The following is a 288,358-nucleotide window of genomic DNA, read 5'->3' on the forward strand; positions in this document are numbered from 1 at the left end:
CTTGATTTTATTGTTCCTCCTGCAGATATAAGGTGCTACAAATACACTAAATGGAGGAAACATATTTGAAATTCTATCATGTGCCACCAATTGTATTTACGCGCTAAGATGGAAGAAAAGTAGTTCCCATGTTCCATTATTCACATTATCGAGAGTGTAGCTGTAGATTATCTTCAGAGTATTTCCTCTCGTGTCATAGTGTGATTGAATGAATAGAGACCAAACCTAACTTAAGTTATATTCTGATAGCTATTTTAGTGGTGAATCATTTCATTATATATGTATTACTCCGCCGCACATGTGGTAGTCCTACCGGTGTGTCTGTCGGAGGTGCTGTGGAGCCTTATTTATCTGGATTCTTTTATCTAACGGCGAGGGTAAATAATGGAACAGGTTATACAGATCCTCGAGAAGACTACATCACCCGGTAAGTGTACATACATCTTGGTTCTGCGCCTCCTGTAAAGAAAAGATAAGCAAAAAACTTTGGGTCTTCCCGCCACGACTCCCTCCTTAGACATGCATTTAAACGATTAACTGTATTTTTCTGCATTGGGAGCCATCTGTATTAAACATATTTACTCCATCTTTTACTTCATTACTGATTTATGTTATGCTTGCATCTAAACCAGTTTTTAAGGGGTTACATATGGAATTGTGGAATACAGATAAATGAACGAAAAAGGGCTTCAAGAGGCGGCCATATTTTCCCTGGAATTGACAACAAACGAATGTTGTGGCAGCCAGGCTGGCTTTATTCTAGGAAGTTCTTGAGGGTCTTTTCGAGAGTCCTGGTGGGAAGGTTTCCTCAAAGATGGAGACTTAAGATGCTATTAGAAGGAGCAGCTTTAGTAAGGGATGGAGGATACTTTATTAGGACTTTCACTCAATACGTCTCTACTCCTTCAATCACTGTCCTCGTGCCCTTCGTCTCTGTTTATCGTTGTTCAGTATATGATTAGTATGGTGGCGTCTTATGGCTTGGAAACTGCTGGTTTCGTGGCTAGTCATCCTTAAAGATATGTAATTGATTTATTCAAGATAGGCTAGCTTAATTTTAGCAAGATATTTTGCTTTATATACCCGTAAAGTAGGGTATAAGTCAAGAGAAGAGCTAGTAAAACGTACTAATCAGTTTTGTAGCACACACTTTTATAGAATGATGGGTTTGGTTAGGGTTTGTATTGATTGTCGGTGTGACTGAGCAACACCCTATAGGAGGAGGGTTGGATAAAAGGCCAGTTATGCTCTGCATCAGTTGGCTGTAGATATTGATGGATTTTTTATTCAGTGTTACTACATCGGGAATAGAATGATGAAGCAGTAGCATGATTTGGAGCTATATGTTTTATATTATTAGTAATGGTGATAGTGGTGGGATGTATGAAAATATGGGAAAATTTGAGGTTATCAGGTAATTTATGAGAAAGGAGCTGCTTTTGGTGTAGATAATAGGTATTAATGAAGGTGGTATTAATGAAATCCTTACACTTGATAAAATTCATATTGGTGGGATTTTTACCTGTATTGCCACCTGTTCTCACAATGTGAAGTTCCTACAAAGTGGATAGGGATTTGAATTAGGGGAAATTGTTTAGGTAAAACCACTTTATTAAGTGTTCATTGTGTAAGGAACAGATGGATACATTTATATTAAAGTCTTGCAACTATAACTGAAGGTATGCCTGTGGTTTCCTCAAGCAACTTGCAGTATGTGTAAGGACATTTGACATTTCTGACAGCTGCAAGAAAACATCCATCTGTTAGGCATTATTCAAACTGATTAAAACTGTGGAGACTTCCTTCAGTCGATGGCATCATGCAATGTAATGCTTGAAAGGTAAACATGTAAATATGTTGGATGAATTCAGATGTCCTTAAAGGGAATCAATTACAGGATGAAATTTACTATAGCTCAGCATTGAAACTAGCTTTGGAAAATAGTTACATATGTTTAAGGCACTTTTAAAGTTAGTTACCATTTCATAAATACTTTTAGATCATTATTAGGAACATTAAAAGATATTGTGCCATATGAAATAAGGTGATGTGGGGGGGGGGGAATTGTGAGGTTAAGTAAAAGCAAGTAATGCTTGTTAAAGTATCATCAGAACACAGAAAATCCGAAGTGGTTGAAATTTTATAAATATACCAGCAATTTATTCATCACATGAGGATTGTGCTCGTCTGTTCATTGACTTGTGCCATATTGGTGATGTGTTTTTGCGAGCATGACAACAAGGTTATTGAAAATTAAGGTGTCTTGACTGCTAGGGAAGTTAGATGGAGTTTTCTTAGTGTATTTATGTATAGTTGTATTAGCTACTTTTTTATTGATTGCATAATTTTCTGGCTATTGTACTGTTGCATCATTTAATATTCAGTTAAATATATATCCAGTCATTCTCTGCATGTATTTTTGTATCCTTAACAAGCTATATAAGCATATGAATCATAAATAGCCAATTCCCAAAGCTGGTTTTGATGTTGAGCTAAAGAAGACTTTCCCAGTTATTGAGTAAGGGGATCTGTCCCACACAGGGTCAGATTCTAATGTTTATAGATATTTGAACTCGCTGTTTATTTATCAAACCTAATGATGTATGATGCCATCCAGTGCAGTGTGTGTCTTCAATAATGAAATTGTTCCCTACCAGTCTCCATATGTTACTCGTAACTTTCACATGCACGCAAGTTATGTTTTGGTTTTAATATTTATGTATTGTTCTACTTAAACCCTGCATTTTCTCAGTCCTTCATAACCTTATTAGCTGTTATTTATTTCTGAAAGTTTTTTTTAGATAGTGATATACTAAAAACCACCCTCACAGTTCTTAGTTATACACTGGACAGTGATTCCAGAAAAGTAGGACCGAGATTCGTAACCTTGGACAAGTTTGTTCTTTTTCTCTGATGAATTACCTTTACTTTAATTTTAGGTGAAACACTTGTATGAAGTCAACAACCTATGAAAATCTGACTTCCCAAGCAGCTGAGGTTTATAGTAGAAATATTCTATTGTTAATGTGGCCATCTGCTGAGGAATGGAAGGAAGTGATGCTTGTGGGGAGATGGATGATATTGTAAATAGGTGCTTAGTGTGTTGTTTGCTTGTTAACATTTGTCACAGTTGGTGCTCAGTAGTGGGTGTTGTTGGGATGCTTTAATGTGAATATTGAAAATTCAAATAATCTCAACCACTAAGGGGCTAGGTTAGGGTTCTGTAGTTTTTCCCCGCAACCCCATGTTTTCCATGATCATAATCCTAATCGTAACTGCTATATTTGCTATGATACACTAATGTATTACACACACATTGTATTTCAAAAGAGCAGGAGTCAGACTTTACACTTTTTTTTTTTATCCCAGCATTAGTGTTAGGTATAATACTCTGATATAGAATATACTTGTAGAAGAGAAAAAATCAAATAGGTAAGAAATTTAGAATAAATTTATCTTAAGATTATGCAGCCTCTCTCTCTCTCCACCACACTCTTTATTACCACACACTTCTCTTACCCTTTCATTACTTAATCAAACCACCTCACCACATATTGTCCTCAAACATCTCATTTCCAACACATTCACCCTCCTCCGCACAACCCTATTTATAGCCCATGTCTCACAACCATATAACATTGTTGGAACCACTATTCCTTCAAACATACCCATTTTTGCTCTGAGATAACATTCTTCAATGCTTCCAGAACCTTCGCCCCCTCCCCCACTCTGTGACTTACTTCTGCTTCTATGGTTTCATCCACTGCTAAGATCACTCCCAGATATCTAAAACACTTCACTTCCAGTTTTTCTCCATTTAAGCTTATCTCCACCCAATTGAATTGTCTCCCAACCCTTCTGAACCTAATTACCTTGCTCTTATTCACATTTACTCTCATCTTTCCTCGTTCACACACTTTACCAAACTCAGTCACCAACTTCTGCAGTTTCTCACCCGAATCAGCCACCTGTGCTGTATCTTCAGCAAACAACAACTGACTCACTTCCCAAGGCCTCTCCTCTACTACAGACTGCATACTTGCCCCTCTCTCCAAAACTTGCATTCACCTCCCATACCACCCCATCCATAAACAAATTAAACAACCATGGAGACCACGCATCCTTGCCGCAAACCGACATTCACTACTCGTACACGTGCCTTACATCCTTGATAAAAACTTTTCACTGCTTCTAGCGACTTGCCTCCAACACCATATATTCATGATACCTTCCACAAAGAATCTCCATCATCTCTATCATATGCCTTCTCCAGATCCATAAATGCTACATACAAATCCATATGTTTTTCTAAGTATTTCTCACATACATTCTTCGAAGCAAACAGCTGATCCACACATCCTCTACCACTTCTGAAACCACACTGCTCTTCCCCAATCTCCATATATATTATTATTTTTTTATATTATACTTAACTGGCGTCTCTCATCTTAGTGAGGTAGCACAAGGAAACAGACGAGGAATGGCCCAACCCATCCACATACACATGTATATACATACAGCGCCCACACACACATGTATACATACGTTACATTTAAATGTATACATACATATACATGCACAGACATTTTTTTTTTTTTTTGCTTTGTCGCTGTCTCCCGCGTTTGCGAGGTAGCGCAAGGAAACAGACGAAAGAAATGGCCCAACCCACCCCCATACACAATGTATATACACACACGTCCACACACGCAAATATACATACCTACACAGCTTTCCATGGTTCACCTCAGACGCTTCACATGCCCTGGTTCAATCCACTGACAGCACGTCAACCCCGGTATACCACATCGATCCAATTCACTCTATTCCTTGCCCTCCTTTCACCCTCCTGCATGTTCAGGCCCCGATCACACAAAATCTTTTGCACTCCATCTTTCCACCTCCAATTTGGTCTCCCACTTCTCCTCGTTCCCTCCACCTCCGACACATATATCCTCTTGGTCAATCTTTCCTCACTCATTCTCTCCATGTGCCCAAACCATTTCAAAACACCCTCTTCTGCTCTCTCAACCACGCTCTTTTTATTTCTACACATCTCTCTTAGCCTTACGTTACTTACTCGATCAAACCACCTCACACCACACATTGTCCTCAAACATCTCATTTCCAGCACATCCATCCTCCTGCGCACAACTCTATCCCTAGCCCACGCCTCGCAACCATACAACATTGTTGGAACCACTATTCCTTCAAACATACTCATTTTTGCTTTCTGAGATAATGTTCTCGACTTCCACACATTCTTCAAGGCTCCCAGGATTTTCGCCCCCTCCCCCACCCTATGATCTACTTCTGCTTCCATGGTTCCATCCGCTGCCAGATCCACTCCCAGATATCTAAAACACTTTACTTCCTCCAGTTTTTCTTCATTCAAACTTACCTCCCAATTGACTTGACCCTCAACCCTACTGTACCTAATTACCTTGCTCTTATTCACATTTACTCTTAACTTTCTTCTTTCACACACTTTACCAAACTCAGTCACCAGCTTCTGCAGTTTCTCACATGAATCAGCCACCAGCGCTGTATCATCAGCGAACAACTGACTCACTTCCCAAGCTCTCTCATCCCCAACAGACTTCATACTTGCCCCTCTTTCCAAAACTCTTGCAATTACCTCCCTAACAACCCCATCCATAAACAAATTAAACAACCATGGAGACATCACACACCCCTGCCGCAAACCTACATTCACTGAGAACCAATCACTTTCCTCTCTTCCTACACGTACACATGCCTTACATCCTCGATAAAAACTTTTCACTGCTTCTAACAACTTGCCTCCCACACCATATATTCTTAATACCTTCCACAGAGCATCTCTATCAACTCTATCATATGCCTTCTCCAGATCCATAAATGCTACATACAAATCCATTTGCTTTTCTAAGTATTTCTCACGTACATTCTTCAAAGCAAACACCTGATCCACACATCCTCTACCACTTCTGAAACCACACTGCTCTTCCCCAATCTGATGCTCTGTACATGCCTTCACCCTCTCAATCAATATCCTCCCATATAATTTACCAGGAATACTCAACAAACTTATACCTCTGTAATTTGAGCACTCACTCTTATCCCCTTTGCCTTTGTACAATGGCACTATGCACGCATTCCGCCAATCCTCAGGCACCTCACCATGAGTCATACATACATTAAAATAACCTTACCAACCAGTCAATAATACAGTCACCCCCTTTTTTTTTAATAAATTCCACTGCAATACCATCCAAACCTGCTGCCTTGCCGGCTTTCATCTTCCGCAAAGCTTTTACTACCTCTTCTCTGTTTACCAAATCATTTTCCCTTACCCTCTCACTTTGCACACCACCTCGACCAAAACACCCTATATCTGCCACTCTATCATCAAACACATTCAACAAACCTTCAAAATACTCACTCCATCTCCTTCTCACATCACCACTACTTGTTATCACCTCCCCATTTGCGCCCTTCACTGAAGTCCCCATTTGCTCCCTTGTCTTACGCACTTTACCTCCTTCCAGAACATCTTTTTATTCTCCCTAAAATTTAATGATACTCTCTCACCCCAACTCTCATTTGCCCTCTTTTCCACCTCTTGCACCTTTCTCTTGACCTCCTGTCTCTTTCTTTTATACATCTCCCACTCAATTGCATTTTTTCCCTGCAAAAATCATCCAAATGCCTCTCTCTCTTCTCTTTCACTAATAATCTTACTTCTTCATCCCACCACTCACTACCCTTTCTAATCAACCCACCTCCCACTCTTCTCATGCCACAAGCATCTTTTGCGCAATCCATCACTGATTCCCAAAATACATCCCATTCCTCCCCCACTCCCCTTACTTCCATTGTTCTCACCTTTTTCCATTCTGTACTCAGTCTCTCCTGGTACTTCCTCACACAAGTCTCCTTCCCAGGCTCACTTACTCTCACCACCCTCTTCACCCCAACATTCACTCTTCTTTTCTGAAAACCCATACAAATCTTCACCTTAGCCTCCACAAGATAATGATCAGACATCCCTCCAGTTGCACCTCTCAGCACATTAACATCCAAAAGTCTCTCTTTCGCGCGCCTGTCAATTAACATGTAATCCAATAACGCTCTCTGGCCATCTCTCCTACTTACATACGTATACTTATGTATATCTCGCTTTTTAAACCAGGTATTCCCAATCACCAGTCCTTTTTCAGCACATAAATCTACAAGCTCTTCACCATTTCCATTCACAACACTGAACACTCCATGTATACCAATTATTCCCTCAACTGCCACATTACTCACCTTTGCATTCCACATTGGTGGAAAGGATCACAATTTTGCGCGTGATGAAGATATTCTTGAGTCCACCGGGAAAATGAAACACGATAAGTTCCCAAGTGCACTTTCGTGTAATGATCACATCATCAGGGGAGACACAAGAGAGAAATGTAAGTCAGTTGATATACATCGAAGAGACGAAGCTAGGACGCTATTTGGTAAACATGCGATTGTCCAAGACATACACGAAAGTGCACTTGAGAACTTATCGTGTTTCATATTCCTGTGGACTCGTAGCAATATATACACATGTACTTATCCATTCTTGCCGCCTTCATCCATTCTCCCTGCCACCCCGCCACACACAAAATAGCATCCCCCCCCCTTTTTTTTTCCCTGCGAGGCAGCACCAGGAACAGACAAAAGAGGCCACATCTGTTCACAGTCATTCCTTAGCTGTCATGTGTAATGTACTGAAAGCACAGCTCCCTTTCCACATCCAGACCTCACAGACCTGTCCATGGTTTACCCCAAATGCTTCACAGGACTTGGTTCAGTCCATTGACAGCATGTCGACCCCGGTATACCACATCATTCCATTTCACTCTATTTCTTGCACACCTTTCACACTCGTGTATGTTCAGGCCCCGACTGCTCTACATCTTTTTCACTCCATCCTTCCAACTCCAATTTGGTCTCCCGCTTCTCTTCCTTCCCTCCACCTCTGACACACATCCTTTCTGTCAATCTTTCCTCACTCATTCTCTCCATGTCGACTGTCCAAACCATTTCAACCCACCCTCTTCTGCTCTCTCTCAACCACACACTTTTTATTTCCACACATCTCTCTTACCCTTTTATTACTTACTTGCTCAAGCCACCTCAAACATCTCATTTCCAACACATCCACCCTCCTCCGCACAACCTTATCTGTAGCTTATGCCTCACAACCATATAACATTGTTGGAACCACTATTCCTTCAAACATTCCAATTGCTCTCCGAGATAAAGTTCTTGCCTCCCACTCATTCTCAATGCTCCCAGAACCTTTGCCCCCTCCCCCACTTTGTGGTTTACTTCCGCTTCCATGTTTCCATCTTCTGCCAAGTCCACTCCCACTTTTCCATTTTGTGGATGGGCCCCTTGCTATTGCTTTGTTATTAATGTAGACTTCATACTTGCTGAACCTTTCACTGCTTCACATATTTTTCTTCTTTGTCCTTTGAAATTGTGGAGACTGACGAATGGGAGAACTGTAGATATTGTGCAGTCATATTAACTTTTTTTTTTTTTTTGGTGATTACCTTCATTTTCAATTCCATATCGAGTGTCTTCCTCAGCTTCTTGCCAGATCTATCCATGTGTGATGAGTTTTTCCTCTTGCTTGTCATCATCTTTGGGGTACGATACAAAATTGGTTTAATGCAGCACGAAAATTTGTTAGTTTCACTTGAATCGCACGTGGTTACAGAATGGCAACTGAGAGAGATGTGTGATGTTCATAATGCCAGGGATATCATCTGAGTCAATATAGTACACAACACATCTGTTAGCACTGGTGGACGTACGACAGTTTATTTATTATATTTAAGTAAATATTTGTGGATGGTTTGGGCCATTCTTTTGTCTGTTTCCTTGCACTACCTCACTAACGCGGGAGACAGCGACAAAGCAAAATAAATAAATAAATAAATAGATATATTTATATTTTTTCAGTTCATATGTATGGATGGTGGTTGTAAGTCATATACATACACGTACGCTGACAGAATCATATATGCACATGTACCTGTTCATACTTGCTTGCCTTCATCTTTGTGTAACCCATGATCTTTCGAAAGGATATGCTAATTCCAGTTGGATGGAAATGTCTTTAGAGTGAGAATTTCTTTGATGAGAATGTACTCCCAGTGATACAGCTTCACTAAAGGTAACTGTAAGGGTTAAATACAGAATCCCTTGTGAAAGACATTCTCAACTGATGAAGTAAAAGAAATTTTTTAGGAATAATATATCATCAAAGAAACAAGTGATATAGACCTCATCTTACCAAAGGAGAAATGAACTTGTCTTAGGAGCATCTTGTTAAGATAGTGGTAAGCAATATATAGCCTGGCGTTGATTTGTGTCTCGGTGCAGTGTTTTTATCTTTATAAAAATGTTTCATGCAAATGCTGCTTTTTAAGTAATCGTAGTCTCTATCCTGTTCCCGTCTTCATTGATTTGGAAGATGTTTATGTAGTATGTTTATATAGTTTCATTGTGACAGTTGTTGTGTAAACTAGCAAGTCTGGGCCGAAGAGCCCTTATTTGCTTGTTCATACAGTGGCCTATCACACCATTCCTTTACCACCATGCCCTCCCACCCCAGCCACCACACCCTTACTTGAATTACAATGACGAGTTCAATAAATGATCCGGAACACTTGTGCTTGTGTTTTAGTGATGTTAGAGTATGACCAGAAATAGTATGTATTTGATATCATTAGTGTTTATAAAATGCAAATGCTCTGCGAACATATACATATGAAATGAATGAACAGCCAAAAAGTCACAAATAAGAATTGCATATAGTTACCGGCTAGTCACCACCACTTGCCATACCCCAGGTTTACCTTGGGTGTCACAGCTGGGCATCAACCAGGGAGCCCCGAAGTATTTATGTAGATGTTGATATGCTGTTTGGTAATCCTGTAGTTAATATCCTAGTTCTTAATTTAGCATAGTTAGAAATATCAATACCAAATTTGATGTGCCATATTGTTCATATGCTTTATTTTTTCCCACTCCACAGATAAAAATGAGCTGGAAACAGCTCTCAAATATTTAGAACAGGCTGCACAGTCCAATTTGGTGAGTATGACCACTTGTTATTGAACAGTTATATAGTTATTTCAAAAAAATTGATTAGGCAAGTGACTTCAGAAATGCTAAGATTGGTTATGATAATTTCACTTTGAGAATGTGCCCATTGGTGCTGATTAAGTTACATACCCAAAGTCCTTAGCCTTGGTTTATAAATGATAAAGAAGAATCTGATTAAGTTACTGAATAAAACATTGCCTCATATTTTTCTTATTAGATGCAATTTTGAAAGTAACGAACATATAACAAGCAAGAAGCTTGACGACAGGCAATTTTCTTGGAAATTGGTTTTGTTTAATTCCTAGTTTGAAAAACCTGTAATTGACTAGTATAAACTTCATGGTATAGGGTTTCGCCTGGCTATGAATATTCACATCAGACTATATTTCCCGTTATTGCATTATTTGCAGTTACGGAAACTATGTTGTACAGTATTTAATCTTGCATGCTAGTTGTTGGAGGTTGAGTTGATTATTACATCATCAACCTAATTTGATTTCAAAATTGCTCTTACAGTAGATTTTGAGTTGGATTTGATAGTTATTAGAATAAACATTTGATTAATAACATGCATTTATTTGGGTGCAAGGCAATAGAGTTGTAACACTATTTAATCAATGTGATGAAAATAATATCTGTGTTTTTTCAAGTTAATTGGAAAAACTAAGTTAGTACTTGTTTGGATTGGTGGAAGGGTATTGCAACAAGGGGTTTGGATTGGCGGAAGAGTATTGCTTACAAGGGGTGCCAAAGTACTGTGTATATGCTGTGGATTCATATTGCTGGTTGAATGTTTAAATCATGAGAATAGTTGTGGTTGGTGCAAATGCTTGTTTAGGGTGTAATCATGGAAATAGTCATTGTTGGCTGTGTGTTTTTACTTGGTTGTGGTATCATGTTTTCCGAACTAGCCAACGCTGCAACTTGGAAGCTGTCATTTTCTGGAAGTAATAGGTATATATATTATGTAGTAATACATTTTAAACCTAGCCAACACTTCAACTTAGGAAGCTTTCACTTCCTGGAAGTAATAGGTACATTACTTCAGAAAAGAAGAGTGAATGTTGGGGTGAAGAGAGTGGTGAGAGTAAGTGAGCTTGGGGAGGAGACTTGTGTGAGGAAGTACCAGGAGAGACCGAGTACAGAATGGAAAAAGGTGAGAACAAAGGATGTAAGGGGAGTGGGAGAGGAATGGGATGTATTTAGGGAAGCAGTGATGGCTTGCGCAAAAGATGCTTGTGGCATGAGAATTGTGGGAGGTGGGCAGATTAGAAAGGGTAGTGAGTGGTGGGATGAAGAAGTAAGATTAGTGAAAGAGAAGAGAGAGGCATTTGGATGATTTTTTCCGGCAACTAGTGCAAATGAGTGGGAGATGTATAAAAGAAAGAGGCAGGAGGTCAAGAGGAAGGTGCAAGAGGTGAAAAAGAGGGCAAATGAGAGTTGGGGTGAGAGAGTATCATTAAATTTTAGGGAGAATAAAAAGATGTTTTGGAAGGAGGAAAATGAAATGTGTAAGAAAAGGGAACAAATGGGAACTTCAGTGAAGGGGGAGGTGATAACAAGTAGTGGTGATGTAAGAAGGAGATGGAGTGAGTATTTTGAAGGTTTGTTGAATGTGTTTGATGATAGAGTGGCAGATATAGGGTGTTTTGGTCGAGATGGTGTGCAAAGTGAGAGGGTCAGGGAGAATGATTTGGTAAACAGAGAAGAGGTAGTAAAAGCTTTGTGGAAGATGAAAGCTGGCAAGGCAGCAGGTTTGGATGGTATTGCAGTGGAGTTTATTAAAAAAGGGGTTGACTGGTTGGTAAGGTTATTTAATGTATGTATGACTCATGGTGAGGCACCTGAGGATTGGAGGAATGCTTGCATAGTGCCATTGTACAAAGGCAAAGGGGATAAAAGTGAGTGCTCAAATTACAAAGGTATAAGTTTGTTGAGTATTCCTGGTAAATTATATGGGAGTGTATTGGTTGAGAGGGTGAAGGCATGTACAGAGCATCATATTGGGGAAGAGCAGTGTGGTTTCAGAAGTGGTAAAGGATGTGTGGATCAGGTGTTTGCTTTGAAAATGTATGTGAGAAATACTTAGAAAAGCAAATGGATTTGTATGTATTTATGGATCTGGAGAAGGCATATGATAAAGAGTTGATAGAGATGCTCTGTGGAAGGTATTAAGAATATATGGTGTTGGAGGCAGGTTGTTAGAAGCAGTGAAAAAGTTTTTATCGAGGATGTAAGGCATGTGTACATGTAGGAAGAGAGGAAAATGATTGGTTCTCAGTGAATGTATGTTTGCGGCAGGGGTGTGTGATGTCTCTGTGGTTGTTTTATTTGTTTATGGATGGGGTTTTTAGGGAGGTGAATGCAAGAGTTTTGGAAAGAGGGGCAAGTAAGCATTCTGTTGTGGATGAGAGAGCTTGAGAAGTGAGTCAGTTGTTGTTCGCTGATGATACAGCGCTGGTGGCTGATTCGTGTGAGAAACTGCAGAAGCTGGTGACTGAGTTTGATAAAGTGTATGAAAGAAGAAAGCTGAGAGTAAATGTGAATAAGAGCAAGGCTATTAGGTACATTAGGGTTGAGGGACAGGTCAATTGGGAGGTAAGTTTGAATGGAGAAAAACTGGAGGAAGTGAAGTGTTTTAGATATCTGGGAGTGGATATGGCAGCGGATGGATCTGTGGAAGCGGAAGTGAATCATAGGGTGGGGGAGGGGGCGAAAGTTCTGGGAGCGTTGAAGAATGTGTGGAAGTCAAGAACATTATCTCGGAAAGCAAAAATGGGTATGTTTGAAGGAATAGTGGTTTCAACAATGTTATATGGTTGTGAGGCGTGGGCTATAGATAGAGTTGTGCACAGGAGAGTGGATGTGCTGGAAATGAGATGTTTGAGGACAATATGAGGTGTGAGGTGGTTTGATCGAGTAAGGAATAATAGGGTAAGAGAGATGTGTGGTAATAAAAAGAGTGTGGTTGAGAGAGCAGAAAGAGTGTGGTTGAGAGAGCAGAAGAGGTTGTTTTGAAATGGTTTGGTCACATGGAGAGAATGAGTGAGGAAAGATGACCAGGAGGATATATGTGTCAGAGGTGGAGGGAACGAGAAGTGGGAGACCAAATTGGAGGTGGAAAGATGGAGTGAAAAAGATTTTGAGCGATCGGGGCCTGAACATGCAGGAGGGTGAAAGGCTTGCAAGGACTAGAGTGAATTGGAACGATGTGGTCTACCGGGGTCGACATGCTGTCAGTGGATTGAACCAGGGCATGTGAAGCGTCTGGGGTAAACCATGGAAAGTTGTGTGGGGTCTGGATGTGGAAAGGGAGCTGTGGTTTCGGTGCATTATTACATGACAGCTAGAGATTAAATGTGAACGAAAGTGGCCTTTGTTGTCTTTTCCTAGCGCAAATTCGTGCACATGCAGGGGGAGGGGGTTGTTATTTCATGTGTGGCGGGGTGTCAATGGGAATGAATAAAGGCAGACAGTATGAATTATGTACATGTGTATATATGTATATGTCCGTGTGTGTATATATATGTATATGTTGAGATGTATAGGTATGTATATTTGCATGTGTGGACATGTATGTATATACATGTGAATGTGGGTGGGTTGGGCCATTCTTTTGTCTGTTTCCTTGCACTACCTCGCTAACGCGGGAGGCAGCGACAAAGTAAAATAAATAAATGAATAGATAAATAAATATTATGTAGTAATTTATTTTAAACTGCCTTCTAAAATTTAGAATAGATTTCAAGCACTATAGTGATCACTTTTTGGTAGATTTGTATATTGTGCTGTAGGTAGCCTTCTGGTACTTTTCTTCATTTTTGTACTTGTTTTATTACCCCTCTCTAATATGAATATTTACTTTACAGCCAGAATACGTGAAAGTACTCAGTGATGTGCTGCACCATGGCGCCAACTCCACAGTGGCTCGTATGGCTGCTGGTATCCAGTTAAAGAACACATTAGCCTCCAATGATGCCAAAGTTAAAGTACAATACCAGCAGCGCTGGCTGGCCTTCCCTACAGATGTTAGGGACTATGTTAAAGCTAATGTAAGATTGTATTTATTTATTTTTTGAAATTCATTGTAGAGTGGTTATCTGAAATATTCATTGTGTCAAATGGTGTGAAGTTAATAGACATGGTAAAGTGCTAAATTTTACCTGCAGAAAATCTTTAGACCCTTGTCTAAGTCTCATGACATAATGCTTCTTTTTTTGATACTGTACCTAATTGCTTCTGCTTTTGGAGATTTAGTGAATGATTTATTCGTAGACATGGTAGATTATTAGATTATTTAAACAATCCATTTGAATTGCAATATATTTTTGGAAGAAACATATAGTACAGTGCTTGAGCATTCATATGGAGTGATCCATGCTTAATGAAGCCGAATCTACACCTAAATGGGAGGGTACCCCCTAGCAAATTAATTGGTTACCCCCCTCTGCAGCCTCCAGCTTCCATCCATTTCAGTGTACTTTACAATCTGATGGAATTATATTTATTATCTCGGTAAACCTCCTTTCTTATGAACTTCATTGTATTAGAATTTGGCCTCTAACTGACATTTCTTTTACTCTGTTACATAAGTTTAGTATGGTAAGTTGAGGATCCATTGCAGAGTATAGGATATAACAGAATAGTCTGTCAGTTACTTGGGAAGTTGGTTAGCATACCCCCCCATCCCCATCCATCCACCCACTACTTTATAACTCTATAAAAAGGAACTAATTGTATATTCGCAAAAGAAGAATTCTTACATGCAAATACATGCACATATGTTGCATATTGTATCTCCTTTATAGGTCCTTGGGGCACTTGGTACAGAGCAGAATCGTCCTAGTTCTGCTGCTCAGTGTGTGGCGTACATAGCACTCACAGAAATTCCAGTGGGGCAATGGCCAGACCTTATTGATAGACTTGTGGCAAATGTGACAGCCCCTGGGGCAACAGATATGACCAAAGAGGCCACGCTAGAAGCTATTGGATATATATGTCAGGTAAGTTATAACTAGGTTGCTCTGATTTTCTTAACATTGTAAGGTACTTTTACTGAACAATACATATATGTATTTTGGTCAAAGTAGACCTTTAGTATTTTGTTTAATGTATTATGAAAGAGAAGTGATAGCAGTTAAGTTGCATTTCTGTAATAGTGTACAAGCTAAAGATGAAATATTTTTTTCAGGATATTGAGCCAGAAGCTATAGCAGGTCAAAGTAACAACATACTAACAGCCATTGTTCATGGAATGAAGCGAGATGAACCAAACGATCACGTTAGACTAGCAGCTACGACAGCTCTTCTCAACTCCCTGGAGTTCACTAGACAAAATTTTGAGAGAGATGCTGAAAGGCACTTCATAATGCAGGTACCTGTTTATTTTTGTAAGATAGATTGTGTTTCAAATTTCAGTCTTATCAGCATTGATGTCACTTTTTTCATAATTTGTTTGCCAAAATACATTATGCAATAAGATGAATGGTGTGAATTTCTTTACATCACCAGGTGGTATGTGAAGCAACGCAGTCAACGAATACTCAGATTAAGGTGGCGGCACTGCAGTGTTTGGTGAAAATAATGTCTCTCTACTATCAGTATATGGAGCACTACATGGGACCAGCTCTTTTTGCGGTAAGTATGATTAGTTAATGTGTGCTTAATACAGTGGTTAGTATCACTGACCTTGACTTATTTACATGTTACCCAGGAATTGAACACATTTGAATCTTAGTTGGTATTAGGTCCATAGTCAACCCAGGTATTCATCTTCCCCTAGGGTTTGATCAATGTTAGCAAGATACATCTAGATGAAGAAAGGCTGCATCTGCTCACATCCATTCTCTATCTGTCATGTATACTGCACTTAGACCACAGCTTCCTATCCACAACAAAGCCCCATAGACCTTTCCATTGTTTACCCCAGATGCTTCACAAGCCCTGGTTAAGTCCATTCATAGCACATAAACCTCAGTATACCACATTCTTCCAATTTACGCTATACCTCGCACACCTTTCACCCTCCTGCATTTTCAGACACCGATTGCTGAAACTCATTTTTCACTTCATCTTTCCATCTCCAGTCTGGTTTCCCTGTTCTTGTTCCCTCCATTTCTGATACGTATATTGTGTTTGTCAACATTTCCTCATTCTTTCTCTCCAAAAAAGGGGGCGTGGCTCTCAGCCAAACCCCCCTTTTTTCCTTTTTTTTTCCACACCTTGAATGTACCTTTTCATTACTTACTCAATAATACATATATATTATTTTCATTGTTTTATTATACCCAATCGCCCTTTCCCACATCAGCAAGGTACTGCCAGGAAACAGATGAAGAATGGCCCATCCACTCATATACACATATTTATTTATTTTATTTTGCTTTGTCGCTGTCTCCCGCATTAGTGAGGTAGCGCAAGGAAACAGACGAAAGAATGGCCCAACCCGCCCACATACACATGTATATAGATACACTTCCACACGTAAATATACATACCTATACATCTCAATGTACACATATATGTACATACAGAGACATATACATATATACACATGTACATAATAAAGGGTACATGTACATAATAAAGGGTAAAGGGGAAGAGTGGTTTGGGAATGTCTTGGTAGTAAAGTCAGGGGTTAGTGAGAGGACAAGAGCAAGGGAAGGAGTAGCAGTACTCCTGAAACAGGAGTTGTGGGAATATGTGATAGAATGTAAAAAAGTAAATTTTCGATTAATATGGGTAAAACTGAAAGTTGATGGAGAGAGATGGGTGATTATTGGTGCATATGCACCTGGGCTTGAGAAGAAAGATCATGAGAGGCAAGTGTTTTGGGAGCAGCTGAATGAGTGTGTTAGTGGTTTTGATGCACGAGACCGGGTTATAGTGATGGGTGATTTGAATGCAAAGGTGAGTAATGTGGCAGTTGAGGGAATAATTGGTATACATGGGGTGTTCAGTGTTGTAAATGGAAATGGTGAAGAGCTTGTAGATTTATGTGCTGAAAAAGGACTGGTGATTGGGAATACCTGGTTTAAAAAGTGAGATATACATCAGTATACGTATGTAAGTAGGAGAGATGGCCAGAGAGCGTTATTGGATTATGTGTTAATTGACAGGCGCGCGAAAGAGAGACTTTTGGATGTTAATGTGCTGAGAGGTGCAACTGGAGGGATGCCTGATCATTATCTTGTGGAGGCTAAGGTGAAGATTTGTATGGGTTTTCAGAAAAGAAGAGTGAATGTTGGGGTGAAGAGGGTGGTGAGAGTAAGTGAGCTTGGGAAGGAGACTTGTGTGAGGAAGTACCAGGAGAGACTGAGTACAGAATGGAAAAAGGTGAGAACAATGGAAGTAAGGGGAGTGGGGGAGGAATGGGATGTATTTTGGGAATCAGTGATGGATTGCGCAAAAGATGCTTGTGGCATGAGAAGAGTGGGAGGTGGGTTGATTAGAAAGGGTAGTGAGTGGTGGGATGAAGAAGTAAGATTATTAGTGAAAGAGAAGAGAGAGGCATTTGGACGATTTTTGCAGGGAAAAAATGCAATTGAGTGGGAGATGTATAAAAGAAAGAGACAGGAGGTCAAGAGAAAGGTGCAAGAGGTGAAAAAGAGGGCAAATGAGAGTTGGGGTGAGAGAGTATCATTAAATTTTAGGGAGAATAAAAAGATGTTCTGGAAGGAGGTAAATAAAGTGCGTAAGACAAGGGAACAAATGGGAACTTCAGTGAAGGGCGCAAATGGGGAGGTGATAACAAGTAGTGGTGATGTGAGAAGGAGATGGAGTGAGTATTTTGAAGGTTTGTTGAATGTGTTTGATGATAGAGTGGCAGATATAGGGTGTTTTGGTCGAGGTGGTGTGCAAAGTGAGAGGGTTAGGGAAAATGATTTGGTAAACAGAGAAGAGGTAGTAAAAGCTTTGCGGAAGATGAAAGCCGGCAAGGCAGCAGGTTTGGATGGTATTGCAGTGGAATTTATTAAAAAAGGGGGTGACTGTATTGTTGACTGGTTGGTAAGGTTATTTAATGTATGTATGACTCATGGTGAGGTGCCTGAGGATTGGCGGAATGCGTGCATAGTGCCATTGTACAAAGGCAAAGGGGATAAGAGTGAGTGCTCAAATTACAGAGGTGTAAGTTTGTTGAGTATTCCTGGATAATATATGGGAGGGTATTGATTGAGAGGGTGAAGGCATGTACAGAGCATCAGATTGGGGAAGAGCAGTGTGGTTTAAGAAGTGGTAGAGGATGTGTGGATCAGGTGTTTGCTTTGAAGAATGTATGTGAGATATACTTAGAAGAGCAAATGGATTTGTATGTAGCATTTATGGATCTGGAGAAGGCATATGATAGAGTTGATAGAGATGCTCTGTGGAAGGTATTAAGAATATATGGTGTTGGAGGCAAGTTGTTAGAAGCAGTGAAAAGTTTTTATCAAGGATGTAAGGCATGTGTATGTGTAGGAAGAGAGGAAAGTGATTGGTTCTCAGTGAATGTAGGTTTGTGGCAGGGGTGTGTGATGTCTCCATGGTTGTTTAATTTGTTTATGGATGGGGTTGTTAGGGAGGTGAATGCAAGAGTTTTGGAAAGAGGGGCAAGTATGAAGTCTGTTGTGGATGAGAGAGCTTGGGAAGTGAGTCAGTTGTTGTTCGCTGATGATACAGCGCTGGTGGCTGATTCATGTGAGAAACTGCAGAAGCTGGTGACTGAGTTTGGTAAAGTGTGTGAAAGAAGAAAGTTAAGAGTAAACGTGAATAAGAGCAAGGTTATTAGGTACAGTAGGGTTGAGGGTCAAGTCAATTGGGAGGTAAGTTTGAATGGAGAAAAACTGGAGGAAAGTAAAGTGTTTTAGATATCTGGGAGTGGATCTGGCAGCGGATGGAACCATGGAAGCGGAAGTGAATCATAGGGTGGGGGAGGGGGCGAAAATCCTGGGAGCATTGAGAATGTTTGAAGTCGAGAACATTATCTCGGAAAGCAAAAATGGGTATGTTTGAAGGAATAGTGGTTCCAACAATGTTGTATGGTTGCGAGGCGTGGGCTATGGATAGAGTTGTGCGCAGGAGGGTGGATGTGCTGGAAATGAGATGTTTGAGGACAATATGTGGTGTGAGGTGGTTTGATCGAGTAAGTAATGTAAGGGTTAGAGAGATGTGTGGAAATAAAAAAGAGTGTGGTTGAGAGATCAGAAGAGGGTGTTTTGAAATGGTTTGGTCACATGGAGAGAATGAGTGGGGAAAGATTGACCAAGAGGATATATGTGTCAGAGGGGGAGGGAACGAGGAGAAGTGGGAGACCAAATTGGAGGTGGAAAGATAGAGTGAAAAAGATTTTGTGATCGGGGCCTGAACATGCAGGAGGGTGAAAGGAGGGCAAGGAATAGAGTGAATTGGTTCGATGTGGTATACCGGGGTTGACGTGCTGTCAGTGGATTGAATCAGGGCATGTGAAGCGTCTGGGGTAAACCATGGAAAGTTGTGTGGGGCCTGGATGTGGAAAGGGAGCTGTGGTTTCTGGTATTATTGCATGACAGCTAGAGACTGAGTGTGAACGAATGGGGCCTTTGTTGTCTTTTCCTAGTGCTACCTCGCACACATGAGGGGGGAGGGGGATGGTATTCCATGTGTGGCGAGGTGGTGATGGGAATGAATAAAGGCAGACAGTGTGAATTGTGTGCATGGGTATATATGTATGTGTCTGTGTGTGTATATATATGTGTACATTGAGATGTATAGGTATGTATATTTGCATGTGTGGACGTGTATGTATATACATTGTGTATGGGGGTTGGTTGGGCCATTTCTTTTGTCTGTTTCCTTGCACTACCTCGCAAATGCGGGAGACAGCGACAAAGCAAAAAAAAAAAAGAAAATTCATACTGTCTGCCTTTATTTGTTCCCATCGCCACCTCGCCACATGGAATAACAACCCCCTCCCCCCTCATGTGTGCGAGGTAGTGCTAGGAAAGACACCAAAGGCCCCATTCGTTCACACTCAGTCTCTAGCTGTCATGTAATAATGCACCGAAACCACAGCTCCCTTTCCACATCCAGGCCCCACACACTTTCCATGGTTTACCCCAGACGCTTCACATGCCCTGGTTCAATCCATTGACTGCACGTCGACCCCAGTACACCACATCGTTGCAACTCACTCTATTCCTTGCATGCCTTTCACCCTCCTGCATGTTCAGGCCCTGATCACCCAAAATCTTTTTCACTCTATCTTTCCACCTCCAATTTGGTCTCCCACTTCTCCTCGTTCTCTCCCCCTCTGACATATATCCTCTTGGTCAATCTTTCCCCACTCATTCTCTCCATGTGACCAAACCATTTCAAAACACCCTCTTCTGATCTCTCAACCACACTCTTTTTTATTTCCACACTTCTCTCTAACCCTTACATTACTTACTCGATCAAACCACCTCACACCACATATTGTCCTCAAACATCTCATTTCCAGCACATCCACCCTCCTGCGCACAGCTCTATTCATAGCCCACGCCTCGCAACCATACAACATTGTTGGAACCACTATTCCTTCAAACATACCCATTTTTGCTTTCCGAGATAATGTTTTTGACTTCTAAACATTCTTCAATGCTCCCAGGATTTTCGCCCCCTCCCCCACCCTATGATTCACTTCCGCTTCCATGGTTCCATCCACTGCCAGATCCACTCCCAGATATCTAAAACACTTTACTTCCTCCAGTTTTTCTCCATTCAAACTTACCTCCCAATTGACTTGACCCTCAACCCTACTGTACCTAATAACCTTGCTCTTATTCACATTTACTCTTAACTTTCTTCTTTCACACACTTTACCAAACTCAGTCACCAGCTTCTGCAGCTTCTTACACGAATCAGCCACCAGCGCTGTATCATCAGCGAACAACAACTGACTCACTTCCCAAGCTCTCTCATCCACAACAGACTGCATACTTGCCCCTCTTTCCAAAACCCTTGCATTCACCTCCCTAACAACCCCATCCATAAACAAATTAAACAACCATGGAGACATCACACACCCCTGCCGCAAACCTACATTTACTGAGAACCAATCACTTTCCTCTCTTCCTACTCATACACATGCCTTACATCCTCGATAAAAACTTTTCACTGCTTCTAACAACTTGCCTCCCACACCATATATTCTTAAAACCTTCCACAGAGCATCTCTATCAACTCTATCATATGCCTTCTCCAGATCCATAAATGCTACATACAAATCCATTTGTATTTCTAATACACATATTTATTATACTTTGTCGCTGTCTCCCGCGTTAGCGAGGTAGCACAAGGAAACATGAAAGAATGACCCAACCCACACACATGTATATACGTAAACGCCCACACATGCACATATACATACCTATACATTCCAACATATACATACACAGATATATACATACATACATATACATATTCATACTTGCTACCTTCATCCATCCCCTTCGCCACATGAAATGGCACCCCCCCCTGCCCTCGTGCGAGGGAGCGTTATGAAAAGACATCAAAGGCCACATACGTTCATGCTCAGTCACTAACTGTCACATGTAATGCACCAAAACCACAGCTCCCTTTCCACATCCAGGTCCCACAAAACTCTCCATGGTTTACCCCTGACGCTTCACACACCCTGGTTCAATCCATTGACAAGCACATCGACCCCGTTATACTACATCATTCCAATTCACTCTATTCTTTGCATGCCTTTCTTTCCTCTGTATGTTCAGGCCCCAATCGCTCAAAATCTTTTTCACTCCATCCTTCTACCTGCAATTTGGTCTCCCACTTCTCGTTCCCTCCACCTCTGACACATATATCCTCTTTGACAATCTTTCCTCTCTTATTCTCTCCCTGACCAAACCATTTCAATGTACCCTCTTCTGCTCTCTCAACCACTTTTTATTACCTCACATCTCTCATACCCTTTCGTTACTTACTCGTTCAAACCACCTCATACTACATATTGTCCTCAAACATCTCATTTCCATCACATCCACCCTCCTCTGCACAACCCTATCTATAACCCAGGCATCGCAGCCATATAACATTGTTGGAACCACTATTCTTTAAAACATACCCATTTTTGCTCCGAGATAATGTTCTCGCCTTCCACACAGTCTTCAACACTCCCACAACCTTTGCCCCCTCCCCCACCCTGTGACTCGCTTCCACTTCCATGGTTCTATCCGCTACTAAATCTACTCTCAGATATCTAAAACACTACACTTCCTCTAGTTTTTTTCATTTCAAACTCGCCTCCCTATTGACTTGTCCCTCAACCCTACTGAATCTAATGACCTTGCTCTTATTCACGTTTACTCTCAGCTTTCTTCTTTCACACACTTTACCAAACCCAGTCTCCAGCTTCTGCAGTTTCTCACCTGAATCAGCCACCACCCCTGACGCAAGCTAACATTCACTGGGAACCAATCACTTTCCTCTCTTCCTACTGGTACACATGCCTTACATTCTCAATAAAAACATTTCACTGCTTCTTGCAACTTACCTCCCACACCATATACTCTTAATACCTTCCACAGAGTATCTCTATCAATTATTATCATATTCCTTCTTTAGATACATAAATGCTACATACAAATCCATTTGTTTTTCTAAGTATTTCTCACATACATTCTTCAAAGCAAACATCTGTTCCGCATATCCTCTACCACTTCAGAAACCACACACTGCTCCTCCCCAATCTGATGCTCTGTACATGCCTTGACCCTCTCATTAAAACCCTCCCATATTATTTCCCAGGAATACTCAACAAACTTATACCTCTGTGATTTGAACACTCGCCTTTATCCACTTTGCCTATGTACAACGGCACCATGCATGCACTCCGCCAATCCTCAGAATGTTGAATATCCTCACCAACCAGTCAACAACACAGTCACCCCCATTTTTAAATGAATTCCACTGCAATACCATCCAAACCTGCCGCCTTGCCGGCTTTCATCTTTCTCAAAGCTTTCACTACCTTTTCTCTGTTCACCTGTTCCCTGCCCCTCTCACTTCGCACTCCCCCTCAACCAAAGCACCCTATATCTGCCACTCTATCATCAAACACATTCATCAAACCTTCAAAATACTCCCATCTCTTTCTCACTTTACCACTACTTGTTATTACCTCCCCATTAGCCCCCTTCACTGATGTCCCCATTTGTTCTCGTCTTAGGCACTTTATTTACCTCCTTCCAAACATCTTTTTATTCTCCCTAAAATGTACTGATACTCTCACCCCTACTCTCATTTGCCCTCCTTTTCACCTCTTCCACCTTTCCCTTGACCTCCTGCCTGTTTCTTTTATACATCTCACAGTCATTTGCACTATTTCCATGGAGAAATCATCCAAATGCCTTTCACTTCTCCTTCACTTACAGTCTTGCTTCTTCATCCCACTGCTCACTACCCTTTCTGATCTGCCCACCTCCCACCTTTCTCATGCCAGAGGCATCTTTTGCGCAAGCCATCACTGCTTTCCTAAGTACATCCCATTCCTCCCCCCATTCCCCTTACGTCATTTACCCTTGTCTTTTTCCATTCTGCACTCAATCTCTCCTGGTACTTCCTCACACAAGCCTCCTTCCCAAGCTCACTTACTCTCACCACTCTCTTTACCCCAAGAGAGTGTTGAGAGTAAGTGAGCTTGCCCTGTGCCATCGAATATACCCATCTTTGCTCTCATCTCGCTCACCATCCTTAAGGCTTTCTTCAGGTCCCATGGTTCCATTTGCTGCCATGTCCACTCATAGTTGTCAAAAACATGACACATCCACTAGGTTCTCTCCATTCAAGCTAACACTCTAGCTAACCTTGCTCTACTGCTAAACATAATAACCTTGCTTTTATTTGCATTTACTCTCTCCTTTTACACACATCAATTTTAGAAACCTGCTTCTGCAGTTTTTCCTGAATCTGCCATCAGTGCCACATGAGCAGCAAACAGTAACTGACTCACCTTCCAAACAGACTTCAGATCTGCTCCTCTTTGCAGTACCATCACATTCACCTCCCTCACTTTCTCTTCCATGAACAGATTAAATGCCCATGGTGACACTGCCCACCTATGCTGCAGACACATCTTTGCATGGAAGCACTCGCCCTCCTCTTTTCCTACTTGTTCTACTCGCATGATAGAAATTTGCTTCTAGTAGCTTTTTTCTCCTAATATTACATCTCAGTCATCCCAGTCATATGCTATTTCCAGGTTTATAAGTGCCACACAGATCCTTTTTGCTTCTCTATAAGAATTTCTCACACATATTCTTCTAGCAAACTTCAGATCCACACATCCTCTATCATTCTTGAAACTACATTGTTCCTTCCTTATATAATGCTTTGAATGGCAAAACCCTCTTAATTACAACTTGCCCCTACAACTAACTAGTTACATTTAGACTTGTACCTTTCCATGTTCAGATATTTTCCCCAAGGCCATAAATGTTGCATTCAAATCTCTTATTTCAACTATTTCTCTTTCTCTCTCTCTCACACACACACACACACACACACACACACACACACACACACACACACACACACACTTCATAGCAAACAGTTGACTCACACATCCTGTACCACTTCTGGAACCATATAGTTCCTCCATGTCTGGTGCTCTGTGCATTCCACTTTTCACTCAGTTACCACTTTTTCTTTTCAGACCATAATAATCCCTTTTTCTTTTCAGACCACAATAACCACTTTTTCTTTTCATATCACAATATATATCCTTATATCAGAGGTGGAGGGATTGAGAAGTGGGAGACCAAATTGAAGGTGGAAGGATAGAGTGAAAAAGATTTTGAGCGATCAGGGCCTGAACTTGCAGGAGGGTGAAAGGTCTGCAAGGAATAGAGTGAATTGGAATGATGTGGTATACTGGGATCGACGTGCTGTCAGTGGATTGAACCAGTGCATGTGAAGCGTGTGGGGTAAACCATGGAAAGTTTTGTGGGGCCTGGATGTGGAAAGGGAGCTGTGGTTTTGGTGCATTATATATGACAGCTTGAGACTGAGTGTGAACGAATGTGGCCTTTGTTGTCTTTTTCCCGTCGCCACCCTGCTACACATGAAATGACAACCCCCTCCCCCTGCACGCGTGCGAGGTAGCAGCTATGAAAAGATAACAAAGGCCACATTCGTTCACACTTGGTCTCTAGCTGTCATGTGTAATGCACCGAAGCCACAGCTTCCTTTCCTTATCCAAGTCCCACAAAAATTTCCATGGTTTACCCCAGACGCTTCACATGCCATGGTTCAATCCATTGACAGCACATTGACCCCGGTATACTCACTCTGTTCCTCGCACGCCTTTCACCTCACCCTCCTTCATGTTCCAGTCCCAATCGCTCAAACTTTTTCACTCCATCCTTCTTCCTCCAATTTGGTCTCCCACTGTTCGTTCCCTCTACCTCTGACACATATATCCTCTTTGTCAATCTTTTCTCACTTATTCTCTCCATGTGATCTAACCATTTCAATACACCCTCTTCTGCTCTCTGAACCACACACTTTTTATTACCACACATCTCTCTTACCCTTTCATTACTCAATCAAACCACCTCACACCATCCACATATTGTACTCAAACATCTCATTTCCAACATTTTTCAATGCTCTCAGAACTTCGTCCCCTCCCCCACCCTGTGACTCACTTCTGCTTCTATGGTTCCATCTGTTGCCAAATCCACTCCCAGATATCTAAAACACTTCACTTCCTCCAGTTTTTCTCCATTCAAACTTAACCTGGGGATAGGGGAGAAAGAATACTTCCCACGCATTCCTCACAGTTCGTAGAAGGCAACTGAAGGGGATGGGGAGTGGGGCTAGAAACCCTCCCCACCTTGTATTTTAACTTTCTAAAAGTGGAAACAGTGTATATATGTGTACGTTGAAATTTATAGGTATGTATATGTGCGTGTGTGGACGTGTATTTATATACATGTCGCTAACACGGGAGACAGCAACAAAGTACCTTTTATTCGTGGTTTTTATTCATGGTTACTGTTCCCTGCCTTAGCAAGGGAGAGCCAGAAACAGATGCCTGAAATCTGCAAAAATCAAAAAACTCCAGATAGCTTAGTTTTGACATGTTGCTTTTTTTTTTTTTTTTTTTTTTTTTTTATATATATATATATACTTTGTCGCTGTCTCCCGCGTTTGCAAGGTAGCGCAAGGAAACAGACGAAAGAAATGGCCCCCCCCCCCATACGCATGTACATACACACGTCCACACACGCAATTATACATACCTACACAGCTTTCCATGGTTTACCCCAGACGCTTCACATGCCCCAACTCAATCCACTGACAGCACGTCAACCCCTGTATACCACATCGCTCCAATTCACTCTATTCCTTGCCCTCCTTTCACCCTCCTGCATGTTCAGGCCCCGATCACACAAAATCTTTTTCACTCCATCTTTCCACCTCCAATTTGGTCTCCCTCTTCTCCTCGTTCCCTCCACCTCCGACACATATATCCTCTTGGTCAATCTTTCCTCACTCATTCTCTCCATGTGCCCAAACCATTTCAAAACACCCTCTTCTGCTCTCTCAACCACGCTCTTTTTATTTCCACACATCTCTCTTACCCTTACGTTACTTACTCGATCAAACCACCTCACACCACACATTTTCCTCAAACATCTCATTTCCAGCACGTCCATCCTCCTGCGCACAACTCTATCCATAGCCCACGCCTCGCAACCATACAACATTGTTGGAACCACTATTCCTTCAAACATACCCATTTTTGCTTTCCGAGATAATGTTCTCGACTTCCACACATTTTTCAAGGCTCCCAAAATTTTCGCCCCCTCCCCCACCCTATGATCCACTTCCGCTTCCATGGTTCCATCCGCTGACAGATCCACTCCCAGATATCTAAAACACTTCACTTCCTCCAGTTTTTCTCCATTCAAACTCACCTCCCAATTGACTTGACCCTCAACCCTACTGTACCTAATAACCTTGCTCTTATTCACATTTACTCTTAACTTTCTTCTTCCACACACTTTACCAAACTCAGTCACCAGCTTCTGCAGTTTCTCACATGAATCAGCCACCAGCGCTGTATCATCAGCGAACAACAACTGACTCACTTCCCAAGCTCTCTCATCCCCAACAGACTTCATACTTGCCCCTCTTTCCAGGACTCTTGCATTTACCTCCCTAACAACCCCATCCATAAACAAATTAAACAACCATGGAGACATCACACACCCCTGCCGCAAACCTACATTCACTGAGAACCAATCACTTTCCTCTCTTCCTACACGTACACATGCCTTACATCCTCGATAAAAACTTTTCACTGCTTCTAACAACTTGCCTCCCACACCATATATTCTTAATACCTTCCACAGAGCATCTCTATCAACTCTATCATATGCCTTCTCCAGATCCATAAATGCTACATACAAATCCATTTGCTTTTCTAAGTATTTCTCACATACATTCTTCAAAGCAAACACCTGATCCACACATCCTCTACCACTTCTGAAACCGCACTGCTCTTCCCCAATCTGATGCTCTGTACATGCCTTCACCCTCTCAATCAATACCCTCCCATATAATTTACCAGGAATACTCAACAAACTTATACCTCTGTAATTTGAGCACTCACTCTTATCCCCTTTGCCTTTGTACAATGTTGCTTGTATCTAGCATTTACACCTCAAAGATAATTAGGAAGGTTTTATTTTACTCATTTGTTACAATTAATTTGTTTCTTTTACAACAGATTACACTGGAAGCAATGAAGAGTGATATTGATGAGGTAGCACTGCAGGGTATTGAGTTTTGGTCTAATGTATGTGATGAGGAGGTAGATCTTGCTATCGAAGCATCCGAAGCAGCGGAAGCGGGTCGACCACCAGAGAGGACATCCAGATTTTATGCCAAAGGAGCTTTACAGGTAAAGAAAAAATATATATGTAAATATATTGAGACTTTTTTTTTTACTAGGTGATGTGACTCTCTTCAGATTTGTTTGAAAAGCTTATAAATATGTATTTCAAAATACAGTGCCCTGTTGAAAGAAATTCTTTGTATAAGATATTTGATTAATGTATGGTGTGTAATTACATGATAATGTCTGATGAGTAAAATCTTTCATTGCCAGTATTTAGTACCTGTGTTGATGATGACATTAAGCAAGCAAGAGGAAGCAGATGATGATGATGAATGGAACCCATGTAAAGCAGCTGGAGTGTGTGTGATGCTTTTGGCAACATGCACAGAAGATGACATTGTTCCACATGTACTACCCTTTGTTAAGGAAAATATTAAGCATAGTAATTGGAGACTTCGTGATGCTGCTATCATGGCATTTGGTTAGTGTGGATCCACTGTAGTTTTTCTTGGCTTTTTGTCATTATGTTTGATATTTTTAACTTCACTCCCAACTTTCAAGGGTAGATCATATGCATACAGCTAATCACTTTTCTCATTCAACATCAGCTAGTATTTAGTTTGCTGAAGTAGTCTTTCTTACTTCATGCATTTATAGTACCATTGTATAAAGGCCAGGGGGGGATAAAGTTGTGCTTAGATTGGAGAGGTATAAGTTCAATGTGTATACCTGGTATGTTGTATGGGAGGATAGTGATTGAGAGGGTGAAGGCATTTACAGAGCATCAAATTAAGAAGTTTGGTTTCAGAAGTGATTGAAGATACGTGCATCAGATGCTTCCTTTAAAGAATGAGAAATATTAAGAGAACAGGATAGATTTGTGTGTGATGGGTTTGGATCTGGAGAAGGCATATGACATGGTTTGTGGAAGGTCTTAAGAATATATGGTATGGGTGGTAAGCTGCTAGAAGCAGTGAGAAGTTTTTATCTAGAGTGTAAGGCTTGTGTACGAGTAGGAAAATTAGGTCCTAAGTGGAGGTAGGTCTGTGGTAGGGGGTGATTGTCTCCATGGTTATTTAATTTGTTTATGGATGGGGGTAAGGGAGGTACATGTGAGAGTCGTGGAAAGAGGGGCAAGTATGCTGTCTTTTGGGAATGATAAGTCCAGGGAAGTGTCAGTTGTTATTTGCTGATGATACAACACTGGTGGCAGATTTGGGTGAGAAACTGCAGAAGTTGGTGACTTGAGTTTCAAAAAGTCTGTGAAATGAGAAAGTTGAGATTGAACATGAATTATTATATTATTATTATTATACTTTGTCACTGTCTCCCTCGTTAGTGAGGTAGCACAAGGAAACGGACGAAAGAATGGCCCAACCCACCCACATACACATGTACATACATACACGTCCACACACAGCACTTATACATACCTATATATCTCAACGTATACATTGGGGAAGAGCAGTGTGGTTTCAGAAGTGGTAGAGGATGTGTGGATCAGGTGTTTGCTTTGACGAATGTATGTGAGAAATACTTAGAAAAGCAAATGGATTTGTATGTAGCATTTATGGATCTGGAGAATGCATATGATAGAGTTGATAGAGATGCTCTGTGGAAGGTATTAAGAATATATGGTGTGGGAGGCAACTTGTTAGAAGCAGTGAAAAGTTTTTATGGAGGATGTAAGGCATGTGTACGTGTAGGAAGAGAGGAAAGTGATTGGTTCTCAGTGAATGTAGGTTTGCGGCAGGGGTGTGTGATGTCTCCATGGTTGTTTAATTTGTTTATGGATGGGGTTGTTAGGGAGGTGAATGCAAGAGTTTTGGAAAGAGGGGCAAGTATGAAGTCTGTTGGGGATGAGAGAGCTTGGGAAGTGAGTCAGTTGTTGTTTGCTGATGATACAGCGCTGGTGGCTGATTCATGTGAGAAACTGCAGAAGCTGGTGACTGAGTTTGGTAAAGTGTGTGAAAGAAGAAAGTTAAGAGTAAATGTGAATAAGAGCAAGGTTATTAGGTAGAGTAGGGTTGAGGGTCAAGTCAATTGGGCGGCGAGTTTGAATGGAGAAAAACTGGAGGAAGTGAAGTGTTTTAGATATCTGGGAGTGGATCTGGCAGTGGATGGAACCATGGAAGCGGAAGTGGATCATAGGGTGGGGGAGGGGGCGAAAATTCTGGGAGCGTTGAAGAATGTGTGGAAGTCGAGAACATTATCTCGGAAAGCAAAAATGGGTATGTTTGAAGGAATAGTAGTTCCAACAATGTTGTATGGTTGCGAGGCGTGGGCTATGGATAGAGTTGTGCGCAGGAGGATGGATGTGCTGGAAATGAGATGTTTGAGGACAATGTGTGGTGTGAGGTGGTTTGATCGAGTAAGTAACGTAAGGGTAAGAGAGATGTGTGGAAATAAAAAGAGCGTGGTTGAGAGAGCAGAAGAGGGTGTTTTGAAATGGTTTGGTCACATGGAGAGAATGAGTGAGGAAAGATTGACCAAGAGGATATATGTGTCGGAGGTGGAGGGAACGAGGAGAAGAGGGAGACCAAATTGGAGGTGGAAAGATGGAGTGAAAAAGATTTTGAGTGATCGGGGCCTGAACATGCAGGAGGGTGAAAGGAGGGCAAGGAATAGAGTGAATTGGAGCGATGTGGTATACCGGGGTTGACGTGCTGTCAGTGGATTGAATCAAGGCATGTGAAGCGTCTGGGGTAAACCATGGAAAGCTGTGTAGGTATGTATATTTGCGTGTGTGGACTTATGTATATACTTGTGTATGGGGGTGGGTTGGGCCATTTCTTTTGTCTGTTTCCTTGCGCTACCTCGCAAACGCGGGAGACAGCGACAAGGCAAAAGAAAAAAAAGAAGATACATTACATATATACACATGTACATAATTCATGCTGTCTGCCCTTATTCATTCCCATCGCCACCCCTCCACACATGAAATGGCAACCCTCGCACCTGCGCGAGGTAGTGCTAGGAAAAGACAACAAAGGCCACATTCATTCACACTCAGTCTCTAGCTGTCATGTATAATGCACCGAAACCACAGCTCCATTTCCATATCCAGGCCCCACAAAACTTTCCATGGTTTATAAACCCCCAGACGTTTCACATGCCCTGGTTCAATCCATGAATGAGAGCAAAATTATTAGGTATAGCAGTGTCAAGAGACAAGTTAGTTGGGATGTAAGTTTAAATGGAGAAAAATTGGAGGGAGTGAAGTGTTTTAGATATCTGCGAGTGTACATGGCAGCAAACAGAACAGTGTAAGCAGGAAAGAGAGAACGTTATCTGGGAGGGCAAGAATGTATATGTATGAAGGTTTAGTTGTCCCAACGATATTATGTGGGTGCAAGGCATGGGCTATAGGTAAGGTTTTGCAGTGGAGGGTGGATTTATTGAAAACGAAATGTATGAGGACAATGTGTGTTGTGAGGTGTTTTGATCAAGTAAGTAATGAAAAGGTAAGAGAGAGGTGATAAAAAAAGAGTGGTTGAGAGAGCAAAAGAGGGTGTGCTGAAATGGTTTGGCCATGTGGAGAGGATGAATGTGGAAAGGTTGAGAAAAAGAATTTATGTTTCAGAAATGGAGGGAACAAGGAGAACGGGAGACCACTTTGGAGATGGAAGGGTGGAGCGAAAAAGATTTTGACCAATGAAGGCCTGAATACCCAGGAGGGTGAAAGGCCTGTACAGGATAGTGAATTAGAGCATTGTGGTATACTGGGATTGATGTGATGTCAGTGGACTGAACCAGGGCATGTGAAATGTCCTGGATAACCGTGGAAAGTTCTGTGGGGCCTGGATGTGGTTAGGGAGCTATGTTTTCAGTGTATTACACATGACTGCTCAAGAATGAATGTGAGTGAATGTGGCCTTTCTTCATCTGTTACTAGAGCAACCTTGCCAATGCTAGAAGCTGTTTGCTGTTTCCTGTGTTAGTGAGGTAGCCAGGAACACGATGAAGAAAGGCTTGGCCACCTCACATACCCTGGTTCAGGCCATTGGCAGCACATATCCCCCTGTATGCCATATTGTTCCAATTTAAACTATCCAGTGAACGTCTTTCACCCTCCAGCATGCACCTCGTCACTCAAAATCTTTAACATTCCATCTTGCTATCTCCAATTTGGTCACTCCCTTCTTGTCCCCTTCAGTTTTGACACATATATTCAATGTCAGAAACCTTTATATCACTTTCATTTCAGCTGTACTAGAAGATACATTTTGGGGAATGTCTGTTTTTGTGCCGATATACATTATCATGTGTAACACTATGCCTGTCAGAGTCTTACAGAGTCGACAGTTATATTTTGTTACTGTGGTGTATTGACAGAATGTTGCTTGAACACATCTTAATCTTTGAACAGCACAAGACTTATGAATGATTGCAAGAGAAGTGCTTTCAGAGTTGTGAGCACTTGCTAGTTTAGAAGTGTGATGAATGTTCCCTGTTTTGGTTATAGATGTTATCATAAATTGACTGGTATTTAGATAGTTTGGAAAAGTAGTTGTATGATATTAGCCTCCATTTTATCAGTAAACATCATTATGTTAGCTGACATTTAAGTGTTCAAAGGCTGTTATGATTTAAAGACTTCATACATTGTCACAAGCATTCTTTAAAGTACATTCATTCCACAAAAACTTTTATTGCTTTTTTACCTCCTTTGATAATACTGTACCCTATTGTTGTCATTTAAATGTTCATGACTCTACAAAACTTTTATTTTAGTCATATGCTCATTCTGTAACATTCTTTGCCTTTCATTCTGTACTATTTTCTGGAAGATTGAGCTTCAGATTTTGTACATACAGTCAACATTCTCCCATAGTGTAGGACTGCACACCCCAGTGGAAGACTTGTTAACACCAATCCTAACCAGGCTGGAAAAAATTGTCATCCCATTTCTGATGAATATTAGTAAGATATAGATAAGGAAAATAAACCAAACAACCTTAACCATTTTCCTGTGCTTTGCATTGAGGTTGACTTTTCTTTATTATTGTATTGAGAATCACCACATTGTCTCCTGATATGTCCAGATGTGAAGATGGTTGGCTGTTATCATCAACAGAACTCACAGAAATTGTGCAGGGCATTTAGAGATTGGTTGACAACCTTCTAGCATGGTTTTACGTGGGTAATTGAGCCATATATATATTTCTTTGGGTTGGATACAGTTGTAAATGACGTTGCATCTGTACATACATACCGTACGTGGATGATTTTGATAGTACCAATAGGAAAAATCAAAACGTGGTTAAGTGTCATTTGTAAACTGAACGTGTAGGATTAGCTAATGGGTTAACTGCTGCTACACCCTTTCAGCTTATCCCTGCTTCCTTTTAATAATCTCTTAGCTTCTTAGTTAACTACTTAAAGAGGTTAAGTAATTGTTTAATTTGTCTGCTTTTGTATTGATCTTTTTTTATTCCTTAACCATCAACAGTTACTGTAATGTAACAGCCTCCCACCCATCCCTCTCATAAACTGCAAGTCATATTTTACTAGACATAAGTGATGAGTCATGTTATGTCATGTCATGTTTGTGATCAGCAATATGATGAATTCCTGTGATCATGCTGGCTAGGATTGTTTAACATTTATTAATTTTTACGAAGTTGATTTGCTTTTTATATTTTTTATCATAGGAGAATTAAGAGTCCATCCATTTTCTTGCTATGATAGATTTTTGATAATACAATTTATTTTTATTTTTCAACAGGTTCTATTCTTGAGGGCCCTGATCCAACCAATCTGAAGCCAATGGTTGAGCAAGCAATGCCAACTTTGATAGAGGCCCTCAGTGACTCCTCAGTGGTGGTGCGGGACACTGCAGCATGGACCCTTGGTCGTGTCTGTGAGCTGATCCCTGATGCTGCTTGTAACGATACTTACCTGAAGTTGCTGTTGGAAGCATTGGTTCATAGCTTGAAGGGAGAGCCTCGAGTAGCATCCAATGTTTGTTGGGCTCTCAGTTCCCTAGCAGAGGCTGCATATGAGCAGGCTGACACTGGTGAAGTTGATGGTGAACCCCCCACTTACTGTTTGTCTGCATTCTTTGATCCTTTGGTTGATGTGCTTCTTGAAACAACTGACCGAGTAGATGGCAACCAGTGCAACCTTCGCAATGCAGCTTATGAAGCTCTGATGGAACTAATGAAGAACTCTCCACACGACTGCTATCCTACTGTCCAGAAAACTACCATGATAATTTTAGAAAGGCTTCAACAGGTCCTACATATGGAGTCTCAGGTTCAGTCCCATAGTGATCGTGTCCAGGTAAATGACATCCAGTCCTTGTTGTGTGCTACGCTACAATCTGTGCTTCGTAAAGTGACCCCTGAAGATGCTCCCAAGATTAGTGATCCTATTATGGCTGCCTTGCTACAAATGTTCCAAACTTCTCAGGGCAAGTCTGGGGGTGTCCAGGAGGATGCACTTCTAGCAGTTTCTACACTTGTTGAAGTACTTGGACAGAATTTCCTAAAGTATATGGAAGCTTTTAAACCTTTCTTAGCACTAGGTTTACAGAATGTGGAAGAGCACCCTGTATGCTCAGCTGCTGTGGGCGTTACAGGAGATATATGCCGTGCTTTAGGGGACAAAGTTGAGCCATTTTGTGATGAGTTAATGTCTATGCTGGTGGAGAATCTTGGCAACAATAATGTTCACCGAAATGTTAAGCCATCAATCCTCTCAGTATTTGGAGATATGGCTTTAGCTCTTGGGCCTAAGTTTACAAAGTATTTAGATGTGGTTCTGCAAATGCTCCATCAAGCATCTCAGGCTCAAGTTGACCGCTCTGACTTCGATATGTTGGACTACCTGAATGAACTACGTGAAACTTGCCTGGAGGCTTACACTGGAATTGTTCAGGGCTTGAAGGGTGATGGCCCAGCTCCTAAGCAGGAGGTGCAGTTGCTGCGAAGCCATGTACCACATATGATAACTTTCATTACATCAGTTGCAGCAGATGAGGAGAAGTCTGACCCTGTTGTTGCAAGCTCAGCTGGATTGATAGGGTAAGAAACGTTTAGATCAGTGTAACCATAATATGTTTACACTTACCAAAGCTTAACTGTGTTACTGTATGTAGTCAGACTTGTGTTTTAGTTTTCTTCACTGAAGGGCCTTTGGGTATTGAGATGTGGTTGTACAACTGTCCTTGCTCTCCTTGTTTATGGCTAATCATCAGCTTTTGGCAGATTATTTTCAAATTCTACTTTATGTTTAATCTGACAAATTATATGTTTTATAAATTAGTCTTAGAATTGGCAGAGTATGGTGATTTTTTATGTTAATTTGCTTTGCAACTCTCTGCTGTTGTCAGTACTTTTTTTTTTTCCGCTGTCTCCCGCGTTTGCGAGGTAGCGCAAGGAAACAGACGAAAGAAATGGCCCACCATACACATGTATATACATACGTCCACACACGCAAATATACATACCTACACAGCTTTCCATGGTTTACCCCAGACGCTTCACATGCCCTGATTCAATCCACTGACAGCACGTCAACCCTGGTATACCACATCGATCCAATTCACTCTATTCCTTGCCCTCCTTTCACCCTCCTGCATGTTCAGGCCCCGATCACACAAAATCTTTTTCACTCCATCTTTCCTCCTCCAATTTGGTCTCCCACTTCTCCTCGTTCCCTCCACCTCCGACACATATATCCTCTTGGTCAATCTTTCCTCACTCATTCTCTCCATGTGCCCAAACCATTTCAAAACACCCTCTTCTGCTCTCTCAACCACGCTCTTTTTATTTCCACGCATCTCTCTTACCCTTACGTTACTTACTCGATCAAACCACCTCACACCACACATTGTCCTCAAACATCTCATTTCCAGCACATCCATCCTCCTCCACACAACTCTATCCATAGCCCACAGCCTCGCAACCATACAACATTGTTGGAACCACTATTCCTTCAAACATACCCATTTTTGCTCTCTGAGATAATGTTCTCGACTTCCACACATTCTTCAAGGCTCCCAGAATTTTCGCCCCCTCCCCCACCCTATGATCCACTTCCGCTTCCATGGTTCCATCCGCTACCAGATCCACTCCCAGATATCTAAAACACTTTACTTCCTCCAGTTTTTCTCCATTCAAACTTACCTCCCAATTGACTTGACCCTCAACCCTACTGTACCTAATAACCTTGCTCTTATTCACATTTACTCTTAACTTTCTTCTTTCACACACTTTACCAAACTCAGTCACCAGCTCCTGCAGTTTCTCACATGAATCAGCCACCAGCGCTGTATCATCAGCGAACAACAACTGACTCACTTCCCAAGCTCTCTCATCCCCAACAGACCTCATACTTGCCCCTCTTTCCAAAACTCTTGCATTCACCTCCCTAACAACCCCATCCATAAACAAATTAAACAACCATGGAGACATCACACACCCCTGCTGCAAACCTACATTCACTGAGAACCAATCACTTTCCTCTCTTCCTACACGTACACATGCCTTACATCCTCGATAAAAACTTTTCACTGCTTCTAACAACTTGCCTCCCTCACCATATATTCTTAATACCTTCCACAGAGCATCTCTATCAACTCTATCATATGCCTTCTCCAGATCCATAAATGCTACATACAAATCCATTTGCTTTTCTAAGTATTTCTCACATACATTCTTTAATTTGTTTATGGATGAGGTTGTTAGGGAGGTGAATGCAAGAGTTTTGGAAAGAGGGGCAAGTATGAAGTCTGTTGGGGATGAGAGAGCTTGGGAAGTGAGTCAGTTGTTGTTCGCTGATGATACAGCGCTGGTGGCTGATTCATGCGAGAAACTGCAGAGGCTGGTGACTGAGTTTGGTAAAGTGTGTGAAAGAAGAAAGTTAAGAGTAAATGTGAATAAGAGCAAGGTTATTAGGTACAGTAGGGTTGAGGGTCAAGTCAATTGGGAGGTGAGTTTGAATGGAGAAAAACTGGAGGAAGTGAAGTGTTTTAGATATCTGGGAGTGGATCTGGCAGCGGATGGAACCATGGAAGCGGAAGTGGATCAGAGGGTGGGGGAGGGGGCGAAAATTCTGGGAGCCTTGAAGAATGTGTGGAAGTCGAGAACATTATCTCGGAAAGCAAAAATGGGTATGTTTGAAGGAATAGTGGTTCCAACAATGTTGTATGGTTGCGAGGCGTGGGCTATGGATAGAGTTGTGCGCAGGAGGATGGATGTGCTGGAAATGAGATGTTTGAGGACAATGTGTGGTGTGAGGTGGTTTGATCGAGTAAGTAACGTAAGGGTAAGAGAGATGTGTGGAAATAAAAAGAGCGTGGTTGAGAGAGCAGAAGAGGGTGTTTTGAAATAGTTTGGGCACATGGAGAGAATGAGTGAGGAAAGATTGACCAAGAGGATATATGTGTCAGGGGTGGAGGGAACGAGGAGAAGAGGGAGACCAAATTGGAGGTGGAAAGATGGAGTGAAGAAGATTTTGTGTGATCGGGGCCTGAACATGCAGGAGGGTGAAAGGAGGGCAAGGAATAGAGTGAATTGGAGCGATGTGGTATACCGGGGTTGACGTGCTGTCAGTGGATTGAATCAGGGCATGTGAAGCGTCTGGGGTAAACCATGGAAAGCTGTGTAGGTATGTATATTTGCGTGTGTATGGGGGTGGGTTGGGCCATTTCTTTCGTCTGTTTCCTTGCGCTACCTCGCAAACGCGGGAGACAGTGACAAAGCAAAAAAAAAAAAAAAAAAAAAAAAAAAATCTTCAAAGCAAACACCTGTTCCACACATCCTCTACCACTTCTGAAACCACACTGCTCTTCCCCAATCTGATGCTCTGTACATGCCTTCACCCTCTCAATCAATACCCTCCCATATGATTTACCAGGAATACTCAACAAACTTGTACCTCTGTAATTTGAGCACTCACTCTTATCCCATTTGCCTTTGTACAGTGGCACTATGCACGCATTCCGCCAATCCTCAGGCACCTCACCATGAGTCATACATGCATTAAATAACCTTACCAACCAGTCAATAATACAGTCACCCCCTTTTTTGATACATTCCACGGCAATACCATCCAAACCTGCTGCCTTTTTTTTTTTAAGGTGAGGAATAAGAATGGTTAAGAAAGGGAAGAGGGTGTGTCAACCAAATTTTTCACATTGGAGGTATTGGATATTAGTTATAAAAGGAAGCACACATTTTTAAGGGGTTAACCCATAAACTTCATAGGGGATCACAAGGGAGCTGTCCTGTGCACAGAAAATATGGAGAATATGAACATCATTATTTAGATAAGAACCTTAGTAATACAGTATGCTTTTCTTTAAATTGGTGTTGGTGCAGTTTTTAACTCTATACAGACTTTTCATTCTTGTAGCTGAGCCTGGTAACACACTTTTTTCATACTTGATCACTGTTTTCTGTGTTTACATGAGTTTGCATGAGAAAGACAGACAACATTATTGATTGGCCCACAACAGGGTTTTCAGAAAAAAAGAAAAATGGAGTTTAACCTTTGAAAAAAAGATGAGTAACGTAAGAAAATGTAATTATGCTCGGCAGTTTTTAAGCTGTCACCAACTCCCCGCTGCTGCACATTAGCCTTTTAGTGTCCCTGTTACCACTGTTGCTTGTTTATTCAGATTATATCTGGCACTTTTTTCAGAGTATACCTGAATTTATAAGATATATGTCTAAATGATTTTTGAAGGTATTTATAGACTTAGCATTCACTGTGATAGGAACTTATTCCAGTGCTCAGCACACGTGAAGGAAAATTTTTTTTCCCATATCTGTACTACATCTTTTCGCTTTGAGTTTTATTCCATTTGTCCTGGTAACCATATTTTCTTGGTTGCCATGAATTGTACATCTTTTAAGGGAAAAGAAGATCTTTGTATGCCAGATTTGTAAGGGATGGAGCCAATTTTGTCGCGTGTTTTTGTACTTGCTCTAATTTTTCCTCATCAATTTTTTAGTTTGGGGACCAGAACTGGACTGCATGCATATTCAAGGTGTGGTCTTACTAGAGAATCATAAAGTGTGAGAATTGGTTCTGGTGTCTTGTAATCTATGTTCCTGGCTATGAAACCTAACATTCAGTTGCCTTTTTTACGTGCTGCTTAATACTGTTTGGTGGTTAATGACGACAACAAGGTCCTTTTCTTCAATTACTTGAGAATTTCTGACTAGTTTGTAATCGTAACATATATTCTTGTCTCCAAGGTGCATAACTTTACCCGTGTTTGGTTTAAACTTCATTTGCTATATGTCTGACCACCTTGCTTGTAAGTTAAGATCTCTGAATCATTTTGCAGTCCTTCCTGTTTACAGCTTTACCTCTCAGTTTAGTATCGTCAGCAGATTTAGAGATCTTTGTTCCTGGTAAATTATATTGGGGGGTATTGATTGAGAGGGTGAAGGCATTTACAGAGCATCAGACTGGGGAAGAGCAGTGTGGTTTCAGAAGTGGTAGAGGATGTGTGGATCAGGTGTTTGCTTTGAAAAATGTATGTGAGAAATACTTAGACAAACAAATGGATTTGTATGTAGCTTTATGGATCTGGAGAAGACATGATAAGAGTTGATAGAGATGGTTTGTGGAAGGTATTAAGAGTATGTGGTGTGGGAGGCAAGTTGCTAGAAGCAGTGAAAAGTTTTTATCGAGGATGTAAGGCATGTGTACAAGTAGTAAGAGAAGAAAGTGACTGGTTTTCAGTGAATGTTGGTTTGTGGCAAGGGTGTGTGAAGTCTCCATGGTTGTTTCATTTGATTATGGATGGGCTGTTAGAGAGGTGAATACAAGAGTTTTTGAGAGTGGCAAGTATGCAGTCTGTTGTGGATGAGAGAGCTTGGGAAGTGAGTCAGGTGTTGTTCACTGATGATACAGCCCCGGTGGCTGATTCGGGTGAGAAACTACAGAAGCTGGCGACTAAGTTTGGTAAAGTGTGTGAAAGAAGAAAGCTGAGAGTAAATGTGAATAAGAGCAAGGTTATTAGGTACAGTAGGGTTGAGGGACAAGTCATTTGGGAGGTAAGTTTGAAAGGAGAAATACTGGAGGAAGTGGTGTTTTAGATATATGGGAGTGGATTAGGCAGCGTATGGAACCATGGAAGCGGAAGTGAGTCACAGGGTGGGGAGGGGGCGAAAGTTCTGGGAGTGTTGAAAAATGTGTGGAAGGCAAGAACATTATCTCGGAAAGCAAAAATGGGTATGTTTGAAGGAATAGTGGTTCCAGCAATGTTATATGGTTGCGAGGCATGGGCTATAGATAGGCTTATGCGGAGGAGGGTGAATGTGTTATAAATAAGATGTTTGAGGACAATATGTGATGTGAGGTAGTTTGATTAAGTAAGTAATGAGAGAGTAAGAGAGATGTGTGGTACTAAAAAGAGTGTGGTTGAGAGAGCAGAATTGGGTGTATTGAAATGGTTTGGTCACATGGAGAGAATGAGTGAGGAAAGATTGACAAAGAGGATATATGTGTCAGGTGGAGGGAACAAGGAGAAGTGGGAGAGTAAATTGTAGGTGGAAAGATGGAGTGAAAAAGATTTTGAGTGATCGGGGCCTGAACATGCAGGAGGGTGAAAGGTGTGCAAGGAATAGAGTGAATTGGAACAATGTGGTATACCAGGGTCGATGTGCTGTCAGTGGATTGAACTAGGGCATGTGAAGCATCTGGGGTAAACCATGGAAAGTTTTGAGGGGCCTGGATGTAGAAAGGGCGGTGTGGTTTTGGTGCATTATTCTTGACAGTTAGAGATTGATTGTGAACGAATGTGGCCTTTGTTGTCTCTTACTAGCGCTACCTTGCGTGCATGCGGGGGAGGGGGTTCAGCCATTCTTTCGTCTGTTTCCTTGTGCTACCTTGCTAACACAGGAGACAGCCACAAAGTGTAGTAATTGAAATAGATAAATAGTTCTAAGTCATTGATATTATGAAAAGATTGGGTTCTAGGACCAACCCTTGTGGCACACCACTCATTACATTTAGCCAATCTGAGGCTTCACCGTTTGATACTATACGCTGCCTTCTTCCAATAAGTCAGTCTCTGATCCATCTACAGAGTTTTTCACTGATACCATGTGCTTAGAGTGTATGTAGAAGTCTCTTGTTAGGTACTTTAATGAAAGCTTTTTGGAGATCTAAATATACTACATCAGAAGGTAATTTTTCATCCCAATTTTGATAGAATAACATTAAAAAATTCGTGTAGATTTGTCAGGCAAGATCTTCGACTGTGGGAACTGTTGGTTGTCGGATATGATTTTGAGGTCTAATTTTGTGGTTAATTTCTGGCAATTTTCATCAGCTTCCATTGATTTGAATTTCTTATATGATTTCTTCTTTTGGCAAATTAGTCCTATTTTCTTATTCGTCCATGATAGTTTCAAAATTTGGCAAGTTTTCATAATTCTTGGAATGTTTATTTTCAATCTCAAGTTGTGTGTTTTAAGAATTGCTCCACATTTCTTCAACTTTGTGAACATCAGGAAGTTTTGTCCATTGATACTGTGAATTTTGTGTCTAAATGTTTTCAAAAATTTGCTCATGTGCAACTCGGGATCAGGAGTTCATTTTCATATATTTCAAAATCTGAATTCATGTCTAATCTAATCAAACTGTGAACGCAGTTTGACAACCCCTCACTTACTTTGTACGAGTTGATAAGTTTGTGTCACTGATGAGGACAAGATCAAGAATGTTTTTACAGCAAGTTGTTTTTTAATTAACTTATAGAAAAGCGTGTTCAGTCAGTTCCATGAGTCTCATTTCCTCTTGGTCACCTGTTAATGTGTTCCAGTTTATGTTTGGACTTGAAAATTGCTACTATTATAACCCCTTTAATATTTGCTATTATTTTGATTTCTTTGTATAGCCTTGTATCATCTTTTTGCTCAGGAGGTCTGTAGATAACACTGAGACTTAGTTTATGTCAATATAGTCGTAAGTGTATGTCTGCTTTGCCTATCTTGATAGCACTTGGATTGTCATCAACATAGATCAGAACTCCACCACCTACCCTGTAAATCGTTTGTATTTGGGATTTTGTATCTGGGTATTGCTGATTTGACAATTAAGTGTTTATTTTCAGTTTACCCATGTTTCTGTGATTGCTATAATTTTTTGGTTTCTCAGTAACTGCATAGGATATGAGTTCGTGTTTCGTAATTATGTCCCCGGGCATTTGTATATATTAAACTTGTTTTCCTTGGAGTTGATTTCTGGATTGACTTTGCTTTTCTTTTATGTTGGTATGCATGTTTGTATCACCACTGTTAATATCTGAGTATGCAGCAGCGGTAGAGAGATGGTTATCCATCTGTTTTGGGTTTGTTGTTGCCTTACACTGACCCTCCCCTCACTGGTTCTTACCAGCCTTGGTCTTAAAAGTGAACCGAGAGTTGACATGTAACTGTGCCTAGAAACAAAGAACAACACATAAACATATATTTCTAATTCATACTTGCTTGCCTTCTTCCATTCCCAGTGCCACCCTTCCCCACAGGAAACAGCATCACCACCCCATGTCAGTAAGGTAGTGCAAGGAAAACACACACACAAAAGGCCATATTAGTCAACACTCATTCTCAATCTGTCGTGTATTGCACCAAAACCACAGTTACCTATCCACATCTAGGCCCCATAGACCTTTCCATGGTTTACCCTAGACATTTCACATGCCCTGGTTCAGTCCATTGATGGCATGTCAACCCCGGTATACCACCTGGTTCCAATTCACTCTATTCATTGCATGCCTTTCCCCCTCCTGTATGTTTAGGCCCCGATTGGTCAAAAAAAATTTTTCACTCCATCCTTCTACCTCCAACTTGGTGTCCCACTTCTCCTTGTTCCCTCCACCTCACATTTATATCCTTTTTGTCAACCTTTCCTCACTCATTTTCTCCATGTGTCCAAACCATTTCAACATACCCTATTCTGCTCCCTCGACCACACACACACTTTTTTTTCCCTCGCATCTCTCTTACTCTTTCATTACATATTTGATCAAACTATGTCCTCAAACATTTCACTTCCAACACATATATACATCAATACATACATACTGGATTGCCATTTCCCATGTTAGCAAGGTAGTGCCAAGAACAGATGAAGAAAGGAAACAGAAAACTTCAAGTGTCAGGTGCTTTTGCTTATTATATTTTCAAGACTAAGTACAGATGATGAGAAACTGAGGAGGATAGGCATATAGATGAAATGAAAGGTAAAGGGATTAAGGCATAGGTTACACTCAATGACTCGCCTCTCTCAAGTTACTAAATTGGGTTAACATATGTTCTGAGATACGTATAAAAGAAATTTTCACAAAGTTAGTTATGTAGACCAACCACCTGGCATTCACTCCACAAACACACAGTCTCTCCATGTCACATGACATTGGACAACACTTAAGTCACATGGCTCAATCTTCATAACTATATATCTATGTGGTGAGCTTAGTGCTATCCCTGCTTTTTGGAAAAATGGTAGGAGCAATATACAGACGTAGTAGGTAGGATAATATTTCCTGTGTGGCCAGATGGCAACGGGAATGGATGAAGGCAGCAAGTATGAATATATACATGTGTATGTCTGTGTATGTATATGTTGAAATACTTCCCATGCATTCCTCATGTGTCGTAGAAGGCAACTAAAGGGGACGGGAGCGGGGTGCTAGAAACCCTCCCATCCTCGTATTTAACTTTCTAAACGGGGAAACAGGAGGAGTCACGCAGAGAGTGCTCATCCTCCTCGAAGGCTCAGGTTGGGGTGTCTAAATGTGTGTGGATGTAACCAAGATGAGAAAAAAGTAGAGATAGGTAGTATGTTTGAGGAAAGGAACCTGGATGCTTTGGCTCTGAGTGAAACGAAGCTCAAGGGTAAAGGGGAAGAGTGGTTTGGGAATGTCTTGAGAGTAAAGTCAGGTGTTAGTGAGAGGACAAGAGCAAGGGAAGGAGTAGCACTACTCCTGAAACAGGAGTGATGGGTGTATGTGATACATTGTAAGAAAGTAAACTCTAGATTGATATGGGTAAAACTGAAAGTGGATGGAGAGAGATGGGTGATTATTGGTGCATATGCACCTGGGCATGAGAAGAAAGATCATGAGAGGCAAGTGTTTTGGGAGCAGCTGAGTGAGTGTGTTAGTAGTTTTGATGCACAAGACCGGGTTATAGTGATGGGTGATTTGAATGCAAAGGTGAGTAATGTGGCAGTTGAGGAATGATTGGGGTACATGGAGTGTTCAGTGTTGTAAATGGAAATGGTGAAGAGCTTGTAGATTTATGTGCTGAAAAAGGACTGATGATTGGGAATACCTGGTTTAAAAAGAGTTATACATAAGTACACGTATGTAAGTAGGAGAGATGGCCAGAGAGCATTATTGGATTACGTAATAATTGATAGGCGCATGAAAGAGAGACTTTTAGTTGTTAATGTGCTGAGAGGTGCAACTGGAGGGATGTCTGATCATTATCTTGTGGAGGCAAAAGTGAAGATTTGTAGAGGTTTTCAGAAAAGAAGAGTGAATGTTGGGGTGAAGAGAGTGGTGAGGGTAAGTTAGCTTGGGAAGGAGACTTGTGTGAGGAAGTACCAGGAGAGACTGAGTACAGAATGGAAAAAGGTGAGAACAAAGGAGGTAAGGGGAGTGGGGGAGGAATGGGATGTATTTAGGGAATCAGTGATGGCTTGTGCAAAAGATGCTTGTGTCATGAGAAACATGGGAGGTGGGTTGATTAGAATGGGTAGTGAGTGGTGGGATGAAGAAGTAAAATTATTAGCGAAAGAGGAGAGAGAGGCATTTGGAAAATTTTTGCAGGGAAATAATGCAAATGAGTGGGAGATGCATAAAAGAAAAAGGCAGGAGGTCAAAGAGAAAGGTGCACGAGACAAAAAAGAGGGCAAATGAGAGATGAGGTGAGAGAGAATCATTAAATTTTAGGGAGAATAAAAAGATGTGTGTGGCGAGGTAGCGATGGGAATGAATAAAGGCAGACAGTGTGAATTGTGTGCATGGGTTTATATGTATGTGTCTGTGTGTGTATATATATGTGTGCACTGAGATGTATAGGTATGTATATTTGTGTGTGTGGACGTGTATGAATATACATTGTGTATTGGGGGTGGGTTGGGCCATTTCTTTCGTCTGTTTCCTTGCACTACCTCGCAAACGCGGGAGACCGAAAAAAAAAAAAAGAAAAAAAAGAGAAAAAAAAAAAAAGATGTTTTGGAAGAAGGTAAATAAAGTGCATAAGACAAGGGAACAAATGGGAACTCCAGTGAAGGGTGCTAATGGGGAGGTGATAACAAGTAGTGGTGATGTGAGAAGGAGATGGAGTGAGTATTTTGAAGGTTTGTTGAATGTGTTTGATGATAGAGTGGCAGATATAGGGTGTTTTGGTCAAGGTGGTGTGCAAAGAGAGAGGGTCAGGGAGAATGATTTGGTAAACAGAGAAGAGGTAGTAAAAGCTTTGTGGAAGATGAAAGCCGGCAAGGCAGCGGGTATGGATGGTATTGCAGTGGAATTTATTAAAAAAGGGGTTGACTATTGTTGACTGGTTGGTAAGGTTATTTAATGTATGTATGACTCATGGTGAGGTGCCTGAGGACTTGCGGAATGCTTGCATAGTGCCATTGTACAAAGGCAAAGGAGATAAGAGTGAGTGCTCAAATTACTGAGGTATAAGTTTGTTGATTATTCCTGGTAAATTATATGGGAGGGTATTGATTGAGAGGGTGAAGGCATGTATAGAGCATCATATTGGGGAAGAGCAGTGTGGTTTCAGAAATGGTAGAGGATGTGTGGATCAGGTGTTTGCTTTGAAGAATGTATGTGAGAAATACTTGGAAAAGCAATTATGGATCTGGAGAAGGCATATGATAGAGTTGATAGAGATGCTCTGTGGAAGGTATTAAGAATATATGGTGTGGGAGATAAGTTGTTAGAAGCAGTGAAAAGTTTTTATTGAGGATGTAAGGCTTGTGTACATGTAGGAAGAGGAAAGTGATTGGTTCTCAGTGAGTTTGTTTGCGGCAGGGGTGTGTGATGTCTCCATGGTTGTTTAATTTGTTTATGGATGGGGTTGTTAGGGAGGTGAATGCAAGAGTTTTGGAAAGAGGGGTAAGTATGCAGTCTGTTGTGGATGAGAGAGCTTGGGAAGTGAGTCAGTTGTTGTTCGCTGATGATACAGCGCTGGTGGCTGATTCGGGTGAGATACTGCGGAAGCTGGTGACTGAGTTTGGTAAAGTGTGTGAAAGAAGAAAGCTGAGAGTAAATGTGAATAAGAGCAAGGTTATTAGGTACAGTAGGGTTGAGGGACAAGTCAGTTGGGAGGTAAGTTTGAATGGAGAAAAACTGGAGGAAGTGAAATGTTTTAGATATCTGGGAGTGGATTTGGCAGTGGATGGAACCAAGGAAGTGGAAGTGAATCATAGGGTGGGTGAGGGTGCGAAAGTTCTGGGAGCGTTGAAAAATGTGTGGAAGTCGAGCATGTTTTCTTGGAAAGCAAAAATTGGTGTTTGAAGGAATAGTGGTTCCAACAATGTTATATGGTTGCGAGGCGTAGGCTATGGATAGAGTTGTGTGGAGGATGGTGGATGTGCTGGAAATGAGATGTTTGAGGACAATATGTGGGTGGTGAGGTGGTTTGATCGAGTAAGTAATCAAAGGGTGAGAGAGATGTGTGGTAATATAACAAGGGTGGTTGAGGGAGCAGAAGAGGGTGTTTTGAAATGGTTTGGTCACATGGAGAGAATGAGTGAGGAAAGATGACCAAAAGGATACATGTGTCAGAGGTGGAGGGAACGAGGAAAAGTGGGAGACCAAATTGGAGGCGGAAAGATGGAGTGAAAAAGATTTTGAGCGATTATGGCCTGAACATGCAGGAGGGTGAAAGGCTTGCAAGGAATAGAATGAATTGGAACGATGTTGTATACCGTGGTTGACGTGCTGTCAGTGGATTGAACCAGGGCATGTGAAGCGTCTGGGGTAAACCATGGAAAGTTGTGTGGGGCCTGGATGTGGAAAGGGAGCTGTGGTTTCGGTGCGTTATACATGACAGCTAGAGAGTGAGTGTGAACGAATGTGGCTTTTGTTGTCTTTTCCTAGCGCTACCTCGCTCATATGCGGGAGGAAGGGGTTTTCATTTCATGTGTGGCAGGGTGGCGATGTGAATGAATAAGGGCAGACAGTATGAATTATGTACATGTGTATATATGTCCGTGTGTGTATATATGTATAGGTTGAGATGTATAGGCATGTATATGTGCTGTGTGTGGACGTGTATGTATATACATGTGTATGTGGGTGGATTGGGCCATTCTTTCATCTGTCTCCTTGTGCTACCTTGCTAACGCAGGAGACAGCGACAAAGTATGATAAAAAAAAAAAAAGAATAATATGTTTGTGTACGGGCTTTTTTTTTTTTTTTTTTTTTTTTTTTTTTTTTTTTTTTTTTTTTTGCTGTCTCCTGCGTTTACGAGGTAGAGCAAGGAAACAGACGAAAGAAATGGCCCAACCCACCCCCATATACATGTATATACATACACGGCAGTAGTGTTTCCATAACTCGTGAAGTCTCGTGCCACTTCTTAGCCTTTTGTGCCTCATCCTTTAACAGGCCACTGGCAGAGGAGAAGTCTAACACAGTTTTTGCAGAGGCTCCTACCTAAAGCTCTCACTGATTACTTCTACCTAATACTTGTGCCTGTTCCTACATACTGTTACTACTACTACATAATACTCCTACCTACTACTTCTATCTATTACTTCCACTGTGTTGCCAAAAGGTCACTGGCTGCCTACCAACTACTACCTGCAAAGACATTTGACTTCAACTGTTCTGATTTATTCAGCATCTGTAGTGTGCAGGTATTCCAGCAACATTCATATTGATTCCATTGAGCCAATTTTGTAATATACATGATAAGTCAAGTGTATTACAAAGAAATTTGTTGGCTTTACGACGTGTGATATGTAACCTTAGCAAAACTTTTATCTTTAAGTTAATACCCACAATTTTTTTGCTGTGAAAAACAAAAACTACTATACCATCAAGCATACCCATCAAAGCCACACATTATGCCAACTCACCCACACAATGGGTCATTTCAGCTTCCATGGTTCTATTCACTACCTTGTCCACTTCCTCTGAAGTTCTCTCCATTCATACTCGTATATATCTCTGATGCCTGTTCCCTTCAGGAATTCCCATTAAGGGAGTGGCCACAGCAGAAATAGTTTTCACTTATCCTTTTCCTTGCATACATCATTCCAAGCATTCTTCCACAATTTTTCTCCTTTCAGTACTCTTCCACTCTCTTTCCCCATGTTAGAGATGGTCTTCCTCTCACCCTAACCCCTTTAATTGTACTATGATACACTCTCCCTTTAAATTCCCTTTCTTCCATTCATCATTGTTATAATTTTGAATTTGTAAGTCTGCAATGGTAGTACTGTATTTTATGTTAATTTTGGTGTGTCTCTCCCAGGGATCTTTGCTCTGTTTTTGGGGCTGACATGTTGCAGTTGGTTGAGACAGATCCCATCACCAGCCTTCTTTCCCAAGGCCGCCGTTCCAAAACTTCAAAGACAAAGACCTTGGCAATTTGGGCAACTAAAGAGATCCGTCGCCTTAAAAACAACAGTAGTTGGTAAGTACTTAGTTTCAGGTAAAGTATTACTTAAAAGCAGATGATCTTTTGGGTCTGTGATATATATTTACATTTTTGGAAATATTTAATGATAATTTTTCACTCCCTGTTAAACATTTATCCTTGCTTTATTTTGTTTTTAATAATTTTGAGTATGCATAATCCATTTTAAATCGTTCATCTCTACTTATCTTCTGTTTTATAAAAAGGCAGTCCTTTTCTTTACTCACAATGAAGAAGTTGACAATACACAGTTGACCCCCATACACAGTTCCCAGTAATTCACCCATTTCCTTAGCAAGTTAGAAATGCTGGCTGTTGGGGTGATGTTATTTTCAGGGAAGTGTTTTACAACGTTGTCTTATGAAAAAAGGTGGTCCTGTTTGTAGACATACTGGGGAAGTTGCAAGACATATGTGACTAAACCCCAAACACAGTTGCCAGTAATTCATCGAATCACTTGGCAGGATGGAAATAACTGGCTATTGTGATGTATTTTCAGGAAAAATATGTTACTGTTGAGTCGTAAGGCTCTGTCAGTAATGTGGAAGATATGAAGAAAAATGGCAGCATGAGTGGTTATTCCATTGAACAGTGCCATTCCTCAGTGCAAGAGCACTGTAGGGTATCAGTCAATGCTTTATTGAATATCATGAAATGAAAAACAGAAAATGTAGCCTGCATAGATTTATTTGATCTACCTAACATTGTATTACTAAGAGTCCCACATAGGGAGAACATTATGGAGGTGGACTCTGCTTTCTAATGTGAGAATAGCTTTCAAGTGGAAATATTTAGCAAGTTTTTCATGCCCTACATAAGGCCAAAGCTAGAATGTACTTAAAGGTTTGGTCACTACACCTTAAGAAGCACTAAGAGCTAATAGAAGTGGGCAACAAAGTTGGTGCCAGAATTAAGAATGACTTGATCACAGCCTTGAAAGATTTTAAAACAATGATGACATAGAGAATAGTTCTCTAAGAGTTGTAGGGAATGAACAACCAGAGGATAAAGCATGAATTTAAGCAAAAAGCTTTTGAAAGAAATATATAGAAATACTATAAGACTGTTGAATGAATGGATTCAGATGAATGAAAACATGAAACATGTTAATGCTGACAGTATGCGTGAATTTGAGAAGTTATATGTTTGTAGAGAATGTTCAAGTGATTGGGTCCAACAAAGATAAAACTCCCTCCCCTTTCGGTACAAATAGTTTATTACATATATTACATAGGGTGCCACTTTATGGGTTTTTGCCAGGACACAATTTTCTTGGACATGAATTTCATATTGTGATCCACAGAACTGCTAGTTGTTTTTAAAACAACAGCAACACCTGAAACAATTTGCAAGGCATTTCATAAGTTTTTATGTCATTGCCCAGTATTCATAGAGCATTAAGCCTCTATATTTGTCCAAACATGGGCATAGATTGAAAATTCTTTTTATTAGCTTTACAAAATAGTGCTGAATATTAGCTAGGCCTGGTGAGGAAACATTGATCCTTCAGTGTGGTTAGAAGGAATCAAATTGTTTACCCTTGTATATGCTCATATGTTTTGCAAAATTGGCTCATATTAGCATTGCTAATTAATTTTGGGTTTTGATATGATTTGGTGAAATAGCATTAATCTTCCATTGATTCCCAGTTCCTTTTCAAGGTCCAGGTCACTTGCTCATTTCATTGATCCTCTGCTCATGTTTTGAGAGGACCTGACTTTTGCATTTGCTTGTTTTGTTATGCTTTTGACCTGAAATTTAGATCATTTATTTTGACGTATGTTATTTTTCAGACTTTGATAATTATTTTCTTGTTTTGTTATGCTTTTGACCTGAAATTTAGATTATTTATTTTGACAGTTATTTTTCAGACTTTGATAATTATTTTCTTTGACCTTCTGGTTCCTTCTAAAAAGTGGAGCAGAAAAGTGTTTGTAAATACCAACAGATACATGTTTATTTTGCACTAATTTTCTCAATTACTGGCTTTTACAGAGTCAAGTTATAATGAGAGTTTACGAGATACTCTTTACGTTCATCCGTATTTAAGGTTAGAAGATATTGCCGAGTCTTTCCTCATCATGTTGAATTCATTAGTTTCTTTGATAGTAACTATTTTTTACAAGATTTTGTCACATGTATATGTATAGCAACTGGTGTAAATTCTTATCTTTGGCTGTTTAAAGTGATAGTTTGGTTGTTATTTGTTAGGTTACTGATGTTTATCTTGGTGGAGCTGAATAGTGCATCCTTATTATGTTCTTACTTGTCAAGAATCTGGTTAATTCTTTTAACAAGCTTCAAAAATTTGTGATAATGGAGGAGTCACTCCTGTTCAACAAATTGTCTAGGTGAGAAGTGAAAAATTAGTTACTTACATTCATCTGGAAGAGTAGTAGGCAACAGGTCTTCCCAGGGAATTTGGCATGCTTTATTATTCTTATCATTGTGTTCTTTAGATGAATTGTTTGACTGAACATCACATGGTTACTTTTTATGTAGGTTCTGCACATATCTTTTACAATAGATAACATAAGCTCTAAACTGTCATACATATATGTAAGGTAAGTTAAGATGTTTAGTAATGGCTTTAGTGGTTGGTATTTTTTCAAATGGTGCTAAACCTCATTTATGTGCCCTTTTACTTCGCTTTGTTGAGTTGTTAAGTATATTGGATGTATGGTACCTGAGGTTTGTTGTATTTTACTTTTGGATGTAGTTTGGTTGAAGATTAAGAGATTCAAGGCCTAAAACATTTGATATGAATGGAGATGTACATGCAGTTTTTTTTTTTTTTTTTTTTTACATTGTTGGATTCATCTATGAGTTAGCAAGGTTAGTTGTATATGAACTGATTTTTAGTTATTTATTGCATGTACCTAAAGTTGTGCTTCTTGTGAATTAGACTGAAATCATGTGCTCAGAGCATTATTAACTGGGTTTACATGACTAAAATCAGCTTGAGATGTTGATATAAAGTATTCAGGTTATATATACATTTGAATATATGATCATGTTTGATATTCTAAAGAAAAAAAAAAGATATCAAGTATATGAAAATAATTGTTGGGCCTCCATATACTCATTTTAGCAGGCTTTAGAAAAAGTGATGTACTTTGCACCAGAATATTTCTTCAGTGGATGCTGAAATGTAATTTACTGTGGTATTTGAGGTGCTAGATACTGTCAGATTAAGCTAATCCCTTCTATGCCGTGGCACCTCTTCAAATTAGGAGTTGATATATCAAAACAAAACATTAAAGGTAAGATAAGAAGTTAGATTAAAAGTTTAACTGATGGAAAGTCCAAAATGGGAGTAAAGGGAACCACTTCTAGGGGGATATTCAATCGGGTACCACAGAGAGTGGTGTTAGCCTCAGCACATTTTATAGTAATGATGTCAGACATCAAGTGTGAAGTAAAATTGAGCATGATAAGGAGTGTTGCTGGTGACACCAGAGTAAGCAGAATGATTGGATAAGACGCTTTCCCCCCAAAACTCAAAAAGATGTTAACACTGTGAACGTGACAGAGTTTAAAGAAGAAAAAGTTAGGAGACCAGGAAGAATATATTAATGATACCATCTAAAGGTCTAACAAATGTAAAAGCTTTGGGTGTCATCATAAATGAACTATTTTAGAAAGCATATTGAGAAGATCATGCTATTAAGTGATGAGTGTTATGATTCTGAGAACTTCATCAACAAGTGATGGAAACCTCTTGATGAGAATGTTTGATGTACTGTATATTTAAAAAGCAAAATTAATGTTTCTATGGTCACATGCTATACAAATACAGTGTTTATAAACAGAGTTCAGAAGCACTTCACAAGCAATTTGAGAGATGGAATGTATGGTCTACTGTGAAAAGATGAAAAAACTGCAACTATATTGCCCAGAAAGAATAAGAAAGAGACATGATAATCCTGACTTGGAAATAAATTGAAATTATAAAGGATGTGTGTAAAACCTGAAAGCCTGTCAGCAGTGAAGCTCTTGAGTTATTAAGTCTTCAAGAATACCATCAAATAAACAGAAAAAAATTGGACAAAAAAATATATGACTGCAACAAGGATTATTCATTATCTTGCCAGGCAAAATATCAAACATGCCTGGGACAGATAGAGAAACATTTAAAAGAACACTTGGCATTTGATAGAAATCAGCCCTAGTTGAACCAAAAATAGATCATTATGTAATGATGGTGGAATCCAAATAGATTATTATGTGATGAAGGTTTGGAAACACAAGAAGAGTAGTCATATTCGTCGAGCAAGACGTGCAGTGAGTGCTTCATGCTAGTTCTGCCATTACTGCTAGATCTCGTCGTAGACACTCATAGGTAGGTGCTCTCTCTAGTTGCTTTTATTTTATGTTTCATGTAACCTTTAGTAATTACTGACATTGGTGCTTGTTTCAGGGATTGTATAATTTACTGTATGAGTAGACACATCATATATCACAGACCCAAAGTTCACCACAGTATTGATATATTATGCTTTTTCAAAAGACTAAATGTAGGGAAAAAGAAATATGATTAATAATTAGCTTTAAATTTTCACTGAAACTACACAAGTATGTGCTAAATTAATGAATGAGCTGTTTGATTGGATGGTAATTTCTGGTGATACGAGAGCCTTCTTTACTCTTAACTGTGTGTGAGAAATGCATATTTCTTACTTCAGTGTGTCAACGTGTGCCTTTGGCAGTCAGGAATCTCGTGTTGCTTTGTGTACCTGATCAAGCAGTTACGACGACTTAGTGAAGATGAAGGAAGTAGTGTAATGTGTGGCTGGAATACGTCCACAAGTGTCATCTAACTGGTAGTAGCCCCTAACTTGGCTTTTCAGATGAGTGGCGAGTTTAGTCTGTGGTGAATCGATGCGGTGAGTCAGATGCGGTATGTCTGCATGGAGTGAGGGAAGAACGTTGCCCGGCTGTGGTGAGTGGTGACCGTTCAGCGCATGGGTTGTGTGGTGAGTGGACAGACAAACGTGGACGATCGCAGGTGCGGCAGTTATGGCCGAATGTGCGATGACACCCGGATGGCCTCGGAAGAATGTGAAAATACTTGAAAAATGTTTTTAAAATGACGGGAATATCTTTTCTAGGTGACTTTTAAAAGAAAATTAGTTCCAGTGAATCATTCCAGCTCCCAGGAAAAGATCTGCCTCACTTGATCTTTAAAGACCTTAAGCTTTTCCAAAGTAAGTCTTGTTTCTTAACTGTGGTTTTAGAAAGCCAGTCCTTTCAAGTGCCTTTTTGTGGGAATGAATGGTGCTGTAGCCCTGAATCCTGTACCCTGCTGGTAACAATCCATCTTCTATTCAGTAAAGACGGAGGTATAAGGTGTTCTGTGGTTTCTAGTCAAGGGTACAAAGGATTATTAAACTACTACCCCTTCCATTCTGTCAGTCAAATCAATCTTTTATAGACTAGGCAGCTCTACTGCATTCCAATGCAGATGTTTACAAGTACCCCAAAATTGTGTTCATGTGATAAGTATTTTATACCTGTGAAAACACGTGAAGGAACCTGGTAAGTTCCTGAAAAAAAATGTCAAAAGAAATTGATGTTTCAGTCTGCTTTGGCACTTGTAAATATTAGTTTAGGAATTGCAGTGTATCTTTTCCTGTTAATGTACTTCTTCATTTAGTCTCTTTAATTCTTTGGTGACAGCACTTGTGTGTTTAGGGCACTAGAATGGGATACGGCTATAGTAGTTATGTTAATGGCATTTTGAGGCAATTTGCATCAAATCTTAAAAACTGCATTAGGCCATTATTGTGTCTCTGGGTCTCTCGAAGATTTGATAGTAACCCAGAATAGCTCTAAAAGTTGGCAATAAAAAGTTCACTGGGTTACTGTTAACTTCAAGTGATGCTTAGATTTCAAAATGAAAAGGTAAATTCCCCGTTAGCTTCTCTTGAATGGTGTATAAAACTGTATGCTGCTGTGCCTGACCATAGTGATTTGAACTGCAATGTTTGTAACAATATCAGCTATGTTTGGATTAAGGTAGTTATCTGATGAGGCTGGTATACTCAAATGTCAGAAAGAATTGAAAAGCTTAGATAGCCTTGTCAGTCTGCTAAAATCTCAAATTGCTGATTATGTTACATTTTGTATGTCGAAGAGCCCTAAATGTGCAGTGTGACAACGAGGCAAGAAGTCTGCAAGTTTTTGGAAGAGGAATACTGTAACCCTTGATCAGCTGTGTATTGATTACAGAAAACTGTGTGAATGAATTCTGTTGTATATGGGTTAAGGTTTTCTTCCATTAACTTACAGGGGTTTTAGGTTTAGTGCCAAATTCCCCCACTACATGGCTAAAGTGGTACAATGGTTAAAGGCATTATGCAGCCATCATTGGCTGTTACATTAATTGTAGCTCCCTCTTGAACACAGTGTTAGGCAGCATAACATTTTTTGTTCAGCATATTGTTGATTGATTATTACATATTTGCTCTGGATTAAGTGAATATAAAGATTTGAATGGAATGTTGCAATTTTAACACTGTTCAAGAAGGAACTGATCTTAAAAAAAAATGCCATACTTACTGACCACGGAAGGATAAGTTTACTGCAGTCCTGTGACTGGTGAATGCTTGACTGTGATAAGAGGCCCTGTGTGATATGGCGCTGTATAAGCATGTGGTGTAAGCTGATGCACTGTCCAATATAATTAATGATGTGTGGTATGAGTATATTTTTAATTCCCACAAGATACAACTACAGGAAAAAGTGAAGTTCTTGATTCGGCATATTTGGAATGTTTATGGAGCATATATAGTAGGGTTCCCAGAGTATGATTCATTGTATTTGGAAAATATGTGGAGCATACATGTTGGAGTACCCTGAGTGTGATTCAGCATACATGGATGATACAAGGAGCATACTTGGGTTCCTTGAGTGTGAATAAGCATATTTGGACTACATATGGTGCAGAAGGCGTGCATCCAGTGCTTTCTTCCTTGCCATGTTAGCACATTTCCCGCATGTCAGAAACCAGGGAAGTTAGTATGGTGAAGCCCTATGATTTTCTCCTTGGTCTGTCATGCCGACCCCCCAGTAACGTGACTCAGGTGACTGAGGGTGTGAGTGCAAATTTGTCGTTCTTGAAGGACGTGTGACTGTGATATTGTTCCTTTAGTGCAAATGGTACTGTGCGAGTGTGTACATTCCACCAAATGGTGTAGTATTAGTGTACAGAAAACAAACAACACAAGCTTTACAAGTGAACCTGCTACAGAAGTTCACGGTTTAGCTGAAGTAGTAATGTAAATTGTTATTGCCTCAAATTAGAATGAGTTTTGTGTCTGAATCTTATTCACTAAAGTTATTCATGACATCCGTGATCTACTTTAGTAAGTGTGGACAAACCTAGTGTATATTTTTTCACAATCCCTGTTGATATATGTTCATTTATAATTTGATTACTTCTTTTTGGTACTGTAAGGCTAATAATTTTCCTTTGACAAACCCTGTACCATATTTAAGAATACAGACATTTGAATAAATAAGTTTGTGAAAATCGTGTTTCATTTTTCCATTGATGATTTTATTTCATTGTGAGAAAGATCACATGAGATTCTCTTAACATTACTGATATTCTTGAAAAAGACTTTTGCATGTATCATGACATACAGATCCTCCCTTCTTCGGCACAGCTGATGTTAACGAACAGTGGAGTCATTATCATCTGGAGTCTATGATTTCATGCATACTGTATAAAAATCAGAGCCCACTAGTAGTACAGGCAAGTAAAGATTCCTAGAACTGGCTGTAAGTAGGAGTAAAAGTTTCTAAGAACTGTCTATAATAAGCAGGAGTAAAAGATTCCAAGAACTAGCTATAAGCAGATGGAAGTAGATTTTCCTGTTGTGAATGACAGCAAGATCAATTTAAGTCGATAAATTTTGATGTGCTTTAGGTAACTCATTGATTGCTAATATCTTGTGTGTGGGACAGTCAGCCCCAGGGCATTGACTTTGAATATCCCAATTGTATGATCTTATTTTTAAAAAGTTCATGCATGGTTCTAGGAGGGTCATTCATTCAGAATTCACTAGCTGGCATGTCAGGGTATTTCAGTGCATTAAGTCATTTTTCTGCCATGGCCATTTACCAATACAGTGCTGAAGCCACCTAGTATAAGAACTTTGCTATGTGTGAGCCTTACAAGAATCCACAATTTATTACATGGACTTGTTAGATGTGATTGTCTCGGACATTTTAGAAGAGAGCAGTCGTGAGTTAAGTGGATGTAATTTTCAAGATATGGAAGAACGAAAGCAGGAGGAAGAATATGATGTCGCCAGCAGTGAGGATAAAAATGATTCCAGCCGCAATGTGTGGAGGGAAGGTGTCTTGCCATGCCAGCCATTTGCCAACTACACTCCAGTGCTATTTGTTTTTGGTTTAGAGAATTCTGGTGTTACAGGTGCTTGTCTTGTGCTGGTGAATTCTGAGGAGCTGGACTCTTTCTTATGATATTTGATAGTTAATTGATGGACATTTTAATGACTGACACAAATTGATAGTATGGTTTTTTTTTAATGGAAACATAGCCAGTATCTCCAAGCAGCCCCAGCAAAGGTCTGAGAAGAGTGCAGAAAACATACTACAAGGTGTGCTTGCCCTCATGTTTTGAGGTGTACCATAGGTAATACAATTACTGAAGATAGATAAGAATGTTGTTTCATGTGTGGCTGGGTGGCAACGGTAATGGATGAAGGCATCTAGTATGAATATGTACATATGTATATATGTTCCTATGAGTCCACTGGGAAAATGAAACACGATAAGTTCCCAAGTGCACTTTCGTGTTATAATCACATTATCATGGGAGACCTTTCTTTCTTTCATACTATTCACCATTTCCCGTGTTAGCGAGGTAGAGTTAAGAACAGAGGACTGGCCCTTTGAAGGAATATCCTCACCTGGCCCCCTTCTCTGTTCCTTCTTTTGGAAAATTAGAAAAATAAAAAAACGAGAGGGGGAGGATTTCCAGCCCCCTGCTCCCTCCCCTTTTAGTCGCCATCTACGACACGCAGGGAATACGTGGGAAGTATTCTTTCTCTTCTATCCCCAGGGATATCACAGGAGACATAAGAGAGAAATAGAAGTTGATATACATTGAAGCTAGGACGCCATTTGGTAAACGTGTTTGTTCACAACATACAACGAGCGTTCATAAACTTACCATTTTACAAATTTTATCAGTAGAGTTAACTAATTTGTATAGACGGTCACTAATATTAAGATTATAATTATTGTGTATTTAATAATAGAAGATTTAATGATATTTCTCTTGGTAATAGAGTTAAGAGTTAATAAATGAGATGGCATTACTCCAGTCTCTACAGTGATCTTAGTTTTTAACATGATTAAACAAGGCATTTGATTCTTGTCCCGTTCTTATACAATATTTATGTTGCTTAAGTCTAACAGAAAGATCCTTACCAGCCTGACCAACATAAAATTTATCACAATTTTCACATGGCACTTTATAGATGCATCCAAGAGAATTTTCTGGTGAATTCCTGATCAAGATATTCTTTATTATTGTTGCAGCATTTACATTAAAGGATTTAAGCAACATGGGAAGTAAAGTGAAATTATTATTAAAAGGGAGAACTAAAAGATTCTTGGTGTCAATGGGAGGTTTGGGCTCAACTCAACATGATAGTTAGATTATCATCATTTCAATCTATGTTCCTTAGGGCATTATGTATATGCAGCCCAGAGTTTATTGAATAAGAGTTTGAGAAGATATATTCTATTGGACCTAAGTTAAAAAGAAATTTTATAGAGTTGAGCCCAAACCTCCCATTGACACCAAGAATCTTTTAGTTCTTCCTTTTGATAATACTTTCACTTTATTTCCCATGTTGCCAAAATCCTTTAATGTAAATGTTGCAACAATAATACTATAAAGAATATCTTAATCAGGAATTCACCAGAAAATTCTCCTGGATGCATCTATAAAGTGTCATGTGGAAATTGTGATAAATTCTATGTTGGTCAGACTGGTAAGTGGTAAGGATCTTTCTTTTAGACTTAAGCAATGTAAGTATAGTATAAGAATGGGACAAGAATCAAATGCCTTGTTTAATCACGTTAAAAACTATGATCATTGTATTGACTGGAGTAATGCCATCTCAGTTATTAACTCTTATTACCAAGAGAAATATCGTTGAATTTTCTATTATTAAATACACAAAGAATTATAATCTTAATATTAGTGATGGTCTGTACAAATTAGATAACTTTATTGTTGATAGAATTTGTAAGATAAGTTTATGAATGCTCATTGTACGTTTTGGACAATCACATGTTTACCAAATAGCGCCCTAGCTTTGATGTATATGAACTGACTTATATTCCTCTCGTGTCTTCCCTGATGATGTGATTATTACACGAGTGCACTTGGGAACTTATCGTGTTTCATTTTCCCAGTGGACTCATAGTGATATCTTGATCATGTGCAAAATTGTGATCTTTTCCAACATGTATATATGTATATGTCCATGTGTAAGCATTTATGTACATACATGTGGATAGGTTGGGCCATATTTTGTCCGTTTCCTTGTACTACCTCACTAATGCAGGAGACAGCAACTAAGTATAATAAGATATAAAATCAATAAGAGTATAGTATGTAGATATATAATTTTTTCATTCGCGCTTCGAGTTTTTCCACGTTACTGAGGTAGTGCTAAGAACAGACGAAAAAGCCTTATTCGCTCACATCTATTTTCTAGCGGTCATGTGCCATGAACAGAAACCACAGCTCCATATTCAAAACCAGGCCCCACAGACCTTTCTTTGGTTTCCCTCAGCTGCTTCATGTTCCTTGGTTCTGTTGGTTAACATCGCTCAAATTCATTCCATTCCATGCATGCCTTTCACCCTCCTGCATGTGTAGGCCCTTAGCATTCAACATCTGTTACACTCCAGCCTTCTGTCTTCATTTTGTTGTTTCCCTTCGTCACGTGGAACCAGTCACCCTCCTCTCTAGCTTCTGTTCTTTGGCATGGTTTTGTAAGTGCCACATGACACCAAATATGATTTGATAGAAGAGTATGGTTGAGAGAGCTGTAAAAGGTGCTTTGAAAGGGCTTGAATATAGAAAGAGAATGCTTGAGGAGAGGTTGGCAAAGGATACTTTTTTCAAGTGGAGGGGAACCTTAGCATAAATGATAGAGTGGATTGAAAAAAAAAAAAAAAAGTGCTCAGGGCCTGCACTTGCAGGAAGGAGAAAGGCATTCAGAGGTTGAAGTGAATTGGAGCGATGTGATATACAGGGGTTGATGTGCTGTCGCCGGACTGAAATAGGACAAAGAAGCAGCTGGGTGAACCATGTAAAGGTCTATGGGACATTTGTGAATAGAGAGCTATGTTTCAAAGTGCAGTACACATGACAGAGTATGAATGTGAGCAAATGAGGTATTTTCTTCGTCTTCCTGGCGTTAGTTTCCTCGCTAAATGTGGGAAACGATGAACAAGTATAAAAGGAAATAAAGGAATTTGTAAATTTTACCTTACACTACTCTGCAACTTATGAGAAACGACTGGGCTAGAAAGTTATATATCGCTGGACTCTGCTCTTTACTCTTACTCATGTGATGGTAGCATATGTGGATTTAGGGAAATTTTTTTTGGGGGGAGGGAGATTTTTTCTTTCCCAGTCACAAACAATAATCTACATCATGGCTGGGCCTTACCTGAAATATAAAGAGGATAAGGAATGGAAAAGTATTTACGAACTTTGGAGGAAATGGAAACATGTCTCTTCAAAAGTATCATGTCATAGTTACTGGAAAAGACATAAGGTTGAGTTACCAAGCTTTGAGGTATAGGGATAGAAGCTTATCAAACGTCTCTGTTTTAAGTTAGTCACCTTGGGAGAAAGTAGCTACTAAGTGATAACCCGTGGAAAACAGATTATGTTAAATATATGTGAGTTTGTTGCATGAAATTACAGGCGGAGTTGGGGTAAGTATTGGTGAGGACACCACAGTATCGTTCCTAAAGTAAATTTTCATGTACAAAAACATGGGGCAGTGAAGAATATCGTCAAAAGGAAGTTATGGGCTATTAGGAAGAGAAGTGATCAAATTTAGAAAGAAGGCAGTGGATTCCATAAATTTGGCAAGAATATCCATAAGGATAATACTGAGATCACATGCACATTCACCATGCATATGGTCTGTTAGCTCTCCTGTCTCGCGTCAGATTTGGCGTCATTATCATAAAACCACGGCAGTACAGGATCTCCATTTATATGTTTTCATATTGGTCAAGTCCTACCGAAGCATTGTAACTCGAATTCTGTTGTATGCCGATTTTTGCAGTTGTATTGCGAGAATGAGTTTAACTTTTCCACTCGACGCTTGACACTTGCCGTGCCTACGAGATGGAGGTAGTATACCCCACACAAGACACTGTTACGTGGATCATTTTACATTAACCATTTGCCTGAATTACGGCTGCAGGCGGTGGTGTATCGTTGTGAGGGTGGGACAGGATCTTGAACCTAACATCCTAGGGGAGCTGAAAAGTGAGAAAACATGAGTCAGTCTCTCTCTCTCTCTCTCTCTCTCTCTCTCCCCGGTTTCTCTGAATTATCCTAGGGCCCAGTACTTCTGGGCCTCCGCAAGTGCCCCCCAACCAATAGAAAAGTTAAAAGAGTAGTTTAGTTGCAGGACCCTAAAGTCGTGATACAAGCTACGCTGTCTGTCTGCTTCACATATTACCGATGTCGCAAGTCCTTTCAGCGATTTGAGCCTGTAATCTTATGGCCGTTCCAAGTAAGTAATAGTGAGTGAGGAATTTCAAAATCTTTGTTAACAGTTTCACAACCCTTGGTGACATATGACGCCTTGCTAATCATCCGAAAATAAACTTTACCATGCGAATATAATATATATATATATATATATATATATATATATATATATATATATATATATATATTATCCCTGGGGATAGGGGAGAAAGAATACTTCCCCCCGTATTCCCTGCGTGTCGTAGAAAGCGACTAAAAGGGAAGGGAGCGGGGGGCTGGAAATCCTCCCCCCCCCCCCTTTTTTTTTTTTTTTCCAAAGCAAGGAACAGAGAAGGGGGCTGGATGAGGATGTTTCCTCAGAGGCCCAGTCCTCTGTTCTTAACGCTACCTCGCTGACGCGGGAAATGGCGAATAGTATGAAAAATATATATATGTATATATGATAAAAAAAGATTTGTTGGTGATCTTTCTTAATTGCTAATACGATCAACAATGGAGTAAAATTTTGCTTCATGTTTTAAAGTTTTTCAAGAGCTTCCAAAGTTAGCTGCTCCAGGCACCAATCCTTTGTGGAAGGATTGATTACCTGTACTTCATATCTGCCTCGTATTGCCTTTCCCTATTCAGTGTCAACGAAGTCTGTCACTGCAGAACCTCTTGTACAGGACAAAAAGTAACTTTGTTCCACGTTTCTTGACACTTCTTGCGTATCCGGATAATCTTTTCACTTTAGCTAAAGTCAGAGAACTAATTGTGAACAATTTGAACTACACGTACTGCACCCTCCCGGTTCTCGGTCAATACAACAATCACAGTTATCATTCTCCCTTTCCAATATCTGGGCCAGGACTGAGGGATCAATACTTGGGTCAAGACTAAAGGATCAGTACCTGGGCCTGGAGGATTAATACCTGGGTTAGGACAGGGATCAAAACCTGGGCCAGGACTGAAGGATCAATACCTAGGCCAGGACTGAGCGGTCAGTACCTGAACCATGACTGAAGAATCAATATTTGGACTGGAACTTAAGGGTCAATATTTGGTTCAGGACTGAGGGATCAAAACCTAGGCCAGGTCTGAAGGATCAATACCTGAGCCAGGACTGAAGGATTAGTACCTGGGCCAGGACTCGAGGATCAATACCTGGGTCATTACTGAAAGATCAGTGCTTGGGTCACCTACTGGGCCAGGACTGAAGGATCAGTACGTGGGCCAGGACTCTAAGGATCAATACCCGAGTCATTACTGAAAGAGTGCCTAGGCCAGGACTGAAGGATCAATACTTGAGCTAGGACTGAAGGACCAATACCTACGTCAGAACTAAAGGATCATTACAAGGACCAGGATTGAAGGATCAATACCCAGGCCAAGACTGAAAATCGACATTTCCTGGGACAGGACTGAAGGATCAATACTAGGGTTAGGACTGAAGGATCAGTACTAGGGTTAGGACTGAAGGATCAGTACTAGGACAAGGAACAAAATATCAGTACCAGGCCAGGACTGAAGGATCAATACTGGGACAAGGAACTAAATATCAGAACCAAGCCAGGACTTAAAAATCATTACATGATCGATAACGATTACCCATTTTCAGACTCGCTGATTATGATTATACACAACAAATTACCCCTGTGTTCAGCAGCAATGCCGTCATCTCGACTCGTGCGCATTTTATTAAGAATTCGGTAAGAAAAGACAGTGATATGGACGAATACGTTGTATCTTAAGAGAACCCATCGCTTTTTTTGTTATTTGGGTGTTAAATTCAATTACTTGAAATAATCTTATTTCCCAGAGCTAGATACATGTGTTGTACATATGATATTGACATGTCATACCTGATAACAAAAATCAAGGAAGTTTAGTGCAATGAAACAAACTGATATGCTTTTGTGAGAAGAGAAAATTTCACCATTATGATCATACGTTATATCGGTGTTTTGGGAAGGATTTGAAACTGATAAAGCTGTTTTATGGCACTAGAAATGGCTGAAACGGTTTGATACAGATAGATATGTATTTATTTCCGAGGGATTTAAAGGGTTAGAATAATTCTAGGTTTGTTAATCATTATTATCAAGTTCACTTCATAATTTCTTCAGCTCAGTGGGAGATAGGCCCATACCTTCCCTCACGAATCCCCCTTTCTCTTGCTTTCTTAGCATTATATCTTTATATAAGAATATTTACGAGACATGTTGAAATATCTGTAGTAGTATGAGAGACAAGTAACTGTTGAGTTTGTGCCGATAACTATTTCCTTGAGGTTAGATGTGACAAGTCGAGGCCAGTATGGTGAAAAGCGAACACTTATAAGGGCAATGGATGGCATACCTAATAGTTCAATGGGCGAATTCACATTCTAGATTGGAAAAAGTTTATTCATGAGGAAAAAGGGAATCCGACCACAATATGGGGAGAGAAATCCATCCAAAATGTAGCGAGGAAATTGATTCAGTGTCTGTTTCCGTACAATGTAACGTTTCATTACCAAGTCGTGGTTATCTATCATATGTTGTTAACTAAATTCAATGATTTACTTGATATTGAAAATTTTAAAGTCATTTAAATTGTTGAAATTTGTATATTTTCTCCAGTTATTTAAACACATACTTCTCTCTTCACTTTGTTTAGCTTTTTCCCCAGATTATTTCCTCTAAAAATATTTCTTTCGCTCTCTTCATTTGACTTTGTTTTCTTTATTGTTTGAGCAGAATCTTTACCCACAAATGTATCATGGAGATAACAGCCAAATCTTCCAAAAACACTGCCGATACAAAATCATGTTATAATGAGGGTAAAACAAATGAATAAGGCACAACATGAATGATTGAGTGTCCCCAAAAATTCAAAAGAAAACCTTCTTTGATAAGAGCTTTCAATGATCTGTCATATATATATATATATATATATATATATATATATATATATATATATATATATATATATATATATATATATATATATGATGATGAATTGCTAGAACACTTAAGGAAGCTGCAGAGAAACATTTAAAAAGTATGTAATTTGAAGTAGAGCTTGCACCGCTACGGTTAGGACCGAAAATACTTATGTACTCGCTCATGCCATCAGTTTTACATCAGTACTGGTATCAAGAAATGATAAATACTTTATAAACTATTTAAATAGACATAGAAATCGTATTTCTTTGTGGATGTGCCAATCTATATCATAATATTAATCTCATCGGAAAATTTTGCGCTAGCATTAGAGACGCTCGATGCGCTAGCATAGCGGTTAACGGTACAACGGCGGCAGCTGGCTGTTGGAGCCCCAGGAGCAGCAGTGTAAGGTGTGAGGTTGGACGGTAAAGAAGTCTCGTCTCAAAATGTCTCACGGTAACGAACAGATCTTTAACCCCGCCGAAAGGGTGGCCAAGATATCACACTGTTCGTCCATGGAACAGTATAAGCAAATGTATGATAAGTCTCTCAAAGATCCAGAGGCATTCTGGGGAGATATAGCAAAAAATTTCCACTTTGAACAGAATGTGACAGGCAAATTTATGGACTACAATTTCGACATATCCAAGGGTAAAATATTTATCCGATGGATGGAAGGCGCTAAAACAAACATCTGCTACAACTGTTTGGATCGCCACGTCCTGGCTGGCAAAGGAGACCAGGTGGCATTCTACTGGTGAGTGACAGAAATCAATGTTAACATTGGCGCTTCTCTCCCCTGTATTGTTGGATCACCCTGCTAAACCCCTTAGTTGTACAGCCCAGGATGCTTCCTCCCTATTTTCTATATTCCCCTAATTTGAATATATACCCGAGTGAATGCTGTATGACTTATGATTGCCACCCCAATCTTTTAAAAGACTAGGAACCAACGTTTGATATGCTTACTGTGAAGACTGAGGTTTGGGCTTGTAACATTAGTTCACTGTCCCAGCAGCAGCAGGCCATAACTGGTCTGTGTAGAATCCCTTGTAGTAACTACAGGATGCAGGCTAACATTATGCATTAGAGAACAAGACAAGGGATACAGTTATGGTGATGGGAATCCGGTATTGTAACAATTAAACAGGCTGTGTAATGGTGAGTGTGTTGGAGTACGTACATGCGCCCATAAACTCCCGGGTTGGAGAGTTGCCACTTACCCAGACTGCAGTTGCCACTGGCCAATATAGTATTTTGTTCGTTGAAAGGAGGTCCAGTAGATGGATCCGTATGGTTAGGTTAGGTTAGGTTAGTCTTGATTGGTCTGACATCAGTATGCGTGAAGTCTGGAGGGAGACATCTTGATTTAACGTTTTGAGGTGGTTTGCAAATTCGTTATCTGTGTCTGCCCCGATGTCTTTTCTTTTTTTTTTGAACCATCTCAAAGTTCTTAGATTCAACATTTATAATACAAAAATTCTTATGATATGATTATGTTAATCTACTGGAGGGGCTCTCATTCCTCCAGAGTTCAGTTTTCAAAGAAACATAATGATAACTAACAATGAAGATCAGGTAACTGGCAACTCTCGTCGGGAAAATATTGTAGAATGTTTCCCAGCTAAGGATGTAGGCTTGATTTTATAGGTAACGGTGACCTTTCGTGATTCAAATGATTCTGACATTCAAGGAGCCAACCTACTCTACGTTATGTCTATTTCCACTAAAACGAAGGGGGGCTAATTATATGGTGTTTACTGTCTCGGGAACGTTGTGCTGTACGGTACTTTCCTTAATCCTTGCCCTAGATCCCGAATCAGGTAGTGAATAGGAATCCAGTTATGGAAATAAGTTAGACATGTTAAAAAAGGCAGTTGCGGTTGCAGGTATGGGAGATTGTGGGGTTCGATTTATATTATTATAGGAGTTAAGAGCGAGAACATGTGTAAGGAAATGCAACTGTAAAATAGTTGTGGCATTGGGGGGTTATCAGTTAGTTTAAACCCCGGATTATAACGAGGCACCTTTGAATAACAAAATTTATTCCAGCACCTTATCAGTGACAGTTACACAATAGCATCTTCATTAACAACACCTTATACTGTGCGTATCACTTAATTGCACCCGAGAATCAGTTGGAGTCAAACAGCAGTGGAGGGTGATTATTGGTACCTATGCACCTGGGCATGAGAAGAAAGATCATGAGAGACAAGTGTTTTAGGAGCAGCTGAGTGAGTGTGTTAGTAGTACTGATGCACGAGATCGGGTTATAGTGATGGGTGATTTGAATGCAAAGGTGAGTAATGTGGCAGTTGAGGGAGTAATTGGTGTACATGGGGTGTTCAGTGTTGTAAATGGAAATGGTGAAGAGATTGTAGATTTGTGTGCTTAAAAAGGACTGGTGATTGGGAATACCTGGTTTAAAAAGAGAGATATACACAAGTATACTTATGTAAGTAGGAGAGATGGCCAGAGAGCGTTATTGGATTACGTGTTAACTGATAGGCGCGCGAAAGAGACTTTTGGATGTTAATGTGCTGAGAGGTGTAACTGGAGGGACGTCTAATCATGACCTTGTAGAGGCGAAGGTGAAGATTTGTAGAGGTTTTCAGAAAAGAAGAGAGAATGTTGGGGTGAAGAGAGTGGTGAGAGTAAGTGAGCTTGGGAAGGAGACTTGCGTGAGGAAGTACCAGGAGAGACAGTGCAGAATGGAAAAAGGTGAGCTGGGGACGTAAGGGGAGTGGGGGAGGAATGGGATGTATTTAGGGAAGCAGTGATGGCTTGCGCAAAAGATGCTTGTGCCATAAGAAGCGTGGGAGATGGGCAGATTAGAAAGGGTAGTGAGAGGTGGGATGAAGTAAGATTATTAGTGAAAGAGAAGAGAGGCATTTGGACGACTTTTGCAGGGAAATAGCGCAAATGACTGAGAGATGTATAAAAGAAAGAGGAAGGAGGTCAAGAGAAAGGTGCAAGAGGTGAAAAAGAGGGCAAATGAGAGTTGGGGTGAGAGAGTATCATTAGATTTTAGGGAGAATAAAAAGATGTTTTGGAAGGAGGTAAATAAAGTGCGTAAGAGAAGAGAACAAATGGGAACATCGGTGAAGGGAGCTAATGGGGAGGTAATAACAAGTAGTGGTGATGTGAGAAGGAGATGGAGTGAGTATTGTGAAGGTTTGTTGAATGTGTTAGATGATAGAGTGGCAGATATAGGGTGTTTTGGTCGAGGTGATGTGCGAAGTGAGAGGGTTAGGGAGAATGATTTGGTAAACAGGGAAGAGGTAGTAAAAGCTTTGCGGAAGATGAAAGCCGGCAAGGCAGCGGGTTTGGATGGTATTGCTGTGGAATTTATTAAAAAGGGGTGACTGTGTTGTTGACTGGCTAGTAAGGATATTTAATGAATGTATGACTCATGGTGAGGTGCCTGAGTATTGGTGGAGTTCATGTATACTGCCATTGTACAAAGGCAAAGGTGAGTGCTCTAGTTACAGAGATATAAGTTTGTCGAGTATTCCTTGGAAATTATATGGGAGGATATTGATTGAGAGGGTGAAAGCATGTACAGAGAGCATCAGATTGGGGAAGAGCAGTGTGGTTTCAAAAGTGGTAGAGGATGCGTGGATCAGGTGTTTGCTTTGAAGAATGTATGTGAGAGATGCTTAGCAAATGGATTTGTATGTAGCATTTATGGAGCTGGAGAAGGCATATGATAGAGTTGATAACGATGCTTTGTGGAAGGTATTAAGAATATACGGTGTGGGAGGCAAGTTGTTAGAAGCAGTGAAAAGTTTTTATCGAGGATGTAAGGCATGTGTACAAGTAGGAAGTGAGGAAAGTGATAGTCGTTTTGCGGCAGGGGTGCGTGATGTCTCCATGGTTGTTTAATTTGTGTATGGATGGAGTTGTTAGGGAGGTGAATACAAGAGTTTTGGAGAGAGGGGCAAGTGTGCTGTCTGTTATGGATGAGAGGGCTTGGGAAGCGAGTCAGTTGTTCGTTGATGATGCACCGCTGGTGGCTTATTCGGGTGAGAAACTGCAGAAACTGGTGACTGAGTTTGGTAAAGTATGTGAAAGGAGAAAGCTGAGAGTAAATGTGAACAAGAGTAAGGTTATTAGGTACAGTAGGGTTGAGGGACAAGTCAGTTTGGAGATAAGTTTGAATGGAGAAAAACTGGAGGAAGTGAAGTGTTTTAGATATCTGGGAGTGGATTTGGCAGCGGATGGAACCATGGAAGCGGAAGTGAGTCACAGGGTGGGGGAGGGGGCGAAAGTTCTGGGAGCGTTGAAAAATGTGTGGAAGGCGAGAACATTATCTCGGAAAGCAAAAATGGGTATGTTTAAAGGAATAGTGGTTCCAACAATGTTATATGGTTGTGAGTTGTGCGGAGGAGGGTGGATGTGTTGGAAATGAGATATTTGAGGACAGTATGTGGTGTGAGGTGGTTTGATCGAGTAAGAAATGAAAGGTTAAGAGAGATGTGTGGTAATAAAATGAGTGTGGTTGAGAGAGCAGAAAAGGGTGTTTTGAAACGGTTTGGTTTCATGGATAGAATTAGTGAGGAAAGATTGGCAAAGAGGATATATGTGTCAGAGGTGGAGGGAACGAGGAGAAGTGGGAGACCAAATTGGAGGTGTAAGGATGGAGTGAAAAAGATTTTGAGCGATCGGGGCCTGAACATGCAGGAGGGTGAAAGTCTTGCAAGGATTAGAGTGCATTGGAACGATGTGATATACCGAGGTCGAAGTGCTGTCAATAGATTGAACCAGGGCATGTGAAGCGTCTGGGGTAAACCATGGAAAGTTTTGTGGAGCCTGGATGTGGAAAGGGAGCTGTGGTTTCTGTGTATTATACATGACAGCCAGTGACTGAGTGTGAACGAATGTGGCCTTTGTTGTCTTTTCCTAGCGCTACCTTGCGCGCATGCGGGGGGAGGGGGTTGTTATTTCACGTGTGGCGGGGTGGCGACGGGAATGAATAAAGGCAGCAAGTATGAATTATGTACATGTGTATATGTCTGTGTGTATATATATATATATATATATATATATATATATATATATATATATATATATATATATATATATATATATGTATACGTTGAAATGTATACGTATGTATATGTGCGTGTGTGGACATGTATGTATATACCTGTGTATGTGGATGAGTTGGGCCATTCTTTCGTGTTTCCTTGCGCTACCTCGCTAACGCGGGAGACAGCGACAAAGTAATATATATATATATATATATATATATATATATATATATATATATATATGCACTCGCAAGCAGCTAGTGAAATTCAAGATTAGCGGCAGCACAGTAATAACTTAGTAATTTGGTAGGGTTGTGAGAGTGTTTTGTAGTAATTTTTCCTTGGGAATGAATAACAGATGATTGGGGACGTCTGCAATAAAGAAAAAAATGTGGAGCAGTAGTAAAACAGATTTACATGGAATTTTACCGCTAAAGCTTAGAATATACCAACAACATGCTACAGTCGCCTTCGTAATTTTTTTTAGATAGTGAATGCACGCAATGGGATGAATGTAAACGCAGGTAGTGACAGAATGTAAAAACTAGCTTTTGCACTATCTTCAGATATCTTCAAACATTAATGATAATAAGTTAGGTAAGGTTTTCATAGGTTCTTTTGAAGTGTAGAGATGCTTCATTACATTTTTTTTTTTTTTTTTTTTTTTTTTTTTATACTTTGTCGCTGTCTCCCGCGTTTGCGAGGTAGCGCAAGGAAACAGACGAAAGAAATGGCCCACCCCCCCCCCCCCCATACACATGTACATACACACGTCCACACACGCAAATATACATACCTACACAGCTTTCCATGGTTTACCCCAGACGCTTCACATGCCTTGATTCAATCCACTGACAGCACGTCAAACCCTGTATACCACATCGCTCCAATTCACTCTATTCCTTGCCCTCCTTTCACCCTCCTGCATGTTCAGGCCCCGATCACACAAAATCTTTTTCACTCCATCTTTCCACCTCCAATTTGGTCTCCCTCTTCTCCTCGTTCCCTCCACCTCCGACACATATATCCTCTTGGTCAATCTTTCCTCACTCATTCTCTCCATGTGCCCAAACCATTTCAAAACACCCTCTTCTGCTCTCTCAACCACGCTCTTTTTATTTCCACACATCTCTCTTACCCTTACGTTACTTACTCGATCAAACCACCTCACACCACACATTGTCCTCAAACATCTCATTTCCAGCACATCCATCCTCCTGCGCACAACTCTATCCATAGCCCACGCCTCGCAACCATACAACATTGTTGGAACCACTATTCCTTCAAACATACCCATTTTTGCTTTCCGAGATAATGTTCTCGACTTCCACACATTTTTCAAGGCTCCCAAAATTTTCGCCCCCTCCCCCACCCTATGATCCACTTCCGCTTCCATTTTCATTACATACGATCACATATTCTGTAATCATCATAACCCTACCCACTTTCACATTTATTATCGCAAGGTTAAAGAATAAAGTTCCAAATGACTTACCCTAAGTCAGAGTCCATTGAAATGTTTCTTCCAAGTCAAGTATATTTTTGTGATCTTCCTACCCTGGAACTTTACCTAAGAAATATTTCCCCAACTAGATGATAATTGAGAGCGAAAAGGTATTAGTTTAGGGGCGCCACTGAAACAGCATATAGATTTAGATGAAATAGATATCAATGATCTTGTGCGTAGAAGTGATTTAGAGGAGGAGTGTGATTTGTAACGTTAAAGTTTGTGTTAGATTGATAGATAAAGGACCCCCTCATTCCTTCAGTAAACTAATTCTATACCTCTGGAATCTTAGATGTAGAATAATCTCTTACTATTTTCCATTACAATCATTACATATGATCATGAAAGATGAAGTAAAATGTTTCAGTGAAAGTACACCATATCCAATTGATTAGGGTTAGAATATGAAATTGATACAAAACCTATTTGTTTTGTGACCCCTATTGAGAGTTATTTCATGCCTTTATTTTCAGAACAAAGTTAGAATATGTACTTATTTTTCTCAAGTGAAAATAAGAGAGGGCAGGACATGGAAGATATGGAAAAATTTGATGTGATGAAAAAGAAAAACTCTCCTGTCGTAGATCAGGATGGTGAAAGTTTTAAAATTACAGTACAGAGTAACTTGAGTCTGCCAAAACAAGTGCTGGTTTCAGAGACGTGACTTACAATGTCATAACCAGAGACTGTTGTACCTAACCTATCATTGGTTTGATTTGGATATTTAAGGATGAATAAGGTCAACATTTTGATAACTATATATAAAATAATCATTCATGTTAGATAAATTGCTCACATCATCTGAATGGATACAATATATGATTTTCTGCTTCCAAGTCCTGCTTTCCTTTAGTTTAAAGTTTTGTGGTTATCAGAGATAACGATTTCTAGAATATGTTTCTCGTGATTTATACGATAAAAAAAAAAAAAAAAATACCCAGACCTAATGGAAGGTAAGTTGGCATAAAGTTTTATTCTGTCAACCTCACAGTTCCCTCTTATTTTATGTAGATATTGTGATAATCACAAGACAAAAGAAGAGATTTCTTATAAACCAGAAATTTAATTTAGGTCAGTGCTATTCTTCCCTCTAGACATTAACTAAATAAAAAACCACTCCTGTTTTATGTTCCATTGTCAACAGCTTGCCTAATTCTGTATTTTTGATCCAAGGAAAGCTTGCTTTGACTTCTTTCTCAAGAAGAATTACGATCTTGTTATAGTATGATAAATCATACTGTGTTATCACAATGCACTTTTAGTTTATATCTAGTGTAAAGTAAACTTTCAACACCTGATAGGCCATAGAACCTACTTTTGGAAAATCGACCGGCTATGCCTGTTACAGCTCTACCCCAACCAAAGTTGGGACCTATTCATCTACCAACCAGAGGAATGATGAACAGCTGAGTGAGCTGTGTGCCATCTGCCCATGCGGAGGATCAAACCGTGGCAAGTGGATCAAATACGTAATAGTACTAACCAATGCACCACTGAGACACTTAGAGTGTCCAGTGTACTTTCAAAATTTGTTGTTGAAATAATGCTTACTTTGGGTGTGCCCATCATCTGCAAAGGTTGTAAATCATACAAGATTGTAATTGATGCTGGTCATCTCAAAGTTTCCTTTGCTAGTAGAGATGAGGCTGTGTTTATGCCTGGAAAAAAAAGGATGCTGGATTTCCGATGAAAGTTTAACGTATGTTTTGATAATCTGACTAAATTGTTTACCGAATTGTTTACCAAATCATTCTCCCTGACCCCTCTCACTTCGCACACCACCTCGACCAAAACACCCTATATCTGCCACTCTATCGTCAAACACATTCAACAAACCTTCAAAATACTCCATCTCCCTCTCGCTTCACCACTACTTGTTATTACCTTCCCATTTGCCCCCTTCCCCGATGTTCCCATTTGTTCTCTTGTCATACGCACTTTATTTACCTCCTTCCAAAACATCTTTTTATTCTCCCTAAAATTTAATGATACTCTCTCACCCCAACTCTCATTTGCCCTCATTATAACCTCTTGCACAGTCCGTATTAATGTTGCAAAGAAACTGTTACTGGGAACACCTAAAATCCCTAAGGCTATATATACTCCCTGGAGCGCAGACAGGAGGTTTATCTTCATCTGTTACCTTGATAATCGTAGAAGGTGTGGTTCCCAGCTTACATTTGGAAATTACATCCTGCTGGCACGACAGCCATGGAAGGCTTTGTGAAATACTACCTCTGAAATCCAAAGGTGCAGTATGCTCAATAATAGATAACATATAACCCTCTACGCACCAGGTCCTGGGTTCGAACCCTGGCTGTTGGAGGGTCATGTGCTCCATGAAAGTGCGCGTTCATGTGCACTATATTCGTGTTCATATACCTCCGCGTTTGTTCAGTTAGGATCTGTAAAATGCTATCTGCTGGTAATGTGAGCCTGATGGGATTTGACCGGTCTAGACCCCGTTGCTCATGTATGTGAGACGAAGGGTATTGGATTATTTAGTGAATAGTCATTTCCGTATTAGGGGCGATCATAACCTAGCCGTATCGTCCCCGCCTACTGTTCAAAAGGTCCTGGGTTCGAACCTTGGCTGTTGGATGGTTATGTGATATATATGTATGGATACATAATGCCCTCCAACAGCAAAGAACCGAAACCGGAACTTTTCGTGGTAACTGGGAACGCAAAGGTCCCGGGTTCGATTCCTTGCTGTTGAAGGGCTTTATGTGTTCTATGAAAGTGTGCCTTCATATGCACTGTAATCATGTTCATATGTTTGTAATATGCTCACACGTAATTTGTCTCAAATGGTAGAGGAATGATTGATAAGAAGCATATTGTGGTTGGAAGTGGTATAGATAGAGACTGGTTTCAAGGTAGGGAATCAGCTTCGTGTGTAAAGTGAAAATGTAAGAATCATCTTATGAATGTAGAATTCCGCATGTGTTGCGGAGGCTATGTGCTTGATTTACCTCATTGAATTTAGAAAAGAAATGATAATAATAATGATAATAATAATAATAATAATAATAATAATAATAATGATAATAATGATAATAGATAAGATCCATAAGGGGAATCGTAGAGGTGTGAGAAAAAAAAAAATTAATTTACAGTTCAAGTGGACGGGGATACACCTTGGGATGGAGGTGAGCGGGTTATTTGAGGATGGTCGTAAGCATGTACCGAGTTCTCAACAGCAGACTTGGTTGCACAATCCTTTTTGCTTGCCGGTATAAGGGTTTCCGTGGCACCGAGCATGTCTGCTGCCTCCTTTCATTAATAGGGACGCATCGGGACGTAGCTGTCGTGGAGTAACGGTGCCATTTTCTTGTGGCCCTTATTAGGAGGGTCAGTATATGACAACAAATTATCAGGAATTTTGTAAGTTACGGGGATGTTATGGGAAGGGGTTAAAGTGATTGGTTGCTTAACTCACTGCAGCTGCAGAACCCGTGATCAGTATGTTTTGCTGCTGCCTACCTTTCCACGGAGTACGTTAGGACTGTGTATATAAGTTATCTGGTCTGTTCCCGTAAGTTTTATAACCTGTCTTAATAAAATGGCAAGTGATCAACAGTCAACGGAACAAGGTGATCGGTACTGAGAGTTATATGAGGAAGGGTGGTAAGTGTTTAGAACATGAGGGTCACGTATAATGAAATTGTTTTAAGGCTAACCAGTTGCATGGAAGATTCAGGGACTAAGGTTCGTGGTGACTTCCATGTAAATTTGTGGTGTTCTGTTGTTTTGTAGGAACTTGAAATAAATTTTTGACGTAGTTTACAGTATATATATATATATATATATATATATATATATCATCCGAAGGTGATTTTCATTGGCTTGTGAACCATATGAGGCTGAACTGCAAGTTATGGAGAAGTACCAGCAGTTTAGCGAAACATCTGTAAAGATGAGTATCTGATAGAGTATGTTGTAGATACAACAGTATCATGTATGATTTTGTACTTTTGAGTATTCATGTGGGTCACAGTACACAACAGATCACGATCTGTTTATGGAAATATATATTTTTTTATGTAGAAATACTATTTTGAGTTTTTTTTTTTTTCTCCGAAGAGCAATAATCTGTGACGGACTGACTGTCCTGTGTATTAAGAAAAAATCGATAAGGAAACCTTTTTATTGGACTGTGGTGTTGTTGCTGGAATTCGGAGTAAAACTTGTGGAAACCATAGCGAGAAAGTGAACCAAGTCCAAAGCAGGTGAAAAGCGAGAGGAGTGGATGGTTTTTGTCATGGTATTGATTAGATGTTAATGAAGTATCTGATGTGTATTTTTGTCTGATAACTGTCTCAGCTGTGTCACACATACTGTTGTTTGTAGCATTTAAGATGATTATTATCGGGGTTTAGTGTCGACATTAATAACAAGTGGTATCACTGTAGAAATAAGCTTATTTTGTGTGGACTTGGCCATATGATTATGTTGACACAGCTGCACGCGACAACCTGCCTGTGGTCACGGATGTTATTAACTGAGGAGTTACCTGTGGTAGAATGTGAAAGTAAGGCAAGATAATGTGGGATGAGAGGGTACTGCCGTGTTGTTAATGTTCAACTCCGTCGTATCCTAGTGTGTATCCGTATCCCAGTCTGTTAACAACAATGTTTGGTAGAGCAAAATGGTTGTGTTAATATAGGTCTCTAAGACAGTGGATGTTGGGTACACGAAGCCCATTGAGGTGAGACAGCTACTGGCATTATAAGTGGTCAGCGAGAGTTTAGTTTTTTTAGTGGCTTACTATCACCGTGAAGGTTACCTGCCTTGAATGATGCCATTGTCAGCACCACCCGTCATGACCGACAGCTGGCAACTCCACCGACTGCTCTCATGCCAACGCGTAGTTTTTTTCCTGTTACACATGTTCGCGATTATTATATTTTTCAATATTAGATGTGGTAGGGATGGAAACTGCGTAGTATACTATCTGTAAAGAGGGAAGGTAAAGTGAAGGTGTGAGAAGGTTATGTAGTATTAAGAGTTTATAAGATAGCGCATTATGAGTCTTTTGGGATTGTATGTTTCTGTGGAACTTTGGGTGAACAAAAGGACAGTAGAGGTTACAGTAATGAGAGGCAGACTACGTAAGAAGTAGATAAATTTAGTGAGGGAACTGATTAGGGCTTGATAATTTACAGATAAAGATTAAGGATTGGATGTAATGGAAGCTTTTAGTGTGTGGAGGTGGCATTATTGGAAACACGTTTCACTGCACTTTACACACTGAATTGATTGATAAAAAAAGTAAGAAACACTCCTATAAGTTGTGTTGGTACATCTCATCCCTAAGAAGGGTGACCGTTCTGTCCCCTCTAACTATCGTCCTTTTGCTTTGACATCTTCCATTTCCAACGTCTTTTAATCCTTCCTCAACTCCCGTATCCTCAGACGTCTTGAATCTCACAGTCCTCTCTGATGAGTATGGCTTCCGTAAGGGGAGATCTACTGGTGACAGGCTTTTCCATCTTACTTATGTGCAGTCATCATCCCTGAAAGATTCTGGGAAATCCCATGCAGTTCTTGATATATCTAAAGCATTTGACGGCTTGGCACCGGGATCTCATTTCTAAGCTCCCGTTTTGGCTTCCCTCCCTCACTTTGCTCCCACTTATCTAGCTTCCTCTCTGGCCGATCTTTCTCCGTGATTGATGATGGATTAGCCTCTTCCTCTTTCTCCAGTAATAGCGGTTTCCCCTCAAGATTATGTATTGTTTCCTACACTTTTTCTCCTTTTTGTCAGTGATTTCCTTTCTTCCACAAGCAAATGCACTCGTACGCTGACAACTGAACACTGCATTCCTCTGGGTCCTTCAATTCTGTTCCTTCTCTCTCGATCTGCATCTCGTCTCGACACAGCTTCCGTAATAAACTCAAGACTTGGACAGGATATGTCTGTGGAGCAGACGAAATATGGTTAAGTTAATGCTTTTAGGACCCAGTTTCTTACCATTTGACTCGGTGAACATACTTGATGTAGCAGTAACATCCAATTTATCTTAGGAATCCCACATTAAGAAAATAGCTAAGTCTGCCTCTTAGAAACTGGGTGGCCTATTCAGATGTCGAAAATCTTTTCTTCTTAACAGTTGCTCCGTTTTGATAAAGGATTAATCCGTCCTTGTATGGAGTACTGATCTCACATTTGGGGTGGTTCTCCCAGTGTAACTTCAAACCTTAACCTGCTTGCCCCACGACGCAGTGTTGGTTCACTTTCCCTCTTTTATAGGTATTACTTTTTGTTTCCAGGAGCTAGGAGCTTGTGTTTCCCCCACCAATAGCAAGGCCAAGCAATACTCGGCAAGCTGCTGCATCACACGATTACTGTGTGACTGTTGTCTTTTTCTCTTTCATTATCCTCTCTGTATTTCAGTAGAGGCTTGGCTTTGATGTAGACCTTAGTTTCACTCAGACTCATTTGTGTAAGTGGATGTTTGTGTACTTGATTTGCCCAGTTACCTTGGGAATGAAACAGCGATGATAAGTATGATCTTGAACATTTTTCAAGTGTAGTTCTTTATAATACCAAGCATTTATATTTTTATATATAATGCAGCTGCAGTTTTAGATTCTTTTCTCAATGATTCCTCCTATGGGCGCCTTATTTGTCCTTGTACCTAAACACTTTATTCATATGGGGATGAGTACTTCGCAGGGTGAAGTTCACTTCATAGGTGATCTAACTTGTTAAAACACAATCCGCGGACTGAGCTTGTTCCTCGTGAGGCAAGTTTATCGATGGCCATAGAATAAAACCATGTGTATGATATATTCACCTGTCAAGATTATGTGGTCAGCCACAGGGATTCCTTCTTGTGCAGTCATATAAACGGTCAAGGTAACCTATAATAAGATTACCGAAACAAAAGCAGAACAATTTAAACTGGTATGCTATCTCGTTACGAAGGGACTACCACTTATGTCGAGGATATGGTGGCTGTGGTACGGTGGTCAGTGCTGGATGAGGGATAAAGTTGTACATTCCAAAAATTTGGATGTTCCATGTAATCTGAAATTATTCTGTTATCACTCCAGAATATATTAAAAAATCAAGGTAATAATTTTGCTATGTAAAAAAAAATTCCTTCTTGCAACCGTCATGCTAATTGCTCAGTCGACTCGCATGGTAAATAAAGAATCTATATGTAAAAGTAGGACTCGCTGAAAATATAATCTATCTGCTTGTCCTTCCTTACTCATTCCTCCTAAGACCTTTCTGCCACAGTTCCCCTCCGTCTGCCCTCGACCTTCCTTCTGATTGCCTCGGGCCGCCTCCCGTCTCACAATTCTTTCCCGAAGTCGCAGAGGACAATATCCCGAGACAATCACGTGGAACCATCAGTCAGCATGAAATTAGAGTATTACAGACACGGAAGGCCGCATTTCCACGAGATACAGGCGAGGTTTGCTGATGACTGTATTTTAAAACGCCACTCCTAGTTCAGGCACGACGGGCGAGTACACAACACTTGAAAAGTTCACTAGTTAACATACATGATTTCAATGATTGGAAGAAAAATTCATATACACACTTTACTAGAAATCCAACACAGTCACTGATGAGGTGGTGTACGTAGACTTGGTGTATCAGCCACAATACATTACGGACGACAGTGACTATTATGTAATCTGCCACATCAGCAAAGGTTACTTGTAATGTATGTCTTTTATTAAAAACAGATAACCAAAGGAATGATCCGAAGACAATTTTTATGAAATGATAGTTTAAACTATCCATTGTATAATATACATGTTTCCTTTCGGAAACCATTTTAGATTTATGACACAGTTAACTCCAGGTACTTGGTAAGAGAACATGTGATCTTCGAATTATCTGTAACACTTGAAGGTGTTCCAAGATTATTGGATTGCGATTGTATATCTACGTTGACGGCTGTAGCGATTATTGCTGTTGGTAGGCCTGAAGTCTAACATCCATCCATCAAAAATACTCTTATCTGTATAAGAAGGAATTAATACAACTTCCTTATTAATGCTTCTAATACTAAACACGTTTCCTCTACATGGGCCGTAGTCACTGACGCCTGACACTTTACGTAACGAGCGTTGATCTCGTTAAGCACCTATGAGTCAATCTAGTGTGTCGGACTATCGCCCAGCCTTGCCAGAATAAGTTCTGTTAAGTCACCTTGAGTGATTATGTATCACTCAGCTGCAAAGATCTTCCTCGGTCTCATATTATCTTTGGTTCATCACCGTTCATGCTTCCATTATTCTGCGTAGACGTATCCTCCTATCTGGGGCTTCGTATCGCTTATGTGAGAGAGGAAAACGAGCGCTGGGAAAGTAGTTAAGTCATAACCACCTTTGCCTGCTGATCGAGTCTGAAAAAGGAATATTTAGATTTTTTCCTCAGTTGTTATGGAAACTATCCTGGACAGTGTAGTTTAAAATCAAGTAGCAGAGTAGATGAGGTTTGGCTGTATGTAATCGAGGCTAATGTGACAGGCACAGATTTGGTTAGGTTTGGTTGTACGTAATTAAGGTTGATGCGGCAGGCACCAGTCGTGGCCTTATCTTGCCTATTTGACGATACTAATACATGGCTAAGATAAGAAAGCTTTGAGTGCCGATCATACGAGTGGGAGACAGATAAACGCTAAGACCTTAACATCGTTGTAATATACCTTCCACTTGAAGGAACAAAAGATTTACGTTAATAGCCTAGTAATGTAAACGTAGAAAATGAAAAGACGGAAATTTCACCTCTACTTTTTCATTTAAATAGCATTATTATGAAGTGCTAATTGTGATAGACATGCCATTTTTACGATGTTTATAATATGATGTAACTCCTTTGTCCTCTATCTGTGTGGGTAATTGAATATGTTCATTGGTTTTATTGGCATATACATTTTTTAACTTTTATTTTGGTGTCACCTATCTGAAAGTTTGCATAATGGTTGCTTTAATGTACACGATGAAGGTTTGATATTAATCCACTTAATGTATAGAGAAGGAAAGTTGTGATCATGTGAGACTCTTAGGTACAAAAGATTTAATTCATTTTTCCCACGTTTGACGACTTCTCGTTGAGTGTCAGATTCCCAAGTGTACTTCAGATTTGTTTTTTTTTTCGCTCATCAAAATTTAATTCAATCCCGATATTTGTTGTAACTTTTTTTTTTATTGTAGGATACATTAGTGAATCCATAAAGCTGTGCAAGGAAAGTTAACAGTTTTAACCAAAGCCCTTCGGCCTTTTTTTCTTGTGGATTTAAAAAAAAAAAGGCTACTCCTTATCTCCACTCCAGATGATGAATTTAAATGACTTGGACGTTGTTATTGGGGTGTGGGAATGAGATCCGTATGGGTAGTTGATGTGGGGATGAAGTTTCTTTTATTTATAGTTTACTAATAAGGTCCTGTGTGTTGCAGAGCGCACACACTCATCGTAAAGAATCACCCAAGTGTAACTTCTTAAAATATTCTGACAAGATGTTATGTATTATGTAAAGCATGGGAGATTCTGGGAAGCAGTCAATATTGTATAGTGTTTTGATATCTCAAATGAACAGAGTGTTATGAAATTTGCGTGTGGATTTATGTATTACCTGGGATTTCAATTACTGACGTTTTATTTGATGTATGATAACTTTAAACTATTGAATATAAGATGTTTTAATAGAAAATTATGCCCTTATCACTCTTAAGCTGTAGATAAAAGCAAACATGAATAGTAAAGGAGCATAATAGAACATGACAAAACTTTTTTCTACATAAAACAGTTTGAATTGAAGGCTATTCATGTTGGTGTGTCAAAATTTCATAAACAAGTGAGCAAATGATTACATATGCTAATACTTAACTTTTATAAATTGGAAAATGTTGCACGTGCTTCCGTTGAAACAGCACATACAATTTTCGCATCAGTTGGTGCTTAGAATAGCTCTGACCTGTGGCTCATACGATATAACAATTATATGCAGCCATTTTTTTTTTACGGAATCGCTTACCTGACATTCAGAGAAATTGTTTAGTAATAGTTTTCGAATTATGGTTTAATTTAGAAATTTGGATGTTTACACTGATCACAAAGGATATTTGTTGATTTCTTCATATATGGTCAGATCTTCAATGTGATATATATAAGGAAAATATATCACAAAGTGAGATATTATATACATTCATACTGGAAAGAAAGTTAAAAGTCCAAGCCAGTTGAAGGAAAACGAAATTCAGCAATCATAATTTTCATAAAAGACGTAGAACACTCCGTTGATATACGTCTTCTTTCTCATTCTTGCATCTCCCCAGATGATATGATCATTACACGAAAGTGCACTTGGGAACGTACCGTGTTTAATTTTCCTCGTGGTTATTAACAAATACTAGATTACGGTCACCACGGATACCTCATGCAATATATGTATATCCCACTCTTTGGCTGTCATATATAATGTAGCGAAACCAGAGCCCCTCTCATCCACAACCCCCTTCCGTCCGTCGTGATAGAGCTTCACTATGTTCTACAGGTATAATTTCGGTCACGTTGGAGGTAAGCGTTGTGCATGTGTCCCATCCACTAGGGCCGGGGCCGGCGGAACGTGACAGGCTTCTGCTTCCCATGCCAGAGTTTGTTTGGAGGCCAGCCACTCAAGGGTTGGTCTTTGATGCCTTATTCTTCAGTATAAGGTGTAGAATTCTCCTCCTTTATGTCTTTCCCTTATCGTAATATATTTCTACCTTTATGGGTCATGTCTGCATACACGAGGAGCGCAGTTGAATTCTGTGTTCTTTTTCTTGTTTGCTTCATTTTTCATCCGCGATATAATCATTGTTAAGGCGTGTTTTTCTCCGAGCCAAGTCGGCAACTAGAGAAGAAAAGGAAACCAAAGAAAAATGAATAAAAAAAATAAAACGTACTTTTTCTTGACGTACTGTACAACTCCAGGAAATAAGAAGAAAAGTAAATACAATAGTAGAAAAATTCTGACATGTAGGATTCGCATAGTGTACCTGAAGTATTACTGGCTCACTATGAGCTGCATGGCGCATGTAACGGATACAAAATAATTAGGGAGGCATAATATGACCCTTAAGAGGCAGGTACAGCACCTCCCATTAATTTGGGTTCGCAGGTAGGGCACCTGGTGTGTCTCGTGAATCCCATGAAGTGTTAACAGTGAACAAGGGCTAGAACAAGGTCAGGGTCTTGGACGTGTGCCCAGATGTTGGGTAGTTTGTGTCTAAGTGTCTGTTTTGCAGTTATACTCCCACTTATCCGTTTATCTTTGGCGAAAAGGTATTTACATATGGTGTTTTCTTATATACTTTCTTGTATTGCAAGGTATTTTTGCATGATGTTCGTCGTCTGCAGCATTTTTTTTTTTCCTGGGATATCGCATAATATTTGGAAACTAAATTTATTTGCTTATTTACTATTTTATGATTGTAAGTCATGCCGATATTTCATACAGTAACAGCGGTTGTTGGTGTTTAAATTTAACAATCTATTACCTGTAGCTGCCTGGGTTTAATCATGAAGTGTTTCTTGGCTCAGGGTTCAGTTGCTTATCCTTGCAACACCTAAACAAGCACATGGCGACTTGTTGATTATTGTGGGGCATTTTATCCCACCAGAAGTGATGTGACGTTTGACGTCAAGAAGGAAGAAGGATGTCCTACCCTGAGCAATTAACTTACTCACCTTGTGCATAAAAGGGCATCTTACCTGTGATGCAAACAAGACTGCTTCCCTTGTCACACCCGCCCTTCCTCATTCCTCCCTTCCCCTCCCGACTACCTCACTCACCCCTGCTGCTCTCAACGTTTCACCTTCAACTTTCCTCTCAATTCTCCATAAACCCCTCAGGCTAACCCGTGGCTCCCCTGCGCTGACAGGTAATTTTACATGAGAGAAATGTTAGAGGATGGAGGAGTAATGCTTAAGTTACTTGAGGGTACATTTATCAGTTGGAGAGACACGAAATGAATTTCTTTTGGATGGAAAAGGAAAAGATGATCATATAGGTGCCTCCTGATGTAACCTACTGATGGACAGCTCACAGGGTGACATATTGATTATGATATTGGTCAGTCAACAGTTTTACTCTTCGGCAGAAAGATAAAAGACAAGATAAAGCTACTGTATGAATTCTTCTGACCTACAAATCTTAAATGAGTAAATAGATGCAATAATCTTCGGTGTCCTAAAGCCAGTAACCACCATAAAATAAAATTCTAAGCTTTACAGGTGAGCTAATAGTCATGGAGTAACAAAATGATTCTCATGAGAATGGATTTCTCATTTGCCCTTGTTGAAAGTGAGAATGGAGGATTGTGGTGTCGATGGCCATGAATGTATTATTGACATACTTTGCTCTGTAATAGTATTGCATCTACGGACCGAAGGTAGTTAAACAAGTCATTGAAGCCCATGTAACTTTAAGCCAGGGTGACTTAAGATGTCAACAACATATGTAAGACGTTGTGTTCATGGGTGAGAAGTCGTGACAGTACACGGTTAGTTTATGTCATGATTTGTTGTGCTGTTTGTATATCTTATTATCTTCAACTCCAGTGTTTGCTGTCAGTGGCGTGGCTCTTGACGTCAGTGGAATGGTGTCGGTGTTGGTCACCTCGAATAATGGGGCAGCGTTGCTCTCTTGAATCAGCCTTTTTTTTTTATACCGTTATCTTTCACTTTTATCGGGTGGGTGTGAGGGTAGGAGTGACGATGAGGTGCGTCGGATGTAATTAATTGATACCAAGGCACCAAGTGACTGCTTATCATGTTAATGGGCGTCAGTGCTTGGTTGTCAGTATCCAGGTGCGATTGATAATTGCGTCCAGCCACAGGAGGTTGGGTAATCATTCGATTTTTCAGGAACCTCGGTGACCTAAGAGTTCGTATGGAAGTGTTAAAAGCTTGCAAGTTCGAGAAGAAAATGATTAAAAGTGTAATAAGGTCAAGGACCATTACGGTAGTCGGGCTTAAACATGTAGAAAATAAAGGAAAAGTAAGAACCTAGAAATTGTGAAGAGGCTAAAAACTCACTATTTAGAGCAAAATATAGATCATAGGAGTTTTGATAAAGGCTCTGAAATGATGGATTGGGGGAAAGGTCTAAAACTTTTAGGCTGAGAAAAGATAGAAACTGACGTATAAGGAAATATCAAAATCTGATAAGCTGAGAACGGCTGAGACTTTGCAAGTTCAAGAAGGGTCAGGAACGTACATGCAAGAACATGGGAACGGTTAACTTTTCCGAAGTTGGAGACGTGTCAATTACTGGCAGGTTAGATGAAGGGGAAGACCTCGGAAGGGAAGAGGAAGAACTAGTAAATAAAGGTAGCATCAAACTAACATGTGAGGGAAGTCTCTGTGTGTTCACATGAAGTTTAAAGCGGTGTCCAGGGCCCTTGACCTGGTACGCCTGTCATAGCTGTTGTGTTCCTGTAGGTATATGGAAGTTCTTGTGTGCTACTTTCCACCGAGGGTGGCAAGGGTTTCCAGCATGAACAGTGTTCCCACACCTCGAACTCGGGCTTTCCTGTAGAATGCTGGGAAAGTGTTTTATATTGGTTGGTGATGTCCCCATGGTTGTTTAATTTGTTTATTGATTGTGATGGTTAGGGAGGCGAGTGCGGGAGTTTTGGAAGGAGGGAGGGAGTATGCTGTCAGTTGGGGATGGGGTGGCCTGGGAGGTGTCACTTGTTCGCCGATGATACCGTACTGGTGGCTGATTCCAGTGAGAAATTGCAGAAGTTGTTGGCCGAGTTTGGAAAATTGTGTGAAAGGAGGAAGTTAAGAGTAGATGTGAATAAGGGCTTGGTTATTAGGTTCAGCAGGGTTGAGGGAGAAGATAGTTTTCTTCTAGGCTGTCATTTCACTTATATATAATGTGTTGTGCACAAGGAGAAAGACCTTGGTGGACTGAACACCTTGAAGGGGGCTGGAACCTAGTGAGATAGTAGACGGTGGGACAAGGATGGAAATGAGGCTAATGGACATGGCTACGGTCTTTGTTTGATTGATGATAATGTTCCCAGTGGTGACCCAGCTTTAGACGTTGTAAAGGGTATTCTGGAGGGCAGTGTAGTCGGGAGGGCTCTTGTTCACGCTTGACACTGATGGTAGTAGAGTCGCCGACGTACTTCCATCTTGCAGGTGCCTCTCCATCAAGGCATCATTCATGAGATGAGGAAGCACCAGGGCCCCATCTTCGTGTCTCGTGGGATGCCACAGATGAAGAGGTACTGGAAGATGGAGAGGTCCCTTTGGAAGTGTACAGCCTGAAGACGTTCACTGAGGAGGTGAGACTTCTGCTAACCTAAAGGTTGATGATTTTGTCAATGATTTCATGGGTGAAGAGATTGAAAACTTCAGCGAAATCAACGAAGACAGGAGCCACAGAGGTCTTGTGTCTCTATGGCTTGAGATATATTGATTATGCATACGCGCGCGTGTGTGTGTGATTACCTCTATGTACTGTACGGGGAGGAAGTTTTACTCTCTTGCGGACCCATCTCGTGTGTGTTCTTTCCTGTTGATACGTACGGAGTGGGTTTTAGATTCCTTTGGCCCCACTGAGCATCATAACATTATCTTCATTTTCCTGGTAACAACTTGGACTTCTTCACTTGCTGGGGGTTCCCATTCCCCTGTTGTTTAGAAGGGCTATCCTCTTTATTGCCTTGAATGGCTTCTTGTGTCCTCTAGTTGATCCGTTCCTTCGTTTTAGAGAAGTCAGAATTCATACATCATGTACAGGTACGTTAGTTAACCCTTTATGCACGGCGTAACCTTTGACCTGACCTTAACCTAAGGGTCAGCTCAGAGCGCATACCATCATAGCCAAGGGTCCTACTCAAGTGGCTAGGAATGTGGATGGTTCCCGTGCCTGGCCCTGTGCTTGTCATTATGTGTGGAGAGATCTGGCACATCACCAAGATACAGCATTTTTGTTTTTAACACGAATGATCAACACGTCTCTCCTGTGCCTTGTGTATCACTTGTAGCTGTGTTCAGTTCACATCGTCACATATCCAGTGATACTAACTTTATCTTCTTATTTTGTATTTTTTCTGTCTGATGCTTCTGCTTGTCTTTATATTGTGGAAATTCCGTGTGATCGTTTTATTATGATGACGTTTGAGTGTGTGTGTATGTGTGAGCGTTTGTATTCTTTCTCATGTTTACATCGTACACTCAGCTGTGCTAGCGAACATGATTTCCTACTTTATACTTTTGACTCACTTATACAAACCTTTTGCGATAGCCCACTCTCCCTCAACTTCAGCTGTGTTCTACCAAGTTAAGTCTCGTAAAGTAGGCTGTTCATTTAAGCTTAAAGTGGAATATTTACTTAACCCGTCGTAATCACCCCTGCGTCCGCTTGGGTGCATGCGAAATGTGGATGTTTGTAAGTGTTTCTCAGTCATTTTGCCCATTTGTGTCCGCCACTGTTCTTATAAGCATCTATGCTTTTTATCCTGACCTGCTGCGCTCACTGAAAGTGGTAGAACTAGCGCATCTTTGCTGTACCCAGATGGCATCGAGATAACAGTCTCGAAAACCCTTTTAGGCCTCTTGTTGCCTCGATATTGGTTTGATACTTGGCATTTAAATACAGAGGGGTTAACGGGTTGCTATTCAGACTTATCTAACGTTCCATGTGTTGCGGATTGATTCATGCAGTTGCCGAGTCACTGTTTGTGCTTGTGCAAGTTAGATGTTAGTCATAGGTTCATGGAGAGTGGGGGACTATCTCTCGGTGGCGGCGAAGGGCAAGCGTGCGAAGCTTTGTTTATTTGCTAGTTAGCGCGCCTCACTCCGTGTCTTGGGCAAGACCTTACAGGCACCAGACATGGTTAAGTGTTCAGACTTAAACGAATATAAGTGGGAATCAGGCGAGTTACAGAGATGGGATGAGTGTCTACGTATTCAATACGTAGATACAAGCACAGTGCAGGATGGGCGAGTACTTGCAGCATAAACATGGACGGGAGAGTAGTATATGAGTGGGCACTGAATTGCGTGGTGAGTGTGGCCGCCAGGAACATTAAGTCCATTTAACACTAGTCATGGACACGCATGTTATGCCAACGCTCTGGAATTGTATTTTTAATGAAAATTGGAATAATTGTATACTCAAACACGTTTTGAGAGTATGTTGTCAGATATATCTGGGTAACGCAACTGTGGAAGATGATACTCAACTGTGGAAGCTGATACTGACTCGCAAGGATTCTAACTTAGGATGCAAGTGTTTACAGTTTGTAGACGATTGCTCAAGGCCATAAGGAAATCAAAGTAAAGCGAGAATTATATATTAATTCAGCAATATGGGTACACTGATGTTGAACTAGAAGTCTGTGATGATTCACCTGCTGAAGGTGGGAATTTTCAGAAAGAAGGTTATTGCATAGCCACAAATCAGTATTGACATCACACGGACGCAAATTTTCAAAACAAGCACAGAGCTCACGCCTCTCGTTGGTTAAGCTAAGATGATTTATTATATGTTCAAGTAAAGAGAAAATATTTACTGGTGTTAAAATCTAAGACTGTAGGACAGTACTAAGACAATGGTAGGAAAATAAATTTTTTCTGTATTTTATGATTTTAAAAGTGACTTCATTTCAGCAATCCCAAGGAAGGGTACTACTCAAATAGCTGGACTTTATTTTTTATTTACTTTGCCTTAGGTTGATGAATGAATGACCGATGTTTCAGGGCTTTACTGCACCCTGGGAAGCATGTGTGTTTGTGCTGCCCAGTAGATCTGGAATGTATCTAGTTTGTCCGAGATAACGTCTTATGGAGTGCTTCTTCTCCAGGCCCTAAGCCTCCGCAGGGCACCACTGCATGACCATACCCTAGCTCTGACTCTCCGTGGATCACCGTCTGGCCATACCCTGGCCCTAATCCTCTGTGGGGCACAGCTAAACTTCTCCTTGGCCCTGATCCTCCGCGAGGCGCCGCTTAGCCTGTCCTTGGCCCTGACCTTCTGCGGTGCAACGCTTAGCCACTTTCCAGTGCTGACCCTCCACGGAGCGGGTGACATAGTGAGGGAACGGCTGACCTGGTAGGCAGCCGATACACTAATCCTCGTAGACGTTATCATCAACCAGTTGTCGTCAATTTTGATACTGGAATGATAGGTTATTCATTCATATTGTTTGTCTCCACTGTGAATTTTATACTGACCTCAGTACGCACTATGGTCTAAGTAAGTAGATGGCTGAAGGTCTGTAGGTATATTCCTTGACCGTGATTATGTATGCGTGCGACTCATCTTGGTGGGTAGCTGGTGCGCTTCAGCATTTGCTCCCTCCGTGCCAAGACAATGAACGGACTGTACCTTAGCAGGCTTCACCGAACGCCAAGTTTGTTATCATGAGCTAGCAGATTTCACACACTATGGGTCTGTTTGTGAAACTTACGTCTGTCTTATGACTAATGTTATAGTTCACGTTATCCTTTATTGTTATTATTCAACCGTGGGTTATTTTTAGTCTCAATATTGGTGGCGGTTGTAAATTTCGTAATTCTGTTGTCGCTGACACAGTTTGCCATTCTGTTTGTTTTGAGATGCATACTTACCTTGGAGAGTAACGTGGACGTGGCCACGGCCAGGGTCGAGGTTGTTGGCCGGGCCCACCTCTCGACGTCACCATGGTGCGGGGATGGTGTCACACAGTCCTGGCTTCTCTTTGTCGAGAATTTATCACGACAAGAGCCCCCTCCCTCCATGAGGAATGTTACCATTGCCCCCTGACTGGTCTTTCCTGAGACATGTTATCACTCCGCTCATGGTGATCCTCCCGGCATTCCCACTGCTTTGGGATGGTGGCAGTGACGCTACTTCCTCTCCCTGACGAGTGTTATCGTCAGCCTCTCCTCCCTATGGAGTTCGGATTTACCCTCCCTCCCTCCACTCTTTGGTTAATGATATTACCTTCCGTTCCTCTCTCCCTCCCTCCCTCCCTCCCATCAAGAGGAGTTATCATCACCTCCCTCCCCTTGTGTTAGGAGAATTTTCAATATCCATTCGTTATCATCGTCCTCTTCCGATAGCAAGCGATAGGACCGGGGTTCGAATCCTGGGCGCCCAGTTGATAAATTTTTATCATCTATGTTAGTTGTCCTGTACACGTTAAATACATATTAACTTCATCTTAGTACTAAGTAATTGATTTTATACCACCTGCGACTCGTGTGGGCGCGGGATATCCGTACCTTCTCAGGTTACGAGATGTGACGGGTAATCTCAATGGACCATTGGTTGTTTTGAGATAGGTTTTTGTTGCTTTGTGGCCCGTGCTACGCAGCAGTACGGTGGTTCGAAACCTAGGCGTCCAAAGGTAAATCGTTATCTGTTCCATGTGTCCATGTTATATATATATATATATATATATATATATATATATATATATATATATATATATATATATATATATATGATATCAGGGGTAAGTTGTTTTTTCTAGTTGGTGGTTGAAGGTTGCTGTGGGAGGGTTTAAGGCTATTATTAAGAATTGAATGTAGAGTATTTTGAAGTGAGATTGTACCGGAAGTATTTTTGTTCGATTGTGCAGATGTTTGGTATTTGTTGTTGTGAGACAGCCAGTGATGGTTATGTTTGTAAGGTTTGCAGCTTTGTTCTATTTGGATGACGAGGCAGGTGAGGCATACATTAGGGTGTAGTGGATGAACTGGATGTAGATAACACTAAGGGATTCTCTTTTTGTCTGGATTTAATACCGGCGGTTATGTTTATGTTTGTGGTGTAGTTGGTGATTATTATTGTATGCTGAACGTGATGCCCAGTATGGTTGTGAGTTTTGATGATTGGAAATGGATGACTGTTCAGTTGACGTGAGAATGCCAGTTAGATTCACGTGTAACAACGATTATGGTGGACTTCTCTGGTGATGCAGACCTTTTTTTTTCACGAGAGAATGTTCAAATTGCATGGTGTAGTTTTACATGTCTGCTGCTGCCTGGTTAGTGTTAGGGTGCTGATATAATTGTGAAGTTATCTGTGTATGAGTGGGCTCGCGCTAGTCTCCTGGAGGTAGGTGATAGGAGGGTATGTCGGAAGAGACTGATGAGCGTTGGAGAAAGAACGGCTCCTTGGGGGAAGTCCCCTGTAGAGCTTGATGTGGGAGGTGAAGCCTTAATGAGAAGGCTGGTTTTTTTTTTACTCTTTTTGCCAGTGTTGTGAAGGTGATGTTTGTGTTTGTTTGGGGATGTGCAAGGGGATGGTGGCGAGCGCTTTGTTGATGTCTGTTGCCTCAGACACGATGCTATGGGGGTAGGGGGTTCCTAACACACACACACACACACACACACACACACACACACACACACACACACACGCACACCTGAGCCAGGTACCCATTTGATCGACCAACCCCTCGGGTGGATGAACAACTGAGTTGACTGTGGACTGACTGTTGTCATCAGAATTCGAACCTATGCGCTCGACCCTGGGCGGCCCGTGAAGATTTATAAAAAGAATTGTCAGAATCGACACGCTTCACACGACGAAAACCAGTCACAAATATAGATCACCGGAATAGTTACCTAAAAGGTCTTGACATATCTTGTTGTTATGGTTATATTCAATGGTAATATGATATATTTGGTGGGATTGCAGGTAAGATTCTAGGGATGATAGGTCAGCCTTTGCTCTGACGTGATGCGACTGAACTTTTGGGAACGTACTTTCCTTATGGAGTTATTAATAAACTGCCACCCTCTGTTGGCCGCTGGTGGGGTGTTTTCCGTGGAAACCTGCCAAGCAGGTAACCACACCGTACTCCCAACACTCACGTAGTAATACACACGTAGTATTCGTAAAGTGAAAGTAGCATTACGAAAATTGATATTGTTCTCCGTTCGTCACCCCGGCTTCCCACCTTTGGGGTGGAGGGTTATATATACGGTGCGTTCACCTTCTCCCTTGGCATAGCTCGCCTCCTGTACCCTGGTGACATTTAGATGGAAGGCGATGACGTTCCTGGGTTGGTTCACCTGATGTCGCAAGGGGGGTGCAGTTCAGGGAGCTGTATTCCGATATGTATTACAGGCTCTATTATGGCTTTCAGTATTTCGGTACTTTTGTTCTGTATTTGTGACAGTATTATCTGCCTTGTAAAAGAAACTGTCAGGTTCATTTTCTTGCATTCGTGTTCTTGGATTTTGATGTGTACATGTTGTACGGGAAATATTTTTTTTTTTTTCTGCTTTTAACTAGATTTCGAAATGGGTGGATTGTTGTGGAATTAGGCTAGATATTAAGGTTAGATTGATCGAATTCTCAGACTAGCTGGTATGTATGTGCTTTTGTTTTTTGTCGCATTAAGTTGTCCATTATGAATATGCTTATATAGGATGCATGGGCGCAAGTGATACGGTGTGTCTCGGTCATGTTCTGCCAACCTCAAAGAATTATAATGATAATAATAATAATAATCCTGGGGATAGGGGATTAAGAATACTTCCCACTCTGCGTGTCGTAGAAGGCGACTAAAAGGGGAGGGAGCGGGGGGCTGGAAATCCTCCCCTCTCGTTTTTTTTTTTAATTTTCCAAAAGAAGGAACAGAGGGGGGCCAGGTGAGGATATTTCCACAAAGGCCCAGTCCTCTGTTCTTAACGCTACCTCGCTAACGCGGGAAATGGCGAATAGTTTAAAAGAAAAAATAATAATAATGATGATGATAATAATAATAATAATAATGATAATAATAATGATAATGATAATGATAATAGTAATCGAACACTAGTCAAGAAAAATATGGAATAGTATTTTGTTGAATGGGCAGCATAGTAATATCTGTTGTAGCATCAATGGAGGTTATCCAATTTCCAAGCAAGCTATTTAATCCACACTTTTTATTAAACAGATAATCGTAGTTCCACGACAACTTATAGATTATACTACTGTACCTTAATGAGATCAATGTACCAGAAGCGTAAGATGATTATTATATATCCTTTCGAAAGAGTATGTAACAGCATATACCAAGATATCAAATTTATCACACATTTCGGAAGGAAATATATTACCTGTCATATTAGGAACCTACGCATGTCTAACTTAACACTGGGAGCATCATGGGTAGACTTCAGGACCTTGATATATATCCGAACAGGGTGCACAGCGTATGATGAATAGAGAGCTGTAGGATTAGGCTATCAGACCAAGCCTCTCACCAAGAAACCTTGCTTACGGACTTAGTTGTTGGAGAAAACGACATCCCCAACACCAGAGTAACGAATGTAAGGAGTAATTTACTGGCACTTATATACTCTTTTTTCCCCTTACCCATCCTTAGGCCGCACCTTCCTAATTTTTGTATTAGGTGGTTAGGAGGGGGGAAATTGTTTTGATGTTCAGTATTTCCAGTAAAGTTGCATTTTTTCATTAGTGACGAGTGGTATTGCATTCTTTTGTACCCTCTGTACCTTCAGCACGCGTGATTTGGAGGCGAAGTGTGTGGGTATTTGGGGAATAGGTCGCCATAGGAAGGATCACAGCCTTAACCAAACGTAGTTGTTACCTCCGGGAGGTTCCAGATCCCTAGCTACTTGTTCATCTATCACTGATAGGGTGTGCCATAATAGCTGGTGATCTTTTTGTATGCAGTCAAGTATTTCACAGCTCTTTTGGTGCTGTATCCGTTTACCCTCGTATTACTGAGTGGCTAGCTTGTACTCTCCTCAGCGAACTTGTTTAGTCTTATAGTACGGTCTCTCACATCTGGTGCGTCTGGATGCCTCGTACCTGCACAAGATGGCTACGTTATTATTTTTCTCTTATTGGGAAAGCATTGTAGGAGTCGGTCTGGTCTGCATAAAAGACGTCCGTGTTCATGTCCCCTACTGGAGGCAGGATGTCTGTTGTGTAGGTTATAAATAGCACTAGTGGCAGGACGCTGCCATGTGGTATCCCCCCCAGAGTAATGGCAATTGTGATGTTGATCAGTTTATTATGTATTGACGGGTAAGTTGCTGAAGAACATTTCACAGTGATCTTTCCTTGCTCCTTGCAGTGACTCGACCATGCACCCGTAGCAGTAACTATATTAACCTCACTTAATTCTTGTCCCTGGAGCATCTTTCCTCTACCCTCACCCTTGCTTATTATCCATCCACCTTTTTCCCTTCATACTTGGTCCTCTTCCTACCCTCAGTATTATCTCCCCCCCCCCCCCCTTTATATTCGTAACCATCACCCACCCTCACGTGGCGTCCTTGCGTAAGTCTGGATTCTCTTCTGCCGTCAGCAAGCTAGACTGAGTGCTTGCTCTCTTACTTACATCTCGCACTCCTGACGTCGCCCTTTCAGTCCTCTACCGCAATCAGATTTTTCGTACCACCCTCACTCCCGACCCTCACCTTTCCAACAGCCCTGACTCTGCTCTGCCGTCCGGGTCCTCATGTGATCCACCTCAGACATCCCCCCTCGTCTGGCGCAGTGCCCGGACTGTACCTCGTGCCTAGACACTCTACACTTATTCCCCCGCCGTTCGGTTGCATGCCCGTGCATCCCCTCGTATTATAGTGTGACTCCCCTACCCCGCCACACAGGCGTCGGAACGTTAAGTGATTATTATTATTAGTCCTCTTGGTCATGAGATACAGTAGCCTGTAACCATGCACATGATCTTATCTTTCTCTTATCATGTTGCCGTCACATGAGTGAATCGGTAGCATGTGTACACTTTTTTTTATGTTGAAGGCTCCAGTCACGGACAAAAGTCCACTTTAAGGCCGGGTCTTAATTGAGCAATAGAGAATTATGAAACGGTAAAGCAAAAGACAAGGGAAAGTATTTACGAATTTTTAAGAAGGTGAGAGACCTGTCTTTGGAAGTGTGCCAGGTCATAGTTATTAGGGAAGACATGTGAAGGTAGAGGGTTCCAAAGTAAATAATTTATTTTTCACGTTTTCATGTTTTACTCGATTATGTATAATTTCTCTGGTTGTTGCTGATTACGGTCTTATCTGACACTGAATTTACAGCCTCGAAGTACATTAATAGGAAAATGTTCTGGAGTATTGATAAGTGTATTAATTGATATAATGACCTGACGGAGGGTTGGATGTGAGAATAAGAGGGGCAGTTGCAAGGGGAGGTCAGTAATGTCCGACCTTCTCTCTAAGGTCTTGAGACTCCTTTCACCGGCCTTGATGTATGGGATCATATGCACTACCTTATGTAAAGATCTAGTCTCAAATGTATATACAATGACACAGTTTATATATGTGCATTATTGCACTTTGTGGGCGTGGTATCAGCTAGATCTTGGTGTATGAACGTGATAGGTATGGAATAATTAAAAAAGAAACCGTTGATTTTAACTTCTAATGACATTTTTGCACCATGGAAGGGTCTTGCTGGCCAACCAGTGTCCCTTTGCCGGTTCTGCCACGTGAACGTGCGGTGGAGCAGGTGATATCAGAGTGAGGAGGGTGGACACCTCCCGCTAGATATCAGTGAGTCAACAGGAACATTTATGTTCATGGTATTAGCATTAGCCTAAACAAAGTACCCGGCCTCAATCTCTTTTTGTGTGCTTGATCGCTGCGCCCGTCAGGCTAACCACTGGTGGTTCGGGTGACCCTATACCGCACCCGTGTCTCTGGTTCGGATCGAAATCAAACGCAGCAGAACTGGTCAGCCGATGTGCTTATTAACGCTAATGTAATAATGATTGTGATAATGAACGGGTTGTTGAATTAAGTCAGCTGTTCGGCTTGAAATATACCTTGGAGACAGATATTCACAGAACTGGGAGGGAGGTCATAATAGTAAAGAGTTGATTGACCATAATAGAGGATGAATATTTCCACGCTTTGGACAAACAATCAGTGAGACACTTGTAGGTAGTCAGGTGAGATACGTGTACATAGAGCGGCAGATGCAAAGGAAGTTTTACTGAGTAAATATGGTTTATACGTTATCTACTTGGTGATAATATGTGAATATTAAATAGTGAAGAGTTAAATCATGTTTCAATAATATATTTGACGTACCATATTGCTTAGATAAGAGGAGACTAACCTGTTTACTTGCTTAGATATGCACGAGTTCAAGGATATTTTTATGACATTCACAGTGGTAGGTATAGTGACTGTGCACGAGATCTTATTGGCGCAAGTCAGTTGTGGTGACGCACGGCAATCCGTAGGGATGGGTGGCTTGGGGTGGGGGTGGGGTGGGGGTCTCCTCGGTGTCTGCTGGGGGTGGGGGGGGGGGGGGGGTTGGGGAGGAGTTTATTGCCAAACGGCCGTGTGAGCTGCCGGTGTTGGTCGGAGATGGTGGACACGTTCAGCAAGACGAAGGCCTCTTGGTAGGCGGTGTTAGATAGGCCCAGGATGTTTTAGCACGCTCTTTTCTGCACGCTTTCCACCTGGTCCCTGCGTGTAGCTTTAAGGGAAGAGGATCAGGCTGGGGGAAGGCTTATGTGAGCTCGGGTAGAATGAAAGCCACGCGCACATCCAGCCTGTCGACCCGTGACCTTGACCCTCTGACCTCAGAGGGATAACAGGAGATGGTTGATATATATGATATAGGCTCTGGGTATAGGTTAGGCTTGCTGTTCCTGAAGTATAAGCCCCTGCCGACCATTACCGTCACCACTGTGTCCTGATGAACCGTCTGACTCATGAGAGGGAGATGCGTTTTATTGATTCGATACTTGTGTTCTGAAACCCTGAATTCTCGTAATCAACGGTCAACACACCTTATTTGTTTACTTAAAGTAATCAGTAGTCGACAGACTTTATTCATTTATTCAATGTAATAATAATAATGATGATAATAATGATAATAATAATAATAATAATAATAATAATAATGATAATACAAGGATGTGATTTCCTGTTTTTTTTTTTTGTATGATTTTAGTTACTCATGGGACTCGAACAGATGTGATGAGAGAGAGGAAAATTATGGGGGTTAGGTTGGAGGGCGACGTTGCTGGCTCTCACCACAGTTGGACGAGGCCCCCACGCCATCAACCTCCTCCCCACCCTCCCTACCTCCTGTCTTCTCAGATGGTTATTTGTCAGTCTGCCGTTAGAGAGAGAGAGAGAGAGAGAGAGAGAGAGAGAGAGAGAGAGAGAGACTTGAAGAGGCTGAGCTTGGGCAAATAAATGATGATAATAAATATATTCTTAAGAGGTACTCAACGCTAAATTGCCGCCAGGCTTATGGACAGACAACTGCGACGATCCTCACGAAAGAACCGATCGTATACACTACAAGTGAGGTACGTGATGTCGGTAAATTTAGTTTTCCATACGTCACTCCCGACTGAAGTGCACACTTCCGTCATGCAGCGACAGCTCGCCAGCGCAAACACCCGTCTTAGGTTCACATACCTATCATGCAGTCTTGCCGTTTGGATCTTGTGGATATTTTTTTCGCATCGTGAGAAACGATTTTGTTAAAAGAATTGCCAAGGGTGTTGATGAAGGGTTAATGAATATGTGACAATGAGAATGGCTGAAGAGAAGTACATGCCAATGATTGTTCGAATTTGTGTAGCCAAAAGACTACGTTGCTTGTTTGTAGCCAAACCTGACAGCATGCTTATTGACATCATGAGATCATGAATGGTCATTGATTAGGGTTCTCATGCCTCGGGGGGGGGGGGGGGGGAGAAAGTTGTTCAATTCGATTCTATGTCATAGTAGTTACGGGTACATGATCTTTAGGTGGAAGGGATACGATTCTAACATCAGTATCGACGGAAATTTTTTTTTTTTTATCACATTTATAGCTAGTAGAGTTGTCAGTAGAGACAGATGGATATAATGAGAAATGGAGTCCCAAATCAAGAAACCTACCAAAGTACCTAATCTAACTGAAAACGAAGACATGTTAAATCGACACATTTCTTATATATCATCAATATGCCATGTGCATATTGATGATATAGTAATAATACTAAATAATGATAATGACAATTATAAAAATGATAATTACTATTAGTAGTAGTAGCAGTAGTAGTACGGAGGCCTTGAAAGTCAGTCTATTTTAGGCTTTTAGGTTCTTGTGTTTACATCTAGAAGTAGAATCGAATACTCAGGGTAAGCGATACAGTCTTTGGTATTGAGTACAGAGTCCTTGTACCATTTGATGATATGCTCAGGTCGACGACGTGACCACTGCCGGTGCCCTAGTACGCTACGATGGTCGCACCAGCCATTATTACCTCCCCTGTAAACCTCAAACAGTCTACTTGGTCCGTAGAGACTTCGCCTTCCGCACCGGATGTTGAAATCGTCATTGTTATGAATGCCCGGCTCCGTGACATTTCCGGAATACGAAGTCCCGGTACCAGTTGATGGTATGCTCCCGTGCTGGACGCAAGTTTTAGGCAAATTGATTGTGCCAGGAAGCAAGGATGAAGGGAGGCAAGTCCGGTCGTGATCTCCCGGCAATATTTCAGTGAAATGAAAACTTTCTCAGAACTCTTTATTCATTAGATAACTCCCATCTCTAGCTCGGGGAGGCTGGAACTAAATATTAGAAATTGCCTTAAGCTAGGTTCATTATACAGATGTCGACGGGCTGGTGGCAAAGGGTAAGGAACTGGATGAAATTAAGAGATCTTGCCTGGGAAAGCAATTCTTGGTGGAGTGGTGGGGACAAGATTCCTTAGAGGAGCTACAGTGGAACCTAATCTTCCCAGAGAGGTTCACGATATTAAACAGGACAAGAAAGGTAAAGTACGGGCTAGGGGATAGGCCCATTTAATCAAGAACAGCCATAATTTTCATGAAATGGTGAGATGGCCCATTTAAACGATACGTAATGGAAAGGGTAATTGAAGGAGAGAATTTCACAGTGGTGTCGATAATCTATCAGCCTCCAAAGAATCCTGTTGAGCCAGAATAGATATACGAAGGAAACAGTCATCGGGACAATTAGGGTGATACATGAATCAGTGAAATGCTACTTTTCAAAGATGGAAGAATTACAGATGTAAGTTGAAAAGACATAGCCTGGGAGACTTTGGATTTTCACAGACAAGTTCTTAAGAGTATATGCAGGAGTGTCCTGTACCAGGTACAGTGTATCCCATAGAAGCAAGAAACGTCCGTGAAACAAGACGATACGTGGTTTAAAAGTTTCAGATGGACCCCGGCATTCGTGATTATGTAACATACGTGGTCGCATAGAAAAAACAATATTATTCATCAAGCAAGACGTGTGATGAGAGCTACGTAGTAACCTTTCCTTCCGGCAAAATGTCATCCATCTTAGGCACCCTCTCAGAGGTACGATATACCAGTCACATAAGCTGGGCAGATCATCCACCCAATGTCCTGGCAAAGTTAAGTGTTAATGACATCGGCCTCAGCTACATGGTGCCCCTAGGCTGTGTGGACTGATGTTCATTAACGATTTCTACACGTGGAATGTTCTGGGGGAGGGAGGAGTGCACCTGTGTTGCTGTATGAGGGAGATAGGAAAGGGGGAGACAAATGCGAGGATTCTGCAGCTTCCCTGACCTTTATATATATATATATATATATATATATATATATATATATATATATATATATATATATATATATTCTTCTTTTAAACTATTCGCCATTTCCCGCGTTAGCGAGGTAGCGTTAGGAACAGAGGACTGGTCCTTTTTTGGAATATCCTCACCTGGCCCCCTCTGTTCCTTCTTTTGGAAAATTAAAAAAAAACGAGATGGGAGGATTTCCAGCCTCCCGCTCCCTCCCCTTTTAGTCGCCTTCTACGACACGCAGGGAATACGTGACATTCTTTCTCCCCTATCCCCAGGGATATATATATATATATATATATATATATATATATATATATATATATATATATATTCATACTATTTGCCATTTCCCGCGTTAGCGAGGTAGCGTTAAGAACAGAGAACTGGGCCTTAGAGGGAATATCCTCACCTGACCCCCTTCTCTGTTCCTTCTTTTGGAAAATTAAAAAAAAAAACAAGAAAGGGGAGGATTTCCAGCCACCCGCTCCCTCCTCTTTTAGTCGCCTTCTACGACACGCAGGGAATACGTGGGAAGTATTCTTAATTCCCTATCCCCAGGGATAATATATATATATATATATATATATATATATATATATATATATATATATATATATATATATATATATATATATATATATATATACACACACACACACTCACACACACACACGCACGCCCGTTGGTTTGGGGAACCTTTCCGACATCTTGGTGAAAGGCCAAACTTTTCTCTCTTACATCCGTCGCCAGGCAGGTTGAGCCTGTGAGCTGTGCAGCCTTCACAACCTGTTTGATCAAGTGCAGTGTGTCAATATTTGTCCAGTAGGGTCTTTTTGAGGTTCTCCATTGGCTGGTCATGAACCCCGTGAACCCATCTTTACAATCTTTGAGCACGATGGTACGACCCTCATTCCCATGATTCGCATCGTTGGGTCTTGCCGTTGTGCTATTAATGTAACGTCATGTTCAAGAGTGGTACCGTCTTGTTCAGAAGATAACTGCTTCCAGAATACTGAGTTATAGTGGTTTGTCATTCCCAGCTTTCATATCTGACAGTCACTTCAGATCGTAAGAATCTCTACACGTCATCCACAGGGATTGAGGACACTGAAGACCTGCTCGCAGATATCAATCAGGTTGTCTTATCTGAAAGGAAGACAGTGAATACCGGAGGAATGTACGTTATTTTCCTGTGGAAGGAAGGAATATTTACCTATCTAACACAAGATTAACACTTCATCATGAACGGGAGCCATGACCAGAGCATGCAGGAGTGACGATGGAGAACTCGAATGGTAAATTATCATATCTTACGTAAGGTCATACCGGGAGTAGCAACAGTTTTCAGAGCGAGAGAAGGAAGGCTAGTCATGTCGATATTCAAAGCGCTTTGGTCTATGCAGGCTAGGATACTCTTATGCGATATTCGCGTCCTGTAGGGCCGGAATTTCTGCTGAAGTTAAGACCTCCTAAAGGTTCTTTACCGCAGGGATTGTTTAAATAAGATGTATGAGTCTGCTGCCGGCTAAGAGATATAAAAAGCTACTCATTAGCACGTATACGCTAAGAGATGCTTCATAACATAGTGGGATGTAGAAGTAGAAGGTCTTATACATACCTCGCATATAATTTCTGCCTGGAATGACAAACTAGAATTATATATATATATATATATATATATATATATATATATATATATATATATTTTTTTTTTTTTTTTTTTTTTTTTTTTTTTTTTTTTTTATACTTTGTCGCTGTCTCCCGCGTCTGCGAGGGTAGCGCAAGGAAACAGACGAAAGAAATGGCCCAACCCCCCCCCATACACATGTACATACACATGTCCACACACGTGTATACATACCTACACAGCTTTCCATGGTCCACCCCAGACGCCTCACATGCCTTGATTCACTCCACTGACAGCACGTCAACCCCTGTATACCACATCGCTCCAATTCACTCTATTCCTTGCCCTCCTTACACCCTCCTGCATGTTCAGGCCCCGATCACACAAAATCTTTTTCACTCCATCTTTCCACCTCCAATTTGGTCTCCCTCTTCTCCTCGTTCCCTCCACCTCCGACACATATATCCTCTTGGTCAATCTTTCCTCACTCATTCTCTCCATGTGCCCAAACCATTTCAAAACACCCTCTTCTGCTCTCTCAACCACGCTCTTTTTATTTCCACACATCTCTCTTACCCTTACGTTACTTACTCGATCAAACCACCTCACACCACACATTGTCCTCAAACATCTCATTTCCAGCACATCCATCCTCCTGCGCACAACTCTATCCATAGCCCACGCCTCGCAACCATACAACATTGTTGGAACCACTATTCCTTCAAACATACCCATTTTTTGCTTTCCGAGATAATGTTCTCGACTTCCACACATTTTTCAAGGCTCCCAAAATTTTCGCCCCCTCCCCCACCCTATGATCCACTTCCGCTTCCATGGTTCCATCCGCTGACAGATCCACTCCCAGATATCTAAAACACTTCACTTCCTCCAGTTTTTCTCCATTCAAACTTACCTCCCAATTGACTTGACCCTCAACCCTACTGTACCTAATAACCTTGCTCTTATTCACATTTACTCTTAACTTTCTTCTTCCACACACTTTACCAAACTCAGTCACCAGCTTCTGCAGTTTCTCACATGAATCAGCCACCAGCGCTGTATCATCAGCGAACAACAACTGACTCACTTCCCAGGCTCTCTCATCCCCAACAGACTTCATACTTGCCCCTCTTTCCAGGACTCTTGCATTTACCTCCCTAACAACCCCATCCATAAACAAATTAAACAACCATGGAGACATCACACACCCCTGCCGCAAACCTACATTCACTGAGAACCAATCACTTTCCTCTCTTCCTACACGTACACATGCCTTACATCCTCGATAAAAACTTTTCACTGCTTCTAACAACTTGCCTCCCACACCATATATTCTTAATACCTTCCACAGAGCATCTCTATCAACTCTATCATATGCCTTCTCCAGATCCATAAATGCTACATACAAATCCATTTGCTTTTCTAAGTATTTCTCACATACATTCTTCAAAGCAAACACCTGATCCACACATCCTCTACCACTTCTGAAACCGCACTGCTCTTCCCCAATCTGATGCTCTGTACATGCCTTCACCCTCTCAATCAATACCCTCCCATATAATTTACCAGGAATATATATATATATATATATATATATATATATATATATATATATATATATATATATATATATATATTATATATATATATATATATATATATATATATATATATATATATATATATATATATATATATATATATATATATATATAAAGGACTTTTCACTCGTGGTGTAATCTCATGTAAACGGAGTTCGGTAAAACAAACATTATATATATATATAACATACAAACCTCCAACAGCCAGGATCGAACCTGGGACCCCTGTGCAAGAGGCAGGAATGCTAACCGTTAGGCTATGGGACTGTATAATTGTATACAACTATTCGAAATACTGACTACTCGAATACCCTTCGTCTCACAATGGTGAGCAACGGGGTTTATACTTGGTTGTTTCCGAACAGACGCACATAGCCAGCTGATAGCGTTTTACCGAACCTAACTGTACAACGCGGAGGTATGTGAATACGAATAAAGTGCATATGAACGCGCACCTTCATAGAACATACAAACCTCCAACAGCCAGGATCGAACCTGGGACCCCTGTGCAAGAGGCAGGTATGCTAACCGCTAGGCTATGGGACTGTATAATAGGAAACAACTATTCGAAATACTGAGTACTCGAATACCCTTCGTCTCACAATGGTGAGCAACGGGGTCTATACTTGGTTGTTTCCGAACAGACGCACATAGCCAGCTGATAGCGTTGTACCGAACCTAGCTGTACAACGCGGAGGTATATGAATACGAATAAAGTGCATATGAACGCGCACCTTCATAGAACATACAAACCTTCAACAGACAGGATCGAACCTGGGACCCCTGTGCAAGAGGCAGGCATGCTAACCGCTAGGCTTCCCTATCCCTGGGGATAGGGGAGAAAGAATACTTCCCACGTATTCCCTGCGTGTCGTAGAAGGCGACTAAAAAGGGGAGGGAGCGGGGTGCTGGAAATCTTCCCCTCTCGTTTTTTTTTTTTTTTTTTATTTTCCAAAAGAAGGAACAGAGAATTGGGCCAGGTGAGGGTATTCCCTCAAAGGCCCAGTCCTCTGTTCTTAACGCTACCTCGCTAATGCGGGAAATGGCGAATAGTTTAAATATATATATATATATATATATATATATATATATATATATATATATATATATATATATATATATATATATATATTCAGAGGGATACGCTATCATTTTCGCAGGAAGAGTCTACCAGTTCTATTTTTATAACTCAGGTAAATGGAATATTCATGATAAGCCAAGTCTCGCTCACTCTACAAAATTCTTTTTCTCGTGTCCTCCACAAATCGTCCTCCTCACTTTGGGGCCTGCCATGCTCGACCTGTAGTGTGTGTGTGTGTGTGTGTGTGTACTTACCTGTTTATGCAGTATAGAGAGAGAGAGAGAGAGAGAGAGAGAGAGAGAGAGAGAGAGAGAGAGAGAGAGAGAGAGAGAGAGAGAGAGAGAGAGGAGGTTCTGCGCTCCTGGTCTCCTTGAACATTCCGTGGTTCTTCATGTTGTCAGCATTCCCTATCCCGTTAATCCACTACTTATGCTACAAAGTGCTTATTTATATATAAAAAGATTCTGGTAAGTTTCTTGCTTAATTTCATGCTCTGACCTCTGGTTGCTTTGTCTTTGCATCTTTCGAAGGCCCGGTAACTGTTCACATCATCAAACTGGTTTTAAAAGAAAACTTAAAGGTTGTGATTAAGTCAACCTCTGCTCTTCACTCTTTATGTGATGGATAGATTTATGAGTTATGGTTATTCACTGGAATTTGTCTGTCTTAATTCTATTACCATCTTTGTTGCCCTCCTCAGTTGGTTTCTTTGTGTTTCTATAAGTGTCTTGACCAAACTTGAGAAGCATATTCTAGTTTGGTCTCATGTAGGATGTGAACAAATTACTATAAATTTTTTTTCCATATCCATGTACTTGAGGCTGTGACGACAGGATAGGTACAGTGCAGACTCATCTCTTCCTTGCAGCTTCTTGTCTGCTAGATAATATTTGTATGGAGTTCTTTCACTGCGTCTTATTCTCATTGCTTTAGAACATACTGTGGTTGAATTTCATCAGACCAACTGCGATGATTGTCAGGGTCCCTTTTTAAGTTATTGAAGTGCTCATCAGTTGTTGTTTATTTCTCCCACATGATTTTGGCATCGCAAACGAACAGGTATGAGTCTAGCCCTTGTATCAGGACAATTACATAGATCAGGGAGAATATGTAGGCCCAGGATCGAGCCCTGCGACACATGATTCCAACCCCATTACGAGGAGGCAGGTACCTGTGACATGCGTCCGGTTCCCCTCCGCTAAATAATTTCCTCTTCACCGAGGGGGGGGGGTCTTCCCCCTATTCCTACCATAAGAGTCAGCTTCTTTACGAAACATCTGTATGTGACAGTGTCATATGCTTTCTGACAGTCCTGATATACACAATCCACCCATCCTTCTCTTTTGTCTAAAACGGAGCTCATTTTTTCATGGAAGTTTTGTTTATTATAAATGATCTTTCACGGAATCTGTGTTGTTTCCCACTTGAGTAATTTCTTCATAACAGTTAACCATCCATTTGATCTCTGACCATGTTTTCCAGTATCTTATATACTACGTTTGCTGAAGAGACTAGTCGCAGATCCGTGCCACTTCCCAGTCTCGTTCCTTCAAGAGATGGGCACAGCATTTGTCCTCTTTCACTCCCTTGACTCCTTACCTCCCTCGGGTGACGTCCTGAATAACACCTCAGGTGGCCTAAGTGTGCCTGCACAGCCCTCCAACACGTATGGATTGGAAAGTGTGTGTGTGTGTGTGTGTGTGTGTGCTGCCGGTACCTCACCTTTACATCATAAAAGTTTCTCCATCGTGCTCCCATACTGGCATGCCTGGCGGTCGAAGCCTCAAGAATGCAATAACGTCCAAGGTCCAGCATCACATCTATCACTTTGCTGTCTGCCAGGGTTTCTCGTTGTTCCATATCGATTCGTTTAGTTTCTGTGATAACAATGACGGATCTAATCCGGGTTTGTGGTTTAGCTTGGTCTTCCCGCATCCTGAGGAGGCCACGAGAATGATACATTAAAGAGGTTTGAGAAATGCTTTGGATCTGGACTTTGTGTTGATATCACATGATTCTCATGATGTTTTATGAAATGTTCTTACGAAAAATACACTGATTCGTAGCCTGCCTGTATGATTAGACCTGCTGGCTCCTTGTTCATAAAAGGATGGCAAGGGCGTGTCAGTTTTTACTATACAGACTTCTAAAACGTTTTGCGCAGATGTGACCATCTGTGATTCCTATGTTGGAAGAAGAATCTTCGAGTATCTAACAACCCTAAGGCATCACAGTTATACATATAGAGATTTCTGCCACGGCAAACAGCAGTGCCCTATATGTTAACTCCATTTGCAGCGGGCTGTTTTACTCTCGTATGTTTGATGTTGCCACGGATCACAGCTGTCTGAAAGCGCATGGTGTAGCGGTTTGCTAAGCTGACCGTGTTGCATTCACGGCCCTCTCGGGGTCGGGCCTGCATCATTTGGAATTCTGGTCCCGGCACGCCCGTCCACAGTCAACGCAGCTGTTCATCCTCCCCTCGGCTCTACTCGATAGATTGGTTACCTCGCCTATGCTAGGATATATATATATATATATATATATATATATATATATATATATATATATATATATATATATATATATATATATATATTTTCTTCTATTCGCTATTTCCCGCATTAGCGAGGTAGCGTTAAGAACAGAGGACTGAGCCTTTGAGGGAACATCCTCACTTGGCCCCCTTCTCTGTTCCTTCTTTTGGAAAATGAAAAAACGAGAGGGGAGGATTTCCAGCCCCCCGCTCCCTTCCCTTTTAGTCGCCTTCTTCGACACGCTGGGAATACGTGGGAAGAATTCTTTCTCCCCTATCCCCAGGGATAATATATATATATATATATATATATATATATATATATATATATATATATATATACATATATAGTAAATGAGATGGCCTTGGTTAGAGCATTCAATTGCCCGTCCCGTCTTAGCTACCTTAAGAGAAAGACGTAACCACCTCTCATATACCACATCGATCCAGGTCATTCTGTCGCCATTTTCCTTTTGAGTAAGGTAGCGTCAAGAACGGATGACCGAATCGCAGAGGGAAAAATCCTCTCCTGGCTCCTTGCTCTATCCCTCCTTTCGGAAAGTAATGCAAGAAGGGAGTATTTCTGGCCACCCGCTCCCGCCTTTCCTAGTTATCTTCTACGACACGACATTTAAATATAACTTTTCTGTTTAAGAAGAGGCACTTACGAAATTCACAAAAAGAAAAAAATAGGTAGAACAGAAAGAGTAATATTGGGAGGAAGTAGCAGCAAGCATATTGTAATTTATTTCGTTTTATGGGAAATTTCTGTTGTTACAGTGCCTTGCCTAGTACATGCATACATTTGTTGATATTCACTACGCTGTTCTTATATGCAAGGATGACACACTGCATACATCCAAGAATAATGCGAGTGCATTCTTGCGTGGCGACGTCTAATGCATATTCATTGTAGATGTCCTTGGCCTTCATTAATGCATTTAAGTTTCACCACATATCTTTTCAACCTTTAACCCAGAGATGCAGCTGGAAATGGAATTATTCCACTCTATTCCCTCTGAAGGATAGCAGAGATACTCCTCTCAAATTTGAAGACGACCATTTGAATACAACATTACCGCCATGGGCACAGCGGTATAACCCTGAGATAACGATGGCTTAACCTTTCACGTTACTTTTATGGGTCAAGTTAAAGGTTAGGCCATCATAACTAAGGGTCGCGCTGTCGTACTTAAGGGTTTTTATGTCATATATTCAGTATGTAAGTGAAGCACACAGTATACAGTGCATAAAACATTTTTACACTTACAGAGCATCAGATTGGGGAAGAGCAGTGTGGTTTCAGAAGTGGTAGAGGATGTGTGGATCAGGTGTTTGCTTTGAAGAATGTATGTGAGAAATACTTAGAAAAGCAAATGGATTTGTATGTAGCATTTATGGATCTGGAGAAGGCATATGATAGAGTTGATAGAGATGCTCTGTGGAAGGTATTAAGAATATATGGTGTGGGAGGAAAGTTGTTAGAAGCAGTGAAAAGTTTTTATCGAGGATGTAAGGCATGTGTACGTGTAGGAAGAGAGGAAAGTGATTGGTTCTCAGTGAATGTAGGTTTGCGGCAGGGGTGTGTGATGTCTCCATGGTTGTTTAATTTGTTTATGGATGGGGTTGTTAGGGAGGTGAATGCAAGAGTTTTGGAAAGAGGGGCAAGTATGAAGTCTGTTGGGGATGAGAGAGCTTGGGAAGTGAGTCAGTTGTTGTTCGCTTATGATAGAGCGCTGGTGGCTGATTCATGTGAGAAACTGCAGAAGCTGGTGACTGAGTTTGGTAAAGTGTGTGAAAGAAGAAAGTTAAGAGTAAATGTGAATAAGAGCAAGGTTATTAGGTACAGTAGGGTTGAGGGTCAATTCAATTGGGAGGTGAGTTTGAATGGAGAAAAACTGGAGGAAGTGAAGTGTTTTAGATATCTGGGAGTGGATCTGGCAGCGGATGGTACCATGGAAGCGGAAGTGGATCATAGGGTGGGGGAGGGGGCGAAAATTCTGGGAGCCTTGAAGAATGTGTGGAAGTCGAGAACATTATCTCGGAAAGCAAAAATGGGTATGTTTGAAGGAATAGTGGTTCCAACAATGTTGTATGGCTGCGAGGCGTGGACTATGGATAGAGTTGTGCGCAGGAGGATGGATGTGCTGGAAATGAGATGTTTGAGGACAATGTGTGGTGTGAGGTGGTTTGATCGAGTAAGTAACGTAAGGGTAAGAGAGATGTGTGGAAATAAAAAGAGCGTGGTTGAGAGAGCAGAAGAGGGTGTTTTGAAATGGTTTGGTCACATGGAGAGAATGAGTGAGGAAAGATTGACCAAGAGGATATATGTGTCGGAGGTGGAGGGAACGAGGAGAAGAGGGAGACCACATTGGAGGTGGAAAGATGGAGTGAAAAAGATTTTGTGTGATCGGGGCCTGAACATGCAGGAGGGTGAAAGGAGGGCAAAGAATAGAGTGAATTGGAGCGATGTGGTATACCGGGGTTGACGTGCTGTCAGTGGGTTGAATCAAGGCATGTGTATGGGGGTGGGTTGGGCCATTTCTTTTGTCTGTTTCCTTGCGCTACCTCGCAAACGCGGGAGACAGCGACAAAGCAAAAAAAAAAAAAAAAAAAAAAAAAAACATTTTTACACTTATGTGACACGTTATTATGGGGAGAAAAAATGAACGAGGTGGAATTTGTTAAGAAAAAGAATTTATCAACTCTGTAACCGGAATTTGGTTACTTCAGGTTTGGGATACGTTTCGCTCTCTCACTTTGTGTCCTAAGTAGAAAACTCTACACTTTACTGCCAAGACTTAGCTGGGGAAATATGGCCCCGACGGAGTTCATTTTGTACTGAAGTGATCTTTCTCTTTATCGTCCTGGCCGTCCTTGATGCCCTGTGTCAAGCGTAGTGCGAGAGTAGCAGTTGGGCGGCCAGGGGATGGAGTGGGGTAGGGGCGTGGCGAGGGATGCTTGATGTCGTCAGATGGCGGTAGTGGTTAGCAGGCAAGGGGTGGGCTTGGGCGTATTCTCCCACCCCAACCGGAGACTTAATGGGGTTGAGGGAGAGGGGGACGCGCCCTGTTACATATAGTTCTATATTTACCAGAGTATTATTAGTCTGTTTGATTTGTAGTCATGATAACAGTGGTATCTTTAGAAGATATTAAATGCTTGCAGTAAATATGTATATTTATTAATTCATAATTGCCCATGGACCTCTTGCTAAAGAAGGGTCCCAGTGGTTCCAAAATCTCTTTTCCAGGAGATCCAGGGAAATGTACTCATATTTTCCCTTCACGGCTTGGTCATTTATACTTGACGCTACCTCGCTTGTGTGTGTGTGTATATATATATATATATATATATATATATATATATATATATATATATATATATATATATATATATAATCTCAGTTGACCTGAGTTAGTACCGGCTCGTCGAGCAACTTTCAATCCCACTTCTGATTTTAGCGCAGCCAATGTGCCTTAGGTTCACTGAACCTCGGCTCTGACTGCCACTGACAACGCCCAGGACTCGCCTTCTTACGCCGTCTTTGTCAAAACATCGAGATGTTACATAATTTAACGAGTAAAGTTAAGGTATGGGTAATGAATACATTAATATATATTTTTTGAATTGTGGGTATGATTTTATTGTTATTTTGTCGTTCTTAGTTTGTAATCAAAACCAAATAAACTAATGGAATTCTGTTAAATCCCAGAAAAAATATTTGTGTCGAAGAGTTGAAGCGTCCTTTAGAGATGTGTCAGTTTGACAAAAAATATTCAGTCTTCGAGTGGGTAGCTGGCAGGCAGCATACATCTACCCGCTACCCTGACTTCTGAGTGAACCCTATACCCTCCCAACCCTCATGAGATCCCGGCATCCCCTCTTCCATCATAAGCTTCTGTTTTAGTTAACGAACGGCCGCCACAGTGCTTCTGATGTTGTATTATGACCCCCACTCACGGCTTACGGTTATTATTAGCATTTGTTATCTGCATTTGTCTACCAGTTTGCATTCGGTGTAACTGAGTTTGTATTAGCACTGACTTAGAAGACGGTATGGTAGGAAGATGAACATTATTGAAAGCGAGAACATAATTGTGCTGGGCAAATGGATGTCAGTGAAGTCTTGCGAGTGGTCACATTGGAAACATGCTGTTTATTGGAGATAAGTCGCAACCGCTTCTCAGTGGACGCAAGAAACGCGTATAATGGAAGTATGAATATAAATGACATAAGATTATTTACAGCGGACGACCTCACTTCCGACAAGTACAGCATAGCAATTCGTATCTCGTCGGAGAAAGTGATAGGCTATTTTTATTCTGAGCCGTCAACATGAAACTCACGCACAAATAATGGATAGTACTTAACTGACAAAAATATGATAGTGTGCTAACAATACTCCTCTGACTGGGCAAAATTGTCAAGTTAGAAATGTGTAAAGATTAGATCATTTTACAGGTGCCATTAACCCCAGCAAACATGGCAGAACTAGAAGGAGCAACAGAAAACGCACGCTCCATTCTCTAGACTTTATGAAGAGCGAAAAGATTAATCATAATTCACACATGGAAAATCCTGGTGGTGTAGGGTTAGTTCGTCTCCATCTGTGGTAACAGTACATATATATCATTCCCCGTATCAGTAACCCATCCCTGTGAATCATCCTCTTGTTTTATGATCCTTGATTGACATTTTGGTCTTTATACATTTAGGAAAATGTTCTGGATTCTCGTATCCCCTATCAATAATGTTTTCCTCAATTTTTTCTGTATTCTTTTGTACTCATCCCCAACCTTCCTGTACCCTTGAAAGATTGGCTGGCCGTTGTGCCTTCATTATCTTCTTCACAATGTAACGACTTTCTCTTTTTAAGTCCCTAACTTCCCCGTCATCCTTGTACTTACTCTGACTATTCCTGGCATGTCCCATAGGGAGGGCAACGATCCAGCCGACGCTGAGGTGGTGACCTACGGAGAGCTGCTAAAGGAAGTGTGTCGCGTGGCGAATGTACTCAAGGCTAAGGGCGTGGCCAAGGGTGACCGTGTGGCCATTTACATGCCCATGATTAAGGAGCTGGTGGTGGCCATGTTGGCTGTGGCCAGGATCGGTGCTGTACACTCTATTGTGGTGAGTAAAGTGTTGTCTGTCTGTTCGGTATCTTTGCTGTATTAAGCTAACCTTAGTATAGCCACAGGACCGTAGGTAGAGCCTTTTTCAGCGGCACCGTCACCCGTTGCCTGGCTCCCTGGAGACATTCATACAACTCTGATATCAACCTCGACCATTGTGTACTCAAGCCACACTTAATGTAATGATTACCTGCCTCTTCAAGTATAGTGGCCTTTTTCTCATATCTTGCCCTTCGAAAGTTTGTCGTATCTCCATTAGATTCTGCGAATTTTGATGTAATATATTAAGCGGACTAGTTTTTATGCTTTCATTGTATAACAGGAGACTGCGTATTGATCTCTTCCTACCCATTCGTCCGTACGTACCAACAACGCTCGCTTCACCCAAATACACATTTGCAGAAAGGCTTTTAACGAAAATGTTTAAGTATGTTTATATTGGATACATTCTTGTTAGAAATTATAAACATTCCCAAGAAAAAATAGTTTAGCCTTTTTTTCCGGCTATGATACTGTGTATAGATGGCAGGGCCACACCCTGGTGCAGAGTTCCAGGAGATATCAGTGGGAAATGAGATCCGGTGAATTATTTAAGGGTTCACCACTTCCTGTGAGAACGTCTCTTCCTCCTCCTTCATATCATCCTCATTGTCATCCTAATTCTCAGTCTTCGCGTGTTCTGCTGATGCTGGTATCTGTCATTTTTGCTGATGCCGTTGCCACTGTTGTTGATATCTGTTCCTGTTACAGGGGTTATTTTACTCATAGTGATGGAGGTTGTCCTCCTCATCTTGCTGTTTCTGTTATCCTATTTCCTGCCTCTCTCAACAGTTGCACGTATCTTACTGCTACTGCTGCTGATGCTTCTGATTCTCATTGATGTAATAGCTTATCTCCAGCTGCTGCTACTGCAACCATAATTAATCTCGTGCCGCTCTACTTGTTCCCTCTGCTGCTCTACTTCCTGTCTCTCCTCATTTTCTTACGTCCTCCTTTGTACGTGTTGCATGAAAGATGGCCACAGTGCACTAGCGTGTATTGGACAAAATGAACGTGTGAGGAAGCAGGACCTCAACAGCAGACGATACTCCTTCAGTTGATATGGATTACAGGTACAGTTATCATGGTTCATTCATTATATATGAATGAACAATGTTCTTATACTTAAGTGAATATGGTGACCATTGTGCACTTAAAGTAAATACTGTGCACATTTCTGCACAGAGAAAACGATCAGTGAATGTGATATTCCGACCGTGAATATACCCAACACTGTATGAAGATGTGACTGAAAGTGATGTGATGGGGGCTGGTGGTTGACAGTGTGATGAGGTGGGGTAATGTGACGGAAATAGGTGGTTGGGAGCCTTGGAGGCTGATAATGTGAAGTTACGATGACCACTAGATGAGAGAGCGACATGAAGAGGGTGTGCGCGTAAAGTGACAGGATGAAAGTGAATGGGCAAGAGCGCAACGTGATTGAGCTAGATGGGTGAGCGTGGCCAGTGGTTGAGAGCGACGATTCAGAGAAGTTATTGAGAGTGACGTTAGTGAGGTGGGCGGTTCAGAGAGACGTTACCGAGGTGGGCGGTTCAGAGAGACGTTACTGAGGTGGGGGGTTCAGAGAGAACGTTACTGAGGTGGGCGGTTCAGAGAAACGTTACTGAGGTGGGCGGTTCAGAGAGACGTTACTGAGGTGGGCGGTTCAGAGAGACGTTACCTGAGGTGGGCGGTTCAGAGAGACGTTACTGAGGTGGGCGGTTCAGAGAGAACGTTACTGAGGTGGGCGGTTCAGAGAGAACGTTACTGAGGTGGGCGGTTCAGAGAGACGTTACTGAGGTGGGCGGTTCAGTGAGACGTTACTGAGGTGGGCGGTTCAGAGAGAACGGTACTGAGGTGGGCGGTTCAGAGAGACGTAACTGAGGTGGGCGGTTCAGAGAGACGTTACTGAGGTGGGCGGTTCAGAGAAACGTTACTGAGGTGGGCGGTTCAGAGGAACGTTACTGAGGTGGGCGGTTCAGTGAGACGTTACAGAGGTGGGCGGTTCAGAGAGAACGTTACTGAGGTGGGCGGTTCAGAGAAACGTTACTGAGGTGGGCGGTTCAGAGAGACGTTACTGAGGTGGGCGGTTCAGTGAGACGTTACTGAGGTGGGCGGTTCAGAGAGAACGTTACTGAGGTGGGCGGTTCAGAGAGAACGTTACTGAGGTGGGCGGTTCAGAGAAACATTACTAAGGTGGGCGGTTCAGTGAGACGTTACTGAGGTGGGCGGTTCAGAGAGAACGTTACTGAGGTGGGCGGTTCATAGAGACGTTACTGAGATAGTCGGTTCAGAGAAACGTTACTGAGGCGGTTCAGAGAGACGTTACTGAGATAGTCGGTTCAGAGAGACGTTACTGAGGTGGGCGGTTCATCGAGACGTTACTGAGATGGGTGGTTCAGAGAGACGTTACTGAGGTGGGCGGTTCATCGAGACGTTACTGAGATGGGCGGTTCAGAGAGACGTTACTGAGGGGCGGTTCAGAGAGACGTTACTGAGATAGTCGGTTCAGAGAGACGTTACTGAGGTGGGCGGATCAGAGAGACGTTACTGAGGTGGGCGGTTGAGTGAGACGTTACTGAGGTGGGCGGTTCAGAGAACGTTACTGAGGTGGGCGGTTCAGAGAGACGTTACTGAGGTGGGCGGTTCAGAGACGTTACTGAGGTGGGCGGTTCAGAGAAACGTTACTGAGGTGGGCGGTTCAGAGAAACGTTACTGAGGTGGGCAGATCAGTGAGACGTTACTGGGGTGGGCGGTTCAGAGAGAACGGTACTGAGGTGGGCGGTTCAGAGAAACGTTACTGAGGTGGGCGGTTCAGAGAGACGTTACTGAGGTGGGCGGTTCAGTGAGACGTTACTGAGGTGGGCGGTTCAGAGAGAACGTTACTGAGGTGGGCGGTTCAGAGAAACGTTACTAAGGTGGGCGGTTCAGTGAGACGTTACTGAGATAGTCGGTTCAGAGAGACGTTACTGAGGTGGGCGGATCAGAGAGACGTTACTGAGGTGGGCGGTTCAGCGAGACGTTACTGAGGTGGGCGGTTCAGAGAGAACGTTACTGAGGTGGGCGGTTCAGAGAGACGTTACTGAGGTGGGCGGTTCAGAGAGACGTTACTGAGGTGGGCGGTTCAGAGAAACGTTACTGAGGTGGGCGGTTCAGAGAAACGTTACTGAGGTGGGCGGTTCAGTGAGACGTTACTGAGGTGGGCGGTTCAGAGAGAACGGTACTGAGGTGGGCGGTTCAGAGAAACGTTACTGAGGTGGGCGGTTCAGAGAGACGTTACTGAGGTGGGCGGTTCAGTGAGACGTTACTGAGGTGGGCGGTTCAGAGAGAACGTTACTGAGGTGGGCGGTTCAGAGAGACGTTACTGAGGTGGGCGGTTCAGAGAGACGTTACTGAGTTGAGCGGTTCAGAGAAACGTTACTGAGGTGGGCGGTTCAGAGAAACGTTACTGAGGTGGGCGGTTCAGTGAGACGTTCCTGAGGTGGGCGGTTCAGAGAGAACGTTACTGAGGTGGGCGGTTCAGAGAAACGTTACTGAGGTGGGCGGTTCAGAGAGACGTTACTGAGGTGGGCGGTTCAGAGAGAACGTTACTGAGGTGGGCGGTTCAGAAAAACGTTACTGAGGTGGGCGGTTCAGAGAGACGTTACTGAGGTGGGCGGTTCAGAGACGTTACTGAGGTGGGCGGTTCAGAGAGAACGTTACTGAGGTGGGCGGTTCAGAGAAACGTTACTAAGGTGGGCGGTTCAGTGAGACGTTACTGAGGTGGGCGGTTCAGAGAGAACGTTACTGAGGTGGGCGGTTCATAGAGACATTACTGAGATAGTCGGTTCAGAGAAACGTTACTGAGGCGGTTCAGAGAGACGTTACTAGATAGTCGGTTCATCGAGACGTTACTGAGGTGGGCGGTTCATCGAGACGTTACTGAGATGGGCGGTTCAGAGAGACGTTACTGAAGTGGGCGGTTCATCGAGACGTTACTGAGGTGGGCGGTTCAGAGAGACGTTACTGAGGGGCGGTTCAGAGAAACGTTACTGAGATAGTCGGTTCAGAGAGACGTTACTGAGGTGGGCGGTTCAGAGAGACGTTACTAAGACGGGCGGTTCAGAGAGACGTTACTGAGGTGGGCGGTTCAGAGAGACGTTAGTGAGAAAGGTGGTTGAGAGTAACTTTGTTGCTGTAGACGTTAGTTGGGCAGTTTCAGGCTCCTCCAGTTAGGTGGGAATGGTCAGGTGGGCAGTTCTGTGATTCTTTAGTTAGGTGGGAATGGTCAAGTGGGCATTCCCAAGTTTCCCCAGTTAGGTGGGGATGGTAGGTGGGCAGTCCCAGACTCCCAGGTAGATGGGTGGGTCGTTTCGGGTTTCTCCAGTTCGTTGAGGATGGTGAGCTGGGCAGTTCTGGGATTCTCCAGTGAGGTGGGGGGTGTTAGGTGGGCAGCCCCGGCCTTCTCCAGTTAGGTGGGGTGGGGGGGGGGGGCCAGGTGCGCAGTCCCGGGCTTCTCCTTTAACAAGGCCTAGGGGGAGGGGCGAGGATTATTGAAGCCGCCAGACACAAGTGTTGGGTTAAGAGGTCGAGGAACTGCCTCTCTGTAAGCCTAACTGGAGGATTTCAACTTACCTTCCTCCTGGGAACCGGTCACTTGCACAGAAAAAACAGAAAGGAGAGTCGACAGTGACTGTTGCTCTTGTTAAGCAGAATGATATTCCACTATGTCCGGCAGTCGTGGTATGTCTGTGGTACGTACGGCAGTCAAGGTATGTATGTCTGTGGTATGTGCGGCAGTCAAGGTACGTCTGTGGTATGTGCGGCAGTCGTGATATGTCTGTGGTACGTATGGCAGTCGTGGTATGTCTGTGTTGCTTACGTTAGTCTTGTTATGTCTGGGGTCATCGTGGAGGTGACTGAGCATTAATACCAGAGACTCTGGGCCAGGTAGCGCGGTGTGGACAGTGGCCGTTGTATCGGGCGGCCGTGGACAGCGTCAAATGGGGAGACACGATGGAGGAGGTAGGGTGCGGGTGTTGAGTGTATCGTATGACCAGGGAATATGATCACATGAAATGCAGTCATGATACGCTCATTAGATGCTTCAGCAAATATTAGCGCGTGTGTTTCTTGAAGCGTTCTAGATTGTTTATAGTTCGTCTCCGTTTCCTTTAGAAATTCGATCTCTAAATTGGTTCAGCCAAGAGATAGAATAATTATTCTGTCATGTTGGGGATGAGAGAGCTTGGGAAGTGAGTCAGTTGTTGTTCGCTGATGATACAGCGCTGGTGGCTGATTCATGTGAGAAACTGCAGAAGCTGGTGACTGAGTTTGGTAAAGTGTGTGGAAGAAGAAAGTTAAGAGTAAATGTGAATAAGAGCAAGGTTATTAGGTACAGTAGGGGTGAGGGTCAAGTCAATTGGGAGGTGAGTTTGAATGGAGAAAAACTGGAGGAAGTGAAGTGTTTTAGATATCTGGGAGTGGATCTGTCAGCGGATGGAACCATGGAAGCGGAAGTGGATCATAGGGTGGGGGAGGGGGCGAAAATTTTGGGAGCCTTGAAAAATGTGTGGAAGTCGAGAACATTATCTCGGAAAGCAAAAATGGGTATGTTTGAAGGAATAGTGGTACCAACAATGTTGTATGGTTGCGAGGCGTGGGCTATGGATAGAGATGTGCGCAGGAGGATGGATGTGCTGGAAATGAGATGTTTGAGGAAAATGTGTGGTGTGAGGTGGTTTGATCGAGTAAGTAACGTAAGGGTAAGAGAGATGTGTGGAAATAAAAAGAGCGTGGTTGAGAGAGCAGAAGAGGGTGTTTTGAAATGGTTTGGGCACATGGAGAGAATGAGTGAGGAAAGATTGACCAAGAGGATATATGTGTCGGAGGTGGAGGGAACGAGGAGAAGAGGGAGACCAAATTGGAGGTGGAAAGATGGAGTGAAAAAGATTTTGTGTGATCGGGGCCTGAACATGCAGGAGGGTGAAAGGAGGGCAAGGAATAGAGTGAATTGGAGCGATGTGGTATACAGGGGTTGACGTGCTGTCAGTGGATTGAATCAAGGCATGTGAAGCGTCTGGGGTAAACCATGGAAAGCTGTGTAGGTATGTATATTTGCGTGTGTGGACGTGTGTATGTACATGTGTATGGGGGGGGGGGGTTGGGCCATTTCTTTCGTCTGTTTCCTTGCGCTACCTCGCAAACGCGGGAGACAGCGACAAAGTATAAAAAAAAAAAAAAAAAAAAAAAAAAAAAAAATGAATATATAACATGATGCGGATGATTGAGGAGACTGTTTGGTGCTGACCCAAACTCCAGGTGGATGTGAGGATCGCCAGTGGTTCGATAATGAGTGGTGGATTGTATTCAATACACCCTTGTGTGGTTCAGAGAACATCGAGTGTACCCCCCCCCCCCCCCCCCTCCCGAGTGACACGTCGCATCCTATGACATACATAAGCCACACCGCCACGCAGGGTAATAGAAAATACATTGTGGTAATATTTGATGCTTGATTCACAGTTGCCTGTGACGTGACGTATTGCTCGCAACCAGTCCATGCATATTGATGCCTACCACCTGACGTCAGCAGCGTGTTATGTTTTATAGCCCAGGTACATATCCACGTACTGCCAGACGCCAAGAACGTAGAGGTGGTTGTATCCTGTTGTGAGTTACTGGCGTTACATCACAACCCTGGTGGTTGTCTCCTGTAGTGAGTTACCTGCAGTCCATCACGACCCTGGTAGTGGCTATATGTAGGGAACAGGATATTGTTTACTATAGCTTTGTTAATAGCCCCGAGCAGTAAACATTTGCTGTGATAGATATTGACCCAGTTTGAATTGTTCTTACACTGCACTCATTTACGCGATAGATGCAGCACAATATATACATGGAAAGTCTGCTAGTGAACTATGAATAAAGATAGAAATCTGCTGAAAAGTGCAGATTGAATACAGTGAAGAGTATAGCTGCTGTACGAGACGTTATGATTTGTAGTTTAAATTTCAGGGGCGATCATGTGTTGACCTTGCTGTCGTAGCTCAAGGAACCCCTTTAAGAAGACACGGATTTCCCGAAGAAAAGGGTGGACATTGGCCCTCCGGTTAGGTGTAGAAGACTGAAATCCAGTGTAAGGTATACATGTTTGCGGTGGAGAACCTCCTGAGAGTTAGCATGGTAACTGGCTGTAAATGAGGAAGATCTTTATCCTCTGTAAGAGGCAGTATGGTAACATTGTTCATGGAGTGAATTACATCCACAGCTGGCTGTTTGCTAGACATGTAGTGTCTAGCGGCAATGTTAAGACTCCCAGCTGACCATGAGAGGGTGGTGGGGTGACTGACTGAGTGTGAAGATGGCTTGATTAAAATTCTTGACTATAACGTTAGGAAGATTTCCACTAGGTGGATGTGAGGGATGTGGTCACTCTCGGGTGAGGAAGATCTCCGTTACTTGGCTTCAAGCGTAACCCGGCCGTCGGATGGAAACCTTCGCTTTGTCACCAACAGTCTCACTCACATCCTACTCGCGCTCGGTAATCGACTCGCTTGTGCACTCATTAAATTCATAGAAACTGACATCCACTTTGAACTACGTTCACGCTTCGACATATGCAAATAATAGTTGCACGTAGGTCACTATGAAGCATGACGTGCCTTATCGACGATTGCGAAACCCTGAGCTGTACGTGGGCGGCCGTTGGACGTCACGAGGCAGCGGGAGGGGCAGGGGTGGGGTGTGAGGAGGGCGCGGTGTGGGCGAAGGCGTTGGCGGTAGGTGGGGCGCGCAGGTGGACCCCGGTATGGATCCAGTGCCTCACCTCTCTCTCTCTCTCTCTCTCTCTCTCTCTCTCTCTCTCTCTCTCTCTCTCTCTCTGGCCCTTGGCCTACTTCTGCCCGCTCTTCATTCTCCCTTTCGTCTTAACCGGTGTTGCTCTTCCACCGTCCTTCGCTTCTTGTGTCTCTCGTGCTCTTCTCCCTCCCTTAGTATTCCGGTCTTCACGCGCGCGTTCTCTCGTGAGGGTTAGGGCGTGGCGACCCCCATCCGCACACTGAGCCAGGGTGACCTGAGCGGTGCCGGCAGTACAACATGCAGTGCTCCGGCTCCTCCTGGCTACAACCGTTCGATACGACGGATCACCATCGATCGTTTGTACTTCATTGCTGCTCTGCTTATCTCGCCAGAGCACAGCTGCCAGTGAAGCCTCCGAGATTCGATGATGTTTTAAGTATAGTATAATTTTTTTTTTCTGACAAACGTCGGTGATTATATAAATTGCTGTTGATCCTAGTTCCCGCCATTGTAGCAGATGCCATATTGTTCCTCTCTGCTCAGTTGGTAATGCGGGTACATGTCGCTGTACCGGCTGCAGAACCACTGAACCTTGAACCGAAGATATAGAGGGTATGTAGGAAAAAAAAAAACACTTCTTGAAAGACATGACTTATATTTGCTCCAGTACAATCATGGCCCAATCAGGTTCCTCAGTTGCTGTTAACACTGGCAGAAGGGGGGAAAGCACGCAAGTAAGGCAAAGGCTCACAAACCAGCTCAGGTAGCCTTTGCATCTATGGGTAAATGAGGAGGATTAGTTACGCAACCCCATTCAGAAGCAGGGTAATGAATGGGCTTCTTTGGCGTGAGAAGTTCCTCAACAAGACCTGTACTTCGTTTCGTCCGATGATGGTTACACAACCTCGCTGAAGATGACACGGTGTGACCACTTGCTGGCCGAGTCTGGTAACATCAAAATGAGGATAAGTGGGAGGGTACTTGAGGACGTGCCTTAAAGGATTCTAACACCACAAGATATCATGGGTCATGGTTACAGTTGGGTCCAGTGTGACATACTCTTGAGTCTATGTCTGTTGATTTGCAGTACTATCATTAGGAATTCGTTTTCGTTTCCTCTGTAATGTTTGTTCACCGCCGATGTAATCTTATACATGTTTTGTAATTGGAAGATGATGCTCCGGGGAAAAAAAATATGAAAAATGCGGTAGTCAGATCATGGAAATACCTGAAGAAAGAAAACAAGATTGGACACGTTGAACGAAAGAACCGGACATTTTTCTTTATTTCCCAGTCAGCTGATGACGGAGGTGGACTGATGTGGAGTGTAGTAGGTGGCGTTGTTAAACGTGACGGATTCACGGACCGCCCGGGATCGAGCCCCAATAGGTGCGAATTCTGATCGTGGCAGTCGGTCCGCAGTCAACCCAGGTGTTTGTCCTCTTTTAGAGGCTGATCGATAGATTAGGTAGCTGCTATATATATATATATATATATATATATATATATATATATATATATATATATATATATATATATATATATATATATATATATATATATATATATATATATATATATATATATATATATATATATATATATATATATATATATATATATATATATATTATACTATGTCGCTGTCTCCCGCGTTAGCGAGGTAGCGCAAGGAAACACGAAAGAATGGCCCAACTCACCCACATACACATGTATATACATAAACGCCCACACATGCACATATACATACCTATACATTTCAACGTATACATACATATACCTACACAGACATATATACACATGTACTTATTCATACTTGCTGCCTTCATCCCTTCCCGTCGCCACCCTGCCACACATGAAATGGCAACCCCCTCCTCCCGCACGCGCGCGAGGTATCGCTAGGAAAAGACAACAGAGGCCACATTCGTTCACACTCAGTCTCTAGCTGTCATTTGTAATGCACCGAAACCACAGATCCCTTTCCATATCCAGGCCTAACAAAACTTTCCATGGTTTATCTCAGACTCTTCATATGCCCTGGTTCAATCCATTGACAGCACGTCGACCCCGTTATACCACATCGTTTTAATTCACTCGATTCCTTGCACGCCTTTCACACTCCTGCATGTTTAGGCCCCGATCGATCAAAATCTTTTTCACTCCATCCTTCCACCTCCAGTTTAGTCTCCCACTTCTCCTCGTTCCCCTCCACCTCTGACACATACATTCTCTGTCAATATTTCCTCACTCATTCTCTCCATGTGACCAAACCATTTCAATACACCCTCTTCTGCTCTCTCAAGTACACTTTTTATTACCACACATCTATCTTACCCTTTCATTACTTTCTCGATCAAACCACTTCACACCACATATTGTCCTCAAAAATCTCATTTCCAACACATCCACCTTATTCCGCACCACTCCTCGCAACCATATAACATTGTTGGAACCACTATTCCTTCAAACATACCCATTATTGCTTTCCGAGATTACGTTCTCGCCTTCCACGCATTTTTCAACGCTTCCAGAACTTTCGCCCGCTCCCCACCTTATGACTCACTTCCTCTTCCATAGTTCCATACGCTGCCAAATGCACTCCCAGATATCTTAAACACTTCACTTCCTCCAGTTTTTCTCCACTCACACTTACCTCCCAATTTACTTGTCCCTCAGTCATACTGAATCTAATAACCTTGCTCTTATTCACATTTACTCTCAGCTTTCTTCTTTCACACACTTTACCAAACTCAGTCACCAACTTCTGCAGTTTCTCGCCCGAATCAGCCACCAGCGCTGTATCATCAGCGAACATCTGACTCACTTCCCAAGCTCTCTCATCCTCAACAGACTGCTTACTTGCCCTTCTCTCCAAAACTTTTGCATTCACCTCCCTAACAACCCCATCCATAAACAAATTAAACAACCATCACTCACCCCTGCCGCAAACCGACACTTTCCTCGTATACATGCCTTACATCTTTGATAAAAACTTCACTGCTTCTAGCAACTTACCTCCCGCACCATATACTCTTAATACCTTCCACAGAGCATCTCTATCAATTCTTAGCATATGCCTTCTCCAGATCCATAAATGCTACATACAAATCCATTACACACACACACACACACACACACACACACACACACACGTTTTGATTAATTAGGGAAATTGTGGATTAGATATCCTACATTCATTTTCACTTTATTCTTGAAATACACGAGACATTTCGAGCGCACGAACACCACCCGTCTTCATTCAGATTGACTGATATAACACAACATATAGAGCGAAACAGCAATGAATCACATCTTGAAGTGTTACAAATGAGAGCGGTGGGAAAGTCCGGTGGAGGTGGTGAGTGAGGTCATTTAGAGTGTGGAAGAGAATAATAGCAGAGTCCTATCGTGTCCTGTACTTTGATTATTTTTGAAGTTATTCTATTTACTTATGTACATGGCCTTTGTTGTCTGTAGTTTAGTAGAATTGGGCGGTTTCAGTATTATCGTGTTTTCAGTCAGATGTTTTGTTGCTGTTGGACATGTAGTTTAAGTCCGTTTTCAAGACGAGATGTTAAGCGTCGAGCGAAGAGATGTAGTAGTCATGTCGACTCAACGTTGTTTCGAAGTTTACAATCTTCAGCCGAGCCGGAGTACCTTTAAACTACATTCACTAACGTAAAAAGAAAAAAAACGTAAATTCTTCTATTTACTGCAGGTTAATACTGTAAAAATGAAGGAAAAAAAACATAGGAAGAGAGGATGAGGATTTAGCCTTTTTAATAAGTTTCATGCACAATAAGGGTAATGTGGTTCCGGCTTTCTTAGAGGGCATTCGCCACGCAACCCAACCCTATGCCAATCGTACCCTTAACCAAACTATGTTGTCATACAGGCCAAATCTAACCGTCACCCGCGCCAAGTCGCAACGCAGACCTTTGTGTACAGGAAGCAACCTAGGCCAATGCTCACCGAAACCTACCTTACCGTTTAACCTTACTAAGTTGCCACGTAGGCCGAGGGCAAGCAGGCCACTGCTCATGTTAACCTAACTTAACCTTTAACCTCACCAAGTTGCCACATAGGTTAATGTGTAACGAGGACAAGCCAGCCAATGCTCGCCCTAACCTAGCCTGATATACCACTGGGTATTGGTAGTAATCAGGAAAATGCTCAACGCAGCCTAACCTTCATCTCATTGGCCAGTGTGTATGGGGAGGAATCCAGACCAGTGCTAACCCTAACCTAACCGAACCTCACTCTCAGGCAAGTCAGGACAATGGGCACCAGCCAGGACAATCTTACACGCTCGCTCAGGAATGATCCTCCATCTACGGTGTCTCCCAACTTGTTAGTGTGGTGAGATTCAGGTGAGGTTAACGTGGCCTGGATTTTATGTTAGTTTGTGAAACTTTCCTATATCTAAAGTCGATATTTCGTTTACATATTATGAGTCTGAAATGTTTTCCACTCAGTGTGAAAAAATATTAAACCACATTTTTACCCCTTTTCATTTTTAGTTTTTTCACTAAACTGTCGGCAAAGTTTATTCTAAAGGATTTCTTCCTAACATATAGTGAGATTATATATATATATATATATATATATATATATATATATATATATATATATATATAGATATATATATTTTTTTTTTTTTTTTTTTTTTTTTCATACTATTCGCTATTTCCCGCGATAGCGAGGTAGCGTTAAGAACAGAGGACTGGGCCTTTGAGGGAATATCCTCACCTGGACCTCTTCTCTGTTCCTTCTTTTGGAAAAAAAAAATATATTTATATATTATATCAACTGACATATTTCTCTCTTGTGTCCCCTGATGATGTGATTATTACACGAAAGTGCACTTGGGAACTTGCGTGTTGGGAACTTATATATATATATATATATATATATATATATATATATATATATATATATATATATATATATATATATATATATATATATATATGGTAAATTATATGGGAGGGTATTGATTGAGAGGGTGAAGGCATGTACAGAGCATCAGATTAGGGAAGAGCAGCGTGGTTTCAGAAGTGGTAGAGGATGTGTGGATCAGGTGTTTGCTTTGAAGAATGTATGTGAGAAATACTTAGAAAAGCAAATGGATTTGTATGTAGCATTTATGGATCTGGAGAAGGCATATGATAGAGTTGATAGAGATGCTCTGTGGAAGGTATTAAGAATATATGGTGTGGGAGGCAAGTTGTTAGAAGCAGTGAAAAGTTTTTATCGAGGATGTAAGGCATGTGTACGTGTAGGAAGAGAGGAAAGTGATTGGTTCTCAGTGAATGTAGGTTTGCGGCAGGGGTGTGTGATGTCTCCATGGTTGTTTAATTTGTTTATGGATGGGGTTGTTAGGGAGGTGAATGCAAGAGTTTTGGAAAGAGGGGCAAGTATGAAGTCTGTTGGGGATGAGAGAGCTTGGGAAGTGAGTCAGTTGTTGTTCGCTGATGATACAACGCTGGTGGCTGATTCATGTGAGAAACTGCAGAAGCTGGTGACTGAGTTTGGTAAAGTGTGTGAAAGAAGAAAGTTAAGAGTAAATGTGAATAAGAGCAAGGTAATTAGGTACAGTAGGGTTGAGGGTCAAGTCAATTGGGAGGTAAGTTTGAATGGAGAAAAACTGGAGGAAGTAAAGTGTTTTAGATATCTGGGAGTGGATCTGGCTGCGGATGGAACCATGGAAGCGGAAGTGAATCATAGGGTGGGGGAGGGGGCGAAAATCCTGGGAGCCTTGAAGAATGTGTGGAAGTCGAGAACATTATCTCGGAAAGCTAAAATGTGTATGTTTAGAGGAATAGTGGTTCCAACAATGTTGTATGGTTGCGAGGCGTGGGCTATGGATAGAGTTGTGCGCAGGAGGATGGATGTGCTGGAAATGAGATGTTTGAGGACAATGTGTGGTGTGAGGTGGTTTGATCGAGTAAGTAACGTAAGGGTAAGAGAGATGTGTGGAAATAAAAAGAGCATGGTTGAGAGAGCAGAAGAGGGTGTTTTGAAATGGTTTGGGCACATTGAGAGAATGAGTGAGGAAAGATTGACCAAGAGGACATATTTGTCGGAGGTGGAGGGAACGAGGAGAAGAGGGAGACCAAATTGGAGGTGGAAAGATGGAGTGAAAAAGATTTTGTGTGATCGGGGCCTGAACATGCAGGAGGGTGAAAGGAGGGCAAGGAATAGAGTGAATTGGATCGATGTGGTATACCGGGGTTGACGTGCTGTCAGTGGATTGAATCAGGGCATGTGAAGCGTCTGGGGTAAACCATGGAAAGCTGTGTAGGTATGTATATTTGCGTGTGTGGACGTATGTATATACATGTGTATGGGGGTGGGTTGGGCCATTTCTTTCGTCTGTTTCCTCGCGCTACCTCGCAAACGCGGGAGACAGCGACAAAGCAAAAAAAAGAAAAAAAAAAAAATATATATATATATATATATATATATATATATATATATATATATATATATTGGAACATCACAATTGATAGCGTGATCAAGTAAATTCCTAATTCACGGGGAAATGAAACGCGATAAGTTAGTTCCCAAGTGCACCTTCGTGTAATGATCACATCAGGAGAGGTACAGGAAAGAAATATGTCAGTTGATATACAAGGGAGAGACTAGCTAGGACGCTATGTTAATGCATTTTTTAGAATATTTTTATCAACGTCAGTTCATATACAAAACTTGGAATACTGTCGAGGCGCAACTCAATCTCACCCTGTTGTCCAATAATATTGGTCAACAAAGACTTCGTCCTATGGAAGAAAAAAAATGTTTCTAGTGTATTTTTGCACGCTGAAAAATATGCTTTCAGAATTTCTCTGTCATCCATAGTTTTTTTTTTTTTTTTAGCATACTCGCATATCATTACGTACTGAGCATTTTAAGCAAAAAGTTTGACAAGCACAGCTATTTTCATTGTTTGTGAAGTGCAATAGCAGAAAAACGACAGGAAATGTTGGGACATTCAAACAGTGCCCTTTTTTGAGTAGCAGATCCCCGTCAGTTGCAGGCTAGAACTCAGTGTGTAAACTGTGTCTTTTCCACTAGATTGACATATTGTGCCTTTGTGTATTCAAGAGTTGTGCTGATACCCCATCCACCAGTATAATGCCGAGAAACTGTGTAAATAGTCGAGTTTTGTGTTACATCTGCGGTGAATTAACATTCATTTCACAAAAACGTTCTTTCACACCCCTCATTAAACAATGCTATGAGCATTACTTCGGTTGTAAATGGGTGAGTAGGGTACCCCCTATTTGTTGTGTCACATGAGTCAGGCTTCTCAGAGCATTGGCAAAAGGTTCACGACGTATGCCTTTTTGCCATTCGTATGGTTTGGATTGGTATTCCTGCTTGACAAATGTAAATGGTATAACATCAGAATCCAATCATACTCTTAGATGTCCTAATTTAGCATCTGCTATGAGGCCAGTACCTCACAGTCAGGAATTACCTGTGCCAGAGCCTTCAAGAAACATGACAGTGACGACGAGTCTGGTTGCTGAGAAAGTAGACCGAGGACAATATGGATCCAGGGGCGTATCTAGGGGAAATATTGCCTATGGCAAGCACTGAAATTGTGCCCCTGCCTTGATTAAAAATGTACATACAGTGGATGTATATAGAAATATATATAGTGTAATTATAAACTGTCGAAGAGTTAGGCCAAACTTAAATTTATATAAACTCTTCAATACTTATTTGATCAAAATTGTAACGTAGAAGCGGTAATGCAACTGATAGTAGTAAAATATTACTATAGTTGAAAAGTAGGCGAGTTTCTTTTTTATCTCGCAAAACCAGACCGTGAAAATGTCAGTTGGGTAACAAAAACCAAACCTGTTGAGTGGCGCCCAGGTCACCGTGCCATACCCAAGGTACGCCATTGTGCGGATCCAGCATTTGAAACAAGCTGTTGAAGACATTTGCTGAGTTAGGGAGATCTGAATGAGATCGTTGGCAATTTAAATTTGTCTAAGAATCTTAGCAAGCCGAACTTTTGGGTTCCAGGTTAAAAGGGCTGGAATCTTCTCCAGAATTAAGCTAAAGTTTGTTTTTATCGCGATCGCCATGTCGTTTTCAGAGACTATTTGTTTCTGGTGTTTTGTAATGATGCTCGTTGTAATGGAGGTACTTGGCCACGAGTATGACACATGAAGTGGCGCTTATTTATTGACTCATCAAAAGTAAGCTTGAAAGCGGTTCTTTCCACAACTGATATACGTTCCCCTCCTTTACTTTGGCTCACGCAGCTAATGTGAAGGAATCGTATGATGATTTAAATTTTTTCGGGGGGGAAAAACATTAGGTTTGGGGACTTTAAGTGGAATGTATGAGGTGACTTTAAAGTTGCGGCACTTTTTCCCGGAAAATCTTGCAGCAATTAGTGATGAGCGCAGATAGATTTTACCTCGACGTTTTGGATAGGGAAAAGCGGTAACTAGGAAAGTGGAGTTCCTCGATGATGGTAGATTACTGCTGAACAAAACCTAGGAGAGATATTCCTGAGGTCAAATAAAGCCGAAAATCAAACTTCTACGTTTTAAAGGCAATTCTTTTTCAAGTGTAATACCAGCCTTATTTATGAATAATATACATTGTAAAATTTAATAGTACTTTCATTTTAAAACCATGCCTGATAATAAGAAATATTGTCAAGACAGATTCGAATTCAGCGTAAAAAATTACTAGAAGGTTCATCTATTTTAGTTCATGAGACAAGTTAGGATTTTGTTGACTGGTATAATTTTTCGTTGTCCTTCAAAGATGGGTGTGTAATACAGCTGTAGACTCCTCGGGTATAAGATGAGATCATGAGACCTTCACGAATCGGGGAATTAAAAAAGAATGACGTACAACCCGCGTGATTTAAGCTGCCGCTTTACACATTGGGCGTGGTGTGGTGAGTTGATGAGGATCAGGGTAAGTGATGGCCCTTGATTGCCACCAATTTACATTGTCCTGTTTGGTGACTTTGTGAGGTTAGGGGAGTTGATGAGGATCAGATATAAGTGATGGCCCTTGATTGCCACCAATTTACATTGTCCTGTTTGGCGACTTCCTGAGGTTAGGGGAGTTGATGAGGATCAGATATAAGTAATGGCCCTTGATTGCTACCAATTTACATTGTCCTGTGTGGCGACTTCGTGAGGTTAGTGGAGTTGATGAGGATCTGATATAAGTAATGGACCTTGATTGCCACCAATTGACATTGTCCTGTGTGGCGTCTTCGTGAGGTTAGGGGAGTTGATGAGGATCAGATATAAGTAATGGACCTTGATTGCCACCAATTGATATTGTCCTGTGTGGCGACTCGTGAGGTCAGGTTCAACTGGAGTAAGTACTGGCCTGGAATTGCATCCTTTACACGTTGGTTAGTATAGGAGGAACAGTAGTCTGGACTGTTCCCATTACACATTGGCCTGGGTGGCGACTTGGTGAGATTAAAGGTAAGTTATAGCAATTGCCTTGTCTGCACATTCTTTTTAAAATCTGCTTGTCCTCCTTGCTTCTTTCATTCATTCGACATGACATCTATACAAACTGGATGTGTCCATATACAGATATAACAACTATTGAAACTTTTTTTTTTTATCTAAATGCCTCCCCCAAGTTGTTCGCGTTGTCTTTGCTGACTTCTAACCGCTGAGTGACTCCATTATTGGTTCTCATGTGCATATCTCGCTTGGTTACTCAATGTTCGCTTAAGTTATTTTTTGATAACTCATCAAGTCTCACTCATACCATTCATGCTATTCGCCAGTTATTGATCCTTATCAAAAAAGAGTGGGATCTCATCAGCCTCGAACACATTGTATCAACTTCAAATCTTTTTATCCCTCAGCTGTGCTGAATCAATTAGTATTTCCTTCATTAAACAAAAATCAGGTATGGAAGACACAGTTTCTCCAAAGGATCATGCACAAAGTTTGAAAGTAACTGGGGTGTGCGAATCAACTACTGTAAAATTCTTTTTTCATATCTTTATCAAATAGGAGCCCTTAAGTATTATTATCTAAGCCTGTGCCCAAATTTTAAAGTCAAAACTCTGAAGCATTGCAGTTCAAGCCATTGTAAATTCCTTTTTTATATATAAATTTCATATAGGTAGGAAGAGTACCTTTTGAAATCTTCCAAGAAAGTTACAGTAGTTTGATGAATGGACAGTAAAGTGGCCAGATTTACCTAACATGATTCACATGAGGATTTCCAATCATACTTTCTTTGATGAAGCTAGTGCATGCAGATTTCACATTTTTATGTAGATACACCAAACACGTATCCAAATTTTTTTATCTTTTGTCTTCATACATCTTTTAATGGCTTTTCTCTAACTTCTCCATTTTCTTAAGAACTCAAACCATATATTTAATTCACCTATTCATTCAAGATTATTTTTCCCTTGAGGAAGCTCACATAGACTATCTCCTCTGTGACCTGTTGCACTAGAAATCTGACTAAACTAATGTAGAACCTGACCTTCTTTATTTAGTTCATCTGAGAACTAAAATATCCTTGTCCAGTCTTACATGAAATCTGTATTTCCAAGAAGCTTGCCCTGCTGCATTTGAAATTTGCCCTCCATAAAATTGAATGCCATTGATACCAAACCTTATCCTTGATATATACATGAAATACCAGAAAGGTAAAATCTTTATGCTTCATTAATGAAAAAAATATCTGTTTACAATTTGACATCTGTATGACTTCTAGTGGCAGTAACATTTTCCTTTGGTGCACAGGATAACATTTTGTTAGTGTAATTTTTTTCTGCCTATTGTTAATCTCTGTTGTTTTTTACAGTTTGGCGGGTACTCTGCAGACAGCTTGGCAGACCGCATGCTGGATGCACAGGCATCTGTTCTCATCACAGCTGATGCAGTGTGGAGGGGTGCCAAGCTCATTGCCTTAAAGGAGATTGCTGATGATGGTATGATAGACTGTGATATGTTGTTAGTGTCTTCACATGTGTCACTTAAATTGAAAGAGGATGAAATCTATGTCTATCCATCTGTATCTCTGACACCTCTTTCCAACTGGAACTCCCTCCAGGGGGTTGGTCACAGCAGTAGTCTCCATAACTAGTGAACTCCATTGCCACTTCATAGCCTATAGTGCTCCCCCTTAACAGGCCACTGGCAGAGGACAACTCTCGCATAGTGTTTGCAGAGGCTCCTACCTTATGTTCATACTGACTACTTTTACCTAATACTCCTGCCTGATGTTCCTTCCTATTACTTCTACCTAATCTTTCTACCTAATGCTCCTGCCTAAATGTTCCTATCTACTGCTTTTACCTATTGCTCCTAACAATTTGCCAAAAGGCAAGGCTGGTGCATAGTACTCACTGAAGGAAAATCTAGAGTTATAAAGGATGAGCTGTATGAATTTAAGTGTTGTCAAGTGTTATGCATGTTAAATGCTGGCTCTAGTGCTACACAGGCATTACTAACTTCCAAATACCCAGGCGGGTAGTACTGGTGAAATACCTCCCTGGTCCTTGAGTGCCTTCTGACTACCACTTACAAGGGGGATAAGCAGTTCCTGTAATTGTTCATTTTAAGGTTGTAGCAATGCAAAAGACCTACTATCAGTGAAATTTATATCACTAGGTTCTTTCTAGTTATTGAAAACCATAAATCACTTGCAGCTATCCCTTTAAAGAACATTTTGGAAGGTGACTTTGGTTGAGATTGCCTATTAAATGTTTGATTGTGATTTTTACATAACACAGTTCAAAGCCAAGATACTTAGCAAGACCTAACTTAATTGGACATTTTTAAAAGTGATTAGTGCAGTTGGAATAAAGTTCTAATAACGATAGGTGATCCATTGATATGAGTTTTGTCATTATTTATACTAGTAAGTAAACCCAAACTTGAACTGCAATGCTTTTTAGCTTAGTTTTTCACAGCTGATTGAAAATATGAAATATACATCTATTTGTATCTTAAATGCTTTACCATAATTTAGAGCACATGTTAGATATTCCCAGAAGCTTGTTGCTCCTTGATGGCACATATTAATTCATCCCATTTGTAAAAGTAGTCTTTGAATTACTTTTTCATCCTTTTCTCTATTGATTTGGCTGGTCATTTATTGCTAATGCAATTGGTTTGCAATTATATGATAAATGTGAGCATGTGTGAAAAAGACTGCTGATTGTTTCAATAGCAATGCACAAAGCTGGACATAGAAGGCATATGGAAACAAATAAACAGGAAAGAGCAATACCTTACCTTACCTTATGTGTAGCTTATGTTGATTTCTTGGGCAGATGATTCAGCTATTGAGTGGGGTTTCCATGTTAACCTGACCAGGGGATAAATATTGTCTTTCTCCTTCAGTAGTGACAGCATAAAAGATGGGTGTTAATCTCTGCAACATAAGTGCATTGCCCTTGTCCATGCGTTTGATTTTATGAAAATACCTCATGACTGGCTATTTGGATATTGACTAAACGTACATCACAGATACCTAATACAAAGTGTGTAGAAACTTGCGAACACAGTACCCATTTGGAAAATCCTCATACCACCTAACTTCCCTTCCTCTGATTCCCCTATATCTTTGCTTTCATCAATATCCAGACTCCTTGAAGAGCTTTCTACAACAGAGTTGACCAAAGTATTCGTCTTTTCAACACAGCGTGACTTGACACCTAGTCACTCCACTGTGACACAGCACTCCTGGAAAGATTCCTTGGGTTTCACTTTCTTAAACATGTAGAATCCCATTCCCCTCTTGCTAATCATCAGTATGGATTTTGTATTGCTATATCTACTGATGATCTTATCTCCATTGTGACTCAACTTCTGGCCCTCTTCCTTTCAGGAAAATTGGTGAATTTTTTGTCAACCCTCAAAATTTCTTAAAGGATTTGACAGGGTGTAACATAAGTCTGTATTCTGAATTTCCTTCCATTTATTTTTCTGCTTCTTTCTCTTTCCTGATGTATAGTTTCCTCTCTTGCCATTCCAATGCTGTAGCTATTTATGGAGCAAATTCTCCCTTGTATCCTATCAGTGGTGTTCATATGGGTTCTGTCCTATCATATACTGACCTTCTTGTGATAAATTATTTCAATTCAGCTTCTAATCCTATGCAGTCTTTTGCTGATAATTTTAATTTACATACTTCAATTGACTTTCCCTCCCCTCCTTCTAATACTCATTCTCTCTCGAGTTTTGAATATATTTCTTCTCTGATTTGGATCTGTGCAGAATCTCATAATGGAGAAGCAGTAACCAACTTAAATTTGATAGTGATTAAATGAAGTTTCTCATTGCATCTCTATCTTAGGTGTTGTTTATCTAAAGTATCATTCACTTCCCTTTCATCATTTTCAGAACACCACAATTCAATTATGTAAAAATATGGATTTGTATGTAGCATTTATGGATCTGGAGAAGGCATATGACAGAGTTGATAGAGATGCTCTGTGGAAGGTATTAAGAATATATGGTGTGGGAGGCAAGTTGTTAGAAGCAGTGAAAAGTTTTTATCGAGGATGTAAGGCATGTGTACGTGTAGGAAGAGAGGAAAGTGATTGGTTCTCAGTGAATGTAGGTTTGCGGCAGGGGTGTGTGATGTCTCCATGGTTGTTTAATTTGTTTATGGATGGGGTTGTTAGGGAGGTGAATGCAAGAGTTTTGGAAAGAGGGGCAAGTATGAAGTCTGTTGGGGATGAGAGAGCTTGGGAAGTGAGTCAGTTGTTGTTCGCTGATGATACAGCGCTGGTGGCTGATTCATGTGAGAAACTGCAGAAGCTGGTGACTGAGTTTGGTAAAGTGTGTGAAAGAAGAAAGTTAAGAGTAAATGTGAATAAGAGCAAGGTTATTAGGTACAGTAGGGTTGAGGGTCAATTCAATTGGGAGGTGAGTTTGAATGGAGAAAAACTGGAGGAAGTGAAGTGTTTTAGATATCTGGGAGTGGATCTGGCAGCGGATGGAACCATGGAAGCGGAAGTGGATCATAGGGTGGGGGAGGGGGCGAAAATTCTGGGAGCCTTGAAGAATGTGTGGAAGTCGAGAACATTATCTCGGAAAGCAAAAATGGGTATGTTTGAAGGAATAGTGGTTCCAACAATGTTGTATGGTTGCGAGGCGTGGACTATGGATAGAGTAGTGCGCAGGAGGATGGATGTGCTGGAAATGAGATGTTTGAGGACAATGTGTGGTGTGAGGTGGTTTGATCGAGTAAGTAACGTAAGGGTAAGAGAGATGTGTGGAAATAAAAAGAGCGTGGTTGAGAGAGCAGAAGAGGGTGTTTTGAAATGGTTTGGTCACATGGAGAGAATGAGTGAGGAAAGATTGACCAAGAGGATATATGTGTCGGAGGTGGAGGGAACAAGGAGAAGAGGGAGACCAAATTGGAGGGGGAAAGATGGAGTGAAAAAGATTTTGTGTGAGCGGGGCCTGAACATGCAGGAGGGTGAAAGGAGGGCAAAGAATAGAGTGAATTGGATCGATGTGGTATACCGGGGTTGACGTGCTGTCAGTGGATTGAATCAAGGCATGTGTATGGGGGTGGGTTGGGCCATTTCTTTCGTCTGTTTCCTTGCGCTACCTCGCAAACGCGGGAGACAGCGGAAAAAAAAAAAAAAAAACATGCTGGGCATAACTTTATCCTCCAATTTGTCCAAGAAACCTCACATAATCAATGTACAGTCTGGTTCCCAAAAGCTGGGGTGCTCTATAGGTGCCATAATTATTTTTCTTGTTTGTAGCTATTTCATATCTGTAGGGGTTTTATGTGCTTTAGCATTGATTACTGCTCATGCAGTTGGAGTGGATTTTCCTTCTTTCTATTAACCAGAGTAAAATCAGAAGCTTTCCATCTCATTAATTTTCCTGGTATTTCCCCTCTTCAACCATCTCTGTCTGTGCATTGTAATAATGCTGCTCTCTCTCTTTTGTAAAATATTATTTTGGCTATTGTTTATTTGAGCTGTTAGTATGTGTCCAATCTCCTAAGGTTTGGATGCAAGATAGAAGTCCCACAGTTTCTGTATGGAGACCAGACACTTGAGTATTGACTATTGTAACACCTCCTACCCTCAAAAAAGCTAAGCTATGGAATTCACTTTCTCCTTTCATCTTTCCCTCTCTGTATAACCTTTCTGCCTTTAAGAGTCAGGTCTATAAACAGGTCCATATTGATTTCCATTGTCTTTTCCTTTCACTTTATATCTTTTCCCCGAGATGGCCTTTTGATTGGAGCACCTTGTCATCATAATAAAAAAAAATACATGGTTGTAAGAATCATCATTGCGTGCCACATTTACAGTTTTGATGTCATAATAGCAACAAACTTCTAATTTCTTTAGCTCAGGTGTATGTGGAAATTTGTAGCTGCTATACTATATTTTCCAGATAACAGTCATGATGTTTTAGATAGTGTGAGCATCAGTCTTGATATTTGTATGTACAGTTCTGTCTTTTATTACATCCTTTTACATTAAGGCTTCCAAAATGACACCAAACTTTGCAGTGTCAGGTGGTTATATCTACATATATCAATATACTTTACCCCAAGGGATGGGGAGAAAGCACACATCCCACATATTCCCTGGGTGTCATAAGGCGACTAAAAGGGGTTGGATTGGGAGGTAGGGTTGGAAATCCTCAACTCCTGTTTTACTTTTCCAAAAGAAGGGACAAAAATGCAGGCCAAATGATTTTTCCCTCTGAGGCTGAATCATCTGTTCTTGAAGTTACCTCGCTTATGCGGAAAATGGTGAATATGTATGAATAAAGAATCATTGTATTGACATTTTCCTTTGCTTCAAGAGAAAATTTGCACATTTATTAATGTATCTCACTTCTTACTATTTTATTATTTTCACTGCTTTTCTTTCTCATGTGATTTGGCGATTGTTTGTTTGTTTTTAACTTCTTGAAATATATAACTAGTTTCATGTGCCAATATTCTGCTTAACATATTGCCTTACATGAATTTGTACAGGTAATATTTATTATTTTTTTCATTGTTTGTAAGAGTTAATATGATGCACATCAATCAAAATAATGATGTGGTAACAGGCAGCCCTATAGGAAGTTTTCAGGAAGTGTTTTACTACTCTATCGGTTGTTGATGTGAGCTGGTATGTTGAAATGTACAAGGTCCCTGTCCAAGGTGAAGGTGCTGGACCAAGGATTCAGATTTTCACAAAAAGTTTTGTACTGGCTGAGGGTTAGAGAAAGAACTGCTCCTTGGGGAACTTCACTGTAGTGTTTGATGGTTTTGTAGGTAAAGCCTTTGTAAATGATTCTGGCTTGTTGGCTAGTTTTAAAATTGGATCTGTCTGTACCTATGATGCCTTTTCCAACTGGAACTTTCTCAAAGGGGTGGCCACAGCAAGTCACCATAGCAAGTGAACCCAATGCTGCTTTTTAGCCTTTAGTGCTTCACCCTTAAGAGGCCACTGGCAAAGGGCATCTTTAGTACAGTGTTTGCTGAGGCTCCTATTTAATGTACTACTGACTCCTTCTATCTAATGCTCCTATCAACTACTACTATGTAATGTTCTAGCGTAAATGTTCCTACCTACTAATTCTATATACTACGCCTATCATTTTGCCAAAAGGCAGGGTCAGCGCATAGTGCTCACTGCAAGAAAAACTAGAGTTATGAAGGATGAGCTGTGTGAGTTAAGTGTTGTCATGTATTACATATGACAAGGAGAGATTGTATGTTTGTGGACAGAATGCCAGAAGTCTATGTGTTAGTGAGGCAGAAAGAAAAGACAGCTACCTGGGTCAGAGGAGTGCAACCTGACATCCACTGAAGTGCTGGTTCATTAAGCAGAGGTCACTAACCTTCCTGATACCCAGGTGAGTAGTATTGGTATTATACCTTCCTGGTCATTAGCTGCCTATCAAGTGCTACCATATTAATCACTGTTGAGAGGGATGGTGCCAAGTACCTCTAATATGAAGATGTGTAGAGGAACAGAGTGAAATGGTGTGTTGGTATCTATTATCTATTGGTACAGTTTAAGAGAGGGGCTGTGGTTGGTTGAAGCCATCCGTGATATGTTGTGTGAAGTCCTTGTGAAGAGTAGTATTGCACTGCTTGGGTCTAAAGTTGTTCTGTGTGGGTGAGAGAGGGACATCTTGCTTGATTTTTTTCTGGATTAGTTTTATAAGAGGTTTGGCTGTTGATGACATTGATGACATCTTGCATTAGAATAAGGTAGGGTTGGGGTTTTTAGAATGGGTACATAGAGTCCTCCTTTAATACAGCCACATGTAATGGATTTTCATATAACAGACGAGATAAATAATCTTTTGATAAATACAGTATGTGTAATAGTCAGCTGAATGTTAGGTACATGTGGAATAGTCTCTTTGATTAGCATTCCTAATCATTGAAACAGCTTGTAATAACGGAATGATAAAAAGAACCAGCTAGTTCACTACATACTATCTTGCAAAAAGATTTTTGTGAACAAGGAATAAGCCACTGGAGATGATAAAGAGCTGACCAGAAGGGTGTTGGTGTACCCAGAGTATGGCAGCAGTGATCAGTAACACTGAAGCACTAAGAGGCCTCTGAATGTTAGATTTAGTTTTGTATTGCATTTATATGGACAGTATTTTTGATTAATGTGTAAAGCACAAAAATAACAACTGAAGATCCATTACTGTTACTGAGGAAAGCCTCTCTATGGTGCTTACAATTGTAAGAATTGACAGTCAGGAATATCTCCATAGGCACCATGTTATAATGACTCCAGTAATGAATTTTTTGTTAAATGAACACTTCTCAAGAATGCATGGAGTCCATTATAAGAGGTCTCTTTGTAATAAGGAGGCAAGTGTGTAGATGTTTGGGATTTTGTTGGGTAGCCAGTAGTTGAAGATATCTGTAGAGGCTTGGATTGTATTTAGACCCACCTGCAAGGGAGTTCTTCAATGTTGTGATTGCATTTTTTACACCTGTCGGTGTGTTGTTGTTTTGGGATCCTGTTTATTGATACGGGAATGGATGAGGGCAGCAAGTATGAATATGTACATGTGTATATATGTATATGTATGTATATGTTGAAATGTAGAGGTATGTACATGTGCGTGTGTGTGTGTTTATGTATATACATGTGTATTTGGGTGGGTTGGGCCATTCTTTCACCTGTTTCCTTGCGCTACCTCGTTAAGGCAGGAGACAGCAACTAAGTATGATAAGAAAAGTGAAATATATATATAGGTATTAAGAATATATGGTGTGGGAGGCAAGTTGTTAGAAGCAGTGAAAAGTTTTTGTCGAGGATGTAAGGCATGTGTACGTGTAGGAAGAGAGGAAAGTGATTGGTTCTCAGTGATTGTAGGTTTGCGGCAGGGGTGTGTGATGTCTCCATGGTTGTTTAATTTGTTTATGGATGGGGTTGTTAGGGAGGTGAATGCAAGAGTTTTGGAAAGAGGGGCAAGTATGAAGTCTGTTGGGGATGAGAGAGCTTGGGAAGTGAGTCAGTTGTTGTTCGCTGATGATACAGCGCTGGTGGCTGATTCATGTGAGAAACTGCAGAAGCTGGTGACTGAGTTTGGTAAAGTGTGTGAAAGAAGAAAGTTAAGAGTAAATGTGAATAAGAGCAAGGTTATTAGGTACAGTAGGGTTGAGGGTCAAGTCAATTGGGAGGTGAGTTTGAATGGAGAAAAACTGGAGGAAGTGAAGTGTTTTAGATATCTGGGAGTGGATCTGGCAGCGGATGGAACCATGGAAGCGGAAGTGGATCATAGGGTGGGGGAGGGGGCGAAAATTCTGGGAGCCTTGAAGAATGTGTGGAAGTCGAGAACATTATCTCGGAAAGCAAAAATGGGTATGTTTGAAGGAATAGTGGTTCCAACAATGTTGTATGGTTGCGAGGCGTGGGCTATGGATAGAGTTGTGCGCAGGAGGATGGATGTGCTGGAAATGAGATGTTTGAGGACAATGTGTGGTGTGAGGTGGTTTGATCGAGTAAGTAACGTAAGGGTAAGAGAGATGTGTGGAAATAAAAAGAGCGTGGTTGAGAGAGCAGAAGAGGGTGTTTTGAAATGGTTCGGGCACATGGAGAGAATGAGTGAAGAAAGATTGACCAAGAGAATATATGTGTCGGAGGTGGAGGGAACGAGGAGAAGAGGGAGACCAAATTGGAGGTGGAAAGATGGAGTGAAAAAGATTTTGTGTGATCGGGGCCTGAACATGCAGGAGGGTGAAAGGAGGGCAAGGAATAGAGTGAATTGAAGCGATGTGGTATACCGGGGTTGACGTGCTGTCAGTGGATTGAATCAAGGCATGTGAAGCGTCTGGGGTAAACCATGGAAAGCTGTGTAGGTATGTATATTTGCGTGTGTGGACGTATGTATATACATGTGTATGGGGGGGGGGGGTTGGGCCATTTCTTTCGTCTGTTTCCTTGCGCTACCTCGCAAACGCGGGAGACAGCGACAAAGCAAAAAAAAAAAAAAAAAAAAAATATATATATATATATATATATATATATATATATATATATATATATATATATATATATATATATATATATATATATGGGAATAGGGGAGAAAGAATACTTCCCACGTATTCCCTGAATGTCGTAGAAGGTGACTAAAAGGGGAGGGAGCTAGGGGCTGGAAATCCTCGCCTCGTTTTTAATTTTCCAAAAGAAGGAACAGAGAAGGGGGCTAAGAGAGGACATTCCCTCAAAGGCTGTCCTCTGTTCTTAATGCTACCTCGCTGACGTAGGAAATGGCGAACAGTATGTAAAAGTATATATATTTATATATATGGATTTTTGTGTAGCATTTATGGATCTGGAGAAGGCATATGATAGAATTGATAGAGATGCTTTGTGGAAGGTATTAAGAGTGGGAGGTAAGTTGCTAGAAGCAGTAAAGTTTTTATCAAGGATGTAAGGCATGTGTACAAGTAGGAAGAGAGGAAAGTGATGGGTTCCTAGTGAATGTTGGTTTGCGGCAGGGGTGTGTGATATCTCCATGGTTGTTTGATTTGTTTTATGAATGGGGTTGATAGGGAGGTGAATGCAAGAGTTTTGGAGAGAGGGGCAAGTACTCAGTCTGTTGTGGATGAGAGGGCTTGGGAAGTGTCAGTTATTGTTCACTGATGATACAGCACTGATGGCTGATTCGGGTGAGAAACTGCAGAAGCAGAAGTTGGCGACTGAGTTTGGTAAAATGTGTGAAAGAAGAAAGCTGAGAGTAAATGTAAATAAGAGCAAGGTTATTAGGTTCAGTAGGGTTGAGGCACAAGTTAATTGGGAGGTAATTTTGAATGGAAAAACTGGAGGAAGTGAAATGTTTTAGATATCTGGGAGTGGATTTGGCAGCAGATGGAACCATGGAAGCGGAAGTGAATCACAGGGTGGGGGGAGGGGGTGAAGGCTCTGGGAGTGTTGAAGAATGTATGGAAGGCGAGAATGTTACCTCGGAGAGCAAAATTGTGTATGTTTGAAGGCATAGTGGTTCCAACAATGTTATATGGTTGTGAGGCATGGGCTATAGATAGGGTTGTGTGGAGGAGAGTGGATGTGATGGAATGAAATGTTTGAGGACAATATGTGGTGTGAGGCGGTTTGATTGAATATGTAATGAAAGGGTAAGAGAGATGTGTGGTAATAAAAAGTGTGGTTGAGAGAGCAGAAGAGGATGTATTGAAATGGTTTGGTCACATGGAGAGAATGAGTGAGGAAAGAATGACAAAGAGGATATATGTGTCAGAGGTGGAGGGAACGAGAAGTGGGAGACCAAATTGGAAGGATTGAGTGAAAAAGATTTTCTGCGATCGGGGCCTGAACATAAAGGAGGGTGAAAGGCGCGCAAGGATTAGAGTGAATTGGAACGACGTGGTATACCGGGTCAACGTGCTGTCAATGGATTGAACCAGGGCATGTGAAGCATCTGGGGTAAACCATGGAATGTTTTGTGGAGCCTGGATGTGGAAAGGGAGCAGTGGTTTCAGTGCATTACACATGACAGCTAGAGACTGAGTGTGAATGAATATAGCCTTTGTTGTCTTTGTCTTTTTCTAGCACTACCTCGCTCGCATGCAGGGGAAGGGGATGCTGTTTCATGTGGCGGGGTGGCGATGGGAATAGATGAAATCAGCAAGTATGAATATGTACATGTGTATATATGTCTGTGTTTGTATATGTTTAAATGTATTGTTACAAACTTGATACTTATTCAGGCAAGGTCACCAGTAACATTTATATATCACAAATTCTATACTGATCCTTGTCTTGCAAGGACATTAGATTTGTTATTTTTCACAACACAGGATAACACTATCTGAAAGTTATGGGATTGAATCAAAGACTAGCATTACAACTACTTATAATGAAAGGAAGTGAATTGTACAAAGATAAATACACTAAAGATACAACTCATGTACGTTAACACTGAACATGAGTGTAACATTGAACATGAGATAACGTTGAACATGAGTTAACATTCCAGGTAAGATTTCAAACCAGGAGATCTCTTTCCTTTGTGACAAATTTTTTGATTACATTACACTTAGTTAGGCCCTTCTTTGACAAGTTCAACTCTATGATACTCAATCATGACAGAGACAAGCATTGTAGGGTCTGTATCGTGCACTGCACTTGGATAACGGACTTACAGCAGGGGGTACACCACTTACCTCACTGGGCTAAAGAGAGAGCAATCGAATCTCAGAGGTTGTCATGAGTATTTATTACAAGTAAAGATGAGCGTCTGCCCTGATGATACAATGCTACCCTTGATTGGCTATGGGACTAAGAGCACTTGTGATTGGTTGGATATCCTAAAGTCTGTCGCACATTCTGCGTAGTTCACCCTCCTTTGTCCTCTTGTTTAAACATGCAGCAATGACATGTCCCGTACGGTGGTGAAATACCCCGTAGCTGATTGACAAGGGTCCTGGTGCTCAAGGACAGATCGCCATCTGGCTTCAAAACAGGATTACACCACCATACACGTTATATACACGAACATGTGGGCACACACACTCATGTTTGTAACAGTATATGTATGTATATGTGGGTGTTTATGGATATGCAAGTGTATATGGGTGGGTTGGGCCATTCTTTCGTCTGTTTCCATACCGCTACTTCACTAGCACGGGAGACAAAGACTAAGTATGATAAATATATAAGATGAATATTCATTTATAGGTGTACTGGATTCCACTTGAATGTGGTTACATTATGATTGAGGTTTTACCTTTGGTGAGGCTATATCACCATCAGTTGATGAAAGAGAGTATTCTTGTTGAGGAATTTGTCATGCAAGGTGAGTCCATCATTTTCTTGCCTCTGACTGAACTACAGCCTTGAAACTGATGGAACCTCATGATAGGGATACTTGGGTTGTACTTAGTGATACCAGTGAAATTAGTAATGATAATGATAATTGTGATTGATTAGCTTTCACAGCATTTGCCAAACCAGTGTTGCACAATTATGTTCTCCTCATTGTGGTACATGTATTTTTCATCTACAGCTAAACTTTATGACTCCTAACCTTCTTTGATCTTTCCTAATGACTGTGAACCAACCATTTTTGAAAGATTTACTTCTTCATGTACTGGATATAAGGTTTTTAATATATTTTTTCCTGTTTTTCCCCTCAAAGCTTGGGCAAGTATGTTTCAACTTGTGCCACAATCTGTCTCTTGAAGATTTCCTTTTCTGTTGCAAATTACTTTTTTACATGTATTATATACTATTTTCTCATATAGTAATTATGATTTAGCAGTTATGTGACAGTGCTAATATTGTTTTAGCACTGAAAGTATGCCAAGCCAAGAATGTTAAGGTGAAGATGAGTCTGGTAGTGCAGCATATGAAAAATGTGACAGCTCCACAAGCTTCCAGCAATGGAACAGCTAATGGCAATCCTAGCAAGAAAACCCATTTTGATGACAAGGTTTGTGTAATTACTGATGATCCTCAATAGACTATTTTATTTCATTACTTTTAATTTATTTGAATAATCTTGGTGAATGAATTTTTTAAACTATTTACAAAGAAAGCAGTGTGTGTGTTTATTAATTTTTCTGTTATCCTTCATACAGTGGGTGTGAGAGATGCTTTAATCAAGCCAATTTTGTATCTAATTAGTCAAGTAGCTAACATTAATCATTACATGTAAGTAGAATATACAGCATGTTTTTTTTCATTATAAGTTTTTGGTTTCTAGTGATTGCTAAGGGAATCATTCCTTCTTGTCTTAAAATTAGGATTAACGTCTTTCATTTATCTGCATAACTCGTATTACTCCTCATCTTATGATTATGACTCTATGCCCAAGCAGTATGATTTTATATGTCTACCTCTTTTCAAGAATTTTCATCCTGAAATGTTAAAGAAGCAGTAGTTATACTTTAATTTACAGACTATGACCTCATGTAGAGAACTTAGGTCTTCGAAATTCACTTATGCCTAAAAAATATAATGAGTATTATTTGCAGGTGCTGAGAGGGTTGTTAGAAGAAGCTTTATTATCCTCATAAGGATATGCTAATGAAACATGGTTGTGGAAGGGACTTCAGTATTAACTCTTTCAGGATTTTCATACACATTTAGCGTGTTGTTAAATATTACCCTCTTGGGGTTATCATGCGCATTAAGTGTATGAAGTGTTGTATGTAATTGTGATGTTGATCTTATTGCATAGCTGAAGTTTTTCTGTATGTGTTGTTTGTGATACTGGTGTTTATACCTCTCACATATTCAGCACACCTGTCCACTTAGAGCACTGGCACTTTATGGAAGTAGCTTTTGTTTCTGTTTATTTACAGTTGTTTTTTTCTGTGTATTTAACATTGTCATAGGAATATCATATTGTGAAAAATGTTTTCATATCAGTGAATATTACATTAATGGATGAGAACCTTGAAGTATCTACATCGGGCATATAGTATTCAGAAAGGATAATCATTCAGCTGTTGATGTTGTGAAGGCATTGAGGAGTTTAGATGTTTAAGCAAATTCAAGATAAAGTTTTCAGGATACTTTTTGTATAAATGGTACTTTTATATCAATTAGAATGCATTTTACCAAAAAAGATATAAACGTTTGATGCCAATATAAAGTACCTAGGATTCTTGGACCCAGAATTGGTGGGATAGTCAGCCAGCCTGATACCCTGAGAGTATTAGAGTACTCATGGTGGAACTTCACTGTAGGAAATCTGTATGGTATATAGAGTATACAGTGAAAATTTACTGAAATATTTTTAACCTCAAAACAAGCTTAATTTATTAACATTAGAGAGGGTGCTTGCTTATGCAGTTTTGCACAGTTATGTTCCAAAAATTGGATGCATTTGCCTGGATTACATCATCCTCAACCATCATGATATTTATGAATCCTTGTGCTTATTCATACAGACTCATTATTGTAAGTCAGGCAGTTTTCATTGCATTCATGGTATAAAGCTCATCTTTCAAAGTTTTGAGCTGCTGAAAACAATTAAAATGAGTGTACTTTTGAGAACTTAGATTGGAGAGATTTATCAGTTTACACTTGGAAAATCCTGAGAGGCACAGTGGAAAATCCTGAGAGGCACAGTTATGTATATGCACTCTGAAGTAAAATGCCCTTTTGGCATGACAGAAATGGAGTCAGAAATATTACTACAGAAATGGATAGGTGCTGTAAGTACGTCCAGGGCCCAACTCTCCCACACTAACTTCAGAATTTAAATCACTTGCCCTATGCTGCAATGTTGGTTTGCTTTCCCTCTTTTATAGGTATTACTTTGGTTTATGCTGCCAAGAGCTGGCTGATTGTATGCATCACATGATTACTGTGTTCCTGTTGGCAACTCAGGGTTGGGCTATTATCATAACTGTTTCTTTCCCTACACTTGAAAGCTGTGGAACTCTCCACCCCTTTCATGTCTTTCCCAATAACTATGACCTGGTGACCTGGCACTTTTTAGATGACAGGTTTTTCACTTTCTCAAAAATTTGTCATTATTTTTCCTTGTCTTCATTTTCCCTTTCATTAATCTCTTTACATTTCAATTAAGGCCTGGCTTTGATATGGACTTTTGTTCATGACTAGAGCCTCCAATGTAGAAAAAGAAAAAAAAAACTGGCTGCAGCTGTTAGAAGACAATTAACATTGGTGAAGAAAGTTAAAAGGTGCCTTGTCAAGCTCTTGAAAATGTGCTAGATCAGGTGGGAGATATATTAAAAAGACAGATGACAAGAGACTTGATGGCCTCTGGTTAGATTATCTGGAATTGTAACCCATTTCTTCCTCTGACTTAATTGCTGGCAGGAAAAAAAAGATATGAAGAAACATTGTACATTGAGAAAGTATACTGTCATGGAAATTTTACAGAAAAATGTGAACAGGAAAAATTTCTTACTCAGAAAAGAATGGACTCTGGAACAGAAAAAGAATTACATTATTTTGTAAATACTGTTGTAACTTCTAAAAAGTCTTGACACAGGAATATTTACTGTTAACAAATATCATTGAAGTATTTGTGCAGACTTGATTGGAGGATATTTATTGGCTTTGCAATTAGTACATCTGATGGTAGTTTTCTACAATTGTACTGCTGAAAAATCTTTACTCCAGATTGCTATTTCGTCCTTTAAACTCTATTATGTGTGGTAGTGTCAGTTAAGTTTGCTTACAGTAGTGTCAGTTAAGTTTGCTTACAGGCCATAGACTCGAGGAGACTGACTGAGTGGAGGAGCAATATGATAATTTGGTCTCAGACTGAGCTTTGGGAGTAGGAGAACTCCAAGACCATCATAAAACGTACCAGCAATCATACAGCAACCCACCCATATTCATGACATCACTGTCATGGGATGAGATGGCACTTGCTTGCCTCCAGCCCACATCATGCTAGTTCTGGCCTTTTGAGATGCCAGATTGTATTTTCTTATTTGTACGGAGAATTTCAAGAACTTTTGCAGTTTTTGCCCTTTCATAAATCTATTTTTTCTGTTGATACAATAAAGAAACCCTTAGATTTAGGAAATCTGTATTTGTTCAGTTTAACAAAAAAAAAAAAAAATCTGTTGAGTGTAGGTATCTAAGGGACTGAGAAAAGACCATAGTAGTTATATAGCAGACTCGAAAATCTCTCTGAATTATATAAGACATGGTTTGCCAGTTTATTTATCCTTTTTTTTTTCTTTTTTTTTTAGGGGGGAAACTGTTAGGTGTAAAGATTTCATTGTCACTAAAAGAGGTGTTGCTTCTTTTGGGGTCAGTTTAACTCTTTTATTTTAGTATGGAGCTTCTGGATGAAATTAAGGTACTTCAAAGTAATTCTGAAAGTGTTAGAGGTTGGGCTCAGGAGCTCTTAAAACTTTGGTAGATTTGATAGATAGGCATGATAGATGCTGCAGCAGTACAAAAAAGTTGTCCAGCCACTTCTTACATATTAAGAGGTGAAAGCCTGAGTCACTGTTTTCTTGCCTGTGTAGCATGACAAACACTTAGGGAATTGCTTTTTCCATCAACCATCGATTTATCGTCAGAGGTTACACCATGGTTTCATTATGTGTTTTGATAGACCTATAATCGTCAGGTCAGGCATATGTAACTGTATACAGTGCTTTATACAAGTCTTTCTTAACACCTAAATAATTGAATGGCATAAGTTCCATTACTTTAAATTAGATTTTGCTTTAGTTATGCCACTCATAAAAAGGATTAACCTGGAACCTGATGTTGCTTATAACTGGAAGAAAATTTCCCCATTGTCCGTAGAACTAAATATGGATGTTTTTGATGTTTTCCAAATAATATTACCACCCATCACTTGCAGTAACTCTGCTGCTATGCATATGACAGGAGTTCCATGGAACACCCTTCTTGTTAAATGTTTGTATTGTATAATTGATAAACAGAAATGAGGTCGAATCAGCTGCAGGACTAGTTTTGATGAACAGCTCTTTTTCCAGTATAAGAAAGCATGAAAAGAATGATTTTAGTCCTTTTGCTTTTTAACAGGCAGATTTGACTGCAGAAAAGTGTTCACAAAACACTTATGAAAGGTGTGTGGGCTGGGAATTTGGATTTGGAGGATGCTTACTGGTATATTGATCTCAGGGTGAGAAGGTTCTTTTAACTCAATGGTTGTTTGATTTTTGTCTCCTATTTTCTCTGTTAATTTTATGAATACTGAAGAGGGTTGTGTTAAAAAAATATGTAAATGCAGTTTGCTGTATTACTGAACATGATTTGAATTAATATTTGTGTGTTATTGGGAGAGAGTTTTACACTTGTGTTGCCCCATCTCTTTACCCTGTATATCTGTATCGTAACTTTACTCTTATGTATATGTCTATGAACACACATACACCCCAGGGTAAGCTAGGCACCCATTTAATGACTAATTGCAAATGGATGATGAACATATCCAGGATTTGAATCCATGCATGTTTGATCTTTGGCTGGCCCATGCTGATTTGTGGTCAGCAATGCTGAACACTGGACCACAGGTGCTAGCTCTCCCTGGATATTTCGCATTCCTTTGCTTGATAGCAGTTTGATTGCTACCACCAGTTTTCTCCATTTTTTGTGATTGTCTAATTAATAGTTCATAAGTAAGAAATTTCTGAAGAGAAGCATCTAACTCCAAACTTTTCAACATTAAGTGCCAAATTTTGGCAAATTTTCTTCCACTTGACATAAAATCCATCCAGTATGACTGAATGGTTGTAATTTAATGTGACTTAATGTGTGCTTTCAAGATGAAAGCATTAGATATTGTCAAAGATAAGTGATTAGTGAATGTAGTATACTGTTCTTGAGATAAGTTCTTGTATATGCATACCACATATAGATATAGATATGGGAAAATTTGCTCAGGAGCTTAAACACCCTAAGATATTTGGTTTCAATTGTTTAATTTACAATGTTTCAGTTTGTGACAGGGTTTCTCAGAACATAAACCTATTGCACATTAAGGGATAGTGATAGTCCTTTGCAAATTAGATTTGATACTAATGGTTCTTGCCCTGTTTGGAGTAGCAAAATGTTGAGATCCTCTTTTCAAAGGAAACCTGTCACTGCTACTCCTTACCCTTTAACAGAACTTTTGGATGTCCTTCTTCTTATACAGTTGGTTATTAGTATAGGGAATATGGCTGTGCAGCATCCATTTAGGAAAACTCTGTTGTTTATGGCTTTGGATTCAGGAAGAAGAATTTGTGGAACTTGTGTTAGATTTAGACATAGAAGCCCTCTAAAGTTTGAAGATTATAATTTATGGTAAAGGTTAACCTACACCCAAACTTTTTTGTTAGAGTTTATTTTAGCAAAAACCCTATATAGACACAAATTTCCTGGACAATTTTCTCTTTAGGAACATCATCTTTGTGTTCATTCGGAAACTAAGATTTCATAATTCTGAAAACTACAAAGGTATCCACTTATTTTCCCACCCTTTCCTTTCTTGTCCCCTTTTCTTGCATCCTGGGAGTAACAAGCCCAAGACACAGGCTGCATAGGTTAGAGAGTGATGGGTTTGGAGGTGCAAGACAGACTCCATTCATTAGAGAGTGATGAGGTTTGGATCATTAGAGAGTGATGAAGTTTTGAGGAGCCATTCACCATTGTGCCAATGATGTAACAGACTTGACATGTTATATGGTTACATTAACCAGCCTCTTTAATATTATGGTAGTTGGAGAGGGTTTGAGCCTAGAGAATGCACCCAATTAGGGGGAAAAACAGTGTTTTAACCTCCCTGAGAGTTGGTGCTTTCTCTTCATTTCTCTTTGGTAAGTGATTTTCATATTCCAGAACCAACAAATTGGATGATATGTTATATGGAACTGTGTGACTGCAATTGTAAGACACAGTCTTGAAATAGTTAACCTAAAGAAATGGATATGCAAAAATAACAAAAATTTAGTATCTTTAGCAATATTGATTACTAAAAGGTGCATGATGAGATAAGCAGGATTTGGATCTACATGGAATGATTTGTAGGAGATGTAGTTGTAAAGAGTGATTTTGAGTGAGGTGAAATTGTGCTATTTTATTTTGCTGATCTATTGTCTGTCCTGTGGGCATAAGAGGTTCTCTAGGATATTCTCCCAAAAAATAGGGATTAAGAACCTCTAGCCCACTATCTTTTTGGTGAAGAAACTCTGGCTTCCTAACCCTTACAGTTCTCTCAACTTATTAGTGGCAGCTTGCTTACCTTCAGCAGATATTGCCTCAAAGGCCCCCATTTGCTCAGTAAAATTTTCATCATTCTTGCCTCATGTACACTGAATTATTTCTGGAAATGATAACAGCAAATTCATCATCTTTATCAATATTTTTTTTGCTGTCATCAATCCCATTTATCATGTGGCTTGGATTTTTTGTATGTATGTATCATTCATCATACATTATGATACATATTATGATTTAAATGAATGACATTCCATCCCGCCAGCCAACTGTATTGCCACATAGGGTGCATTTCACAGTTTGGAAACTGTTGTACAATACAGTCTTCTAAAAAAGAAAGTCTTCAAGTTTGTTATTACAATTAATTAGACAAAACATTTTAAATTCAATGATAGATCTGTACAACTCTATTTAGTAAGGCATTATTTACATGAGCTATGCACCCTTTAGCTTATACTGCTCCTCTGCCAGACGTATGAGGTATACCAGGAGTATTATTAGGCCTCCAGAGTGAGATGTGTGGTATTTTTGGAAGGTTTTCATCACTAATATTTACTCTCTTGTAGTGCAACACAGTTTCACAAATTATTGCATAACAACAGTGCACAGACTTACAATTGGCCCCCTTGGCATCTTTAACTAGACTGACCAGTGTATGGGAAAAATTTAGACCATAGTAGAGGCTTGAAGAATACCTAAAAGGTGACCTTTTCTAACATTCGTTCTTCTACTCAAGATGGTACCAGTTGGTTTGGAAAGCCTTACAGTCCTTTTTTTAAGAATCTGATGTGTGAAGTTTCTCTTTAGCATTTTTAAAGAATATGGCTAGTTTCACAACTGCCCCATGAGGGCCCTTCTACAAATCCAGCTCCTTGGATTTTGTTTAATCAAACGGTCCCTGTTTGGGATAAACTTCTTCAGTCTTTCTTTTTGAGGAGACCAGTTCTTTCTCCACTGAGCCTAAGGAGGAACTTTTTAGAGTTATAGGCATTTTACAGCCTAATAGTTTTTCTGACAATTTAGGTCTTCAATTCCTCAGTGTCTTCTCTTGATGGCTTATTTTCCACATAGTCTTGGGCTTTAGAAGGAGTCAGTAGTTACAGTCTACGTCCATGTTCAAGAATCTAATTTCTGATAATATCATGTTGGTTAATCCTTCCAATGCATTGAGTTTGCCATTACAATTAAATATACTGTAATTTTCGAAATGAGATTATTTACAGATAAGCCTGGAGAGGCCCTGTTTATGTCTGCTTTGTGTATTTTAATTTTTGCCACTGCTGCTTGGGGTAAGATGTACTCCAGGAGTATTTTATGGCATACTTATTGTAAGTATTTTTGTCTCAAAGATGAAGTTTATGGGTTTCATTAATATCTGTTATCTTGTAAGAGTAAGTCAACTTCAGAAATTACAGCATAACATGAGGACACAGACTTCTTTAGGGTATCCACACATGCTGATCTGTGTATGGAAACTATTTAGGCTAGTATTGTCAGAAAACAGTAAGTGAAATGCCACTATAAGTGTTGATGGCTGTATTTGTACAACCTGGTAGCAGTGAATAAAAAGAAAACTACTGGGGCATATGCAAGTCATTCACAGTGGTATAAGATAAGCCCAAACCCTAGAGTGCTGGCTGAAAATGAAGCTATTGAATACGAAAATATTCCTGTCATCATTAAATCTTGCAAATATTGCCAAAAGAGCTTCAAGTTTTATGCCCTTTTGATTCTCTTGGAGACTGGACTTCTCCAGAGGTCATAGATGGTAACATTTATTTGTGCACCTTGGAACCCTGGAACTTTTTTGGTGGGGAATATCCCTCCATGGATTAAGAAATTCATTGTATTGGATTAACCGGGGCTTTGTGGTAGATCACATGATGTGAGGAAGTTGGCCTTTGCCTTCATTTTCCTTAGAAACTTTTTGATGGAGAAAATCAACAAGTTATGTAGCACTTGCCACTCACCTTTGACAGTACCTTAGCTTACATTTTTGGGATCTATCCACTTTGACTGGGAATTCCTCCTTTAGGAGGAAGAGGGTCTAGTATGCCACTGAATTACCATTGAAGGTATTTATTTCTACCTCTGGGTTTAATCCTGTTATCTGAAAGTTTCTTTTCTCAAGACTCATTCATGTGGGTATGCTCTCATGCTGGTGGGACAGACAAGAGAGGAGAGAAATATAGGTTCTTAAACCTCAAATCACATCTTTCTGGGTTGGTGTCTGGCAAGCCTTTTTTTTCCTGGGTTCTTTTTTCTGTTCTGCTTTCTCCTCAGATTTAAGAACCTATTTCTGTACCAGCTCTGACTGCTTTTAGGGTAACACCTACATTCTTTAAATTCTGAGCTTTAGAGTGGCCAGGGATGAGGGGGTAAATGACATCATCTCTGTGGCTTTCTTTGAAGGGTCAAAGAAGGTGGCCCAGAATGAACAAGTTGCCGCTACCTAGTTGGGAGAATAGCAAGGGGTGGGGATGCCAGTATTTCCCATAACTGTGTTAGCATGTTAAGTTCTCTAAAGATTTTGATAAGTTTCTTGTGTGGATACTAGATTAAGATAAGGCTGAATACCACCTCAAGTTTTGGGACGTGTTTTGACATGCTAGGATAAAGAAATAGTAGTTGGAAGGCACAGAGTAGATCCTGCAAGTTAGTGAGCACTGGTAAGGAAGCACAGATTGAAAGCTTATATGCACCTGCACATGCATGCCCCTCAGCTACATCATCATGTACCCTAAGTGCTGTTTTGCATGATGCAATCATATTCAATGCATTGTTATTAACCACTGTTTTTTATGCATCAGACAAGTTCCATGTATTCTTGATTAAGTATAGTAGAGATGCTGTTTTCATCTTTGATAAACTATGTCTGCAACTGTCCTTTGGTACTTCAAGTTCATGTCTGTGAGAAAATTTATACTCATGGGTTGCAATACATGTAAACTGATCCATTAATTTTTGTATATTGCTAGTACCTGAATTACTATCATCTTTTTAACTCGTATGCTTTTGAGGTACAGTGTGAACCCAGCTGGCAACCGCTACCCATATCTTGATGCCCAAGCCAGGCATCAGTTCTCTGCAAGCATCCAGTGTAAAGGCTTAATGTGTGCCACTCATATAATTCTATGCTTGCACCAATATGTTATGGTTACTCAAGTTTCCAGCAAGTACCCCTGATGTGGGAAATGGTGATCAAGTATGAAAGAAAGAAGAAAATATCTGAATAATGTCTAGAGGAAACATCAGCAAATGGAAGCATGGAAGTTGAATTAATCCATAATTTGGGTGAAGGAGGCTAAGGTCTTGGGTGCATTGAGGAGTGTGTGGATAGAGATGTCACTGTCTGTAAGGGCATAGATGGTTATGTTTGATGATAGTAGTTCCAACACTGTCGTATGGATGTGTAGCTTGGGGTCTTAGAGAAAAAAGAACAGAAATTGATTTATCTATTAAAAGTAAAATATAGAGAATGTCTGCGAAAACTGAAGTTATGCTGAAATTATTTAGACGTAATGAGAGAATGAATGAGAGAATGAGTCTGAGTACGAGGGTATGTATGTCAAAATTGGAGGAAAGAAGTAGGAGGGGGAGATGTAAGGATGGATTGAAAGAATCTTTGAATGATCAGGACCTGAACATGCAGGAGGGTGTGAAGCATGCATAGAAAAGAGCACATTGGAGTGATGTGGTATACAGGGAACACTTGTCATTTGGCTGAGCCAGGCATTTGAAGCAGTTTGGGGAACTACGAGAAGGTTTATGTGGCTTGCCTGTGGACTAGAGGGCTTTAGTTTTGGTGCGATATACATAACAGGGAGAGAATTAATGTAAGAAAATGAGGCTGTTCCTGGCAAACAATTATGAAAAAAAATACGTAATTTCTTTTTATTTCATACATATTTACTATTACCCACATCACTGAGGTAGCATCAGGAACAGATAACTGAGCCCTAGAGGAAAAAAATCCTTGCTTGTTTCCTTCCTTTGTTCCTTCATTTGGAAAATAGTACAAGAGAGGAGGATTTCCTGCCACCTATTTATGACATGCAGGATATATTTGGGTAGTTTTCTTTCTGCCTTATCCTCAGCTTGCCTTTTCTTACTTGAATGAGGTGGGACCAGAAACTGTGTTTTTGAGGAAAATGACTTGCTTTGTTCCTTCTATCCTTGCTTTTAGGAAGTGATATTATGGGGGGGGAAATTCCATTCCCTTGCTTCTACCCTTCATAGTTGCCCTGAACTACATATAGGAGAAATGTGGATAGTATTAATTTTTCCTGTACCTAGGAATAACATAGCCTTTGAACTCTGCCGTTCATCAAGTCAGAGATGACTCTTTCCCAGTGGGTGAAGGAAAAAAGAATAATGTATATTATTCATATGTGAAGAACCTCCCTGTACCAAAACACTATACTTTTCTTTATATTGGTGTGGTAAGATGATGAATGGACCACAGGTAGCAAGTGTAAGATTTTTTCTTGGCAGGATTTTACACTATATACACCAAAGCACTGTAATGTACACTTTTTATGGTTTCATTCTGGGAATAATTTCACACTAAGTACTTTACAGACGTACTTATTATTTGTGTATTTTCACACTGGCAGAACTTTATTTACATGAGTAAATGAACCAATAATTTTATTACAAAAAACATAAGGGCTAATACTACATTAATTGTTTATTTATTTCAAAAATCAACCCTTTCATAACATTACAGAATGCAGACACGTGATTCCTTCGTGACTGTGACTGCATAACATGGGCTGATTATCATTAAAATTAACTCAGGTTTTTATGACTATAATAGAATCACCATAGACCTGTGCAAAGCAATAACCTTAACATCACCTTCACATTCACAGCTCTCCCATAGACCTTACTGAGTAGACTAAACAGATACTTGCATGATATGCGCACTTACTTTTGCCCCCTAATATTCATGTAAGATCATGATGCATGCATTTTTCCCAGGCACCTCACCTTGGGCCATGCTAGTGTTGAATAGCCTGATATTGTCACTACTTTTCTCAACACTCATCTGCACTTCCATCCACTCCTGCCACTTTGCCACAGCCAATGCAAGGCTTCCACTACCTCCTCTCTTTTTACTTTAATCACCAGGGCTTTCCCTTACTATCTCATCTCAGACATGCCAAATCTGCCCCCCTTTCACTTAGAATATTCAGCAGTCCCTCAAGATACTCATTCCATCTCCTTTTCACCTCTTCTTTGTTACCATTTCTGCATCTGCTCCCAATTGTTCTCTTTTTCTTCTCATGCTATTCAGCTCTTTCCAGAGTATATTCTTATTCTCTCTGAAGTTTACTGATACTCTTTCACAACATTTCTCATTTGCCTTGTTTACATGTTCTTACATTTTTATATTAACCTCCTGCTGCTTACTTTTGAACTTTTTCTCTGCATGTATTATCCATGTGCTTCTCTTCTCTCTCTCGGTAGCAATTTGATTTCCTTATCCCACCCGTCATTCTCTTTTTTCATGCACCTATGTCAGCACTACATCACTAATTACCATTCACTCCCCTTGTTTCACATGATCATACCCTATGCCACTCTTCACTCATTCTCTCTTGGTATCTTGGCACACAGTCCTCTTTTCCAAGCTCACTCACTTTCACCACTTTCTTCACACAGTTCATGTTGCCTTTCCTTAAGCCACTTCAAGCATTCAGTCTCACTTCCCACTTGCTGCCCCTCTTTGCATTTTCACATGCAGCAACCTCTCCTTTGCATGAATGTTGTGTAGCACATACTTGTGATCCAATAGTGTCTGTTGGCCTTCATCCCTACTTATTCTTATATAGAATACTTATATATGCAGTGAAATAGCAAGGTCTAAAGAATTTGGGATTCTATATAGGCTTCAAATGTAATTCTTACCGGAACAACTCAAGCTGTGCAGTGGGTTGATCCATCCCTGCACACTCCATATTAGGTTCTGTTCATGCACCATCCATCATGACTTAGTTCAGTCAAAATGAGTTCACTATATCGACTCGCTCTTTTATCATTTCTCTTTGCAGCAGTGTTGCATGTCTCCTTCTCTCTCTTAATGATGTTATTTAGTTTCTGCTAAATTAGCTGCTTGCATGCTTCCTGTTCTAGTATGGTCATGTAGCACCTGACAGCTCATTATCCCTTCCAGTTATTATGTGATCATTCGCAATTTAAGGAGAGAGAGAAGGAGAAGGGGATCTTGGACGTATTCTTGATATGCAACAAAGAATTCGTATGTAACACCACTGTCAGATCGCAGCATGATTGAGGAAAAGATGATTTTGAACAGTAAGCGTGAATTCCATGTGACTGACCATATAAGGGAGCATTCAGAGGATGAATATTAATAGTACTACATAAATCATACAGAGATTAAGGGAGATAGATAAGATGAAACTGGAATTACAGAGTTGACCTATCTGAAGAAGGATATAAGATGTGGCCCTCCTTCATTTCTTCCAGATTTTCCCTCAAATGAGTTGGACATTGAAATTTTTAGATCATTGAGCAAAACTTGAAAAAATGCAATCAAAATAATTTTTATTGACATGAACAAAAAGCTGTGCATGAAATAGAAAATAATCCTAATTACATTTTTCAATGAGAAGTTACAAAACTACATTCAATACTGGTTCCATATGAATAAAGGAAAGCATATGTAAGGATTGTAGTAGTATGCTGAATTTTGGGAAAGTAGTATTTTGAGCTTGTAGGCACCCTTAGTATCAGTACCTAACCAGAATTCTCCAATAGCAATACATGTATCAGAAATCAAGCCATTGATTGCATACATTCTGATCAAGGATCAGATTTCTGGAGTTCATACTTAAAAACTATTAGAAAAATCACTTGCAGATTTTCATACTAGTAGTATTCAAAAAGATCACTTGCAGATTATCATACTAATAGATTCTTTGAAAGTTTGATAAATGCTTATTGAATGTGAGTATACAAAGGAGGGGCCAAACATTATGAAAAATTACCAGCCACTTTCACTGATATTCTTGTTTTTGAAAGAGCATTAAGAAAGAAAAATAATGTATAGTCAAACAATGTGTATAAACCATGACAGTATGCACCAGTTCTGTTTTACATCTTGTCTACCACAATTTTGTGATCATAGATGCTTTTGAGGATACTCCTGATATGTTCTCATCTGTAGGAAAGGCGCTCAAGAATACATTTGTGATATGCAGATGTGCTGTAACAAAAAAGTAGCAAGTGCTCATTACTATATATACACAGTTTATTGTGCAGTTTGACTATGCATGTGTCTTGTAAAATATCTGAAATGGAGATAGATGTTTTCTTATAATTTTAGGGGGACTGAATGTTATTTGTCTGATATATTCTTGATTAGTTTCCTAACCATCCTAACCATCTGCCATGAATGAGGTGGACTGTCATGCATATGTTTTTTATGCTGAGTGCAGAAATTATTCTTTAATCACTAGCATATCTTTTGCATTTTATCATTTAGCCTTTTGCATACAGTGGTCTCTTGGAGGTTGTCATTGAACACTGTCTTGCAGGTGGGCAGCTGACAACTTTGCATAATGGAGAATTCAGTCTTGAAACTTGTGAATTAGTGGTGCTACCTGATGTACTGATTAGCTGATCACAGTACATTACATTTGTTTCACCTTAGGGATAGGAATTGAAAAGAATATATCTTCTTAACCATGTTAACTCTAAGCAGCATTCTAACTACTAATGCATCAAGGCCTGTGCATGTATGATATGTCTATCCAGTGATAAATCCTTCCATCCCATGTAGATGAGGAAGATAATGATAAAGAAAGAATATGATAATGATTAGATATTATATGTGACTGAAACTAACATGATTTTTGTACATGGACGTGAAGATAGCAACAGTGCAATAAAAGTAACATACCTTTGTATTCTTGTAGTAAATCTTGTTAATCTTTTATTCTGTGATACCCATCTGCCACTAAGACTGTAATTTAACTTTCCCCTTTGATTCTGTTCTTATAGTTCTGTTGTGTGAAGATAATATAAATGAGTGAAACAAACTGAATGGTAAATTCATTATCTAATTTTGGATACTGTAAGATTGATACTTGCAATGGTGTTTATAAATGCATCTTGTCCTCTGTCTGCAGCCGACTTGTGACATACCGTGCAAGTCTTTCTGATAACTTTGGTTATGTATGCATGAAAACTGAATGCTGATCACCTTAATTTGAAAGAAAAAGATCAGATGGGGTCATTATGCATTATCTTTGAATATAAGATGTGGGGTGATTACTTGATTCATTTGTATCTATATGCATGTAATGGAAGTGATTTTTTTAAATCTAAGAAACTTGGCAGCATCTCTGAAAATACATGTAGAAATAGAAATGTCTCATCAGTAGACTAGCATACACCCTTCTGTGGAAATAAAAGTATGTAGCTTGTCATAAGTTGGTTGTATGACTTGGATGTGTATGGTTTGTAAATCTGTACTGCTGCTATCAATGAACTCTCCTCTTCATGTTCCCTTACTGCCTCCCTCACCTGCTGCCCCGACTCTGATACCACCGATACAAATCTGCCATCATTGACCTGGAATCTACAGGGCAACTTTAAGGTAGTGGTATATTTCATAGCTGTAATATAAATGTTGGGCTGTAGGTGGTGGTTTTTTCTATGTTTGTATGTACAAACTTCCTCACTTTGGTTCCTGCACAAACACTGTCTTGTAGAACTATATTTAAAAAAACTTCTAATTCTTTCAGTGAACATTATCCATGGTTAATAATCCTTCCCATCATCAAGGCTTTAAAGCAAACAGATACACTCAAATCAAGAAATGTATCATAAACAAATAACAGTTTAACCAGCCAATGCCCTCAGAAAGACATTCTGAAATAGTAAATTGTTGATTTTTTTTATTCTGAGTTTTTAATCCACAAGTTGATTATATTGCTTGGTTTGAGTGTTTTTCAGGATTTGATATCTTGAATTACTTTAGTTTTGTTTAATGATGTATAATATGTTGATGTGTACTGAAGAAAGCTTATTTATGTTTGAAGTATATGTACTGTCAGCACACTTGTTTTTCATGTCATGTACTTTCTAAAGCACATTTAGATGATTTATCTGTAAAATTGCACATTTGTAATTGAATAGCAGCCCCCTTTTCTTTTTATTTAACATGAAAATGTTGCTGGAATTATATGTATTTCATTTTATCAGTATATGATTATATGCATTTTCTTTAGTAGCAGAGATCACCATTTTTGGTGGAAAATTTCCCATATTATTCACACGTTGATAAAAACTCAAGAGCACGCACAGTGGGCATATACAGTTCATTTTCATCAATAGTGTGATATAATGAAATCAGAACAATATTCTTAATCTTCTGTTAATGTACTCATTTTAATCAAGTCCTCATTATGACTATGAGATACAAGATTATAAACTTACAATAGCAGTAGATTACCCATTTACATGTTATCTAATGTTGCAGGTTGGATGGAATTCAGGATTAGATGTATGGTGGCATGAAGCAGTTAAAGATGTAAGCAGTGATTGTCCACCAGAGTGGATGGATACTGAAGACCCCCTTTTCATGCTTTATACAAGGTTTGTGATAAGTATGGTTTGTAATTTTTTTCTTACTCTTAAGAACTGCATTATTGCTATGCCACCTCTAGGAGCCATGTTGTAAGGGGCAAGAACATTGCTGAAACTTTACCACTCCAAGAGATCAGTTTAATTATCCTTAGTTATCTGATTTCTGTCATAAGTTATGATAGAGCTGTGACAGTGATTCTCTTCTTGTAAGCTGTGATTAATTTAAGCTGGAAATGATGAATGGCACTATGGACCTTTGTGGGATAGTAGTTACTATTGCTGACCATGACCCATTTAAGGGCTACCCAGGCTCAGTTACATTGTTCTGAATCCTGATTTGGCAGCCGACCCACAGTCAATCCAGCTGTTCATCCTCCCTTAGGGGTGGGTCAATAGATTGGGTACCCAGCCTATGCTAGTGTATATATTTATATAGTGTGAATAAGATAGCCTTAACAAGGGCATTCGGTTACTTTGCCATCTCAGCTAAAATAAGTAAGAAAATGTGTTTGACATGAGTGAAGATTTTTAGATACTTAACAACTGTAGATTTTAGTTATGCTTAGGGGTGACTAAATGTATTCTCTTTTCAGTGGCAGTACAGGGAAGCCTAAAGGAGTTTTGCATACAGTTGGTGGTTATATGTTGTATGCTGCAACAACCTTCAAGTACACATTCGACTACCACCCAGATGATGTTTATTTCTGCACAGCTGATATTGGTTGGATCACAGGTCACACATATGTTACCTATGGCCCTATGCTGAATAATGCCACGTCTGTGTTGGTAAGAAGCAATAGTATATCCTGTACCTTTAGGTAATTTAAGAAGTGGCAAAGGGGCTGTATACTTATTATTTTTATATTATTCTAAGGATGAATGCAATTAGAAATGCTGTGGAAGAGAAAAAAAGACATATTATAGATTGCTTAAAGGAATATATCTGGGAAGTTCAGAAAAGGAGTTGGGAAGAATATAAGATGTGGGAACCAAATGTTAAGAACTTTATAGAGGAAAGCAAAGAAAGAGTAGATGAAGATTTTGAAAAAAAGTTGAGTGAAAAGTTTAGGGAAAATAAGATATTGCTTTGGAAGGAGGTGGATGTAAGAGTGGAAATGTATATGTGAGAAGTAAGGAAGAGGAATCAAAAGGAAGTGAAAAGGTGAAAAGAGTATTTTGAAGAACTGATGAATGTGGGAGAAGGTGAGGCAGCAGTTGTTACATGTATGGGTATGAGGGATGAAAGGAAAATGATACAAACGCATGGACCCTTACCAAGAAGGGAGGTAAGAATAGTGATGATAAGTTTGAAGGTACAAAAGACACCTGGAGTGGATGGGATTATGGCTGAAATATTGAAGTGTAGAAGAGAAAGTGTGATAAAGTGAATGTATTTGATATGTGATTTACCATGGAAGCAGAAGATTGTGCATGAGTATTGGGTGTAAGCTATTAATTAATGTTCTTTTATTCAAAGGAAAAGGTGCAAAGGATTTATATAGCAATTACAGAGGAATAAGTCTGTTTAATTATACCAGGACAAGTGTATGCAAGTGTTGATTGATAGTGATAGAAATGACAATGTCTGATAACTGAGGTGCAAGGGGTTTTTAGGAAAGGTAGGGGATGTGTGGATCAGTTTTGTGGTGAAAATAACTGCAGAAAAATGCCTAGCAAAAGGTAAGAAATTGTATTCATCTTTCATGGATCTGGAAAAAGTGTATAACAGAGTTAAGTGGAATGCTTTAAGGGATTTGTTAAGGATATATGGGGTAGGGGGACTGGTGTTGGATGGTTTGAAAGTGTTCTACAGAGTAGAAGATGCATTTGCAAGAGTGGATGTAGGGTTGAGTTGAAAGTTTTGGTATATATGTGGGTATGAGGTAAGGAATGCGTGCATAGTGCCATTGTACAAAGGCAAAGGGGATAAGAGTGAGTGCTCAAATTACAGAGGTATAAGTTAGTTGAGTATTCCTGGTAAATTATATGGGAGGGTATTGATTGAGGTGGTGTGCAAAGTGAGAGGGTTAGGGAAAATGATTTGGTAAACAGAGAAGAGGTAGTGAAAGCTTTGCGGAAGATGAAAGCCGGCAAGGCAGCAGGTTTGGATGGTATTGCAGTGGAATTTATTAAAAAAGGGGGTGACTGTATTGTTGACTGGTTGGTAAGGTTATTTAATGTATGTATGACTCATGGTGAGGTGCCTGAGGATTGGCGGAATGCGTGCATAGTGCCATTGTACAAAGGCAAAGGGGATAAGAGTGAGTGCTCAAATTACAGAGGTATAAGTTTGTTGAGTATTCCTGGTAAATTATATGGGAGAGTATTGATTGAGAGGGTGAAGGCATGTACAGAGCATCAGATTGGGGAAGAGCAGTGTGGTTTCAGAAGTGGTAGAGGATGTGTGGATCAGGTGTTTGCTTTGAAGAATGTATGTGAGAAATACTTAGAAAAGCAAATGGATTTGTATGTAGCATTTATGGATCTGGAGAAGGCATACGATAGAGTTGATAGAGATGCTCTGTGGAAGGTATTAAGAATATATGGTGTGGGAGGAAAGTTGTTAGAAGCAGTGAAAAGTTTTTATCGAGGATGTAAGGCATGTGTACGTGTAGGAAGAGAGGAAAGTGATTGGTTCTCAGTGAATGTAGGTTTGCGGCAGGGGTGTGTGATGTCTCCATGGTTGTTTAATTTGTTTATGGATGGGGTTGTTAGGGAGGTGAATGCAAGAGTTTTGGAAAGAGGGGCAAGTATGAAGTCTGTTGGGGATGAGAGAGCTTGGGAAGTGAGTCAGTTGTTGTTCGCTGATGATACAGCGCTGGTGGCTGATTCATGTGAGAAACTGCAGAAGCTGGTGACTGAGTTTGGAAAAGTGTGTGGAAGAAGAAAGTTAAGAGTAAATGTGAATAAGAGCAAGGTTATTAGGTACAGTAGGGTTGAGGGTCAAGTCAATTGGGAGGTGAGTTTGAATGGAGAAAAACTGGAGGAAGTGAAGTGTTTTAGATATCTGGGAGTGGATCTGGCAGCGGATGGAACCATGGAAGCGGAAGTGGATCATAGGGTGGGGGAGGGGGCGAAAATCCTGGGGGCCTTGAAGAATGTGTGGAAGTCGAGAACATTATCTCGGAAAGCAAAAATGGGTATGTTTGAAGGAATAGTGGTTCCAACAATGTTGTATGGTTGCGAGGCGTGGGCTATGGATAGAGTTGTGCGCAGGAGGATGGATGTGCTGGAAATGAGATGTTTGAGGACAATGTGTGGTGTGAGGTGGTTTGATCGAGTGAGTAACGTAAGGGTAAGAGAGATGTGTGGAAATAAAAAGAGCGTGGTTGAGAGAGCAGATAAGGGTGTTTTGAAGTGGTTTGGGCACATGGAGAGGATGAGTGAGGAAAGATTGACCAAGAGGATATATGTGTCGGAGGTGGAGGGAACAAGGAGAAGAGGGAGACCAAATTGGAGGTGGAAAGATAGAGTGAAAAAGATTTTGTGTGATCGGGGCCTGAACATGCAGGAGGGTGAAAGGAGGGCAAGGAATAGAGTGAATTGGAGCGATGTGGTATACCGGGGTTGACGTGCTGTCAGTGGATTGAAGCAGGGCATGTGAAGCGTCTGGGGTAAACCATGGAAAGCTGTGTAGGTATGTATATTTGCGTGTGTGGACGTATGTATATACATGTGTATGGGGGGGGGGTTGGGCCATTTCTTTCGTCTGTTTCCTTGCGCTACCTCGCAAACGCGGGAGACAGCGACAAAGTATAAAAAAAAATAAGAAAAAAAAAGATTTATTGAGAGGGTGAAGGCATGTACAGAGCATCAGATTGGGGAAGAGCAGTGTGGTTTCAGAAGTGGTAGAGGATGTGTGGATCAGGTGTTTGCTTTGAAGAATGTATGTGAGAAATACTTAGAAAAGCAAATGGATTTGTATGTAGCATTTATGGATCTGGATAAGGCATATGATAGAGTTGATAGAGATGCTCTGTGGAAGGTATTAAGAATATATGGTGTGGGAGGCAAGTTGTTAGAAGCAGTGAAAAGTTTTTATCGAGGATGTAAGGCATGTGTACGTGTAGGAAGAGAGGAAAGTGATTGGTTTTCAGTGAATGTAGGTTTGCGGCAGGGGTGTGTGATGTCTCCATGGTTGTTTAATTTGTTTATAGATGGGGTTGTTAGGGAGGTGAATGCAAGAGTTTTGGAAAGAGGGGCAAGTATGAAGTCTGTTGGGGATGAGAGAGCTTGGGAAGTGAGTCAGTTGTTGTTCGCTGATGATACAGCGCTGGTGGCTGATTCATGTGAGAAACTGCAGAAGCTGGTGACTGAGTTTGGTAAAGTGTGTGAAAGAAGAAAGTTAAGAGTAATTGTGAATAAGAGCAAGGTAATTAGGTACAGTAGGGTTGAGGGTCAAGTCAATTGGGAAGTAAGTTTGAATGGAGAAAAACTGGAGGAAGTAAAGTGTTTTAGATATCTGGGAGTGGATCTGGCAGCGGATGGAACCATGGAAGCGGAAGTGGATCATAGGGTGGGGGAGGGGGCGAAAATTCTGGGAGCCTTGAAGAATGTGTGGAAGTCGAGAACATTATCTCAGAAAGCAAAAATGGGTATGTTTGAAGGAATAGTGGTTCCAACAATGTTGTATGGTTGCGAGGCGTGGGCTATGGATAGAGTTGTGCGCAGGAGGATGGATGTTCTGGAAATGAGATGTTTGAGGACAATGTGTCGTGTGAGGTGGTTTGATCGAGTAAGTAACGTAAGGGTAAGAGAGATGCGTGGAAATAAAAAGAGCGTGGTTGAGAGAGCAGAAGAGGGTGTTTTGAAATGGTTTGGGCACATGGAGAGAATGAGTGAGGAAAGATTGACCAAGAGGATATATGTGTCAGAGGTGGAGGGAACGAGGAGAAGTGGGAGACCAAATTGGAGGTCGAAAGATGGAGTGAAAAAGATTTTGTGTGATCGGGGCCTGAACATGCAGGAGGGGGAAAGGAGGGCAAGGAATAAAGTGAATTGGATCGATGTGGTATACCGGGGTTGACGTGCTGTCAATGGATTGAATTAGGGCATGTGAAGCGTCTGGGGTAAACCATGGAAAGCTGTGTAGGTATGTATATTTGCATGTGTGGATGTATGTATATACATGTGTATGGGGGTGGGTTGGGCCATTTCATTCGTCTGTTTCCTTGCGCTACCTCGCAAGCGCGGGAGACAATGACAGAGCAAAAAAAAAAAAAAAAAAAAAAAATGAGGTAAGGATATGTGATGTCACCCTGGATGTCTATATACCTATATCTCTGATGCCTTTTCCCTTCAGGAAGTCCCTCAAGTGGGTGACCATGGCAAAAGAGTCTTCATATCTGGTGAACTCCATTGCCACTTTTTAGCCTTTTAGTGGTTCACCCTTAACAGGCCACTGGCAGAGGGCAACTCTTGCACAGTGTTTTGAGTGTCCTCCCTAATGTGTCTACCTGATGTTCCAGCCTATTACTTTTACCTAATGCTCTCACATAATATTCCTAACTTCTGCTTCTAAACTTAATACTCCTGTCTAATGTTCCTGCCTACTACTTCTAGACCTAATGCTCTTGTCTAATGTTCCTACCTGCCCCCTCCATCTATTCATCCTCCCATCTTGCTTAAAGGAAAAATTTTTAGTTATGAAGAAACTGTTGTGTGACAAGAATAGATTGTATGTATGTGAACAGAATGCCAGCAAACCATGTGTGCATGTGGCAGAAAGAAAGACAGCTACCTGGGTCAGAGGAATGCAACTTGACAACCACTGGAGTACTGGCTCAATGTGCAGCCTTCACTAACCCTCCTGGTACCTGGACAGGTAGTACTGTTAATATACCTCCCTGTTCGGTGGCTGCCTACCTGCACTACTACCATGGCTTTTTAACATTTATATGGATGGAGAGATGAGAGATGAAAGCAAAATTAGGCAAAGGGGGTGCAGAGATGGAGTTTGGTGGCAAGATATGGTGGCTAGTGACAAGCCTGTTTGCAGATGACTTTGTATTGATTGATGGAGTGAAGAGGAGTAGCAGAAGGTTTTAAGTGTGTTTAATATGTTTTATTCTATGTGTAAGCACATACCATGTGAGGTAGATGGCTGGAAAAGTAATGGTATTTGAAAGGAAATGGTGTGAAAGTATAGATTTTGTAAATCTGTGTAGAGTGAAAGAAAAAACTTTACTAAACTGTGTTACAGATATGGGGGAAAAAGACTGGAAGAGGTGAGTGAAATTGAATATGTAGGAGCTATCTTAGGTGAGTTAAGTGAGATAAGGGAGAGAGCAGTACAGGATAGAAGTTACTGAGTCCCTTGATAGAATAATGAAGGGTGAAGTGTGAGCATGCATATGAAGAATGGATTTATGGACAGCATAGTCCTCCTAACATTGACCTATGTAGCCAAAACATGGACATGGAATGAGCCACAGAGGTCAAGAATCTGGGCTGTGGAAATAAGTTATTTAAGAGGAGCATGTGGTATGACCAGATGTAATGAAAAAAGAAATGAGGAGGTGCATGAGAAATTTGGTATGGTAGGGAATGCAAAGGGAATGAATTGTGTAATGGTGGAGTGGGTGAAATGTAATACTTTAAAGTGGTTTGGCCAAATGGGAAGAATGCAAGATGGAAAGTTTCCAAGGAGATTGTATGATAGTAGGAGTAAAAGCGTTTGGTGTGAGAGGAAGACCACTTTTGACATGGGGAAATAGAGTGGAAGAGTATTGGATGGAGAGAAATGGTGGAAAAATGTGTGGAATGGTGTATGCACGGGAGGCATGTAAGGAATGGGATAAGTGGAGAATATTTTGTTGTGGCTGCCCCTTTGTTGAGAGTCCCTGGAGGGAACAGGTGCCAAAAATATGGATAGATAGTTATTCTGTAAGGAGAGTTCTTGCTAAGTTGATGATAGATATTCTCAGTAATTCAAGTGATACTGAATAAGGATGGTTCTGCTTTTCTGAGTGCAATATTTGCCATTTTCTTACATTCGTTACAGATGAAACAACAAGTTTTTACCATGCCTCATTTTGAATTCTCCCATATTTATATGAAATGTACTGAGTAACAGGGCTAAAGATAGTTTCAGAAGAATTGAAGTTAGATTGCTATTATAAGTAAAATTTGCTAACTACTCCTGCAGGTGATACAGATATTTACCTATATGTAATTGCCTACTTTTATTGTACATTGAGGGAGTTTTACACTTATGGGGCCCAAATTCTTGGACATTATCTATCATACAACTTCTTATATTGCTGTATGCTATCATGCTATTTACACTACCTATGTCTTCAGTCATTTTATATAGTCATCCAACACTCTTACCTTGCATCTTATTTAAAAGGTTTCTTGCTCAATTTCATATTATGTTGTCTGGTTGTTCATCTCTTGGAGAACTCTTCACTGTTTATGTCATCAATTTGTTTTGAAAACACAAAGGTTGTAATCAAGTTGCACCTCGCTTTTTTCTTCCAAGGTGGGCAAATTTAAAGCCTCTAGCCTTTCCCAGTAACTTAGTTCTCTTAATTCTGGTGTCATATTTTTTGCTATCCTCTGGACCTACTCTATTAGCTCTTTTTGCTTCTTAGGTGTTGTAACCAAATTTAAGAAGCATATTCTAGATTTATGCTTATGTATGATGTGAACAGCTTGCTGAATGATTTCATATCTATGATCTTGACTGCATTTCTAATGATTTGTGTGTTATATGGTATCATAACCCACTTTCTAATGTTCTTTTGGCTACTTTATCTTACATTATATTTCTAGTTTGGCACAGAATATGTACTGTAACAGAATTCATGTTCATCTATGAGTAAGTTAAACCATTTGAATAAAAACTAGATGCTTATATCAGCAGTGCTGAATTTTTCACTTGGTTATTTGTCTCACAGTTTGTCTCACAGATATCTTTTCTTTGGTAGTTTGAGGGTGTCCCCACTTATCCACACATTGGTCGCTTTTGGGAGATTATCAAGAAATACAAAGTAAGCAAATTCTACACAGCTCCCACTGCAATTAGAGCACTTATGAAGTTTGGAGATGAGCCAGTGAAAAAGTAAGTCCCATATAATGTTATATGTTTTTAAGGTTTTGACTAAATGTTTATGTACATAGCAATCACATTTACCTCCTCTACTTATTTTATTTACTCTGAATTTTTTTTCTGTCTGTCTCTCCTGTAAGACAGCAGAATTGATAAGCAGAATTTCTCATAAAGATTTTATTGTGATAGATGGTGTAGAAATGTGTAGTTACTAAAGATTTCAAGAACAGTGTTGCATTCACCCCATTACTTTAAATGTGACTTAGCTTGTTGAATACAGATTATGTTCATGATTGAAAAATCCCTTATTTATGAGCATTTTTTGCATTATACATAGGTATGACATCTCGAGTCTGTCAGTCTTGGGTAGTGTTGGGGAGCCCATTAATCCTGAGGCGTGGATGTGGTATTACCAAATAGTAGGTGATAGCAATGTGTCCATTGCTGATACATTCTGGCAGACAGAGACTGGGGGTCATGTGATCACTCCGCTGCCTGGTGCTACACCAACTAAACCAGGCTCAGCGGTAAGTAATTATTTTTGCTTCAGAGGGATAGACGAAAATTCACCTCTTTAACCCAATAGGAGTGTGCTTGTTTGCTGTTGAACATTGTAAACAAAGTGTCAAGTTTTTGAGCAGTGTTTGCATGCCTGACACTGTCTAATGGATTGTGGGCCATATGGTGTATTCATATTAGAAATTAATCTTAATGTTTTATATGCATACAGAGTTCCCTGAGGGTTAGTGAGGGTATACCACACTAAATTTACAATATTGGTACAAAAGGGGTTGATATAATCAGCATCACTTGCAACTGTCCTTGAATTCCCAACTGAGCAGAGTTAGTACCCAACAAAGATTGAGAAATGGAGTTCAGTAGCTGAGAACCTGAGTATTTTGTTGAAAGATTCTGTGAAATTTACAATGGAGTAGGGACATGGGTACTTGTAGCATCAATTGTTGAGGGAAAGTTAAGAAGAGGGAGGAATGGTTTAGTAAAAGATGTCAAAGAGCAAAGGAGCTTCGAGATGTGTTGTGGAAAGTATATAGGTGTCACTCTCATCAGACAGCATTTGTAAACTATCTGAAATGAAGGAAGGAATATAGCAGGATGAACAAAGAAATCTTGAAAATAATTGTGGTTAAGTCGAGAGAACATCCAAAATTCGTGAGTGAACTAGCAGTTTAAGAGCAGCTAGTCAGCCATAGGGATTCATAGGGAAGAGTTACAAAGGTTGATGTAAAGATATGTGAAGAGCTAAATCAAAAGATCAAAAGTTTTTTTTACCATGGAAAACACTAAAGCCCTTACACCAATGTGATGGACTGGGGAGGAGGTCTTAGAAAGCAGTGAGATGTCTAGAAAAGACTAAGAGGGTCTTCATCCATTCCATACAAGACTCACATTATTGATGAAATTTCACCACATGCCAAAGATGTGTTTAAATACACTTGACAGACCTCTTGTAATACTCTTCAAGATGTCAATGGAGAAAAGGCATAATGCCAGGGTAGTGAAAAATGGCAGACTTCACACCTATCTATAAGAAAGGAGGCTGCAAAGAGGCGTTGAACTAAAGACTGGTCTCCTTGATGAGTGTGGATAGGAGAGTATTGGAAAAGATAATCATGTGAGATTGGAAAAGATAATCTGAAAGCAAATGAATTACTTCCTGCAGAGAAGAAATCAGCTTAGTGACAAATAACATGGTTTCAAGGAAAGGAAATTATTTGTAATGAGCCTCTTAGATTACTACAAAAGAATGACCTCAGCATTGGACTAGAAAGGTCTGGATGGATTGTTTATAACTGGACTGTCAGAAAGCATTCGACATTGTACTGCATGGGAACTTGAATAAGAAGCTGGATTACCAGAAGATTATCTCATTGGAATGGAACAAAGGATATGTGTCGGAGTAGTGTTCTCAAAATGGGTTGGGTTCTCCAGCTGAGCTCTGCAGGGTTCTATTCTGGGACCATCAATCTTCTTGACTAATGTGAATCACTTGCCAGAAGGTATGGACTCCTATCTGAATATGTTTGTAAATGATACAAAGGTTTTGAGGTAAGTGAAAAGCATGGAAAATTGAATCGAAGTTTCAAGGGGACCTTGAAAAACTCCAAAGTTGGTCTTGTACATGTTTGATGAAGTTCAATTGGAGTGGAGCAAATGTAAAGTAACAAGGATGGATCATTGTGAAAGAAGGCCATGTTATGGTAATTAAGTAGCTGGAAGGGAACATTATTCCTAGTCTGTCACCAGAGTTCCATCATAAAGAATAGTTAAGGAGACAAACTGCCTCCTTGCAAATTTTAGGATTGGATTCAAGTTCATGGGTAAGGAAGTATTCAGCAAAATGTTCACACATTGTACACAAGGCCAAAACTGAAATATTCTTTCCATGTTTTGTCACTTTACTTTAAAAAGCATAAAGGGCAAATAGAGAAGGTCCAGATGAGAACAAAAAAGATACTACAGGTACATCACCTATTTTCTGGTACTCTTGGTTCCAAAGCCTTACCAGATTAAGCATTTTGCCGGACCAACTATGGTCACGTAATAATAGACGGGTACATTCCATCACTCCGACACTGTCGAAACCATTCCATCATCACTCGATCGTGCTCATTACTCTTACCATCTTTCATAGTTTTTCTAATCATCGTTTGCTTTTTGGAATAGCTGTTTGCATAGAATTTCAGTATTTTCTCCCTTTGCTTCTTTATATCATAAACAGTTGATGAACCAATACTGTAGATGTCACACAGCTTATGCACCGAAACACCATGGTCCATTTTTTCAACAGTTCTACTTTGTCTTGGATCGATATGGACTGTTGTTTACGTTTGACACCTCGACTGACACTCTTAAATGACTTAGAAGCCAAAGCTAGGATTAGATTTAAGCAAAATAAGCTAAGAATCTCACAGAATTGTGGTATCACCACCAACAAGTGCCGTGTAAAGGATGTAAATAAGTGCACCCTACACACACCACCATTTGTGGCTGCCCAGTAAACTAGTCTGGTGGCTGCGGTGATTTCAAGTTCCCTCACACAATTTGTCAGGACTAAAGGAGGTGCTGAACCATTAGTTGCCAGAAATTCGATGGTGTACCTGTACCAGAATTTAGAGAGTTGAGTTATAGGAATAGGCTAGCAGCCATGAATTACCAAACATAAAAGAGAGGAGAGTGAGGAGTGACCTGATTACGTTTCAGGATTTTAAACAGATTGATGATGTAGACAGTGAAGAGTTCTTAAAGAGATGTTGGAATATAACAACCAGAAGACAAGATATAAATCAGAGCAGGAAACTTGTTAAAAAGAATCTGAAGAATTAACCATGAAATGTATTAGCATATTTGGCTTGTGTGGTCACTTTAGAGGGTTACCCCAACCTTCATCAGATAAGGAATTTAATGAAGAGAAATTTAAATGTATTAGCTGTAGGACAGCTAATGCTATTACAGTGCCTACAGGAAAAGGAATAGAGAGCAAAGCAAATGTCAGATTTGGGAGTAATTATATATTTATCAATGAAAAATTTTCATTCAAGGAACATATTGTAAAGATAGTGCTTTCAAGCCAGATGATGAGTAGAAGGATATTGAGAACATTTGTATTTTTAAGAAGTAAACTCAGATACTTCTGTACTGTATGGTTACCAGTAAAATAGACTGAGTTAGACACTATAGAAAACAGAAATATTTCACAAGTAAGATAAATGGAATAAAGCACATGAATTATCATGAAAAGCTGAAAGAAGTGGAGCTTGAATGTCGAAGGGAGAGCGCTATGATAACATTTTCCTGGAAACAAATAGAGGGAGTAAAAGTCAGTGTGCTGAATCTGAAAGCAACCTAACAGGGACTGTACAGATTCTGAAGGTCAAGAGTAATCATGGGAAATGTACTAGAAATGCATAAGATAGTGATACATGGGTGCCAGCCTGATTAGCCTAGAAGAGATAACTATGCCAGAGGAATAGCTTCTGAAAAGAATAGCAACATCAAGCAGTACAGTTGAGGAGACATGGCGAGACAGTCACAAGAAACATCAATTGTCAGCATATATACAAGTCAGGTGATGAGTGCAACATGCTATCCCTGTCACTATGGGAATGTTTCATTGTAGGTACTCAAAGGTAGATAGGTAGGGACTTATCACAACCACACCATCCTTAACCACCATCCCCTCCCTCACTGCCATTATTCCCTCTTTCCCTGTCTACAGCACCCTCTCACACCACCACCCCTCCCTCACTCCTTTGCCACCATACCCTCCCACACAACCACCACTCCTTCCCTCCATGGCTACCATACCATGAATGACCAATAGCATTGCTTATGGTTTCAAGCATTTCTCCTGCCTTTTTTCTTCTCTATACCTTTCATGTTGCCACCACATCTTCCCATTTAACAATAAGATACAAGTATTTTCTCAAAAATATTGCACTCCAGCAAGTAGCAGTTTCTATAATGCCAAGGAAATGTATGAATCATTGGCAACTTTGTAGGGTTTGTTGTCGTGCATCTGGCAACTTCCTCAATGTGTCTACAACTGTGAATGGGGTTTGCTTAGTTGTACGTCTGGCACCTTCCTCACAATGTGCACAGAGGGACATAAAGACAAATAGACAGGGTTTTATAGTGTAGAAGAGTGGTGGATGATATGGATAAACTGAATAAGGATTTGGTAAATGTGTACAGCATACAGAAATTTAAAAAGTTATGTGATAGGAGAGAAGTTTCAAGAGATGTACCCCCATAAGTGTAAAACTCCCTTCCCAGGTATATATGCCAGGATGGGGTACACTGTAAGGAGGCCACAGTCTAGTTCTTTACATAGCAGGAAATAAGCGACGTGAGTCTGTATGTAAAGCTAGATCTAAGGGGAAGCATTATTGTAAACCTGTTGCCAGAGCTCCATATTGCGATGGTTGTTAGGGAGGCAAACTTTCTGCTGGCAATTATTAGAATAGTATTTAAATATGTGGATGAAGGAATGTTAGGTAAACTATTTTCTATGTATATTGTATGTTAGACCAAACTTGGAGTATGCTTAGTTAAGGTTTTCATAGGTTCTGTGAATTTTTAGATTGTTTGTTGTTTGCTTTTGTGTTCATCATAAATCCTTAAATCAGAAACAATAGGGCAGTCTAGCAAATATGAGAATGACTGGGAGTGCATGGTAGGCTTGGCAGATGACATTAATTACAACACATGGTGAGTGTATGAGGAGGAAATTCTGTATAGGATAACGATGAATTCAAGTTTATTGCTAGACAGTTATGTACTGCAATTTGTAGTATGGTAGAAATAGTTGATACACTTTATTGTGTGGATTCCTGAAATAGATGTATTGATTTTCCCAAAATAATCAACTTTCCAAAGACCTCATGGTCCCAAACATCTTAGATTTATGATATTCAAGTGTGTATACAGAATATGTGTGCACAGTCTATAAGGGTTAAGGGAGAAAGAATTCTACCTCCATATTCCCTGCCTGTTGGAGAAGGCCTCTAAAGGGGTTGGGAGTGGGACCCCCTTTTCATGTATTTCAACTTCTTAAAGAGGGAACAGAAGGAGCCAGACAGGGAGTGCTTATCCTTCTCGAAGGCTCAGGTTGGGATGTTTAAATGTGTATGGATGTAACCAAGGTGAGAAGAGAGGATAGATAGGTAGCATGTTTAAGGAAAGGCTAAAGGGGAAGAATGGTTTGGAAATGTTGTCGGAGTAAAGTCAAGGATTGGTGAGAGGACAAGAGCTGAGGAAGGAGTAGCTCTACTCCTGTAGCAGGAATTGTGGGAGTGTGTGATAGAGTGAAAAGAAGTAAATTCTAGATTGATGTGGATAGAATTAAAAGTGGATGGCAAGAGATGGGTGATTAATAGTGCTTATGCACCTGGCCATGAAAAGATCATGAGAGCATGTGTTTTAGGAGCAGCTGAGTATGTCAGCAGTTTTGATGTAAGTGACCGGGTATTAGTGATGGGTCACTTAAATGCTAAGTTAAGTGGTTTCAGTGCATTACACATGACAGCTGGGGAATGAGCATGAGCAGTTGCCTGTCTTCATCTTTTTCCTGGTGCTGCCTTGCTGACGCAGGGTGTGGCGATACTGTTTCGTATGGGGTGGTGTGGTGCCATGAATGGATGAAGGCAAGCAAGTATGAATTTGTACATGTGTATATATGTATGTGTATGGGGACAGGGGAAAAAGAATGACTTCCCTCGTATTCCCTGTGTGTCGTAGAAGGTGTCTAATAGGGGTGGGAGCGGGGGGACTGAATATCCTCCCCTTCAGTTTTTACTATTCCAAAAGAAGGTACAGATAAGGAGGCCAAGTGAGGATTTTTCCTCTAAGGCTCAGTCCTCTGTTCTTGACGCTACCTCGCTAACACAGGAAATGGTGAATATGTATGAAAGAAAGAAGATATATATATATATATATATATATATATATATATATATATTTTCTTTCTTTCTTTTCTTTCAAACTATTTGCCATTTCCCGCTTTAGCGAGGCAGCATTAAGAACAGAGAACTGGGCCTTTGAGGGAATATCTTCACCTGGCCCCCTTCTCTGTTCCTTCTTTTGGAAAATTGAAAAAAAATCATGAGAGGGGAGGATTTCTAGCCCCCTGCTCCCTCCCCTTTTAGTCGCCTTCTACGACACGTAGGGAATACGTGGGAAGTATTCTTTCTCCCCTATCCCCAGGGATATATATATTTTTTTTTTTTTCTCCAAAGGAAGGAACAGAGAAGGGGGCTGGATGAGGATGTTTCCTCAGAGGCCCAGTCCTCTGTTCTTAACGCTACCTCGCTGACGCGGGAAATGGCGAATAGTATGAAAGAAAGATATATATCGCTACCTCGCAAACGCGGGAGACAGCGACAAAGCAAAATGAAAAAATGTAAAAATATATATATATATATATATATATAAGGATGTAAGGCATGTGTACGTGTAGGAAGAGAGGAAAGTGATTGGTTCTCAGTGAATGTAGGTTTGCGGCAGGGGTGTGTGATGTCTCCATGGTTGTTTAATTTGTTTATGGATGGGGTTGTTAGGGAGGTAAATGCAAGAGTTTTGGAAAGAGGGGCAAGTATGAAGTCTGTTGGGGATGAGAGAGCTTGGGAAGTGAGTCAGTTGTTGTTCGCTGATGATACAGCGCTGGTGGCTGATTCATGTGAGAAACTGCAGAAGCTGGTGACTGAGTTTGGTAAAGTGTGTGAAAGAAGAAAGTTAAGAGTAAATGTGAATAAGAGCAAGGTTATTAGGTACAGTAGGGTTGAGGGTCAAGTCAATTGGGAGGTGAGTTTGAATGGAGAAAAACTGGAGGAAGTGAAGTGTTTTAGATATCTGGGAGTGGATCTGGCAGTGGATGGAACCATGGAAGCGGAAGTGCATCATAGGGTGGGGGAGGGGGCGAAAATTCTGGGGGCCTTGAAGAATGTGTGGAAGTCGAGAACATTATCTCGGAAAGCAAAAATGGGTATGTTTGAAGGAATAGTGGTTCCAACAATGTTGTATGGTTGCGAGGCATGGGCTATGGATAGAGTTGTGCGCAGGAGGATGGATGTGCTGGAAATGAGATGTTTGAGGACAATGTGTGGTGTGAGGTGGTTTGATCGAGTGAGTAACATAAGGGTAAGAGAGATGTGTGGAAATAAAAAGAGCGTGGTTGAGAGAGCAGAAGAGGGTGTTTTGAAGTGGCTTGGGCACATGGAGAGAATGAGTGAGGAAAGATTGACCAAGAGGATATATGTGTCGGAGGTGGAGGGAACGAGGAGAAGAGGGAGACCAAATTGGAGGTGGAAAGATGGAGTGAAAAAGATTTTGTGTGATCGGGGCCTGAACATGCAGGAGGGTGAAAGGAGGGCAAGGAATAGAGTGAATTGGAGCGATGTGGTATACCGGGGTTGACGTGCTGTCAGTGGATTGAATCAAGGCATGTGAAGCGTCTGGGGTAAACCATGGAAAGCTGTGTAGGTATGTATATTTGCGTGTGTGGACGTATTGTATATACATGTGTATGGGGGGGGTTGGGCCATTTCTTTCGTCTGTTTCCTTGCGCTACCTCGCAAACGCGGGAGACAGCGACAAAGTATAATAAGAAAATAATAAGTATATATATATGTATATATATATATATATATATATATATATATATATATATATATATATATATATATATATATATATATATTTTTAAAGGGGAAGTAAATGTTTATAGTTGTGTTACTGGAGTGATAGTTTTCATACATGGTGCTTTGACAAGAAAATAGTGAAATTGGAAAAAATGTAGCTTAGACATTGAAGCTTATTGATACAGTGGTTAAATTGATGAGAACTACTATTGACGTTTGTGTAAATAAATTAAACATTTCCTTTTTCCATAGCCAGAGGTTGAACCATTATGTGACATTCATTTTTTCATTTCATTTCAAGCTAGAAGTTTCAGTTTTCTAAATTGTTTCTTACATTTTTCACATGTATATATATGTATGTGTGTGTGTGTGTATGTGTGCGTGTGTGTGTGTATGTGTGTGTATGTGTATATATATATATATGTATATTATCCCTAGGGATAGGGGTGAAAGAATACTTCCCATGCATTCCTCGCGTATCGTAGAAAGCGACTAGAGGGGACGGGAGCGGGGGGCCAGAAATCCTCCCCTCCTTGTATTTTTTTTAACTTTCTAAAATGGGAAACAGAAGAAGGAGTCACGCGGGGAGTGCTCATCCTCCTCGAAGGCTCAGATTGGGGTGCCTAAATGTGTGCGCATGTAACCAAGATGTGAAAAAAGGAGAGATAGGTAGTATGTTTGAGGAAAGGAACCTGGATGTTTTGGCTCTGAGTGAAACGAAGCTCAAGGGTAAAGGGGAAGAGTGGTTTGGGAATGTCTTGGGAGTAAAGTCAGGGGTTAGTGAGAGGACAAGAGCAAGGGAAGGAGTAGCAGTACTCCTGAAACAGGAGTTGTGGAAGTATGTGATAGAATGTAAGAAAGTAAATTCTCGATTAATATGGGTAAAACTGAAAGTTGATGGAGAGAGATGGGTGATTATTGGTGCATATGCACCTGGGCATGAGAAGAAAGATCATGAGAGGCAAGTGTTTTGGGAGCAGCTGAATGAGTGTGTTAGTGGTTTTGATGCACGAGACCGGGTTATAGTGTTGGGTGATTTGAATGCAAAGGTGAGTAATGTGGCAGTTGAGGGAATAATTGGTATACATGGGGTGTTCAGTGTTGTAAATGGAAATGGTGAAGAGCTTGTAGATTTATGTGCTGAAAAAGGACTGATGATTGGGAATACCTGGTTTAAAAAGCGAGATATACATAAGTATACTTATGTAAGTAGGAGAGATGGCCAGAGAGCGTTATTGGATTACGTGTTAATTGACAGGCGCGCGAAAGAGAGACTTTTGGATGTTAATGTGCTGTGAGGTGCAACTGGAGGGATGTCTGATCATTATCTTGTGGAGGCTAAGGTGAAGATTTGTATGGGTTTCCAGAAAAGAAGAGTGAATGTTGGGGTGAAGAGGGTGGTGAGAGTAAGTGAGCTTGGGAAGGAGACTTGTGTGAGGAAGTACCAGGAGAGACTGAGTACAGAATGGAAAAAGGTGAGAACAATGGAAGTAAGGGGAGTGGGGGAGGAATGGGATGTATTTAGGGAATCAGTGATGGATTGCGCAAAAGATTCTTGTGGCATGAGAAGAGTGGGAGGTGGGTTGATTAGAAAGGGTAGTGAGTGGTGGGATGAAGAAGTAAGAGTATTAGTGAAAGAGAAGAGAGAGGCATTTGGACGATTTTTGCAGGGAAAAAATGAAATTGAGTGGGAGACGTATAAAAGAAAGAGACGGGAGGTCAAGAGAAAGGTGCAAGAGGTGAAAAAAAGGGCAAATGAGAGTTGGGGTGAGAGAGTATCATTAAATTTTAGGGAGAATAAAAAGATGTTCTGGAAGGAGGTAAATAAAGTGCGTAAGACAAGGGAGCAAATGGGAACTTCAGTGAAGGGCGCAAATGGGGAGGTGATAACAAGTAGTGGTGATGTGAGAAGGAGATGGAGTGAGTATTTTGAAGGTTTGTTGAATGTGTTTGATGATAGAGTGGCTGATATAGGGTGTTTTGGTCGAGGTGGTGTGCAAAGTGCGAGGGTTAGGGAAAATGATTTGGTAAACAGAGAAGAGGTAGTAAAAGCTTTGCGGAAGATGAAAGCCGGCAAGGCAGCAGGTTTGGGTGGTATTGCAGTGGAATTTATTAAAAAAGGGGGTGACTGTATTGTTGACTGGTTGGTAAGGTTATTTAATGTATGTATGACTCATGGTGAGGTGCCTGAGGATTGGCGGAATGTGTGCATAGTGCCATTGTACAAAGGCAAAGGGGATAAGAGTGAGTGCTCAAATTACAGAGGTATAAGTTTGTTGAGTATTCCTGGCAAATTATATGGGAGGGTATTGATTGAGAGGGTGAAGGCATGTACAGAGCATCAGATTGGGGAAGAGCAATGTGGTTTCAGAAGTGGTAGAGGATGTGTGGATCAGGTGTTTGCTTTGAAGAATGTATGAGAAATACTTAGAAAAGCAAATGGATTTGTATGTAGCATTTATGGATCTGGAGAAGGCATATGATAGAGTTGATAGAGATGCTCTGTGGAAGGTATTAAGAATATATGGTGTGGGAGGCAAGTTGTTAGAAGCAGTGAAGAGTTTTTATCGAGGATGTAAGGCATGTGTACGTGTAGGAAGAGAGGAAAGTGATTGGTTCTCAGTGAATGTAGGTTTGCGGCAGGGGTGTGTGATGTCTCCATGGTTGTTTAATTTGTTTATGGATGGGGTTGTTAGGGAGGTGAATGCAAGAGTTTTGGAAAGAGGGGCAAGTATGAAGTCTGTTGGGGATGAGAGAGCTTGGGAAGTGAGTCAGTTGTTGTTCGCTGATGATACAGCGCTGGTGGCTGATTCATGTGAGAAACTGCAGAAGCTGGTGACTGAGTTTGGAAAAGTGTGTGAAAGAAGAAAGTTAAGAGTAAATGTGAATAAGAGCAAGGTTATTAGGTACAGTAGGGTTGAGGGTCAAGTCAATTGGGAGGTGAGTTTGAATGGAGAAAAACTGGAGGAAGTGAAGTGTTTTAGATATCTGGGAGTGGATCTGGCAGCGGATGGAACCATGAAAGCGGAAGTGGATCATAGGGTGGGGGAGGGGGCGAAAATCCTGGGAGCCTTGAAGAATGTGTGGAAGTCGAGAACATTATCTCGGAAAGCAAAAATGGGTATGTTTGAAGGAATAGTGGTTCCAACAATGTTGTATGGTTGCGAGGCGTGGACTATGGATAGAGTTGTGCGCAGGAGGATGGATGTGCTGGAAATGAGATGTTTGAGGACAATGTGTGGTGTGAGGTGGTTTGACCGAGTAAGTAACGTAAGGGTAAGAGAGATGTGTGGAAATAAAAAGAGCGTGGTTGAGAGAGCAGAAGAGGGTGTTTTGAAATGGTTTGGTCACATGGAGAGAATGAGTGAGGAAAGATTGACCAAGAGGATATATGTGTCGAAGGTGGAGGGAACGAGGAGAAGAGGGAGACCAAATTGGAGGTGGAAAGATGGAGTGAAAAAGATTTTGTGTGATCGGGGCCTGAACATGCAGGAGGGTGAAAAGAGGGCAAGGAATAGAGTGAATTGGAGCGATGTGGTGTACTGGGGTTGACGTGCTGTCAGTGGATTGAATCAAGGCATGTGAAGCGTCTGGGGTAAACCATGGAAAGCTGTGTAGGTATGAATATTTGCGTGTGTGGACGTATGTATATACATGTGTATGGAGGTGGGTTGGGCCATTTCTTTCGTCTGTTTCCTTGCGCTACCTCGCAAACGCGGGAGACAGCGACAAAGCAAAAAAAAAAAATATATATATATATATATATATATATATATATATATTTTTTTTTTCATACTATTCGCCATTTCCCGCGATAGCGAGGTAGCGTTAAGAACAGAGGACTGGGCCTTTGAGGGAATATCCTCACCTGGCCCTCTTCTCTGTTCCTTCTTTTGGAAAATTAAAAAAAAAAAAAAAAAAAAACGAGAGGGGAGGATTTCCAGCCCCCCGCTCCCTTCCCTTTTAGTCGCCTTCTACGACACGCAGGGAATACGTGGGAAGTATTCTTTCTCCCCTATCCCCAGGGAAATATATATATATATATATATATATATATATATATATATATATATATATATATATTCCTTCAAACATACCCATTTTTGCTTTCCAAGATAATGTTCTCGACTTCCACACATTCTTCAAGGCTCCCAGAATTTTCGCCCCCTCCCCCACCCTATGATCCACTTCCGCTTCCATGGTTCCATCCGCTGCCAGATCCACTCCCAGATATCTAAAACACTTCACTTCCTCCAGTTCTTCTCCATTCAAACTCACCTCCCAATTGACTTGACCCTCAACCCTACTGTACCTAATAACCTTGCTCTTATTCACATTTACTCTTAACTTTCTTCTTTCACACACTTTACCAAACTCAGTCACCAGCCTTTCACCCTCCTGTGTGTTCAGGCCCAGATCACTCAAAATCTTTTTCACTCCATCTTTCCACCTCCAATTTGGTCTCCCACTTCTCCTCGTTCCCTCCACCTCTGACACATATATCCTCTTTGTCAATCTTTCCTCACTCATTCTCTCCATGTGACCAAACCATTTCAAAACACCCTCTTCTGCTCTCTCAACCACACTCTTTTTATTACTGTACATCTCTCTTACCCTATTATTACTCACTCGATCAAACCACCTCATACCACATATTGTCCTCGAACATCTCATTTCCAGCACATCCACCCTCCTCCACACAACTCTATCTATAGCCCACGCCTCGCAACCATATATGTATATATGTATATATATATTTTTTTTTTTGCTTTGTCGCTGTCTCTCGTGTTTGCGAGGTAGCGCAAGGAAACAGACAAAAGAAATGGCCCAACCCACCCCCATACACATGTATATACATACATCCACACATGCAAATATACATACCTACACAGCTTTCCATGGTTTACCCCAGACGCTTCACATGCCCTGATTCAATCCACTGACAGCACGTCAACCCCGGTATACCACATCGCTCCAATTCACTCTATTCCTTGCCCTCCTTTCACCCTCCTGCATGTTCAGGCCCCGATCACACAAAATCTTTTTCACTCCATCTTTCCACCTCCAATTTGGTCTCCCTCTTCTCCTCGTTCCCTCCACCTCCGACACATATATCCTCTTGGTCAATCTTTCCTCACTCATTCTCTCCATGTGCCCAAACCACTTCAAAACACCCTCTTCTGCTCTCTCAACCACGCTCTTTTTATTTCCGCACATCTCTCTTACCCTTACGTTACTTACTCGATCAAACCACCTCACACCACACATTGTCCTCAAACATCTCATTTCCAGCACATCCATCCTCCTGCGCACAACTCTATCCATAGCCCACGCCTCGCAACCATACAACATTGTTGGAACCACTATTCCTTCAAACATACCCATTTTTGCTTTCCGAGATAATGTTCTCGACTTCCAAACATTCTTCAAGGCTCCCAGGATTTTCGCCCCCTCCCCCACCCTATGATCCACTTCCGCTTCCATGGTTCCATCCGCTGCCAGATCCACTCCCAGATATCTAAAACACTTTACTTCCTCCAGTTTTTCTGCATTCAAACTTACCTCCCAATTGACTTGACCCTCAACCCTACTGTACCTAATAACCTTGCTCTTATTCACATTTACTCTTAACTTTCTTCTTTCACACACTTTACCAAACTCAGTCACGAGCTTCTGCAGTTTCTCACATGAATCAGCCACCAGCGCTGTATCATCAGTGAACAACAACTGACTCACTTCCCAAGCTCTCTCATCCCCAACAGACTTCATATATATATATATATATATTTTTTTTTTTTTTTTTTTTTTTTTTTATACTTTGTCGCTGTCTCCCGCGTTTGCGAGGTAGCGCAAGGAAACAGACGAAAGAAATGGCCCAACCCCCCCCCCCATACACATGTACATACACACGTCCACACACGCAAATATACATACCTACACAGCTTTCCATGGTTTACCCGAGACGCTTCACATGCCTTGATTCAATCCACTGACAGCACGTCAACCCCTGTATACCACATGACTCCAATTCACTCTATTCCTTGCCCTCCTTTCACCCTCCTGCATGTTCAGGCCCCGATCACACAAAATCTTTTTCACTCCATCTTTCCACCTCCAATTTGGTCTCCCTCTTCTCCTCGTTCCCTCCACCTCCGACACATATATCCTCTGGTCAATCTCTCCTCACTCATTCTCTCCATGTGCCCAAACCATTTCAAAACACCCTCTTCTGCTCTCTCAACCACGCTCTTTTTATTTCCACACATCTCTCTTACCCTTACGTTACTTACTCGATCAAACCACCTCACACCACACATTGTCCTCAAACATCTCATTTCCAGCACATCCATCCTCCTGCGCACATCTCTATCCATAGCCCACGCCTCGCAACCATACAACATTGTTGGAACCACTATTCCTCAAACATACCCATTTTTGCTTTCCGAGATAATGTTCTCGACTTCCACACATTTTTCAAGGCTCCCAAATTTTCGCCCCCTCCCCCACCCTATGATCCACTTCCGCTTCCATGGTTCCATCCGCTGACAGATCCACTCCCAGATATCTAAAACACTTCACTTCCTCCAGTTTTTCTCCATTCAAACTCACCTCCCAATTGACTTGACCCTCACCCCTACTGTACCTAATAACCTTGCTCTTATTCACATTTACTCTCAACTTTCTTCTTCACACACTTTACCAAACTCAGTCACCAGCTTCTGCAGTTTCTCACATGAATCAGCCACCAGCGCTGTATCATCAGCGAACAACAACTGACTCACTTCCCAAGCTCTCTCATCCCCAACAGACTTCATACTTGCCCCTCTTTCCAGGACTCTTGCATTCACCTCCCTTACAACCCCATCCATAAACAAATTAAACAACCATGGAGACATCACACACCCCTGCCGCAAACCTACATTCACTGAGAACCAATCACTTTCCTCTCTTCCTACACGTACACATGCCTTACATCCTCGATAAAAACTTTTCACTGCTTCTAACAACTTGCCTCCCACACCATATATTCTTAATACCTTCCAAAAAGATATATAAAAAAAGATATATATATATATATATATATATATATATATATAATACACATGTACATAATTCATACTGTCTGCCTTTATTTGTTCCCATCGCCACCTCGCCACACATGGAATAACAATCCACCACCCCCATCCCCCCTCAAGTGTTGCGAGGTAGCGCTAGAAAAGACACCAAAGCCCCATTCGTTCACACTCATCTCTAGCTGTCATGTAATAATGCACCGAAACCACAGCTCCCTTCCACGTCCAGGCCCCACACAACTTTCCATGGTTTACCCAGACGCTTCACATGCCTGATTCAATCCATTGACAGCACCGTAGACCCCGGATATAAACCACATTGTTCCAATCTACTCTAATTCCTTGCCCTCCTTTCACCCTCCTGCAATGTTCAGGGGCCCCGATCACTCAAAATCTTTTTTCACTCCATCTTTCCACCTCCAATTGGTCTCCCACTTCTCCTCGTTCCCTCCACCTCTGACACATATATCCTCTTGGTCAATCTTTCCTCACTCATTCTCTCCATGTGACCAAACCACTTCAAAACACCCTCTTCTGCTCTCTCAACCACGCTCTTTTTATTTCCGCACATCTCTCTTACCCTTACGTTACTTACTCGATCAAACCACCTCACACCACACATTGTCCTCAAACATCTCATTTCCAGCACATCCATCCTCCTGCGCACAACTCTATCCATAGCCCACGCCTCGCAACCATACAACATTGTTGGAACCACTATTCCTTCAAACATACCCATTTTTGCTTTCCGAGATAATGTTCTCGACTTCCAAACATTCTTCAAGGCTCCCAGGATTTTCGCCCCCTCCCCCACCCTATGATCCACTTCCGCTTCCATGGTTCCATCCGCTGCCAGATCCACTCCCAGATATCTAAAACACTTTACTTCCTCCAGTTTTTCTGCATTCAAACTTACCTCCCAATTGACTTGACCCTCAACCCTACTGCACCTAATAACCTTGCTCTTATTCACATTTACTCTTAACTTTCTTCTTTCACACACTTTACCAAACTCAGTCACGAGCTTCTGCAGTTTCTCACATGAATCAGCCACCAGCGCTGTATCATCAGTGAACAACAACTGACTCACTTCCCAAGCTCTCTCATCCCCAACAGACTTCATATATATATATATATATATATATATATATATATATATATATATATATATATATATCTTTTTTTTATTTTTATTTTGCTTTGTTGCTGTCTCCCACGTTAGCGAGGTAGCGCAAGGAAACAGACGAAAGAATGGCGCAACCCGCCCAAATACACATGTATATACATACATGTCCACACACGCAAATATACATACCTATACATCTCAATGTACACATATATATACACACACACACAGACATATACATATATACACATGTACATAATTCATACTGTCTGCCTTTATTTGTTCCCATCGCCACCTCGCCACACATGGAATAACAACCCCCTCCCCCCTCATGTGTGCGAGGTAGCGCTAGGAAAAGACACCAAAGGCCCCATTCGTTCACACTCAGTCTCTAGCTGTCATGTAATAATGCACCGAAACCACAGCTCCCTTTCCACGTCCAGGCCCCACACAACTTTCCATGGTTTACCCCAGACGCTTCACATGCCCTGATTCAATCCATTGACAGCACGTCGACCCCGGTATACCACATTGTTCCAATTCACTCTATTCCTTGCACGCCTTTCACCCTCCTGCATGTTCAGGCCCCGATCACTCAAAATCTTTTTTCACTCCATCTTTCCACCTCCAATCTGGTCTCCCACTTCTCCTCGTTCCCTCCACCTCTGACACATATATCCTCTTGGTCAATCTTTCCTCACTCATTCTCTCCATGTGACCAAACCACTTCAAAACACCCTCTTCTGCTCTCTCAACCACACTCTTTTTATTTCCACACATCTCTCTTACCCTTACATTACTTACTCGATCAAACCACCTCACACCACATATTGTCCTCAAACATCTCATTTCCAGCACATCCACTCTCCTGCGCACAACTCTATCCATAGCCCACGCCTCGCAACCATACAACATTGTTGGAACCACTAGTACTTCAAACATACCCATTCTAGCTTTCCGAGATAATGTTCTCGACTTCCAAACATTCTTCAAGGCTCCCAGAATTTTCGCCCCCTCCCCCAACCTATGATTCACTTCCACTTCCATGGTTCCATCCGCTGCCAGATCCACTCCCAGATATCTAAAACACTTTACTTCCTCCAGTTTTTCTCCATTCAAACTTACCTCCCAATTGACTTGACCCTCAACCCTACTGTACCTAATAACCTTGCTCTTATTCACATTTACTCTTAACTTTCTTCTTTCACACACTTTACCAAACTCAGTCACGAGCTTCTGCAGTTTCTTACATGAATCAGCCACCAGCGCTGTATCATCAGCAAACAACAACTGACTCACTTCCCAAGTTCTCTCATCTACAACAGACTGCATACTTGCCCCTCTTTCCAAAACTCTTGCATTCACCTCCCTAACAACCCCATCCATAAACAAATTAAACAACCATGGAGACATCACACACCCCTGCCCCAAACCTACATTCACTGAAAACCAGTCACTTTCCTCTCTTCCTACACGTACACATGCCTTACATCCTTGATAAAAACTTTTTACTGCTTCTAACAACTTGCCTCCCACACCATATATTCTTAAAACCTTCCACAGAGCATCTCTATCAACTCTATCATATGCCTTCTCCAGATCCATAATTGCTACATACACATCCATTTGTTTTTCTAAGTATTTCTCACATACATTCTTCAAAGCAAACACCTGATCCACACATCCTCTACCACTTCTGAAACCACACTGCTCTTCCCCAATCTGATGCTCTGTACGTGCCTTCACCCTCTCAATCAATACCCTCCCATATAATTTCCCAGGAATACTCCACAAACTTATACCTTTGTAATTTGAGCACTCACTCTTATCCCCTTTGCCTTTGTACAATGGCACTATGCAAGCATTCCGGCAATCCTCAGGCACCTCACCATGAATCATTTTTTTTTTTTTTTTTGTTTTTCAAACTATTCGCCATTTCCCGCATTAGCGAGGTAGCGCCAGGAATAGAGGACCGGGCCCCTTTTGGAATATCCTCACCTGGCCCCCTCTGTTCCTTCTTTTGGAAAATTAAAAAAAAAAAAACGAGAGGGGAGGATTTCCAGCCCCCCGCTCCCTCCCCTTTTAGTCGCCTTCTACGACACGCAGGGAATACGTGGGAAGTATTCTTAATCCCCTATCCCCAGGGAGACTGAATCATACATACATTAAATAACCTTGCCAACCAGTCAACAATACAGTCACCCCTTTTTTTAATAAATTCCACTGCAATACCATCCAAACCTGCTGCCTTGCCGGCTTTCATCTTCCGTAAAGCTTTTACTACCTCTTCTCTATTTACCAAATCATTTTCCCTAACCCTCTCACTTTGCACACCACCTCGACCAAAACACCCTATATCTGCCACTCTATCATCAAACACATTCAACAAACCCTCAAAATACTCACTCCATCTCCTTCTCACATCACCACTACTTGTTATCACCTCCCCATTAGCGCCCTTCACTGAAGTTCCCATTTGCTCCCTTGTCTTACGCACTTTATTTACCTCCTTCCAAAACATCTTTTTATTCTCCCTAAAATTTAATGATACTCTCTCACCCCAACTCTCATTTGCCCTCTTTATCACCTCTTGCACCTTTCTCTTGACCTCCTGCCTCTTTCTTTTATACCTCTCCCACTCATTTGCATTTTTTCCCTGCAAAAATCGTCCAAATGCCTCTCTGTTCTCTTTCACTAATAATCTTACTTCTTCATCCCACCACTCACTACCTTTTCTAATCAACCCACCTCCCACGCTTCTCATGCCACAAGCATCTTTTGCACAAGCCATCACTGCTTCTCTAAATACATCCCATTCCTCCCCCACTCCCCTTACCTCCTTTGTTCTCACCTTTTTCCATTCTGTACTCAGTCTCTCCTGGTACTTCCTCACACAAGTCTCCTTCCCAAGCTCACTTACTCTCACCACTCTCTTCACCCCAACATTCTTTCTTCTTTTCTGAAAACCCTCCCAAATCTTCACCTTCACCTCTACAAGATAATGATCAGACATCCCTCCAGTTGCACCTCTCAGCACAATAGCATCCAAAAGTCTCTCTTTCGTGCGTCTATGAATTAACACGTAATCCAATAATGATCTCTGGCCATCTCTCCTACTTACATACGTATACTTATGTATATCTCGCTTTTTAAACCAGGTATTCCCAATCACCAGTCCTTTTTCAGCACATAAATCTACAAGCTCTTCACCATTTCCATTTACAACACTGAACACTCCATGTATGCCAATTATTCCCTCAACTGCCACATTACTTACCTTTGCATTCAAATCACCCATCACTATAACCCGGTCTTGTGCATCAAAACCACTAACACACTCATTCAGCTGCTCCCAAAACACTTGCCTCTCATGATCTTTCTTCTCATGCCCAGGTGCATATGCACCAATAATCACCCATCTCTCTCCATCAACTTTCAGTTTTACCCATATCAATCTAGAAGTTACTTTCTTACACTCTATCACATACTCCCACAACTCCTGATTCAGGAGTAGTGCTACTCCTTCCCTTGCTCTTGTCCTCTCACTAACCCCTGACTTTACTCCCAAGACATTCTCAAACCACTCTTCCTCTTTACCCTTGAGCTTTGTTTCACTCAGAGCCAAAACATCCAGGTTCCTTTCCTTTCCTGGCGAATAGGTTGAAAGAAAAAAAAGATATATATGTATGTATGTGTATGTGCATGTATGTATACATGTGTGTATATATGAGTGGATGAGTCTTTTTTCTTCTCATTTCTTGTGCTACCTTTTTTTTTTTTTTAATTTTCCAAAAGAAGGAACAGAGAAGGGGGCCAGGTGAGGATATTCCCTCAGAGGCCCAGTCCTCTGTTCTTAACGCTACCTTGCTAACGCGGGAAATGGCGAATAGTTTGAAAGAAAAAAAAAGATATCTATATGTATGTGTATGTGCATGTATGTATACATGTGTGTATATATAAGTGGATTGGTTTTTTTTCTTCTCATTTCTTGCGCTACCTTGCTAATGTGGGAAACGACAATCAAGCTTTAGATAAAAAAGTAATGTGGCAGTTGAGGGTATGATTAGGGTTAATGGGCTCTTGAGCATTATAAATGGAAATGTTTAACAGCTGGTGATTGGGAATACCTGGTTTAAAAAGAGGAATAAAAACAAGTATACAAATATGAGTAGGAGAGATGGTGGTCGGTGGGCATTATTGGATTACATATTAATTGATAGGCATGTAAAAGAGTGACTTTTGGATGTAAATATGCTGAGAGGTTGGTGGGATGTCTGATCATTATCTTATGGAGGTGAGGGGGAAGATTTGGAGAAGTTTTCGATAGAGAGGAAACAGTGTTGGGAAGAAGAAAATGGTGAGAGTAAGTGAGCTTGATAAAGAGAATGTGCTGGAGGGGGAAAGGCATACATGGAATAGAGTGAATTGGAACAATTTGGTTTACAGGGGTCAATTTGTTGTCAGTGGACTGAACCAAGACATTTGAAGTGGCTGGGGGCAAACATGGAAAGGTCTATGGGGCCTGTTTGTAGATAGGGATTGATATTGGCACATGATAGCTAGAGAATGGATGTGTGAATGCAGCCTCTCATTTTCTCTTCATAGCACTGCCTTGCTAATGTGAGAAACAGTGGTCAGATATGAAAAATACGATATCGGTGTTATTAGTCTACCCAGTAGTTGTCGTACTGCAAACTAGGGATCACCCTTGGCACAGCTATATCATCATTATTAGACAGAAAGGAGTACAGTCTTGGCATGTCCATTATTTTTATGCTCTTGCATGGATTACACTTCACAAATGCAGGAGCCCCATGATGAGTTTGGGGCATCATGATGATATATAATTTCATTTATGGAAAAACTAACTGGTGGACTTAGGTACCACTTCATTAATGTATTCTGAATTACTTCAACAGCTTTGTCTAGGTAAAATTTATGTATGAATTATGAGTATATATTTTATTGATAAGTAGTAATTGCAAAACCTATGCTTTACATATGAGTGTTTTTATATTTCTTGAACTCTATAAGTCTTTGGTATTTCTACAGTGTTTCCCATTCTTTGGAGTGGAGGTTGCATTGTTAGATGATGAAGGTAAAGAAGTAAAGGGAGAAGGAGAAGGCTATTTGGTATTTCGCCGACCTTGGCCTGGTATTATGCGTACTGTGTATGGTAACCATGAACGCTTTGAAACTACATATTTCAAGAAATTCCCAGGCTTCTACTGCACGGGTGATGGTAAGTATATATTTTGATATACATCTGAATCTTATAGAGCCAGTCTCAACAGAACATAGAGGAAAAAAGTAAAGCAAGAAGTATGAAAAAACAACTTCAAATTATTTTTTTTGAATTGTAATGACACATTTTGAGCTGAAGGATAATCTTAGGCCTTTTATTTAACATAAACAGTAATTTTATGCAGGATGCTGAACAGTTATCAGACTTTTTTCCTACTGAACTTGAAACTGTTTGCCCTTTATGTGTTGCAGTTGATAAATAGCCCACCCCATGAGTGCGATTATGAGAAACAAGAAAATGACAGTTTGAATTCTGGCAAAGTGAATGTTAGACAATATGAAATACACCTTAACAACTGAAAGAATGAAAAAAACAAATAAGATATAAGTATGATACCATCTAGATGCTATGGAAACAGTCAGAAACTCAGCCCAGGTTAGGGCGAATGAGTAATGGGATTGTGCAATTAAGTTTCACCTGCTGACAGACACAGCAGAATGTCTGAAGGCCCATATTACATACGTACATTACCAGAAGTATAAAACATACTTAACAGAACTGCAAAATAGGGAAAAAGCAAAACAAAAATCATCTTAATACATTCCATGTGCTGTTACCCTCTTATTCTCATTGTTGTACTCTCTTAGCAAGTGTAGTCATTTTTCAGAACTATGCAAAAATGACGGAACAGTGAAATAAAGTACTGTCTTTGTGTAAGAAAATAGCTCCTAAGAAACTCAGAGAGTGATAACCACCATGATGAAGTAAATTACATGAATTTTTGTATTGAAACCAAAAACTGGTATGTCTTGGTAAAGTCAACATGAAGCATATATTGTAGAAAATAGCTAAAGAAATCATAAGTAATTTTTATTTATTAGAAGCAAGAGTCATTACCCAGTCAGTTTTTCTATTAGTTATACAGAATGGTAGCTTGGTTCAAGACAGTAAAGCCATTGTAAATATCTTAAATTGATTTTTTTTATCATCTAGAAATTCACCACATGATAAGTCAATAACAAAATAGGTATTGGCAAAGTACCCTATCTTGAATGATTTGATTAACATGCATAATGAAAGTAAAGGTGTTGATATTATCTTTGTAGAGATGGAGATTTTCAGAAAGCATCTCAAATGGGAGAATACTAGCAAAAGTTGCATCACATGTAAGGTAGAAATTTGGTTAACTGGCCAGAAACAAAAAGAAGAGATTAACAGCCAAGCTCCAGATCGGGATCAGTTTTCTTTCTCATGTCTGTATTAGTGACTTTGATAATTGGCTATATTGTAAAATGTCAGAATTTTTAGAATGCCACTATGCTAGGAGATACATTTTCAACAGATATTGAATGTCTTCATCTGCAAAGAGACATAGACAAAGTGATCGATCAGTTGGGCTCAAGAGTGGGAAATTAATCTATAATAATACCAGTAATACAAAGTTGTACTCATCAGACTTAAAAAATGAAAAGGTAAGCTTCAGTGTGAAAATCTATGAGCTACAAAAGATAAATGAGGAGAAAAGATTTGGTTTAATGATCTTTAATGACTTACAGCCAAACAAACATTTCATTGAAGCAGGGGGGGGGAGTCAAGTTTTTTAGGTAGGTTACTCAAATTCAGGTTTAAGAACTAGCCCTCATTCATTACAGTACCCTGATGCATTCACCTTGAATATAGTTTTTAATTTTGGTTAACCTTCATGGAAAAAAAAATTGTAAAATAGAAGACTACCAAAAAGATTCCCAGACTGAGAAGCATATTCTCTGACAGCCAGATAGATGACTTAAATGTGTTTAGCTAAGAAAAGAGGGGGTTAAGAAATGATTGATACAGGTATTCAGAATTAACTCAAGCATTGTTAGTCTTGGTCAAGCTAAGCATTGTTTGTCTTGGTCTAAGCTATGTAAGGCCAGAATTGTAAGATTTCTTTCTAAAGTAGTAAGAACAAACTTATGGGCAAACATTTGTATTATGAATGAGGCAGAGAGCATGTGCTTCAGCAAAATGATGTATCAGTAAGGGTAATTAGAAACAAAACCATATGTATGTTTATTTGTACCTCCATAATTACATATAAAGTTTACGAGCATTTTTCCTTGAGTCATGTGTCTAGTGTTCTACTCTGAGCACACTGATGTATCTGTTTCACTTCTCTTCCATGATCACAAAAATCCTCAAAAGGACCCAGTGGCCTATTGCTCTTTATATTCCTTTGTACTTATGTCATTTTTCTCAAAACATAATGTATGATCTGTTGATCTACCTTAACCATAACACCACTTATGCATCATGATCTGCAGATAAATAATAAAACTTGAGCAACAGCATGAAATGTGGTTGCAGTAGTTAATGAATTATGATAAAGATTTTCAGATATATTGGTAAATATATTGTATTTGTTGGCAACTTATATTTATCCTAATAACTCCCTTGACATGTCTTAAAAAGCACCAAGTTTATAGCATCAAAAGGCATGTCCCATGTGAAAGCAGTAAACCAACACAAGCTGTGTCCCACATGAAATTGGTCAGAAAAGGTTGTATGTATGTGGTGAGATGCTTAAAGATTAGCAGAATGTTTGTATAGTGCCATTGTACAAAGGTAAGGGGGACAAAAGTGAATGTTCAAATTGCAGAGGTACTGTATAATTGTAGGGTAAATTAGTGATTGGCAGTGTGTGGCATGCACAGAGCTTCAGTTTGGGGAGGAAGAGTGTTGCTTCATGTGTCATAGAAGGTGTGTGGATCAGGTGTTTGCTCTCAAGAATGTGTGTGAGAAATACTAAGAGAAATATTTATAGATCTGGAGAAAGTGTATGATAAAGTTAATATGAGATGCTCCATGGAAGGTGTTATAAATATACTGTGAGTAAAGTTTTATCAAGAGAATGATGGCTGTATGTGAGTAGAAATTGGGGTGGATGAGTGATTTCAGGTGAAGGTGGTTCTGTGGCAGTGATGTATGATGTCTCTATGGTTGTTTAATTTGTTTTTGGATGGGGTGGTGAGGGTAGTGAATGAAAGGGTCTTGGAGAGAGGAGCAGGTATGTAATCTGTCAGGAGTTGGGATGCTGGGAGGTTAGTCAGTTATTGTTTGCTTATGACAAGGTGCTAGTAGCAGATTTATGTAAGAAACTGCAGAAGTTGGTTTTTGAGTTTGGGAGCTCGTGTGATCAGAGAAGGATAAGAGTAAATGTGAATAAAAGCAAGGTTATTAGGTTTAGCTGTGGAGAGAGACAGTTTAGTTGGGGTAAGAGTTTTTATAGAGAAAACTTAGTGGAAGTGAAGTATTTTAGATACCTAGGAATGGACACAGCAGCAGATGGAGCCATGGTAGTTGAAGTGAGTCTCACAGTGTGAGAGGGGGGGAAAGGTTGTGGGAGCAATGAGTAATTCATGGAAAGAGAGATCACTGTCTGTTGATTTTAGATGGGCATAATTGAAGGTATGAAGCCTCATCAGTGTTGTGTGGATGTGAAGCTTACCCTATGATGAAGATATAAGGAAGAGGGTGAATATGTAAGATATGAAATGTTTGAGGACATTATGTTGCACGAGATGGGTTTATCGAGTAAGAAATAATAGAATAAGGAAGCATATCTGTAATAAGAGTATGATTGAGAAAGCTGAAAAGGGTGTGCTCAAGTGGTTTGGAAATATGAGGAAAATGAATGAGGAGAGGTTGATAAAGAGGGTATATGTGTCAGAAGTGGAGACAGGGAGAAGGGGGACACCAAATTGAAGATGGAAAGATGGAATGAAAAAGGTTTTGAGTATTTGTGCCAGTACATGCTGAATGGTGTATGGAGAGGGATGTCATACTATCAGTGGAATGAACTGGGGCACGTGAGGCAGTCAGGGGAAATCATGGAAAGATCTGTTGGGCCTAATTATGGATAAGGATCTGTGGTTTTTGGTGCATTATACATGACAGCTAAAGGGTGGATGTGAGTGAAAGTGGCTATTTCTTAGTCTCATCCTAGCATTACCTTGCTGATGTGGGATACAGTGAAGATGTATGAAAAAAAATGTTTTCATAAGATACATAGCGATATGTCTGTTAGTAAGATTTTTTTGTGCACCCAGGTGCCAGGCGAGACAAGGATGGTTACATCTGGGTCACTGGTCGCATTGATGACATGTTAAATGTCTCAGGTCACCTCCTGTCAACTGCACAGGTCAGTGTGTCGGTCAGAATGCAGTATTGGGCTTTTTCATCAGGCTTCATTAGAACCTTTTCACTGTGGTTAGTTTGTATATTACCAAGCATTTTTTTTTTCTTTCCTGTGGCAAGTGCATAAGTTCCTAAAATTATGGCTCAAAAAGAAATATGTCGTGCCATCCTATACATTGTTATCAGATGCCAGTGTCTATAATTATTCCAGACACTGGTCAGCCTGTGTAAAGATGTCAAGGAGGCCTGAATGAGATATGCACCCCTCACATAATGTAATAATTTGTGATGCTATGACACTCCTACAAGGTAATAGATATTAGTGATGAACCCTAGAAATTACATTTGTTTGTGACAAAAGCACCTTCAAAAATATCATACATTACTACATATGCCTAAAATTACTCTTTGAGTAACTCATACACCTGGTAACAGATCAGCATGAGTTAATCTTTAAACAACAGGCATGGCACAAAAATTCCATCATGCATTGCAAATATTTTTTATTTATTATACTTTGTCGCTGTCTCTCGCGTTAGGTAGCGCAAGGTAGCGAGGTAGCGCAAGGAAACAGACGAAAGAATGGCCCAACCCACCCACATACACATGTATATACATACACGTCCACACAGGCACATATACATACCTATACATCTCAACGTATACATATATATACACACACAGACATATACATATATACACATATACATAATTCATAGTCTGCCCTTATTCATTCCCGTTGCCACTCCACCACACATGAAATGACAACCCCCCTCCCACTGCATGTGCCTGAGGTAGCACTAGGGAAAGACAACATGGGCCACATTTGTTCACACTCAGTCTCTAGCTGTTATGTATAATGCACGAAAACACAGCTCCCTTTCCACATCCAGGCCCCACAAGACTTTCCATGGTTTACCCCAGATGCTTCACATGCCCTGGTTCAATCCATTGACAGCATGTTAACCCCAGTATACCACATTGTTCCAATTCACTCTATTCCTTGTATGCCTTTCACCCTCCAGCATGTTCAGGCGCTGATCACTCAAAATCTTTTTCACTCCATCTTTCCACCTCCAATTTGGTCTCCCACTTCTCCTCGTTCTCTCCACCTCTGACACATATATCCTCTTTGTCAATCTTTCCTCACCCATTCTCTCCATGTGACCAAACCATTTTAAAACATCCTCTTCTGCTCTCTCAACCACACTCTTTTTATTACCACACATCTCTCTTACCCTTTCATTACTTACTCGATCAAACCACCTCTCACCACGTATTGTCCTGAAACATCTCTTTTCCAGCACATCCACCCTCCTCTGCACAACTCTATCTATAGCCCATGCCTCGCAGCCATATAACATTGTCGGGACCATTATTCCTTCAGACATACCCATTTTTGCTTTCCGAGATAATGTTCTCGCCTTCCACACGTTCTTCATCGCTCCCAGAACCTTCGCCCCCTCCCCCACCCTGTGACTCGCTTCCACCTCCATGGTTCCATCCACTGCTAAGTCCACTTCCTAGTATCTAAAACTTACACATCCAGGTATGATTTTCCTCACTTTATTCAGTGAAAAATTCTGACAGTATCACCAATCCAGTGATTCTCTGATTCAGAGTCAGAACAGTGCCACTGACTGAGAAGGGCTGGATGGTTCCCAAGGCTCCCTTGATTGTCATCAATTGACTGGGACCCACTCCAACTCCTCTGACTCTTCTTTTAGACATGGCGTTCTCTCTTCAGTTTTGTAACATTTGCAATCTCAAATCCAATTTTCTTTTGTAGAACCCCTGTCTGTGTACTTCCCCTGATCTGTCTTAAACTGACTTGTCTGAAGTAGCATCTCCTCTACTCTGTCAAATCTCAAACATCCATACCTTGAAATATGCTGCAGCTGTGTTCTTAGAAAAAATTTTATCTCAGAAATATGTATCAGAAGTCAGTTATAGCATGAGTCCAGTGGAGATAGACACTGTTCCCCCATCTCCATCCTTTGTAAGTTTTATAGGACTTTGACTTTTTTCAATGTATTAGTGACTTATATGAATGGATATCCATGAAAAAGTGTGGGAAATGCAGGATTCTTTTCTGTAAAAGAATATTTTTGATAAAAACTTAGCTAAATACTAAAGAAGTGGTTTTTGAAAGATTTGTAATGTAAAGAAATTATTGTTGCCTAATGTCTGGAAGCTTCACCAGCATCACCATCACTACAGAAATTATCTAATCTTTTCATTCAGGGATGATTTTTTTTATATACCAACTGCACTGCTACATTTCAGGTTGAGAGTGCCCTTGTTGAACATCCAGCTGTAGCAGAGTCTGCTGTAGTTGCAAGACCACATGCTGTAAAAGGAGAGTGCCTTTACTGTTATGTCACCCTTGCTGAGGGTAATGATTTTACTGAAAAGCTGATAGTAGAACTCAGAAATAAAGGTAAGGACTTGTTAATAGGTTTGACTGTTTCCAACACATAGGAGAGAGTTTCCTTTTTAGAAGTGTTCCTGTTTACTGTCTTTTTTGTTTATACCTTACCTTATATTCCTGCCTGAGGATTCCTTTTTGTAAGGAGTTTGAAGCACTCATGTGGTGGAACCACATATCAAGAAGTTTGATGATGTGTATTAGTCATTGTGGGGTTAGTGGAGGACAGTGTCGGTGTCTTCCATATGGAAGTTGCACCTTAAGTATGGGGAATCTTGTGATACATTGAATTGGTGTTATTAAGTTGTTGAAGTGGATGACATCCACAATGCAGATGAGAAAGCAATACTTATATATGACAGGTGAATGTGATTTCAAATGAATCTATGTATGGTGGAGTGATACTAAAGAGTGGGGTTGGTCTGTTGTTTAGTGCTTTTCAGGTGATTACAGGGTGTATTTGTTTTGTCAGTGTTGCTGATGTGTGAAGCAAGGGTTAGCTTCTTATTCCTGCTTAAGGTTCATGGTTGGTTATGAATTGCTTTTGGTAGGTGTCTAGCTTTGCTCTGCAGAACCTTGGTGATATCTGCTGTGCTAGTGTTGTGCAGGAGGGGATTTTTGTTGGTTTATTTCACCCAGGAAGTGTCATGTGGGATTTATATGCATTTGGGTTGAGAGTGGGCCAGTTTTTCAAGGAGTTTGGGCATTGATGATAGCAATGATATATGATGATATGATAAAGGAGATTTGGATGGTTTGGAGGGTTTCCAGGTGGGTACATACTTTGTTTGCAAGTTTCAGGATGATTGGGTTTTTATTATGTTACCAGAAGTAGTTGAAGATATCTCAAGTTAATGGATTGCAGCTGAACCAGAGAGTTTTATATGGAAGTCTTATGTTGTCAGGGCATGTTTCAGGAGAGTTCTTTGAGGTTTTAACTGGGTTTTGTTCATGAAAATGAGGTGAGGGTAAGCAGTTCTTTTGGAGTGGATTTTGTGTTGGGTTTTCATGAATGTCATGTTTATTGGTTTAGTTAGTTTATGGCTAATCACTGAGTATACTTATCATGGGAAACAGTGAACAAGTATGAAAATACATATATGTACTTTCTTCCTGTCCCAAGAGTCCCTTCTAACTTTATCAGGCCCCTGCAGCACTCAGGAAGCCTGCCTCATTCACCATTTGAGACCACAGATCATAAAGTGTTGTGATATTGTGTATATGTCTATGTACAGAGAGTGTAGAGCAGTTGGGTAGTTAGTGCTTGGTGTATTCTTTATGATAGTTCCATCATGAGCATGAAGAGTCTTGGATCATGTTGAAACAGTGTTTGTGTGTTGTGATAATGGGTGATGTTTGAGCATTCTTTCCAGAAGCATGCAATCTCCCCTTGTCAACACTTAACTCATACATCTCATTCTTTATAACTCTAGAGTTTCCTGTGGTGAGCACTATGCACTAGCTCTGCCTTTTGGCAGAGTAGTAGGAGCAATAAATGGAAGGAGTAGGTAGGAACATGTAGGGACGAGCATTGATAGAAACATTAACTAGAAGTACTAGGTAGGAATATTAGACAGGAGCATTAGGTAGACACAAAGGAACGGTAGGTAGGAACCTCTGCAAACATTGTGCTAGAGTTGCCCTATTCCAGTGGCCTGTTAAGGGTGAGGAACTAAAGGCTAAGAAGTGGAACTATAGTTCATCAGTTATGTAGACTCTTACCATGGCCACCCCCTTGAGGGAGTTCCAGTTCAGAACAGGCATCAGAGATTTAGATAGTCTGAGCATAGATGTTAGAAGGTGTTTCATATTTGTTTGGGGAGTATGGATTGTGATGGATGGACATCTGTTGGATAGGAGATAAAGACTATGTAGGGAGGTTGATTGTTAAGTACTTCTTAGTGTCTTTCAGTATATGTGCTTTGTTAGCATTTTATTTGTTGGAGGATTAGAGGATCATGTGAGTAGGGGTTACTGAAGTTTAAGGCAGGATAAGCTTTTCATTTCCACTTGTGGGTTGGTGGTTAGGGAGGGAGGGGTCTACTGCTGTTGCATAGAATTAAGTTTTAAGCATGTTGAGGTGTGACTGTGCTGGTAGGATCTTTGTTTCATTGTGAGTGTGTTGTGTGTTTGTGGTTGCTAGGATACCAGTTATTGTTTTGAGTTATACCAGTTATTGTTTTGTGGGGTTTACACACAAGTGAGAATAGTTTAAAGAGAAGTGGATGAGTTGTTTAAAGAGAATTTTGAGAGATCTTTTTCTTGTCCATCTCTGTTGTCCTCACTGGTGTGAGGGTTTAGTTTTTATGTTGCCTTTGTGTTTATGCTACTTATTTTTTCATGCCTTATCATTTCCTGAATTTTCCAGTAGCACCAGGAACAGACAAAGAAAGGCCACATTCACTCATATCCATTCTCTAGCTGTAATGTGTAACGTGTTGAAACCACAACTCCCCATCCACTCCCAGGCCCCACAGACCTTCCATGGTTAACTCAGGATGCTTTACATGCCCTGGCTCAGTCCATTGACAGCACATCAACCTCAGTATACTACTTTGTTCCCATTCGCTCTATCCTCTGCTTGCCTTTCACCTTCCTGCATGTTAAGGAAGACATATCTTTTGCCTTTTTCTCCTCAGACATGTTGACAGTACATACTAACCAGCTTTGAGTTAGAGTGCATTTCATCTACCCCAGGGAAATGGGAAGTGTGGGAGAGATCTTTTGAAATTCTTTATCTTGCACGCTAGGAATTAATCAAACGCTTTTTATTGCTTTCAGTTCGGACTAAGATTGGTGCATTTGCTACACCTGATTACATGCAACTTGCACCTGGTCTACCGAAAACTCGCTCAGGGAAGATAATGAGGCGTGTCCTTCGTAAAGTTGCAGTTGGGGATCGTGATTTTGGCGATATCTCAACTCTGGCAGATCCAAGTATTGTGGAAGTTTTGTTCCAGCACAGACCAAAGGAGGGGAAAGTGTAAAAAGTTTTTCAACATATTTCTTTGTTTAGTTTAATACATGACCATCTGTATGTAGATATTTAGCTTGAAACATGATTTATGCCATTGGTTATTACTACTGCCCTTGTTAACAGATGATCTGAACATATTATATACCTCAGTTATTTCTGAGATAAGATTTTTATTTTGCATTCATAGTCTGTTCTCTGAAAGCCATAACTGCCAGTTCTGCACTGTTAACATACTCACAGGACACAGTAAAGGCATCATGTTTATTACATATGGTATCCTGGATTGTACTTTTAACCCAGGCAAAGGATTAACTTAATATTTACCCTCCATTGGTAAGTTTATCTAGTGCATGGAATGTGTAATACAAGGATACCATAGGTTTTATGGTACAACTATTGTACTTACCAGTGCCACCAAAGTTTTGTACTGATGTTGCGATATTTCATGAATTTTTGATTGCTCCATCCCCATTTTTATGCAAATTACCCCCATTATTTTAAGAATATGCACAAAGCTTCCATTTTTACTCTGCCAGCCAGATGGGCATGCAAAATAATCAGTGAATCCAGGTAAGACTTGAATTTATTTCATCTGTTTTCTCCTGTATTTTTAGAATACATTGATTATTATCAATTCATGCATTAGATAAGAACCAACTGAAGAAAACTGTGTGAAAAATATACCTGAAAACCACAATTTATTACATCATTTTACAGATTAAATGATGAATGTTCAAAACTGAAGATGACACTAATGCTCAGCTAGACATATTTATTTCACCTATTTTCATTTATATTGTTCTGAATATGCAGATCATTATTGAATCATGCATTAGGTATGAACCTATATTAAAGAGAACTCTTGAAAATATATTTTTCAATTATATGTTGAACATTTTCAACTAAAGATCATGATGCTCAGTAAGACTTTCATTTATTTCACATATTTTACCTATATTATTCTGAAAGTGTAGATAGTATTAAATCATGCATTAGATAAGAAGTTACTGAAGGGAACAATGTAGAAGAAGTATATGAAAAATACAATTTACTGAATCATTGTATCAAGTATATGTTGAATTGAAGGGGGTAGAAAGTAGATGAGGACTCCATCTCCTTGGTATGACAAAACCAAGAAAATTTTTTGAAGTATACCAGATTAACACAGTATTTGCCATGCAAATTGCCCCATTTGTCTTTATATTAGCTATTAGAACAATGTTTGATATAGAATGAAATACTCTTAGCCAATCATGAAAACATTATTTTGCCCTGGTGCTCTTTTCTTTATTACCGTCTTATCAGTGTTAAAAAATACTTCTCATGAAGTAAGGATCATCCTGTAAGAATTATGAAACAACCAAAGAACAAGTGATAACTCCTAAGGTTACCCAAGGAAAAATGAAAAACAAGTGGTGGGAGTGAATTGGTAAGATATCTTACCAATGTACTTGTGACAAGAGTGCACTCCCACCACAAGTTCTTTCTTTCCCCTGGATAAGGGAAGGAGTGTATCATTTGTTTCTTGGTTGTTTCATTATTATATGATGTTCTTTCATTTCATTGGAAATAGTTTTTTTTGCTTTACATTGTGACAAGAGTACACTCCCACCACAAGTTCATTCTTTTTCCTGGATAAGGGATGGAGTGTATCATTTGTTTCTCGGTTGCTTCATCATTATTATATGATATTCTTTCATTTCATTAGAAATAGTTTTTTTGCTTTACATTGATATTTCAGTTTAGATGATCTCTGTAATTAGCTATTTGAACTGTACAGGTAAGGAGTTTTACACTCATTGGCTTCACCATTTTAACAGTATCTATCAAACATCTTTGATTTATCTATGCTGTCTGCACTGGCCAGCCCCTCAGTTATGTTTTACATTAATTCATGACTTATATTAAGAAAGTACAGTAAATTCTTGATTTAATGGACTAATAGGAAGAAGGGATGTTTATTAAAGCTGAGAGTTCATCAAATCGAATGCAACCTGTTTTTGTGACACATTTAAGTTCACATGCTTTCTTTTAACTCCTCTTTCACTGTAGGGTTTAGTATGTGGTACAATAATTGGGTGGCAGGCACCCGGCAGCATGGGAATGCTTGTCAGGCAGTTGGAGGCAGGCTGCAGGAGTCAGACTGAGATAGAGGTGATGCCACCCCCCTCTCCAGTGAAAGGATACTTCTTTATAATAAAGTGAGGATGGACTACCTGCATTCATTGCACCTCTTACATGGCGCAGTGAGTAGGATTTGAACCTTTATGGGAAAATCCTAAGTTATTGCAAGACTGCTCACCTTCTTCAGGAGATGGGGTGCACCCAAGGAAATCACCTTGGATGGGGGAACAAACTGTAGACAGCGAGGAGATGGAAGCTTTCTTCAAGAAATAGGGAATCATGGCCCACATATCCTCAGCCCACTCCCCCCAGTGGATGCACCATAACAGCAGTAAAGGCAGCCAAACAGGTTTCAAGGGGCAACCCGGGTGTTGGAGGTAACCTGCACAACAGCAAAGCAACTCAGGCTATGCTCCAGTATCTTAACATCCCCTACAGGAGGGGAATAAGTCACCCTCACAGCTGTCAGCAGGTAGACAGTTGCAGATGGTATCCTGGCAACATTATCTGATAAACCGGCAATGGAGACCTGCTCTTTGAAACAGGGAGCAGGTGGCGGCACCCTCACCTTGTGAGACACCTCCCGCACACTTGCAAGATTATGTTTGTTGTGGCTCCTGTGAAGAGTGAACACACTAATTTATTGTGTCATTTTTGTTCTGCTTGCATGTAAAGGAGGTGTATTTTTGCTGAGCAGGGATTTATGTGTGTATTTTTCTTATTTGTCGAATTTTAATTTCCTTAATTTCTTTGTTTTTGTTTTTGTGTAGCAAAATGTCTCATTTGATTACCAAAGTCTTGTGCTGGAGTGTAGGGTTTAGTGTGTGGTATGAAAGTTGGGTGACAGACACCCAGCAGTGTGGGAACACCCGCCGTGCAGTTGGAGGCAGGAGTCAGACTGAGATAGAGGTGATGCCACCACTCTCCTTTGAAAGGATACTTTTTTATAATAAAGTAAGGATGGATTCATTGGACCCCTTACAATCACTTGATGCCATTTGGAATTGTAAGGATTGTGAAATTATTTAATGAATAAAGTCACAATTCTGAAATAACAGAAACACTGTATACATCCCGACCACATGATAGCTATAGGCAAACCGAGACCAAAACAGTGAGTCTACCCCATGCTGCCAAAAACAAGTGTGATATGAAATGCACATGGTGCATTGCATATATTTTATGAGATTTTTATTAATCAATGTACTTTGATACTATTTGTCCGTTAAATCTGAAATCTCTTATATTGGGGTGTTAAATCAAGGGTTTACTGTACTTCTTTACACCTTTTTTAACAAGTTTCTTATCTAATTTCATGTTATATCCTCTATTGCTCTTTTTCTGCATGCTTCAGGGAACTTTTCCCAGTCCACATTGATCCAGCTTAAAACTTTAAAGGTTGTGATCAGATCAGCCATCACTTTTCTCTCTTCCAATATGGTTGAATTTAAAGCCTTTAGCCTGACCCTATAACTTGGCTTTCTTAATTCTGGAACCATCTTTGTTGCCCTCTAGACCTTCTCTGTTAGCTCTGTGTGCTTTTTTAGATGCAGTTTTGGCTAATGTAGGCTATGAATAGCTTCCAGAATATTTCCTTATCAGTATACTTGAAAGCTATTGTAATATTTGCCTCCTTAACTGCTCTTCTAATATGGGACCTTGGCAATAGGTTAGGGATGAAGTCAACTCTCAAATCAAATCCTTCCACACAAACTCTTGCAGCTTATTCCTTGTTTGAGCATTATCATATTGAGGTCTTTCCCCTTGTCTCGTCTTCACTGATTTACATTTGCATGGGTTGCATTTCTTCAGCCATGTATCAGACCAACTTTGGAGTCTGTTTAGGTCCCCTGGTGAGCTGATGCAGTCCTACTTACTTTTCACTTTCCTCATGACTTTTGCATCCTCTACAAAAATATTTAGGTAGGAGTCTGTACCTTCAGGCAAGTCTCTTACATAGATTAAGAAGGTTAATGGTCCTAGAACAGAACCCTGTGGCATCATCTGTCATCTTGATCCATTTATAGAAGATTCCTCTGATGTGTGGACTTTGGTTCCTTCCACTTAGATAATTTCCTATCCTTTGAAGGTGTTTCCCTTGTTCCTGCCTGATGATCCAGGTTGGTGATCAGCCTTCCATACAGTACTGTGTCAAATGCTTTCTGGCAGTCTGGATACAAACAATTCACCCAACCTTCTCTTTTGTCTGGGACAGAGCTCTTCATCTCTTAGAAATTTAAGACTTTGTTACATGTGACCTCCTATCCCCAAAACTGTGTCGTTTTACACTTTGGTAAGTTTTCTGTAGGAGAATACTGTGTTTGCAAGCCCAGTCCGGTAAGAGCAGTACAGTGAAATTATTGTTTTTTCTTTGATTGGCTTGAAACATTTACATAACCTGTATTGTTGATTTAATGATTGTACTAGTCCGAAGTGTATCATAAACTGTTGTAGTAGCTAATTTGAACTCAAATTAGGGAACATGGATGGCATACTTTATGTTACTTTGGTATATTTTAGGTACTTTCAGCATTTTCAGGGTTTTGTTGCACCCCATCTCCTTTGGCTGTTATCTCTTGTATTTTTTTAAATGTTGATAATTATTAACTCATACATTCGGTAAACAGCTTTTGAAGAGAATTGTGTTAAACAAATATATGAAAAACACAGTTTACTATATCATCAAGCATAAGTTGCATGTTTTGAAACAGGCTGGTGAGAGGTACTATATGCTTTGGTAAGAATTCCATCTCTTGTAGATATTTTCTCTTATATTTTTCTAAATATGCATATGATTATAAATTCAAGTTTTAGAAACAAATCATCTATAGAAAATTGTGTAGGAAGAATATGTAGAAAACAGTTTACTGTATTATCATATTGATTATTTATTGAATGTGTGAAATGAATACAATTGCAAAGAGGGAAGACTTCCATCTATTTCACCTACTTTCTGCTGTATTTTTCTGAATATGTAAATAATCGTTAACTCATGCATTAGGTAAGAGTCTTTTGAAATGAATTTTATTGAAAAAATAAATGATAAAGACAATTTACCGCTGCTTTTATCTATTGTAAGTTGAATAATTTGAAAGGGAGGCTAGTGAGAAGTACTGCACCTGTCAGTAAGAATTCCATCTCCTTTAGTTATTTTTTGTGTATTTTTCCAAATATGCAGATGATTGCTGATTCAAGCATTAAATAAGAACATTTTAAAGAGAGATGTGTAGAAAAAATATATGAAAAGACCATATACCATATTATTTTATCAGTTATTCATTAAATGCTTTGAAATGAACACAATTGCTAATGATCACAAGGACGTTGGACTTCCATATCTCTCCTTAATTTTCTCATGATTTTCAAATATGTAGATATTTACTGATTTTTGCACTAGGTAGAACCTACTGAAGAGAATTGTGGAGGGAAAATACATGAAAAATGCAATTTACCATATCATTCATTGATTATTTGTTGAACAGTAATTACCCAAATCAATCCTTATAGTGAATCTAATTCTGTCTCCAATTTATAGCATAATTTTTCTGGATTTGCGAACAATTATCAGTCTTCTTACTTTTTTCTTCCTTTTTTATATGATTGTTTATAAGGGCCTCCAGTCTCTAACCCTGTATTTACATCGAAAACCATAGAACTGAACTTCGTGCAACTGAGATTGTGATTTCTTGGTCCCTGTTTTGTGAAATATCATGACCCTTTTGTACATCTCTGCTGGTGTGCTGTTGTGGTTGTGGGATGAGTGAAATTTTTCGTGGTGATGCATAGGTGAATTTTATTTTTATCTTTAGATTTTAAGACCTGTTTTACAGTAATAAGTTTACAATCATTCCTTTTCATATAATAATGCTGTCAGTTAGTTGCATTTAGATTTATTTGTCATAGATTTTCATTTTCACCTTAATCTGTCCATGATTTCATTTTTTCACTTTCATTTGGTTATTTTAGAAAAATGATGTGTCAATGACACAAGATGGGGCTGCAACACATCTTTGCATATCTTTCTTTTATTATTTTTTTTTACATGAAGGTTAAGAAACGTATGCAGAGATATTATGATACATCTTTATCCTGTGAATCAATGAAATGCTTTTCTTTCTTTCCTTTATAGTTTCAACATGGCCGAAGTGGATGCCTTATGAATTCCTATCTTGTAATGTGATATCTACAATTTACTAATAGTTATGCTTAAAGTATTAGGAAAGAAAAAAATTGCAGTTTGACCCGTCCATGTGTTAAGCAGCTGGTCATATGCATGGTTACTTGGGCTTTCAAAGTGATTGGCTGAAAATGACAGCTTTAACATGGTCTAAATCATTTTTCTGTTGTACAGCTAATAGGTTTTGTTGGTTATTATGGCAATATGAGGTACAGTGAATTCAAAAACTCAATAGATTCAGTAAAGATGTATTATGGATCGCAAATTTAGAAAGGTGCATTGTAAATGGAACATAGTGAAGTCTGAGGTTTTGAAAAACAAAGAAATTGGTAACAATGCTTTGACTTTAGTTTAAGCAATTTGAAAGAACACACTGGACGACTTCTGTGGAAAATAATAAGAAAAGACACACAAAAGGTTAGATGGAAGTTAATTAGGGGAAGAGGGAATGTGATAACTTGAAATCTGGATGAGTGTGGAAAAATTGTGTTAAAAGGGATCAGACATTCTGTAGAAGAAGGAAAGCTGCACTGAAGATGTGAAAGTTACAGGAATGGTAACATGAATTTTTTATTATCTTTATGGTTGCAGTATTAGATATTAAAGCATGTGTAGTTGAGAAATAATTTACTTGCAGTTGCCTTCTAATTGTCATAAAAGTGACCCTGAAAGCTATATAACAAATTTCAACTGCTTACTATTTTATATTCAAACTTTCTTTTGAGCAATATGTGCAGCTGTCATCCTTCAGAAGTTCATTATATTTTGGTTCTGAGTAAAGTGATTTTCAATGTAATGTAAACTCACTGACTTCAGTATGCTCATTTATATCCAAGATGAGATTATTTTATTTCTCTGTATAGGATAATTGAAATACAAGAGCATAACTAGAGTTGCTTTCATAGAATGCTTTTAGAAGTTAAGGTTGTGTTAGAGAACCATGTCTTATTTGTAAAAAGTGATAAAGAAATAACAGAATTTATCATTTGGAATTTATGAATAATACGAAGGTGGTTTATCGTTGCGGTGAAGTTGCTGTTTACTTGTCCTAAAGTCATTATTCTCTTTATAGTTAACATTTGCATTGCAAGTGTTAAGGATTTTGGGAGTTTTTACTGACAAAAGCATAAGTCTAGTCATTACTGGTACTCAGAAATAATGAAGAACACCCTTAGCACGATAATTCAAAAGAATTTGCTACATATCAATTAATCAATACAGTTCACAGTTCTGGTTAAAATAAAAATTCTGCTGAATTATATTGAGTTTTGTACAAGCTTCTTCAAACACTGTGCTTAAAACAAATAAGAAATAGTAGACAAAAATTATTGAAATCTTTGTATTTGTTGAAATGGTACTGCATGTACATCATAGTAATTAATAATTCATATTATACTGATACATAGAAAAGATTATTAATTCAAAACATCAGATTCTATGTATAGTGGTCGTATTTGATGATAATGCTCTATATTTCGTGATGAATATAGACATTATGCAGTTGTATTTGTCAAACGTTATCTTGTGATGGAACCTAGTTGTTCTAAGTTTTGTTGAAACGTGATTGAGAAACCTGTTGAATGTTTTGTTTCCCTTAGGTAGCAATCACTGTTATTATGAATCATGTAATGCATTAGAGTCTGTCCAGCTATAATTGAATGTTCTAAGAAAATCACATGAGATTAGATGATTGTTTTGCACTGACACAGAATTGTCCATATGAAGGATATTATATGCATTAGTTTTCCATTCCAAATTATTGTAATGATTAGTAACGTGTTACATAATCAAATAATTCATATTAACCGTAAAGCAACTGCCATAGCCTCAAATTTTCTTATGAATTCTTCATATGGGAATGCTGTAATGTATTATTTTACCCATGTATAATTTATTTCTATTATAAAATATAAATGATAATGGATTAACATTCTCAGACAGTGTAAAGTGACATGAAACATAAAAGTATATGGTATTCATCTAAGACCACAAGACAGTAAGGTAAGATGCGTGTATCTATATACTTCATACTTGTCCGCCGTTTCCTGCATTAGTGTCTGGAACAAATGAAGACGGGCCTCATTTTCTAACGTCCATTCTTTAGCTGTCATGTGCAATGCATCAAAACCACAGCCCCATATCCGAAACCAGGATTCACAAACCTTTCCATGGTTTTCCTCACCCACTTCACATGTTCTGGTTCGATGTGTTGGAAATGAAATGTTTAAGGACAATGCAAGGTGTGAAGTGGTTTGATCAAGTGTGTAATACAAGGATAAGAGAGAGGTGTGGAAATAAGGTGTGGAAAAAAGAGTGTGGTTGAGAGGGTATGTTGAAGTGGTCTGGACATATTTGGACATATGGAGGAAAGGAGTGAGGAGAGGTTGATAAAGAGGATATATGTGTCAGGAGTTGAAGGGAAAAGGAGAATGGGGAAACCAAACTGGAGATGGAAGTAAAGAAGATTTTAAGTGCTCATGGCCGGGATATTCTTACATGGGATAAGAGTGAATTGGAGCGATTTGGTACACATGCTGTCAGTAAATTGAACCAGGGCATAGGAGGGATCCAGGGCCAAGCACAGAAAGATTTGTAGGATCTGGGAGTGGATAGGGATCTGTGGTTTCTGTATATTAAACATGAATGAGGATTCTTCTTTGTTTCTGGTACTTCCTGACTTATGTGGGAAATGGCAAACAAGTATATATATATATATATATATATATATATATATATATATATATATATATACATAGTATCTCGAGTGCTAGAGAAAGCTTATTGGCTTCTGAGTTTTAATCATATATTGAATATCAACATATTAATGATCCCTGACAAGATAAAGAATACCAAAATATTACATTTAAAACATCACTGTCCAGTATTTAGCAGACTTTTGTGGGGTGAATGTACTTAACTGATTCCCATAAATTCAAGTAATGTATATATAGGTTTTTTAGTAATATGTTTGTAAATCATTTTTATTGAAACTGTCAAGTTTCCCTGCTTGTATAATTGAAATGTGTAATTTTTTTTTTTTTTTTTATACTTTCTGAAAAAAAAATTATATTTTGTTATATGGTTTATGAAACAATATTGAATACTTAAGTATATTAACATTACTGAATTCCCTACTTAATTGATTTTAATCTTGAGAGGAACTCAAATTTTGTAAGGTTTTCCACATTCTACATTGAATTCATTTTGACTGTAACTCATATATTCTGGAAAATAATTTAGCTCCAGCACACTTTGTTTGCAGTTTACAAAAAATTTTGATCAAACAGAATACCAAATTTAATTTTCTGTATTGTATTGTATTTTTTGTAAAGGGGAACTTTTTAAAGACCTGTAAGGAAATCTCATAGCTCAGTCAGTCTTGTGAAATGCACTTTAAGCTTAAGATCAAATCTGTAAGTGTGTGCAGTGAAAGAATTTTAGATTTGGATGCCATAGATATATACTTTATACGTAGCACATGGTGATTCAGGAGAACATTTACATCATATTTTGAGTGTAGGTGATTTAAAGATAATCTTTTTACTTTTTGATTATATGAAAAATTCTTGTTCTACTTATAGTATGGTTTAAAGGTTAAAAAGAAATAAATAACCCATTTGTGTTGCGCAAGCTGTATTGAAAATTTAGTTTTTACTTTGCAGAAAGTTCACTTACTATATACTTTTTAACCTGAAAAGCCACAGAAATTTTACTTGAGCTGCGCACAACTTAAGAGTTTGCTCTGTAGCTTCATTAGTACCTATGGTACAAAAATTACGCAACAAGATAGAAAAGATTGAATAGCTGTTGTGAAAGGCATTCGTAGCATTTACTTCTTGTAGCTGTCAAGATAAATAGTGCAGTAACTGTAAATTTGTTACTTAAGTAAACAAGTAAGAATGTCAAAGTTGTTCCTGTTTACATGCACTTCATTGTTGTGTAGAGATGCACAGTTATATCATCGTACGTGTGTTGGATTTAGTGTTGATTAGTGTTTGAAGTAATAGTTGTATGACTGCATAAAAGGATCAGGTCAGATACTTGTATTTATGTATAACCCAAGAAAATACAAGCTACTGCATACAGTTCCAACTTTATTGCAGACTCATGAGATATACTTATTTAAAAAATTTTGCATTCTAAAGATTTGACAGTGTGCGGGGGGCCATCTGGTTGTGAAGGTTATTTAAAGGTCTCGATATTAATCTGAATATTCTTGAATATGAACTATGGTATTAACCCAGAGGTAAGTAATGACATGTTAGCCTTGTGCTGTTTTATCAGATATTAGATTCTGAAATACTTTATAATGTTTATTGGCACTGGTTGACTGGTTTAATTGACATTCATGAATAAAATTTCTGCCATATGACTCCTGTTACTGCTGTTTTCTAGTACTAGAACATATTTCAAAACTAAATTAACATATATTCTCATGCATGAACTGCATTACACTAAACAGAAAAGTAAGGGAGATTTATTGTTTAACTGTAACAATGTTGTCCTATGTAATTGAGAAATTTATTGGTTAATTTCTTTTGTATTAATGAAAAGGGAACATATTGGTAGCCCTGTATGTGGTATGTCATTAAAATCTGCACAAAAGCTCCTCGAATACTTATATATTTTAATGCACTTTTCTGATCAGTACATTCCATTGTTTCTTTAGTTAAACATTTTAACACATTTTCATGTGGGTGAATTGATGTCATAAATGCCTTGATGATCCTATGAAAAGATAAATGAGTGTTTGATGTATTTTTTTTTATTGTAAGAGATTAGTCTAACATGGAATATCAACCACGATCTTAGTTTAACTTTCCCCTCAAAACTATGAACTTGAGTATCATGGGAACTGTTACCCTTATCTAGTTTGGTTTGGTTACATTAAATGAAGTTAGTAAAAATCAAATTATATAATTTACAAATATGCAATGATCAGCTAAAAATTAGTATGATGGTACAAAATGCTCAAGAGATGGTGAATGTAAAACTCCCTCCCTCCTCATACAGTACAAATATGTAGAATAACACAATAGAATAACCAGATTGCTTTCCTGATAAGAAATAACCTTAAGTTTCTGGAAACATTATTAGATGACTCATTCAAACAGTACATAATGGGAAGGGTAACTGTAGGAAAGAAGTACTTAATAGTGGTAATAACGAAAATATCCAAAGATTTTAATGGTCCAGAGCAGATTTACAATGAAAACAATAAAGGACCTATCAAAAATGGTACATGAAGCAGAACAACATGCATTTCTTAGAAGGGCCCAGTGCTGATGATAGGGATTGCAATTTTAAAGGGACAGACTGGTGGGATCTGGATTCTCGTGGTGATAGGGAATCATGTATACGAAAGTACAAAGAGCTTGTTAGAAAACACACTGGAATAAGGACTGATATACCATCTTTTACTAGATCTTATCTTCATACATCCTTATTGAAAATGACATGTATGTTACAACAGTTGGAAAAAGTGATCATGTAATGCTTAAGTTTGATTATGTGGTTAACAAGGAAGTTAAAAGACTTAAGATGAAACAGACTTCAAGAGGAGATATAATCTTGAAAACTACAGAGAATTTAACAATTTCCATGGTAGAAGAGGTTGGGAAATGAAGTTCAAGAATCAGGAACCAGGGAAGTGTGGTGAAAGGTTCTGTGAGATTTTCAGTGAAGTAATGGGAATGTGTACCTCTAACATCAAATTCAGACGAAATATTAAGAAAGAGGGAAGAATGTTTTATTCAAAGGCCTTGAAAAGCAAGGAAACTTACAGAGATGTAGGAAACACTCCAGCCAGCCACCTTATGCAAGGTAAAAGAAAGCAAGAAATGGGGCAAAAAAAGGAAGAACAAGGAAACCTTGAAAAGAATATTATGGACAAGGCAGGTGAAAATGAAAAAACCATCAAACAGTAGATTGTCAGTCAAAGAGCAGCTAATCAGGTTAAGGAATTCAGAGGATATGTGAGGTAATAAAATAGCAAGTTCAAAATTGTTTTCACAATGAAAGACACTGTTGCCCTAACACTAGCAGGATAGGAGAAGGCTTTAGAAAATACTGAGAAAACAAGAAAAGACATTAATAGAATATTAAAGGGCCATGACCCATGCAAGGTTCATGTTCCTGATGAAGTTTCACCATATGAACTGAAAATGTGTGCTGAAAGACTTCTTGAAATACTGTAACTGGAGAAAGGCAAAGTGACAAGGAAGTGGAAAAGGGCAATCATCATACCCATGTGCAAGAAAGGAGACCAGAAAGAGGCAATGAACCACCGAGCAGTCTCGCTGGGGTGTTTCATTTATAAGATGCTAGAAAACTTAATCAAAAAACAAACTGGGAACTTTCTAAAGAGAAGATATTACCTAAATGTGAGATAGCTCTTGGTTGAAGGAAATTAAGTTCTAAGATTTCAAGGAGAAAGCTCATATAAAAAAAAAAAGGAAGGCTGTTTAGATTGTTTGTATCTTGTCTGCTAGAAAGCGTTTGACTACCAAATGGATAGCTGAGAACCTCAATCACCATGTAGGAATAAGGGGGAGATGCTTTCGATTGATATATTATCAACCTAATGGTAAGGAACAATGCACACACCTCAGATAATACTGAGGTCAGCAATGGAGTGCCCATGGGCTCTGCTCTGGGACTGTTATTCATCTTGATATATGTGGATGACTTGCCTGAAGGGATGGACTTCTACCTGAGTATGTCTGCATAGGTCTTCAGGGGCATCGTTCTTAAAGGGAACCTAGACAGACCCCAGAATTGGTCTGATACCTGGTCGATGAAATTCAACCCCAGGAAATGTAAAGTAATACAGATGGGACAATGAAATTAGGCCTCAGTGTGATTATTACCGTGCAGGGAATAAGCTTCAGAACTAGGAGTTGACATCATTCTTAACTTGTCAGAATCCCACATCACTAAAACAGCAAAGGAGAAATCTTGACAATTGGCAAATATTGGGGTAGCTTTCAAATACATGGATGTGGAAAATATTTACCATTCTGTTCATATCTTACGATCCTACATACTCACATCCACCTTGAACCTACTTAACAGTATGTATGGAAGCTTTGCTTTAAGAAAAGGATTTCATTTATTTATAGTAACATATTGGCAACTACTCTCATTCAGAGAGTATATGTAGCACGAAAGAATCCATGTAAACATAAATCGGATCCTTTTAAGCAGTAACGGAAAATTACTGTACTAGAGAAATTCGATTGGATACAAGAATGCAGAAAAGTACTTAATGAATTTAAATGAACTATACAAGAAAACATTGTGTCTGATAAGCAGTCTTAAGAATAGTGTGGGATTTCAAATGCGCCGCCATTTGCATCAGCTGGTAATGTAAACAATGTCGACCAAGCATGGCTACGTAGGTCGATGATAGGGAAACCATTGTTGTGAGTGCTATCAACAGCCCCTCAAAAAAGAAGACATACGGTAAGATGCCCTGTGAGATGCAGATGAATAAAGAGATAAATGATAGACCAAGTAGTGATGCGAAAGATAAAAGAGAATAGTAAGTCCGACGGATGCTGTAGGCCTTGGGCAATGACCATTCAGAATGCACAGTATAATGAATGAAGTGAATATATGAAACATTTTCAGGAGAAAAAAAAAAAAGCAAAGCAATACAAGTCCTTGATAGGGGTATGAGTGTACCAAAGAAAGCAAAGAATAAGTGATGGTTCGCTTGAATGATGAACAAAGATGAAGCACTGCCCAATATTAAATGTAGTCACTGCAAATGGTGTGACAAAACCTTGATACGAGCCGAAATATACCAGAATAACGGGTATCCCTATTGTTAACATGTGCTGGTAGAACAAAGTGACATAAAAGACAACAGGTTCTCGCCAACTTGACAGACCAAACATTGACAAAAATCTTATGTACACTAGGTACTTTCTTATGAAAGAATATTCAAGAATAACAAAAAAAAAAATAATCCATTGAGGCCTTAATCTATTCAAGAGTAATCAACTTGTGGAGGGAGCATACTTGGAAAATAGTAGTGTCCACTAAAAAAAAACAGGCTTAGCCCCACCACTTATGGTTAACCGAGGGTGAGATCCATTAATCTTACCAATAAGATTGGGGTTAAGAGGTTTTAACCTCCAGAAGGATAAAACATGGCTTATGGGACAGAACAGCTTCGGAGAGAAATAAAAGAACCGTATAGTTATGTGCGACATGCAAACTTTTAATTCCATACAGTATAACATCCTGCAGTAAAGAATCTAGCTCTTCACGCAGTTTTTGGCTTTACTACTTAATCTATCAGAACATATTGTTGTAAGATGATCCAGTAACTTATCTACTATCTCAGAATTATTACTGTTGTCCACCTCTTGATCCCAGTCAGTAATGTTGTCAAGATCACATTCACTTTCTGCATCATCAATTCCTAATGGGTGAGAGGAAAAACATTAATAAGTTTAAGAATGTGTTCAATGCTACTGTGTTTAATGTAAGGAAATGCAATCTGTTCATGTGAAAATCACGTTGTTGTTTTGTGCATGCGGCTGAGAGATTTCAGTGAAACAATGAAATAAAGAGCTTGTTTTCTAAGAAAGGAGCAGATAAAAAATTCAAAGAGAACAACAATAAGCATCATGATGGAGTAAGTTATTCAGTTGTGTAAAGAATAAGTGCAGATACCTCATGTAACAAAGCTACATGTTATGGACTTTGTTTTTAGCAGGGATGAGAAAAATATTTAATGAATACAGTGTATATAGTAGTCATTAAAAACACAGCTTTAAAATATCAGTCAATTGTAGGAAAATGCAACAACAAATATATCCAATGCCATCTTTTTTTTACATTCTCAAAGCCAGTAGTGAACAGCCTTCTATAATTCATGTCAGCATTGTCTCAGTCGCACTCTTGTGAACAATCTCCTTCGAGTATTCAGGAAGTGTTTTCAACCTACCATGTCTGGAAAATGGCCCACAAGTATAAATAATGGTAAAACATCCATAGTAACCAGGAAAGTGATAAATATAGGCCAAAAGATGCAAGTGATACATAGGGTTGAGGTTGGCAAGCATCAGTCACTCGGATTAGCTTCCTTTACCATTGAAATGATACTTGACAAGAGTGAGAGGAAAAAAAAGCTAGGTCCTAAGTTGTGATACATTTTTCACACACAGTGAATAAGCTACTGGAGATGGATAGCAGCAGCATTGATGAACAACACTGCAAGCTTTGACAAACTTGTGAATATTGAGTAAATTTAGTTCATATGTAATTGTATTAACAATGTCTTCATTTATCTACAAGTCACCAAAATAACATTTACAGAGCCATTACTGTTACCAAAGGAAGGTATTGTATAACACTTAATAGTGTAAGACTCCATCATGGTCCATAGGCACCATGCCATAATGACCCCTGTAAATGCATCTCATTTAATATAAAAGGTCTTTATTTATTTTATCGAGGATGCAAGGCATGTGTACGTGTAGGAAGAGAGGAAAGTGATTGGTTCTCAGTGAATGTAGGTTTGCGGCAGGGGTGTGTGATGTCTCCATGGTTGTTTAATTTGTTTATGGATGGGGTTGTTAGGGAGGTAAATGCAAGAGTCTTGGAAAGAGGGGCAAGTATGAAGTCTGTTGGGGATGAGAGAGCTTGGGAAGTGAGTCAGTTGTTGTTTGCTGATGATACAGCGCTGGTGGCGGATTCATGTGAGAAACTGCAGAAGCTGGTGACGGAGTTTGGTAAAGTGTGTGGAAGAAGAAAGTTAAGAGTAAATGTGAATAAGAGCAAGGTTATTAGGTACAGTAGGGTTGAGGGTCAAGTCAATTGGGAGGTGAGTTTGAATGGAGAAAAACTGGAGGAAGTGAAGTGTTTTAGATATCTGGGAGTGGATCTGTCAGCGGATGGAACCATGGAAGCGGAAGTGGATCATAGGGTGGGGGAGGGGGCGAAATTTTTGGGAGCCTTGAAAAATGTGTGGAAGTCGAGAACATTATCCCGGAAAGCAAAAATGGGTATGTTTGAAGGAATAGTAGTTCCAACAATGTTGTATGGTTGCGAGGCGTGGGATATGGATAGAGTTGTGCGCAGGAGGATGGATGTGCTGGAAATGAGATGTTTGAGGACAATGTGTGGTGTGAGGTGGTTTGATCGAGTAAGTAACGTAAGGGTAAGAGAGATGTGTGGAAATAAAAAGAGCGTGGTTGAGAGAGCAGAAGAGGGTGTTTTGAAATGGTTTGGGCACATGGAGAGAATGAGTGAGGAAAGATTGACCAAGAGGATATATGTGTCGGAGGTGGAGGGAACGAGGAGAAGAGGGAGACCAAATTGGAGGTGGAAAGATGGAGTGAAAAGGATTTTGTGTGATCGGGGCCTGAACATGCAGGAGGGTGAAAGGAGGGCAAGGAATAGAGTGAATTGGAGCGATGTGGTATACAGGGGTTGACGTGCTGTCAGTGGATTGAATCAAGGCATGTGAAGCGTCCGGGGTAAACCATGGAAAGCTGTGTAGGTATGTATATTTGCGTGTGTGGACGTGTGTATGTACATGTGTATGGGGGGGGTTGGGCCATTTCTTTCGTCTGTTTCCTTGCGCTACCTCGCAAACGCGGGAGACAGCGACAAAGTATAAAAAAAAAAAAAAAAAAAAAAAAAATTAAATACCTGTATTATATTAATTATATTGCAGAAAAACAAAAGATATCCTAAGGAATTCTATTGTTATGTTAAAAATGAAAAACGAGAGTAATTACCCCGACAGATTTTCATTTTTGTTGACTTTACCATAAATGCGAATCAGACTGTCTGGCAAGAAAGAGTAGATGTGAAACTCCAGAATTTTAAGAGCTGTGTGCCACACTTCATCTTGTGCAAGGCTTTCACAATGTATATTATTGATATAAAAATCAAGTATCATAGACTTTGAACCTTGTGGCTCTTTGGATCTTGACACTTTAACATTTTTATTGACATTATACCATCAGTGCAATTCAGGTCGAGTCAGTAAGAAAATGTTAATATGAAACTCCAAAGTATAAAGTACTGTGTGGTTATGCTTCTTTTTTTGTCAGTTTTGCTTACAAAAATTTGCTCTTAGGGTATATTTTGGAGTTCCTGACTCCATATAGATATAGAAAAAGAGAACAACATACCTTGTGTGAAAATCCAACCTCGCTGCTTTCTTACGTCTTCAGAAGCAGTGATACGCACGGTGTAAACGCAACTGCTATAATTTTCTTTAAACCAAGCCAGATCACTCTGCCTTCTCATATCACTAATGATCCAGACTGGGTATTTATCACCTTTTGAAAGAGAAAACCCCACTTATACACAAATATAGCAAGTTAAACACATGCAGATTAGTGTAACCTAATCAATTCTCCTTACTACTATTGTAGTGTCATAAACTTTTATCCATTATTCATATGTTAAAAAAAGGATCATGTGTAAAACATGGTTAGTGTAAAAGCAGTATATAAGTATAGTTGCAGAAATGTTGACATAGTAACCATGGAAAAGGAAACTGACAGAGGTCATCATGAATGGTGTAGAGGCAACAAGAATTCTGAGTTTGGGAAATGAACAGATGAGTACAATAGTAATTCTTCGACATGAAATATCTTATACACTTCAGGCTTTCTCCAGTTATACTGCTTAACTGTTTTAGCACGCAGCCTAGCTGTTATAGAAAGCACTGTCACTGAAATGATATAAGATTCAAATTTGGCATACAGCTTTAACCAAAGAAAGATCTTTAGCAATAAAGACATTGCAATTTTTTTCTGTAAAAGATATGGCATCCATTTTACAAAACTGCCACTATCCACTCCTAGTTTTACCATAATTCAGTAGATGACCGTGAGTTAGGCAACAGAATTTGATTTAGTTGCATTTTCCACTTTATCAATGCTCATGATACTACTTAGGGATAACATTCAACAATATGGAAGGTCTGTTTTAATTCTTAAAGGGCCAACAATTAATTTTTACTGGTTATTTGTGTACTTGGGCATGGAGATGAGAATCAAATACATCATAATGTTTTTTCAATGCAAAATCATTGTTTTAGTTTTTACATATTAGTTTGTGACACAGTCTCCACTACCACACAGAGCATTGCACTGCAGAGCTTTTCGACTTTCAGCTCACTTGGAGGTGGAAGCTTGGGAGAAGGAATCATCTTTTGGGCTCAGCAATGGCTTAGTATACTTAAATATGGCTTTGTTTTGGGGGATATCTATTGTTCAACCCTGCTGAGTGAGGAGCTGCTTGACAGCTTGGTTGATGTACACCTCACTGATTGTAGGGTCATAAAGTAAGATCACAAGGCACTCCAGTGACTTTAGCTATTCTTCTAAGGACTTTGGTGTAACATTCAAGGCACATAATACTGGTGTGACATCTTCAAAGGCTTTTCAAATGTCCTACACAGTCCTCTTCCCTGCCCCTCTGAAGACGGACACTATGTGACCTGCAAAGAACCGAAAGTTCGCACCAGTTTTAAAGGCATCCCATAACCAGGGCTATGAGAACAACCAGCACTTTAATATACCATTGTTTCTGCATTTTCCATGTGCAGCATGATCTATACCTACACGAGTGTAGTTTTACAATCATGGGGGCCCCATCTCTTGAACATTCTCTGCTGTCTTACAACTTCTTAAATTTGTGTATGCAGTCTGCATCAACCATGTCTTCAGTCATTTTATACATCCACCATTCTTTTACTGTAAGAGTACTTCGCAAGGCTGGCTGATGCTTCCCACAATTTCAGTTTGAAGACCAGCCACTTAAGAATTAATCATTATGATACCTTCTTCTTTCATACAGTCAGGCTTTGGAATTTTCTTCCTCCTATTGTGAGCTGTCTGCATATGTCCCTGCTCCCAAAGGTTGGACCCATGACTTGTCTAGCTTAAGCTCCCATGAGGACTGACCATTATGATACTTCATCCCATGTAGAGTGAAGCTGTAGAACTCTATTCCTATTTCTTCTATCTTTTGTAGCCTTTCTATCTTTAATTCAGGTCTACAAACACCAAAAGAGGCCATGTTTACTTTAATTTTTTTCCCCTATATTCCTTTCACCTGGGATGACCATGGTATGGACTATGTTTTGCCCAAGCCATGTTGATCAAGATAAAAAAAAGTCCTTGCATATATTGACTGTAAAACATCATTATCGTAGTTATTTATCTGAAATGTTTAGCATGATATTTTTTATTCACTACCAACACTGTGCCTATCAAATGAATATGAGTACAATGTTGTGATATATTCAGTAAAATCAAACAGGACCTCGATGTCCACCCCTCTTATCAGAAGGTGAGATTGGATTACCCTAGATGTGCTGGGCACACCCCCTCCACCTACTCTTTCTAGCATAGTGTAATATTTTACATATATTCATTTTATTCAATATGAATGTTGTGCCTTTGTAAGAAAGAAGTCGAGTGTAATACCAAGTTCATCATAAAGTAACAAAACCTCCATATCCTTCCATTGTATCTCAGGGTATCAAATATGTCAGCCAGAGCAATTCCTTCCACTTACTGGCCAACACATAAGTAGTTATAATACTTTCTATGCATTTTTTCTTTTTGCTTTTGCATGCCAATCTCTGAACTTGAAAAAGGATTTTTTTTCTATTTGTGTGTGTATGAAATATAGGGGTAGTTTACAGATCACCTACCCTTTTATAGGGGTAGTTTACAGATTACCTACCACTAAAGGGTAAAGTACATTGTTGTACAGATATTCAAGAAGCTGTTTATAATATATGTTAGACCTAGATTAGAATGTCTCTCAGGTTTGGTCATCTCACTTAAATTAACATAATGAACTAATACGAAAGATATAAGAAGAGGAAAATGAAGAAGATATCAAAAATAAGAAAGTTGAATTATAGTGAAGTTTTTTTTTTTCCACTGTCTCCCGCGTTTGTGAGGTAGTGCAAGGAAACAGACGAAAGAAATGGCCCAACCCACCCCCATACACATGTATATACATACACGTCCACACATGCAAATATACATACCTACACAGCTTTCCATGGTTTACCCCGGACGCTTCACATGCTTGATTCAATCCACTGACAGCACGTCAACCCCGGTATACCACATCGATCCAATTCACTCTATTCCTTGCCCTCCTTTCACCCTCCTGCATGTTCAGGCCCCGATCACACAAAATCTTTTTCACTCCATCTTTCCACCTCCAATTTGGTCTCCCACTTCTCCTCGTTCCCTCCACCTCCGACACATATATCCTCTTGGTCAATCTTTCCTCACTCATTCTCTCCATGTGCCCAAACCATTTCAAAACACCCTCTTCTGCTCTCTCAACCACGCTCTTTTTATTTCCACACATCTCTCTTACCCTTACGTTACTTACTCGATCAAACCACCTCACACCACACATTGTCCTCAAACATCTCATTTCCAGCACATCCACCCTCCTGCGCACAACTATATCCATAGCCCACGCCTCGCAACCATACAACATTGTTGGAACCACTATTCCTTCAAACATACCCATTTTTGCTTTCCGAGATACTGTTCTCGACTTCCACACATTCTTCAAGGCTCCCAGGATTTTCGCCCCCTCCCCCACCCTATCATTCACTTCCGCTTCCATGGTTCCATCCGCTGCCAGATCCACTCCCAGATATCTAAAACACTTTACTTCCTCCAGTTTTTCTCCATTCAAACTTGCCTCCCAATTGACTTGACCCTCAACCCTACTGTACCTAATAACCTTGCTCTTATTCACATTTACTCTTAACTTTCTTCTTTCACACACTTTACCAAACTCAGTCACCAGCTTCTGCAGTTTCTCACATGAATCAGCCACCAGTGCTGTATCATCAGCGAACAACAACTGACTCACTTCCCAAGCTCTCTCATCCACAACAGACTTCATACTTGCCCCTCTTTCCAAAACTCTTGCATTCACCTCCCTAACAACCCCATCCATAAACAAATTTAACAACCATGGAGACATCACACACCCCTGCCGCAAACCTACATTCACTGAGAACCAATCACTTTCCTCTCTTCCTACACGTACACATGCCTTACATCCTCGATAAAAACTTTTCACTGCTTCTAACAACTTGCCTCCCACACCATATATTAATACCTTCCACAGAGCATCTCTATCAACTCTATCATATGCCTTCTCCAGATCCATAAATGCTACATACAAATCCATTTGCTTTTCTAAGTATTTCTCACACACATTCTTCAAAGCAAACACCTGATCCACACATCCTCTACCACTTCTGAAACCACACTGCTCTACCCCAATCTGATGCTCTGTACATGCAAGTGAAGGGTTACAGGCAATAAATCTGCCACCTCTTGAAAGAGAAGAATATGGGGAGATGTGATCACAAGTTCAGCAGAGAACAGCTCTTCAAAAGATGGAAAAGAGCAACCAGAAGTCCCAGGTAATCAGGCAAGAAACTTTTTGAAATGATGTAACATTTCATCTTATAGCACCAAAATTGTCAAAGAGCAGAGCACTTAAATAATGAAAACTTGATATAGACAATATAGAAAATTTTAAAAGTTTGTGTAACGGTAGTGCGAGTTCAAGATCTGGGGGCCTCATTAGTGTGGAACTCCCTCCTTGTACTATACTACAAACAAGTGATTACAAAAATAATTACAAGTCAAGGTGCTTGTACATCCAAAAAGACTGACCATTTATGAACTAAACTTTTGATTTAAAACTCGCAGATTTTCTGCATTAGAATGAAACTTGCCAGTAATGAACAAATATCTATAATGACATGACTTGGCCAAATAACTCTTCTGAATCTATTACAATTGGCAAGAATTAAAAATATGCCAGCATAGTACCACTTTACTTACATTAGTCTAATTAAGAGGGCTGAACTTAGATAGAAATTATTTGTTTTTGGCATTACATTTAGCCTAGAAGGCATCATTCTGGACTGTCAAGTTCCCTTGTCTGCCTACACTTGTCAAGAACTCAGATCTGCTTAATATTAATTACTTTGTATAATCATGCACACTCCAGATGCCAAGTTCCTTTAATGCCTTGCTCACACCATAGCATGTGGGATTGTAAATAGAGACAAAACCAAAAAACTAACCAACCTGGGAAGAAGCAGCACACATCAGTAAGCATTCTACAGTTCACATATTTTTTGCACAATATTGTGTACACCTTTAATATCATAATTTTGAGCTCTGCTTGATAAATGTGCTCATTCCAAATTAAAAATATGGAATTATTCTTTAAATAAAAAAGGTGGTAATTCAGCTGAGCAAGACAACAAAATCTAAGTTGCTTCCATACTGCTGTAGCTGTTACGAGTGTTGTCTGTTGTCTTAAGGTCTGCTAGTTCCCAAGATAAAATAAAAATACATATGATTCATGTCAGATATAACCCATGAATAAGACAGGCCAGAAATGGTGGTAAAGATACCACAAGCACGAAGTTAAGCTAATCCATTCATTGCCTGCAAGCTAGTGAATGAATGCTGTGAGTGGAAGGTTGGTAGGCCTAATCTCACCTAGGGGGCATGATGTCATGTGCCTGGATGGGTTACTTTATAGCACCTTCTGACCTCCTACTGTTTTATGATGGTCAAATGAGGTGAGTCCATATGGATACACCTCATTTTAGGGAGGTAAATCCCTCCCATGAAGGAAAAGGTTTTCTCATGCTCTTAAGACTTTGTCCATACGTAAGAAAGAATATTTCTAAGGAATCATCTATTAAAGGTTTAAATACATTTACCAACCTTCATACATATCTATTGCTGCTCTGATAAAATATCCCTTGTCTTGGGCTCGCTTCGCTTCACTCCAAGCTATCATTTTGAAGCGGAATTTTTCCTTGTAATCTGAGGCTGTCAAGAGCTGAGAGTAATCTAAGCCATTGTTCAAAGCAAACTCTTGTTTGATAGGACCTGAGAGTCGTATGATTTTGCTATGAGTTTCACCCAGCCTGTGGAATAAGTGTATACATGGACACATCTTACTGGAAATTTATATCAAAATGAAAATTTTACCAATACCAGCAAAATCTAACAAATGGATATCTGTCAGAAAAGAAATTTTAAGGCATATCCATGAATACAATCCAAATTATATGTCTGTGTGTAGCATAACGTTTACATACCATAATTAGGGATTACATATGTATTTATTGATTTTGTGGAATTTGTAAAGGTCTAGAAACATGATTAAGTGCTTTTAAGTAAGTTTTTAAAAAGATGGTGTATGCAAGGGAAGATGTAAAGACAGGGATAAGTGGAGTCTCCTTTGACATGGCCATCTTCTTGATAGGAATTCCCAGAAGGAATGGATGTCAGAGATGTAGATAGATGGATGAAGTATTAGTGAATCATATGTTCTGGCTCAAAAGAAAAATCTTCAGTATATTTACATTAACATTCGTCTAAAATTTCTCTACTTTAATTTCTAACAGTATAATTGGATAGAGCATTAGACAGAAGTAGTCAGTAGAAACATAAGGTAAGAGCCTCAGCAAACACTGCACTACAGTCGCTCTCTGCCAGTGGCCTGTTAAGGGTGAGGCACTAAAGGCTGAGAAGCAGCACTGGAGTTCATTAGTTACAGAGGCTTTATTGCTGTGGCCGCCCCTTTAAGGGAGTTCCAATTGGAATGGATGTCAGCGATATAGATAGATAGATAGTGTAATTAAATCATTCACGTTTGACTCTAAGACTCCAATATCAATATTTTTGACATTCTGTTAGCACATGCTCTATGGTAATATTGCAATTTCAGGTGTCACATATTGGGGCAGGTGGTCTCCTCTCCTTGTATGGACTTTCATGGTGTAGCAGTCAGTCTTGATGACTGTGATGCATTCATGGACTGCATGGAGTTAAGTGCATAGTTTTAGATCCTGGCTGCAGCAGCTGGTACAAGTCAACCCAGCTGTTCCTCCCCTAGGTGTTGGTTGATAAATTGGGTACCTGGCTTATGTATCAGTAATGAGACGGCCTTGTTTAGAGCATTCAGTTGCCCATGCCATCTCAGTTAACATAAAAGAAGGCGACTATGGATCAGCTTAGTACAGTATGACCAATCCTCAGTTGACAAAGAATTATCTTAAGGTGGGAATTCCTTTTTAAAAAGAGAAGCCAAACTTCAAAACTTTTCTTTGCTCTCTGTAGTTTATTATTCTTTTGGGCTATCAGGTCCATTCTAATTGGACATTAAACATCTAATATTATTATTCAACCATCACATAAAAAAATCATTGTAAGGTACAATTCTTCATATATGCTCATAGAATGCTATAGTTGCTTTAGTCTCAGCATCTGCTATTTTATGATTGCTAATACAGTAACAATATGTCCAAAACACTAGAAGAATTCTTCACATATGCTTTTAGTGAATTCTTACAATCACTTCTTGGACATTTTGAACTATGGATTGTGTTGAAGCCTCATGTGATATAGCTTGATGTACACTCGGGGAATTGCTCCGAGTAGCTTGTGAATTTCTCTTTGTAGGGCTGCAATAAATATGGTAGATTTTGTTGGCAGTTTTACAATATGAGATACTTCTTCAGTAATTATAGCAAAAACTACATCATCATATTTTTAGCTGTCAGTAAATATTTTACTATAATCTGTTCACATGAATAGTATCATGCTGAAGGAACTTACATTTTGCTATTGCAGAAACAATGCTCATTTTGTTTTTTATTCAATTCCTGCAAAGTTTGATCTTAGGAACCTTCTAAGGAGAGAAATATGCCAAAACCTGCTTCTTTAATTGAGTTTATGTCCATATCACTCTAACTAATGGTATTTTTTATTCATACAGTAAAATACCTCAGTCATCATAGCAGCAAAGGCAAGCTTCCATATAGGGTTGAATGGTGCGTGTTTAAGCCTAAAGAGATATTTGAAGCCAAGTTCTTTGTGTTGTAAATTCAGTATGAGTTCACCAGAATTTAGACACAGACTTTCAACTTTAGAGGATCTAAATGCTCCGGTACATATTTACATACCAAGATGGGCAGTGTGTTTGTAGAGCTGTTGTATAAAGGCAAGGATGAGTGTTTGAACTAGAGGGATATAGGTTTGTTAAAGGTACCTTGTAGTTGTGAGGGAGAGTTGTGTGGGAGAGCTGTAAAGAGCATCAGACTGGGAAGGAACAATGTGGTTTCAAGAGTGGTGGATCAGTTGTTTGCTGTAAAGAGTGTGTGAGAAATAGATATATAAAAAGAATTTGTATGTGGCATTCATAAATCTGGAGAAAGCATATGATATCATGAAAATATATGGGAGGAAAGCTACTAGAAGTTATGAGAAACGTTTATAAGGGATTTAAGTTTTTATGTGAGTAGATGGAGAGAAGGGTGAGTGATTCTAGGTGAAAGTGTGGTCTGTGGCAGGAGTTTGTGATTTCACCCTACCTGTTTAATTTGTTTTTGCAGTGGGTGAGCATAGGGGTCTTGGAGAGAGGGTCAAGTATGCATTCAGAAAAGGGTGAAAGGGGCCTGAGATGCATCAGTTGTGGCAGATTCAAGCCAGAAGCTGCAAAGGCTTGTGTCTGCATTTGAGATAGTGTGTGAAAGGCAGAAGTTGAGTAAATGTGAACAAAAATAAGGTTTAGGCTTAGCAGGGCAGAGGGACAGGTTAGTTGGGATGTAAGTTTAAATGGAGAAAATTTTTGAGGAAGTGGATTGTTTTAGATACCAGGGAATGGAAAGGCACCAAATGGAACTATGGAAGCAGAAGTGAGTCATAGGGTGAGAGTCCCCTCTGTCTTTATGGGGCTCCTGAAAAATTCAGAAAATTAACCATGTCTACCAGGAGGACCACAGGTCATAAAGTCATGTGGGGAAAGTGCAGGGTAATTGAGCAATACTGTAAGTGTTCACTGTCTTTGTTATGGTATTTACATTCTGGGCATGAAGGGTTTTGGAATATGGTGATCTGTGTTTGTAATATTGTAAGGATGGATTATGCCTTGAAGGTAGATGGGAGATTGACACATATGTCTGTGGAATGTGGTTTCAGATTCATGTACAATTGGTGGAATGGTGTTTAAGACTAAATTCAGTTCGTATTTGCTAGTGCTTGTCACGTCACTTTAGCATATGTTTAGTCAATGTTGTATCTGTTGAGGATAGGGGGATTTGTGAGTAGTTGCTGAAGTGTGAAGCAAAAGTAAGCTTTTTATTTCTAATTGAGGTTCATGATTAGTTATGGTAGTCATGGAGTGGTTTAAATGGTAAAGCTCTAAAGCTGTTGCAAAGAATTTGAGCTGAGTGCCAAATATATCAAGGTGGGATGGTATTGCGAGGAGTTTTGTGATTGTTGTTGTTTTCGGTAGCCACTGATTGTTCTAAGTCTTGTGTTTTGCTGCTTTATTATTTTTGCTTTTATTAAGATGGATGACAAAGCAGGTGAGGCATAGTTTAAGGTGAAGCAGATGAATTATTTGTATAGAATACCAAGAGATTCTTGATCTTGTGCTTTTAGCACCACTTAATGTTCTGTGGGCTTTAGTTAGTGTGTTACTTTTATGTTGAAGTTTTGGTGTGGGAAGTGAATGGGTGTGTGTGGTATGTGATGCTTAGAATAGTTGGTCCTTTGAGAAGTGGGACTAATTGGCCCGTTAACATAACAGAAGGGTGCAGGCTAGAAATGAGTCTGTTTGGCATCAAAAGGGTGACTAACGACTTCTGTGGAGATACAGACACTGTTCTGGATGAACCAAGCCAATAGTGTAATGTAGCTTTGCATGATTATTGTTGCTTCTGTAGTGGTAGGGTGCTGGGGTTCTATTATATGACTAATGTTGTCTCCGTATGAGACAACCTTCAGACTGTTGTTTGTTAAAGATAATAGATGGTTGTGAAGGAAGAGATTTAAGAGGGATGGAGAAAACTGCCCCTTGGTGAACTTCATTCTAGAATTTACAGGTTTTAGAGGTTAAGCTTATGCGAGTGACTGGCTGGTGTTATCTTGTGGAGGGTAGTGTCAAATATCTTTTGTGTGAGGATGTGCTGGGGAAGAGTATCATGTGCTTTATTGATGTTTGTTCCCATTAATACTGTGACGGACAGTGGGTGTGGATGCGTTTGGTTGAAACTATTTGGAATATGTCATGTAAGGCCTATGTGTGGAAGTGTATGTGTGGTGAGAGATTTATTAAAAATCCACAAGGCTCAAATGTAGTAAGTAACATTTGCTCATTTTGGTCTGACTTATAAGCATATAAATCACTGGCTTTCTGCTGAACCATATTAATTAAGTCAAGCAATCAGAATGTGAAATGATAGGGTATCCATATGTTTATAAGGTACACTAGATATGCTTTGGAAGGTATACATGAAAAAGCACAGTAAAACATTAACAAAGTACTGCTACTCCTTCACCAGTGTTGGTTTGAGAATAAATGGCGTAATCACACATTGCTGATACTATGACTGAAAAAATGAATAACTTAAAAAAAAAAAAAAAAGGAGAGGATATTTGAAGAAAAACCTGCTTCCTTCCACCATACTCCTCTCCATCATAGTCTTATTTAAGACATGATAAGAATGAGCAAAAAACTAACAATTTACCAGACAATGAAGATCTTTAAATCTGATATACCATTTACTACCATAAGAAATGGCTTAAAAATTCTTGGTCATGCATGCATTATTTCATACCCCATTCCTACATTTCACTCAGGATTATAGCTCACCTCTTTTGTAATATATCTGTGATGTAGTCCTTGCCAGACTTGCGCTTGCCACTGAACAGCAATATTAAGACAGGATTATCTGACATGACAGCTGCTGTGAAAATTTAGATTAAAAAGATGTTAATTATCACTTTTACATTATGTTTATTGTGCTCATATATATATATATATATATATATATATATATATATATATATATATATATATATATATATATATATATATATATATATATATATATATATATATACACATATATATATATATATATTTAGTCGCCTTCTACGACACGCGGGGAATACGTGGGAAGTATTCTTTCTCCCCTATTCCCAGGGATAGTATATATATATATATATATATTTTATATTTTATTTATTATACTTTGTCGCTGTCTCCCGCGTTTGCGAGGTAGCGCAAGGAAACAAACGAAAGAAATGGCCCAACCCCCCCATACGCATGTATATACATACGTCCACACACGCAAATATACATACCTACACAGCTTTCCATGGTTTACCCCAGACGCTTCACATGCCTTGATTTAATCCACTGACAGCACGTCAACCCCGGTATACCACATCGCTCCAATTCACTCTATTCCTTGCCCTCCTTTCACCCTCCTGCATGTTCAGGCCCCGATCACACAAAATCTTTTTCACTCCATCTTTCCACCTCCAATTTGGTCTCCCTCTTCTCCTCGTTCCCTCCACCTCCGACACATATATCCTCTTGGTCAATCTTTCCTCACTCATTCTCTCCATGTGCCCAAACCATTTCAAAACACCCTCTTCTGCTCTCTCAACCACGCTCTTTTTATTTCCACACATCTCTCTTACCCTTACATTACTTACTCGATCAAACCACCTCACACCACACATTGTCCTCAAACATCTCATTTCCAGCACATCCACCCTCCTGCGCACAACTCTATCCATAGCCCATGCCTCGCAACCATACAACATTGTGGGAACCACTATTCCTTCAAACATACCCATTTTTGCTTTCCGAGATAATGTTCTCGACTTCCACACATTCTTCAAGGCTCCCAGGATTTTCGCCCCCTCCCCCACCCTACGATTCACTTCCGCTTCCATGGTTCCATCCGCTGCCAGATCCACTCTCAGATATCTAAAACACTTTACTTCCTCCAGTTTTTCTCCATTCAAACTTACCTCCCAATTGACTTGACCCTCAACCCTACTGTACCTAATAACCTTGCTCTTATTCACATTTACTCTTAACTCTCTTCTTTCACACACTTTACCAAACTCAGTCACCAGCTTCTGCAGTTTCTCACATGAATCAGCCACCAGCGCTGTATCATCAGCGAACAACAACTGACTCACTTCCCAAGCTCTCTCATCCCCACCAGACTTCATACTTGCCCCTCTTTCCAAAACTCTTGCATTCACCTCCCTAACAACCCCATCCATAAACAAATTAAACAACCATGGAGACATCACACACCCCTGCCGCAAACCTACATTCACTGAGAACCAATCACTTTCCTCTCTTCCTACACGTACACATGCCTTACATCCTCGATAAAAACTTTTCACTGCTAACAACTTGCCTCCCACACCATATATTCTTAATACCTTCCACAGAGCATCTCTATCAACTCTATCATATGCCTTCTCCAGATCCATAAATGCTACATACAAATCCATTTGCTTTTCTAAGTATTTCTCACATACATTCTTCAAAGCAAACACCTGATCCACACATCCTCTACCACTTCTGAAATCACACTGCTCTTCCCCAATCTGATGCTCTGTACATGCCTTCACCCTCTCAATCAATACCCTCCCATATAATTTACCAGGAATGCTCAACAAACTTATACCTCTGTAATTTGAGCACTCACTCTTATCCCCTTTGCCTTTGTAGAATGGCAATATGCACGCATTCCGCCAATCTTCAGGCACCTCACCATGAGTCAAACATACATTAAATAACCTTACCAACCAGTCAACAATACAGTAACCCCCTTTTTTAATAGATTCCACTGCAATACCATCCAACCTGCTGCCTTGCCGGCTTTCATCTTCCGCAAAGCTTTTACTACCTCTTCTCTGTTTACCAAAGCATTTTCCCTAACCCTCTCACTTTGCACACCACCTCGACCAAAACACCCTATATCTGCCACTCTATCATCAAACACATTCAACAAACTTTCAAAATACTCTCCATCTCCTTCTCACATCATCACTACTTATCACCTCCCCATTAGCGCCCTTCACTGAAGTTCCCATTTGCTCCGTTGTCTTACGCACTTTATTTACCTCCTTCCAGAACATCTTTTTATTCTCCCTAAAATTTAATGATACTCTCTCACCCCAACTCTCATTTGCCCTCTTTTTCACCTCTTGCACCTTTCTCTTGACCTCCTGTCTCTTTCTTTTATACATCTCCCACTCAATTGCATTTTTTCCCTGCAAAAATCGTCCAAATGCCTCTCTTCTCTTTCACTAATAATCTTACTTCTTCATCCCACCACTCACTACCCTTTCTAATCAACCCACCTCCCACACTTCTCATGCCACAAGCATCTTTTGCGCAAGCCATCACTGATTCCCTAAATACATCCCATTCCTCCCCCACTCCCCTTACTTCCATTGTTCTCACCTTTTTCCATTCTGTACTCAGTCTCTCCTGGTACTTCCTCACACAAGTCTCCTTCCCAAGCTCACTTACTCTCACCACCCTCTTCACCCCAACATTCACTCTTCTTTTCTGAAAACCCATACAAATCTTCACCTTAGCCTCCACAAGATAATGATCAGACATCCCTCCAGTTGCACCTCTCAGCACATTAACATCCAAAAGTCTCTCTTTCGCGCGCCTGTCAATTAACACGTAATCCAATAACGCTCTTTGGCCATCTCTCCTATTTACATACGTATACTTATGTATATCTCGCTTTTTAAACCAGGTATTCCCAATCACCAGTCCTTTTTCAGCACATAAATCTACAAGCTCTTCACCATTTCCATTTACAACACTGAACACCCCATGTATACCAATTATTCCCTCAACTGCCACATTACTCACCTTTGCATTCAAATCACCCATCACTATAACCCGGTCTCGTGCATCAAAACCACTAACACACTCATTCAGCTGCTCCCAAAACACTTGCTTCTCATGATCTTTCTTCTCATGCCCAGGTGCATATGCACCAATAATCACCCATCTCTCTCCATCAACTTGTTTTACCCATATTAATCGAGAATTTACTTTCTTACATTCTATCACATACTCCCACAACTCCTGAACAACTATATATACAGGTGTCTTGACTGCAGTATGACATCAACATTGAAACCTAATATCTCCACAAGAAAAGTCTAATAAAGGAAATAATAAATTTATGCGCACAAATGTAACTGGTAATTATTCCCCCATATTACATTTCGACGCGCTTATCATTTATCATCGTGACAAAATATTACTTTTTGATTTTACAGTAATATGTACACAGGTCTCTTTAGAAACGTTGTACTTGTTCTAAAAAATATTAACTTGAAAGAATCATAATTACATCGTTATAAATGTCAAAAACAGGTGCAACCTGCGACTCCATATTGTCATCCATTCTTCAAAGTACGTAGTATACAGTAATTTTTTTTTTTTACTTTCCATTAATTTCCAACATTCCCTTTCATTAGACTTTACTTTATTCATGATTGCTAAAGTGTTATTATACTAAGAAAAAGAACAATGATATCGAGACCATTCTGGAAACTGATATTTGGATCAGCCGGCCGGCGCCAGGTCACCATGGCTGGAAGCCTCCTGCATGGCTGTGCTCATAAGTGTTCATAAGTGAAAGTGTAACTTAGAAACGAAACACGGTTAAAAGTCATATTTGATAACGAATGTAGACCAGAAAATATAAAGCCCTGAACCTTGGAGTTAAAATGATGTACGTACTCTTGCCACATTTGATATGGAAAGAACTTTTCATAATGGAAGTCCACAAACAAAATGTCATTATTCATTGAGTTAGCCACAGGAAGTTTTTACAATCAAGTCTTCACGAATTTATTTCAAAGAATGAAATATAAAACAAAAAGTACGAAACTGCGGAAGCATAATGTATGAAATGACTTTAACTGTAAATGACTGGAGTCGTGCATTGCTAACTGACATTGAAAAAAGGGACCCCGAGAACTCCTAAGTTGGTCAGAAAATAGATAAGTTTCAGTCCGAATAAAAGTAATGAGAATGTCTTTAATACGATTACTGCATATTCTTTGCTAGCGACTTAAGAATGAATTTTAATTCATGGATAAGGCCATGTTTAGTATATTATGCACGACACAGACCACAACTGGATTATGCTTCGCAAGTCTGATCACTGTACCTACAGTAGCACAAAATCTGATTGAGAAAGTACAGAGAAAAGCAAATAATAAACGAATTACAAGGACTGTGATACAAAGCTGTCTAACGAGGCGAAGATGGAGAAAGTGTAAAGACCCGATAATAGTCTTCTAGTTTTTAAATCTGGAAACTACTGGAGGGAACAGTTCTTCAAGAGACGCAGCACTGAAGTAACCAGAGACCAAGAGAGAAAGTTAAAAAGGTTAGTATTAGACTGGCGAATGGTTTTACTAAACAAGGCAGTCTATGAATGCCGGCGTTCTATAAAGGCTTAACAGGCTACTTAATGTCGAGAAGTTAGGGGGACGAGGTCACATGAGAGTGTAAAGCTATCTCTCCTTACTGTACAAACAGGTAATCACAAATAGGTATATATATATATATATAAATGCTGAAGAAATGTATTTATATGCTGAAGAAATGTATATACATGCTGAAGAATATCCTTCCTAAGATCTCTTAATTATGTTAAGACAGTAAGCCCTACGCTTACCAAGACAATAAGAACGTATGTCTCTCCTATAGCCAGTGCTTTACCAGGCTCTGACGTGAACATTCCATAAAACTCAAGCCCCTGATGACATTATATGATATAATGCCAGCCTCTTCCATTCCCTTATTTACGTCAAAAATGTATAAATGGATTTTTTTAACTTTTAAAGATGGCTTACGCAGGTCAAGAACTGCATGTTCTATTTGTACAAGTATTCTCTTGCCTCCATGAAACTAGGTAGTGATTCAGTTCTCTGTTAAGGGCAAAGAAAAGAAAAATGACCATGAGTTCTATCTCAATATACAATACGTTTCAGTTTATCACATATAACAATCACGTCAATGATTAAGCAGACGTTTCATATATAATATAATTATTGTCATACCGTGGGCTCCGCCAGCTCAAGATACAAGTTATACATGATATTCATTTCTCTAGAGGGTTAGGTAAATAGTATTTCAAACTTTACACGCATAAATATATCTTAAATTGCCCACATAATAATGTCCACTAATTGATTATTCGATGTCTGGGATATTTCTGCGCTTAATAAACAAAGGTTAAGGGTTTCGAGAATGAAAGCTGACTGACTAATGTTATCATTAATATTTGTACCCCTTTACTGTTGTCTTGAGCTAAGGTGTAATATAATGTTGACAAGGCAATAGTTACTTTATGCATCAAAGTGGCTAAAATTCTGGTTCCTTGGAATACTGCGTAACAGTTTTATATCCAAACCTTTAATATCACTACTAAAACCTTCTTTGTTAGCCTGAGTAAGGTGGAAATGTATATTATTTTTTTTGTTATAACATTTTCCAAACACAAGTGACGCGATGATTCTCCTTATGCAAACCCATCTGGACTTGGTTTTACTTTTTTTTTTTTTTTTTTGTCATGCAGTGGTTATCTTGCTCACAAATATATCGGCATTGGTGTGTCATATGTTACTAGGCTCACGTTATTCTTCCTCATAGGTCAGTTGACTGACCTAAAATTGTATTCATCACGATTCCTACATACAACTATTGATCTGTGTGAGGAGTTTCACTTGAGAACCCCAATTACAGTCCTAAACCTACACAGTAAAAAGAATAATATATCTGCCACCACTTTTTTTGTGAAACGAAACCAGGGACGACGGATTTTGCTACAATAAAGTGGGTCTTCCATTGGAGTGATGGGAAATTTATCTCAATTCATCAGATCCAGCCGGGAAGATATTTTTTTTTTCCCGAGTGAATATTTCTGATATTTTTTTCCCGAGTGAACATTTCTGATATTTTTTCCCCCCGAGTGATCATTTCTAAGTACAGCAGAGTTCTAGATACATGATGATTAGTTGGTTGATTAGATATGCTTTAAGCCTATCAACTCCCAGTATGATTTAGGTCAAGTTACAAACATCACCCGAAAAATGATGAAAACCTACTCGTCTTAAAAAATTATATTTATTTATTTTGCTTTGTCGCTGTCTCCCGCGTTAGCGAGGTAGCGCAAGGAAACAGACGAAAGAATGGCCATAGTGTCAAAATAACCTTATTGGACTTGAACCAATACATAACTTAGTATCACGTAATATTCAACTTATCGCCACTAAATGTATATTGTATAAACCATAATTTTTTATCTGCAGGACTTTCTGCACCACTCGGATAGACTTCCCTTATAAGCTTATACAAAACAAAAGTACTCAGCCCTACGTTGATATTAATCTCTTTAATCATTAATCAATTAGTTACTGGTATGATCCCCCCCCTCATGATATAATTCCTTAACTCTAAATATTTTCAGCTGAATGACTGCCTGAATTTGATAAACCGTTCTTTATTGTATATATATATAACTAGTTGACTGGTTAATTGGGCTTTGGGCCCATCATGTTAGGTTAATTAAGCCATTTAATCCGTCATAACCACCACCTAGAAAACATGTAATACTTTCTTGTGTAAAGGATGATTCTGAATTTATAATACCACACACTCAGCAGGTACACGACCCAAAATCATGTTTCCCTCCCCACTTTAAATCTGGAGCAGTCATGAATCATATTGATAATATAGGTCATGGGCAGTAATAATTTACTTAAAACATGTCTCCCAGATACCAGGCTGAACAATCCAGGGTAAAGTTTTCAGTTTCAGTCACCCTTTGGACATAATGGAGGATGGATGTCTGAGCATGCATCTGGCAGCGGCGCGAGCACTACCCAGCGCAGGCAACCACAAGCATAAACAAAGGGCGCCATGTTTGGAAGTACGAGGCAATTCTAGTGAAAAGAAGTGATGTAGAGGAACTTGGTGATTACAAATGTAGTTTTGACTTGGTGATTACAACTGCAGTTTTACTCGAGTTCCGTGATGACAGTTACGTGGAAGGAATATAAAGTGAATAAAGTGACAAGGAAACCAATGGATTACAGTTCTTGGAGGTAATTTTTTGGGGGTGAATGAGTTTGTAATTTTTTTTTTTTTAACTGGAGGGAATGTACTGTTAATATGAAAGTAAAACCCTTTTTAAAAAGCAACAGAACCTACGAAAGCCCCAACTAGTAGCCAAAGTGTATGCAATGATAAAGACAACTTGAAATGAGTCTGCTGTCCGAAATAGCATGGCCGCTCGGGTGATATCCTGTCGAATTCGTGTGTTGCCCATTTACGGGTGTGAGTGGTATATTTTGCCAGAAATAATGAAAATTATTAAGATAAATCTCTTGCTATAGTGGATAGGTAAGGTTTTCGTAGATTTAGTAGCATTTTTGCAAATATTTTCCATGATATATGTAGCCATCATTACTATCAGTATCAGTTATTAGTATATAATGCTTCAAATCATGCTATGCAGATACTGATGTGTATATATTTTTAAATAGTACGCTGTCACTGCATAATGTAGTATATTTTCAAAGGCAATAGTTGAATTATTTTTCAAGCTCCTGACAACTGCAGAAATCAGTTGAAATACAGTTCAGGGGCACATTAGTGCCACTTATCAGTGGACCTGTATCTTGAATATTGTGGTTTAGATTAAGGGAGAAAGATCAGAGAACAAATACAAAATAATACATGTAATCGGGGAGGGGGGGGGGGGGGGGCTCTGATGGTCAGGAAAAGTGCAACAAATTTTAAAGTCTACAGAACTTAGGCAAGCCTCATCAAATTTCCCCATGCAACCTGAATTTGTTACAATACCAGTTTAGGAGCACCTCAGAAATAACTTAGAAATACGTATAGATGGATTATGTTAATGGAAGTGTTTGAGATCAGGGGGCATTATCTGATGGTCAGGAAAAGTGCAACAAATTTTAAAATCAACAGAATTTCAGCAAGCCTCATCAAATTTCCCCTTGCAACCTGAATTTGTTACAATTCCAGTTTAGGAGCACCTCAAAAATACTGAATTTGTTACAATTCCAGTTTGAGAGCACCTCGGAAATAACTTATACATTATAAATATGTACTGGTGAACTATGTTAATGGAAGTATTTGAGATCAGGGGGCATTATCTTGTAAGAGAATAGTTTAGGTCTATTTCATGCTATTATTGAATATATTAAATGAAGGTCTGGTGTATTGCTGATGTGTTAATTGAATATGATAACTAGAACATAAGTTTTGAAGTATGTTGAATGACTGTGAAAAACCTCAGTTAAACACCTTAACATACAAGATTTATATTAATTTTCAGTATTCTAGTTGAAATATACCAATTACACCCATGACTAAGCATCATGCAGTGTGCCACATGCTGACAACCCAGTATGTGATCCTTGGCAGCAAATGATAATATAATAGTGGTAACCTTTGTTTCTATTACTGTATTATCTCTGCTACAAGGGAAGATTACGTGAAGCTTTTAAAAACTCTGTTAATTTTTACTGTATTACTGTCACAGTAACCCCATATTTTCCCATAGTTGATTTTTCTCAAACATGTTCACTATTTCTCATGTGAGTGACATTACATCAGTAATTGATGAATGAGCCATACTGTTTCCTATGCGTGTGACTTTGCATCAGTAATGGATGAATGAGCCCTGGCTCCTTCTGTCTCCTCTTTTGGAAAGCAAAACAGGATGGGATTTCATATCACCCACTCCCACCCTCTTTGTGAATAACTTGTAAAGCCATTGGGGGTGTTCACCCCAACTGCTCAGGGTGGGCCCAGTCTGCTGGAATGAGTTGTTGGTAGACCAAGCTGTGGAAAGCCACAGCCCTCAGGCCTATATATCCCCGCAGCCTGGCTGTGGTGGCTATGTTCCTTTTTTTATTTCTTAGGTGCCCCTATACAGGAATTGTAGCAAATTCAGGTTGCAAGGTGAAATTCAGTGAGGTTTTCTTAGGTTTGGTTGACTTTTGCAGGTGTTGCCCACTACAACAAGTGTACATAGCACCCATAGATGTGTTCCTAATATACAGGTTACATCTTGGGTGCTCCTATACTGGAATTGTAACAAATTTAGGTTGCAAGGGGAAATTTGGAAAGATTTTCTTAAGTTTTGTTGAGTGAAGCATATGTTGCTCAATACAACATGCAGGAAATGCATGGGCAATATTCTCTCTTCCTGATCTCCAATTCAATTGAATACTTAGATTTTTGCTTTGTAACTGCTACTGTATCCCTTAAAAACTACACTAGAATTACAGAACAATGTCAGCCAATATCCATAGATTATAGTAGTGTGGAGTTTAACTGGCCTTAAGTATGAAAATAATTAATGAGCAGCTATGGCTGTGATGGTCAAGAAAATATGGAGCAAAACCAAGTGAACCTACTAGAAATCAACAGGATATGAAAAATTCACAACACTTCTCTTAAGGATTAATATTTACCATAATTTTCAATACTGTAATTGAAATGTAAAGTTATAACTTTGTTGTCATCTTCCATCTTCATTATTGGGTATGCGTAAGAGATGGAAGTTAACACTCAGTAAACATAATCTGGGAGTGAACCTCCCAACAACTGAATGCAAACCCATTATTTTTTAATGTAACTCTGGCACTGGGATAAGGACAATGCCAACTCTCAAGTCCTTGATACACACAATCTTGATGCTTATTTCCTGCTAAATAATAATCATACTAAGGCCTTCTTTTTCATCCTCCCATCCTGAGTTTATATTTGCATATTCAAATAACACTGAAAATGAAAATAGGGTATATATAGGATAAACTTTTGGATTTGGAAGCATCCTATATGACTAGACTTAATTAGAGTAGAAGTGGCTTCAACAAGGTGAACATTTTTCATTGGACAATAATATTTGATAGTGGAGAGGGCTATGATGAGTGGGGTACAGTAAATATGGAGTAAAAGTTTGTAAAACATCTCTTGAAATAAATAGAACTCTTGATAACCACATCTGACTTCCAAGCAGCCAGAATATACCGTACTTTTAATATTATTTGAATAGTATATGAATGTTTTAGTGTAATTTGCTTTCAGTTGGTGGAAGTTTATTTCATTACTGTATTTGCTACGTTTGCTGTGTCTTCCTTCCCCTGCCTGTAACAAATACAGAAGAAGGAAGATGACAATGTTGTTGGTATATCTCATATAAATTAAGAATTGAGATAATACGTAGCTCATACATGAAGTTAGGTAAGATTTTTGGTATATAACTGATTTATGGGGATGATATTTCAGTTTAGCTCTTTGTTGCTATTTGCTTTGGATATTGAGTGATCTGTAATGCTACTTTAATACCTAGCTCATACATGAAGTTAAGTAAGATTTTTGGTATATCACTGATGTACTTGGATAATATTTCAGTTTTGCTCTTTGTTGCTATTAGCTTTGGATATTGAGTGATCTGTAATGTAACTTTAATAATGATAATAATAATAATAATAATAATTTATTATTATTAATTTTATTATTATTATTATGTAATCACAGGACCCCTCCTCCATGGGTTGCTGCAGCTTCACTTCTGTTTTGTATTTGGATTGCCAGAAAGCATTTGACATTGTGCTACATGGGAGGCTGATTCATAAAATGTATCTCCTACCAGGAATAAGGTCCTTCAATGAACAGATTATTTCACTGACAGGGAACAAAGGACGTATGTAAAGATGATTGTTCTCCAAATAGGCTCAGATGACGAGTGGTGTGCCACAGGATTCTGTTTTAGGACCATTACTCTTCTTGACTTGTGTAAATAACTTGCTTGAAGGTATGACCTCCTACCAAACTTGTTTGCAGATGATGCAAAAATCATGACAGAAGTGGGAAGTAAGAAAGATTGCATTAACTTACAAGGGGACCTACATAGACTCCACAGTTAGTCTGACACAAGGTTATTGAAATTCAACTCATGCAAATATAAAGTAATAAGGATGGGAGAATGAAAGAGGCCTTAGTATGATTTTTATCTAGCAGGAAATAAGCAGCAGGACTGTGTGTGTCAAGGACTTGAGAGTCGTCATTGTCCCTATCCCAGTGCCAGAGTTGCATTAAGAAAATGACTATGGAGACAAACTATGTGCTTACAGATATTAGAATACCATTCAAGTATATGGATAAGGAAATATTTAGCAAGCTGCTCATGTACTACATAAGGCCAGAACTAGAATATTGCTTCTAAAAAAGTTAACAGAGAAGGTCTAGATGGCACCAGAATTGGGAGCTGAGTTACAGTAGTTTTAAATTTGTCCTGGCTTGGAAGAGAGGGGTGAGGAGTGATCTGATCACAACTTATAGGCTTTCAAAACAAAATGATGGTGTAAACAGTGAACACTTCTGAGAGAGAGGTAGGTATAGAGCAACAAGAGGATATTACATGAAATTAAGTCAGCAACCTCTTAAAAATTTTAAGATGTAAAGAAGTACTTCATTTTAGTATAAGAGTAATGGATGAATGGAATAAGATGACAGAGAGAACATGGCCAAAGCAGACAGCATACATTAATATAAGAAGCTTTAGGATAGTAGAGAATGTTGAAGACATGGGTCCCCATGAATATAGAACTCCCTCCTATTACAGACATTGTGTAATTATGAATAGGTAATTACTATAATCAGAAGTAGTGAAAGGATAAACTAGTTTCATGTGAGAGGGACTTTGATAAAGTTGTATAATGATATGCAGCATAGCCAAAGTTTACTTTTCACTCATGTCATGACCACAAGCAGGTGGAATTTGGTAACGCTTACCAGTGGAGTGTGCTGAGAATGTAAGAACAGATGGAGGCATGATTTGTAACATTATATTATTTTGAAATAAGACAAAACTGTAGTAGTGAGGGTTATGGTTCAATGTTTATTTTAGCTCTTCTTCATCATAATGTTTGCTTATTAAGTGATTATTATCAGCATTGATAATTTACTGTTTAGAGGACATAATAACAGTTGTAAAGCATGAATCTAAGGAAAATTAGTGAGGGTTATCTATATATGGATATGTGGGGTTAATTGTAGGTAAAAAACAGGCAAAGAACAGGTGAAGAGGATATGGAATGAATATATTGAAGGACTGCTGAATGTGTTTGATGATAGGGTGGCATGTATGGAATGTTTGGGATGTGGAGGTATGTGAAGTGAGAAAGTCGTGGCAGACGGTTTAGTGAAAAGACAAAAGTTGGTGAATGCCTTGTGTAAGGTGAAGTGTGGCAAAGCAGCTGCAGTGGATGGAATTGCAGTTGAAATTTTCAAAAATGGGATTAGTGAGCTGCTGACTGGTTCATTAGGATTTTCAGTGCATGTAAGGCTTAAAGCAAGGAGTTGAGGACTGGTAGAATGCCTATGTATTTCCACTTTATAAAGACAATGGGGAAAAGTGAATTGGAAAGGTACAAGTTTGTTGAGTGTACTTGGTAAGTTGTATGGGAGTGTTGTGATTAAGAGTGGCGTAGTATGCACAAAGTACCAAATTAAGGAGGAATAATGTGACCAGGAGTTGTAGAGGATGTGTGGATAAAATATGTATTTATTTTGAAGATTATGTGCAAGAAATATTTAGAGAAACAAATTTGGATGTGGAGAAATCATATAATAGGGTTGACAGAGATACTTTGTGGAAGCTCTTATGAATATATGGTGTGGGAGAGAAACTACAAGAAGCAGTGACTAGTTTTACCAAGAGAATTGTGTGTAAGAATGAGGATGGGACAGTGATTGGTTCCAGATAAAGGAAAGTCTGCAGCACGCGTGTGAGATGTCATTGTATGGGCTGTTTAACCTGTTTATGGATGGGGTGTTGAGGGAGGTGAATGTGAGGACCTTGGAGAAAGGGATGGGTCTGCAGTCTGTTGAAGGTGGGGTACTGAGAGGTGAATCAGTTCTATTTGCTGATGACACATCTCTGGTAGCAAATTGAGTGAGAAACAACAGATGTTGGTTTCCGAGTTTGGTAGAATCCGTGAAAGGAGAAAGTTGAAGAGAATAAAAATATTGAAGAGAATAAAAATAAGGTTATTAAGTAACAGGGAAGAAAGAGAGGTCAGTCTCAGTTTGAGTGTGAGTTTGAATGGGCAGAACCTGGAAGAAGGGGAGTGCTTTAGATACTTAACAGTGGATGGAACCACAGGAGCTCAAGTTATCCATTAGGAGGTTAGGTTCTGGGTCCCACGAGTTGAGTGTGGAAAAAGTCAAGGTCATGGCTCAATGATGAGTGTGTGGAAAGAAAGGTCACTGTATACGAGAGTAAAGATGGGTATGTTTGATTGTATGATAGTCCTAATGGCATTTTATGGATGCAAGGCATGGGCCTAAATGACAAAGTTTGGAAGAGAATGAATGTGTTGGAAATAAAATGTTTGAGGACAATGTGTGTTGTGTGAGAGTGGTTTGACAGTAAGAAGAGTATATATGAGAGTTGAAGAGGATGTGCTGAAATGGTTTAGACATAGAGGAAATGCTGACTAAGAGGGTGTACACATTGAAAGTGAAGGGAACAATGAGAAGGGCGAAACTGTGGAGGAAGTGTAAGGCTGGAATGAAAGATGCTTGGAGTAATCATTGCCTGATCATGCTAGAGGATAAAGCATGCAAGGGATAAAGCACATTGGAGCGATGTGGTATGCAGGGGCACCATGCTTTCAGTGGGTTGAAGCGTGGCATGGGAAGTAGTCGGGAAACCATAAAAGGTTTATGGGGCTTGGCTGTACTTAGGGTTGAATTATATATGATGGTAGATGTAAGCAATGAGGCTGTTCTTCATCTGTTCTTAGTGCTACCTCATTTTTTCAGGAAATAGAGAACAAGTATGAAAGAAAGAACGTAAACCACTTGTTCAAAAATTCAACCTTATCTTATTTAGTAGCCAAAATGATAGTTGAACTATACAAACATCAAACTTGTCTTCAGCTGGGATTACATGGTCATTCGCTGTGTTGTCTGTTTCTTGACATTTGGTCGTTTGGTGCCAATTGTACAGTACTGTCATGGGTGTGCCTTACATTTCCATTGAGAATACTGAATGAATTTAGAGGCAAATCTTAACTGCTAGTGAGGTAAAGTAAGGTTTTCATAGGTTCTGTTGATTTCTAAGTGTATTGCACACTTATATATATATATAAATAAACCCCCACTTTTGCTTGAAATGGCTTGGACATATGGAAAGAATGAGTGAAAGTTTCCAAAGGTAATATATATATATATATATATATATATATATATATATATATATATATATATATATATATATATATATGTATCAGAAGTTAGGGGTTAAGGGGAAGATTAAATTGGAAATGGAAGGATTGAGATTTTCAGTGCATAGGGCCTTAACATGTAGAAATGTGAAAGGCATGCATGTCTCCATTTTAGTGTGTGGTAGGCTGATGTCTTCTCATATAAGTATATGAGGGTTGGGTGTCCTGGGAGGTCAAGATGATTCTGCGTTTCCTGTTTGTTCCGTAAATTCTTGAGATTTCCGTTGTGGGCCCTGTTAAAGGAGAGAGCTTCCCCACGGGGAAAAAAAGCTAGTTTTCACTCGAATTAATCCTTAGGTTAGGTTTTTATATGTACACCACAGCCTCACCAAGTCGCAAACAAGATAAGTTGTAAAAAGAAGTCTAGGCTATTGCTCAGTCTTTAAGTTTTCCATAACCTTACCTTCAACCTTACAATTCGAGCTTGTGTAGGGGTGGTACGACAAACCCCGAAATACGCTGAAGTTGGCCGAAATGTATCAAAATGATATGGTATTCGTCATTCAAGCATCCCATGTTGTGTTCGCATGAGGTGGTAGAACAATGTTTCATTGAAAAATAATCGTAGCCAAAGAAAAGTAAATTTCGCGTAAGCTATCTCACCCTTGATCGGTGTCCCCAAACACGACTCTTCTTAAATAGCGAAATTAAAAAAAACGATGAATTTCTGTTCCTTAGGAGACGAAAGAAGTTTGAAATTTAATAAAAGAACCATGAAACAAGTGAAAAGCCTTACTTACCCTGGGAGAGAGAGAAAAAAAAAAACCCGTGAGAGAGTAGGCGCTTCTTGGTAAGGTAGCGGGAAGCGCTAGAAATGGCCAGGTGTTGCCGGCCATGTCTTCTGGGGTGATGGCGTCATGTTCAATGTAGTATTTTAGTGCACATGCTAATAATTAGTAGAAAGGATATGGTTCAGCCTATTGCAAATATATATATATATATATATATATATATATATATATATATATATATATATATATATATTACATCTGATTATGTAGCTTCATGATATTTGTGACATGTATTCTGCTGTTTATTTATTGCTCTCGGCCCATTTCTCTTGTTATTATTCATAATTGATTGGAGACAGTGATTGTGTGGTTTGATCTGTTGTACTGATATATGTATATAAAAATAGGATGACTTAACTAGTGAAATGGTATATGACTCCCTAAGCTCATTGATTGTATGTTCGATTGTTTTATCCATGTTTATTAAGCTTGTCAATAATATATATATATATATATATATATATATATATATATATATATATATATATATATATATATATATATATATATATATATATATGTGTGTGTGTGTGTGTGTCAAATCAGCGAATTCTTTCTCATCTCCAGTGATGGAAGTAATACATTTGTTTTTTATTCTGTATCTAGTGTGTATTTTGCTTGGCAGTCATACTTTAAAATGGAAAAGTATTCTTGTGAACATTTCATGACATCATAAACTATCCTTTGCACTGAACAAAGGTTCAGAACGTATTGAAAAATGTCTCCTTTACGAGCTAAAATTACAAGTACACCGTTATTTTTTCTTTTCTAATAATAGACGGGATCTTGTGAAGAGCTAAATCAGTAGAATAATAATGAAAACAGTCCTTTCATCCTGACACAGTCAACATTATGGTGATGGTGGTTTATGTGTAAGGACGGCGTAGGGCATGGAAGAAACGTCTGGGATCCTTTAATATTAATTCAAAGCCAGTTAAACTTGGCCTGTAAAGGTAGAGCTGTACTTCAGTATTTAGCTAAGTAAATAAAGGTGTATAATTCCTCCTCCTAGTTTGATATATATATATATATATATATATATATATATATATATATATATATATATATATATATATATATATATTTCTTTTTTCTTTTTTCTTTTTTTTATACTTTGTCGCTGTCTCCCGCGTTTGCGAGGTAGCGCAAGGAAACAGACGAAAGAAATGGCCCAACCCCCCCCATACACATGTATATACATACGTCCACACACGCAAATATACATACCTACACAGCTTTCCATGGTTTACCCCAGACGCTTCACATGCCTTGATTCAATCCACTGACAGCACGTCAACCCCGGTACACCACATCGCTCCAATTCACTCTATTCCTTGCCCTCCTTTCACCTTCCTGCATGTTCAGGCCCCGATCACACAAAATCTTTTTCACTCCATCTTTCCACCTCCAATTTGGTCTCCCTCTTCTCCTCGTTCCCTCCACCTCCGACACATATATCCTCTTGGTCAATCTTTCCTCACTCATTCCCTCCATGTGCCCAAACCACTTCAAAACACCCTCTTCTGCTCTCTCAACCACGCTCTTTTTATTTCCACACATCTCTCTTACCCTTACGTTACTCACTCGATCAAACCACCTCACACCACACATTGTCCTCAAACATCTCATTTCCAGCACATCCATCCTCCTGCGCAAAACTCTATCCATAGCCCACGCCTCGCAACCATACAACATTGTTGGAACCACTATTCCTTCAAACATACCCATTTTTGCTTTCCGAGATAATGTTCTCGACTTCCACACATTCTTCAAGGCCCCCAGAATTTTCGCCCCCTCCCCCACCCTATGATCCACTTCCGCTTCCATGGTTCCATCCGCTGCCAGATCCACTCCCAGATATCTAAAACACTTCACTTCCTCCAGTTTTTCTCCATTCAAACTCACCTCCCAATTGACTTGACCCTCAACCCTACTGTACCTAATAACCTTGCTCTTATTCACATTTACTCTTAACTTTCTTCTTCCACACACTTTACCAAACTCAGTCACCAGCTTCTGCAGTTTCTCACATGAATCAGCCACCAGCGCTGTATCATCAGCGAACAACAACTGACTCACTTCCCAAGCTCTCTCATCCCTAACAGACTTCATACTTGCCCCTCTTTCCAAAACTCTTGCATTTACCTCCCTAACAACCCCATCCATAAACAAATTAAACAACCATGGAGACATCACACACCCCTGCCGCAAACCTACATTCACTGAGAACCAATCACTTTCCTCTCTTCCTACACGTACACATGCCTTACATCCTCGATAAAAACTTTTCACTGCTTCTAACAACTTTCCTCCCACACCATATATTCTTAATACCTTCCACAGAGCATCTCTATCAACTCTATCATATGCCTTCTCCAGATCCATAAATGCTACATACAAATCCATTTGCTTTTCTAAGTATTTCTCACATACATTCTTCAAAGCAAACACCTGATCCACACATCCTCTACCACTTCTGAAACCACACTGCTCTTCCCCAATCTGATGCTCTGTACATGCCTTCACCCTCTCAATCAATACCCTCCCATATAATTTACCAGGAATACTCAACAAACTTATACCTTATCTCCTTTGCCTTTGTACAATGGCACTATGCACGCATTCTGCCAATCCTCAGGCACCTCACCATGAGTCATACATACATTAAATAACCTTACCAACCAGTCACCAATACAGTCACCCCCTTTTTTAATAAATTCCACTGCAATACCATCCAAACCTGCTGCCTTGCCGGCTTTCATCTTCCGCAAAGCTTTCACTACCTCTTCTCTGTTTACCAAATCATTTTCCCTAACCCTCTCACTTTGCACACCACCTCGACCAAAACACCCTATATCTGCCACTCTATCATCAAACACATTCAACAAACCTTCAAAATACTCACTCCATCTCCTTCTCACATCACCACTACTTGTTATCACCTCCCCATTTGCGCCCTTCACTGAAGTTCCCATTTGCTCCCTTGTCTTACGCACTTTATTTACCTCCTTCCAGAACATCTTTTTATTCTCCCTAAAATTTAATGATACTCTCTCACCCCAACTCTCATTTTGAGAGGCGCATGTGTTGATGGCCCTACCGTGCGCTCACACTGCTTGTCATAATGACCTGCCCATGAGCTGGTACTGAATGTCATAATGGCCTGCCCATGAGCTCAGTACTCCTGTGATGAAGTCTTCAGTTACACATCGAGGACGTCATTACAGAGGAGACATTAGTCCAAGATAACACCAGGATGAGGCTGGCGTCACGTTGAGGTGCACGTCATCTTGCCTCCCGTCGACGGTGAGGGACTTTCCCACCATCGTCCCGGTGATGCTCTGGGCCACACCTCCACACCCCAGCCGGACACAGCGCCTCCCCCACACCGCTGGAGGCTCAACACCACGACCAGGGAGTTGAGGTGAGGTACGAGCGGTGGTGGAGGACATGACTACCACGTCACAACCTGCCTGAGGTGACTTGAAGCCTTGCCCTCACCTCTGAAAACTCCATCTATTCCAAGTCCTGTGATGTGGTCGTCAAACCGCGAGCTGGACACAGTGTTATTGCTCTCGCCTTCTGGGGTGCTGGGAACGACTACGGCAATACAGCGTTTGGTTCATCTGGCCTCCGTCTGCGCCACACTGCACTGAACCAAGTGGCCGGAAGTCAGCACCACAAGTAAAGCATCCTCCTCGAAGGCTCAGAGTGGGGTGCCTAAATGTGTGTGGATGTAACCAAGATGTGAAGACCCTTACTGAAAAAACAATCACTCTTGAAGTAGAACCTTCAGACACAATTGAAAATGTGAAGGGAAAATAGTGAAATTGGAGAAAAAATGTAGCTTAGACATTGAAGCTTATTGATACAGTGGTTAAATTGATGAGAACTGCTATTGACGTTTGTGTAAATAAATTATACATTTCCTTTTTTCCATAGCCAGAGGTTGAACCATTATGTGACATTCATTTTTTTCATTCATTTCAAGCTAGAAGTTTCAGTTTTCTAAATTGTTTCTTACATTTTTCATATGTATATATACGTGTATGTGTGTGTGTGTTTGCGTGTGTGTGTGTGTGTGTGTATATGTATATATATATGTATATTATCCCTGGGGATAGGGGTGAAAGAATACTTCCCACGTATTCCTCGCGTGTCGTAGAAAGCGACTAGAGGGGACGGGAGCGGGGGGCCAGAAATCCTCCCCTCCTTGTATTAACTTTCTAAAATGGGAAACAGAAGAAGGAGTCACGCGGGGAGTGCTCATCCTCCTCGAAGGCTCAGAGTGGGGTGCCTAAATGTGTGTGGATGTAACCAAGATGTGAAAAAAGGAGAGATAGGTAGTATGTTTGAGGAAAGGAACCTGGATGTTTTGGCTCTGAGTGAAACGAAGCTCAAGGGTAAAGGGGAAGAGTGGTTTGGGAATGTCTGGGGAGTAAAGTCAGGGGTTAGTGAGAGGACAAGAGCAAGGGAAGGAGTAGCAATACTCCTGAAACAGGAGTTGTGGGAGTATGTGATAGAGTGTAAGAAAGTAAATTCTCGATTAATATGGGTAAAACTGAAAGTTGATGGAGAGAGGTGGGTGATTATTGGTGCATATGCACCTGGGCATGAGAAGAAAGATCAAGAGAGGCAAGTGTTTTGTGAGCAGCTGAATGAGTGTGTTAGTGGTTTTGATGCACGAGACCGGGTTATAGTGATGGGTGATTTGAATGCAAAGGTGAGTAATGTGGCAGTTGAGGGAATAATTGGTATACATGGGGTGTTCAGTGTTGTAAATGGAAATGGTGAAGAGCTTGTAGATTTATGTACAGAAAAAGGACTGATGATTGGGAATACCTGGTTTAAAAAGCGAGATATACATAAGTATACTTATGTAAGTAGGAGAGATGGCCAGAGAGCGTTATTGGATTACGTTTTAATTGACAGGCGTGCGAAAGAGAGACTTTTGGATGTTAATGTGCTGAGAGGTGCAACTGGAGGGATGTCTGATCATTATCTTGTGGAGGCTAAGGTGAAGATTTGTATGGGTTTTCAGAAAAGAAGAGTGAATGTTGGGGTGAAGAGGGTGGTGAGAGTAAGTGAGCTTGAGAAGGAGACCTGTGTGAGGAAGTACCAGGAGAGACTGAGTACAGAATGGAAAAAGGTGAGAACAATGGAAGCAAGGGGAGTGGGGGAGGAATGGGATGTATTTAGGGAATCACTGATGGATTGCGCAAAAGATGCTTGTGGCATGAGAAGAGTGGGAGGTGGGTTGATTAGAAAGGGTAGTGAGTGGTGGGATGAAGAAGTAAGAGTATGAGTGAAAGAGAAGAGAGAGGCATTTGGACGATTTTTGCAGGGAAAAAATGCAATTGAGTGGGAGATGTATAAAAGAAAGAGACAGGAGGTCAAGAGAAAGGTGCAAGAGGTGAAAAAAAAAAAAAAAAAATATATATATATATATATATATATATATATATATATATATATATATATATATATTTTTTTTTTTTTTTTTGCCGCTGTCTCCCGCGTTTGCGAGGTAGCGCAAGGAAACAGACGAAAGAAATGGCCCAACCCACCCCCATACACATGTATATACAAACGTCCACACACGCAAATATACATACCTACACAGCTTTCCATGGTTTACCCCAGACGCTTCACATGCCCTGATTCAATCCACTGACAGCACGTCAACCCCGGTATACCACATCGATCCAATTCACTCTATTCCTTGCCCTCCTTTCACCCTCCTGCATGTTCAGGCCCCGATCACACAAAATCCTTTTCACTCCATCTTTCCACCTCCAATTTGGTCTCCCACTTCTCCTCGTTCCCTCACCTCCGACACATATATCCTCTTGGTAAATCTTTCCTCACTCATTCTCTCCATGTGCCCAAACCATTTTAAAACACCCTCTTCTGCTCTCTCAACCACGCTCTTTTTATTTCCACACATCTCTCTTACCCTTACGTTACTTACTCGATCCAACCACCTCACACCACACATTGTCCTCAAACATCTCATTTCCAGCACATCCATCCTCCTGCGCACAACTCTATGCACAGCCCACGCCTCGCAACCATACAACATTGTTGGAACCACTATTCCTTCAAATATACCCATATATATATATGTTATTATTTATTTTATTATACTTTGTCGCTGTCTCCCGCGTTTGCGAGGTAGCGCAAGGAAACAGACGAAAGAAATGGCCCAACTCCCCCCCATACACATGTATATACATACGTCCACACACGCAAATATACATACGTCCACACACGCAAATATACATACCTACACAGCTTTCCATGGTTTACCCCAGACGCTTCACATGCTGTCTCCCGCGTTTGCGAGGTAGCGCAAGGAAACAGACGAAAGAAATGGCCCAACCCACCCCATACACATGTATATACATACACGTCCACACGCAAATATACATACCTATACATCTCAATGTACACATATATATATACACACAGACATATACATATATACACATGTACATAATTCATACTGTCTGCCTTTATTTATTCCCATCGCCACCTCGCCACACATGGAATAACAGCCCCCTCCCCCCTCATGTGTGCGAGGTAGCGCTAGGAAAAGACAACAAAGGCCCCATTCTTTCACACTCAGTCTCTAGCTGTCATGTAATAATGCACCGAAACCACAGCTCCCTTTCCACATCCAGGCCCCACAGAACTTTCCATGGTTTACCCCAGACGCTGCACATGCCCTGGTTCAATCCATTGACAGCACGTTGACCCCAGTATACAACATCGTTCCAATTCACTCTATTCCTTGCATGCCTTTCACCCTCCTTCATGTTCAGGCCCCGATCTCTCAAAATCTTTTTCACTCCATCTTTCCACCTCCCATGTGGTCTCCCACTTCTCCTCGTGGCCAAACCATTTCAAAACACCCTCTTCTGCTCTCTCAACCACAATCTTTTTATTTCCACACATCTCTCTTACCCTTACATTACTTACTCGATCAAACCACCTCACACCACATATTGTCCTCAAACATCTCATTTCCAGCACATCCACCCTCCTGCACACAACCCTATCCATAGCCCACGCCTCGCAACCATACAACATTGTTGGAACCACTATTCCTTCAAACATATCCATTTTTGCTTTCCGAGATAATGTTCTCGACTTCCACACATTCTTCAAGGCCCCCAGAATTTTCGCCCCCTCCCCCACCCTATGATCCACTTCCGCTTCCATGGTTCCATCCGCTGCCAGATCCACTCCCAGATATCTAAAACACTTCACTTCCTCCAGTTTTTCTCCATTCAAACTCACCTCCCAATTGACTTGACCCTCAACCCTACTGTACCTAATAACCTTGCTCTTATTCACATTTACTCTTAACTTTCTTCTTCCACACACTTTACCAAACTCAGTCACCAGCTTCTGCATTTCTCACATGAATCAGCCACCAGCGCTGTATCATCAGCGAACAACAACTGACTCACTTCCCAAGCTCTCTCATCCCTAACAGACTTCATACTTGCCCCTCTTTCCAAAACTCTTGCATTTACCTCCCTAACAACCCCATCCATAAACAAATTAAACAACCATGGAGACATCACACACCCCTGCCGCAAACCTACATTCACTGAGAACCAATCACTTTCCTCTCTTCCTACACGTACACATGCCTTACATCCTCGATAAAAACTTTTCACTGCTTCTAACAACTTTCCTCCCACACCATATATTCTTAATACCTTCCACAGAGCATCTCTATCAACTCTATCATATGCCTTCTCCAGATCCATAAATGCTACATACAAATCCATTTGCTTTTCTAAGTATTTCTCACATACATTCTTCAAAGCAAACACCTGATCCACACATCCTCTACCACTTCTGAAACCACACTGCTCTTCCCCAATCTGATGCTCTGTACATGCCTTCACCCTCTCAATCAATACCCTCCCATATAATTTACCAGGAATACTCAACAAACTTATACCTTATCTCCTTTGCCTTTGTACAATGGCACTATGCACGCATTCTGCCAATCCTCAGGCACCTCACCATGAGTCATACATACATTAAATAACCTTACCAACCAGTCAACAATACAGTCACCCCCTTTTTTAATAAATTCCACTGCAATACCATCCAAACCTGCTGCCTTGCCGGCTTTCATCTTCCGCAAAGCTTTCACTACCTCTTCTCTGTTTACCAAATCATTTTCCCTAACCCTCTCACTTTGCACACCACCTCGACCAAAACACCCTATATCTGCCACTCTATCATCAAACACATTCAACAAACCTTCAAAATACTCACTCCATCTCCTTCTCACATCACCACTACTTGTTATCACCTCCCCATTTGCGCCCTTCACTGAAGTTCCCATTTGCTCCCTTGTCTTACGCACTTTATTTACCTCCTTCCAGAACATCTTTTTATTCTCCCTAAAATTTAATGATACTCTCTCACCCAACTCTCATTTTGAGAGGCGCATGTGTTGATGGCCTTCCCGTGCGCTCACACTGCTTGTCATAATGACCTGCCCATGAGCTGGTACTGAATGTCATAATGGCCTGCCCATGAGCTCAGTACTCCTGTGATGAAGTCTTCAGTTACACATCGAGGACGTCATTACAGAGGAGACATGAGACATTAGTCCAAGATAACACCAGGATGAGGCTGGCGTCACGTTGAGGTGCACGTCATCTTGCCTCCCGTCGACGGTGAGGGACTTTCCCACCATCGTCCCGGTGATGCTCTGGTCCACACCTCCACACCCCAGCCGGACACAGCGCCTCCCCCACACCGCTGGAGGCTCAACACCACGACCAGGGAGTTGAGGTGAGGTACGAGCGGTGGTGGAGGACATGACTACCACGTCACAACCTGCCTGAGGTGACTTGAAGCCTTGCCCTCACCTCTGAAAACTCCATCTATTCCAAGTCCTGTGATGTGGTCGTCAAACCGCGAGCTGGACACAGTGTTATTGCTCTCGCCTTCTGGGGTGCTGGGAACGACTACGGCAATACAGCGTTTGGTTCATCTGGCCTCCGTCTGCGCCACACTGCACTGAACCAAGTGGCCTGAAGTCAGCACCACAAGTAAAGCATCCTCCTCGAAGGCTCAGAGTGGGGTGCCTAAATGTGTGTGGATGTAACCAAGATGTGAAGACCCTTACTGAAAAAACAATCACTCTTGAAGTAGAACCTTCAGACACAATTGAAAATGTGAAGGAAAATAGTGAAATTGGAGAAAAAATGTAGCTTAGACATTGAAGCTTATTGATACAGTGGTTAAATTGATGAGAACTGCTATTGACGTTTGTGTAAATAAATTATACATTTCCTTTTTTCCATAGCCAGAGGTTGAACCATTATGTGACATTCATTTTTTTCATTCATTTCAAGCTAGAAGTTTCAGTTTTCTAAATTGTTTCTTACATTTTTCATATGTATATATACGTGTATGTGTGTGTGTGTGTGCGTGTGTGTGTGTGTGTGTGTATATGTATATATATATGTATATTATCCCTGGGGATAGGGGTGAAAGAATACTTCCCACGTATTCCTCGCGTGTCGTAGAAAGCGACTAGAGGGGACGGGAGCGGGGGGCCAGAAATCCTCCCCTCCTTGTATTAACTTTCTAAAATGGGAAACAGAAGAAGGAGTCACGCGGGGAGTGCTCATCCTCCTCGAAGGCTCAGAGTGGGGTGCCTAAATGTGTGTGGATGTAACCAAGATGTGAAAAAAGGAGAGATAGGTAGTATGTTTGAGGAAAGGAACCTGGATGTTTTGGCTCTGAGTGAAACGAAGCTCAAGGGTAAAGGGGAAGAGTGGTTTGGGAATGTCTGGGGAGTAAAGTCAGGGGTTAGTGAGAGGACAAGACCAAGGGAAGGAGTAGCAATACTCCTGAAACAGGAGTTGTGGGAGTATGTGATAGAGTGTAAGAAAGTAAATTCTCGATTAATATGGGTAAAACTGAAAGTTGATGGAGAGAGGTGGGTGATTATTGGTGCATATGCACCTGGGCATGAGAAGAAAGATCAAGAGAGGCAAGTGTTTTGTGAGCAGCTGAATGAGTGTGTTAGTGGTTTTGATGCACGAGACCGGGTTATAGTGATGGGTGATTTGAATGCAAAGGTGAGTAATGTGGCAGTTGAGGGAATAATTGGTATACATGGGGTGTTCAGTGTTGTAAATGGAAATGGTGAAGAGCTTGTAGATTTATGTACAGAAAAAGGACTGATGATTGGGAATACCTGGTTTAAAAAGCGAGATATACATAAGTATACTTATGTAAGTAGGAGAGATGGCCAGAGAGCGTTATTGGATTACGTTTTAATTGACAGGCGTGCGAAAGAGAGACTTTTGGATGTTAATGTGCTGAGAGGTGCAACTGGAGGGATGTCTGATCATTATCTTGTGGAGGCTAAGGTGAAGATTTGTATGGGTTTTCAGAAAAGAAGAGTGAATGTTGGGGTGAAGAGGGTGGTGAGAGTAAGTGAGCTTGAGAAGGAGACCTGTGTGAGGAAGTACCAGGAGAGACTGAGTACAGAATGGAAAAAGGTGAGAACAATGGAAGCAAGGGGAGTGGGGGAGGAATGGGATGTATTTAGGGAATCACTGATGGATTGCGCAAAAGATGCTTGTGGCATGAGAAGAGTGGGAGGTGGGTTGATTAGAAAGGGTAGTGAGTGGTGGGATGAAGAAGTAAGAGTATGAGTGAAAGAGAAGAGAGAGGCATTTGGACGATTTTTGCAGGGAAAAAATGCAATTGAGTGGGAGATGTATAAAAGAAAGAGACAGGAGGTCAAGAGAAAGGTGCAAGAGGTGAAAAAAAAAAAAAAAAAATATATATATATATATATATATATATATATATATATATATATATATATTTTTTTTTTTTTTTTTTGCCGCTGTCTCCCGCGTTTGCGAGGTAGCGCAAGGAAACAGACGAAAGAAATGGCCCAACCCACCCCCATACACATGTATATACAAACGTCCACACACGCAAATATACATACCTACACAGCTTTCCATGGTTTACCCCAGACGCTTCACATGCCCTGATTCAATCCACTGACAGCACGTCAACCCCGGTATACCACATCGATCCAATTCACTCTATTCCTTGCCCTCCTTTCACCCTCCTGCATGTTCAGGCCCCGATCACACAAAATCCTTTTCACTCCATCTTTCCACCTCCAATTTGGTCTCCCACTTCTCCTCGTTCCCTCCACCTCCGACACATATATCCTCTTGGTAAATCTTTCCTCACTCATTCTCTCCATGTGCCCAAACCATTTTAAAACACCCTCTTCTGCTCTCTCAACCACGCTCTTTTTATTTCCACACATCTCTCTTACCCTTACGTTACTTACTCGATCCAACCACCTCACACCACACATTGTCCTCAAACATCTCATTTCCAGCACATCCATCCTCCTGCGCACAACTCTATGCACAGCCCACGCCTCGCAACCATACAACATTGTTGGAACCACTATTCCTTCAAATATACCCATATATATATATGTTATTATTTATTTTATTATACTTTGTCGCTGTCTCCCGCGTTTGCGAGGTAGCGCAAGGAAACAGACGAAAGAAATGGCCCAACTCCCCCCCATACACATGTATATACATACGTCCACACACGCAAATATACATACCTACACAGCTTTCCATGGTTTACCCCAGACGCTTCACATGCTGTCTCCCGCGTTTGCGAGGTAGCGCAAGGAAACAGACGAAAGAAATGGCCCAACCCACCCCATACACATGTATATACATACACGTCCACACGCAAATATACATACCTATACATCTCAATGTACACATATATATATACACACAGACATATACATATATACACATGTACATAATTCATACTGTCTGCCTTTATTTATTCCCATCGCCACCTCGCCACACATGGAATAACAGCCCCCTCCCCCCTCATGTGTGCGAGGTAGCGCTAGGAAAAGACAACAAAGGCCCCATTCTTTCACACTCAGTCTCTAGCTGTCATGTAATAATGCACCGAAACCACAGCTCCCTTTCCACATCCAGGCCCCACAGAACTTTCCATGGTTTACCCCAGACGCTGCACATGCCCTGGTTCAATCCATTGACAGCACGTTGACCCCAGTATACAACATCGTTCCAATTCACTCTATTCCTTGCATGCCTTTCACCCTCCTTCATGTTCAGGCCCCGATCTCTCAAAATCTTTTTCACTCCATCTTTCCACCTCCCATGTGGTCTCCCACTTCTCCTCGTGGCCAAACCATTTCAAAACACCCTCTTCTGCTCTCTCAACCACAATCTTTTTATTTCCACACATCTCTCTTACCCTTACATTACTTACTCGATCAAACCACCTCACACCACATATTGTCCTCAAACATCTCATTTCCAGCACATCCACCCTCCTGCACACAACCCTATCCATAGCCCACGCCTCGCAACCATACAACATTGTTGGAACCACTATTCCTTCAAACATATCCATTTTTGCTTTCCGAGATAATGTTCTCGACTTCCACACATTCTTCAAGGCTCGCAGAATTTTCGCCCCCTCCCCCACCCTATGATTCACTTCCTCTTCCATGGTTCCATCCGCTGCCAGATCCACTCCCAGATATCTAAAACACTTTACTTCCTCCAGTTTTTCTCCATTCAAACTTACCTCCCAATATACTTGACCCCCAACCCTACTGTACCTAATAACCTTGCTTTTATTCACATTTACTCTTAACTTTCTTCCACACACTTTACCAAACTCAGTCACCAGCTTCTGCAGTTTCTTACATGAATCAGCCACCAGCGCTGTATCATCAGCGAACAACAACTGACTCACTTCTCAAGCTCTCTCATCCCCAACAGACTGCATACTTGCCCCTCTTTCCAAAACTCTTGCATTCACCTCCCTAACAACCCCATCCATAAACAAATTAAGCAACAAATTAAACATATATATATTATTTTTTATTATACTCAGTCGGTCTCCTGCGTTAGCGCAAGGAAACAGACGAAAGAATGACCCAACCCACCCACATACACATGTATACTCATAAACGCCCACACACACATATACATATATACACGTGTACATATTCATACTTGCTGCCTTCATCCATTCTGGTCGCCACCCCACCACACATGAAATGGCACCCCTTTTCCCCCCGTGCGCTCGCAAGGTAGCGCCAAGAAAAACAACAAAAGCCACATTCGTTCACACTCAGTCTCTAGCTGTCATGTATAATGCACAGACACCACAGCTCCCTTTCCACATCCAGGCCCCACAAAACTTTCCATGGTTTACCTCAGACGCTTCACATGCCTTGGTTCAGTCCACTGGCAGCACGTCGACCCTGGTATACCACATCGTTCCAATTCAATCTATTCCATGCACGCCTTTCACTCTCCTGTATGTTCAGGCCTGATCACTCAAAATCTTTTTCACTCCATCCTTCCACCTCCAATTTGGTCTCCCACTTCTTGTTCCCTCCACCTCTGACACATATCCTCTGTGTCAATCTTTCCGCACTCATTTTCTCCATGTGACCAAACCATTTCAGTGCAGCCTCTTCTGCTCTCTTAACCACACTCTTTTTATTACCATGCATCTCTCTTACCCTTTAATTACTTACTCGATCAAACCACCTCACACCACATATTGTCCTCAAACATTTCATTTCCAACACATCCACCCTCCTCCACACAACCCTATCTGTAGCCCACGCCTTACAACCATATAACATTGTTGGAACCTTCAAACATACCCATTTTTATTCTCCGAGATAGTGTTCTCACCCACACATTCTTCAATGCTCCCAGAACCTTCGCCCCCTTGCCCACCCTGTAACTCACTTCCGCTTCCATGGTTCCAGCCGCTGCTAAATCCACTCCCAGATATCTAAAACATTCACTTGCTCCAGTTTTTCTCCATTTAAACTTACCTCCCAATTTACTTGTCTCTCAACCTTACTGAACCTAATAACCTTGCTCTTATTCTCATTTACTCTCAGCTTTCTTCTTTCACATACTTTACCAGACTCAGTCGCCAACTTCTGCAGTTTTTCACCTGAATCAGCCTAAAGCACTGTATCATCAGCAAACAACAACTGACTCACTTCCCAAAGCCCTTTCATCCACAACAAACTGCATACTTGCCCCTTTCCAAAACTCTTGCATTTACCTCCCTAACAACCCTACCCATACACAAATTAAACAGCCATGGAGACACCACGCACACCTGCCGCATACCGACAATCACTTGGACCTGGTCACTTTCCTCTCTTCCTATTCATTACACATGCCTTACATCCTTGATAAAAACTTTTCACTGCTTCTAGCAACTAACCTCCCTCACCATATACTCTTAATACCTTCCACAAAGCATCTCTATCAACTCTTATCATATGCCTCCTCCAGATCCATAAATGCTACATACAAATCCATCTGTTTTTTTTAAGTATTCCTCACATACATTCTTCAAAGCAAACACCTGATCCACACATCCTTTACCACTTATGAAACCATACTGCTCTTCCCCAATCTGATGCTCTGTACATGCCTTTACCCTCTCAGTCAGTACCCTGCCATATAATTTCCCAGGAATACTCAACAAACTTTTACCTCTGTAATTTGAACACTCACCTTTATCCTTATCCCCTTTGCCTTTGTACAATGGCACTATGCATGCATTCCACTAATCCTCAGGCACTTCACCATGTACCATGCTCACATTGAATATCCTTACCAACCAGTCAGCAACACAGTCACCCCCCCTTTTTTAATAAATTCCATAGCAATACCATCCAAATCTGCTGCCTTGCCGGCTTTCATCTTCCGCAAAGCTTTTACTACCTCTTCTCTGTTTACCAAATCATTATCCCTGACCCTCATACCACACACCACCTCGACCAAAGCACCCTATATCTGCCACTCTTATCATCAGGCACAGTCAACAAACCTTCAAATTACTCACTCCATCTCCTTCTTCAACTACCCAACCAGAACACATGCTATGATGTACTAGCTTAGGCACACCAGTTCCTCAGGCTTCCATGGTGTAGCAGTTAGTGTTACTGACAGTGAATCATTGTGGGCCAATCTGGGGTCAGAGCCTCTTGGGTTCAAATCCTAGGCATTGCAGTTGGCCCACACCCAACCCATTTGTTCATCCTCCCCTCAGGATTGGTCAATAAATGGGTACCTGGCTTAGGCTGGGATTTCTGTGTGCATACATAATAGGATTAAAGGCAAGATAAACATATACAAGGTTAAGAGATAGGGCAACATAAGCATAAAACTTTATCCCTGTAACACAGAAATAGTAATTGCAAGTAGTAATCACAAATGGCATAAGACTGAGGATGTCAGGAACCTCCAGATTTAGATTGCATTTGAGTCATGTAAAAAACTTAATGTGTAGTCACAGGCATCAGATTTTAGAATATTAACCAAATTTTTCATTAGATGTGATAATTAATGGATATACTATTTCATATTGTTATTGTCATAATCAGGCAAAAATAGAAGTCACAAAATATAAACCCTGGCAGAATGACTGCCTTTATTTTTGAGTCACAAAATATAAACACTGGCAGAATGACTGCCTCTATTTTTCACCAGAACTTTTTAATTTTTTCCAAGTACATTCTTTACTTTTTATATAGCAATGAAATCCAGTAGACTGCTTGTTGTCAGATTCTGCCTTACACCTTTGGCAAGGCTTTATCAGTATGAGTAAAGTCTCGTCAAAGAATTTTTCACTCCAAAGGAGTCACTATTTTCTTGGTACTGGAAGTAGTACAGCCCCAGCCTGTAAGGGCCTTTAGAAAGATCCAGGACTCTTATAGAAACTGATCCAAGGGTAATTATGAACAGATATCCTATAATGCATATTGATGTTCAGGTTCATTTCTTTTTTGTAATGAAATTATTTTGTCGTTTTCATGGTGCAACTGGTAAACAAGGGTCACCAGTATCAGCTACATCTATTCCTTTTATATCAACTGACTTCGCGTCTTTGATTTGATCATTACATGGTAGTGCACTTGGGAACTTAGTGTTTCATTTTCCTTTGTTTTTTGTATATAGTAGACCATGCACGCACTGTGACTTCTTGCAGTATACTGTCCCCGACATACATCTGAATTCCATTCTGACCAACCAGTCAGATCTCAAATTGGACGTATGTCAGTATATGTAGAATTCTTATACCTCTACAGTATTCTTTTATCCTACTCAGTTTCTATCATGATTATCTTGTTTTTTTATGAACTAGCTTTATTATATGATTCTGTAGTTTATTCTTACCTTTTATTTAAGATTCTTTAGCTCACAGTTCATCATTCTTACTTTTTACTTTATGCAAGTTCCATCATGATTATCTCATTTTTGTTTAACAAGTTTTATGAATTGACATCTAGATGTGTGCACTGGTTTCTCTGTATAATCAGGTTGTATTTGCCGTTATTATTGTCATCTGTCCTTGTTTAATTGTCATATTGAAGGATGAGTTATAGGCATTTTTTTATAGAAGGAAAGATAGCAGTATATGTGAGCAGATGTAAATTTCATATTTAATTAGTCCACTGTAGCGTCCATCTTGTGTTCAGCTCATAATTCGTACTTTGTTATTTCTTGCAGTATATTGTTTTGTTGATTGTTTCAAGTGTATTAATGATCCTGACTTATCTATTTGTGTTTGGTGTTTAGAGATGTCACTCTCGACTTCTACTTAGAGGTAGTGGCATCTACATAGCCTAGTGTATCAACAGAAATTATCATAGGACATAAGCCTGGGCTAATTTGTTAAGGTTGGGACCTTGACAAGTTGGTTTGTGCCACTGTGAGTATAAAGTGTGAACCAAACTGAATACTCCTGTAACTACAAGTGGTAAAAATTTTCTTTAGCTGTAAAACCATTGTACTTGTGTGGAAAGGTCCGATCGTTTTCTATATTGTACATAAAAAAAATCAACTGTCAATTATGGCTGAAAGTAATGTAAACAAATTTATAGAGTCCCCGAACTTGCATAGTTATTACCAGTGCACTAAATATTTTTCCAAATAGCAGGCATGTATGAAATGCACTTAAGGTTAGTTACTAAAAGTGAAATACAAGCAGACTTGGTGGAAGAACTAGAACCTGTGGGTATATTCGGAGATGAGGAAGATAGGGTTAAGAATGTTGACTTTGATGCATGGATGGACATGAGCATACATGTAATATTAGAGAGATTGAGACTTGAATTTGTTTAAGAAAGCACAACTACAAATTGAAGCAGATAAAGAAGTTTTTTTTTTTTTTTTCTTTGTCGCTGTCTCCCGCGTTTGCGAGGTAGCGCAAGGAAACAGACGAAAGAAATGGCCCAACCCACCCCCATACACATGTATATATATACGTCCACACACGCAAATATACATACCTACACAGCTTTCCATGGTTTACCCCAGACGCTTCACATGCCCTGATTCAATCCACTGACAGCACGTCAACACCGGTATACCACATCGCTCCAAATCACTCTATTCCTTGCCCTCCTTTCACCCTCCTGCATGTTCAGGCCCCGATCACACAAAATCTTCACTCCATCTTTCCACCTCCAATTTGGTCTCCCTCTTCTCCTCGTTCCCTCCACCTCCGACACATATATCCTCTTGGTCAATCTTTCCTCACTCATTCTCTCCATGTGCCCAAACCATTTCAAAACACCCTCTTCTGCTCTCTCAACCACGCTCTTTTTATTTCCACACATCTCTCTTACCCTTACGTTACTTACTCGATCAAACCACCTCACACCACACATTGTCCTCAAACATCTCATTTCCACCACATCCATCCTCCTGCGCACCACTCTATCCATAGCCCACGCCTCGCAACCATACAACATTGTTGGAACCACTATTCCTTCAAACATACCCATTTTTGCTTTCCGAGATAATGTTCTCGACTTCCACACATTCTTCAAGGCTCCCAGAATTTTCGCCCCCTCCCCCACCCTATGATCCACTTCCGCTTCCATGGTTCCATCCGCTGCCAGATCCACTCCCAGATATCTAAAACAAAAAAGATTGAGGTTGATGCACAAATGGGTTCCAGGCAAGCCAGTAATGATGTGGATGTCAGAGTGAATAATTTACCATAGTTCATAGAGGAAGAGGCAGAGGATTTCTTTGGTCAATTTGAGATAATAGCCACTTTGAAAAGTTGGAATGAGAGTGATTGGGCAATTCTTATTTAAACAAAATTCAGAGGTAAAGCAAGAGAGGCATATATTTGTTTAGTTATAAAAGAATGTGTTGATTATGAAGTAGTCAAAGAAGCTATGTTAAAAATTGATCAGTTGAGTCCAGAAGTCTACAGGAGAGGCTTTAGAGGTCTGAGGAAATTAACTGAGTAGACTCAGTAGACACATTTAGTGAGATTGTGTGAAATGAAATTTGACGGATGGTGTAAATCTGAGGGTGTCAAAACCATGGAAGGCTTGAAGCAAATTATTTTGCTAGAGGATTTTAAAGAATTAGTACATCCCAATATTAAATATGAAGTCAATAAGGACAAAGTTAAGGATCTTAAATAGGTTGCATGTTTAGCAGATCAACTAGCAATTGCATATAAAATGTACAGGAAAGAGTCATCAGACAGAGTGGATACAAATAATTGAGATATCAGTCCAGTGATAAAGTTCAGCCAAACCATCAAAGGGTTCAAAACAAGGTTTAAATTATTATAAGCAAAATTTGGGTGATAAGATGTAAGGTCAACCACAAACAAATATTACTAAATCAGTCAGGTTCTAACAGACCTGAGGGTCAGCAGGAGAGACTGCCAGTGAGATGTTATGCATGTGGGGTAACAGGTCTTGTCAAATCTCAGTGTAAAGATACTTCAGAGTCAGCTGCATTAACTGTTGCTTAGGGAAAGCCTCGGAATATGCATGTTGAGATAAGAGGTACCAGAGACAGTGAAGTCAAAAGGTGTGGTTAGTTTTAAACCATTTATGACTGAGGGTGAGATATCACTGGAAGGGAGTTCTAAGAGAAAAATTATGATCTGTAGGGACACCGGAGCTAACCAAAGCTTAGTTCTCAAGGAATTGCTAAAGTGGACTGCAGAGTCGTACTCTGGTGAGGACGCTAGTGTTGGAGGGTTAGAGCAGGCCTGACCATTCTGCTGCATTATGTTAACCAGATTTGTTAATGGTAAAGTTGATGTGAGTGATTAACTTCCTATCCATGGAGTGGACATGTTAGGAAACAACTTGGCTGAAGACAGAGTAGTTTCAGAACCAAAGATGATTGATAATCCCCTTGACCTTGTTGAACCCAATTCTGTTTAGTTGCTTGTTCCTGAAACAAATGTTGATGTGTCTGTTCTTAGAGCTGATGGAACAAAGTTCTGATGATGTAAAGGGAGTTCCTGGCAGGGGTGCTAATATGTACGTGTTAGACTTGCACTCTACATGTTATGATTATTGCAGAGAAAAATACCGATGTGTATCCTGCTTGTGTGGTTACCAGAGTGATGGCTAAGGTTAGAGATGTAGATGATATAGATTGGGTAAAATATTTGAGGAGAGTTTGATGTTGAGTTAGGTGACAAAGTGGGGTTGAAAGTGGATTATTTTCCAGATTTCAAAGTTCATAAAGATGAGTTGATAAAGTTTCAGTTGGAAGATATTAGTCTGAAGGAAAATTGGACTGAAGCAAAGAGAAATGGCCAGTTGTATGATGAGTCAGGTAAAAAAGCAGTTTTAGTTCCTTGGGTGTATAGGAATAATATAATTTCTTTATCCCATGATTCTAGTTTATCTTTAGGAATAAGGAAGACTGTAAGTGTGCTACTGATGCATTTTATTGGTTTAAGAAAGATGCTGCCCAATTTTGTAAAAGTTGTCAGATAGTAGGAAAACCAAATCAGCTTCCTCAAGCTCTTGGCAAACATTTTGGGAAAATCATAATTGATTGTGTTAGACCTTTGCCAAAAACTTGAAGAGGAAATACTTATGTTGACTATCATGTTTGTCAGCCCGCTTTTCCGAAGCAATTCCACAGAGGAGAATGCACACTAAAATCATTGTACGAGTTATTTCAATATTTTTTGTGGATAGTATTGCCCAAAATAATTTTACTTCCACTATGTTTAAAAAAGTTTTGAAAGGACTTCACATTAAACTGTCTTTCAAGTCCATATCACTCTCAAAGTCAAGATAGCTTAGAGTGGTTTCATCAAACATTGAATTCTTTGAGAATGTATTGAGAAGAACTTGGAATTGATCAGGTTATGAGTATCCCACTAGCTCTGTTTGTTTTGAGAGATACCGTGCAGGAGTTAACAGGTTTATCCCATTTGAGCTTGTTTTTGGTCATGTTGTTATGGGGCCATTGAGTATGTTGAAGGAAAAGTGATAACTCCCAATTTGATTTCAGGAAAAGACTGGATATGCTAGTGAGCTGGCCAGTGAGTACCTGAAGGAGTCCCAGGACGACACGAAAATCTGGTCTGACCAGAATGCCAAAGCCCAAGAGTTGCAGTCGGAAAAGGTGTTAGTGTTACTGCTGATGCAAGGTAACCCTCTCAAAGCAAGGTATAGTGGTCTGTGTATAGTAGAGAAGAAAGTAGGAAATTTGCATTATGTTGTAAACACACCAGATAGGTGCAAGAAGAACCAGTTATGTCATGTTAATTTAATGAAGCCTTATTTTAAGAGAAAAGTGGAATGTGAAAGGAAAGATAGTACAGTAAGGGAAGAAGTGGGTTGTGGATGTGTAAAGGTTGATTATGAAAAACTTGATAGTTCAGATGATATTAAGCTGAGTAGGTGTGAAGATAGAATTTTGAAAAATTCTGAGATTCTGAGTAAGTTAGAAAATAAACTCGAACATTTGAATATTGCACAGACGTGAAATTATTGAAATCATAAATGAGAACATCATTAGTTCCTGATGTCCCCAGAAGAACAAGTGTTATGATTCATGATGTACAGATAGAAAATGTTTCTTCAGTTAAACAACATCCTTACCTAGTGGGTCTGAAGAAAGGGAAATAATGTAAAAGTAGACATAATACATGCTTGAGCATGATTTGATAGAACCAAGTAACAGCCTTTGGAGCTCATCATGTGTGTTAGTTCCTAATCCACATGGTTCTTACAATGTAACCAAATCTGATTCATATCCTGTTCCTCGACTCAATGACTGTATTGACCTAGCAGATGCGAAGTTTGTGAGTATGTTCGATTTGTTGAAAGGATATTGACAGGTAGGCCTGACTGTGAGGGTGAAGGCCATCTTAGCATTTGTAACCATGGGTGGGTTATACCCATGAAGAATAGTGGAAGATGTATTTAGAGATTAGCACATGAAGTGTTGTGTGGTGCTGAAAATTTTGTACATACTGATGATGTGTTGTACTCTAAGGAGTGGGATGAACACGTGTCTGTCCTTGATTAAGAAAATATTTGGAGGGTTAGACAAGGCAAATCTCACTGTAAACTTAACTAAAAGTGATTTTGTGTACTTAGGTTATATTGTGGGAAGAGGATATATACGACTGGTTCATGCAAAGGTTGAAATATTTTTTCCACTTGCATTACCTTTAATGAAACTGTTGTCTAGTAAAGTAAAATATGTGTGCAATGAAACTATAATGATGCTTTTGCGAAGATAAAACAAATGTTAATTTTTGCTCCAGTTTTATGCCCTCCAGATTATGAAAAGCCATTTAAGTTGTATGTGGATGCTAGTGATGCCAATGTTGGCGGAGTGTTAATGGAGAAGCAAGGCATTGATCATCCATTATGTTATTTTTCTAAAAAGTTTCTTCCTTTTTCAGAGAAATTATAGTCTGTTGAAAGGGAAACTCTTGCTTTGATTTTGAGTTTACAGAATTTTAATGTTTATCTAAGGGGGTTGGGAAAACCCATTTTAAGTTTTTACGGATCATAATCCTTTAGTGTTTTTTTGTACTATATGAAGAATGCTTATCAGCGGTTAACCTGTTGCAGACATACGTTACAAGATTATGACTTATTCAGCATGTAAGAGGGAAAGATAATATTGTAGCAGATGCATTGTCCCCTATACCCACTAGTCATGAGTCAGCCTAAGGGATGACCCATGCATTTTTGGGGAGGGGGATGTTATGTATTTTCTTTTTATATATCTTTGTTTTCTCTTATAGATTCAAAGAATGTTATAAATCTTCCACTTTAATTATGTCATTCACTTTGTTGTATAAATTATTATTAAATTACTGTAATAAATATTTTTTTTTGTATACAGAAGTGCTTGTTAAGTTACAACAATAATTTTGGGAGCTGGAGCTAATTTGCTGAAATGCAGATTCGCTCTCTCTGCTCATTGCTTGCTAGGTGACTGGACATGTGTACTGGTTTCTCTGTATAATCAGGTTGTATTTGCCCATATTTTTGTCATCTGTCCTTGATTAATTGTCATATTGAAGGATAAGGGTATAGGCATTACTTGTGAACAGATGTAAAATTCACTTGTAATTAGAATATGTAAATGTTTCAGTGGCTAGTCTGCCATAGCATCCATTTTGTGTTCAGATCATAATTTGTACTCTGTTATTTCTTACAGTATATTGTTTTGTTGAATGTTTCAAGTGATCCTGACCTATCTATTTACTGAAATGTGAAAAGTATAAATTTGGGTTTGGTGTTTAGATGTGCCACTCTTGACTTTATTTAGAGGTAGTGGCATCTACATAGCCTAGTGCATCAACCAAAACAGTTAACTCAGGACATGAGCCTATGCTAATGTGTTAAGTGGTCAAGATCCATCATAGTTGAGGGCAGGTAGGATCTTGACCATCTCACCTCTTCACATACATATTCCCAATTGCCAGTCTTTTTTCAGCACACAAATCCAAAAGCTTTTCATTTCTATTCACAACGCTGAATACCCCATGTACATCAATTATACCCTCAGCTGCCACATCACTCACTTTCACATTTAAGCACCTATCACTAATACCTGGCCTTGTGCACCAAAGCTTCTGACACATGCTCAACTGCTCCCAAAACACTTTCCTTTCATGATCTTTTTCTCATGACCAGGAGCATATGCACCAATATCACCCACCTCTCCATCCACTTTCAGTTTTACCTACATCAATCTAGAATTTATTTTCTTACACTCTGTCACACACTCCCACAACTCCTGCTTCAGGAGTAGTGCTATATATATTGGTGCTGATTCAGGTGAGAAACTGCAGAAGTTGGTGACTGAAAAAGTGTGTGAGGAGAAAGTTGAGAGTTAATATGCCAAAAAAGTGTGAGAGGAGAAAGTTGAGTTAATGTGAATAAGAGAAAGGTTATTAGGTTCAGTAGGGTTGAGGGAAAAGTTAATTGGGATGTAAGTTTGAATCGGGGTTTGAACATGCAGGAAGGTGAAAGGTGTGCAAGGAATAGAGTGAACTGGAACGATGTGGTATACTGGGGTCGACGTGCTGTCAATGGATTGAACCGGGACATGTGAAGTGTCTAGGGTAAACCATGGAAAGTTTTGTGGGGCCTGGATGTGAAAAAGGGAGCTGTGGTTTAGGGCATTACACATGACAGCTAGAGACTGAGTGTGAACGAATGTGGCCTTTGTTGTCTTTTCCTAGCGCTGCCTCCCATGCCTGCTGGGGTAAAGGGGTACCATTTCATGTGTGGCAGGGTGGCAGCGGGAATGAATGAAGGCAGCATGTATGAATATGTACATGTGTATATATGTTGAAATGTATAGGTATGTATATGTGCGTGTGAGGGCATTTATGTACATACATGTGTATGTGGGTGGGTTGGGCCATTCTTTTGTCTGTTTCCTTGCGCTACCTTGCTAACGCAGGAGACAGTGATGAAGTACAATAATAATAATAATAATAATATAGTTTGAATGGAGAAAAATTGGAGGAAGTGAAGTGTTTTAGATATCTGGGAGTGGACTAAGCAGCGAATGGAAGTGGAAGTGAGTCACAGGGTGGTGGAGGGGGAGATGGTTTTGGGAGCGATGAAGAATGTGTGGAAGGAGAGAATGTTATCTCAGAGCAAAAATGAGTACGTTTGAAGGAATAGTAGTTCCAAAATATTACATGGTTGCGAGGCATGGGCTATAGATAGGATTGTACAGAGGAGGGTGGATGTGTTGGAAATGAAATGTTTGAAGACATTATGTGGCGTGAGGTGATTTGATCGAGTAAGTAATGTAAGGGTAAGAGAGATGTGTGGTTGAGAGAGCAGAAAAGGGTTTGTTGAAATGGTTTGGACATATGGAGAGAATGAGAAAGGAAAGATTGACAAAAAGGATATATATTTCAGAGGTGGAGGGAACAAGGAGAAGCAGGAGACCTTGGAGGTGGAAGGATGGAGTGAAAAAGATTTTGAGGTTTGGGGCCTGAAGATACAGGAGGGTGAAAGGTGTGCAAGGAATAGAGTGAACTGGAACGATGTGGTATGCCGTGTCGATGTGCTGGCAGTGGATTGAACCAGGGCATGTGAGGTAAACCATGGAAAGTTTTGTGGAGCCTGGATGTGGAAACGGAGCTGTGGTTTCGGTTCAGTGTGAATGAATGTGGCCTTTGTTGTCTTTTCCTAGCACTACCTCATGCACTCGCGGGGGGAGGGGGGGTTGCCATTTCATGTGTGGTGGGGTGGCAGTGAGAATGGATGAAGGCAGCATGTATGAATATGTACATGTGTATATATGTATATGTCTGTGTATGTATACGTTGAAGTGTATAGGTATGTATATATGCGTGTATGGGCATTTATGTATATACATGTGTATATGTGGATGGGTTGGGCCATTCTTTCATCTGTTTCCTTGAGCTACCTTGCTAACGCGGGAGACAGTGACAAAGTATAATAAATAAATATGTATATCATACTACTATTCGCCATTTCCTGCATTAGCGAGGTAGCATTAAGAACAGAGGACTGAGCCTTTGAGGAAATATCCTCACTTGGCTCCCTTCTCTGTTCCTTCTTTTGGAAAATTGAAAACGAGAGGGAAGGATTTTCAGTCCCCCCCGCTCCCTCCCCTTTTTGTCGCCTTTTATGATGCATAGGGATTACGTGGGAAGTATTCTTTCTCCCCTATCCCAGGGATAGAAGGCAACTAAAGGGGATAGGAGTGGGGGGCTAGAAACCCTCCCCTCCTTGTATTTTAACTCTCTAAAAGGGGAAACAGAAGAAGGAGTCTCGTGGGGAGTGCTCATCCTTCTCAAAGGCTCAGATTAGGGTGTTTAAATGTGTGTGCACTTAACCAAGATGAGAAAAAAGGAGAGATAGGTAGTATATTTGAGGAAAGGAACCTGGATGTTTTGGCTCTGAGTGAAGCAAAGCTCAAGGGTAAAGGGGAAGAGTGTTTTGGGAGTAAAGTCAAGTGTTAGTAAGAGGACAAGAGTAAAGGAAGGAGTAGCACTAATCCTGAAACAGGAGTTGTGGGAGTATGTGATAGAGTGTAAGAAAGTAAACTCTGGATTGATATGGGTAAAACTGAAAGTGCACTTGGGAACTTGTGTTTCATTTTCCCCATGGACTCTTAGTTGTATATGTATGTATATGTTGAAATGTATAGGTATGTATATGTACATGTGTGGGCATTTATGTATATACATGTGTTTGTGGGTGAGTTGGGCCAACCTTTCGTCTGTTTCCTTGTGCTACCTCACTAACGCGGGAGACAGCATCAAAGTATAATAAAAGAAATAAAATAAAACATTCTTTAAAGCACACTTCTTTGCCTTTATCCATTAGTAAACAGCATTGCCATACATGTATTGTCAACAAGGTAGCACCAAGAAACATACAAAGATAGGCCACATCCACTCAAATCCATGACCCTTAACTGTTTACACAATATTTCATGATATGATGCATAAACTATTTTGATACTTAATCTTATGCTGTTTCCCAACATTACTGTATCTGATGGGCAAAGGGCCAAAATAGGGCATATATGACATGATGAAGGTAAAGTGGAATAGTACAGGGTTTGGATATGAGTAGTAGGAGCTGCTTACAGTGGACCATACATGACAGAAAATGAGTGCAAATAAAGTCACTATTTGTTTGATAGTGATGCTACATCATTAAGTGGAATAAGAACTTAGTCACAAAAAATATACAAAATGAAGATGACTTTTCACTTTTAGACAGTGATTTCACTTCACTGAAAAGTCAGTTATAGGATACAAAATAATGTTGAAGAGTTCCACCATTTATTACACATAACAAGGGCAGAATGCCCATTATATGATATTCCCTTTAGGAATACTTATGAAGTCTTGTTCAAAGGGATCCAGCATTCTTTTAAGACCCATTCTTGACTGTGGATATCCTAAAAGTATCCTACATTTTGATGTATTTATGTGAATCCAACTTCAACAAGAACTGTTATGAAAGTGCAACTCTTTGTAAGACTCCCCATACAAGATAATAGTCTTATCAAGTCTTAAAAAAAAGAATGTAAAAAAAAAGAATGCATAAAAAAAAAATCAAACATAAAAAAGGCATAACAAATGAATTTTAAATATCTTTAATGAGGAGCCTTTGTTCAAGAGATGTGACCCATCATAAAAAGGTACCATCCTTAATGAGGGACATTGTATAATATTGCCATCCTATCACTTAACAAACCCATTCAATATTCAGTTTCAGGCCACATGGGGAATGTTTTCTAGATTTTGTTAAAATTTCTCAATACTCCAGTACTTTAATCACAGTAACATTTGCTTTATATGGAATTCTTCATCTGTACTTACAATAGATCTGTCATATTTGATATTCACGATGTACTGTAATATTAAAGAAAATGTTTGGTATTGATAACCTGTCATCAACCACAGATCACTTGATGTTTAGTCAGATATAAGGACAGTTATAAGAAAGATGAAAAGTCACACAGAAGACCCTTAAGAAGAAGAAGAAGAAAAAGAAAAGGCTGTGGACTGTCTCTCAAGATCCTACATTATATATATATATATATATATATATATATATATATATAAAGAGCATTTAAAATGATTTAGTGTACAGCACAAACACCATCTACGTTAGAGGACATTGGCAGCTCTGTGTACCAATAACAGTAGCTATTGTAATGTACATACAACCAACTGGATGGGATTTGCTTCTAAGAACATAAAAGCCAGTTGCTGTGATAAGTTCATTAATCTTCACATTCTTTAAATAATTTTTACAAATATGGAGATGTAGGCCACGTTATAAGATTTGTTACTTTACCATTCTGGAAGGCTTTTCACTAAACTATTATTTCTAATTAACCTTGGAAACTTTACTTACAATTTTTTTTTACCTTTGTAGGTTTCCCTGTGCCTTAAAAGAACTGCCATTTTCATTTTATGAAAAAAATATAGAACATACATGTTGTACTAAGAAGTGAGTTATGTTTATTGGTATTGTGATATTACACAATGGTGTATAAATTATGCTGTACAGAAAAAAGTACTTCATACAAATGTTAAAAAATTAAATAAATAGGTACTTTAGTATCTCTGCAGTGAGTAATAGCACAGGTATCTCATGAAGCAAATCTGGATGCTCTCTACTTCCGACGAAAATCAGGATGGTATTGTACAGTCTAGCAAACTTGTTTTCTACAAGACTGAGCCTGATACTAGCTTGCTTAAAGCAGGCTAGGCCAGCACAACTTGTCCTTTTCCTTACTGATGTATTCTAAAATCAAAAGAAGTTAAAAAATCTCTTGGTTAAGTCAGCCAAACTGAAAAAGTAGCTTCCCAGATCCCTGGCTCCTGCATCACCCATTACTTCATGTGAGATCAACAAGTCTGCAGTTTTACATGGTTTAACCATAATATACAGAAGATGGAGGTCAACAAAAACATAACCCAATCTTTCACAAAAATTTTCTTGAATATAAATACCTTCAAAAACATGACTTAGCTATTCTAATATTTCAAATCTGATAAATGTGGAGGAAACATTGGGCCATAATAGCATATAATACAAAAGAAAGAGCAGTAGATATACATACAGGTTTTAAAACTATTAACTCATGTACATTATTCCTATAATTTACAGAAAATGCATAATATATATATATATATATATATATATATATATATATATATATATATATGCACATTTGAATATTTACCATAAATAAAATGATCACATATGGACCTACAAAAAAAATAACTGTACAACTAAAACATATGGCAACAAATAAATCACAATTACAATAGTTACAATCTTTTATATACAAGTGAACTGTCAAGACTTCACCAATCTTCGTCTTCAGACACATACACACACATTATAAATACATGAAGCACTTGATCAACATTCTTTTTTTTCTAACAGTGAAATGTCTTCACTATTAGGAAGTTCTAATCAAAATGTCTTTCCTCTTCGATCAAGGTCTTCAACTGTCTATCAAAGCATCTATTATGATCCAACAGTTCTAAACACAAAAAGCCGATGCTTTATTTCACATTTCATGCCACCAATAAAAACATTTATGCTTTGCTTCAACAGTTATTACACTGTACACAGTTTGGCTATAAATATGATGTCTGTGAAGTATGAAATGGTATCAGGTGTATGCATTCAGGGCAACAGAATAAATCATTTAAAAGCACTCCAGTTTTAATGATAAAATGATATGACCTCCTGAACATGATGAGAATGACCTTAATTGTTGACACGAATGGAAATCTTTGAAGTTGATCTCTGATCAATAGTGTTCCCAAGTACAAAACTTTAATGAAATTATATGCTTAAAATGAGAAAACACATTACAAAATGTGTTGAAATGGGGGGTGTCTTATACAGAAAAAAGTGCTTAAGTCCTGAAGCCAGTTAAGTACGATCTATCTATTGCTACCGTACATGAGGATCTCACAATGGAGGGATAACAGGGACGTGTTCATGGGGTAACACTTCATGGAAGTTTAGGGCGGGCTGCTCACATGGTTGTGCACTTGTATCACTCTTATTCTCTTCTACTACTTCTGTAGTTTTTGCTGATGTCCACCACAAGTTTTCCAAACATGCAGCTTTCAACAGCAACAATAATATTTACTTTGGCAAAAATGACATTTCTTATACTCCTGTTGGCACACTATTCATCTTCAATGCACCCTGAATACAGCAGCCTTAGCACTGGAGAAGACTTGACCAGGACTCAGGTTTCACATTTTATTTCCTATTCCGAGAAGCAGCAGATTTTGAGCGATCAGAGATAGATGAAAGACCCTCGGCTCGGCTTTTGGAACGTCGCATACTGTTAAGACCTTCACCTGAGAATGGAGAAAATTGTATCAAAAGAACACTACAAACTCAACCAACAACTAAAAAAAACAGTATCTTGTATCTTAAGCTTTTGAACTGGTGAAAAATATTTATTACTATAACACATGCATTATGATACCTTGAAAATGCCTTAAGTTTCTCATGCAAAAATGTTCACTGATATTTAAGCTACTTAATACCCCCTTGTAGCAATATACAAAGAAGGGACTTCTGGTAATTTTCAGTTATTATATGCTAATCCTATGAAATTATATATATTAAACATGATTACATTTACGATTCACTTTAACATAATAAATGCTCTTTTATTTTCAATTATCTCGACCAATTTCTGTGAAAGAGTCCTGGTGTTACCCTAGATTTCTTTACAGGGGCTCCTTCATCCCATGGTTGCAGCTCTTGCAACAGTCCCTGGCTTTACCCCTTGGATATCCCCAAACCATTCTTCCCCTTTACCTTAAAGCTTGTTTCAATAAAAGCCAGAACACTGAAATTCCTTTCCTTAAACATATTACCTTCCTCTTCTAAGTTCTTATCTTGGTTATATCCAGACACCTGAGCCTTCAAGGAGGGTGAGCAGAGCATTCCTTGCTTGGCTCCTTCTTTTGTTCTATCTCTTAGGGGAAAAAAAAAAGAAAGGGGAGGGGGTAGCCCTTCATTCTCACACCTCTTGGTCATTTTCTGAGACACAGAGGTAGAATTCTTTCTCTCCTACCCCTTGGATTATACTCTGGTTGGGGGCTATGCAAGAAAGTCTGGGAGAGTGGTTTGGTGAAGAGAGATGACGACATGAAAGCCTTGCAAAAGATGAAATCCAAAAAGGTGGCAGGAGTGAATGGCACTGAAGTTGAGTTTATTAAGATAGCAGGTGACTTGTTGATTGGTTGGTAAGGATATTCAATGGGTGAAGTGCCTGGAAAATTGTATGAGAGGGTACTGATTTAAAGGGTGAAGGCATATACAGAGCATCAAACTGGAGACAAACAGTGTGGTTTCAGTAGTGGAGGACGTGTGGATCAAGTATTTACTTTGAAGAATGTATGCGAGAAATACTTAGAAAAACAGATGGATTTGTATGTAGCATTTTATGAATCTGGAGAAGGCATATGATTGGGTTGATAAGGGATGGTTTGTGGAAGGTCTGAAGAAGATATGGTGTGGGGAGTAAGCTGCTAGAAGCAGAGAAGTTTTTTATCAAAGGTATGAGGTGTGTGTATGAATAGGAAGAGAGGAGATTGACTGGTTCCCAGTGAAGGTCAGTCTGTAGCAGGGGTGTGATGACATCATGGTTGTTTAATTTGTCTATGGAAGAAGTGGTGAAGGAGGTCAATGCAAGAGTTTTGGAAAGAGGGGCGAGTATGCAGTCTACTGAAAATGAGAGGGTCTGGAAAAAGTCATTTGTTGTTTGCCGATGATACAGAACTGGTGGCTGATATGAGCGAGAAACTGCCTAAGATGGTGACTGTCTGGAAAAGTGAGGGAATGGAGAAAGTTGAAAGTAATTGTGAAAGAGAGCAAGATTATTAGGTTCAGCAGGGTTGAGGGACTAGGGATGCAAGTTTGAATGGAGGAAGTGAAGTGTTTTAGACATCTGGGAGGGGACTTGATAGCAAGTGGAACCATGAAAGTGGAAATAAGTCATAGGGTGGGAGGGGGCAAAGGTTCTGGGAGCGATGAAGAATGTCTGGAAAGAGAGAAGAGAGAACATTATCTTGGAGAGCAAAAACAGGTCTGTTTGAAGGAATAGTACTTCCAATATTATATGGTTGCGAGGCATGTACTGTAGATAGGGTTGTTAGAAATAAATGTTTGAGTATAACATATGGAGTGTGGTGAAAGTGTGTGGTAATAAAAAGTGTGGTTGAGAGAGCAAAAGAGGGTGTGTTGAAATAGTCTGGACATATGTGGCAATGTTGACAAAGAGGTGGAGTTAACAAGAAGTGGGAGACCAAATTGGAGGTGGAAGGATGGAGAGATCAGGACCTGAACATGCAGGAGGGTAAAAGGTGAGCAACTGGAATGATGTGTTATAATTGGGGTCGATGTAAAATGTCTGGGGTAAACTATGGAAAGGTCTGTGGGGCATGGATGTGGACAGAAAACTGTGGTTTTGGTGCATTACACATGACAACTAGAGAATGAGTGTGAGTGGATGTGGCCTTTTTTCACCTGTTTCCTGGCGTTACCTCACTGACACGGGGTGGCGATGCTGTTTCCTGTGGGGCAGGGTGGCACTTGGAATGGATGAGGGTGAGCAAGTACAAATATGTGCATGTGTACAGGTACACTACCAAATTTCCGGCAAATGATGGTTTGGAACGTGGTTTCAGAAGTGGTAGAGGATGTGTGGATCAGGTATTTGCTTTGAAGAATGTATGTGAGAAATACTTAGAAAAGCAAATGGATTTGTATGGAGCATTTATGGATCTGGAGAAGGCATATGACAGAGTTGATAGAGATACTCTGTGGAAGGTAATAAGAATATATGGTGTGGGAGGCAAGTTGTTAGAAGCAGTGAAAAGTTTTTATCGAGGATGTAAGGCATGTGTACGTGTAGGAAGAGAAGAAAGTGATTGGTTCTCAGTGAATGTAGGTTTGCGGCAGGGGTGTGTGATGTCTCCATGGTTGTTTAATTTGTTTATGGATGGGGTTGTTAGGGAGGTGAATGCAAGAGTTTTGGAAAGAGGGGCAAGTATGCAGTCTGTTGTGGATGAGAGAGCTTGGGAAGTGAGTCAGTTGTTGTTCGCTGATGATACAGCGCTGGTGGCTGATTCATGTGAGAAACTGCAGAAGCTGGTGACTGAGTTTGGTAAAGCGTGTGAAAGAAGAAAGCTGAGAGTAAATGTGAATAGGAGCAAGGTTATTAGGTACAGTAGGGTTGAGGGTCAAGTCAATTGGGCGGTAAGTTTGAATGGAGAAAAACTGGAGGAAGTAAAGTGTTTTAGATATCTGGGAGTGGATCTGGCAGCGGATGGCACCATGGAAGCGGAAGTGAATCATAGGGTGGGGGAGGGGACGAAAATCCTGGGAGCCTTGAAGAATGTGTGGAAGTCGAGAACATTATCTCGGAAAGCAAAAATGGGTATGTTTGAAGGAATAGTGGTTCCAACAATGTTGTATGGTTGCGAGGCGTGGGCTATGGATAGAGTTGTGCGCAGGAGGGTGGATGTGCTGGAAATGAGATGTTTGAGGACAATATGTGGTGTGAGGTGGTTTGATCGAGTAAGTAATGTAAGGGTAAGAGAGATGTGTGGAAACAAAAAGAGCGTGGTTGAGAGAGCAGAAGAGGGTGTTTTGAAATGGTTTGGGCACATGGAGAGAATGAGTGAGGAAAGATTGACCAAGAGGATATATGTGTCGGAGGTGGAGGGAACGAGGAGACGTGGGAGACCAAATTGGAGGTGGAAAGATGGAGTAAAAAAGATTCTGAGTGATCGGGGCCTGAACATGCAGGAGGGTGAAAGGCGGGCAAGGAATAGAGTGAATTGGATCGATGCGGTATACCGGGGTCGACGTGCTGTCTATGGATTGAGTCAGGGCATGTGAAGCGTCTGGGGTAAACCATGGAAAGTTCTGTGGGGCCTGGATGTGGAATGGGAGCTGTGGTTTCGGGCATTATTACATGACAGCTAGAGAATGAGTGTGAACACAGCTAGAGACTGAGTGTGAACGAATGGGGCCTTTGTTGTCTTTTCATAGCGCTACCTCGCACACATGAGGGGGGAGGGGGATGTTATTCCATGTGTGGCGAGGTGCCAATGGGAATAAATAAAAGCAGACAGTATGAATTATGTACATGTGTATATATGTCTGTGTGTGTATATATATGTATACATTGAGATGTATAGGTATGTATATTTGCGTGTGTGGACGTGTATGTATATACATGTGTATGGGGGTGGATTGGGCCATTTCTTTCGTCTGTTTCCTTGCGCTACCTTGCAAATGCGGGAGACAGCGACAAAGCAAAATAAATAAAATTGGGAGGTGAGTTTGAATGGAGAAAAACTGGAGGAAGTGAAGTGTTTTAGATATCTGGGAGTGGATCTGGCAGCGGATGGAACCATGGAAGCGGAAGTGGATCATAGGGTGGGTGAGGGGGCGAAAATTCTGGGGGCCTTGAAGAATGTGTGGAAGTCGAGAACATTATCTCGGAAAGCAAAAATGGGTATGTTTGAAGGAATAGTGGTTCCAACAATGTTGTATGGTTGCGAGGCATGGACTATGGATAGAGTTGTGCGCAGGATGATGGATGTGCTGGAAATGAGATGTTTGAGGACAATGTGTGGTGTGAGGTGGTTTGATCGAGTGAGTAACGTAAGGGTAAGAGAGATGTGTGGAAATAAAAAGAGCGTGGTTGAGAGAGCAGAAGAGGGTGTTTTGAAGTGGTTTGGGCACATGGAGAGAATGAGTGAGGAAAGATTGACCAAGAGGATATATGTGTCGGAGGTGGAGGGAACGAGGAGAAGAGGGAGACCAAATTGGAGGTGGAAAGATGGAGTGAAAAAGATTTTGTGTGATCGGGGCCTGAACATGCAGGAAGGTGAAAGGAGGGCAAGGAATAGAGTGAATTGGAGCGATGTGGTATACCGGGGTTGACGTGCTATCAGTGGATTGAATCAAGGCATGTGAAGCGTCTGGGGTAAACCATGGAAAGCTGTGTAGGTATGTATATTTGCGTGTGTGGACGTATATATATACATGTGTATGGGGGGGGTTGGGCCATTTCTTTCGTCTGTTTCCTTGCGCTACCTCGCAAATGCGGGAGACAGCGACAAAGTATAAAAAAGAAAAAAAAAAATATATATATTATCCGTGATGATATGGGAGACACAATACTTCCCACTTTTCCCTGCATGTCATAGAATGCAACTAAAAGGGGAGGGAGTGGGGGGCTGGAAGTCCTCCCCTCCCATTTTTAAGTTTCCAAAAGAAGGAACACAGAAGGGGGCCAAGTGAGGATATTCCCTCTAAGGCTTAGTCCTCTGGTCTTAACCCTACCTCGCTAATGCGGGAAAAGGCGAATATGTATGAAAAAATTATATCTTTTTATTTATTATACATAATCGGTTTCCCGCATCAGCAAGGTAGTGTCAGGAAACAGATGAAGAATGGCCCATCCACTCATATAAATGTATATACACATAAAAGCCCATATAAGGTCAGAATTAGTTATTACAGCAGCTAACACCACTCATTTGTAATGATGTCATGTTAGCTATGTATTCAATCTTCTGAATATCATACAAGCAAAAAGTATTGAATACTGAATCAAAGAATATCTTAAAATCTAATTACTTTTGCTGATGCTTTTCCTAATGCCAATATCACTTAGCCTCTCTGCAGTTGATCGCGAACGTTTCATATCACTTATTCCACCTTCAGTACCACTGCTCCGTGCAGCCCTCATAGCACGTCCTCTTCGGTCCAAAAGTAGTTTCTCTGGTTTGACAAACATACCACATTTTGGGCGACATGCAAAATACCGGACACCATTCACAGAGCCATCATTTTTACCTGTTGGGTGTAATACCTGTTTCAATAAAAAAGTGAGGAATCCTTTCTTTTCTATGGAATAATTAGATAAATTCAATGTTCACAAACCTGAAGGTTTTGTAACAGAACAGGTCAGAATGATTGCATGTACAAAATTTTGGAACTAAAGCAATCCTTATGAGTATCCAAATACCAGATTTTCATTCATCAAATGTATTACTTTTTATGCCACATTTCTATGAGATATATAAATGAAAAATAAAAAGCAATGAATTGGTCATAAAATTTCTCTAGACAATTCAGACAACACAACTGAATACATGCTGTGATTTGTCCTTTCAACCACACTTGTATAATATCTCTCTTTTCTTCGTCCTCCTTTCTCCCTCCATTTACCTCACTTGCATACACTTTCTCATTACTATAAATACTCCAAGTGCTCCTAAAGTAAAAACAATAGGGTAAGAGCCATGCCATATGAAGAATGTTAATGAACTTGGCTTATAGCTATCCCCAACATAATGACAGACTTTTTTTTTTTTTTTTTTTTTTGCTTTGTCGCTGTCTCCCGCGTTTGCGAGGTAGCGCAAGGAAACAGACGAAAGAAATGGCCCAACCCACCAACATACACATGTATATACATACGTCCACACACGCAAATATACATACCTACACAGCTTTCCATGGTTTACCCCAGACGCTTCACATGCCCCGATTCAATCCACTGACAGCACGTCAACCCCGGTATACCACATCGCTCCAATTCACTCTATTCCTTGCCCTCCTTTCACCCTCCTGCATGTTCAGGCCCCGATCACACAAAATCTTTTTCACTCCATCTTTCCACCTCCAATTTGGTCTCCCTCTTCTCCTCGTTCCCTCCACCTCCGACACATATATCCTCTTGGTCAATCTTTCCTCACTCATTCTCTCCATGTGCCCACACCATTTCAAAACACCCTCTTCTGCTCTCTCAACCACGCTCTTTTTATTTCCACACATCTCTCTTACCCTTACGTTACTTACTCGATCAAACCACCTCACACCACACATTGTCCTCAAACATCTCATTTCCAGCACATCCATCCTCCTGCACACAACTCTATCCATAGCCCACGCCTCGCAACCATACAACATTGTTGGAACCACTATTCCTTCAAACATACCCATTTTTGCTTTCCGAGATAATGTTCTCGACTTCCACACATTCTTCAAGGCTCCCAGAATTTTCGCCCCCTCCCCCACCCTATGATCCACTTCCGCTTCCATGGTTCCATCCGCTGCCAGATCCACTCCTAGATATCTAAAACACTTCACTTCCTCCAGTTTTTCTCCATTCAAACTCACCTCCCAATTGACTTGACCCTCAACCCTACTGTACCTAATAACCTTGCTCTTATTCACATTTACTCTTAACTTTCTTCTTTCACACACTTTACCAAACTCAGTCACCAGCTTCTGCAGTTTCTCACATGAATCAGCCACCAGCGCTGTATCATCAGCGAACAACAACTGACTCACTTTCCAAGCTCTCTCATCCCCACCAGACTTCATACTTGCCCCTCTTTCCAAAACTCTTGCATTCACCTCCCTAACAACCCCATCCATAAACAAATTAAACAGCCATGGAGACATCACACACCCCTGCCGCAAACCTACATTCACTGAGAACCAATCACTTTCCTCTCTTCCTACACGTACACATGCCTTACATCCTCGATAAAAACTTTTCACTGCTTCTAACAACTTGCCTCCCACACCATATATTCTTAATACCTTCCACAGAGCATCTCTATCAACTCTATCATATGCCTTCTCCAGATCCATAAATGCTACATACAAATCCATTTGACAGACTTATGTTACAATAATCTGTAGTGCAAAATGTTATCATAAGAAAGACTTAAAACATATAAGAAAAGTTACATTCCTAAATACGTCAGTGGAGATGTGGACATTCTGTTCTGGGTGAGACATTGTTCTGACTGTCTAATGTAGTGCTGCATGTTTGCTGCTGCTATTGTGGTGTCAGAGTGTTGTGATGCAACTGTGAGGTCATCTACATATTAGTCCTTCAAACTGTGGTTTGCTAGAGATCATGAAGGAAGAGACTGAAGTGAGCTGGGGAGCTCATATGCAGACTTAAAGTTTTTTAGAGGTAAAACTAAACTTGGTGACCCTGGTATGACAGCAGCCAAAAAGTTGCTCAAACATGTTTTGTTATCGTCATGAAGGGTGGTGTTAAGTATCTACATATAAGTCCTTCATATTGTGGTTTGCTTGAGGTCATGAAGGAGGAGTGAAGTGAGCTGGGGATAGAACTGCTTGAAAAACTCATTTGCAGACTTTTTTAATGGATTTTAGAGGTAAAGCCACTCTGAGTGACTCTGGTACGACAGCCAGCTAAAAAGCTGCTCAAAAATGTTTTGTAATTGTCATGGAGGGGGCATTAAGATTCTTTTGTGTGAGGACTTCGAGGATGGTGTCAAATGCTTTGCTGATGTTATTGCTACTAATAGTACAAAGGACAGGGGTTGAGGTTAGGTGAAGCCATCTAGGGTATTTTGTGTAGTGTAGTGGTTGGGTCAAGAACCATGTTCTGTATGTGAGTGTGGGATATTCTGCTTGATTCAGTTTAGATAAATTTTTCATAATGGATATTACAAAAGAAGTAATACAGGGCAGCAGAGGGAGTTGAGTGGTCTGGATGGCTTTAGCTAAGATTAGTATTATATTGGCAAGCTTTCATGTGTTATGGATTTTAAAGTGTAGCCAGGAGTGGTTGAAGTCATTTGTAAGTGTTTAGATTGCACCTGAGACAAAGTGTTCCACGTGAAAGTCTGATAAACATTGTTGCTGGGTCCCTTGCAGGAGAAGTTCTTTTGGGTTATAGTTGCAAATACAAGGACCACTTGATTAAGCAATAATTACATTCTTGAGAATGGTGAAGTTCATAAAAAAATGTATAACAAACAGAAAACCCAATGGTTAGAAAACAGAAAACATTTGACAAAATGAATTAACCATCAACTAGCAACTCTGCTATGCAGAAAATAGTACAAAACATGGATAATGTTGTGTACCTGGAATTCAGGCCTTACCCATTGGAACATCTAATTCAACACCAATCCAGGTTCCTGGTGCAAATTCAGTGTGTCCTATGTAGGCTATAACCCCTGAGTAGTTGTAAGGTCGGATTTGAATACTCTCACCAACTTCACACCAGTCTGGCATTGGTGCTAGTGGCTTGTTAGTGATGGAAGGAATTCGTTCTTCATATGCTAGAGGAGGAATAAAAGTAATTAGCACAGTAAATGGACAAACACAAATAAATCTATTCTATCTATCATACATGATTGGCGTTTCCAGCGTCAGTGAGGTAGTGCCAGGAAACGGACAAAGAATAGCCCATCCATTCATATACACATATGTACATAAATGTCCATACACATACATATACATATCCAGACAGATACATACACATATCCAGATATACATGTATACACATGTACATATTCATGCTTGTTTGCCTTCAACCACTCCCAGCACCACCCTGCCCCACAGGAAACAGCATTGCTACCCCCTGCTTCAGCAAGGTAGTGCTAGGAAAACAGACATAAAAGGCCACATGCGTTCACACTCAGTCTCTAGCTGTCTTCTGTAAATCACCAAAACTATAGCTCTCTATCCACATCTAGGCTCCACAGACCTTTCCATGGTTTATCAAAAATGTTTCACCTGCCCTGGTTCAGTCCATTGACCCCGGTATACCACATCGTTCCAATTCACTCTATTCCTTGCATCCTCACCCTCCTGTATGTTCAGGCCCAGATCCCTCAAAATCTTTTTCACTCCATCCTTCCACCTCTAATTTGGTCTTCCACTTCTCATTCCCTCCACCTCTGACACATAAATCCTCTTTGTCAACCTTTCCCCACTCATTCTCTCCATATGTCCAAACCATTTCAACACACTCTCTCATTTCCAACACATCCACCCTCCTCTGTACAACCCTATCTATAGCCCATTCCTCACAACCATATAACATCATTGGAACTACTACTGTTCCTTCAAACATACCCATTTTGGACTCCGAGATAATGTTCTCTCTTTCCACACATTCTTCATTGCTCCCAGAACCTTCGCCCCCTCCCCCACCCTTTGACACATTTCCGCTTTCATTTGCTGCTAAGTCCACTCCCAAATATCTGAGAGAGGGGTGCCATTTCAAGTGTGGTGGGGTGGCGACAGGAATGGATGAAGGCAGCAAGTATGGATATGTACATGTGTGTATATATATATATATATATATGTATATATGGACTCTGAGATAATGTTCTCTCTTTCCACACATTCTTCATTGCTCCCAGAACCTTCGCCCCCTCCCCCACCCTTTGACACATTTCCGCTTTCATTTGCTGCTAAGTCCACTCCCAAATATCTGAGAGAGGGGTGCCATTTCAAGTGTGGTGGGGTGGCGACAGGAATGGATGAAGGCAGCAAGTATGGATATGTATTCCTGGGGATAGGGGAGAAAGAATACTTCCCACGTATTCCCTGCGTGTCGTAGAAGGCGACTAAAAGGGAAGGGAGCGGGGGGCTGGAAATCCTCCCCTCTCGGTTTTTTTTTTTAATTTTCCAAAAGAAGGAACAGAGAAGAGGGCCAGGTGAGGATATTCCCTCAAACTCCCAGTCCTCTGTTCTTAACGCTACCTTGCTATCGCGGGAAATGGCGAATAGTATGAAAAAAAAATATGTATATGTCTGTGTATTTATATGCATATTTATGTTGAAATGTATAGGTAAGTATATGTGTCTGTGGGTTTGGATGGTATTGCAGTGGAATTTATTAAAAAAGGGGGTGACTGTGTTATTAACTGGTTGGTGAGGATATTCAATGTATGTATGGCTCATGGTGAAGTGCCTGAGGATTGGCAGAATGCATGCATAGTGCCATTGTACAAAGGCAAGGGGGATATAGGTGAGTGTTCAAATTACAGAGGTACAAATACCAGAGGTATAAGTTTGTTGAGTATTCCAGGGAAACCATGGGAGAGTATTGATTGAGAGGGTAAAGGCATGTACAAAGCATCATACTGGGGAAGAGCAGAGTGGTTTCAGAAGTGGTAGAGGATGTGTGGATCAGGTGTTTGCTTTGAAGAATGTATATGAGAAATATTTATTATTCATTTTGCTTTGTCACTGTCTCCCGCATTACCGAGGTAGCACAAGGAAACAGATGAAAAAATGGCCCAACCTACCCACATACACATCTATATACATACATGTCCACACATGCACATATACATACCTATACATCTCAACGTATACATATATATATATACACACAGACATATACATATATACACATGTACATAATTCATAGTCTGCCCTTATTCATTCCCATCGCCACCCTGCCACACATGAAATAACAACCCCCTCCCCCCTCATGTGCGCGAGGTAGCGCTAGGAAAAGACAACAAAGGCCACATTCGTTTACACTCAGTCTCTAGCTGTATGTAATAATGTACCGAAACCACAGCTCCCTTTCCACATCAAGGCCCCACAGAACTTTCCATGGTTTACCCCAGACACTTCACATGCCCTGGTTCAATCCATTGACAGCACGTCGACCCCGGTATACCACATTGTTCCAATTCACTCAATTCCTTGCACGCCTTTCACCCTCCTGCATGTTCAGGCCCAGATCACTCAAAATCTTTTTCACTCCATCTTTCCACCTCCAATTGGTCGCCCACTTCTCCTCGTTCCCTCCACCTCTGACACATATACCCTTTTGGTCCATCTTTCCTCACTCATTCTCTCCATGTGACCAAACCCTTTAAAACACCCTCTTCTGCTCTCTCAACCACACTCTTTTTATTACCACACGTCTCTCTTACCGTATTATTACTTACTTGATTAAACCACCTCACACCACATATTGTCCTCAAACATCTCATTTCCATCACATCCACCTTCCTGCACACAACTCTATCCATAGCCCACGCCTCGCAACCATATAACATTGTTGGAACCACTATTCCTTCAAACATAGCCATTTTTGCTTTCCAAGATAATGTTATTGACTTCCACACATTCTTCAACGCTCCCAGAACTTTCGCCCCCTCCCCCACCCTATGATTCACTTCCGCTTCCATGGTTCCATCTGCTGCCAAATCCACTCCCACATATATAAAACACTTCATTTCCTCCAGTTTTTCTCCATTCAAAATTACCTCCCCATTGACTTCTCCCTCAACCCTACTGTACGTAATAACCTTGCTCTTATTCACATTTATTCTCAGCTTTCTTCTTTCACACTCTTTACCAAACTCAGTCACCAGCTTCTGCAGTTTCTCACACGAATCAGCCACCAGCCCTATATCATCAGCGAACAACAATTGACTCACTTCCCAAGCTCTCTAATCCACAACAGACTGCATACTTGCCCCTCTTTCCAAAACTCTTGCATTCACCTCCCTAACAACTCCATCCATAAATAAATTAAACAACCATGGAGACATCACACACCCCTGCTGCAAACCTACATTCACTGAGAACCAATCACTTTCCTCTCTTCCTACATGTACACATGCCTTACATCCTCGATAAAAACTTTTCACTGCTTCTAACAACTTGCCTCCCACACCATATATTCTTAATACCTTCCACAGAGCATCTCTATCATATGCCTTCTCCAGATCCATAAATGCTACATACAAATCCATTTGCTTTTCTAAGGATTTCTAACATACATTCTTCAAAGCAAACGCCTGATCCACACATCCTCTACCACTTCTGAAACCCTGCTCTTCCCCAATCTGATGCTCTGTACATGCCTTCACCCTCTCAATCAATACCCTCCCATATAATTTCCCAGGAATACTCCCCAAACTTATACCTCTGTAATATGAGCACTCACTTTTATCCCCTTTGCCTTTGTACAATGGCACTATGCAAGCATTCCGCCAATCCTCAGGCACCTAACCATGAGTCATACATACATTACATAACCTTACCAACCAGTCAACAATACAGTCACCCCCTTTTTTAATAAATTCCACAGCAATACCATCTAAACCCGCTGCCTTGCTGGCTTTCATCTTCCGCAAAGCTTTTACTACCTCTTCTCTGTTTATCAAATGATTTTTCCCTAACCCTCTCACCTTGCACACCACCTCGACCAAAACACCCTATATCTGCCACTCTATCATCAAACACATTAAACAAACCCTCAAAATACTCACTCCATCTCACATCACCACTACTTGTTATCACCTCCCCATTTGCCCCCTTCACTGAAGTCCCCATTTGTTCCCTTGTCTTACGCACTTTATTTACCTCCTTCCAAAACACCTTTTTATTCTCCCTAAAATTTAATGTTACTTTCTCACCCCAACTCTCATTTGCCCTCTTTTTCACCTCTTGCACCTTTCTCTTGACCTCCTACCTCTTTCTTTTATACATCTCCCATTTGTTTGCAATATTTCCCTCCAAAAATTGTCCAAATGCCTCTCTCTTCTCTTTCACTAATAATCTTACTTCATCCCACCACTCATTATCCTTTCTAATCTGCCCACCTCCCACGCTTCTCATGCCACAAGCATCTTTTGCGCAAGCCATCACTGCTTCCCTAAATACATCCCATTCCTCCCTCACTCCCCTTACCTCCTTTGTTCTCACCTTTTTCCATTCTGTACTCAGTCTCTCCTGGTACTTCCTCACACAAGTCTCCTTCCCAAGCTCACTTACTCTCACCACTCTCTTCACCCCAACATTCTCTCTTCTTTTCTGAAAACCTCTACAAATCTTGACCTTCGCCTCCACAAGATAATGATCAGACATCCCTCCAGTTGCATCTCTCAGCACATTAACATCCAAAAGTCTCTCTTTCGCATGCCTATCAATTAACATGTAATCCAATAATGCTCTCTGGCCATCTCTCCTACTTACATACATTATTTTTTTTTTTTCGCTGTCTCCCGCATTTGCGAGGTAGCGCAAGGAAACAGACGAAAGAAATGGCCCAACCCACACCCATACACATGTACATACATACGTCCACACACGCAAATATACATACCTACACAGCTTTCCATGGCCCACCCCAGAAGCTTCACATGCCCTGATTCAATCCACTGACAGCACGTCAACCCCGGTATACCACCTCGACCCAACTCACTCTATTCCTTGCCCTCCTTTCACCCTCCTGCATGTTCAGGCCCCGATCACACAAAATCATTTTCACTCCATCTTTCCACCTCCAATTTGGTCTCCCTCTTCTCCTCGTTCCCTCCACCTCCGACACATATATCCTCTTGGTCAATCTTTCCTCACTCATTCTCTCCATGTGCCCAAACCATTTCAAAACACCCTCTTCTGCTCTCTCAACCACGCTCTTTTTATTTCCACACATCTCTCTTACCCTTATGTTACTTACTCGATCAAACCACCTCACACCACACATTGTCCTCAAACATCTCATTTCCAGCACATCCATCCTCCTGCGCACAACTCTATCCACAGCCCACGCCTCGCAACCATACAACATTGTTGGAACCACTATTCCTTCAAACATACCCATTTTTGCTTTCCAAGATAATGTTCTCGACTTCCACACATTCTTCAAGGCTCCCAGAATTTTCGCCCCCTCCCCCACCCTATGATCCATATTTATGTATATCTCTCTTTTTAAACAAGGTGTTCCCAATTCCCAATCACCAGTCTTTTTTCAGCACATAAATCTACAAGCTCTTCACCATTTCCATTTACAACACTGAACACCCCATGTACACAATTATTCCCTCAACTGCCACATTACTCACCTTCGCATTCAAATCACCCATCACTATAACTCGGTCTCATGCATCAAAACTACAAACACACTCACTCAGCTGCTCCCAAAACACTTGCCTCTCATGATCTCTCTTCTCATGCCCAGGTGCTTATGCACCAATAATCACCCATCTCTCTCCATCCACTTTTAGTTTTACCCATATCAATCTTGAGTTTACTTTCTTACACTCTATCACATACTCCCACAACTGTTTCAGGAGTAGTGCTACACCTTCCCTTGCTCTTGTCCTCTCACTAACCCCTGACTTTACTCCCAAAACACTCTTCCCCTTTACCCTTGAGCTTCGTTTCAGTCAGAGCCAAAACATCCAGGTTCCTTTCCTCAAACATACTACCTATCTCTCCTTTTTTCTCATCTTGGTTACATCCACACACATTGAGACACCCCAATCAGAGCCTTCGAGGAGGATGAGCACTCCCCGTGTAACTCCTTCTTCTGTTTCCCCTTTTAGAAAGTTAAAATACAAGGAGGGGAGGGTTTCCAGCCCCCCGCTCCCGTCCCCTTTAGTCGCCTTCTACGACACGTGAGGAATGCGTGGGAAGTATTTATTTTGCTTTGTCGCTGTCTCCCACGTTAGCAAGGTAGCGCAAGGAGACAGACGAAAGAATGGCCCAACCCACCCACATACACATGTATATACATACTTGTATGTAGCATCTACGGATCTGGAGAAGGCATATGATAAGAGTTGATAGAGATGTTTTTGGAAGGTATTAAGAGTATATGGTGAGAAAGGTAAGTTGCTAGAAGCCCTGAAAAGCTTTTATCAAGGAAGTAAGGCACGTGTACAGATAGGAAGAGAGGAAAGTGATTGGTTCCCAGTGAATGTTGGTTTGCGGCAGGGGTGCTTGATGTCTCCATGATTGTTTGTTTATGGATAGGGCTGTTAGGGAGGTGAATGCAAGAGTTCTGGAGAGAGGGGCAGGTATACAGTCTGTTGTGGATGAGAGGGCTTGGGAAGTGAATCAGTTGCTGTTTGCTGATGATACAGCGCTGGTGGTTGATTCGGGAGAGAAACTGCAGAAGTTGGTGACTTGAGTTTTGTAAAGTGTGTGAAAGATGAAAGCTGAGAGTAAATGTGAATATGACAAGGTTATTAGGTTCAGTAGGGTTGAGGGACAATTCAATTGGGAGGTAAGTTTGAATGGAGAAGAGGAAGTAAAGTATTTTAGATATCTGGGAGCAGATTTGGCAGCAGATTGAGTCATGGAAGTGGAAGTGAGTCACAAGGTGGGGGAGGGGGCGAAGGTTCTGGGAGCGGTGAAAAATGTGTGGAAGACCAGAACATTATCTCAGAGAGCAAAAATGGGTATGTTTGAAGGAATAGTGGTCCCAACAATGTTATATGGTTGCGAGGCATGGGCTATATAGATAAGGCTGTACGGAGGAGGGTGGATGTGTTGGAAATGAAATGTATGAGGACAATATGTGGTGTGAGATGGTTTGATCGAGTAAGTAATGAAAGGGTAAGAGAGATGTGTGGTAATATAAAGAGTGTGGTTGAGAGAGCAGAAGAGGATGTATTGAAATGGTTAGGTCACATGGAAAGAATGAGTGAGGATAGATTGACAAAGAGGATATATGTGTTAGAGGTGGACAGAATGAGGAGAAGTGGGAGACTAAATTGGAAGTGGATGGATGGAGTGAAAAAGATTTTGAGTGATTGGGGCCTGAACATGCAGGAGGATGAAAGGCATGCAAGGTATAGAGTGAATTGAAACGATAAGGTACACCGGGGTCGACGTGCTGTCAATGGATTGACCTAGGGCATGCAAAGCATCTGGGGTGAACTATGGAAAGTTTTGTGGGGCTTAGATGTGGAGAGGGAGCTGTGGTTTTGGTGCATTACACATTATAGCTAGAGACTGAAAGTGAATGAATGAGGCCTTTGTTATCTTTTCCTAGCGCTACCTCATGCACATCTGGGGGGAGGGGGGTACCTTTTCATGTATTGTGGGGTGGCGACGGGAATGTATGAGGGCAGCAAGTATGAATATGTACATGTGTATATATGTATGTCCGTGTATGTATATGTATGTATACATCAAAATGTATAGGTATGTATATGTGGGTGTGCATGTATGTACATATATATATATATATATATATATATATATATATATATATATATATTTTTTTTTTTTTTTGCTTTATCACTGTCTCCCACGTTTGCAAGGTAGCGCAAGGAAACAGACGAAAGAAATGGCCCAACCCACCCCCATACACATGTATATACATACACGTCCACACACGCAAATATACATACCTACACAGCTTTCCATGGTTTACCCCAGACACTTCACATGCCCTGATTCAATCCACTGACAGCACATCAACCCCGGTATACCACATCGATCCAATTCACTCTATTCCTTGCCCTCCTTTCACCCTCCTGCATGTTCAGGCCCCGATCACACAAAATCTTTTTCACTCCATCTCTCCACCTCCAATTTGGTCTCCCACTTCTCCTCGTTCCCTCCACCTCCGACACATATATCCTCTTGGTCAATCTTTCCTCACTCATTCTCTCTATGTGCCCAAACCATTTCAAAACACCCTCTTCTGCTCTCTCAACCACGCTCTTTTTATTTCCACACATCTCTCTTACCCTTACGTTACTTACTCGATCAAACCACCTCACACCACACATTGTCCTCAAACATCTCATTTCCAGCACATCCACCCTCCTGCGCACAACTCTATCCATAGCCCACGCCTCGCAACCATACAAAATTGTTGGAACCACAATTCCTTCAAACATACCCATTTTTGCTTTCTGAGATAATGTTCTCGACTTCCACACATTCTTCAAGGCTCCCAGGATTTTCGCCCCCTCCCCCACCCTATGATCCACTTCCGCTTCCATGGTTCCATCCGCTGCCAGATCCACTCCCAGATATCTACAACACTTTACTTCCTCCAGTTTTTCTCCATTCAAACTTACCTCCCAATTGACTTGACCCTCAACCCTACTGTACCTAATAACCTTGCTCTTATTCACATTTACTCTTAACATTCTTCTTTCACACACCTTACCAAACACAGTCACCAGCTTCTGCAGTTTCTCACATGAATCAGCCACCAGCGCTGTATCATCAGTGAACAACAACTGACACTTCCCAAGCTCTCTCATCCACAACAGACTTCATACTTGCCCCTATTTCCAAAACTCTTCCATTCACCTCCCTAACAACCCCATCCATAAATAAATTAAACAACCATGGAGACATCACACACCCCTGCCGCAAACCTACATTCACTGAGAACCAATCACTTTCCTCTCTTCCTACACGTACACATGCCTTACAACCTCGATAAAAACTTTTCACTGCTTCTAACAACTTGCCTCCCACACCATATATTCTTAATACCTTCCACAGAGCATCTCTATCAACTCTATCATATGCCTTCTCCAGATCCATAAATGCTACATACAAATCCATTTGCTTTTCTAAGTATTTCTCACATACATTCTTCAAAGCAAACACCTGATCCACACATCCTCTACCACTTCTGAAACCACACATGCCTTCACCCTCTCAATCAATATCCTCCCATATAATTTACCAGGAATACTCGACAAACTTATACCTCTGAAATTTGAGCACTCACTCTTATCCCCTTTGCCTTTGTACAATGGCACTATGCACGCATTCCGCCAATCCTCAGGCACCTTACCATGAGTCATACATACATTACATAACCTTACCAACCAGTCAATAATACAGTCACCCCCTTTTTTAATAAATTCCAATGCAATACCATCCAAACCTGCAGCCTTGCTGGCTTTCATCTTCTGCAAAGTATGAGGCCTTTGTTGTCTTTTCCTAGCGCTACCTCATGCACATCTGGGGGGAGGGGGGTACCTTTTCATGTATGGCGGGGTGGCGACGGGAATGTATGAGGGCAGCAAGTATGAATATGTACATGTGTATATATTTATGTCCAGGTATGTATATGTATGTATACATCAAAATGTATAGGTATGTATATGTGGGTGTGCATGTATGTACATATATATACATACATTAATTATCCCTGGGGATTGGAGAGAAAGAGAACTTCCCATGTATTCCCTACGTGTTGTAAAAGGCAACTAAAAGGGGAGGGAGCAGGAGGCTGGAAATTCCCCTACAGTTTTAACTTTTCCAAGAGAAAGATCAAAGAAGGGGACCATGTGAGGATTCTCCCTCCTAGGCTCAATCCTCTGTTATTAACGTTACCTTGCTAACACAGGAAATGGCAAATATGTATGAAAAAAAAATACATAAATATATCGTTCATGTGCCATACTTATAAATAAATTCTTACCAACACATTCAGAGGATGATGCAGGTGAAGTTCCATTCATTGTGTGAGAATCAGTCATAGATGACTGAGACTGAGCTAAGGGGAAGGACAGGCGATGAGTGGGATTCCTCTTGTTAGAAATGCCACGTCTCATCACTACCTCTGAGCAATTTGTCATGGATATTGATGAAGTGGATGAAGAAGATGATAAAGCAGGAGAAACTGGACTCATCGATTTTGGAGAAGTAGTATTTATAAATGTCGATAAGTTGGCATTACAAGAGTTTGCCTTGTGACTTTTTGAATTTTCTGCATTTTTCTCATCTTCAATTATTCTGACCTCACTTTCAGAATGAATCTGACAAGGACTGTTATTAGTGGCATCAGCAGACTCATTAAGGTGAAGACTCTCCAACTGTTGATTGATTACTGTCCTTGTGTCACTGGAATCACTCTCACCAGAGCTGAAAACAGAGTATTCTCATTCAAAACAATGACAAAAAATTGTAGCACTTTTTTATTACAAGAAAATATCCAATAGAAATATGCAGGGAAGTACTAACTTTTCATAGGAACGCTCAGAGCTCTTATATGGCGGGCAGACAAAGTGTTGGGTGTAACCTTAAAATCCAACATAAATGAGGAGGCTTAAGTCCTCATTTAAGCTTAAAAGGGGTTGTTTCAGCTGAAAACAGGGGCTGTGGTTACTGTCTTATATGTTTCAACCAACATCCTATATGAGTGAAGACAACTTTAAAAATTCACAGCAGTATACTACACATCTGGAAAACAACTATTAACCATGTT

General features: G+C 40.1%; 4 protein-coding genes across 10 annotated transcripts in view; 2 read left to right on the plus strand and 2 right to left on the minus strand.

The window, feature by feature from the left end:
• The first annotated feature begins 271 nt into the window (after window positions 1–271).
• Fs(2)Ket (Importin subunit beta Fs(2)Ket) lies at window positions 272–56,168 on the plus strand. 3 transcript variants are annotated; one of them, XM_071669830.1, is made up of 11 exons: window positions 272–427; window positions 10,061–10,119; window positions 14,001–14,183; window positions 14,940–15,134; window positions 15,323–15,505; window positions 15,643–15,768; window positions 27,884–28,057; window positions 28,265–28,475; window positions 33,723–35,022; window positions 48,470–48,631; window positions 53,465–56,168. In XM_071669830.1, the coding sequence occupies exons 1-11, from the start codon at window positions 385–387 to the stop codon at window positions 53,469–53,471; spliced, it is 2,643 nt and encodes an 880-aa protein (XP_071525931.1). In that variant the 5' UTR covers window positions 272–384; the 3' UTR covers window positions 53,472–56,168. The 3 variants fall into 3 exon arrangements, with proteins under 3 accessions (XP_071525931.1, XP_071525932.1, XP_071525930.1); XM_071669831.1 differs by having other exon boundaries at window positions 53,485–56,168; XM_071669829.1 differs by having other exon boundaries at window positions 53,320–53,526.
• An 8,552-nt stretch (window positions 56,169–64,720) lies between these two features.
• AcCoAS (acetyl coenzyme A synthase) lies at window positions 64,721–207,352 on the plus strand. 2 transcript variants are annotated; one of them, XM_071669833.1, is made up of 13 exons: window positions 64,721–65,090; window positions 110,202–110,397; window positions 129,051–129,177; window positions 141,015–141,157; window positions 156,008–156,019; window positions 156,905–157,020; window positions 157,605–157,797; window positions 164,943–165,076; window positions 165,402–165,591; window positions 186,472–186,661; window positions 190,753–190,844; window positions 193,127–193,280; window positions 196,050–207,352. In XM_071669833.1, exons 1-13 carry the CDS (start codon window positions 64,780–64,782, stop codon window positions 196,253–196,255), a joined length of 2,064 nt encoding a protein of 687 aa, XP_071525934.1. In that variant the 5' UTR covers window positions 64,721–64,779; the 3' UTR covers window positions 196,256–207,352. The 2 variants fall into 2 exon arrangements, with proteins under 2 accessions (XP_071525934.1, XP_071525935.1); XM_071669834.1 differs by lacking the exon at window positions 156,008–156,019.
• Window positions 207,353–210,749: 3,397 nt separating this feature from the next.
• Pmvk (Phosphomevalonate kinase) lies at window positions 210,750–239,598 on the minus strand. Of its 4 annotated transcripts, none has more exons than XM_071669838.1 (5): window positions 239,547–239,598; window positions 224,270–224,363; window positions 219,328–219,533; window positions 213,703–213,852; window positions 210,750–210,977 (listed from the first exon to the last, which is right to left on the minus strand). In XM_071669838.1, the coding sequence occupies exons 2-5, from the start codon at window positions 224,353–224,355 to the stop codon at window positions 210,811–210,813; spliced, it is 609 nt and encodes a 202-aa protein (XP_071525939.1). In that variant the 5' UTR covers window positions 224,356–224,363; window positions 239,547–239,598; the 3' UTR covers window positions 210,750–210,810. The 4 variants fall into 4 exon arrangements, with proteins under 4 accessions (XP_071525939.1, XP_071525937.1, XP_071525940.1 ...); XM_071669836.1 differs by lacking the exon at window positions 239,547–239,598 and adding an exon at window positions 239,410–239,433; XM_071669839.1 differs by lacking the exon at window positions 239,547–239,598 and adding an exon at window positions 239,410–239,424 and having other exon boundaries at window positions 224,270–224,360.
• Window positions 239,599–265,321: 25,723 nt separating this feature from the next.
• The window catches only part of Khc-73 (Kinesin heavy chain 73), a 785,588-nt gene continuing 762,551 nt past the window's right edge, over window positions 265,322–288,358 (minus strand). Inside the window, exons 35-38 of the mRNA XM_071670193.1 lie at window positions 287,573–288,015; window positions 277,503–277,682; window positions 274,204–274,422; window positions 265,322–268,892 (exon numbers count right to left, since the gene is read on the minus strand). Of these exons, the coding sequence (XP_071526294.1) occupies window positions 268,792–268,892; window positions 274,204–274,422; window positions 277,503–277,682; window positions 287,573–288,015 (943 nt within the window). The 3' untranslated portion in view covers window positions 265,322–268,791. The remainder of the gene's footprint in view (window positions 268,893–274,203; window positions 274,423–277,502; window positions 277,683–287,572; window positions 288,016–288,358) is intronic.

Source organism: Panulirus ornatus, chromosome 14 (assembly GCF_036320965.1).
Source record: "Panulirus ornatus isolate Po-2019 chromosome 14, ASM3632096v1, whole genome shotgun sequence".
NCBI lineage: Eukaryota > Metazoa > Arthropoda > Malacostraca > Decapoda > Palinuridae > Panulirus > Panulirus ornatus.

What these genes read in the sequence shown, in the direction of transcription:
- AcCoAS (XM_071669833.1), top strand. Translation starts at nt 64,780, where the DNA reads ATGTCTCACGGTAACGAACAGATCTTTAACCCCGCCGAAAGGGTGGCC. An exon ending in ATAATGCCACGTCTGTGTTG is followed by an intron (nt 157,798 to 164,942) that starts GTAAGAAGCAAT and finishes TTTCTTTGGTAG; the next exon opens with TTTGAGGGTGTCCCCACTTA. An exon ending in CTTCTACTGCACGGGTGATG is followed by an intron (nt 186,662 to 190,752) that starts GTAAGTATATAT and finishes TTGTGCACCCAG; the next exon opens with GTGCCAGGCGAGACAAGGAT.
- Pmvk (XM_071669838.1), bottom strand. Translation starts at nt 224,355, where the DNA reads ATGTCAGATAATCCTGTCTTAATATTGCTGTTCAGTGGCAAGCGCAAG. An exon ending in AGCAATAGATATGTATGAAG is followed by an intron (nt 213,853 to 219,327) that starts GTTGGTAAATGT and finishes CTCTTTCAAAAG; the next exon opens with GTGATAAATACCCAGTCTGG. An exon ending in AGGTTGGATTTTCACACAAG is followed by an intron (nt 210,978 to 213,702) that starts GTATGTTGTTCT and finishes CTCACCCATTAG; the next exon opens with GAATTGATGATGCAGAAAGT.